At 37.3% G+C, this 288,358-nt stretch overlaps 3 protein-coding genes across 3 annotated transcripts in view; 1 reads left to right on the top strand and 2 right to left on the bottom strand.

Annotated features, from left to right (window-relative positions):
* The window catches only part of PALLD (palladin, cytoskeletal associated protein), a gene marked incomplete at its 3' end in the record, with an annotated part of 424,215 nt that extends 386,201 nt beyond the window's left edge, over positions 1 to 38,014 (bottom strand). The window contains exons 1-2 of the mRNA XM_080710225.1: positions 37,913 to 38,014; positions 21,381 to 22,368 (exon numbers count right to left, since the gene is read on the bottom strand). Of these exons, the coding sequence (XP_080566351.1) occupies positions 21,381 to 22,291 (911 nt within the window). The 5' untranslated portion in view covers positions 22,292 to 22,368; positions 37,913 to 38,014. The remainder of the gene's footprint in view (positions 1 to 21,380; positions 22,369 to 37,912) is intronic.
* Positions 38,015 to 74,307: 36,293 nt separating this feature from the next.
* LOC308273107 (putative ATP-dependent RNA helicase DDX60) lies at positions 74,308 to 168,700 on the top strand (the record flags this gene model as incomplete). The annotated part of the gene is made up of 38 exons (XM_080710224.1): positions 74,308 to 74,442; positions 76,655 to 76,760; positions 78,724 to 78,787; positions 79,058 to 79,247; positions 80,772 to 81,113; positions 84,650 to 84,766; positions 92,642 to 92,803; positions 94,245 to 94,403; positions 97,309 to 97,450; positions 98,388 to 98,543; positions 100,320 to 100,425; positions 101,290 to 101,405; positions 104,287 to 104,447; positions 110,720 to 110,972; positions 113,272 to 113,438; positions 113,924 to 114,079; positions 115,354 to 115,503; positions 118,259 to 118,378; positions 119,414 to 119,509; positions 122,437 to 122,552; positions 123,627 to 123,769; positions 123,869 to 123,978; positions 128,116 to 128,220; positions 129,251 to 129,379; positions 130,548 to 130,672; positions 143,252 to 143,410; positions 145,758 to 145,905; positions 147,223 to 147,375; positions 151,528 to 151,632; positions 153,521 to 153,721; positions 153,871 to 153,975; positions 154,238 to 154,379; positions 157,013 to 157,134; positions 160,008 to 160,155; positions 161,428 to 161,570; positions 164,384 to 164,535; positions 165,107 to 165,169; positions 168,601 to 168,700. The coding sequence occupies 38 exons, from the start codon at positions 74,308 to 74,310 to the stop codon at positions 168,698 to 168,700; spliced, it is 5,367 nt and encodes a 1,788-aa protein (XP_080566350.1).
* An 8,509-nt stretch (positions 168,701 to 177,209) lies between these two features.
* ANXA10 (annexin A10) lies at positions 177,210 to 268,314 on the bottom strand (the record flags this gene model as incomplete). The annotated part of the gene is made up of 12 exons (XM_080710223.1): positions 177,210 to 177,278; positions 179,874 to 179,996; positions 182,105 to 182,163; positions 184,258 to 184,353; positions 185,775 to 185,868; positions 186,242 to 186,295; positions 196,926 to 197,005; positions 198,560 to 198,650; positions 204,321 to 204,434; positions 223,698 to 223,792; positions 229,475 to 229,556; positions 268,048 to 268,314. The coding sequence occupies 12 exons, from the start codon at positions 268,312 to 268,314 to the stop codon at positions 177,210 to 177,212; spliced, it is 1,224 nt and encodes a 407-aa protein (XP_080566349.1).
* Between the last annotated feature and the right edge of the window lie 20,044 nt (positions 268,315 to 288,358).

Genomic DNA, 288,358 nt, shown 5'->3' with positions numbered 1-288,358 from the left:
CTCTAGAACTAGGCAAATCTGGTGAAAATCCACAGTGGCGTGGTGGTCATCGATAGTCACAGGTGAACACAATGTCTCAGGATGACATTTAGCTCCGCAGATCACCCGCTCTCACAGCCTACATACACACCGTGCACATTCTTGTGATGGAAACTCCTCATCTGTCTCCTTTCACACCATCTTCTGTGAAGTTTATTGAGCTCATAAATATGAATAAAACTTTTTAAAAGTGGAACTCAAAGCGATGCTGAATTTTTACATCTGAGTCCACTCAATGCAGTGCCAAAGCAGCATGTGCAGAAAGAAGAGCCCTGTAGATGAGGAAGGACATGGAAAAAATGCTCTGAACTTTCACACCGCAAAATTGGCAAGGCTGGGAAACAGTTATATCTGCATCTTGAGAAGCATAAACTCGCCATTACAATATCTTCTTTTCAGCCTTTCTCCTGCGATTCTGTTTTCTAAAGGGATGAACAACATCTTTCAATAACTACCAGAGCTTCGCTCTCAGGGAGTCTTCTAGAAATGTCCATCACGTGAATAACAAATTCCAAACCCATGCAATTGCTGTTCAATACACTTAGAGGGGCTACTTGCAAATAAATACTTTCTTGAGCAAGAAGGTTGAGTTCATTTTTAAAATATTACACTCGAGGCACCTAAGACCTTAGCGATCTTCCTTCATTTCCAATTGCCAGGGACAAATTAGAGACCATTGTAATCCCATCATTGTCAACTTACACACACTGTTCTGGAGACTAAGTTGTTACAGAGGATTTCTTCCAACTTTTCACCATGTGTAATTTTTCTTACACAGAACCTGAGGGCCATGGCAAGGATGGGTTAAAATATGGTTAAAAGATGTAGCATCTAGAAGGGTGAGAAGTGTGGAACTAGCTTGAAGTTTATGCATATTCACAGAGGCCAGGTTTCATTAAAAAGAAAATAAATGTGAGTCAATATCGGAGGTGAGGAAAGTATAGGTTTTGCTTTAGCTCTAGTGGTGACCTCTTTAAACATGTATTTTCACTTATTTAATATAGTTTGTTTATTTATTTATTTATTTATTTATTTATTTATTTATTTATTTATTTATTTGTTTGTTTAGTAATGGGATGGAACCCAGAGGCATTCTACCACTGAGCTTTACCCCAGCTCTATTTTATTTTTTATTATTTTATTTTATTTTTTTGTTGTTGTACTGGGGGTGGAACCCAGAGGCTTTCTGCCTTCAGGCTATACTCCCAGACCTGTATTATATTTTATTTGGAAACAGGGTCTCACTAAGTTGCTGAGTCTGGCTTCAAATCTGTGCGATCCTCCTGTGTCGGCCTCCCAAGCACGGAGATTACAAGCGTGCGCCACCACGCCCGGCTCTGTTTTATTTTTTATTCTGAAACAAACTCTTGCCAAATTACAGAGGTCTTCACTAAGTTGCCGAGGCTGACCTTGAACCTACAATCGTCCTGTATTGGGATTAGAGGCATGCATCACCAGGCCTGGCTTAGTTTACATTTTGAAAAGAAAAATGTTAGTAATCCATAATTCTGTCTGATATTATTTAAAATTTCACTAACTGTTTTTGATTTTGTGATTGTCTTTTCATTGTCTGCAAAGACCTTTCTCTAGAGAAGCTGTGTTTGAACTGGATCTTAGGTAGTTTATGAAAAATGAAGTGTCTCAAACTTTTGTTCCTATTTAATGATTCCTCCTAGTTTTTAATAAACCTGACATACATTGAACATAGTGATCTCCAGTTTAATTTTTGGAGTGGAAAACCAGCTGATAGCTTTTTGTGATCATCTGCATGTTACTGTGCCCCAGTGAGCAGCTGGGGAAGTCATACCCTTCTTAACTGTGCACTGCATCATCATGTATGTAGTACATGTACTGCTCACCTCCTTCTTCACACTGTACCCTTATTATTCTGCAAGTTGACTCCATTCTGAAGAATAGAGTCCAATCATGAAAGGCAAAATATGATTTTTTTTGGTGTGTGTATGGTCTTACAGATTCAACCAAGGAACATTCTACTTCTGAGATAGATGCCCAGCACTATTTAATTTTTTGTTTTGAAACAGGGTCTTGTTAAATTGCTGACAGTCTCACAAAGTAGTTGAGACTGGCCTTGAATCTATGATTCTCAGGTCTCGTACTCCCAAGTACTGGGATTACAGGCATGTACCACCATGACTGGCCAGAGCAGGATTTGTTTGTTTGTTTGTATTTATTTATCTATTTATTTTTGCGGTACTAGGGATGGAACCCAGGACATTCTACCTCTGAGCTATACCCCCAGCCCTATTTTTTTATTCTTTATTTTGAAACAGGGTCTCACTGAGTTGCAAAGGACCTAAGTATCTGAGGCTCTCCACGAACTGCAGTCCTCCTGTTTCAGCCTCCAACATGCTGGGATTACAAGCGTGCACCGCCATGCCCAGCTTCAGAACATGATTCTTAAAGGAACAGCTAGTTTTATGCCAGCCACTTCTTTCCTTTTAGTAATCTGGACTCCTCTTCTTACCACCTTGTTGACTCCTGCTTCAAACTCTAACCATTGTGTGACACTCCTCACTCCCAGCCCACAATATCCTCTACTCACTATTCTCCCTAGAGTTTACTCAGTCCAGGTACTGGACTGAAAAAATACTGCCATGAAAAAAATTCATAGCAGTATCCCTGTTGTACTTAGTCTTCAGAAAGAGCAGTAACTAGGAAAAATAATAATTTGATGCCACAAAGTTTTGAAATGGTTATGCACCATTAAATAACCAAGACACCACTTCACATACATGAATTACTGATAGCTCCAATCAACCAGATTTTGGTGTCAGCAGTATCAGGTACTTCAAGAACCACGTGTATATCTTTTGGAAATTACCTTTGTGGGTCTCTGCCTCCTCATCTGTAAAATGGTGAGACAGTAATCACATAGCCTACTCTGAAGAGCTCTTGAGAAAATTGGGAGATAGAATGCATGTTAAGTTCTTTGTAAGAAGATTATGTAAGATTATGAAAATTATGAGATATACACACAATGGAATTGCACTTAGCTATAAAGAAGACCAACATTATGTTATTTGCAGGAAAATGGATGGCGCTAAAGAACATTATGCTAAGTGAGATTAAGCAGTCCAAAAATAAAAAACCAAAAACGTGAAGGGCTATATGTTTTTTCTGATATGTGGAAGCTAGGGAGAAATCGGGATACAAGAGGGACTCCAGATAAAGGAGACAAAACCCCAGTGGAGTGATGGAGGGGGTCTAATGGGAGGGGAACTTGAAGGAAAGGCTGCAGTTGACTCTATATACATATGCAAAATTCTCAATGCCAATCTCAGTATTATGTGCGGGGAAGAGGAGGGAAACTCCTCAGGTGCTGTGTGCATTCTGTCCCTACCACTCTGAACTTCTTTATGATGCATGATTCCCACGCACCAGTAAAAGTATATTTAAAAAAGAAATAAGTACAGCAATGAGCTGCTTGACAAGATTAGAGCTGACAACCAGCTGCCTCTATGATACTGGTGCCTAAGATTATAATGGAGCTAAAGGATGCCTATGGCCCAGGGACTTTGTAGCTTTGTAATATAGCTGTAATGTAGATGTAAGGAAGCAGCCCTGTGGCTCAGTACTCTAATCACCTTGGTAGTCATCTTTCAAGAATGACTTGAGTCACGTCAGAAGGAGCACTGTCCCAGGAGTATTTGTTATCATGACTGAACAACCATTTGCTCATGTGTTTGTGGTGGTGCTGGTGTAAACAAACCTACTGCTCTCCTAGTCATATAAAAGTCGAGCACATGCAATCATGTATGGTGCATAGTGCTTTATGATGATAATAAATGACTACATTACTGGTTGATATATTATACTATGTGTTTCATAGCTATTTTAGAGTGTACTCCTAGTTATAAAAACACTGTACAGTAAAGCACTCTGTTACATTGGCAGCAACTGCATACATCTTGCTTTTACTTATGTCTATTGATTGCATCAAGAGGTCACACTGAAAGGACTGACAAGACAGACCATCTAGGTTTTTGTTAGCGTATAATAACAGATGATGCTTGCATAGTGACAAAAATCAACTAATGATGTGTTTCCTGGAGCATATCCCCATTCTTAAATAATGCCCAGCTTTACTTGAATGTTAGTAATTTTTTTGGTGGTACTTGACTTTAAACCCAGGGGTGTTCTACCTCTGAGATACACCCATAGTCCAATTTCTTTTTTAATTTTTTTTTTTTTTTTTGGTGGTACTGGCGTTCGTGGAAGCCCTTCTACCTCCGGGCTACACTCCCAGACCTATTTTATTTTTGGAAACAGGGTCTCTTAAGCCAGCACAGCTGGCTTTGGACCTGCGATCCTCCTGTCTCCGCCTCCCAAGTGTGGGGATTACAAATGTGAGCCACCACACCCAGCTTCTTTTCTAATTTTGAATCAAAGTCTTGCTAAATGCTGAGGATAAAGTTGCTGAGGATGGCCTCAAACCTACGATCCTCCTGTGTTAGCCTCCCAAGTACTGGAATTCAAGCATGTCCCATAATGCCCGGAAAATTTTAATAATCTGTACACAATGTTGTAGCAGCTTGAACCAAAGGAATGTCTGTTAAATTTCTGTTTTGATTCATTAAGAAAAACTTTGTGAAGTCAAGTGGAAAGAGATTACCAGAAGAGGTAATGTCTCCATTCCCTCCTAAACCTATACTGGAAGATGTAAGGAAGCAACCCTGTGGCTCAGTAATCTCATCACCTTGGTATTCCTCTTTCAAGAATGACTTGAGTCACATCAGAAGGACCACTGTCCCAGGAGTATTTTTTTTATCATGACTGAACAACCATTTACTTATGAACAGAGCAGACAAGTGCCAGCACAGGCTGGCGAAGGGGGGACTCTTGCAGGTGAGTGATCTGGAAACATCTGGGATACCTGTGTCATCACAGCCTCTAGCACTCAGAGATCTCCAGCACGGCCTTGTCTCATTGTGCATCAGCTTGGACCGATTTCTCCTGCCATCTGCTTCTCATCCTTCACCTCCTATCTATCTGATTCCTTCCTTGGAGACTTCGTGCGCTTCTCTGTAGTTGTTTTAAACTGCTGACTTCTGGTTTTCTGACTTCTCTGATCATCCAAGATCTGTTTACTCTATCTGGCTGCTTTTACCCATGCAAGGAGGCGCTGAGAAAACACTCCAGGTGCCAAGAGCTGCGGCGATTTCTAACCCTTGCCCTCCACTTCCTCAGGCCACGCTAGGTGATTAGCGCACACAGAAAGGAAAACTAAATCCTGCTTCTTTCTACAAACCCAGGGGTAAGCAGGCCTGCAGGAGAAAAGCAAGGTAAGAAGACAAAAGCTTGGAGAGTGAATCAGGACCGATTTGCAAATGTAAACCTGAAGGAGGGAGAAGACAACCCGACTCCTTTCAGTTTGGATCATCATTTACTCTAATTCCACGGATGTGAGAAAATTGAACATTTCAACCAGAGCATGCTGTAATGAAAGACAGGTTTTGGCTGGGTTTGATCTTTTCTGATTTGTCAAAATCTGAAAGCCAGAAACCCATCAAAAGAAGAAGAGAAGAAACACATGTGTGACAGTTGAGAGCTCCGGGAAGACCCCATGGCGAGTCAAGAAAGCGCGGGGACCACGTACTTCATTCGGAATTGCAGGTAGCTCAGACAGAGCTGGGCTTTTGTTCTTAGAACAGCAAGGTCTGGACACTGTGGGGAGCTGAACTCTGTGCCAGAAGGTGGAGCGCTGCTCTTGCGTCTTGCTGGAAGAAGACACACCTTCAAATTCCAAAGAAATAAAGCCATTTTATATAATACAATGTCAAGGTTTTAAAACTTGCAGATGAAAGGTAATAAGGTGCATATGAAACTCCTTAATTGGCAAGGTAGGGATCGCAGGTATCTATTATATATTATACAGTGGTCATAAAGTTACTTTGATTTGCAGGAGGATAGCCACGCCTTGTTAATGCATCCATCACTTTGCCTGAGTTGGCCTGCTAGGGTTTGGAAAAAAAAAAACAATCCAAACACAACAGCTTTCCTACCAAGAGTGATGCCTCTTGTTTTTCTGTGGAATATCTGTCATTTAAACTATTTTTCCTATAATTAGTAAGAGTGATGATGTTTCCAATTTGAGGTAGCACATTGGCACGCTCTAGTAACAGGGTGTGAAACAAATGAGCCACTGAAAATATATGCTCTAATCAAAATTTTCTCCCCCAAATACTAAGATCTAAGGTAAAAATAAATTGGCCGAGAGCATACAACTGAGAAGCACGTATATTTCCAGTAAATGAAACTGACTCCTAAGAAGCAAGATGGCATTTTCTTTGCCTGCACGCATAATCCCCCGCAATTGCACACCACTCTGGGTTGAGGAATATTTGTTACCCTGATGTGCTCAGTGGTTTTTAGTGCCATAACGTCACTTGTCCATGTAGTGTCCAGAAGTTCAGATGGTCTCTTTAATCTTGATGCTTCTTTCTTATTAGCTGCCCGTTCAAAGGTAAATTATTCGTTCTATAAAAAAATGACCTTATTGTGTTGGGTTTACAATGGCCTTTTGTAGAAAAGGACTATCAGAAATCAGTTGAACCAAAGTGTTGTGGAGGCCCTCATAAACCCCATTCCAGGCAGTGAGGATTTGTCCTTGTGCTTGGCACACAGAATCATTCCATGTAGCAGGATCCTGGCCAACATATGCCAATACATTCTTAATTAAAATGCTGGCAACTAAACATAAGAATTAAGTAGTACCATACCGGATTACAAATCGTATGCGTTATGTTCTGCTTGGCATGACCGCGCTGTTTATGTGAGAAGGAGAAAGACTTGCTAAATGGCTTTGGTAGTGCAAGTTAGACAGCCAGGCCTTCACAAGCCGCATCAATGGCCCTTGTTCCTACCAGTGAAGACGCCGACTCTCCCTCATGTCGACACTACAGAGCAGGCTGGGAATGTATGGGGTATAAAGTTTTCTCATGAGGATCAGTAAATAATTGACCAAGACTCTTTTCCAAGTTTTCTCTACCATTGTCTGGGGGCAATGGAAGGAAGCCATTCATAAGCTTTTGCTTCTAGGGGAATAAGCAACAACTACTCTGTTAGGTTTTTTCTTTTAAAAATATTTTTATTGGTGATTTTAAATTATACATAGCGGTAGGCTTCATTGTGGTATATTCATACTTGTACTTAGCATAATTTTGTATAATTCCTTTCCTCATTCCTTCCTTTTTCCTTCCTTCTTCCCTCTCCTTTCTCCCCATCTGGTCTCCCCTCTATTGGTCTCCTTCTATTTTAATGAGATGCTTTTTCTGCCAAGTTTTTATATCTAGCTTCCACATATGAGAGCAAACAAATGGCCCTTGACTTTCTGAGTCTGGCCTATTTAGCACAATGCCCTCCAGTTCCATACTTGTTCCTACAAATAGCCAAGTTTTTTTCCTTCTTTATGGCTGAATAAACTCCATTATGTATATATAACCATATTCATCTGTTGATGAACACCTAGGCCAATTCCATAACCTAAATAAACTTGACTAACTGTGAATTGTGCTGCTATAGACGTGAGTATGCATGTGCCCATAGTTTGCTGCTTTAAGCTCTTTTGTAAGTTGGGGCCCTCCCACACTCTGCTGGAGCACCTATTTAAGGGCTGTGGGCTCCACTCTACTTTTGTCTGGCAGTATAGCATAGTGGTTAAAAGGTGTAGATTTGCCGGGTGTGGTAATGCACACTTGTAATCCCCTCGCTTGGGAGGCTGAGACAGGAGGATCGCTCAGGTTTGAATCCAGCCTCAGCTGGCCTAAGAGACCCTGTTTCCAAATAAAATATAAAATAGGTCTGGGAGTGTAGCCCGGAGGTAGAAGGCCCCTGGGTTCCATCCTCAGTACCACCAAAAAAAACAAAAAAACAACAAAAAAGGTATAAATTTTGGAGCTAGCTAGTTTGCCTGGATATGAATTTCAGTTTCCCCAGTAACTCGATAAATGGAAAAAAAAAAATTCTAAAAGTAATTCTTAGTGCATTATTGCATTATTTTTAAATAGAGATAAAATTTATAGTTTATTGAATTTAACATATATCAGTAATGGTAGGATGCCATTATTTTACGAACCATTAAGAAAAGAAGAAGAAAAAATACCCCAGCATGCATTATGGTTTTAAGGAGCTTTCTGTTGCAGTGACAAAATGTATGAGATAAGTCCAGGTCCACCTAAAGGTCGTGAGGATTCGTTTTGGCTCATGACTTCGGAGGTGTTTGTCCCTGGTCACTTGGTCCCGTTGCCTTTGGGCCAATGTCAAGGTGGTGCATCATGGTGGAGAGAAGATGGCAGAGAAAACCATTCACCTCATTGTGGCTCAGCACCAGAGAGGGACGGGAAGGGCCATCATCACGATAGTTCTTGTCAAGACGACCTAACTTTTAACTGTCTCCACCTCTTCAAGGTTCTGCCACCTCCTGATAGCACCATAGGCAGTGACCAAGTCTTTGGACAAAATACTCACTTCTGACTAAATCTGTGTATGCACAAGCTATGACAGCCATAGTGTGACTGTCACTGACAGTGTTTATAAAACATTCCTCTTCTGTAAGCTGTGTTCTGATTAGAGACAGGCTAATTGTGGCAAAATAAACGTCTTAGGATCCAAGAAATATGTAGTATCTACCTTTTAGGAGTAAGTGAATTTGGACATGAAAAGCTTAGAAGAGTTTCTGGCACATAAGGACTCAAGAAATATTGTCTACGAATATTATCATGTCTATTAGTATTACTGGGAGAGTGACAAGAACATTCATGAGGGTTTGACTTTAGTAGCTTTGTGAGAAAAATAAGGAGTATTTATTTATTTATTTATTGTGGTACTGGGGGTGGAACCTAGGGGATCGCGCAGGTTCGAAGCCAGCCTCTCTGGCTTAAGAGACCCTGTTTCCAAATAAAAATATAAAATAGGTCTGGGAGTGTAACCCAGAGGTAGAAGGGTTTCCAGGAACCCCAGTACCACCGAAAAAAAGAAAAAGACAATGACAAGTTTGAGAAAAATGGAAACACCCTTTTAATAAAAGCTTCCTACAATGTAGTGGTGTATATAAATAATCTTCACAATGGCTGCACAGACATACACAGCACTGCTGGAATGAGACTCCAAGTTTCTAATGTCAACTTTCAAGGTCTCCTCAGTAGAGGGTAACAAATCACCTAAGACAGGAGTGATTCGACCCAGCTAAGAAATTGTCTTGAATGAATCTTTTTATTTCTGAATAATAGCTTCTTGCTTTTATCCTTGTAGAAAGCAGACTAGAACATACTGGCCCCATCATCATAATCAAATTTGTATAATGATGCGGAGAATTCCTAATCTCTGTCTGCCATGGTTCGAAGTCCCAAACTGAACCCAAAATATTTTCTGCTTCATCTCCTTAGACATCATCAACTGTAAATCTGTCACCCTCTGTGCTCAAGCACAATTAGAATGCTCCCTGCTAATACAATTGGTCTGGAATTTCTTCCATGAAGATAAAAATTATTCTGAAGATCTTTCTCTGCCTTTTAAAAGAAGAGCCATTTTTTTTTTCAAATGTGAATTTTCTTTTCTGATTTTTTCTTCTCTTTTTCTTCTTCTCTCCCTTCTTTCTTACCCCTCTTTCTTTTGGAAGATTTTTCTCCATTAATGAGAAATTCTTTCCCCCAGATTCATTTACATCCACTAGAAATACTTTAGTTGTAGCAAAAAAGACTAAATTCTCTCACTTTAGGAAAAACACATTTCCTAGTGTACTTTTATTTTTTATTTTTTCACCCACAATTGTAGATTCTAAAATCAGTGACTAGAAGTGTGTTTCTGGCCCAATTTAACAGATGCTGATAGACAAAACCAGACTCACTGTTGTAACTCGTAACCAAATAAACCAAACTGTTAGGTGACTAGCAGTGCGCTCCTATCCCTACAGATATGACGTATGATGCTATTTAAAGAAATGAAAATTCACTGGGAAAGAGCTATTTCTATCGCTACACATCACGCTGAACACACCAACTGGTAGAAATTTTTGCATCTTGGTTTGTACAGGAAGCTCTCTTGAGTTTCAGACTTGTAATTGTATTTGCTACAGTTATATTTATAAAGCAACCCCTAACCGTCAAAAGAATGTGATGTCTAAGTAGAGTTCTTGAATCGCTGTAATTATACCTAAACAGATTCAGTGATCCGTGATGAGGCTCTGGCCTCGGGCAAATAAGGGAACATGTCAGTACTTCAGTCGACTCTACAGAAAAGACTCGAGGCGTCAAGTAGTTTTTTCTGAGAAAACTTTCGAAAGTTCAGCATCAAATTCTTTCGAAATAATTATTTTATACTAGTTTGCATACTAGTAAGTTGAACTCCCCCAAAGTACATTCTTTTCCTTTTGAGGAATACAATATTATACACACAATATGGTATAATACTTAGGAAGAAGAAACACAAAATCAAAGCCAATTTAGCTAGCTGGGGGAAAAGCCTGCGTTTGTTACTCAAATTATTTTTAGAGTTTTCTTCCTGCTAAAATTATTGGAATACAAAAACAGGGAGTGGCCAAAGTGTTGGGAAACCACTTTCAATTGACTCTGGCAAATATTTAACGAGGGCCTATGAAGCAAAATGAGGGAAATTGCTAAACAATTTAAAGAGCAAGAAGAAAACAATAGTCAAAGAGATCTGATTTTTGGAAAGCTTTCCAAGTTGACAGTAATCCACAACACAGCTGACCTTCACAGCTCTGAGGCTTAGAAAAAGAGGATGGGGAGATAATTAGTTATATGAGGGAGGGAGGGGTAAAGATCGAAAGAAATCACTTCTCCTTGGCTTTGATACCGTCTCCGACAGCAAAGAAACAACATAAGGCCAAGTGGGGTGAAAGTTTCCAGAAAATAGTAATATAGAGAGACCAGAAGAAAGCACCCCAGCCTTCCTGGCAGCCTTGTTATGGTTCTGATCCTCTGATACCAACCTAGGACTCACTGTACAAATAGGGTTAGAAACACCTTTCTGCACACATTGTATTTCTTTTTTTTATTTGCTTAGTCTATACTGTTGAAGTGTTCCCTCTCCATTAACTCTATCCCATTGTGAATGCTTAGCAGTATGAAAGAAAATTGCAGCTCAAGTATTTTGAAGAAAGGGAATAGATTAAAAGATTTTTGATAGGAAGTTTATACTGAATCATAAAAATTAAATACCTTAAAATAATAAGTAACTTCATAAATAATACATTAATATGTATTAGATATTACTATTCGATTGACAGTTTAAAATTCTTTTCATGTGTGTGTGTGTGTGTGTGTGTGGTGTGTGTGTGTGTGAAAGGGAGAGAGAGAGAGAGAGAGGGAGAGAGAGAGAGGGAGAGAGAGAGAGAGAGAGAGAGAGAGAGAGAGAGAGAGAGAGAGAGAGAGAGATATTGTTTGGGGATTGAGCATAAGGATGTCTATCTCTGAGCTACATCCTCAGCCCTGTTTTGTTTTTTATTTTGAAACAGGGTATCACTAAATTGCTGAGGTTGGCTTCCAACCTGTAATCCTCCTGTCTCAGCCTCCCAAGTACTGGGGTTATACACCATGCCCAGCTTCTTTTCCTATCTTAATTGACCTAACACTTATAATTACCCTAGAGGTAGGTACTTTTATTATTCCTATTTTTTGCAGGAAGGCCACTGAAGCACAGAAAGTTTAAACAATTTGTCAAGGTGACTTGACTGATACGTGATAGAACCATGGTTCATATTCTTGCTCTAGAATCTGTTCTCAACCACTAGGCTCTTCTGACACTTGTTTCATTAGCAAATGTTTTAATAATCAAGGATTATCTGTAGGATAATCATCTATAGATATGATTATTCCTTAGGTATACTTATTTTGGTGTTTGTTTGGTTTCTTGTTAATACAGAAACATGGCCATTGAGATGGTAACCAATGTTACTGTCTAATTTGGCTACTGTTACATATGGCTGGATACTAATGATGATGGTTCTAATCAGTTAAGACATCTAGCTATGGTAATATTTCACACTTGCCTTGAATGTCAAGCTTGCCTCTGGATTCGCTGAAACCATTAATCTGAGAAGCATTATCATGTCTATTATGAGTAGGCTTGTCACAGCGTCATGTGTTATGACTCAGGCAGGAGGAGGTGGGAAAGCTGCTGCTGCCTCTGTGACAATGCTCAAATCATTCAACAATAATTCCACAAAACAGCGGCAGTCTCTCCTGATTCTGTGAAACTGAGTTATTGTATTTCACTGAGCGCTTCAGATGATGATATAATAGTCTCATTAATGATGGTGTTGCTACTAGACTAACATGGAGGTGTAGACCATTTTTAAAGTGGGATTTATAAGTGGGTAGGTTTTGGATGGAAACTGGGTTTGAAAAAGAAGGAGGAGGACAGAAAAGAGGCCAAAACTTAAGATTGACCTCATGCCTTTACTGCATTAACCAAGGAAATCATCTCTGTGGAGAAAGCAGATAGAAATCCATGTATTCACTTCAGTGATTAAGCACCACTCTGTTGCTTAATCTCTATTGGGTTCTAGTTCAACAGCAATATGCTCTTCTAGGGAACATTTATTTGCTTTTGCAAAATAGAAAGGCCTTGATTTTTCCCAATTTAATACAAATATATAGAGGAAGAAAAAGAATTTAAAATAAATAAAGATGAGAAAATAAGAGACTATAAAATTAGGGTTTTTTAAAAATTGGATTCTGTTCTATTCTGCTTGTTTCTATTACCACAATTTGATGATAGAAGGGAAGAATTTGGGATGGTGAGATGGTAATGGGCAGCACTTGCTAACTTTCAGACTACTTGTTAAAAAGTATTTTGTGTGTGTGTGTGTGTGTGTGTGTATGTGTGTAAATGTATACTTTTTTCTTAAGAACAAGAAATGTATCTATGTTTAATATCTTCTAAAGACAGTAAACTTGGTAGATTATACCATAAGAGATCTTTGACATGAAAGTGAATACATGTACTTTCTACTGAGACACCACAAAATCAAAACAAACACATTTTATGTATTTATGATTTATTTTTGTGGTTCTGGGGATTGAACCCAGAGGCATTCTACCTCTGAGCTACACTCTAGCTTTATTTTTTTAAATTTTAGTTTTAAAATTTGAAACAGGGCCTTATTAAATGGCTAAGGCTGGCCACAAACCTGAGACACTCCTGTCTCAGTCTCCCAAGGACTGGGATTACAAGTGTGTACTACCATGCCTGGCTCAAACATTTTTTAAAAGCTCTAAAATATAACATCTTAAGCTTATTGTGGGCTACAAAATTGTTCTCCAAATCACTTGTACGTCTCTATATTTCTTGTGGAAATAAGAGAACATGTATTGTCAGATATTTTTATATTGATACCTGATGCTATTATCTGCTATTTTATTGCCAACTGTATTTATCATCTATTTCTCTCTCTCTCTCTCTCTCTCTCTCTATATATATATATATATATATATATATATATACACTATATATATGTGTGTGTATATATATATATATATACACTATATATATATGTGTGTATATATATATATATAGAATATCTCTCTCATTCAATATATATATTCAATATATATCTCATTAAAAAAGTATATAGGCCGGGCATGGTGGTGCACGCTTGTAATCTCTGTGCTTGTGAGGCGGAGACAGGAGGATTGCACAGGTTCGAAGCCAGCTGCACTGGCTTAAGAGACCCTGTGTTCAAATAAAAATATAAAAATGGGTCTGGGAGTGTAGCCCGGAGAAGGGTTTCCAGGAACCCCAGTACCACCAAAACACACACACACACACATACACACACACACACACACACACACACACACACACACTCATTTGCAATGGTGGGGGTTAGAACCAGGGCCTCAGACATGCTGGGCAAGTCCTCTGTCACTGGGCTGAAACCCCCACCATGATTATATTCTTTATCAACAGTGCTTCTGGGCTAAGTATATGGATCTTAACTTTATAAGCACTGAACCTACTGGCTGATAGTGCTTTCTACATTTTGCAATTAGTGGAATCAATAAATGGGTTCTATCAGTTACTGATACTCTTAGTAAGAAAAACAAATGAGAGTCTATTTTTATTATTATTTTCTTTGAGGAAATGGAAATTTCACCGCATAAATTTGATCTAGATAATCCTCCTGCCTTGGGCTTTTTTTTTCTTCTGTTTTGGCTTTTGCCGATGATCAAAGTCTTGCTAATATAGACTAATTGGAGGCAAAGGAGGGCCCGAGTTTTGATTATAAAAATAAAGAATTTAATTAATTTTAATTACATATATTAAATAAAACTTTACAAGGCTAAGAATGATGACCTAATCGGTGTCTTATAATTAGTTATCTTACAATCAAATCTGAACATAAGGATGTGTTTGGACCACTGTTGATAACTGGGAATGTTTTGTTTTATTTGTAGTTATTTGGTGGGAGAATATACACTCCCTTTGAAAAATTTTGTTTTATGTTGATTGATCAAGAATAATCATGGAGAGCTATGACTTTTTTTTCACACAAAAAGTACTCTAAAATTTATCATGCTATTGTTTTCTTTGAAGCTATTTCAAATGTGAATGCCCGGCCTGGAATATTATTACAGGTGGAAGTTCTGCTCACCTCCATTAGTGTAAGAGACCAGTAGGAGACATACGACTAAAATGTCACTAACCATGGCCATGTCTTCTCAGTGGCCACGGCAGTGCAGGGTCAGCGCTCAGAAGACCATGACTAATTACTTCTCTCTAGGTTACTTACCACATCACCTTACAGTTCTCTAGCTCAGTCCTCTGACATACAAGTGGTTTAAAAGATCAAACCCTATGTTTTACAGAAAATTAAAAATACTTGAAATATTTAAAAACAGTTTTAAAAGCATGAAGTATAAAGAGAAGGCCTTCATTTTATAATGCAATAAGTAACTTTGAACTACGATTTTTCCTAAATTATTTTTTTAATCAGCTCACAAAGTCGAGCTGGGAGTACAGGGGTGTCAGGGAGTGCGTCTCTACGCGGTTCTGAAGTGGTGTACTGGAAATACGAACACTGGGGGGTAAGTGGAGAGGCAGCTGAATTCTGAATTGATTTTGTTCAGTGTGATAGTTTGAGTTACGAATGAACAATCTGCATAGCGTTTGAATACTACCTCAATGCACAGAGCTTTGATTTTTATCCATAAACTCTTCCTCCACCAGCTCTTCTCTTTTTTGTTGAAATGTTGCTGCATATAAAAAATAGGAGAGAAAGAGAAGAGTTCTTTTCTGTCCTGTGTGTCGTTGTAAGTGGTATTTTTCATGTGGCAGGGTGAGGGATTGCATGTCAAGTAGAAATGCCTTGAAATGCCCAGCTTGGCTTCTTCTACTATTTCCCTTCCTCCTCCTCTTAGCTGGGGCTACTTTATATTTCTTAGTTTGGCTATGCCCAGAGCTTCTGACCAAACAACCCCTATTTAAGCCAAATTTAAGACTTTCCAGCCAGCAGTTTAGTAACCTAGCCATGACAGTCTAGCAATTCGCCTCCCTCTTCCAGGCCCAGCATGGATTTAGTCACTAGAATCATGCCACATCTCATTAGAACTCACTCGCTGTTTCTTGCTGTCTCTTGTCCTTCTGGAGCTGTGGTCCTGCCTTCCTCTGGCCTGAACTCTTGCAGGGCCATTTTCTTCCTCTGCTTCAGTCCCTCGGTCTGGATCTTGATAACTGCAGCCACACTTGCCTACGATGTGTTCCCTTTAAGTAAGGCTGAAGCTTTCCACTGGCTCACCACCAGCCCCTGGGCACCACACCTGCCGCTACCCAACACTGAATGGCTTCGCGCCTGCGCTCTCCAAACAGTATCTGTTGGGACTCTGCTTATTGCTTGCTTCAGATTCCCCCGACAACCCATTGCCTCTTCACCAGTCTATCAACTGCTTCTAGGGCCTTAAAAGGTGGCCTACCAGTCCAGCAGGTCTCTCTAATGTGTGAGCTTTTGGTCCCTTGGGTTGATGCAGCCTGAGCTAGGTTCTCCCATCCCTGTGCAGGACTCTTCCCCCACCCGCCCCTGGAACTGGGGATGGAACTCGAGGGTATTCTACCTCTGAGCTACACCCCCAGCCCTATTTTTTAATTAATTAATTAATTAATTAATTTGGTGGTACTGGGGTTCCTAGAAACCCTTCTATCTCCGGGTTATGCTCCCAGACCTATTTTTATACTTTTTTTTTTTTTTTTCAATTTGGAAACAGGGTCTCTTAAGCCAGCACAGCTGGCTTCGAACCTTCGAGACCCTCCTGTCTCTGCCTCCCAAGCGTGGGGATTTACAAGCCTGCGCCACCACACCCGGCCATATTATTTTATTTTTTGAAACAGGGTTTTCACTGAGTTGCAAAGGGCCCCACTAAGTAGTTAAGGCTGGCTACAAACCGGTATCCTCCTTTCTCAGCCTCCCGAATGCTGGAATTACAAGTATGAGCAACCATACTTGGCTCCGCAGGACTCTTTATTAAAGTTTTTTTTTTTTTTTTTTTTGCAAAATTTTCTTCAAAGCATTTTTTTTAAAGACTGTCACATGTCTTCTGTGGTCAAAAGAGTTCACTGTTCTTAAGCATTTGGTAGATATACAAACATATGACACAAATGATCAAGATCTTTGGAACAAAAAATCCAGTGTGCACCAGGCGTGGTGGTGCACACTTGTAATCCCAGCATTCGGGAGGCTGAGACTGGAGGATCGCGGTTCGCGGACAGCCTCAGCTACTTAGTGAGGCCCTCTGCAACTCAGTGAGACCTGGTTTCAAAATAAAGAATAAAAAATAGGGCAGGGGGTGTAGTTCAGAGGTTGAATGCCCCTGGTTTCCATCCCCAGACCTATAAAAATAAAAACAACAAAAAAAAAACCCAAAATAATAACAACGAAAACAACAAAACCAAGCAAGCAAACAAACAAAAAACAACTAACTCTTAAGAATACAAAAATAAAGAGCTAATTTTAAACAATGAAGTATTTTATCAAGACTTGGTTTTAGAAGGGCACAGTTTGCAATATCTAATGAACATTGGTCATTGATTTTGGTATAGTGGGAAATAACAAGAGAAAACTAGTTGATAGTACAGCAGCTACTAAGACAAATGTTCTCCATCCCCCAAAAGAGACCAAAGCAGGATTTTCATGATGCCCTAGAATTGACAATTATCTTCATCAACATTCTCATTGCTGTGACCCAAAGAAACCTGACTATACAACTTAGAAGAAGGAAAATTTATTTGCTCATAGTTTTGGAGATTTTGGAGTCCAGTCCAAGTCAGGCTTGTTCTGTGGAGCTCAGGGTATGGCAGCCAAAAGCAGAGAGAGGGAGAGAGCATACGCTCTACTCCTCACATCACAGAGGTCAGAAGGACAAGAGCAAGCAAGGAGATTCAAGGACACAAGCACAGTCCCCAAGACCCACCTCCTCCAGCTACACCCCATCTGCCTAGGTTGCCACCTAGTGAATCCATCATAATCGACTTATTCACTAATGAAATTACAACTTTCATGCCTTAATTATATCAACTCTGAACATTAATCCGTGAGCTCTTCAGGGGACATTCTCTAACTAACCATGACACCGGTTGATGGAATAAATTTCAATGCACAAATTATGGTCTTCTCACTTTGATTAATTCTTTTGATGCTAAATGAATCACTTTCTGTCATTTCTGAAAGATTACAGTGTGCTCGCCGTGGCAATGTATTTGGAAGTGGCTATTTTGGAAGTAAATGTAGATGGAACCATGTGTAGTTTGAAAACTTATAGAACTGTTTTGAGTGACTTGTGCATATATTTCAAATGAAGAGTTGTTTGTTCACAAGATTGATGGACTTTTTAAAAACCTTAATAAAATCTGAAAGAAATACTAAATTTTATTCCTAACAGGCAAAAACGATAAGAAAAATAAATTCTGAGGGCAAACATGTAAGTGCAGAATGACATGTTTAATTAAATGAATACATTAAGAAGATTTTTTACTGCCCCCTGCTGTTGGTTTCTAAAAGATATATTGCAAAAATGACTAAAAATTGACAAGGTAATTAGTTGAACAAATTGGTTGGTTAAAAAAAATTGTCTTCTGCTAATTACACCACTTTTCAACAAGTAATTCTGATGCTTTCTTATGTTTGTGAGCAATGATTTGTAAAATTAAGAAAACAACACTAGCTAAGTGTATACTAGCAAAGGGGGTGAACGGAATAAAGTATGTGATTCATAAAATACTATGAATAAGAAAATACCAATTTTTCAATTTTTAGCCAGTGACATATACTTCAGTATTTTTCAAAGTAAATTATTTTATTTTATTCATATTTTTGTATTACTGGATATTAAACCCAGGGGAATTCTATCTCTGAGCTACACTACTAGTCCTATTTTATTTTTTATTTAGATACAAGGTCTCATTAAATTATGGAGAGCCTCAGTAAGTTGTTGAGGCTGGCCATGAACCTGTTATCCTCCTGTCTCAGCCTCCCAAGTACTGGGATTACAGGTGTATGCCACCACCTCCAACTAAAGTAAATTATTTCAGATTTGCATTTTTATGTTTACATAATTTAGGTAAAGCATTCATCATTAATAAAAGCAATCACATGCACCACCATGCTTGTGAGTCCAAGACTTGGAAGGGAGAGACAGGAGGATCATAGCAATAGTGAGATTCTCATTAACCTAAGGAGACCTCGTTTCAAAATAAAAATAAAATACAGCTGGAGGTGTATCTCAGAGGTAGAATGCCCCTGGGTTCAATCCCCAGTGCCACAAAAAAAAAAAAAGAAAAAAAAAGGAAAGAAAAGCTTGCAAAATAAATGACCGAATGCTTATTTTTATAGCATAATCCTGATTTTTTTTTACAGGTTTATAAAAATAACCTTTATTTATTAAATTTAATATATGTGCTACAGGAAACAAAAACACAAGAAGCAAAGAACAAAGCCATCCAGTCACAACCAGCTTAGTTGCTGTGGCCTCCCCACTCCTGTGTACACATACACAACATGCCATTTGTGTGATCAAGATTGTATTGTATATGGTGCTTTCCCACACATCAATATTCAATTCAAAATCCCAAAGCTACAAGAGTATTTTCAATAACCAAGGATATAGTGCACCAACTCAACCTATTTAAAAAAAATGTAATCCTGCATTTCTCGGGACAAAAATTTCACTGAAGATAGAAATAGCAACAAGGCCTTTGAACAGACATATTGGCAGAGTTGAGTAAAATACTGTATTCCCTTAATGCTTGATTTAAAATGAGATATAAAGCCAAGAGCATACTAGAGTGTTTCTAAGAGTTATCAGATTGCTACTACTAAAATATTAGCTTGAAAGCACGTTCCCAATGAATTAAGGTGTTACTATGGGACAGCACAGAAGATGCACACGCACCAATGGCTCATATCAAAATAAAATTGTAAGAATTTTATTGTAAGAAACACTTGCTCCCGCTCTGTGCACTTCCTTCTGCCCCTCTGCAACCAGGGGATGAACACCTGATCCACACTGCCCACAGGTGTAACAATTCCATGCCCAGGATGCACCTTTCTCTTTGTTAATCCGTGTCTTGGAGCTGGGGGAGGTCCTGTACTTCTACATGACACTAGTTACTGGAATGGGGAAGAGGGAGAGGAGGGATGGTGGGGGAAGAGCTCATTTTTAGTATCTCTGCACCTGGAAGACAGTTTTAGATTCTTACCATAGGTCTCTATGTGCATTTTTGTAAGTACTTATGTTCATTGTGTGCAAGGTTCATATTTATGCCCTCACACTGTAACTTCATAGATGTCCTAAAGTGACAGTGTATGGTGATAAGTAGAGCTAGTGAATTAGCCAACTTGTAAATACCTTTTTGTTATAATTGTTAAGAAGGGTGCATCTTGGGCACAATCATGGTTGTAAATGTTATTTGTATTATTTTGGCATATGAAATCAAGAAATGGAAAATACTAAAGACAACCAGTAACACGAATGCAGTTGCTAGGTACTGGTACTATTTCATTACTTTTTCACATATTATTTGATCCAGCCATCATAAAATAGAATGAGGTCCTGCATTATTATAATTGCCACATCACGTGTGAAGAAACAGAATCGTAGAGGGGTAAATTAACTAGACTAAGGTGACATCATTGGTAGAGGTAGAGTCATGTTTGGAAGCCCTGCTGTATGACTCTAGGGTCCCTTTCCTTAATCTTTTGCATAGGTGAAGGTATAAACTCTGCAATTAAAGAGGCAGAATTTATAGACACTGTAGTAGATGTGGTGGTGTGAGATTTTATTGACTCTAACTGTGCATTCTAATGCTACTTTTTGCTGTCTTTTGCTTTGGTGGCCAGGACAGGTGCATGAGTAACTGACCTGTGATACTCCCAACTTGATTTATCTTTCTGTGTTGGAGTTCTGTCTTCCCTGGCTGTAACACAAACTAGGCTACTATCTCTTTTTGGACTTTGGGGGCACGTATTTACTTAGACTTCTGCCTCTGAATATTCCTTCTTTACTTGCCTACCCATCAATGACATTTATGAAGAGTTTGCAAAAATGCATGTGTGGCACGTATGCTTTTCTTTAAGTGGTAGAGTTGTTAGAATGGTCTACTCCATTACAGGAAATATAGTTACCTTGTTATATATATTTTTTATTTTAAATTTGCTCTAAATTGAAAAACATTTCTCTTTTCCAGAGATATGCTGCCTTAGCCCATCCTTTGGACTGCCTACCTTTGCTTAGACAACTGCTAGTTTTAGCCACACCTTTTGACCATCTTCAGCGACATATTCAAATAGCCACACACTTTCCACAACACTGGATAAATCAGTGTCACACTTTTTGTTTCCTTGGCTGTTATAAATTCTAGAACTTGCCGGGCGTGGTGGCGCAAGCTTGTAATCCCCACGCTTGGGAGGTGGAGACAGGAGGATCGCGCAGGTTTGAAGTCAGCCGCGCTGGCTTAAGAGACCGTTTCCTAATAAAAAAGTATATTAAAAAAAAGGTCTGGGAGTGTAGCCCGAAGGTAGAAGGGCTTCCAGGAACCCCAGTACCACCAACAAAACAAAACAAAACAAAATTCTAGAACCTTCTACAGCAATCTTCTTGTGTTCCTCTTTGCCTGCTAAATTCCTTTGGCTTTTGCTGAGTCAGCAGCCAAGGTGATCCATGACAACAAAAATACTCTGCCAGGGCCCCCTAGTACAACTAGCAGTTGCAATCTGAGATGCTTTTGACACATGGAAAACCTTGCCTCCTCCCACATTAACGTAACCCCAAAGTCAAGAAAGTCATTTGATATTCATAACAAAACGTTCTTACCTGACTCGGGGAGTTGGGTTTCCAGCGACTCTGCATTCCAGATGAACTCTGCTTCCTTCGGCCACTTCTTGGCTCCTCAGCTTTTGGGTGAACCGGGGTGCAGACGGGAAGTGAGAGGCCTTCTGGGGCAGCGGATGAGGGATGCTGTTGCGTGGCCCGGCCACAGCTGTTTCTGCCTGGTAGCCAGGCCCGGCCTCCGGTGACTTGATGTCTGCCTCCATTTCCCGCTGGTCTCCAGTGGGGCTCTGGCTGGCGGAGGCACTTGTCAGAGCTGATGGCTGACTTTTAGGGGAGAGGTACCCACTGTCTGGTGAGGAGGACTCCCCATTCGGGCTTCTGTTTCTTGGCTTTGCCGCTTCTCTAAATATGGATGTCAGCTCTTCGATGAAGCTAGCTGCCTTATCACACAGCTGGCTCTGGGGGCCGGCCTTGCTTTGATGCGCTGGTTTGGGCTTTGCATGTGCACTGGGGGTCTTGGTTCCACGCTTCTCAGCCTTTCGGAGGCTCCGGATGTAGCTGGGGCTGGCGAGCAGGGGCGAGATGGCAGGTTTCCTCCTTGAAGCCGGGGAAGCGGTCCTCACGCCTTCTCCTTCTGCCGGAGACTGGACAGGTGTGGGTCTGTTCTGTGATTGACCTGAGGAGTTCTGCTCACCTGATTCGGTGTCCTTGTGGGAAGGATTTTCACAGAGGCTTACGGTGGAGGTGTTGAAAATCTGTGAGATCTCCTTTTCTGAGTCAAGATCTTCTGTTTCTGAGTTGGATATAGCTCTCCGGGCCAAGTCAAGGCTCTTGTTTATCTCTTCCTGGCTGAGAAAAGCAGAGAGCTCGGGGAAGAAGTCAGCATTCCGGCTGTCTTCCTGCACATCCGATAAGGAATCATAGAAGGAGTCGTGAGAGGAAGTCTCTGACATAGTGGAGCAGTTTGCGTGCACGCTTTGCTTTCAAGGAGAGGGCCAGAGGCACTGGGAGCCTGCTTTTGTCTTGGGTTCTGAAAGATATCACAGAGTTATCATTGCATCAATGATACAAATCATTGTTTTTTCTCTTTTTTTTCATAATGCCACTCATCTACACATTGGGAGAACCAATCAGGTGAGTGAATATATCAGTTTTCTCTCTTCTATGAATTGGAAGAGAGACCAGTTATTCTCGTGTTTATCACTTGTGATTTGAAAACATGCCCTCTAAGTGAATATCAAGTACCTCACTAACCAGTACTAAATGATTCCAGAGGGTGAATTCTGCAGTAAGGACCCTTCATACAACCCTCTCCTCACAACACCCTTCCCACAGATTTCATTTAAGCTCTCGTTTTACTATGAGATTAGTAGCACGTTGATATTTTTAGCAAATAAGACTGCCATCTGGACCTGAGCCACAAAAATGCATATTAATGATTTCAATCTTAATTTGCTTTTAGATTGCAATGAATTATTTGATTTTTTGAGGGGGGAGCTGGTCTTGGGGATTAAGTCCAGCCACACTCTACCTCCAAGATACATCTCCAGCTCTCTTTATTTTTGGTTTTGAAATAAGGTTTTCAACTTCCTAAGTACTGTGATGAGAGGCATTCGCCACTGCACCTGGCCAAATTATTTGAAAGTTTATTGTCTCATCCTTTTGTTGTGTCCAGTCATGTTTGTTCAGATTCATTCCTTCAACATAACTTCAACAGATTGTGATAATCATCTGGGATTGGGACAGCTCTGTTTCAGAGCAGGGATTCAAAATTCTTATCTGTGGATACTGAGATCTGAATTTCTTTTGTGTGTATGTGTGTGTAGTGCTGGGGATGGAACCCAGGGGCTTTCTACCTCCGGGATACATCGCCAGACCTATTTTATATTTTATTTGGAAACAGGGTCTCACTAATTTGCTGAGAGCCTCACTAAGTAGCCGAGGCTGGCTTTGACCTGTGCGATCCTCCTATCTCAGCCTCCCAAGCACTGGGATTATAAGTGGACACCACCACGTCTAGCTCGAGATTTGAATTTTATATAATTTTTACAAGTCAAAAGTAACATTGTTATTTATTTATTTTAATATAGTTTAAAATGCAGAGGACATTCTTGGTTTTCAGAATGGTTTGGGCCCAGGGGCTGAAGTTTGCTGACCCTTGTCCCAAAATAACAACATAGTCCTTACATTGAAGGAGTTAAAAGTCAAATGGGGGTGGTAATGTAAGGAGAAAAGAGATGACAATAAACAAATGATAAAGAAATAAAATAAAGCTTTGATAGGGCTCCAGGGGAAAGAGAAAAGACCCTAGGAGCTGTGAGAACCCAATCCTGAAGGACGTGTGAGAGAGCTGTGTGCTTTGCAAAGGACGTTTACATGGGAGTATCATCAGAGCTAAGTAAAAGGTGTTTACCATCTGTAAAAAATGGGGCATCAACCTAAATTTTGCTGTTACTTTGACTTAAATAGTATAAGGTCATGACTCTCCTGTTACCCTGATTGTGCTGGCTTTTCTATATATGTTTCGTAGACTAATAGGAAGTAAGGCCTAGGAAACTTCAAGTGACCTTTTTCTCAAGAGTGAGTCTAGAGGTCACTAAAGGAGACCTTGGGGACATGGTGAACTCAACTTTCTCAGGTGTGTCAGGTGCTAGAAGTGAACTCGGTGGGAGATTCCCCTCAAATTGTGCCAAGCTGACTTAATCAGCTTATTCAGAAGCAGCTTCTCATGTAGGGAAGATCTCACAGAACATTTTGCAAAAATGGAAGGCCAACACAGGAGGACTGCAGGTTCAAGGCCAGCCTCAGCACCATAGGGAGGCCCTCAGCAACATAGTGAGACCCTGTTTCAAAATAAAAAAATTAAATTAGGGTGAGGGTTCAGCTCAGAGGTAAAATGCCCCTGGGTTCAATCCCCAATTTCACCACCCCCCCAAATAAGTAAATAAAAGAATCTACTACCACATATGTTTAAAAGTCTCATAAAATTAATAATTCAGCAGTAAACATTTAATAAGAAATTCCAAAGCTCAATATTAACCTTACCTACCATATCTTCCTTAGTTGAGGGTAGTACTGTTATCATAGATGTCTGTTTAGAAAGATTACTCACTTTCTTGTGCCTGAGTTCAAATTCTCCACATGCTCATCCTGCTCTGTCTACTAAACCATAGTTCCCACAATTCTTCAAGCAAATTCTATAAATCAGTAGAAATGGTCTTTTCACTGTCACCCCCTTTTATCATCTCAAATGTTACTCTAATTCCTTTGTGGAATGGACTCAACCTAATTGCTCTCTGATTATTCAAATACAACATATTTATGGAGAAAAGTTGTGCTGAGTACATTTTGAATATGTTTTGTTCTCGAGAAACAGGCAGTTAAAACATATTTTGAAAATAAAAAATGGAAAATATAAAAAGTATACATGAATATACATTTAAGAATTTAACTAATTAATGATGAAACCTGTATGATGTTATAACCATTTCAAAGAGGGCTCTGAAAACCAGACACATATGTAGGCAATCAGGAATGCTAAAATGAATTTGCTAGTAGATTTATAACTAGTTAGTATCTATAGAACAATGAAATGTAATGTTAGGAATTATTTATACTAGAAAAATCATTGTTATATATATATATCAATATTTCAGTCAACATTATCACTGCTATGCCCCCCAAATTCTGACCACACACAACTTAGAGGAATAAAAATGTATCTGCTCACAGTTCTGGAAATTTCAGGTGTTCAGACCATGTTAGGCCAGCTTACAACTGTGGAGCTCAAGGCATGTTGGAGGAAGGCAGAGAGAGGGAGGGAACAGGGATCTGCTTTCACATCATGAAGGCTGGAAGTGAGAGAGAGGGAGAGAGGGAGAGAGAGGGAGAGAGAGAGAGAGAGAGAGAGAGAGAGAGAGAGAGAGAGAGAGAGCGAGCAATCAAGCAGGGGTAGAAGGGACCATATATAATCCCTAAGGAGTCCCCTCCAGGGACCCCTCCTTAGCAATCAAGCCCTGCTTCTAACATAGCTGTCTACTCTTTGTGAGGTCTAGGGGGATAGCCTAGGTCCAAAATATTATAAGGAACATGTGTAATTTAGTATTGCTATAAGATTTCTACAACTCACAGATTTGCCACATCACCTGGATAATGACGATGAAAGGCACAGACGCCCATAAAATCAGATCACCCTGGAAGTGCAGTCAGAGCCCATCTAGAATTTCACTGAAAGGGCATCCAGTATTATTTTATTTCAAAGTCATTTATAGTTTTTTTTATGAGAAATTAGGTTGATTCAGCACAGCTTCTAAGCTCAGTCAGCAAGCATGGTCAATGACACTAGGACAAATTAGGGTCAGGATCAGAATCAACTACTATGTGTGAGAAGAAGGGATATGAGCCAACATGAACCCAGAAAAAAGAAGTGGGAAAATAGGGAGGGAGTTTTGTGCTGAATGTATGGTTAGATACTGATGGAAAAACAGCCCGGGATTGAATTTGGGGATTGAATTCGAGCTACACTCTAGCCTATTTTATTTATTTTTATTTTGAAACAGGGTCTCAGTAAGTTGCAGAGGGATGCACTAAGTTGCTGAGGCTGGACTCAAATGTATGATAAACCGTATTGTCTCAGCCTCCCAAGTACTAGTGTGACAGGTGTGTCTCACCAAGTCCAGCTAAAACAGATTATATTTTCATTTTTTGCAAAATATATTTTTCTTTGGATGAAAAGACATTGTTTTTATTTTATTTTATTAATTTTTTTTTGCCTTGAGAGAAATTCAAGTTTTCATATTGAGATTCGTGATGAAAGAGATGGGGTAACATTTTATGTCTCTCACACCCAAAGTAGGCTAAGCTGAAAATACAAGTAGATTATCGAAATGGAATCTTTGATTCTTTAAGTAACAAAATCAAAACAAAAACAGAGACAGATGCACGACACACAAAAGAATTACTCATTCAAAATCCATTTATGGAGTGTCTACTCCATACCCAGCAGCATGCTTGGGAAAGGGATAAAACATTGAAAAAGTCAATTAAGTAATAAATACATATAATTTAGTGTGTCAAGGGGGATGATGAGAGAAAACCAAAGTGCTGTGAGAGAGCCTAGAAGGGACATCAGGGTTAGAATCAGGCAAAGTTTTATGGGAGAAATGAGGCTGAAAGAATCCTCGTTGGTGATTGATTGAGCGCAGAGATGACGCAGAGGCAGGATTACAGGCTTCTTACTGAACAAGATGAGTGATGCCATTACCGTCCAGGCCAAGAGTGGAGAAACAGGTTTTTAAGAAGAAAGTAAGCTTCACTTTGATTTGAAGCTTTTGCATTTGAGGGATCTTTGGTGTTGCTACCCAGAAGGTGATTTGAAATGCTGGTCCAGAGCCCAGGAGAAGAGAGAGCAGAGCTGGACTGGGAGTTACTGGCCTGAGGGTGGCGCCCTCAACTGCAGGCATGGAAAAGCTATCCAGGAAGGAGAGGGAGTAAAGAACTCTCCAGAGCTGTGGAGGGAAACCGGGAGGGAGAGTGGGGTGTCCTGGAAATTGCCAGAGAGAATGTCTCATGAAGGAGGGAGTGTGTTTTTTCCTTTAGCAACCGGAAACATTTCATACCATTGGCAGCAGCAGTTTTGGAGAATTCCTGCGTCAGGGATTTAAGCCAGATTGCTAGGAAAGAGAAGGAAGTAGCGATTGTAAAACGGACAAACATTTGAGACTTGTACAAGAGAAAGGGTAGCAGTAGAAGGGGTAGGTGGAGTTGAGTGAGGCTTTTTTCTTGTATTTCAGGATAGGGCACAGGAACACGTTTCAGTGCTAAGGGAGTTAGTCAGTAGAGAAGAAGAAACTGAAAAAACAAGTAAAAAAAAGTGGGAATGACGCAATGACTTGACTTGCAGTCCAGCTCTCCAAGGATGTAGATAGAATGAGGTCTTATAACACAAATGGGGTGTTTACCTTCAGGTAAAAAAAGTAAAGAGTGTGTGTGTGTATGTGTGTGTGTGTGTGTGTGTGTGTGTGTGTGTGTGTGAGAGAGAGAGAGAGAGAGAGAGAGTATAATAATATAATATTTGGAGATATTTATAGTTATATAAAATTTATAATCCATACATCTTATGGTACACATATATAAAATTTGTGGTGCTTAGGAACACAGGGGTGTTCTACCTTTAAGCTATACCCTCAGACCTTTTTATTTTTTATTTTGAGATAGGGTCTCACTAAATTACCTTGTGCTGGCCTCAAACCTTTTATCCTCCTGTCTCAGCCTCTCAAGTACTGGGTGACACTATGCCCAGCTTGCATAAATTTATATTTGAAAAAAAAGAGAACTGTGTGTGTGTGTGTGTGTGTGTGTGTGTGTGTGTGTGTTTATTACAGGAGATTGAACCCAGGGGTGTTCTAACTCTGAGCGATACTCCATTTCTATTTTATTTTTTTATTCTGAAACAGGGTCTCATTAAGTCGCAGAGGGCGTCCCTAAGTTGTTGAGGCTGGCTGCAAACCTGCAATCCTCCCATCACAGCCTCCCAAGTACAAGTGTGCATCGGGATTAAAAGTGTACATCACCACGCTCGGCTGAGAACTCCTGTCTTGAGACTTCTGTGCATTTGGAAATTTATGAGAACAGGGGATAATTTGAAATACTCATTGTAGGGAAAGGAAGAAAGTTTCCTGAGAAGGATTTATGAGCAGATGCAAGGGTTTAGTTGATAGGGATAGACTGATGATGTGATTAATATATGTGATTGTGTAGTTCTCGCCAGCACTCAGCCGTGCAGGTGAAGGTGTGAAACAGATGACCCAGGTTTGACATGCAGGTAAGATGGAAGGAAGTGGGAAAGGTTCCTGAGAATACTGGTAAGAAGTGAGAAGGACTCTGAAATGTGGGGATTGGGATTCTTGGTAGGAGTTTGAACACGGAGATATTAAGAGACTAAAGAGCCATTGGAAATGAAAGAAAGGTCTGGTAAGAAAAACCAAGTAAGAAACCTAAAAGTATGTGCTGAGGATAGCAAGAGGTTGCTGGGCATGGAGACCCATGCTTGAAATCTCAGTATGTGGGAGGCTGAGACAGGAGGATCTCAGGTTTACAGCCAAGCCAGAGATAGGTCCTCCACAACCTGGAGAGAACCTGTTTAAAAATAAATAAATTAATCCAGTCTCTCTCTCTCTCTCTCTCTCTCTCTCTCTCTCTCTCTCTCTCTCTCTCTCTCTCTCTCTCTCTCTCTCTCTCTCTCTCTCTCTCTCTCTCTCTCCCTTCTTACACACATGTATGCACACACACACACACACACACACAAAGGTCTGAACTGAATATTTTAGAGTTAAAATTTTCTGACTTCTGACTTCCCATTTAAAAACATTATTTATTTCTTTATAAGACTTTAATTTTTTTTACTAAGGCATATTTGACAGTTAAATAGTCTCTACTTCAGGTGTACAATAAGTATAATAAGCATATGCGCTATAAAATTATCACCAATATTATACTAATTAACATATCCATTACTCTGGATAGTTACATTTTCGTTTTGGTGGGAACCTTTAAGATTTACCCTTAAAGCCAGGCGTGGTGGTGCATGTTTGTAATCCCAGCGCTCGGGGGTTTGAGACAGGAGGATCGCACAGATTCGAAGCCAGCCTCAGCTACTTGGTGCAGCTCTCAGAACTTAGTGAGAACCTGTTTCAAAATAAAATATAAAATAGGTCTAGGAGGATAGTCCAGAGGTAGAAAGCCCTTGAGTTCTATCCCAGCTACACACACACACACACACACACACACACACACACACACACACAGATTTACCCTTCTGACTGCAGGTAGACTATGATCGGGTGATTATTTTTGTGGAACCACATCAGAGTTGAGTTACTGTAACAGAGACTATATGGTCCACAAAGCCTAAGATATTTATCAGGATTTTTACAGAAAAATGTTTTCCAATCCCTGGTATAGAACCTTAACTACCTAGTGAACTCATAATATATATATATATATAAACAAAGGTGATGAAGATGTTGGTAACGGTAAAGGATAACTGTGAGCAGATTACCAGGAGGTAGGTATTGACCAGGAAACCTTATATAGATTATTTCGTTTAAAATCCTCACAATAGTCCCCGATACAGAAAGAAGGCAAATGAGGCAGACCATCTAAGTCAGAGATCCAAGACGCAAGCCCAGGCAGTGATTCCAGAGCTCATGATCTTAACCCTGCACATCACCACGATGATATTATTATTTTTCACTGCCAAGAGTCCTGAGCAATATATCAGACTAATGAAACCGAGGATCTGAAAGCAGAATTCAACCCGTCAATCACATCTGAGTACAAAGGGAACCTGATCTGATCAATTTTAAAGTGTCACAAAAACATCCTATGAGGAAGCTGAGGGCAAACTTGGAACGATGAAGCAGACAACAACAACAAAAAGTTCAATTCTTGTTCTTTAAACAGGGAGTGTTTGCTGGAGGCAAATTATCTCACCTCCTTATTACCTTATATTTTGGTTTTAAAGAGGCGCCTTCTGACAGGATCCAGTTGTCAGGATTAGGTGTAGCTTAAAAACTGCTTGCACAGTGAAAAAGAAAATAATAGCTTTATGGCATATCTGGTTCAGATTTAATTTGTGATGCGGTTACCGCTGCTCTAACACGCATGTGGTTGAGGAAAAATGCCCATTCGACATGGATGGACCGGGGAGCTTTCCAGGTGGCCACGTTCACTGGAGAATTATGCTCTAGAGATTTCTGTGTCAGTCAACACCCCGAAATGAAAAAGGTCATAGTCAAAGGGAATGACATACAGCTACAAACATCTCCATTACCTCCCTGAGAGTTCATGTTTTCTGTCAAACAGGGCTTTTTGTAATTAAACGCTGGTATGACAGATGCAGAAAATAAAGCCGACTAAAGAGACCCACGTATGCTGCTGCTCTTAGTGAGTGATGAGGATGGGAGGGCAACGCCAAAACACATTCAAGTGTTTCTACTTTACTAAGTAGCATTGGAAGACTTTGAAATTTGAAACACAAGGAATCTTCCCTACCTTTAGATCTATCCTGTCCTTGTCTTCTTACCTTTTTCTCTCAGAGAATTTGAATCGACTGGATATTCCTCTTTCTTTCTTTTTTTTAATCATCTTTTCTGTTCTTCACGCTCACCATCGATCGTTTCATTGAACCGCCATGCCCTCTCGAATCCTCTTAAACCACAGCCATTCTCTAGTATCTTTGGACTTGGTTCTTTGGCATCAGAGAAATGGCTCCTCCTTGGCCTGCGCATTTCAAAGTCACGATCCCGTCTTCCTCATCCCTTCCCAGGATGGCAAGCTGAGCAGGCAATCAGCCGAACAACTGTTTGTGTGGGCAAGAGGAGCTTCAAGGAGGACAGGTACACTTTCTCTCCTTCAGTGACTTGATGGGTCAACAGGAGGGATGAGTTAAAAAAATAAAAAACAACCGCAAGAAGAAAGATGATTTTAATGACTATTAAAATAGTTTAAACAAATTGCAGTGAAGGGATCACAGATGGTAGGGAGATTGCATCTACACATTTACTCACGGTACTCTCTATTTTCTCCCGCCCGTGGTACCCGCTGGCCATTAAGAGAGGTTCCAAAGCATGATGCCCAGGTTAAAAATACCTGTGGGCAAGCTGCCCTGACGCAAGCACTCCAGACTCAACGCACGCCACGCTCTGCCCTTGATGAGGGGCCGTGTCAGGTTCTCTTATATGTTCACACTGTTGCTTTTACTTCAAATGCTCTTTTCTTCTTATTCTGCGTTTTTTCCCTCCAATTCCAGTTCACCCTTCAAAACCTGTAGATTGTATTTCTTTTCCACACTTCCTAGGATTCCCTCATCAATAGCTTTGCTCCTTTTGCTTATTTCTGTTCTGATCTTCACTATTTCTTTCTTCCTACTGACCTTGGGTTTGGTGTATTCTTGTTCTTCTAGTTCCTTGAGCCGCAGTAATAGGTTGTTTATTTGAGCTCTTTCTACTTTTTCAATGTGGGCACTGCTTGCTTCGAAGTGTTCCTTTGCTTTTTACCACGGGTTTTAAAACTTTGTTGAGATTTATTTGTGGCCTATTATATAATCCATCCTACACTTAGAATAGTAGAATATACTGAATTTGTTTGCATAATTGTATAATTACTCTTTTTGGGGGGCAGTACTAGGAAATTGAATCCAGGGGAATCCTACCTCTGAGCTGGCCCCCTTCTTTTTATTTTTTATTTTATTTTGGAACGGTTGCTAAGGATCACACTAAATTGTTGAGGCTGGCCTCAAACCTTTGAGCCCCCTGTCTCAGCCTCCCAAGTATTGAGAATACAGGCATGCACTACCATGTCTGGCTTGTTTGTATAATTTCTCTTACTAGTGAGTTTTATGCCTTATGTTCTCCTCTTACACATTAATATTTTTTCTTTCAGTTTATAAAATCTTCCTAACTTTGCTGGATGTGATATTGTTGGTTGAAAGTTTTTGTTTTCTGTAGGACTGTAAAAATATGACACCATTCATTTCTGACCTGTAAGGCTTCTGCCAAGAAGTCTGCTGTCAGGCAAATTGGGACACCCCTATGTATTCTTTCTCTTCTCTTGCAGTCCTGACAATCTTCTTTATATTTTGCATCTTGAAAGCTTCGTTGTAAGATGCCTTGGGGTCGACCTGACTGAGCTAATTTGACTGGTGACCTTTGGCCTTCTGCTCCCTGGGTGTCTGCATCCTTCTCTATGTTCTGGAAGTTTTCTATTATTTCTTTGAATTATCTTTCCACCCCTCTGGTACTCTCAAGTCCTTCTTGAACCCCAATCACCTGTAAATTTGCCATTTGATGCAGTCTGAAAGTTCTCATACTGTTTCTTCATTTTACTTTATTCGGTTGGTGTGCTTCAGTACTAGACAGCAATCTGATCCTAGGCTGGGTGTAAATCCATTGTTGGTCCAGAAAGAGATGGGAATAACTAGAAAGGTCGGTTTCCCCACAAGCCTGTCCTTGGGGTCAGGGTGGGCCTAATGCCTCATTTAGCTGCTGGGCTCTGGTCAGGCACTGCAGAATCTGTACAACTTTGACCAGAGTCACCAGGTATGAACCAGCCCCAGGCTTCTATGTCACACCTGTGGCCACCAATGCCACCAAACTACATCATATCCTGAACCCGCAGCCGGCCAGGACCAGCAGGACAAGGGGTGGGCTCAAATCCCACACCGCTATGGGTTGCCTATTGCATGGGGATGAGGAATGTTAAGAATTTCCCATGTTTCACCTGCCTAGTACTCAGTTCCAGGACAAAGTCTTGTGTTTGCTAACCTGTCCTACTGCCAGCAAATGAGGTCTTGCAGCATGCTAGACTCCCCAAAGTTGGGGCGGTATGGCTGAAGGCTGTGCCTTGGTCACCTATGCTGATGCTAAGCTGGGTTGGACTGGAGTCTCAAAGCACCGTGTCCACACCTCAGTGGCCTGTGATTTCTGCCCAGTGCTGATGCAGTTCTAAAGCCCTGTTTCTGAGCATGGCCTGGTGAGAGCTATTGTTTCCTAAGGCAGGGGGGTTGGTGAGGAGATGGATTTTTGGCCATCAAGGCTGTCGATAAGCTGCTTTGCACCTCATTCTCACAGCTGCAGGGGCCTACGCAGACTGGAGACAGGTAGGTGTGCCTCAAAGGCTAAACTGACCGTGGACATAACCTGTGTCTCTCCCACCAATGCACTGGCCTCGGTGCCCATCTAGAAGCTCTGTCTATGAGATCTGGCCACATTTAACATGTTCTGTTTTGTTTCACTGTGGGGAGCTCTGGAACTGGGCTCCTAATAAAAGCTCTGTGCTACCTTTTGAGTCCTGCCCCCACATCTCACTTTGTTGCCAAAGCTGGAGGAGGGATGGTGACCATCCGCCACTTGGTTCAGTCCCCTGGTACTGACTTGGTTTTAGGGGTTATGGGACTTGACCCAGTACTAGGTTTCACAATGGAGAACTGCCACTAAGTTTCAAGTCTAAGGCCTGGACTTACTTGATTTCCTTAGCTCTTGGGAAGGTGGTTTGGTGTGTGAATAGCTGTTCAAGTTAGTGTGTCTGTGGGAAAATGATTGCTAGATGACCTTAGTGCCATCTTGCTTCAACCTGATTAGGATGTATTCCCTGCATTTTATGTCTCTTGTTAATAGTTATTCATTCCATAGGTTCTGTTTTCTTGTAAGAACTCAGTAAAATAATTGCTGCTGTATATTAATGTATGTACGTAAGACAGAAGAGTTATATGCATATAAAATGTACATTACATGCTTATTTCACTAATAAAAACACTCATAGGTCAGACACTGCACTAAAATGATCTATAAGGACATTGATTTTTATATTTTCTTATTACCACCCAAGAAAGTTTTCCATGAAAATAATCAGAATGAGAGAAGCAATTATTCTGTTTTCCAGCAATTTTGCTACAAGTTGAATATATCTAACCCCAAAACCAAAATGCTGGAAAATCTGAAAGTGTTTGAGTGCTGACAAGGAGTCACAAGTAGAATATGTCACGCCATGAATGTCTTTTTCCTGGAAAAATATTAAAAATACGAAGTCTCTTCAGTCTTTGTATCTAAGGTATATAAGACAGAAATGAATGTCTAATGTCTGAAACACTTATGGACTCAAACATTTCAGACAATGAGAATTCTGTAAGCTTTGGTGTCTTCCTCTCTCTGACATAGATGCTAGCAAGTCCAGGGTTAAAATTTTTTTTGAAGATTTAAAGAAGTTTATTAAAAAGATAGAAATAAAGAAAATAGAAATACAGCCCCATGCCAGAGTGTTCTTAAGGAACATTATACCACTTCATTTGTAGATTATTTCTAATTGTAAATGTATGCTTCACAGTTTCTCTTAAGGTGATATCATCTGAATTCTACAGGACTTATACTACAAATATAGAACATGTAAATGAGTTTTTATTGAAGATTTCCTTTTTCTTTTTCACAGTGCTGAGCATTGAGCCTCAGGTCCCACACATGCTAGGCAAGGGCTTCACCAGTGAGCTAAATCTCTAGCTCTCACTGAAGATTTTATATTTGGTATGTAGGTCACATATTTTGACATTATCACCCTAAATTATCTTGACATTACTCTCCTAGTATTTGGGAAAACATTTATTTTTCAATTCCTGAATATGTGACATATATATTCATTTTTTTTTGTTTTGGTATTGGAACTTAGATTCAGAGACATTCTACCTCCAAAGTCCCCAGCCCTATCTTATTTTTTATTTTGAAACATGGCCTCATTAAGTTATTGAGCGTCTTGCTAAGTTGCCAAGCCTAATCTCTAACCGGTGATCTTCTTGTCTCAGCCTCCCAAATGCTGGGATTAGAGGTGTGTGCTATCATGCCTGACATTTAACGTACCTAGAAATGCATGTTGCATGTATGTATGTATGCATGTATATATGATATATATATATATATATATATATATATATATATATACATGAAGATATAAATGGTGGACAAGATAGACACACTTAGAAATTATGAATGACTTTTGCTTTTAAAGTTGCTGACTTTTGAGCATGGATTATCTGAAATGAGATGTATGATACTTGGAAAAATTCCCCACGTTGTTAGAAAATACTGGTGGGATACCTTTCCTCATATCCTGTTGAAATGAGAAAAATTTCCTTGACTTGGAAGAACTTGGGGAAGACGAGGCATATGTATAAGAAAGCGCAGGGCCTTACAGCGGGTGAATTAAATTGCAAACAATAACACCGAGGCTTCCTGAGCACGTACGGCACACTGGCTTTCGAGTTATGCACTATCACATTCTGAATGATTTGATACTCAGAGCAATAGATGGAGTAGGTATTATTTTTCTATTTTGTTATTTCTATTCATCAAAACTACAACACCAAAAATGAAGAAAGAAAAAGAAAGGTTCAAATAGTTGCCTACATATAAACCATGAGGAAATGGCAGAGTCAGTATGGAAACCTGCATTCAACTCTAAAGTCCTTCTGTCCTACTGTGAATATTATAGGTAATTACTTTAAGAATTTTAAATAAGAGGATAAATTTTGTAATATGTTTGTGGAATAATTTTAGTAATGTTGATGAGCTGCTAGAATTTTGAAAGAAAAATGTTTGAGGATTGCTTAATATCATATATCATATATGGCAGGTACTTTGGAAAGCCCAGACAGGACGGTAACGTTTCAGTCCACATCTAAACATGCACAGGTAGATAGAAATAGATACAGAAAGATGGCATAAGCACACTAGCCAACCAGCTATCCCTAGTTATCTAGGCTCTGGGGCTCAGGCAGGGGTGGAGACGAGGAGTGAGACATTGAGGGGGATGTTCTGTTGCTTACTTCATGTTTGAAAAAAATGTTTATCTTATGAGTAATTTGATATTGAGAAGCTTAATTGGTTTCTTCTCTTAATGAAATGATTAGTAAAATAGGAATGAAAACTATCGATTCGAAAGTTTGATACTGCAGATATTATTAGTAAAATATAACTATAGAAACCAAAGTTGGAACAGATTTACAACTTTATTATTTTTTAAATTTTGTAATCCCAGGTAGCACCTAGACTAAACACAAGGCTTGCTCATTCCTCCTTCCTTCCTTTCTTTTCATAATGTGCTCTTTGCTGCAAAGGGCCCTTAAGGTAAAAGTCATAATGAAAAATTTATAAAATCTTGTGTTTGATGGAAAAAATGCACCAAAATATTATGTCTCTTAATACATAGAATTCTTTCTGAATTCATAGGTAAATTATCATTACAAGAAGACATGTCATATTTATTCTGTAGTTTTAATGCATCTCTAACCAAGGTATTTTATCAATTTCAGGGTCATCATGTAATATAGTTCATTCAATGCCATAACAGCCACATAAAATATTTTACAGAGAAAGTATTTTCAGTTATTCCTGGAGTCCTCGTCATCTTTATCGTATCTTTATTTCACCTCTATCATAATCTATCATATTGAATAGATTGTAAATATCTAGACTTCACTTCTAACTCACCTATTTCTAACTTAAATGCAAGATCTACTTACCAAATTTGTTTCTACATTCTCTGATATGAAGATTTAACAGTGATAAATTATCATAAGAGCTGATCTGCTCAGTGTATCTTCTTTGCTGGAATTTAACCAGGACATGGCCATTAACTCCAGATGGTCTGAATTCCTCACTGGAACTCAGGAATCACAATGCTCTTTGACAGTCTCTGCACACACATGATTAAAGAAGGCAGACTCTTGTGGTTGGCTTGGCATTTTTCAGTTGTTAACTCTTAAATAACTTTTCAGTTTTATTTGTAAACTGGAATAGTATTTCCTCCTCTCTACAGTCTTTTTTCTTTCTTTTTTTAACATGGTAAAGAAATTAAGTGATTGTAATTGTCCAGTGTAATCTAGATCCTAGCTCTACTGTCTAGCTTGCTATGGGGCTAGTTTCAGTATTCAGTTTTAGCAAAAAAAAAAAACAAAAAAAAAACCTGAATGGAGAACCACCACAGAGTGCCCTGGATATAGACCCTTTTCCATGCTAGATGCCAGAAGGAGAGAGGACTAATTTGTACTCTAGGAATGTGTAATCACATATTTACAAAGCAGATATTGGCTAGCTTATTCCTCTAGGCCTTGTCTACTGTTGGCAATACTTTGTCAAAGTCTGATTTTTAAAATCTAAATAATTGAGGTGAGTATTCAAGTCCTTTGAAGGTTCTAATGTCCTTATATATGTAACCAAATAGAATTTTTAATAGCTTTATATCACCAAGAAATAGGCTTTATATTTGGCTATCGCATTTATACTAGAAGGCAATTTGTATTTTTAGCAAATGCTAAAAGGTAATATGAGCCTGGAATCATTCTGTATAAGCCTCATACATTGGATTTGAGATAATTTTATGTGTGGCTTAAAACAACGCAACATAAAATTCTGTTGATTTAATTGGACCCCACAGATAGCACTGTTGTTTCCCTTAGTAAGATTCATCTTATAAAAAGTAAATATGTAAATTTTATGCATGGATATAACTTTAAATACCTGCTGTTACTATGTCAACTGACTTAATTGTATTTGTGGGAGTTATTTTTAAAAAAATCTTTTGAAAGCAAAATTAACAACCTAGAATGCTGTAGTCTCTTTATAAGCCAGCAGTTTTTTAGCTTAACTATGGATGAGGGTCTAGATAGCTGCATTTCACCTTCTGTGAAACATAACACATGCACAATCTTGACAAATTTGGCTCCATAAACACATTTAATCCTCTTGAAGTTGAGAGCTTTGGTTTAGCATGCTTCAGATCATAATAGAAAAGGAAGTTCTCTGACAGCATGGGAAGAGACAGAGCCGGCAGGCAGATCTTAGGTATTATCTGCTTTTGGAAAGGCTACAAAATTTGCATTAATTTCCCTCTCCAAGTAAAAAAAAACCAGACAGCTTCTAAATAGTATCATAATTTTATGCAGACTGAAACTGTTATAGTTCTAGTTTTGAAGGAAAGTCCTTAAAAATTTGTCCCTTGAGTTAGTATATCAGGCACACTTCACAGACCTTTTCAATGCTTGGTCAATTTGAAGTCTCCAGAAAGGCGATGGCTTTCAGATGAGCATTTCTTCTTTGCTGGGAGAGCAGAGGTTGGCCTTGCCCATCCATGAACGACTGCTTGGTGTGTGGTCACTTTGAGACGACGGTGGCCTCAGACTCTAATCTGTCCTCTTACTCTCGTCGGCTATATTTGGTAACTGAACTCATGTTTCAGCAGGGTGCCCCAATGAGGAATTCCAGCAGTGGGCTGGGAAGTGGCCCCAGGACTGAAGGCTGGGTTCTTAGAAATTAGAACCACTTAGAGTAGAAGAAACTATATTTATGGAATAGTAGACGTAAGTATTTAAACACATTCCTCTGGACTCCAGTCTTGTAGCTGGAAATCACCATCTGCCCTTTTAATGTATAATTCATCAATTATTAGTATGTCATTCCAAATAGAAAAAAAAAAGACCCTCGTAAGGAAGACTTCCTACTATGATCTTCTGCTCCGTGCATTTAACTTTTAGTCATGTGATAGATTATCTCAAAAATAGTAAATCTAGGACTATAAAAATTTATACACCTGTTAAAATTGAGTGGATAGTACCAGTGCTCTCTTAATTCATGCTATTTATTAAAAACTGTCATATGACCATGGTGTGTATTAAAGACATTTTGAAGTAGGATGAACGAGGCATGAATATACATGGACTGAATCTTGCACAAGTTGTAACCTGGAGTTACACTAAGTAGCTGAGGCTGGCTTCGAACCTGTGCGATCCTCCTGTCTCAGCCTCCCAAGCGCTGGGATTACGAGCATGCGCCACCACGCCCGGCTAACCTGGAGTTCTTAACTTAATGACTAGCACATAGCACACCATTAACATCTAGGAAGTATTTGTTAATAATTAATAAATGTAGAATAAATAATATTTAGGGTAAATATGAACCCTCTTACAATTGTAAACATTTTTGCCATCATTTTATTATTTATTCTATACCATCTCATTGTAACACAGTCTAATATTTTGATCTTGTAAATACTAAGATAACAAGAACAGGAAGCTTTTCTGATCTGAGATCAGGCAGAAGAGCAAATCTGATCACACAAAAGCTCCAGTTAACTTAGAAATGAAGTGTTGAGTCTTTCTTTGTTTGGCAATAACATCACTTTGAATTCAGCTTCACTCTGAAGGAGTTTTCCCACAATAATGGAACAGTAATGGAGGTCTTCCCTTGTGCTTTTCTTCATAGGCAAAACTGTTCCTTTGAAAATGGTCCTTCTTGAAACTGGATTCTCTTGCACATTTCATCAACTGTACTCATGAATACTTGGTTTTAAAATGTGTTCTTATTGGGAAAAATCTCTTTGGTTGCTTGCCTTAGTCCACTTCTGCTGCTCTAGCAAAATACTCAAGATTGAGCCATTTACCAAGAACAATAGTTTATTCTCACACTTCTGGGGGTGAGGAAGCCCAAGGCCAAGAGTCATACACTGGCAGGTGCATTGTCTAGTGAGGGCCCCATCTCTGCTTCCAAAATGGCAACTTGATTTGCTGTGTGTTCTAGACAGGAGGAACGCTTGTTCTCACATGTTGTAGAAGGGCCAGGGGTTCAAACTCCTTCCATTAAGCCCTTTAATAAGGGCTGCTAATCCCATTCATGATGGCAAAGCTCGTGGATCACCTCCTGAAGGCCATACTTCTTAATACTGTTACATTATGGGATTGAGTTTCAGAATGAAGTTTGCTGAGGACAGAAATATTCAAGAAGTAGCACTAATTAAACAAGTGATTATGTTTGCTTTTGCCCATACAAGAATAAGAAACACCTGAAGATGACAGAAATTGGGAGGAAGGACCATAGAATGCGAAAAAGATGAGTAAAATTGTTGCAAAACTATAAATATAAGGATGAGACTAAATAAATTACAAAGTTTAAATGCCTGTAAGAAGGGGATACTGGTAAGAAGGAATGCACCCCATTAAGTCTCCGGAAGGCTCTGGAATCAAAGGCACCAGACCCTTTCTTGGAAATATTTTAAATTGGAAACCTTGGGTATTGCTGGGAGTGAGTGAGGGAGGAACTGATAATAGAAGTGATTGAAAGATACGGAGGAGTGGTAGAGCCAGATCATATGGTGGATCCATTCCCAGGTTCCTAAAGAATCTGCACACTGATCCCCATAGTGGCTAAACTAGTTTGCACTCAGATCCACCACCTGATACGGCTGTATCACTCCTGGGTATCTTTTCAAAGGGGTTGAAATCAGAGAATTGCAGTAACATATGCATACCCATGTTCATAGCAGCACATTTTGCAATACCCAAAATAGGGAACCAACCTAGGTCTCTGTCAACAGATGAATGAATTTCAAAATTATGGGAAATACACACAATGGAATTCTACTCACCAATAAGAAAGAACAAAATCATGTTATTCCCAAGAAGATGGAAAGACCTGGAGAACATTATGTTAAGTGAGATCAGCCAAGCACAGAAAGAGAAAGGACATATGTTTTCTCTAATATGCCCAAACTAGGGAATATTAGGGATGCCAGAGGGACTCCAGATAATGGAGGGGAAAACTCAACAAAGCCAGAAAGGAGGAAGAAGGATGAGGTTAATTAATGGAAAAGCTACATTCAAATATGTGTATACATGTGAATATAACATAGTTAACCTGGACACTCAATATTGAGAAGGAGGGAAAAGAGGAAGCGTGGGTGGGGGGAATGGACACTAAGTACTGTGTGAATATATGCCATTGCCAACATGATCCACATTATGATATGAGAATATAGTACATCAATAAAATAAAAAAAAGAATTGGTTGAAAGAATCCCTAAGGAGCAGTTAGATCCTACTTTCCAGGCTTTAGTCCTATGCAGACAGGACATTTCTCCTTCTCATGCCTGCAGAAGATGGGAGCTTTATTTTTTTGGGAAAGTTTGAGTCTTAGTCACAGGGATGCAAAGTACAAAAGATGAAAGCAAGGAGGCACTGGAAGAAGCTTAGGGGAGGAGAGGCTGGAGCGGAGAAGAAAACAGGCTCCTCTTCCTAGTACCTTATTTCTTAACAAAACATAATGAGAGCCATAAAGAACAATGATAATATCTGCCATATCTTGGTATTGTGGGTATTTGTTACATTCCAATATGTACATTTTGCCTTTGAAATGTCATATTAAAAAAGTTAACCAAAAACTTCTGTTGTGTCCTAAGGGATACTGGATGTGGAAGTGATTATGAAATTAAAATGTAACCTCTGGGTAATCTGAGTTATGAAAAGCATTGATGGGATTAAACAAATGGTCAAACTGTCATGTATACAACGACTTTATCATTATTGATATTTATTATTGTATTTATTTATTTATTTATTTATTTATTTATTTATTTATTTATTTATTTTAGTACCGGGGATGGAGCCCAGGGCCTTTCTACTTTCAAGCTACATCCCCAGCCCCATTTTTTTTTTAAATTTTATTTTATTGGTGCACTGTATACATACATCATAGTGGGATACAAACTTTTGTAGACATACATGCACACATCGCCCAGTTAGCCCCCACCCGATCCCCACCCCGTTCTCTCCCCATCCCTCCTTCCCATGCTTGGCTTAGTGGTTGACATCTAGTATTATAGCAATTTATCCAAAATTAAAAATGATAATCTCATATAACAGTTTCATTTGTCTGATACCAAGCGTTTGATGATTTAAAGATAACATTTCAATATTTCTTTTTGCTTTCTTTCTTACCAGAGAATATTTTTTTCTATTTTTTAGGTGAAACTATCATATTTATATATTTATTTTTCAGAAAAAAATCTATCCTAATATGGAATATGAATTCTAGATACCCAAAACGATCTTGAAAAAGAACAAAGCTAGCAGATATATATTTTCTGATTTCAAACCATATAAAGCTACAATAATTGAAATAGTGTAGTACTGTTCTAAAGGCAGATATATAGACCATTGTAGTTAAATACAAGCCTAGAGCTAAATTCTTCCCTATATTGTCAAGTTATTTTTGACAAGGTTTCCACGAACATTTGGTGGTGGAAATAATAATCTTTTAACTAAATATTGTTGAAAAATAATACTTACATGGAAAAGAATAAAATTGGACCCTTACCTAATCCCACATACAAGTATTAACTCAAAATAGATAAAAGACCTAAGTATAAATCTTAAGACTATAAACTTTTAGGAGAAAATCTGGGTCATAAAACCTCACAACATTGAAATTGGCAGTGATTTCTTGGATATGATTTCAATGGCACAGGCAACAGAAGAATATACAAACTCCCTAAAAAATAAAAGAAAATATTGTATATCCAAACACAATGTAAACAGAGTTAAAAGTTACTAATAGAATTGGATAAAATATTTCCACATGCTATATCTGAAGGTATATTAATATTCCAACTAGAAATCCTAAAAATTAACAACAATAAAGGCAAACAATACAATTTAGAGATAGGTAAAAGACTAACATAAATAATGAATCTCCACAGATAACCAATCTTAGTTGTCTGTTGGATGGAAACTCTTGTTTCTCTGGTTCTGGTGAGTGTTACCTATTTCTTCTTTGTAGTTAATCTCTTTGAGTATTTTCTCTAGCGCTGGTTTTGAAGACATAAATTCCTTCAGTTTCTGTTTGTCATGGAAGCTTCTTATTTCTCCATCTAATTTGATAGAAAGTTTTGCTGGATAGGAAATTTTTGGCTGGAAGTTGTTTTCTTTCAGAGTTTGGAATATGTTACTCCAAGCCCTTCTGGCTCTCATGACTTGGTTTGGGAAGTCTGGAGTGATTCTAATTGGTTTGCCTCTGAATGTCACTTGGCCCTTTGTTTTTGTTGCCTTTAAGATTCTCTGCTTGGCTTCCACATTGGTCATTTTGACAATTATATGGCGTGGGGATCCTCTTCTCCGATCCTGTCTAAAGGGAGTTCTATAAGTTTCCTGGATCTGTGTATCAACCTCTTGCTCTATATTTGGAAAATTTTCTGCTATTACTTCCTTGAAGAGATTGTTGATCCCTTTGGTATCACTTTCTTTTCCCTCCTCTATTCCAATTATTCTTAGGTTAGCTCTCTTAAGATGGGCCCATATTTCTTCAATGTCAGATTCCTGCTGTTGGATATTTTTTTCTAGATTAGAAACTATGCATTCATTTTTGGATTGCTCATCTTCTAAGAGCGAGATTCTGTTCTCCATGTGGTCTAATCGGTTGTTTGTGCTTTGAATTGAGGCCTTTACTTCATTAATTGCATCCTTTATCTCTTTTTGGCTCTCTCTGAGTTCTTTTCGAAGCACCTCTATTATTTCTACAGTTATTTTCCTGATTTGATCTTCTAGAAATCTCTGATTTTCTGTTTTATCGGGTTCTGATGTTGTGGGGTTGTGCGCATTCATTACTCCGGTGTTATTCCTCTTTCCCATGATTGCGGAAGTTTGTGCCTTCTCTGGGTTCTTCCCTTTGGTCACTATGGCTTCACTTAAGGTGCTCTGAATCTCGAGTCTGTATTATTTCAGATCCCACTACTCCTTTACTGGGTTGTATCACAGAGTCTCCGACCCAGGGAGTCGATAGAGGCTGCTTTAAACTATGGGGGGTGCCAGGTTGCACGTTCTCCTATGGTGTGATATCTCTGCCACCACCACTCCCTCACTGGGTCAAGTCCCAGGAGGCACAATACTGGGATTTCTCCTCTGTGGCCCGCAATTTGACTCACTGTTCTTGAGTACGCAGATGTAGCTGTACTGGACTCGGTGAATTCACTGCTGCTGCCGCCGCCGGTGGCAATATGGCGCCTCTGCCACGCCCTCGGCCATGAGGCTGGTGTGTTTTTTCTTCTTTGGTTTTGATTTCCACTCTGAATCCCTGCAGCGTGTGCTGAGCTCAGCCACTGGGAGCTTTAAATGCTGTCTGCGCCGAAAGATCCCGCCTGGCTGTTCTGCAGCGGCTCACCTCGGCTTGCTGTAGCCGGCCGTTGAGTTCGCCGCTGCCGCCGGCAGTATGGCGCTGCTGCCACGTCCTCGGGCGCGTGTGTCTCCTCTGTGGCCCTGAGCTCTGTTCTCAGTCCGCTTTCTCTCTGGAGCCTGGTGGTTTTTTTGTTTTTCTGGTGATGGTGTTTTCTGGCTATGAAAGGCGCTCTTTTTGTGGTAATGGAGATTGGTTGTTAGCAGGACTCTTAAGCCCCGCTTTTCTCAGTCGCCATCTTCCCGGAAGTCTCCATTTTTTATTCTTTATTTTGAAAGAGGGTCTCACTGAGTTGCAAAGGGCCTCACTAAGTAGCTGAGGCTGGCCATAATCCTCCTGTTTCAGCCTCCCAAATGCTGGAATTAAGTGTGTGCCACCATGCCTGGCTAGATTAATAGTTTTAAAATAAATACTATTGGTACTATATAACTCAATCATCTCAATGCTTAAAATAATTTTTTATTGTTGTTTCATAGTAAATTGCATTGAAGCCACAGTTTTTGTATTTGTTATTGTTATTTTTCTTCTAGGTGAGACTGCACCCGGAAAATAACTTTTGTAAATGTCAGGTTAATCTTATAATTCCACCTGATGTGCATATGCACACTTTTACTAACATTTTTGTCTTATTAAGACATCACTAAGGTAAAAATTCTTGAAATTCCTCGAAAGAGGTGAGATAGACATGCAATCCAATAAATGTTCATTGCACAGAATGACAAAATAATCAGGAAGTGCTAATAAATGAATGATTCCTTCATTTTTGAAAACACAAGTTTTTCCTTCTTCTTCCCAAGAAATACAGCCAAGTACTTTTAGTATTTTTAGTTTAGCATCCTTTGTCACAGGAGGAAATTTACACTTAAAAAATAGGAATAAAAATGTTACATGTTACAGGTGAAAATATCTTCTGCATGACATTTATTTGCATGTGTGATTATAACAATTCCATTGGATTATCTGTAGGGACATCAGGCTAGGGTTCATAGGGAAGATATTAATTTTAGCCTGAGAGAGAGCTGTAGTCTCAGGGCTTGGAAGGACAGAGGGGAGATGTGTTCTGTGGTTGGCCAGGGCTTTCCTACAGAACAGAACAAGTGCCCAAGTAGAGCCAGTGTGGGCAGAGACTCCTGGCCACTGAGCATTAAGCATCATGTCCTTGGGAGTTGCCGTCAAAGAGGCAGAAGTTTCTGTGTTCTAACAGACTGTGGGGCTGGGATGATCAGTCTCCCAAATGAATCTCAGTAGTGATCATGTTGGATCACAGGAGCCTCTTTCTATTTCCTTATTGTTTGGCCCCTAAATCCTGGTATAATGGCAGAGAATTAATAAAGTCATAAGAAGTTAAAAAAAGGGGGGGGGATAGCTTGCAGTTCCTAGATAGGTGTCAAGGCTGAATTTCACATTATTAAAGAAGATAAAGAAATGTGATTTTTTTCTACATTGTGAAGAATGAAGCTGACCAGGTGTATTTTATAAATATTATCAGAATCTGAAAACAAAAATTCTTTCCCTTAGAAAATTTGTACCAGCAGTTTGACCAAAGCTCTGGTTAATCTAACAAGATGTGATTGCTGTGATGGATGGGTTGTTGCATGAATAGTGAGTGAGCCTCTCATACTGACAGGGAGCATTTCTGTGTGCACTGAAGCTGGAAAGGGGGCCAGTGGCATCTTTAAGAGCTTCCAGCTTAGCATTCATATGATTATATGATTATTTCTTCTTAGAAAAATTCCTGCTGTTTTCAAATGCTTGCATTTGTCTCAGTCATCTTTCATCCGTGTGTGTGTGCGTGTGCGTGTGTGTGCGTGTGTTTGTGTGTGTGAATGTGTGTATGTGTGCATGTGGTACTGGGGACTGAACCCAGGGCCTCATACATAGTAGGCAAGTACTACATTTCCAGCCCCTATTCTACTCTTTGGATCGAGTCTGGGGTCTTGAACCTCTTCTTCACCTCAAGTCCTGCCATGATCCTGGGGGACGTCAACATCCATTTGTTGTTTAATTCCATGCCCTTGTATATTAGTTCTTCACCTACTTATCTCTAGTGATCTTCCTCTCCATTCCTTTTCTTTCAGAAAGATGCAAATAGATCAGCTCTACCTACAAAGTCAGGTATTAGCTATCTACTACCTCATAACAAATACTGCAAAAATTAGTGCTGTGTGTGTGTATGTCTGTTGCTGGAGACTGAGCTCAGGGACATTCTACCCCTGAGCTATACCCTGGTCCTATTTTTTTTTTAATTTAGAAACCAGGTCTTGCCAAGTTGCTGATGGACTACTCTAAATTGCTAAGGCTGGCTTCAAATTTTGTACCCTCCTGTCTCAGCCTCCCACATACTAGAATACAGGTGCGCACCACCATGCTCTGCTAAATTTGTGTTTTAAAACAAGCAGTATTCATTGTCTCCCAATAAATATTGTGTTTCAAGAATCCAGTAGGTGCTTAGATAGGTGATTCTGAATAAGGTTATCATGAAATTGCAGTGAAGATGTTGCCTCTAGCTTCTTTCATCTGCAAGCATGATGAAGGCTGGAAGATCTGTTGCCAAGGTATTTCTCTCAGATGCCTAGAAAGTTAGTGCTAGTTTTGGCAGGAGCCATACAGACTTCTCATATCACTGCGTGCATCTTCTCACATCATGGTGGTTATATTCTTCTAGAGTAACTCATCCAAGAAAGAGCAAGTATAAGTCACAATGTCTTGTATGACCTAGCCTTCAAGGTCATATTTCATCTTTTCTGCAATGTTCATTGATTATAAAATTGGTTAATAATGGGACAGGACTACACAGAACCAGGGGTCTCAGTTGACAAGATCATTATAGGTTATCTTGGAGACTGTCTACCACATCTCTATTCCATTTAACTCAGCAGTCCTGCAGCCACACTTGAACATGTTCCATTTTCAAAATTGCAAATTTAAACATCTCATTATTTTGATTGTAAAATTTCTGCTAGATCTTTCAACTCAGTGACTATACTGTTTTTTTCTTCATCAAGATTTCTAGGCTATAGATCACTCTCTTTTCATATTATTTATCAGCAGACCTCCTAGTTTCAGGTCATTTCAGAAGCATAGTATATTTTGTTGTACTGATTTAAAAGCGTCCTTTTAAAAGATGCAAACTCTCAGAAACTCATCAGGTAAAGTAATGAAAAGGGTATGGGGAAATTTTTTTTTTTGGTGGCCCAAGAAGCTATGAAAACCTGAGTTGCCAGGAGTTGGTCTGCTTTCACCCTTTTGTGAACAAATATTTATTTTTTTCTTCATTTCTGGAACACTCTAATAGCAAAAAGGTCTTGTAGGGCAGTAACTAAAATGATAATTGAGAAATCTGGTCTAGAAACAAACTAAAAATGGAGGCATAAAGCCCTTCCAGAATTGTCCTGAAGAGCCACTTAATAGTCTAAGAACAAGTGTCCTTCAAAGATGGCCATCTATCTATTTCTTCTTCCTACTTAATATCTGGCTTAGGTCCCTGTCACAGAATCAGATATGGCATTAGAGACTTGCTGGGTTAATCTTGTGTCCATTGGAAGACAGCAGTTAACTCCTCATGAGTTCAATTTTATGAACTGTGGTTAAATCTGCCACACGTGTATAGCTCCAGCCTGTGGGTGGTCTTCTCTCCATATGCTTCTGCTATTTGTGATGTTTGCCAATATGTGTATGTACACAAAAATGATTTTAGAAATTTTTTTATCATAATAGCAATAATAGTAGAGTTGAATTGTCTGGGATAAAATTCCATAACATATTTATATAGGAGTATTGGGACATAGTTAGGTATTATGACCCTTAGAAATCTCATTTTTAATCTGCCTTATAAGGGCTCAAGTATATAAAAAAAAGTTTTGGTTGGCGCCAAAAAGTCAGTAACATTAATTTTTTTTGTGTGTGTGTGCGCCTAGGGATGAAACTCAGTTGCATTAGACCGTCGATCTACATCCCCTGCCCTATTTTTTATTTTTTTATTTTTAGTTTTTGCAGTACTGGGGATGGAACCCAGAGGCATTCTACCTCTGAGCTATACCCCTAGCCCTATTTTTTATTCTTTATTTCGAAACCGGGTCTCACTGAGTTGCAGAGGGCCTCACTAAGTAGGTAAGGCTGTCCTTGAACCATGATCTTTCGGTCTTAGCCTCCCAAATGCTGGGATTACAACATTAATTTGAAAAGCAGATTTTATTGAATTTAAGCCAAATAAATTTAACATTTTCTTATAAAGACAAAATAACATTATATCATTATATTTATTTGATAATATCTAATTAAATAAAAATGAACAATGGTGCTTTGATGTCTGGGATATTATTAATAAGTAGAAGTCAACTATACATTAAAAGAATAATCTACTATAAATAATTAAGTTTTGTCAAAGTCATAAAGGTTGGCCTATTATCCAAATAGAATTTAACTCACCATATTAGCAGTCAAAAGAGAAAAGTCATATGACTTTCCATAGATTATTAACAAATCTTTAGACAAAATTCAGTATTTACTTTCAAAAAGAGAAAAAAACATTGTGGGACTAGAAGAGAATGTTTCTACCTTAAGATGATATATTAAGGTATATGTGAATATGTACATGTATATACAAACACACATTTAACCATATATATGTATGATGTAATACACAGTACTGAAAGATAAAATACCAAGGAATACTAACAACTATTATACAAGTCTTAACATGTGTGGAAGATGAGAAGGAAATAGAATAAATGCAATGTTATATTATGCTTTTATGCAGGAGGAATTGATTTGTAATGTAATCAGCTTTTAATAAAAGCAATCTACAAATGTCATGTAATCTCAATCAAAATGGCATTGTGTTTTATGACTCTAGAAAAACAGATACAAGGTTTTATCCAGATAAATTTACATAGGAAAATACTCAGGAAGATTGTACGAAAAGGACTATTAATGGCAGAGAGGATACTAATTAATTTCTTATGGTGGAACCACAGGAATGGAACAGTGAATTAAGAGAATGACATGTCTAATCTTTGCATGGAAGAACATTACATTGAAATGGCAGCATATTTTAAATAACTACATGTATTTTGGTCTGTATTTTGGCATTTCTTCATTCCACTGACCTATCCCTTATTATAGTTTTAAAAACCGGATTTCTATTTCACTTTGTTCAGCAAAATAAAAAGTTATTTTGGTTCTCATGATTTGGGAAAAATGAAGTGGATTGCATAAATAAGTATGTGGGCATGGGGATATATTCAGGATAGATTTAGGATAAATTTAGTATTTACAACAGTGTGTATCACATCAGCATACATTTATGTACCATTGTATCTTTGATCTATAGTGACAAATTCTGTCCTGGCATATGCATAAAACTATTTTTTTTTTTTTTTGCTGGCACTGGGGTTCTTGGAAACCCTTCTACCTCAGGGTTACACTCCCAGACCTATTTTATATTTTTTATTTCGAAACAGGGTCTCTTAAGCCAGCAAGGCTGGCTTCACACCAGCGTGATCCTCCTGTCTCCGCCTCCCAAGCGCGGGGATTACAAGCATGCGCCACCACACCCGGCCTCTCTCAACCCTATTTTTATTGCTTTCTTTTTCTTTTTTCTTTTCTTTCTTTTCCCTTTTCTTTCCTCCTCCTCCTCCTCCTCCTCCTCCTCCTCCTCCTCCTCCTCCTCCTCCTCCTCCTCCTCCTCCTCTTCTTCTTCTTCTTCTTCTTCTTCTTCTTCTTCTTCTTCTTCTTCTTCTTCTTCTTCTTGTGCTGGGGATGGAACCCAGTGCCTTCTACCTTTGGGCTACCCTCCCAGACCTATTTTCTATTTTATTTGGAAACAGGGTCTCACTAAGTTGCTGAGAGGCTCATTAAGTAGCTGAGGCTGGCCCAAATCCTGGGATTACAAGCGTGTGCCACCACGCCCAGCTTTGCTTTATTTTTCTAACAGGGTCTAAGTTACAGAGAGCCTTGCTAAATTGTTGAGGCTACCCTTGAACCTGTGATCCTTCTGCCTCAGCCTTCCAAGAACTAGTATTACAGGCATGTGCCACCAAGCCTGGATAGATAATTACTTTTTAAAAGGGCATCAGAGAGAAAAATGGCATTAGAGGGAAAACAATGGAATGAAAGAGAAACAGCCACGTAGGGGGAAAGGGCATCAGAGATTATATTGACTATTATTGTTTCTTACTCTTTATTCTTTTCCTTATTAATAAAAATAATTTATTTTTATTTATTTATTTTTTGTAGTACTGGGGATGAAATCCAGGGGCATTCTACCTCTGAGCTACACCCCCAGTCCTATATTTTATTCTTTATTTTGAAACAGGGTCTCACTAAGTTGCAGACGGCCTCACTAGGTAGATGAGGCTGGCTGAGAACCGCAATTCTCCTGTATCAACCTTCCAAGTACTAGGATTATAAGTGCATGCCACCACGCATGGCTTAATAAAAATAATTTTAAAACATCCTTCTGAATGTAAAACAAGAAGTGATATGGAAAAGATATCTCAACACATCATTAAGTAAAAAAAGCACATTGCTTACTAGTTATCATATTTGGAAGATAAGATTAAAGGAAACTTTTAATTCTTTTTATCTTTATTAGTTAAAATGTGTATCTGATTGCCTTATACCTACCAAAAATTGACAATGATAAAAAATTATCCACTGAATAAAATATAAAGCCATTTTGATTTTCTGAAATTTTCTCTTGATTGATTAATCATTAGATAGTAAAACTTTTTGAAGTCTTTTGTATATAGTTTAAATAATTTTAAATTTAGTATGTTTCAATGTAGAGTATTAAAAAGAAACTTCATTGGCTTTAAATATCTTAAACAAGTTTACCCTTGTGATAGTCAACACTTGTCTGTTGATTTGCAAATCATCACTAGTCCATATTCTGCACTGATGAACATTGGTTTTCATTTGCTACCTTTAAAATGCCATGTTCTTTGACCTACTCTATCCTAGATCTACTCTGAAGACATAATCCTACCTACAGGAGACACTTCATGTAAAAAACACACTCAACTCCACATTATCAATAGTTTCAAAACTTTGAAACGACCCAAATGTACAATTTATGGGATGGATTAATAAACTCATGGAATTTTAAAGTAGTTATAAAAAGAGGTTTTGCAAGGGTGTTTAAATTAGCAAAGAAAAAATAAAGCTAAAAGACACAGGAAAAAATGGCTTTTACAGTTTGCATAAACTTTACAATATTAAGAATATTTGCATGGCTGGAAGGTTAAGTGGTTGAAATCAAATTGGCTTGAGATTTTAAAAATGTGAAGACTTCCCTAAACTGTATAAGCTTTTCTACTCCTATTTCCCCCTCTACTGGAGGAGAAAGACAAATCTCTCAAGATAACTGGATATTTAGAAATGGCTTTGACGCTTATTCCCACTAAATCAAAACTAAAAGCGTTTGTTTTCTCCTGAAGTTTGCATTTCATAGGCCTCTGGGATGTAGGTAGTGAGGGAATACCAAACTTGGGAGGGGACCAGTTTCTGCCAGAAAACTGCAGACAGCTGTGGAGCCATTTGGGAAACCGCTTCCCAAAGGAGCCTAGTGAGGAAGGATGTGGCTGCCACTCCCAGAGGGAAAAAAGGGAAGAACAGGACAAAGGAGGAAATCAGCTGTTGGGCCAGAAGAGGATTTAAATATTTAAGAAATGCCAACATGGGACACAGTTGCTCTGCCCGCGTGGTCCTGTGGCCTGCCCTGGGACTGCTTTCGTTGGCCTAGCAATTTGCTCAGCTCTTGCTATTTTGGGAAGGAATTTCCACAGAGCTGGCAGATCTTCAGCCTCCGAGGTTCCCTCTGATTGACTGATCAACAGGTGTTGAAAAAGCCTGTGGCAGAAATATCACAGACCCAGTGTGCTCATTTGACTTCTGAAGCTGTGACTGTAGTTTCATTCGAGCAGGTTGTATCTTAATCCAGGAGCCTTTCTGCAGAAATAAAAGCTAAATAGCTAATTTACAAGAGTTATAGATAATTACTTTTCCATAGATACAGCATTCCATGGACATACATTTGCATGTATTATTTAAAATGAATAAATTAAATATTGTACTAGTGATAATACAACTGGAACCTGAAATGAATATGTTATAGAATAAACTATTCAAAGAAATGTGGTTGGCATTATAATCTTAAAAATATTTAACTATGTTGATTTAATTTCATTTTACAAGCCAACTATCAGCAAAGTTATTAGAACAATGATCATATCAATACTAGAGAAAATATTTTAAGAAAAGCATATATAAAGTGTTGGCTTGTTAAACACTTAAGAAATATAAGTTGTTAAACAATTTTATGCTAAATTTTATTTCTTGTTTTTTTCTAGAAAATATATTACTATAATATACACACATGAATCATTCTAATTTTCATTGAAAATAAGAAAATGAAAAGAAAACTAAAATTCTCAACATAGTCATCATGACATGCCTTCCTATCATATTCAGAGTAAAAGACAAGGTCCTAATTTTGACCACTGGGGTCATTCATGACCGGCCTCTTCACCTCACTTTTATGACCTTCCATCTTCTCACTGTTACCCTGGTCTTTTAGCTATAGCCTCATAGTCACTCTCTGCTGTTCACGTATCCATGTGACTCCCTCCAGCTCAGGACTTTGCTGTCCCCCAGCCAGGCATGACCTCTCCCAAAGAACAGAACAGCAGGGCTTCTTATATCTTCAGGTTACTAGAAGAACACGGGTGCTGGGCATTGAGGGTATGAAAAAAAAGAAAATGGCATTCTCATTCAAGGCTCCAGTCCCTCTCTTTCTACCCAAAAGATGTTGGAAATAGTGTGGTTTGGATCCTTCCTGATACTTTACTCAAAATAAAACTTATATGTTTATCTCTATTATTCTATCTATCTATTCACCAATGTATCTATTATCCCATCTACCTTCTATCATCTATTTCTCTCTAGATCTATACACTTTAAAAAAATGTTGGCTAATGGTGCATGCTTTCCTTACTTAGTGATTGATTGGTACCTATCAGTCCCACTAAGTAATGGCTGTTTGAAATTTTATCATATGCATATTATAATTGATTAATTTTATTTCAAACTGAATAAAAGGACATAAAGAAATACTTTTTTATTATTTGCCTTCTCAAATTTAATCTTACAGTCTTAAATCTCCTGAGAGTTATCACTCTAAAGGTATACTTATAAACCAATTTCTTGGTTACTTATATTGTATATGTATAACTCTGTGTTTTGGTTTATTAACTTTAGATGAGTCTGCTGACTCACTGCTATAAAAGAAATGCCTATCCATCTTCCAATATACATTACATATTAAAGAAATTCTTCCTGTGGTTAGCTTTCTGATTCTAGCAATACACTCTATTCATGTTAATTGTCCTCTGTGGCTACACTGCTGTGGGGTTGAATTCTCCACCTGCCTTCCTGCTGTGGCTCATTTCCTGCCCCTCTAAGTATGGATGTCTGATGAGTCTCAGACATAACCCTCTTCTAGGGTAGCTTGTAGTTGATTTGGGAATTTGGCATGGTGTGGTAGTAGACTCCACATAGGGAGGGGGAAGAAAGTTGGGACTGTCAAGGATAATGTCTGGCATCTGAGTTTGTTTATTCTAATTCATTCCTAATATGGCTAATCACACCCAGTGATTTTATATTTTCCTCCTTAATTCTCACACATGTCTTCCAAAATAACAGAGTCTCTATAAAGTTTATTTGAAAAGATAGTCCTGCCTGGGAAGGAACGCCTTCACCTGGTCTCTGCAGCTAGGCTAAATTCTGTTTAACTGAAAACTCTTTATGGGTCATTTTTGAGACAGACTCCCAGCCCCCAAGTTTGGGAGTACAGTTGTGACCATATAAAACCCTAATTTCTTGGTTGTCTTCTGTTTTCAAACCAACCAGTTTCTTTCTTTCTTTTTTTCCTTCTTTGCTTTCTTTCCTTTTTCTTTTTTTTAAGTACTATATATATAGCAAATAAAAGGTGACACTGACTGTCAACCTTCTCCAGTTGCTTACCTGGGGGCCTCAGACTCTGTAGCATGAGGTTGGCTTCCTACTTTTGCAAGAGATAGTTTCTAGAAAATGTTTGTCATTGTTGTGTTTTAGAGAAGTACATTTATTTATCAAATGGAAATGGATCACATCATCAGTCAAGAAACATTAGTCAAGTGTAGACAGTCATCTCAAATTTCCTCTAAAATTCTTTGGAAGAAAACAATTGAGGTTACAAAATGAACTCTGCAATTATGAAAGGAAAACAAAGTAACACAACATATGTAATATGTAATGGGTGGATTAAATCTGATTTCACACACATATAATAATATATATTCTATACTTAATATAGACATAAATTGCATATATATTACACATATATACACATATATGTATGTGTAATATACATATCATACAAATTAGTGAGTCTCACTGTAACAAGTCTGTACATACATGTATTATAGTTTAATCAGGTCCATACTTCCTTCTACCTTCTCTTGCCCTCTTCTCTCTCCCCTTTCTCTCAAGTCCTCTCCCCTTTTCCCAGTAGTTTGAAGACTTGAAATCAAACAGCATAGTTTTTATGCAGTTATGAAGAAAGTTCTCCTAGAAGCAGGTCCCAAGACAAGTATTTGAGTGCAAATAGTTTATGTGGAAAAGATCAAGAGTGGCTAGGGTTAATTAGTAAGCAGATGGAGAAGAAGACAGGAATGAGAAGACAATCAATAAAACTTTTATGATGAAGCAAAGTTCTCAATGAATAACTAAAGCCATTCCCTTAGAAGCCTTCAGAAACCCCTGGTGAATTAGTGACCTCACAATTCATTCACCTGGGGAAGGAAACTGGCATATTTATATATGGAATCCTGTCGGGGATTCTTTGAGTGGTCCACTGTGGGTAATTAATTCCTTATATGTTTTGTCAGGGAAAGCAAGCCCATTTACACAATATGTATCAACATGCAGAGGATGAACTGTCATCGCTGCTTCAGCAAGGGAGGAATCTATTGGAATGAATTTACCACCAAGTGGCTGATGGATCTTCCTGAAGGTTGATGCCATATAGAAGGCGCTGCAGAGGTCTCTGCCGATGAGGGTCTGATGTTCTGCAATGGCAGTAGCTGAGTCTGGTAGGTGGAAGGATGCCTATGATGTTGGCACCTGCGTGGTGCCCATCACTACCACCATGACTACACTTGGGTCACTGTGCGTGCTCTGGGATGCAGAAGACAGATTGACTGGCATCCACTGGATGTACTGTCCTGTGTATCTGGTTGCTTACAAACCTTAGTAGTGTGTGAGCTCTTGTGACCATGGACTTGAGATACAAAGGATCATTTGTGGCCACAGATATTGAGCTAAGAGAAACATCAAAGAAATAAAAGGAAGCTATGTGTGTTCCCTGTTCATGTAACACAGTTATACTTGCTAGGTCTTTTTGACCATGATATTTAGGGTTCTGCTTGCATCTTTTAGTGAATACTTCTGACCTGCCTGTCTTTCGCTTCTGACAATATGCAGCTCCTATTGGTATATCGAATTGTATAGCAGTTTGATATACTATGGTATTAAAAAATTAGTTGCTATTAGAAGCAGTAAAATACTGCTGATTTGCTGTTGAGTAAGAGGAAGCTACAGATCAAGAGTAACTTCCTTTTTTCTATATCTTACGCTCCCCCCCAACTTACCCAACATTTCTATGCAGCTTTTTAGTCATTATTTTCAACTTCCCCCTTAAAACATCAAACTCCAGAAGCACCCCACTCTAGCCTAATTAAGGTGCTTCTGCTCAATGCTCTCATAACTTTTTGTGCTAACTCCATCAGAAAGCTTGTTTCCAAATCCCAGTAGTTGCCCTAATTTGCAAATCATGTAATTGACACAGCCTTTGGGATGAAAAAAAAATTCTGTATTTGCTAGCAAATCGGAGAAACCAGTGAACTTAGCATTCAGGAATAAGCCCTGGATTCTTCTTGAACAAAGGAATCAAATCTTTTAAAAGAGTCAGCTCTCCAGAGTCATGCTGATGTCTTATTAGAAGGGATGGTGAGGCTTCTCTGAGGCAGTTCTTATTCAGATCTGCAGACCAGGGGCAAGCTAGGGTGTTTATCAGAAGGGGAAAAGTTTATGTCTGAGTCTTTCTTGAGTCCATTTAGATCCATAGGTGCCAGGCCCCCTTCCACCAGTAAATGGGTTAGAACATGTAATTTATTAACAGGGATAAAGGAAAAGGGAGGACAAAAGAGAAAAATAGTCATCTTTGAAATGGGTCTTATTTTGGCTACGGGAGTCAGAAGCAGGCCCCCATTACAACCTTAGTGTATTATACCATGATGATTGATTTATCTGTCATATTCATACATTTTAAAAATTATTTTTCAACAAGTATGACTCATAGTTGAAAAGTAGGAATTCCATAAGTATTTTTTTGTAGAGAAAGAAATGGGTGTATAAGGAACTAAGTCTAAAACCTGCTTCTACAAATTCCTTCTTAACCATCCCAGCCTATAGTGATTTCTTCTACTTGGAATCAATACCAATTTCCTCAATTATATTTAGTAATCAGATGGCCTATATATTTGCATTTCTAGCCCTGAAATCTGGCTGCTTTTCAAGGTACTCTAGTCTAAGATTCACTATCCAAACTATTGTCCTCACTGGGAATGGAGGCATTATCCTTGGCGGCCCCAACTTTCTTCCCCCTTTCTATGTGGAGTCTACCACCACACTATGCCAAAATTACCTCCAAAATGACCTCAATAAACATGATCTCTCCAGTGTTAAATATCATCCTATTAGCTTAAGCCATTCCACCCATCCCCAAGACTACCTCAGTAGCTTCCCGTACGCACCCCTCCATTAAGTCTATTGTTTGTACTAAAGGTAAAGTTTCAAAGTGCAAGCAACAACCACCTTAAAATCCACTAGTGGCTTGCACATTCACATGCAGATCTTTGTGTGGACTTAAGTTCTTTTCCTTAAGTATATATTTGTGAGTAAAATTGCTGTGGCATAAGCCGGGCGTGGTGGCACAAACTTGTAATCCCAGCATTTGGGAGGCTGGGACAGGAGGATCTCAGTTCATGGCCAGCCTCAGCTAATTAGTGAGGCTCTTTTCAACTCCGTGAGACCCTGTTTCAAAATAAAGAATAGGGTTGGAGGTATAGCTTGGAGGTAGAATGCCACTGGGTTCCATTCCCAGTAACACACACACACACACACACACACACACACACACACACACACCTCGTGTGTCACAGAGTGGACATATATGTAGTTTTATTAAAATAAAAAAGCTGCCAAAACTTCTCCCAATGTGGTTGTGACGCTGTCTTCCTCTCTCCAACCATGAATAAGAGTCATTGAGTTTTACATACTTGCAAACATTTCTCTAGATTTCCAGATCTTATTCATCTTCCATGCTCCTGCTAATGTGGAACTTTATTCAGGAGTCTTCCTATGATATATCTGTTTGGAGGTAGTTGTCTTTCCAATAATATTTAACTTAGTATTTATATTTTCTATGATATCAACTATGGTCAGTCAGCTGTTGCAATTTTTTTTTTTGTTTACATGTCTTCTTTTTCTTACTGGATTAAAAATTCTTTAATGAAAGTTTTTGTAACTTTTCACCCTGAATTACAGCTAGATCAGTGTCATGTATATAAAAGTTGGTCACTAAACATAGAATGACAATTGCCAGCTTATGTTTAATATTTAACTATGTGGCAAGAGTTTACTAAGCATATATATGTACTTTTCTTTTAACTTTCACAATGTCTTTATAAAAAAATGTACTATGATTATTCCCAATTTTATGGATAAAGAAAGAGATAAAAGTTATATAACTAGCTTAAGGACTCCTTTAGTCATTGCTGGAAGGAAACAAATTCACATGGTCTGACCCCAAAGCCAAACATTCTTAATAACAGTGTTGCACCAAACTTGTGGATTAAATCCATGGGTAAAGCGTTGCATGGGAATCACTTCACAGACTTTGAGTTGTGATGATTAAGAATATGTTTAAACCAACCGATCTGATTCTGTCTCATGGACATTTTCAAGCAGTCTATTATGTCGCTTTGTCTTTGTTTCATAAGAATTCATACCAAATTTCATGAAAATACTCCTGTCTCTCATGCCTCCCTCCATCCCTGACTCCATATCCAAAGACTAGACATGATAAATACACATCATTTTTAAGCCTTCCAATGGTATCTGGACATACTCACCTTAGTTTTTAGTTAATAATATCGTGCCATATATACATGGTTTACTTTGCTTGGGGTCATTCAACACGGACTGTCTTTAAGCAGTTGGGAGTACAGTGGCTTGGAGCACTTGGTGAGCTCATCAGTTTTGGTCTTGTGCCTTCTTCTGTCCTCAGAAGCTATTAATGGAGTGACTGGAAAGCGATGGAGTCACGTCGATGTGCTCTGACCCTGTTTGACTTCCGCACAGCTATGCTGCCGTATGGAACTTCTGAAGTCTTGACTCTTTTTTTCCTTTACATTTTTATGCCTAGGGATGGATAAAGGGACCTGTTTTTTCAAATGATTATCCAACTGTGATTACGTTTATAAGGTATAAATGTACATAGGACCCCTCTGTGCTTTTAAGGTAGCAATAACAATAGCAAGTTGTTCATCCAAACCAGTAAATTGTTCTAGTCTGGCATTTATCAGATTAGATGAATATAGTTAACCATGAGGAAAAAAAGAGTATGTGGAAACAACAGGAGAAAGGATGAAAGGGAGCCTTCTGGGTTCTCTCTTCTGTAACCTACCAAAACAAATCATTTCAGAAAAGAACATGGAGTAGCTGAGTGAGTTGGTTTAATCGCTGTGGTGAGAGATGGCTTTTGGTATATGTGTGGCCTGTTCCTGGGCAAAGACAACAACCACAGAGCTCTGCCTCCATTTATGCCACCGCGGAACGACAGCTGCTCAACTCTTTGAGAGGCTGTGAGCACCAGGAAGTCCTTGAAAGAGCTGCTGTCTGTCGCTTCCCATCCAGGGCAGACCAGTGCTCTCCACCACCTATGACTGCTAACTCGTTTTTCCTTATTTTTATTTTTGCAAAAAAAAAAAAAACATTGTGGTATGGCATGACTCCATTTATGAATGATGTAGTATAAACCAATGAGTTGTTCTCTTAAATGCCATCTTTCTTTATCATCTTAGAATCATCAGGCTGGTAAATACTGTTTTATTTCTAGTTTTAAAGCAAAGCTCTTTAAAGGCTGTCCTACGAATTAGTATATCAGGCACACTTCACAGACCTTTTCAATGCTTGGTCAGTTTGAAGTCTCCAGAAAGGCAAGGCTTTCAGATGAGCATTTCTTCTTTGCTGGGAGAGCAGAGGTTGGCCTTGCCCACCCATGAACGACTGCTTGGTGTGTGGTCACTTTGAGACGACGGTGGCCTCAGACTCTAATCTGTCCTCTTACTCAGGTCGGCTATATTTGGTAACTGAACTCATGTTTCAGCAGAGTGCCCCAATGAGGAATTCCAACAGTGGGCTGGGAAGTGGCCCCAGGACCGAGGGCTGGGTTCTTGGAAATTAGAGCCACTTCACATAGAACGAACAACACTTACCGATCGGATATACATAGGATTTAAGTGCATATATCTCTCTTTTGAACATGTAGCTGGAAATTATCACCTCCCCTTTTAACATACCCTAATGAATAGCAAGTATAGTACATGATTCTAAGTAGAAAATAAAATGACACTCTTTAAAAAATACTCTTCTTACTGTAATCTTCTGCCACATGCATTTAATGCATTTAAATCAAAGAAAGCACATGGGGCAAAAACTTAAGCTCCTTTAGAAGGAGAGCTGATGACATGCAAAGGATTTGTCTTAGAGCCCAGAAAGATCCAGGAATTCGAGTCACCAGGTTCTTCCTTGAAAATATATTTGTGTGTGTGTGTGTGTGTGTGTGTGTGTGTCTATAGTAAAATTCTCCCTATTGACTAAGATGTTTCTATTTTTTTATTTATACTTTATTTATTTTTAAGTTTTATTGGTACATTATGGTCATTCATCATTTTGGGGCACAAGATGGTAGAGGCATACATGCACACAGCACTTATTTAGCCCTTCCCCAATTCCCACCCCATTCCCTCCTTCCTCCTTCCTTCTAATGTTTGGCTTATAGATTGACTGATATGTTTATGGATATACATCATGTACATTATGGAATTTCCTTTTTTTAAATTTTTTATTTTTTATTGGTGCAATGTATTCATACATCATAATGGTATAAAGAAAATACTTTTGTAGACATACATGCACACATCACCCAGTTAGCCCCTACCCGATCCCCACCCCGTTCCCTCCCCATCCCTCCTTCCCATGCTTGGCTTAGTGGTTGACATCTAGTTTTATAGCAATTTATCCAATATTAACAATGATAATCTCACAAAACAGTTTCATTTGTCTGATACCAAGCTTTTGATGACTAAAAGATAACAGTTCAATATTTCTTTTTGCTTTCTTTCTTACCAGAGAATATTTTTTTCTTTTTTTTTAGGTGAAGCTATCATACATTTATTTATTTATTTTTCAGAAAAAATCTATCCTGATATGGAATATGGACTCTAGATATCCAAAACAATCTCAAAGAAGAACATAGCTAGAAGATGTATTTTTTCTGATTTCAAACCATATAAAGCTACAATAATTGAAACAGTATAGTACTGTTCTAAAGGCAGATATATAAACCACTGGAGTTAAATAAAAGCTTAGAGATAAATTCTTCCATATATTGTCAAGTTATTTTTGACAAGGTTTCCACGAATATTTGGTGGAGGAAATACTAATCTTTTAACTAAATATTGTTGAAAAATAATAATTACATGAAAAAGAATAAAATTGGACCCTTACCTAACACATATACAAATATTAACTCAAAATAGATAAAATACCTAAATATAAATCTTAAGACTATAAACTTTTAGAAGAAAATCTGGGTCATAAAACCTTATGACATTGAAATTGGCAGTGATTTCTTGGATATGATTTCAATGGCACAGGTAACAGAAGAGTATAAAAACTCCCTAAAAAATAAAAAAAATTGTATATCCATAGACAATGTAAACAGAGTTAAAAGTTACTGATAGAATGGGATAAAATATTTCCAAATGCTATATCTGAAGGTATATTAATATTCCAACTAGAAATCCTAAAAATTAGCAACAATAAAAGCAAACTTCCGGGAAGATGGCGACGGAGCAAAACGGGGCTTACAAGCCCCACTAACAACCAATCTCTATTACCACAAAATCAGCGCCTTTCATAGCCAGAAAACACCATCAGCAGAGAAACAAAAAATGTAATTTTAAGGGACAGAGAAAAAGAGGGCTGGAAAAAGACACCAGAAACCAGACCGCAGTGCTGCAGCCGGAGCCGTGGCGTGAAGCGGCGGGCGCCATTTTGCAACTTATAACAGAGCTCAGAAACCAGAGAGGAGATACGCTGGCCTCACGCCCGAGAACGCGGCAGCAGCACCTTACTGCTGGCGGCAGTGGCGAGTTCACCGGACAGCACCAGACCAACACAATCAACAGCTCACCAAACTCCAGAGAGGAGCAGCGGACAACGAGCCGGGGTGAGCCGCTGCGGAACAGCCGGGCAGGATTCGGCAGATTTCTCGACACAGGGAACAGCTAAAGCTCCCAGAGCCTGGGCTCAGCGCACCCTTCAGGGACTCAGAGTGGAGTTCAAAAACAGAAAAGAAATATGCCAGCCTCACGGCCGAGGGTGCGGCAGCAGAGCCATATTGCTACCGAGGGCAGCAGCAGCGAATTCACCGAGTCCACGACAGCTCCATATGCGCACTCAACAGTGAATCAAATTGCGGCCCCTAGAGGAGAAATCCCAGTACTGTACTCCCAGGGACTTGACCCAGTGGGGGAGTGGTGGTGGCAGAGATATTACACCATAGGAGAACGCGCAACCTGGCACCCCCCATGGTCTAAAGCAGCCTCAATTGATTCCCTGGGTCTGAGACTCTGCGATACAACCCAGTAAAGGAGTAGTGGGGACTGAGATACCACAGAGTTGAGATCCACAGCACCTTAAGTGAAGTCATAGTGACCTAGGGAAGAACCCAGAGAAGGAACAAACTTCTGAAATCATGGGAAAGAGGAATAACAATGGAGCAATGAATGCCCACAACCCCACAACATCAGAACCTGATAAAACAGAAATGCAGAGAGTTATAGAAGATCAAATCAGGAAAATAACTGTAGAAATAATAGAGGTGTTTCGAAAAGAATTCAGTGAGAGCCAAAGAGAGATAAAGGGTGCAATTAATGAAGTAAAGGCCTCAATTCAAAGTACAAACAACCGATTAGACCACATGGAGAATAGAATCTCGCTCCTAGAAGATGATCATTCAAAAAATGAATGCATAGTTTCTAATTTAGAAAAAAAAATCCGACAGCAGGAATCTGACATTGAAGAAATATGGGCCCATTTTAAGAGAGCTAACCTAAGAATAATTGGAATAGAGGAGAGAAAAGAAGGTGAAACCAAAGGGATTAACAATCTTTTCAAGGAAATAATAGCAGAAAAATTTCCAAACATAGAGCAAGAGGTTGATACACAGATCCAGAAAACATATAGAACCCCCGTTAGAGAGGATCGGAGAAGAGGATCCCAACGCCACATAATTGTCAAAATGACCAATGTGGAAGCCAAGCAGAGAATCTTAAAGGCAACAAAAGCAAAGGGCCAAGTGACATTCAGAGGCAAACCAATTAGAATCACTCCAGACTTCCCAAACCAAGTCAAGAGAGCCAGAAGGGCTTGGAGTAACATATTCCAAACTCTGAAAGAAAACAACTTTCAGCCCCAAATTTCCTACCCAGCAAAACTTTATATCAAATTAGATGGGGAAATAAGAAGCTTCCACGATAAACAGAAACTGAAGGTATTTATGTCTTCAAAACCAGCGCTAGAGAAAATACTCAAAGAGATTAACTACAAAGAAGAAATAGGTAACACACACCAGAACCAGAGAAATAAGATTTTTCATCCAACAGACAACTAAGATTGGTTATCTGTGGAATTTCCTTCTTTCCCTCCTCCCATCCCCCTTAGTTAGGTCACCTTATTTTCTCATCTATGGTTTCTTTTTCTTCATCTCTAGTTCCTTCTATGACCCTTCCTTCCTAGCTTTCTCAATTTCCACCCTATTCCCTCCCCTACTTCAGACATAAAAATTCAGTCCTTAAATTCATTTGAAACAACAAAAAAACCAGAATAGCCAAAGTAGTTCTCAGCAACAAGAACCATGTAGGAGGAAGCACAATACCTGACTTCTAACTATACTACAAAGCATGGTATTGGCATAAAAATTGACACATAGACCAATGGAACAGAAGAGAAGACTCAGAAACAAGTCTGCATACTTACAGCCAATTGATTTTTGACAGAGGGGCCAAAAACATACACTGGAAAAAAGATAAGCCTCTTCAATGAATGGTGTTGGCACAACTGGTTAGCAACATATGCAGAAACATGAAAATAAACCCCACTTTCTCACCCTGCACAAGAGTCAATCAAGATGGATCAAATCAGACCAGAGACCTTGCAGCTCCTTGAAGAAGGCATAGTTCCAACATTTTAATATATAGGCACAGGCAAATACTGTTAATTTAAAAACTATGGTCAAATAAAGTGTAAGACAGGAGCTTCAAACACTGTTAAAATTATCCTTACGGAACAATGACATCCAAATTTTGCATCCTTTCTGTTCTTCGAAAAACTAAACACAAAATGCTTCATATCTGAGGACACAAAATCCAGAAGACAGAAGATGAATCAATAGAAAAAACTGAAGGTTCGAGAGAGGAGGAATAATGGTTTCAGTGGTACCTGGAGTTTCGCATCTTTAGAAAAGATATAATGCAGATATCGTAAAATGTTAACACTTGAAAAAATCATTGGTGTGATTGGTGATTAACTAGGTAAACAGTGAATAATGCATATATACAAAAATACAAATTTTCATATAAAATAAAGTTACTTTTCTAAACAAACCTATAAATATAAGAATATGCCATTATATCAGTACTTAAAAATATTTTACTGTTCAATGAATAGTACATTGTTTAGAGTCCTATGAGGATTTTTGCTTTCTTTTCTCCAGAACAAACTGCACCCCAGACAGCAATTTGGGTAAACTCTAGATAAAATTTACAGTCACATCTCAATATATGTGCAAAGGAAATGTTCTTTTATTTTAATATTTTCTTTAATTAAAATATGTATTTCTTTTTGCTAATTTGGACTTACTAAAAAAAATATGAACACTTCTTCTTATGTGTTAAAAAAGTACAAGTTCCTCCTTCTACCTCCCAGGAAGTCTAGCCAAGTGTACGTATGTTTAGAGTTCTTATATTCCAAGAGGAAAATCCACAGTTTTGTATTTCTGAATCATAAGAATAAAAAAAACATAAATGCGATATAAAAGCCTGCAGATGACATAAGTTTGAATGTGTGATTGAGATAATCCTGTTGAAATGTCTGCATGTAGATGGGTGTTGGTGATTTTAGGGAAAGATATTGGTCCCTGTCTGAGAGAGACTTGGACTCTTAGGGTCCAAAAGGACAGAGAGTGATGGTTTCTGAGACTGGTCTTAATTGTTATGCAAGATAGAATCAGGGCCCATCCATAGCAGGGTTTGGGCATACATCCAGGACTGAGCATAAGAAGCCTCTAATGTGTAATGGACCACAGGGGCTGGAATGAGTCTCAGTGCTGATGGACTGGGACTACTGACCAGAAGAGGCCTATTTTACACTTCTCCTAGTTTTCTGATCCCTAATTTTGTTATAATGTCAGGTAGGGAGAAATCTAAAAGAAGAAGGGAAAAAAAGCTTATGTTCCTGAGAAAGGTCTTTTAACTAGATATGATTTCCTAAAATAAAAGCAATATGAGCCTTTTCTTCATTCTGTGTATACTGGAGAAAAACACACTAGTTATAAAATATTGTGTAAGCACTATTATATAAGAATCTGGAATAGAAAATGTCTCTTCCCTAGAAAATTTGCTCTAGTAATTTGACCAAAGTCCTTAAATGACTATAACAAAGCTTGATTACTTTAAGAATGAGGATTAGTGCCTAGAAAACACTATAGTTTTACAATATGGTTCTTGAAGTGCTGTAAATGTATTAGTTTCTTCATACTTTATATGTTCACACTTTAAAATATTTCTTATTGTAAATATTTCTTGTTTATTTAAGTCATATCCTTTGAATTACTCAGTTTTACTTTACTTTGAGGACATGTGTGAAATTATCTTCATCTCAACATTATCTATAATAGAAACAGTAGGAAACAACATAAATCTCCAATTTATGGGACTGTTAAATAAAATCATGGAATATAAAAATTGTCTCAAAAAGTAATGTTTTAGTAGCTTAAAAACATCTCACTATAGGCCGGGTGTTGTGGTGCATGTTTGTAATCCCAGCATTCAGGAGGCTGAGACTGGAGGATCATGGTTCGCGGACAGCCTCAGCTACTTAGTGAGGCCTTCTGCAACTCAGTGAGACCCTGTTTCAAGATAAAGAATAAAAAAACTAGGGCAGGGGGTGTAGCTCGGAGGTTGAATACCCCTGGGTTCCATCCCCAGAACCCTCCCCCTCAAATCTCACTGTAGGATGCTATAGAAGAAGAAAGTTACTTGGATTTACACAATGAATATATAACTTAAAAAAATAAGCTTCTTTTTTATTATTACTGAAGGTTTTAATATTTTAAACAAAGTTGAAATAAAAGATTGGCTGAATAAGATAGTTTTACTTTCCATTTTATTTGATTTTTTTTCTCCACTGGTGGATAAACACAAAGCTACCAAGATAATTATACACTGAGATATGCTGCTAACATACTGGGCACAGCGGCACAATCTCAATGCTTGGGAGTAATCCCACTACTTGAAAAGCTGAGACAGGACAATCACAGGTTCAAGAACAGTCTCAGTGATGTAGTGAGAATCTCAGGCTCTCAGTAACTTAGTGAGACCCTGTCTCAAAAATTAAAAATTTTTTATTGATGCATTATACATCTTAATGGAGTACAAGATGGTAGAGGCATCCATGCACACATCACTCATTTAGCCCTTCCCCAATTCCCTCTCCAGTCCCTCCCCCTCCCTCCTCATGTTTGGCTTAATGGTTGACTTTGATATATTTGTGAATGTACATCATGTACATTAGGAAATTTCCCTCCTCCCTGTCCCATCCCCCTCAGTTAGGTCACCTTATTTGTTCATCTATGGCTTCTCCTTCTTCAACTTAGACTTCCTCTTATGATCCTTTTCTCCCTAGCTTCTGCATATTAGAGAGACCATCTGATTTCTTAAAAGGACTGCGGATGTAGCTCAGAGGTAGAATGCCCCTGGGTTCAATCTCCAGAACCTTTTCCCCACACACTATCGTCCCCTAAGACTCCGACCCGCAGGGGCTTAGAGAACGACACAGACACCTCTTCAGCTGAAATATGAATTCTTCTTTAATGGATCCTTGATATGTTTCTTCTTCATATGTCTCTCAATATGTCTCTCCTAATATGTCTGACAGTGCGTACAACAAGCACAATATATATCAGCATCAAAATCCCTCCCTCTATTCCCTACGAACCCCAAGCTTCCACAGCTAGGGCATGCGCATTTCTGACTCTCTCATAGGCAGGCTGGTGGTAGCATGAGGCTTTGCGTCACTGATCATTCTGCAGGCACGTAGCATGGCACACTGCGCATGCTCAAGGAGACGTCCATCTTGTGAGTCTCATGACTTGGCTGCAAGCCTAGGTGCCATCTTGAATCCACACTGGCAACGAGCCTGGGTGCCATTTCGGTCCAGCCGAGTGGGCCCCGACAACACACAAAAGCTTTGATGCTTATTCCAACTAAATAAAAACTAATAGCATTTGTTTTCTCCTGAAGTTTGCATTTCACAGGCCTCTGGGATGTACGTAGTGAGGGAATACCGAACTTGGGAGGGGATCAGTTTCTGCCAGAAAACTGCAGACAGCTGTGGAGCCATTTGGGAAACCGCTTCCCAAAGGAGCCTAGTGAGGAAGGATGTGGCTGCCACTCCCAGAGGGAAAACAGAAAGGAAAGAACAGGACGAAGGAGGAAATCAGCTGTTGGGCCAGAGGAGGATTTAAATATTTAAGAAATGCCAACATGGGACACAGCTGCTCTGCCCGCGCGGTCCTGTGGCCTGCCCTGGGACTGCTTTCGTTGGCCTAGCAATTTGCTCAGCTCTTGCTATTTTGAGAAGGAATTTCCACAGAATGGGCATATCTTTATCGCTCACTGTTTCTTCTCATTGACTGGTCAACAGGTGTCAAAAAGCCGGTGGCAGAAATATCGCAGACCCAGCGCTCATTTTAATTGTATACCTACCCCTTGTGGCTCTATTTAAATGCCTTGCTTCTTAAGCAAGGGGGGATATTTTTTCTGAAGAATTTTTTTAGAGGTAAATAAATTGTTACCAACATCATAATATTTCCATAGATGCACATATGAATTTCTTAACACCATAGGTTTAGCTCTGATCTTTTAAAAATTTAATATTGAAGTCATGATTACACAAATCAAACTGAAAAACAAATTTAGACGAGAATGAACTCTCTTTGAAATGAAAGGGGTTTGCATTAGAACTGTATTGCAAGCTGGGCGTGCTGGCGCACGCTTGTAATCACTGTGTTTGGGAGGCTGAGACAGGAGGATCGCACAGGTTCAAGGCCAGCCTCAGCTACTTAGTGAGGCTCTCGGCAGCTGAGACCTTGTTTCCAAATACAATATAAAATAGGTCTGGGAGTATAGCCCAGAGGTAGAAAGCCTCTGGGTTCCACCCCCAGTACCACCAAAAAAAAAAAAAAAAGGAAAAAAAAAAAAGAATTGCAGATGTACTTGCAGATATCTTGAATTTTTTTTTAACTTATCACATCTGGAGAAATAAGTAGTATTGACTTTCTGCACAAAGTCACATGTTGGATAAGTTCCTGAAATAACAATCACATTTGAATCAGAAAAAAGCAAATAAAATAAAAATTATCAGGTAAAATAAGCCAATAGGATGTTAAATTACTGAATCCTTAACTTATTCTATGGACCTAGAAAGAAGGGCTGGTTATCTTCATGTTTCTCCAATTAACAGTCCAGTTTGGCACATTCTTAAACCTGGAAAGAGTGAATAATTCCTCACAGTTTGATGTGTCAACCCTGCGTGCTGTGGAACCTGATAAGTTCTTATTCCTAATAGTCAATGTTATCAAAATTACTGGTGCTGTACTGTACAACCAGAAACTGGTATATAAGTCTAGATTTAGTTAACTTGTCCTGGGCAGTGCCTATTTCAACAGCCTCTCAACTGCATTGCCTCCACCTCGGCAGGAACACGGCACACCTCTACTGGTTACTCTTGGGTACCCCAGCAGCCTTGCCATCACACACAATCATTGCAGGAGAATCTCATTTTATCTACCTTTCTCCAGGAGCTCAGGGATGACATTGCATCAACGACAACCTCCTCTGGGGAGATTCATTTGAAACAAGCATTCAGGACATGCAAATACTCACAAATGAATTTTCCAAAGGCCATAGCTACATAGGCACGTCCAAGGCCCTGCCACTCTCACTAAATTCCTGCAAATTATGTGGTGAACTAAGGGCTGCTCCATCTCTGATACTGTGAAGACACAGCTGTTGTTCCTCACAACACCCACAACATCTTCTGGAGTCAGCCTATTCTGTACTTACAAATGCTACTTTATTTTACTGATGCTGTTACTTGCAAATCAGCTGACCTTAAGTGGGGCCCTCCCACCCCAGCAAAACACTGTGAAATAGATTCAGATTGAAGTCAGCAGACATTATAGTTGGTACTCTGAGAGACTCTTTCCCTCCTTAACTTCGAGGTCTTTATCAGCCTCCTCTCATGCCTCACAAAGTCTCTAGAACTTGCCTATAGACTTCTGCCCTGAAACACTGCCCTCCCTCAGCCGTGTTGTGCATATAGTATGTCACCGAGCATCATCTACTGGACACACACTGGGCTCTTCTGAACGCAGAGGTTCTTGCAGAGCCTAAGCTTGGGACCTTCTGTAGCCACTTGCTCTTACATTTGTGAACAATCAATTTCATGGTCCTTTTCCTCAAAGTTCAGCTACAAAAAAGAAAAGCTGAATTGACCCAGCTTATCAAATTTCAGGCAAGTAAAGAGGAAAGCCAGGCTCAAGTGGTTAAGCACGCTCATCTGGGCGAAGCTGAGGGGTTAGTTCACCTTCACAGGACATTCAGGAGTTTAAAGAGGTCAAAGTGCCGGGCATAAAGGGAGAGGTCTGAGCATAGGAGGAGAGTGTCTGATTGGCAAGTTTCTGGACAAAGTCCAGCGTATGACCATGGGACTGAGTGATTCAACAAAAACAAACTAGCTTTGTGTTTCTGGGTGTTTTTTGTATACATTTGGGGCATGCGATGGTTTGAATGTATTCCCAGGTTCATGCATTAGAAAAGGCATCCACAGTGTAACCACGGTGAGGATGGGGCCTAAGAGGAGGTGTTTAGGTCATAAAGGCTCCATCACCATGGATAGATTAGGGCCAGCTAAAGAGCCTAAGGATGTGCCTTGGCCCTCCTGTGAACTTTCTCCCTCCCTTATTCCTCACCATGAGATGATTCAGCATGAAACCCTTGCCAGAGGCTGGCACCTTGAAACCAGACATTTTGGCTCCCAAACCATTAGAAATAAATTTCTTTTCTTTATAATTCAGTTATAGTAACAGAAAACAGACCAAGATAGGATGAGTCAAGATTAGACGTCAAAACAACCATAGACAAGTGGGATAACATCAAACTAAAAAGTTTCTTCTCATCAAAGGAAACTATCAATACTAAAGAGGAAGCCTACAGAATGGGAAAGGATCTTTACCAGCCGCCATTCTGATAGGGGGCTAATATCCAGAGTATACAAAGAGCTCAAAAGGCTCTACACTAGCAAAACAAACAACCCAATCAAGAAATGGGCAAATGAACTAAATAGACACTTCACAAAAGAAGAGATACAAAGGGCTAATAGATACATGAAAAGATGTTCTTCATCACTGGCCATCAGGGAGATGCAAATCAAAACTACACTGAGATTCCATCTAACCCCAGTCAGAGTAGCAAGCATAAAGAAATCAAACAACAACAAATGCTGGCGAGGATGTGGGGAAAGAGGAACTCTTTTACACTGTTGGTGGGAGTGCAAACTAGTTCAGCCACTATGGAGATCTGTGTGGAGATTCCTAAGAAAGGTGGGAATAGATCCACCATATGATCCAGCTATACCACTCCTGGGTATCTTTCCAAAGGGGTTGAATTCAGAGAAATACAGCAACATATGCATACCTATGTTCATAGCAGCACAATTTGTAATAGCCAAAATATGGAACCAACCCAGACCACCATCAACAGATGAATGGATAGCAAAACTGTGGGAAATACACACAATGGGATTCTATTCAGCCATAAAGAAGAACAAAATTATATCATTTGCAAGAAGATGGAAAGCCCTGGAGAGCATCATGTTAAGTGAGATCAGCCAAGCACAGAAGGAGAAGATACACATGTTTCCTCTAATATGCCCAAACTAGAAAACACAAAGGATACCAGTAGGACCCCAGATATTAGAGGGGAAATACTAGCTAAGTTTTAATGGAAAAATAGGAGAGGAGAAAGGCCGATCTTGATTAATGAGGGTCTACACCTGAACATGTGTAAAATTATGAATAAGACATGGTTAACCTGGACAACCATTGGTGGGGGGGGGAGAAAACGGGGGCGGGGGGGAGAGGGCATCAAATATAGTGTAAATGTATACTACTTATGTTCAATAAAAAATTGTTAAAAAAAGAGAAGTCAGCCCTGACAAAGAATAAAATATTGATACATGCTGCAATACTGATCAACCTTAAAAACTTTATGCTAAATAAAAGAAGCAAGTTACTAAAAAAAAACACAAAAAAACCAACAACCATAGATATATTATATATTATAAAACTAATATATTAGATATTATAAAACTAAAGAGAGTCTTGCATTTGTATATTATAGCAGTATCTTTTTTTTTTCTTGGTACTGGGGATTGAACCCATAGGTATTCTACCTCCAAGTTATACCCCCAGCCAGATTTTATTTTCGTATTTGGAAACAGGATCTCACTAAGTTGCAGAGGGTCTTGCTTAGTGTCCAAGGCTGGCTTCAAACCTGCGATACTCCTGTCTCAGCCTCCCAAGTACTGGGATTACAAGTGTGCAGCACTATACTTGGCTAGCAGTGTCTTTTTTTCATATGTTTTTATTGGTGCATTGCAATCTCACATTATAATGAAGATCAGCACAATAGGGACATATATGCAAACAAAACTAAACAATTTTACCAAAAAAGAAAACACAAAGAAATAATTTGTCTGTTAGCTGAATTTCAGTTGTAGAATTTGAAGCATTTGCCAGAAATTATATAATAGAGGATACTGTAAGTAGACCTTTGGGTTAATCAAGTTTTAAATGGACACTAGTTACTAGCTGTTACTCTTTTAATTTGTATGGGTTTCATCTATAAAGGGATAAAATAATAGTACACAGGTCATGAAATTGTAGTGATAACTAAAACAATAATAGAGGTAAGTATATTAGCATATTGCTTAGCACATAGCAGACTCCTGATATTAATGTGACTTCTTGTTACAACACAGTTATTTTAGCAAATGCATTGTTAGCTCCCTATTAAACTAGCTCACGATAAAATATTTGCTTTTTATGGCTGCTGCAACAAATAATCACAAAATTAGTGGCTTAAAACAACAACAATTTATTCTTTTGTGTTTCTGAAGGTCATTTTCACTTGGCTCAATTCAAGCAGTCCTCAGCGCTGGTCTCTAGATGCTCTAAGCAAGAACACCCTATGCCTTTGCTGCTCCAAAGAGCTCCTGATTCCGTGGCCTGTGGTCCCCTCGTCTTCCATCTGCAGAGTCTGCCACTTGCTTTCCTATGTCATCTAGTGCCCCCGCTGACTCCTGCCTCCCCAAGAATGCTTGTGATTACTGTGGGTCCACCTAAATAGTAGAGAATAATTCCCTCATTTCAAAATCTCTAATTTAATCTATTCTACAAAGTGCCCTTTGCCATGAAATTTAACATGTTCACAGGGAAAGAGGACATTGACCTCTGATGAAGGAAAGGAGGGAGGGATTATTCAGCATAGAACATTAAAGAAGTCAAACAACAATACATGCTGGTGAGGATGTGGGGAAATGGGAACTCTTCTACACTGTTGGCAGGACTGCAAATTAGTGCAGACTCTACGGAGATCAGTGTGGAGATTCTTTAGAAAATGGGGAATGGACCCATCATATAATCCAGATACCACTCCTGGGTTTCTTTTCAAAGGTACTAAAGTCAAAATATTATAGTAATACCTGCATATCCATGTTTATAGCAGCACAATTTGCAATAGCCAAATTATGGAAACAACTTGGGTGTTTATCAACAGATGAATGGATTACAAAATTATGGGCTCTACACACAGTGGAATTCTACTCAGCCATAAAGAAGAACAAAATTATGTCATTTGCAGGAAAATGGATGGACCTGGAGAACATTATGTTAAGTGAGACTAGCCAGTCACAGAGAGTGAAGGATCAGATGTTTTCTCTCATATGTGGAAGTTAAGGATAATCAGGATACAAAAGGGGCTTTAGGTAGTGCAGGAGAAACCCCAGTGGAACAAGGAAGGGGGTGTAGGGAAAGGGAGTGGTGGAGGGAGAATTAATAAAGGAAACACTTCCACTGATGTTATGTATGTAGAGGAGAATACCAGCACCAAAGTCAATGTCATGTATGGGAAAGAAGGGGGAGTGGGGAGGGAGCCAGGCAAAGTCCACCAAACTCTCCGAACTACATTGTGATGTGAGATTGTAAGACTATAATGAATAGTCCACACAATCCAATAAAAGTGTATATAAAAACCAGTAAAAAAACCATATATATATATACATATACATACATACATACATACATACATACATGGTACTGAAAGTAATCTGCTTACTTGTATAATAAATGATCTTTAGCAATACATATATACTTTAGTAACACACACACACACACACACACACACACACACACACACACACACACGTTGTTTGAAAGAAGGATGCTAAAAGCCACTTCTCTTGAATCAGCCTCACCCAAATCATGATAAATGGGAAACGAAACTGAGCTTCCTGGAGGAGAAAGAAAACTGAAACTATTCTCTGGCTTAAAAGCCCGGCTGCGGCGGCTGGGTGTGCACAGTCCTAGGCTGGGGCGCGGGTGCGCCCAGTCGGGGAGCATCCCGGGACTGCTGTCTCCTTCACTTTCCCGTGGTCTGCGCCCAGCTCACCAGCACATTTGAAGCCGCTGGTTCTGGATTCCTGACCCCAGGTCTCTGGAAAGGAGAGGGAGGTGCTTCGATGCTTGTGGCCAGTGAGGGGTTTGGTTGGTGTCAAAGTGAGTGAAGGGCTAGAGGGGCGTTGAAGGGCTGGCGAAGGGCTAGAGGGGCGTTGTCCCGCACGGAATCGAGGTCTCCTTCCACCTGCGAATGGGCGTGCCGGAGTTGGCTTGGGCGACAGCGGGGTGGGAGTCGGCTAAGAACCACAAGCTCCGGGGGAGTGGGGTTAGGGGAGGTGCAGAGGGAAGGGCGCCTGAAGGGAGCCTGGAAGTTTTAAGGGAGGGATGCATGTTTAGGCAGGCACTTGAGGGGTGCTCTTGGAGGATAATTGGGCTCCCGAGTAATAGATCTGAGCGCAGCCCATAAACTTGGACATTGACAGCTTCTTGCTACCTGCTAAATCTGAGGCCAGGATCCGAATTTGCAGCATGGAAATCTGCCTTTTAATAAAGCCTCCCAGATGGTTTCTCTTGCACCCATAAATTTCAGTGACTTCAGACAACTGACGCCACTCTCGTAAGAGAAGTATTTATTTATGCACAAGAGGCAGGCGCTTGCTTTCTAGTGCTGCAGAAAAAATCATCACACACTTCAGTGGCCAAAAGCAACAGGAGTTTATTTAGCTTATAATTTCCACAGAAGAGAAGTGCAGGCACCGGTTAACTGAGTCCCTTTGCTCTGCAAGTCAGTTTACTCAAGGTGTCTGCAGGGGCTGCCCTCTCCGCCCAGACTCATTCTGGGTGCTCATTCTGGTTGCTAAAACAGTTCAGTTCCTTGCAGTCAGAGGCTTGTGGCGCTCTGTTTTCTTGCTGGCTTTCAGCTGGGGATTGCTCTCAACTTTTAGATAGCATCCTTAGATCCCTGCCACTTGGCCCTTGCACAAGGAATCCAGCCATCAGACTTCCTCCCCTGTCTAAGGTGATGGCATCAGTCACAGAAGATGTGGAGCCATTAAATGTGCAGTTCTGCTGTCCTCAAGGGAAGGCAATTATGCTGGGCATGCATATCAAGGTGGTGGGGACCATTGCCTGCTACCATGGGTCAGCTGTTTCCCATGTAGGGTGTCAGGAACTTAATGCCTTTCATTAGGTGGCTTCACCATTCTGCTGGAATATGCAATCCACAGCTTCCCTTCTCTTTCCTTCCTTCAGTCCCTCTCCACCTTTATTCCCTTCCCTTCCCTTCACTTCCCTTCCCTTCTCTTTCCTTCCCTTCCTTTTCCTTCCCTCCCTTCTTTCCTTCCTTTCTCTTTTTTTCCTTCCATTTTAAGATTGTTTGAATTAGAATCCAAATATGCTGAGACAGGAAGATCGTGGTTTGAGGACAGCCTCAGCTACTTAATGAGGTTCTTTGTAACTCAATGAGACCCTGTTTCAAAATAAAGAATAAAAAATAGGGCTGGAGGTGTAGCTTGGAAGTAGAATGTCCCTGGGTTCCATCCCTAGTACTGCAAAAAAAAAAAAAAAAAAAAAAAAGAATAAATAAAAGATGTGCCTTTTAAACATTTCTCTTTTTTTTGTGGGTCTGGGGATGGAACCCAGGGGCATTTGACCTCCAAGCTGCACCCCCTGCCCTATTTTTTAATCTTTATTTTGAAACTGGGTCTAAGTTGCAGAGGGCCTCACTAAGTAGCTGAGGCTGTCCGCAAACCACGATCCTCAGGTCTCAGCCTCCCTCTCGAATGCTGGGATTACAAGCGTGTGCCACCATGCCGAGCCCTTTTAAACATTTTTAACTTTCTTTTATTTTCTTATAATTTATTTGTCATGATGTGAGGTGTGTGTGTGTGTGTGTGTGTGTGTGTGTGTGTGTGTATGCATGTGTCCCATACAGATTCCCCTAGTCTCTGTGGTGTCACTTAACATGTTTCTCTGTTCTCTAAATGTTCTGTAAATTAGTCATTAATACTTGAGTTTTGATGAGATTAAGGTTTTATTTTGGGGGGTGTTGAGAGTATTTTAGTGATGTATATTCACTTACCTGTTTTTGTCTTGCTGTGACCTAAAAAAGGTAAGATTCATTAATGCATTAGAACTTGTAAGAGGGTAATATTGCATCATCGCCTCTATTTCTCAGCCAGATCACCTCCCCTTTACCTCCAGTTTGGTAATCCCAACTTCTCTGTAACTTCTACATATGACGAAAAACATCTCACTTGTTTTTATTTTTTTGGTGACTAATTTCACTTATCACAGTATTTTTTAGTTCCATCCATTTTCCCACATTTGGCATAATTTGTTCATTTTATGGCTGAGTAGAATTTCATTGTGTGTAAATTCCATGATTTTATAATCCATTCATCTGTTGATAGACACCTGGGCTGGTTCCATAATTTGGCAATTGTGAATTGTATCATAAACATAAATATGCATGTGTTACTATAGTTGTCTGGTTTCAACTCCTTTGGGTAGATACCTGTATCTGGACTTTGTGCTTGAAAATACGAAGAACTTAGCATGCATTCTTCATTTTCTCTTATTCATTCTTTTCTGAACTTTCTAATTTGGCTATATTTTATTATATCAGGAAAGTTTGTCATATTTTCCAGTAATGTGTGACATTAATTCTTGTGATTTGTTTCTGTATTTGGCCAAAAATGGAAACCAGTAAACAGCAGTAGTAAAATTATGATTATGTATACATTATTCACTGTAGAAACAATCTATATGTTTGATTAGAAAATGTAGTTCTATATCATTAAAATTATTATTTGAAATGAACTTTTCTGAATTCGAAATATAGTGGACTTCCTTCTTTTGATTTGAGGTTTTGGATATTAAACCTAGGGGGATCCTACCTCCAAGCTCCACCCCCCGCCCATTTTTTTTGTTTGTTTGTTTTGAAATAGAATCTCAGTAGTTTGCTGACAGGTCTTGCTAGGTGTTGATGAGGCTGATTCCAAACCTCCCATCTCCCTGTTTCAACTTCCCAAATGGTTGGGATTATGGGCATGTATCACCATGCCTGGGTTTCATGTTTTTCTTCATAGATGAAGAATTTAAGACTTAATGCAGTGTCACGTTTCTTTGCAATAAACCAGGGCTAATTTTGCTACCTTGAATTTCACCCTCTATGTCTCTTACCTTCTTTTCTATAATTCCTCAACATTTTCCCAAACTCCTTGAGAAATCAGAAAATACAGGACCTTGATCCCTCTGGTCTGAACAACTCTTTCTTAATTCTCTGTTGGTTTCTGGTACCACTGCTGCTAGACCACTCCACACATTATACTCTAATGTTTGACTTTGTTCTTGTTACCCTCCACCAGAGTGTGAGGACCACTCTTCACTCAGTTGTATATGTTGCAGTAAGTACAATGCCTGGTCAAGAGCAGATGTTTCGAAAGTCACTGAGAAAGACAGCCACTTGTGGGAGTGAGAGACCATGTTCCTATCGCCACTAAGTGTTTCCTATATGTAGTAATTTGTTCTTTCCTTAAACTTAATTCGTTATTAAAGTGCATGTTTTCTTTCTATATCATTTTGATATTTACTTAGTGTGTGTATTACCATTATATGTCTGCTCCTTCATGTCATGGAATAGAAATATCTATCTATCTATCATCTATCTATTGATCTATCATCTACTTAATATATTTAATGTTTATTAGCCTTAACACACTATATGGCAAATGTCTTACTATTTTCTTTTCATGACAAAATGAAGTAATATATAAGTTCCTTCTCAGTTATTTTTGAATTATTCCTCTTTTTTCTTGCCATTCATTACATATTAGTAATCCTCAAAATTGGATTTTTGCCTTCTCTCTCTTCCTCCACAAAGCTCTCTATCCAGGTCCCAGTGGCCTCCTCTCGAAAGACTCACATATTCACATTGCGATCGGACTTTGTGTTTCACCTTTAGACCTTTGTGATTAACTACTTATATAACATGGACTATAGTAAGTCTTAAAAGCCAGTGAAATTCAGGTAGTCCACAGATACCTTTATAATCTTTTCCTCCAGGTGGCTGCATTGCAAAGTTCACAGACCAAGTAATTGGATCCATACTGCTGAAAAAACTAGAATACAAAGCATCATCCTTGACAGCCCCATTTTCCTTGTTTCTTTTCCCATATCTCATCCATTATCAAATAAAGTAGAAGTCATCTTTTAAATGTCCTTCAAAGAAATCCACATCTCTCCAGCTTTATTAGCTCACCCGCCCCATCAAACTATAATTACACCAGGCTACCTTTATTACTCCCCTGAACAGGAAATTTCTCTCTGTTCTACTGAATAGACCTTTGCTCCCATTCGATCCCTTCTGCTCTAGCTAGAGTAATCTTTTCAAAATGCAAGTGTGTACATATACAAAATTATCGACACTAATCTCAGTAACAGGTACAGAGAGAGGGAGAGAACAGAGTGGTGTTTGGAAGGAATTACACCAAGTGCTATGTGCATGTGTGTTTCCATCATTTCGACTCTCAGTATGATGTACAATCACACTGCACCAAAAAAGTATATTAAAAATGCAAAGCAAGTAATTGTAATGGTTGACCATATGCTTAAAATCAATCAGTGGCTGATTTTTTATTCTAAGATGGAGAGAAAATTGTATAACATGCTCCCAAAGGCTCTGCAGACCCTCAACCCTCATCTTTCTCTAGCCCTCTCACACAGTTTCTCCTCTCATTCTGTCCACTTCAGCCCTATTGGCTCCTCTTATGACCCTCGCTCCATCTGCATCCCTGCACACCACAGGATTTTACAGGTGGTATTCTGGTATTCCCTCTGCTTGGAATGCTACTTTCCCCATTTTTGCTTAATTAGATCCTCATATAATCCTTCAGAACTCATCTCGAGCATTACTTTTTAAAATAAGCTTCCCCTGACTTCTTTGACCTTGCCACATTCACGATTTTCTGTTATTTTTAGAATTATGTGATGAACAATTTATCTTTTTTGATAGGTTTTTTTAAGCTCCTTGAAAACAGACTGCATGTTGGCTTTTTCATTCTTGAATTCCCAGTACCTAATATTTTGCTTGGCACATAGCGATGATTCAGTACAGTTTTGTTGACAGAAAAAAGACTTTCTTATTTTTCCTCTTTCTCTGTAGGTCTGCTATTTTTGTTAATAACTGCCATTTAGAAGAACCACAGTAAAGGATATTTGCTATATTTGGTATTTGTCAGTTGAAGATGGCGGCACAGGGAAAATCAAAAATGGGTAATTTCAATTTAAAATACTTATAGAATTATGATATAAACTATGTATATTTAATTGAAGTAAATAATTGTATTACTATTTATATAAAATCTCAAATGATAGCTACATGTGAGATCCTTTAAAAAGGCTTGATTGAAAATAACCTACTCTCTTTCTCTTTTAGAACAATGCACAGTGTTTTTAGAGGAAATTTCAGAGCTTATTTTGAGCAAAATGCCAAGTGCTGAGTAAGTATTTTCATAGTAATAAAGAGCTGTGAAATCATATGTTTTCTGCTACCTTGTGTTTTTATTTGAACTTATACTACCTATCTCTATCTCAGTGTGTATATATATACTCAATACATACATCATTATATTAGTATATATCATTTTACATATATTCAGCTAAGTCAGTTATTAATGATAATGATAAAAGTGATAATGATACTACTGCTTTTTGGATATTATTTAATATGTGTATGATTTCTGCTTTAACACTCTGCGTTTTCTTTTTAGGTATTGTAGCATATTCAATGATTTTGTTGAATCTGAATTTTTCCTTATTGATGGAGATTCATTACTTATCACATGCATTTGTGAGAAATCACTAAAACAGGGACAGGATCTCCATTTCTTCTATCTGGTTGAACACTATCTCATGGATCTTATTAGTAAAGGAGGGCATTTTGCCATAGTTTTCTTCAAGGTAATGTGACTTAAGTTATTTTCTATGATTTGATAATCCAAACTACAATCCTTTAAATCATTTGATAGTTTTTTCCCTTTTATTACAAAGAAAAATGTATCTTCAAAGGTTTAGAAAGCTTAAAGGGGAGGCTGAGACAGGAGGATCGCAGTTGCCAGACAGCCTCAGCTACTTAGTGAAGCCCTTTGCAACTCAGTGAGACTCTGTTTCAAAATAAAGAAAAAAAGTAGGGGTAGGGGTGTCACTCTGAATTAGAATGCCCTTGGGTTCCATCCCCAGTACTGCAATTAAAAAAAAGAAATTACTGCACTAAAGAGTTTTTTTAAACAATTATTTGTAATAATGGAATTTTATTGTAAGGACACACAGAATCATTAGGGTAGACAAGAAAACTCCTAGCAGTGATCCAGCTGACCTTTGGATTTGACTTTTGGAACTCTGAGAACTACTTCTGTCTTTAAAACTCATCAGTAAATTGATCTGAACATGAAATAAAATGTATTTAAGCCTAGGCAAACTCTCTAGCCCTACTTTGCTTTGATTTGTTCTATGGTAAATACCTCTCATATCATATTTGCTTTTCTTTTACTGATTACAAATATAATCAATAAGGTCTTGACAGTCTCAAATACAGATCTGTGTAAACACCTACCACTACCCCTTCCTACGTTAATCCTAAGTGGAAGTAATGTACTACTCAAGGATTTTGGTGTGGATCTGTCCAGTTCTTTTGTGATCCAAATGTTGTTTTATTTTATAATATTACGGACTGCCCACTAGCAATATTTTGAATAAAAAGTTATAGTTCTGGTTTAATGTTTACAAACTAGTTGACTGCACAAATTTTGTTTTGTTGGGAAAAAAAAACCTTTTATGTTTAAGAGGAAAGACCCAGTGGCTTGGGACAATCCTCTGGAACAAAGCCATCCCAATCAGTTCCTCATTCTAGATATTTCATACCCACCATTAACTTTTTACTTATTATCCTGCCCTTGTTTTTCTTTTTTCTCCTCCCCCCTTCCCCCCTCGTCTTGAGGTACTGGGGATGGAAGCCAGGGACGTTCTACTTCCAAACTACACTCCCAGCCCTACTTTTTATTCTTTATTTTGAAACGAGATCTCACTAAGTTGCAGAGGGCCTCACTAAGTAGCTGAAGCTGGCCATGGACCTGCAATACTCCTCTCTCAGCCTCCCAAGTACTGGGATTACAAGCAGGCACCACCATGCCTGGCTCTTTTTCTTTTTGAAAAAGATTGGAGAGGAAAAGAATTAAAGAATGGGAAGGGAAATTGGGAGGATTATGGGTTTGCTTACAGAGAACATATATTTTTAAATCCAAATTGAGATTCATGGCATATCTTTGTGAAATGGTAGTCAAGATTTGAGGGTTTATTTCTAAACTATATGACAGGACAAAACTGTTGGAGTTTTTTCCTTTCATGCCTTTTATGGTATATGTTAACCAACCTGGAAAAATGCTAAATGATAATTTAAAAATATGTACTTCTTTTCCTCGCCCATAGGATGCCGAGTATGCTTATTTCAACTGCCCTGAACTTCTTCGCTTGAGAACTGCTTTAACCCTTCATCTTCAGAATAATACCACCATCAATGTTTGGACCCAATTTTCTGGATGCTTCTCAAAGGAATGGAACGTTTTCTTAGAAGAAAATTATCCATATTTCCTGGTAGTTGCTGATGAAGGCCTAAACCACCTGCAAACACACCTTTTCAACCTTCTAATCCTTCACTCTTGGTCAATGAAGGTCAATGTCGTGCTTTTCTCGGGGCAAACATCCAATATTCTTCGACTTTATGCATACTTTATGCCAAGCACATTCAGAAACCAGATATTTTTCTGGAAGGTAATTTATATCTAAAAACAACATTCTAGGATTTTATAATCTTTTCTAAATTACTTGTTTCAGTTTTCTTTCTACTTTCTCTATGGGATGTATTTTAGGTTTAACAGAGAGGCATAGAAAATTAATAATGATAATTAATAATACTAAATTTTATACAGTAGTGCTAGGCACTTCCCATGAATGATTTTCACTTAGATTTCACAAGAATCCCATGAAGAAGGCGTTAGTATCATTTATATTTATATCTTATTTACTTATTTATTATTTATTTACTTATTTATTTTTGTGGTACTGGGGATGGAACCCAGGGGCTTTGTACCTGTGAGCTACACTTCCAGCCCTATATTTTATTCTTTATTTTGAAGCAAGTTCTTACTGACTTTCAAAGGGCCTCACTAAGTTGTAGCTGAGGCTATCCATGAACCACAATCCTCCTGTCTCAGCCTCCCAAATGCCCCTGAGATTACAAGTGTTCACCACCATGCCTAGCTAATATCATTTATATTTTGCAGATGAGGAAATAAATAATTGCATAAGTGATATGTTTATTATCAATGCCAAATAAACAGTAGAATACAAATTGAAAAGACACAGTAGGATTCCAGATAGTATGTCCTTAACCACTGTGTGGTATATTGACTCTAGGTTAATGCAGGTCAGAAATATGTTACACACACACTAAACATATTGAAGTCAACCACTAAGCCGAGCAAGGGAAGGAGGGAATGGGGTGGGAATTGGGTAGGGGTTAAATCAGTGATGTGTACATGTTTGTACATACAAGGTTTTTTTTTTTTACCACAATATGATGTATAAATATAATGCACAAATAAAAATAAAAAAGAAATATGTTAAATTACAGGCAAAAGTTACGTCTCCTATTGTTGAGACTTACTAGTGAATTGTAACTAATATTGTGGTCTTTAATGAGAACACAATGGAACAGGTTAATAAAGAAGGAAAAGAAGAAAGATGGGTTTATTTGCTAACATTAGCTCATTAATGGGAGAAGTTTTCAAGTATTTAGAATTCTATTTCCATGATCCTATTATTTCAGTATATTGACACATTTGACATATTATTGAAAGACTCATTAAAACGCATGATGATCCTATATATACAGTTTGTTTCTGTTTACTTTCCATTACTTATAGCGAATTCTAATATGAGGGTTATTCTAGATTTCATGGAGACATTTTTTTGCTCTTTGGGAATTGTGACACATTCCTCACGTATTCAGAGACATCCAGATGATTGTCATGGAATGATAAAATAGTTTGCTTTAGTTAGCATTGTTTTTTTTCAGTGCTGGGATGGAACCCAGGGCCATTCTACCTCCAAAGTACACCCACAGCCCTATTTTTTTATTTTTTTATTTTTGAAACAGGATCTCACTGAGTTGCAAAGGGCCTCACTAAGTAGCTAAGGCCAGCTGCGAAATGCGATCCTTCTGTTTCAGCCTCCCAAATGCTGGTATTACAAGCTAGTGCCACCATACACGGCTTTTAGTTAGTATGCTTACCATTAAACTATTTCTAACTCTAGTCGCATGATGTAAGCAGAAATACCTCTGTCTTTCATTCTTATGTTTGGAGGGAATACTATTATCAATTGAGTTCATTTTATACTGTTAGAGCAATTTTTGAATCTGAGTTTTCATGAGTGTTCTATAAACAACCTGGCCAAAATCTTCTTAAAAAAAATTTTTTTTTGTGGTACTGGGGATGGAACCCTACTACCTCCAGGATACACTCACAGACCTATTTTATGTTTTATTTGGAAACAGGGTCTCTTAAGCCAGAGAGGCTGGCTTCGAACCTGTGCGATCCTCCTGTCTCCGCCTCCTAAGCATGGAGATTACAAGCGTGCGCCACCACGCCCGGTTTAAAAGTATTTTTTAATGGAGGGTTTTATGTCTGATAAAATAATTTATTTCCTAGTTTGTTGAATATTCACTTTAAAGAGGTTATTTAATTAAACAATTTGAGGACTACCTAAAATAGAATTTTAAACAATACAATGAAATACATTTTATTAGTTTGTTTGAGGACTACTTGAAATACAATTTTAAATGTTAGTAATGTAGCCAGGCATGGTGATGCACACTTGTAATCTCAGCATTTGGGAGGCTGAGACAGAAGGATTGCAGTTTTGGTCCAGCCTCGGCTACTTTGTGAGGCCCTTTGCAACTCAGTGAGACCCTGTTTCAAAATAAAGAATAAAAAATAGGGATAGGAGTGTTGCTCAGAGGTAGAATGCCCCTGGGTTCCATTTCCAGTATCGCAAAACAAAAACAAAGACAAAAACAAAAACACCCCAAAACAAAATAAAATATTGATAATGAATATTACTAAGCTGGTAGGTGGTCGTGGAGAGATAATACAACTTGCTTTTCATTAAATGCAATGCATTTTATTGTGAAAATGTATAATGTAAATTGGTCATAATATTTGAAATTTGTCAGAATAAAATACATTGCATTAAATGGGTATGGTGCTTTTTTGGGATAGTGTGTTGGAAATATTGTAAAATTAGCTTGTAATGATGGTTATACAACTTGATAGATTTACTAAAATCCTTGAATTGTACATTTAAAAATAATAAATTTTAGGTTTATTGCACCTTGATGAGACTGTTAAACACAAAATGCACTTTATTCCCAGTAAAGATAGACTAGTGCTATTTGGCAGGCTTTTAAAATCATTGTAGATCATCTGAAATTATATAAGTGTATTTTTTTTACCAAGAAATATACTGTAACATAATTTTTTCTTAAATATAAGCAATTTTCTGCAGTTGGAAAATAACTAAATATTATATTTTCTTTATGTTTATTATACTTTATTGATACATATGAGTCCCATATCATAATGTAGTTCTTAGTGATATAGGCATGTAACACTTGATGACCTTCCCCTGTCTCCCTCCCTATCCCTTCCTCTTCCCCATACATGGGATTGGCAATATCACATATGTTCACAATGTCATTAGGTCTCCCTTCGCCCACCATCACCGTCTCTTAGACCCTCGCTCTTGTTTTGCTAGTTTCTCCTGCATTATCTGAAGTCCCTTTTGTGTCCTGATTATTCCCTAGCTTCTGCATATGGAATCCTTTACTTTCTGTGACTTCATAATCTCCCTTTAAATAATGTTCTCTAGGTTCCTCCATTTTTCTGCAAATGATATAATTTTGTTCTTCTTTATTGCTGAGGAGAATTTAAGTGTGTTTATTTCCCATAATTTTGTAACCCATTCATCTGTTGATGGACACCTAGGTTGGTTCCATGATTTGGCTATTGTGAATTGTGCTGCTATAAACATGGGTATACATATATTAATATAATATTTTGATTTCAATACCTTTGGAAAGATACCCAGGACTGGTATAACTGGATCCTTTGGTAGCTCTATTCCCAATTTTCTGAGGAATCTCTGCCATGATCTTCACAGTGGCTGTACTAATTTGCAATCCCGCCAACAGTATATAATACACATATTCTATTTATAATACTTTATCTGGCTTCTTTGTCTTACAGAATCAAACAAAAATTAGAAAAACTTACCAAATGCTGATTAAAAAGTTGGAAAAAGATAGAGTTTTGTCTTTAGCACATCTTTTTGGAAATTTAGAATGGGAAAACATGATGAAGCAGGTAAGGAAACATAAAAAAGTTTATATGTGAACTAATTTTTTTAATTATGGAAAAGTTTCTGAAACTTTTCACCTAGTTTCTTCTGATGTTCATTATTTTTATAACCATATACATTTATCAAAACTAGGAAATGAACACTGGCACAATGCCATTAACTAAGCTTCAGACCTTCTCTGGGTTTCACTTATTTTGCAGGAATGTCTTCTTTCCTGTTTCAGGATTGTATCTAGGACGGCACATTCATTTAGTCATGCTTCTCTGGTTCCCTCTGGTCTGTCATAGTTCTCACACTTCTATCTTTCATGACCTTAACATTTTTGAAGAATATCAGTTATTTTAAAAATCCTTCACTCTGGGCTTATCTGATGCTTTCTAATGACTGGAATGAAGTTATGCATTTTTAGCAATGTCAAAATGTCACTGAATTATTGATGTGTCCTCAGTGCATCCTAACAAAGGGCTATGTTGTTGATATCACATGAATCCTTTGAATTTACATTCTACTTAGCTGGATATTAAGTGACCAAATGTCCACTTTTTTGTTTCCACTTCCAATTTTGTCCATCCTTTTATTTTTAGTCTTTCTGAATCACTTTGTTTCAGTTGTGTGCCTTATATCATGGACTATATTTAGGCTTTGATTTGTGATCCCGATTTTCTTGTACGGTTGAATTAAGCCCATTCCAATTTATTGTTATAACGGATAGACTTTGTTCTCATTCTATCATAGTATTTCATAATTCTGCTATGATTATTTACTGATGAAATGCATATTTTTTCTATTTTACAAAAAAACTTTAAAAATTGAGGAATTTTTAATGTATTGTTATAGTAACTATATTTGTAACTTGTGCCAATATAATATTCTTTCTTTTTCATTTTCTTACTTTATGTTTTATGGCCTGGTTTATGAATTTTATTTATCTTCTTCATTATCCCTTAGTACCCAGACTATAATAAGTTTTATTGTATTATTATTTTAAAATATAAGTTTTGTTCTGTTGTTTGTTTTTCTTCTTAAAGTGTCCGATGATAAAAATATACTCCATCTTTATGTCCACTATTTTCTCTGTGATTAATTTTACTTCCTTATAAAAGTCATTTGGTTGTTTTTTTACTTTTTGTCAATGCATTTATTACATTTTTAATTGTGGCCTGGTGTGGTGGCACACACCAATAATTTCATTACTTGGGAGGCTGAGACAGTAAGATTGCAAGTTCAAGGCCAGCCTCAGCCTCTTAACAAGGCCCTCAGCAACCTTAGTGAGACTCTGTTTATTTTTTTATTTTTATTTTTTAGTGCTCTACCTTTTATTTTATTTTTTATTTAACAATTTTTTTAATTGAACATAAATAGTATACATTTAAACTATATTTGGTGCCCTCTCCCCCCCCGCCCCCATTTTCCCTTCCGCCTCCCACCAGTGGTTGTCTAGGTTAACCATGTCTTATTCATAATTTTACACATGTTCAGATGTAGACCCTCATTAATCAAGATAAGCCTTCCTCCTCTCCTATCTTTCCATTCAAACTTTGCTGGTATTTCCCCTCCATTATCTGGAGTCCCACTGGTATCCTTTGTGTTTCCTAGTTTGGGCATATTAGAGGAAACATATGTACCTTTCCTTCTGTGCTTGGCTGATCTCACTTAACATAATGTTCTTGGTTCTATTTATGTGGTGAATAACATGTATTGATTTGCGTATGTTGAACCAGCCTTGTTTTTCTGGGATGAAACCGACTTGGTCATGATGTATTATTCTCTTGATATAGTTTTGAATGCGTATAGCTAGTATTTTGTTTAGAATTTTTGCATCTATGTTCATTAAGGATATTGGTCTGTAGTTTTCCTTTCTTGAGGTGTCTTTATTTGGTTTGGGGATTAATGTGATACTGGCCTCATAGTAGGAATTTGGGAGAGTTCCATCTCTTTCGATTTCCTGGAGCATGTTATGAAGTATTGGTATTAGTTGTTCACTGAAAGTTTTGTAGAATTCAGCTGTAAACCCATCTGGGCCTGGGCTTTTCTTTGGTGGAAGAATTTTTATTGCCGTTTCTATTTCTTTCGTTGTTATTGATTGGTTTAGGCTTGCTATGTCCTCTTGGCTGAGTTTAGGAAGGTTAACTCTGCTTAGAAATCTATCCATTTCTTCCAGGTTTTCAAGTCTATTGGAGTATAAATTTTTAAAGTAGTTTCTGATAATCTTTTGAATTTCTTCACTATCTGTGGTGATATCTCCTTTTTCATTTCTAATTTTAATAATTTCAGTTGATTCTCTTTGTCTTTTGTTTAGGCTGGCCAGGGGTTTATCAATTCTATTAATCTTTTCAAAGAACCAACTTTTTGTTTTATTGATTCTTTGAATTGTTTTTTTGTTCTCTATTTCATTTATTTCTGCTCTAATTTTAATGATTTCTTGCCTTCTGCTGGCTTTGGGAATAGACTATTGCAGATTTCTAGGTCCTTGAGTTGTATCATTAGGTTCTTTACTTGGTGGTTTTCTGTCCTTCTTATGTGGGCACTCAATGCAATATACTTTCCTCTTAATACTGCCTTCATGGTGTCCCATAGATTTTGGTAGGTTGTATCTCTGTTTTCCTTTGTTTCCATAAATTTCTTTAATTCTTCCCTTATTTCTGCTCTTACCCATTCATCATTCAATAGTGTATCATTCAATCTCCATGAATTTGAATACTTCCTTTTGAGTTTCCTGTTGTTGATTTCTACTCTTATTCCGTTGTGGTCTGAAAAGATGCAAGGAATTATATTACATTTTTTGAATTTGCTGGTATTTTCTTTGTGTCCCAGGATGTGGTCTATTTTGGAGAAGGTTCCATGGGCTGCTGAGAAGAATGCGTATTCTGTAGTTCCTGGTTGAAATACTCTGAAAATATCTATTAGGTCAATTTGGTTTATGTTTCCTTTAGTTCTAAAGCGTCTTTACTCATCTTTTGCCTTGAAGATCGATCCAGTGGTGTGAGAGGCTTATTAAAGTCTCCCAGAATTATTGTATTTGTGTCTACTTGGGATCTTATGTCCAGAAGGGTTTGTTTTACAAATGTGGTTGCACCCACATTTGGGGCATAAATATTTACTATCATTATATCTTTTTGGTGTATTGTTCATTTTAATAAAAGGAAGTGCCCTGATTTGTCTCTTTTGATGTGTTTAAAGTCTGCTTTGTTGGATATCAGGTTTGCTACCCCTGCTCTTTTTTGGTCACCATTGGCATGGTATATTTTTTCCCATCCTTTCACTTTCAGCCTGTGAATGTCTTTGGCTGTGAGGTGAGTTTCTTGCAGACAGCATATATTTGGATTATGTTTTCTAATCCACATTGCCAGTCTATGTCTTTTGATTGGTGAGTTAAGTCCTTTGACATTAAGAGATATTATTGAAATATGATTTTTGTTTTCTGTCATTTTGTGTTCTGTCTACTCTTGGGTGGTGTGATCTTTCTTCTTTACTTAAATGGCCCACTTATTAACTTCCTCTCTTCTCTGATTCTGAAGTCTGCTTCTTTTTTCTTCTGTATGGTTTATTTCTTTAAGAATTTTCTCTAGTGTTGGCTTTGTATTCATGAATTTTTTGAGATTCTGTTTATCTTGAAAGACTTTGGTTTCACCATTGATCTTGAATAGTAGTTTTGCTGGATAGATCAGCTTTGGTTGGAAGTTATTTTCTTCCAGGGTCTGAATCACGTCGTACCAGTCTCTTCTAGCTTTCATGACCTGGGTTGTATAGTCTGGGGTGATTCTTATTGTTTTGCCTCTATATGTCACCCGTCCTTTTGTTCTCACTGCTTTTAAGATTCCTTCCTTAGCCTCTATATTGGTCATTTTGGTTATTATGTGGCGTGGAGTGGTTTTTCTTTGGTCCTGTCTCAGTGGAGTTCTGTATGCCTCTTGGACATGAAGGTCCAAGTCTCTTTCCAAATTTGGAAATTCTCTGAGATTATTTCCTTAAAGACATTACAGATGCCCTTGGTCTGTACCTCTATTCCCTCTTCAATGCCTATTATCTGTAAGTTAGTATGCTTCATATTATCCCATATTTGCTGGATGTTTAGGTTTTGTTGCTGTAGAGATTTCTGTATATCGCTGTGTTTTCAGTTTGGGATATACTGTCTTCTAATATTGATATTCTGTTTTCCATTTCATCTAATCTTCTAGAATTTCTTTCTATTGCTGTCTTCATTTCACTTATTGCCTCTTTCATTTCATTATGGACCTCTTTCTGATTCTTTTTTAGTGTTTTTATCTCACCTTTAACCTCCTCTATACTTGTTTTAAATCCTAATTTCTGGTTCTCATATTTATAGCGTTCTCTGTCCTGTTTTTCTGGTTTCTACCCATTGATCGTGAGTGTTATGCTTAGTCCAATCTTAATATTAGGAGGTTAGGGGTATCAGCAAGTCAGCAGAGCTTTTCCAGTTGAGGGTGGGTGATGTGGGAGGAGCTGGGGTGATGGGTAAAGGAGTCGGATTAGGTAGAGGATATGTTTAGGTTGAGAAAGACTTTAAGTATGATAAGGTAATATCTTGCTAAGAATGAGAGAGAGTTAACTAGTAGGACTCTTGTCGTTAGTAGAGTAAGTATGGATATATGAAATAATTTGAGTATTAAACAAGGAGGTATATTATGGGGAAAAGGTTTGGGGGAGAAGAGTACGTAGGTTAGTGTGGAAAAGTTTGTAAAGGGGGGTGATGGAAGGAGCAGACAAACATAAAAAAAATCCACACAAGATACCAAGACTATTATGTAATCCAAGAAAAAGAAAGGAAAAACCAATCAAAGGAGGAGAACAAAAAAAGAAAGGAAAGAGGAAGAAAGAAGAAAAAAGGACAAGAATAAAATAAAAGGAACTAGCAGCTGTGTGAAATCAGAAAATAAGGCAAACTATCAAATATTTATATAAAAAACAAGTTAAAGTAAAAGAAGGGTGAGTTAAGAAAAAAATATAAAACAGCAATAACCATACCAAAAACAAAAGCACTGTAAAAGCAAAACAAAACAAAACATCCATAATAAAAGTAAAACAAACAGTCCTACTTATTTACAAATATGGGGTCAGGTCCATATAATATTTTTGTATTGATTGCTTTGGTAGCTTTCAGCAATCTTCTTAGGACACTCTGGGTGTTTGGACACCTTTCTTTCCTTTAACTGCTTTGGGTTTATGTGTTAGGATATCTGGTTTCACTGTTATTAGATTCTGTACAAATCTCAGGTTCTGCGAAATTCCAACCTGTAGTCGGCACCTCTGCATTCACCACCCTAGACTCCCGCCTGTGCTTCTCTACAGCAGGGGTGGAGGATGTCCAAAGTATACTTGGAGCCTCCCCCTGAGGTCCTCTGCAGATATTGTGTCTCGATGGATTTTCCTGTGTCTCTGGATATTCCAACTGGGCTAGCCGGTGTGGTCCCAAGATGTACCCTGGGGAAAGGGATGCCGGTTCCTGGATGCCCACACTTACTGCCAGAGCTCTGCCAATTCTGAGAGTGCAGGCTGGGTGTGCTGCTATTACTGGGCCCAGGTGTGAGTGGGTGCAGCTGCCTATTGCTGCTGCTATGCTCTTCCATGGTGTATTGAGCTGTGTTCTCGATTAGAACTAAGCATTAGGCTACTGGGCGGGCAGGAACTCCCAGCGGTGGGCCAGGGGTGCAGGATAGGTGCGCAAGGGTCCGGGTGCACAGGCAGTGCGCGGTATCCAGCAGTGGTCTCTGCCTCCTGCAGGACATAGAAGCTGGGGGGGGGGCCCGAGGAGATTTCAGGGGCACACAGAGCTTTCGCCGCCTGGAAGGCAGGCTCCGATTTAGGGGTGGCAGTGGCGCAGGCACTGACTACTAGCAGGGGTCTGGGGTGCAGACCGGGTGCGCGAGGACAGTGCTGGGTTCTGAGGCAGGAGACAGATGCCCTGGGCCAGTGCTGGGGTTGGGACTGGGGCGCACGCTAGGAGCCGCACTTTCCCTGGACGCACTCAGGTACCTGGCTTCCTTGGTTCGGGCTTCCGTGGGAGTTCCCGTGCTGTTGTGATCCAGTCGCTGGTGAGCACACAGAATCTTGTTTTTAATTTAATTGTGCACTTTTCCGTCAGTCTAACCAAGTCTAGCACATTAGCACTGTTTTTATCTGCTTTGGCAGTGGGTGAGGTGTAGTCCTTCCTAGGATTTCCTGGTTGTCTTTTGATTTTCAGGGCCTCAAGTATTCTCCTTTGTCCTTTACCCTCTTTACCTCTTATTTGGCAAATGACAAAGTGTCTTTCCTTTAAGCATTATTTTCTCTCCTAAAGCTATGTTTTCTGAAAATTGTCCCTTTAAATAGTTCCTATATTTTCAAATAGACTAGAACATTATTAATATTTTTGATTGTCAAATCATGTTCCCTTATGGAGTTGTGATGTGATATTTTGACATATGTATAAAAGCGACACGATTAAATCAAGGTAATGAACATATACCTTGCATTGCCTACTTATTGTTTTTATGGGGAGATGGTTGAAATTTACTCTTAGTCATTTTGAAATACATATTATTATTGACTATCATAATGTGGCTGTGTGTATAAGAGGTCTTAACACCTATTCTTGTCGACTTGAAACTTAGTGTCCTTTGACCAAAAAAATCTAGATTTCTTCACCCTTCTTCCCACCCAGCCTTTGAGAACAGTAGAGAGTTCTGCTCTCTCTTTCATGAGTACAACTCTATTTGATTCAATATGTAAGGGAGATAATTTAGTGTTTGTCTTTTTGTGGCTGGTTTTGCATAATATCCTCCAGATTTATTAATGTTTTCACAAAGGCCAAATAGTATTCCATTGGTATATATACTATATATTCTCCATCTATTTGTCTCTTGATGGATACTTACACTGTTTCCATATCTTAGCTACTAATGCACAGATGAACATAAGGTATACATTTCAGATTATTCATATAGGGTAGATCCCTAGAACTTGAACAGCCAATAAAAAGTATTAATAATTTAATGATAAATATATATAATCACATACCTTTGCTTTAAGCTTATACCTAATTATACTCTCCTTATCAAAGTGTAAGTTAAATGATACATTTCATTATCTCCAATGATTCCTATTATCTTTAAAAAGCATTTTGTTAGTCTGAAAGTAAAATGTGATAATTTTGTATTTTTATAGAGACTGAACACTTTTTTATTTTAATATTATTTATATTTCATTAGAGAACTATAGTATTATTAAAGAAATGTATTCCCTTCCTTTCTTCCTTTTTTCCTTTCTTCCTTCCTTCCTTCCTTCCTCCCTCCCTCCTTTTCTCCTTCCCTCCCTCCCTTTCTCCCTTCCTTCCTTCCTTCCTTCCTTCCTTCCTTCCTTCCTTCCTTCCTTCTTCTCTTCTTTCTTTCTGTACTATAATGAAATTGAACCCAGGAGCATTCTACTTCCTAGTTATACCCCTAGCCCTTTTTATTTTTTAATTTGAAATATGGTCTCATTAGGTTGCTGAGGCTGGTCTTGAATTTGTGATCCTCCTGTTTCAACCTCCCAAGTACTAGAATTATAGGTATGTGCCACAATGCTTGGCTGGCATTTTCTTTTTATATTTTTATTGGTGTAGTGTTATTTTACATCATAGCAAGATTCAAAGTGATATATTTAGACAGCAGCATTTTTTTATTGATTTGTGGGAGCTCTTTTTATGTTTGCATTGCATTTCTGATGATTTCATTGACATTTTCTTACTTAAGATACTTTAATAATATATTAATGGTAATAATGATAGTTCTACATAGTTATATCTGTCCATCTTTTCTGAATGCTTTCTTCTTGTAAGATCACTCCTGAATAAATATATTTCTATAAATACTGTGATATGTTACAATTTGCTTCTGTGACAGGTGTGTGAAATTTTATGGCTTCTTAAGGAAGTCTGGCCAGAAGGATCTGACATTCGGCGTGTCATGTGTGTTACTTCATGTTCATTATCTTTGGAAATGTACCATGAATTTTTAAAAAATAAGGAGAAGACCAACTCTGGTGAGGAAACTAACATCCAAAAGGTGCGATTGTTTTAACTTTACTGAGACACGTCTTGCTTTCCACTTGGGACATTTTATAAATTTTTATCTGCCATTGCCTCCATTTGGTGCTGATGTTTGCCCCCTACTTATTAATATAAACTTCAACAATAGGAAAACCACTAGAATTTGTAAGAAAACATCTGCTAGGTTGTTATATGATTAAGTGCTTTATTATACAGATGTTTCACTTAGGACTAAATCAGCCAACAAGACTGGAAATAAGAGGTGATGTTAGCTATAGCGCTTGGTGGGAGCCATATGTTCCTGTGTTTTGGGCTCTTTGATGCACATTGTACCATTAAACTCTCACAACAGCATTTTGAGGGAGGCACTATTAGTCCTATTTCACATATGGGAACACTGAGTTTCAGATATGTCAGATAACATGGTTCAAAGCTTAGGAGTTAAATAGCTGAGTGGATGCATTTCATGTTTATCTTGTGCAAATTCCACATATACCACATTCTTTTGAAAGAGTACAAAAGTTATGTTGGCTTGGAGTTATCCTTGCTTGAGAATTATTACAGTTCTTATCCATCATTGTGGTCAATAAGGTCAAGAATAGGCTGGCCAGTCTGGATTTTTTTCTCCAACTAAACATCTGTCTCTGCATATAGGTACTTCCGGGCACCTACATACATGCACATACATGTTTACATGCATATGTGAGCACATGATATTTTGTATACAATCTGAGTACTAGAGGAATTTTAGCTAAAGATCCCGATTAAGGAAAATATGAAGTTTTAGGTCTTTCACAATTTTGAAAAGGGACGGGGCTCACCAACTTTTATAGTGGTTTGCACTATATCTTTGAGAATATTATTAGTGAAACATTTCTTCATGATTAGACAAGCTATTTTAAATCATTTTCACAAGACTCATACTGAGGCAAACCTATATTTCTGGAATCTCTAGCCATTAGACTCTGTTTTGAGATGCCCTGAGGGAGTCTCACTCCTGCTTGGCTGACAACCTCATCATGACCTGAAGATAGCAATGCCATCCTTGCCCCGGGAGACTGAATATGTCCACTTCTTCACCTTTAATATCACTGAGTAAATTTTTCAGATATATTGTCTTCCCGTTGTCCTCACCCTGGCAATTTACAGTATTCCAGAATAGAGCTTTTAATGCATGGTTCCATCCACATAAAGCCTGAGGGATCCTAACTTAATTAGCTGCTTGATCAGCTTATGTGCAGTTTGGCTTAACTGAAAATCCTGTAAAATGTCTTCTGTTAACTGCTGTTAAGCTGGAAGCCTCCTTTCTACTTTATCTTAAATATATATAAATGTAGTTGAGTTTATGTGTGAAGAAATTAGTGCCCCAAACATTCTGCTAGCTTTTGTGGCTTTGCATGTTTATTGTACAGTTTTATTGTCTCTGTTTCCTGGCTTATCTTCTTTATTTTATTTAGGTGGAAAGTGATTGCTTAACACTGCAGGAGATGGAAGACTTCTGTAAACTCTACTGTCTCAGTGTGGTTTTCCTACTCCACTTACCTCTTTCTCAAAGAGCTCGTTCTAGATTTGTCACTTCCCATTGGATTAAGAAATTGCAGCCTTTCTTAAAAATGGTAAGTGTATTTTTTGTAGCTTATTACTCTTACTTTTCCCACTAAAAAAGTACATTTTAGTAATCACTTTATGTGAGCCTTTAATTATCATTTGGTAGAACTCATTTAGGTTGAATTAAATTTCTTCTAATAGTTCCATTAACACTTTAAATTCTTTAACAGATTAATAGCATTTGCATTTAAGACATTTGACTCTTTAAACAACACCATAAATGATTGACCCAACTAGCAAAATGTTTAATGACTTTCTATGTTCTCTGAAATATTTTTTTTTTGCATAGGCTTATTAACATTTAAAAATACCTTCCAACTAAAAACCACAAGTTGAAAAATCTGTTAGGCATTTTAAATTAGAATCTTAAGGAAACTTTTTTTTTTGCGTCAATTGATGGACAAACCACAATAACTTTCAAAACATATTTATATAGGAACAGTGTTGGGCTCCTTGGGGGCTTTAAATGTTTGATGGCCTAAATCAATCACTTGTTTAGTTTCAACAACTATCCTTGCTAAAAAGCATGCTATATATCCAACCAAAGGAAAAACCTCTCTCTTCTTTCTTTAGCTTTCTGTCAAGATCAGGTATTTTTATCACCGACTATAGAATAATTGGGAACCATTCAGTTCTGCTCTGAGAGCAACTGAATATATTATTGGTTCTGTCCGTTTTAGATGATAGCTGTAAAATTTTAGAGACTTGAAAAAGAAAAAGCAAAAAAAAAAAAAAAAAACCAAAAATTTCCACAGAGTCCCACTACTCAAATAATTGCTGGAAATTAATAATATTTTGGCTTACTACCTTTAGTTTATATGCATAGATTTTTCTGTTGTTTTTCACAAGTGTGTATATCTACATACACACGTATTTTTCTTTTCACATTTTAAAAAATTTTCCTTCACAACATTGGTAAGCATAATTTTTAATGGCTACTGGTTATCTTTTATAGCATGTATCATGGTTTATTTAACTATCTCTCTATTATAAAATATTAAAAGACTTGGATGGTTGTATTATACTGTTCTTTTACTCTTTGTGGATAAGCTTTTTAAAAAAAAATTTGGGTTATCGATGGGGTTCATAACTAGAAATAGGATTAGTAGACTGATTCATATGAACTCTTTTTAAGGATCTTGATACATGCATTCAAAATGTTCAAGGAAATTTTTTTTTTTACTCAGTGAACTAAGAAACCAGTTCACATTTACTTGGTGCATATGTATTGTGCTAATCTAGGGATAAAACGGGTAAAAATCAAAACGACACACACTCGCCTATCCCATCCTAACTCTTCAATAGAACTACATTTTGCAGAGAAGATAGATAATTGTGTGATAATTGTGTGTGTGTGTGTATGTGTGTGTGTGTGTGTGTGTGTGTGTGTGTGTGTATGTGTGTGTGTGTGTTACTTGGGATTGAACCCAGGGTCTTTTTATCTCTGAGACATACCCCCGCCCCTTTTAAATTTTTTTTTGGTGCTACTGCGGATGGAACCCTTCTACCTCCGGGCTATACTCCCAGACCTATTTTATATTTTATTTGGGAACAGAGTCTCTTAAGCCAGCTAAGGCTGGCTTCAAACCTGTGCAATCCACCTGTCTCAGCCTCCCAAGCATGGGGATTACAAGTATGCGCCACCACGCCGGGCCCCTCTTCCTCCTTTTAAAAACAGTTTTTAAAAATTTTTGAAGCAGTTTCACTAAGTTACCAAGTGCTGGCTTCCATATGCAATCCTCCTGTCTCTGCCTCCCAAATCCTGGTATTACAGGCCTGCACCACTCCCCCAGGCCCAGAGAATTGATTTTTAAAAATGGCTTTGAAGGAGGCACTATAGGATACTTAAGAACCCAATAATAAAGAAGATCTTACCCAGTCTACAAAGGATGGTTTCTCCTGAGAAGGAAAATGAAGTTAACCCAGTCCTGAAAGATGAGTAGGAATCATTAGAATGGAGAATGAATGAAAACTGGATTCTAGAGAAGAAACCGCATGTGTGATTGCCTGGGGATGGTGCAGGGAAGGAGATGAGATCCACCTAGTATAACAGGAACAGGAGGAATATGGGGGAGTGTTGAAGCTGGGGAAGTGGCTAAGAGGGAAGTCATTTATTTAGTACTGTCGGACTTGTTAAGCAACAGCTTGCCCATATTGTATTTCTGTTGGGCAGTACTGGATTAAAGCTCCACATCAATGCAAATAAAAAACACTATTCTCATTTTGAAAGCAATTACGTTTTATTTTCAGTGTGTGTGGGGCGGAGAAGCCTTAGCCTCCTCTTTCAGTTTAACTCTGTAGACTAACAGGTATCCCTGACTGGAAGCCAGATGAGACCCCGATTTGGATCTACTCCGCCCTGGACCTGGGTTAGCGAAGACATTCTGCCTCTGCTGGGTGGGAATGAAACCTCACGGTTATAAACCTGGAAGCTGCACACTAATGACGGGGCAAGGAAATCTTTGAGTTAGGATTCAGAATTTTCTACATCCTGAGCAATTAAAAGCCCTTCTTTTTAAAATGCTCATTTGACCCAAAAGTAAAATTGAAAAACATTAAAACCTACGTAAAGACTGGAGGCACATTTAAAGCAGAAATATTTCTTTAACTTTGAGACTTCTGTTTGTGTATAATAGCACGAGAAAAATTTTAAGAATCATCAGGTAATGATTTCTCTGATCCAGGATAAAGAGACTTACTGAATTTGTTTTGGGGGGGGCAGCTTTGATTTTATTATACTTTTATCTTTCAAGGGATCAAGGATTTATCATTATCTAGCCTGATGAGTTTATAAATATAAGCACTGGAATATCGCTGCCTTTCAATGGGAATATAGACGTGTATGAAGTTATTCTATATTTTATGGCTAATTTGAAAACTATGAATAACTTGGGTTTTATTTTCCATTTTCAGAAAAAATGGTGTGAATATTTCATTTTAAGTAATATAAGCATTTTTGAATTTTGGAATCTGAATTTAACTTACCTTTCTGACTTATATGATGCATCTTTATTGAAGAATATTGCTTTTTACTATGAAAATGAAAGTATAAAAGGTATCATCTTCCTATATAATAATAGTGATGATTTAGTCCAGAGATGAGCATTATAAAGGTTTTAAATCTTGAATATAGTTTTTCTGTATTTCTAACATATAACAGGAATTATTTTTCTTTCTCCTGATCTCTGTTCACCTGTATGTATCATTTTTATTTAGTTGCAACTAGAATGAAAATTGTACTTAAAATATTTTTAAACTTAATATTACTCTAGAAGAACATTTTGTGTATATATGTGTCTAGACTTTTCAGATAATTTTAATAGTTCAATTTTTATTTTAGTGTGTGTATAGTATTCATAAAATTACTCTAATAAATGTAATCACACCACCACTATTAGAAATTTGAGAAATTTTAATATTTTTTCTAAAAGATAAGACTTATTTATATATTTATTATACATACTTTCTTTTTGATATTTTTTTCTTACTAAGTTTTATGATACTTCTTCATGGTCAAAGAAAAATAAAACAAAAAATCAGAAAGCTATAATTGAGCATTATTGAAACTTCTTTGACATCTAGGTTCCGGTTCTTTTGTATTTTAAGCATTGAAATGAACTGGATATAAGTAAATCTAGGGATCATTTATTACTTTTTGTGTCTCAAAAGTCATAGTTTTATTAATTGCAAAGTTATGTCAGGCATAATATTTCTAACTATATTAAAATGATGAAATATTCTTAATCTGTTATTATTAATTAAGATAGTTACAATTTAATATTTGCTTATCAAACAGAAAAACATGATTTACTTTAAAATTATCAAGCTAATATTCAATAGCCCTGCCCACGTTCATTTAGGTTCAATGCGTAGATCACTTGACATTTCACTATTTGGCATATACTTTTGAACTCTATAAATTTAGTCAGAATGTATGTGCTTACATGTATGTGTGTGTAATTTTTAATATTGTGTTTTTAATTGTTACATAGGCCTAAATTTAAATGTGGGAGATGCCATTATGAAGGATTATGAACATCTCTGGAATACTGTATTGAAGTTGGTAAGAAAGTTTAAAGTGGGCGAGCCATTTCCTTTGAGAACAACAGAACTTCATTTTCTTATAAATAACCCATCACCAATCAAAGGTAATAGATTCTTAAATTAACTTGAAATAAAAGCATATGTTTTGAAAATATTCCTAACTCAATGCTGCAAGGATAAATAACTTGTTAGCAAGTTAGTAATAGTCATATCTTTGGGGTGGTATATTGTGACTACTGTTTTGAAAAGTTATGTTTTACATGTAATTAATGTTGCTGATAAAAATCCAGATATATATGAATTATGTTTTCAGAAATATGGCAGTGTAGATCTCCTGAAAAAATAAATCTTTGTATAAAAACTTTGAAATACTAGGTAAAAGTTATGCAGCATTTTTTCATATAACTATAGTTAAGGGCAAAACAATAGAAGTGGAGGAGCTGGGTGTGTGGTCTGTAGTCCTAGCGCTTGAACATAACCAACTTCAAGACCAGATTGAGCAATATGAGACCTTCTCTAGAGACAAACAAACATACATACAAAACTGAGAAGGGGAAGCTTATGGGCCAAAGAACAAAAGAAGAGCGAACAGCCCTTTTATATTTTAATTTTATATTTTACTGGTGAATTGAAATCATATGTCATGATGAAGTTCAGAGTGAGAGTCATACATGCACACAGCACTCCATGAGCCTCTCGTGCCTCCCTCTCACCCCTTCACCCTCCCTGTGCATGACGCTGAGATTGACATTGATGAATTTGTGTGCACAGCATGTCCACTGAAATGTTTGCTCCATGGAGTCTCCCTACCCCCGCCGACTTCCCTCCCTCAGACCCCCTCCATCACTCCATTAGGATTTTTTTCCCTTTATCTAGAGTCTCTCCTCCTGCATCTCAGTTTCACCAAAGGGATGTGGCAAATTCCTATGAGTAACAAACGATAAAGCCTGGTTTATAGAGTTATCTGTTAAATATATGTGCAAGTGAACATTTATTAAAGAATTGAGGAAATGGGTCACTAAGAGAACAATCCATGGAACTAGAACCCTTAAGTACTTTAGATTTTGTAATTATCATATACAGAATGTACTACACATTTTAAAAAGCATTTTTCTTATTTTTTATTTTTTTTTATTTGATCTTTTAAAAATGGTGCATTGTAATCATACATCCTGATGAAGTTCAGGGTGATAGAGGCATGCATGCATACAGCACTTATTGTGCCCTCCCCCAATTTCTGCTCTATTCCTCCCCCTCCTTCCCACTCTCAGCCCAGTGACTGACTTAGATAAGCTTGTGTATGTACATCACATCCACTGAGGTGTTTCCCTCTTCTCCCTCCCCTCTCCCTCAGTTAGGCCACCTTCTCCACTCATCTAAGGTTTTTCCTCCTTTGTCTGGAGTCTCTCACATGTCCCATTTTCTCCCTAGATTCTGCATTTTAGAAAGAACATCCAAATTTCACTATTTTTTTTTCTTTTTTGGTGGTACTGGTGATGGAACCCTTCTACCTCTGGGCTACACTCCCAGACCTATTTTATATTTTATTTGGACACAGAGTCTGTAAGCCAGCGCGGCTGGCTTTGAACCTGCTCGATCCTCCTGTCTCCGCTTCCCAAGTGCAGGGATTACAAGTGTGCGCCACCTTGCCTGGCTCAAATTTCACTTTAACTACACATTTTTTACAACATCAAACAAATTAAATAGGAACTTGATATTGCCTACCTATATGCCCAATTACTGTCTTTTTTATATTCTGTAGGACTGGGATTGACAAATATATCAATAAGAATGTTTTCTATGGGAAATTTTAGAAAATAGTATGTAAAATGCTTGTATAAAATTTTGCATTTGACCCTGTCTTAATTTTTTGTTTATAGATGGCTGCAAGGAAAAGATGCCTAATTTGGGTTTTATTCCAATGTCTTCTAGTGTGGTTGATAAGTTTGCTGGAGACATTTTGAAAGATTTTCCTTTCCTAAAAAGGTAGAGGGCAAACAATGTGCTTTAATGATTGTATGGAATGAATGAGTTATTTATTAAAGATTGAAATTGATTATTACATGTAGTATATAACATACATAAACTTAATATAAAAAGTTCAATGACCTTTGATGACCACCTTGCAAACATATATTTATATGTTATATATATGATTTGAATCTTAGAGTACACCATCAGTACACTCACATTTTTGTTGATTTTTTTTTTTTTTTTTTTTTGCGGTACTGGGGATGGAATCTAGGGGCATTCTACTTCAGAGCTACACACCCAATCCTATTTTTTTAGACTTCATTTTTTGAAACAGGGTCTCACTGAGTAGCAAAGAGCTTTGCTAAGTAGCTGAGTCTGTCTGCAAACTGAAATCCCCGGTCTCTGCCTCCCCAATACTGGAATTACAAGCATGCACTACCACGCCCAGCAGTCACCTGTTTTTAACTAGTGAATATTTACTGGTGTTGATGAGACTGTTACAGAATCACAGAAAGAGGAAAAGTAACCATGATATCCAATGACTGTTACATAAGTGAAATCTGCTATATTTAGAGCCATGCTATTAAAAATAAACATCTAGCTGGGCATGGTGGCGCACGCTTGTAATCACAGCATTTGGGAAGCTGAGACTGGAGGATCGCAGTTCGTGGACAGCCTCAGCTACTTAGTGAGGCTCTTCACAACTCAGTGAGACCCTGTTTCAAAATAAAGAATAAAAAAAAATGGGCAGGGGGTGTAGCTCGGAGGTCAAATGCCTCTGGGTTCCATACCCCAGACTGGCAAAAATAAATAAATAAATAAATAAATAAATAAATAAATAAATAAAATAAACATCTATTTATTTTTGTCTCACAGTGATGATCCTATCGTTACTTCTCTGGGTAAGCAAAAGGAATTTGATGAACTTGTGCATTGGCACTCTCACAGACCCCTCAGTGACGATTATGACAGAACAAAGGACAATATGGATGGTGAGCTCTGTGCCTGCTGAGATGAATTGAAATCTTTCTCACTCTCTGCCTTTTATTTTTACATTAGAAGCCACAAACTAAAATCTTTGAAGAATATTACATAGGGGATTTAAATGTACGTTAGAAAGATAGTTATGGGAAAAATTTCCATTTTGTTTATTAATGGTCATTTGCGTGTAGGTTTTTAAGTGTCTTAGAAGGAAGTTCAAAAATATGGTGTTTGCGCACCCTTGAGAACATGGGACAAATGGTTGGGCGAAGAGGGTGCTCGGATTGGAGCCTGCCGAGGGGTGAGGCTGGTGACGGATACAGCAAAGCTGGGATTGGAGTCTGCTGTGAAGCAAGGCTGGTGCTGGAGCCTCTGAGGCCGGGATTGGAGCCTGCCAAGGGGTTAGGCCGGTGCTGGGGCCAGTGAGGCCAGCATTGGAGCCTGCTGTGAGGCAAGGCCAGTGCTGGGGACTTCGAGGCTGGGACCAAAGACTGCCGAGGGGTTTGGCCGGTGCTGGGCCAATGGCAGACATCAGAGCCTGCTGTGAGGCAAGGCCACTACTGGGGCCTCCGAGGTTGGGATCGGAGCCTGCCGAGGGGTTAGGCCAATGCTGGGGCCAGTGAGGCTGGGATCGGAGCCTGCCATGAGGCAAGGCTGGTGCTGGGGCCAGCGGCTAGCATTAAAGCCTGCCGCGAGGCAAGGCCGGTGCTGGGGCCTCTGAGGCTGGGATTGGAGCCTGCCAAGGGGTTAGGCCAGTGCCAGGGCCAGCAGCTGGAACTGGAGCCTTCCGTGAGGCAAAGCCGCTACTGAGGCCTTTGAGGCCGGAATCGGAGCCTGCTGAGGGGTTAGGCCGGTGCCGGGGCCAGCAAGACTGGGATCGGAGCCTACCGTGAGGCAAGGCTGGTGCTGGGGCCTCCGAGGTCTGGATCGGAGCCTGCCGAGGGGTTAGGCTGGTGCTGGGGCCAGCATGGCCAGGATCAGAGCCTGCCATGAGGCAAGGCCGGTGCTGGGGCCTCCGAGGCTGGGATCAGAGCCTGCCGAGGGGTTAGGCTGATGCCAGGGCCAATGGCTGGCATTGGAGCCTGCCAGGAGGCAAGGCCGCTACTAGGGCCTCTGAGGCTGGGATCGGAGCCTCCCGAGGGTTTAGGCCGGAGCTGGGGCAGCATGGCCGGGATCGGAGCTTGCCATGAGGCAAGGCTGGTGCTGGGGCCTCCGAGGTCTGGATCGGAGCCTGCCGAGGGGTTAGGCCGGTGCTGGGGCCAGCAAGACTGGGATTGGAGACTGCTGTGAGGCAAGGCTGGTGGTGTGGCCTTCGAGGCCGGTATTGGAGCCTGCCTAGGGGTTAGGCTGGTGCTGGGGCCAATGGCCAGCATCAGAACCTGCCTTGAGGCAAGGCCGCCGCTTGAGCCAGCAAGGTCTGGATCAGTCCACCGGGTAATCAAGCCACTATTGGGGCCGTCAAGAGTGGGATCGGTACTTGCAACGTGGCATGCACAGAGAAATATCGCAGAAAATAAAAACCAGATGCTTCCCCTAATCAGCAATAGCTAGGAGGAAAGGGGCAACAGGAAGAGGTAGAGGTATAGAAAGGGCCCTATAGTGAAGCAACTAAGGTGACCAATCAGAGGGTATGGAATAGCAGAGGATGGAGCCTCTTTAAAATGCAGGAGGTACATAAACAAATGTATCAAAGTTAATCAACAAAAAAGCATGGGATCGAGGGAAGGGGAGGGGATGGGATGGGGGCTGGATGAGGGCTAATTGGAGGATGTGTGCTTGTATATCCTCTCAAGTCTTGTATTCCAATGTGATATATGATTACAATGCACCAATAAAAATAAAAAATAAAATATGGTGTTTGTCCATACAAGAGCTAGATGCTGTTGTAAGTCAAGCTGGTTTGTGGTTTAAGAAATTTGTGTATTCCTTGAAGACTCTAATGTTTCAAGTGGTTTTAACTGTGGACTGAGTGTCGTAAACCCTAGCACTGTATCTGCCTTCAGGTTCAGGGTGGCTAAAACTGTGGAAGGAATCCCAGGAGGTCTCTACCAGTAGATCAATGGAGATTGAGTCAAGGATCTTGTCTCCCTCATTCATTCCTTCTCACCTTCTTAGTGATCACCCATCCTCCTTGGAGTAGACAAAACTTATTTTCAGAAAACTGTAGGAGTCTGTATAGCAAGTATGCTCATCTGAAATATTCTACCATCCTGCTGAAATAGCTCCCAAGATATTGCAATATATGAGGTGATTTTTAGATTAATCCTTCACATCATTCCAAGTGGTTTGGCTTGATGTATATACATCAGACATAAAAGAAATTAGCCATCTTAGTTATTCTATTTAAGTAAATATTGCAGGGATGTATGTATGTGAGGGGATAAAGAAATAAGACATACTTCGATTTTTGAGCCTTTCTGTCATTGGATTTTTATTATGGAGAGAGTGTTTTTTGCCTGCCAAACTCTTGGTCTGTGGCTGTTTTGTTTTGCTTTTGTTTTCTACTCAGAGGTACAAGAAGTCAAATATCTAGATGGGTTGTTTCTTAAGCCTCCCTCTGCCTTTCTCTTTCTTAAATTCATTTACAGGGCAGATGGCAAAAACAATGCTCAAAATCTGTTATTTTATGTAGCACTGTAATATATGCTTTTGGAAGTATGCTATAAAAATGGTTTTATAACCTCCATCCTTTAAGCAATACAAACAATACGAGGAACTCTTCTATGCATAAGAGATGGCCTGATTTAAGTTTCCTCATAAGCAAAGTAATCAGATTAAATTACTGTCCCATGCCAGAAATAAAATTGCACATGCTTATACAGGATGATAATAAGAATTAGGAAGAAAACTGTAAAAAACATGGCAATTTTATATTTGTCTTTTCTTTTTCAGAAAAATCTAGAGACCCTGACTTTCTTAAATGCTTGCAAAAATACTACACTTTTCAGCGTTTTTATGGGAATTCATTAGACTCAGTCTCTTCAAAACTCATCATAACAGAAAGCATTAAGCCAAGGAAGGATTTTAATCAGTCCAAGAGCAAAAAAACACGTGTAAGTTTCTTTAAAATTTGCCATGTTTATTTAAATTTCACTCTTCTTAAATTAATATTTGTTAATCCCTTTGGTAGTATCTTTCCATGTGAGGCTTTCTCTCCTCTCTCTCTCTCTCTCTCTCTCTCTCTCTCTCTCTCTATATATATATATATATATATATATATATATATCCAAGCCTTTAGTGACTTAATTCCTCATATACATATGTATATATACATATACATATGTATATACATACATACATATATACATATGTATGTATGTATATATGTATATATGTATATATACACATATATATACAATACACATATATAATATATGTAATAATATATTATATGTATACACACATATACACATATACATATATGAGTTGTTGAGGCCAGCCTCAACAACTTAGTAAGATGCTATTTCAAAATAAAAAAATTAAAAGGTCTGAAAGCCAGGCATGGTGATATATGCTTGTAATCTCAGTACTTTGGGAGGCTGAGGCAGGAGGATCAGGATTTGTGGTCAGCCTCAGCTACTTAGTGAGGTTCTAGCAACTTAGTGAGACCTTGTTTTAAAATAAAGAATAAAAAATAGAACTGGAAGTGTAGTTAAAAGGTAGAATGCCCCTGGGTTCAATCCTGAGCACCACACACAAAATAAATAAATAAGTAGTATTAATTTTTTATTGTTTTATTTACTTGCTAAGAAATTCTAACCTGCAAATAAAAAGTTACATGTGACTCTCTATACATTATAACATTTATTTATTTGGAAAAATATGAGGAATTAAGTCACTAAAGGCTTGGACTTAAGTAACATTAAAATATAGTTGTTTGCCAACTAATGACAATGAAAATCTTTTTTAACATAGGTGGAAAACAGACATGACAATTTTCTGCTGACTTTTTCTTGAATTATATAGGTTTTCTGCACTTTCCCAAAGCTAGATGATTGATTAGAGAATTAATCAACAAATTACTTAGATAACTAATCCACTACCTTTCTTGGATGGAAGATTTGAACTTCTCATTTTGTGTGTGTGTGTGTGTGTGTGTGTGTGTGTGTGTGTGTGTGTGTGTGTTAGATTCCTACAATTTTACCTTTTTGATTTTTTAAATTTCATTTTTCTCCCAAGGGCCATGGTTGAGTATAGAGTACAGAGAGTAAATAAAGAAAGTTTAAATCTACTTCTGAAATATTAACATGAATAGTTTATGGTGTTAAAAATGATAAGTTGTTGGGCATGGTAGTGCTATAATTCCAGTACTTGGGAGGCATAGGCAGAAGGATGGTTTCGAGGCTAGCCTTAACAACTTAGTGAAATCCTATTTCAAAATAAAAAATAAAATGGTCTGGAAGCCAGGCATGGTGGTGTATGCTTGTAATCCCAGTACTTGGGAGGCTGAGATAGGAGGATAAGGGTTAGTGGCCAGCTTCAGCTACTTAGTGAGGCTCTAGCAACTTAGTGAGACCCTGTTTCAAAATAAAGAATAACAAATAGGTTTGGGGATATAGCTTGGAGGTAGAATACCTCTGGGTTCAATCCCCAGCACCACACACACACACACACACACACACACACTACATAAATAAATAATAAATAAATAAATAAATAAATAAATAAAAAAGGTCTGGGAATGTAGCTCAAAGACAGAATGACTCTGGTTCAATTGCTAGTACCAAAAATTATAAATTAATATTTTTTATATTAATGGCTAAGTGTAGAAAATTTTGTTAAAAATTTGGATTTATAGATTTTATGACTTTAGAGGAAGCCAACATTTGCTATCTTTTATAAAAGTGGGCAACTCATTAAGGTTTAGTCTATTTATATGATTCTCAAAGTCTGGGACTAGAAAAAGGTATTTTTTTCTTTTTATTAAATGTGTCTTTTGAGATTGAAGATTTTAATGTATTAGAGGGAGGACCAACTTAACAAAACCAGTCACTAACAAAGGCATTTGTCACATATCTGCCTTATCAATTGATCATGGTGATGTTTTCAGAAATAAAACATGTATATGTATATGTATATGTATATGTATATGTATATGTATATGTATATGTATATATGTGTGTGCGTGTGTGTGTATTTGTGTGATAAGCCTTCCCCCTAGAAATAACAAAAAAAAAAAAAAGAAAGAAAAGGGGAAAATCTTTAGTCTTCCTTCTGAATGTCTACAATTTGGGAATGTTTGCTAAGATATAAAAAGTGTGCTATTTCTTTGTCAAACTTTGTTTTAGCAATATTTTTACTGCTATAACCTGAAACAACTGTCACTACAATTTAGAGGAAGAAGAACTTTTTGCTCACAGTTCTGGAGATCAAAGGGTTTAGTTCCTGTTAGGGCAAATCACATCTGTGGAGCCCAGGAAATGGTGGTGGAAGGCAGAGAGAGGAAGAGCAAGGGCTCTGCTCTCTCATCATGAAGGCTATAATCAAAAGATAAAACAAGAGGAGGAGGGACCATGTGTAGTCCACAAGGCCACAGCTCCAGGGATCCCTCCTCAGCAAACAAGCCCTGCCTCCAACATGGCTGCCTTGTCTATGTGAAGTATGGGGAACATTCTTAGTCCAAACCATAACAAGCTTTTAATTAATAGAAGCAGGGAGTGTAAGTTTCAAAACTCTGTAGAACAGGTGTCAGCCCATTAGCTTAAGGGAGGACTTATCTAAATAGCCTTTTTATATTCCACTCAAGATAACATCAAAAGCAATCACAGATTATTGTGAAGTTCAATCAGATATGGTGGCTATTTCTATTTCAACTTTTGCTTTTATAATAAAAAAGAAAGCTTGCCAAGCCCTTTCATGTATTATTGCTACTTTCTCACAGTGATGAAATTCATTTCATTTATAAGCCTATTTTATTGTTGGGGTGATCACTCAATTAAAGTTTTATTTTTTCATTTAGAAGTGCCACAAGTCATCTTTTCTTCTTATTATCCCCTTCCTCATCCTTCATTTTATAAAAAATTTATTTTATTGGTGCATTGTAATCATGCATCATGATAAAATCCAGAGTGCCCTTCCTCAGATCCCCCTCCCCATGCACAACATTGTGATTGGTACTGATAAATTTACCTAAGTAAGTACACTTGTCCATTGACTTGTTTCCCTCTTTGAGTCTTCCTCCCCACTCCCACATCCTCCCTTATCCCCCTCTATCACCCCACTAGGGTTTTTTCCTTTGTCTATATTCTTCTGTGTCCCAAATTCTTCCTAGCTTCCTCACATGAGAGAAAACATCTAACCTTTCACTTTTTGTGACCACCTAATTTTGGCATAATATTCTCTAGTTCCATCTATTTCCCTGCAAATAACATAATTTTTCTCTTTTTATGGCTGATTAGAATTACATTGTATACATATCCCATAACTTGTAATCTCTTTATCTGTTGGCAGACATCTAGGCTGGCTCCATAGTTTGGCAATTATGGATTGCGCTGCTGTAAACATAGATATGCATGTATTACTATGGTAGTCTGGTTTTAGTCCTTTTTGGTAGATCACTGGGAGTGGTATAGCTGGGTCATAGGAGAGGTTCATTTCCATTCTTCTAAGGATCCTCCACACTCTTTTCCAAAATGGTCTCATTAATTTGCAACCCCACCAATAATGAATCAGAGTTTTCACTTCTCCAATCCTTGTCAGCATTTATTCCTGTTTTGAATGATTGCCATTCTCGTTGAATTTAGGTAAAATCTCAGAGTAGTTTTTATTTGCCTCTCTCTAATTGCTAAAGATACTGAACATTTTTTATATATTTACTAGCCATTTGTGTTTCTTCTTTTGTGAAGTGTCTTTTAAGTTGACTTGGTCATTGTTTTGATTGAGTTATTTATTTGTTTTTTTGGTGGAAAGTTTTTTTAGTTCTTTGTATATAGGCTCCAATATCAGTCCTCTATTGGAGGAGTAGCCGAAAAAGATCTTCTATTCTGTCAGCTCCTTCTTAAGGTTCTTGATAGTTTCTTTTGCTGCATAGAAACTTTTCAGGGAAAATCTTAACCAGCTACTCTCTGATAGAAGACTAATATCCAAAATATATGAAGTATGCAAAATAATAATGAAACTGCAATAGCCCAAAATGAACTAAATTGAAACCTATTAAACCAAATAACACTTTTAAAAAAGAAAATATACAGCCAAGTGTGGTGGTGCATGCTTGTAATCCCCACTCTTGTGAGGCGGAGACAGCAGGATCGTACAGGTTCAAAGCCAGCCGTGCTGGCTTAAGAGACCCTGTTTCCAAATAAAAATATAAAAAGAGGTCTGGGAGTGCAGCCTGGAAGTAGAAGGGTTTCCAGGAACCCCAGTACCACCAATACACACACACACACACACACACACACACACACACACAAATAGATAACAAATATATGAAAACATGTTCATCAGACTTAGCAATTTGGATAATGCAAATAGGAATTATGCTGAAATTCCATCTCATTTCACTTAGAATAGAAATCACTAAGAATACAAACAATAATAAATGCTGGTGAGAGCTGGGTGTGGTGGTGCACGCTTATAATCCCAGCATTAGGGAGGCTGAGACCAAAGGATTGTGATTTGTGGACAGCTTCAGCTACTTAGTGAGGCCCTCCACAACTTAGTGAGACCCTGTTTTAAAATAAAGAATAAAAAATAGGGCAGAGGGTGTAGCTTGGGTGTCAAATGCCCCTGGGTTCTATCCCAAGACCTGCAAAATGAATAAATAAATAAATAAATAAATAAATAAATAAATAAATTCTGGTGAGGATGTAGGAACAAGGAATACTTATATACTGTTGGTGGGATTGTAAAGTAGTACAACTGTGGAGATTAGTATGAAGCTTCCTCAAAAAGTTAGGAATAAAACACTATATAACCAAGCTATATCACTTCTAGGTATCGTTCCAAAAGAATTAAAGTCAGAATCCTATAGTGACACAAAGAGACCCATGTTTATAGCAGAACAATTCACTATAGGTATGTTATGAAACCAACCTAGGTGTCCATCAACAAATGAGTGGATAATGAAAAGGAAGCATACATGCGGTCATAAAGAAAAACAAAATTATGTCATTTGCAGGAAAATGGATGGAACTAAAGAACATTATGCTGAGGTCAGCCAGTCTTAGAAAGCCAAGGGTCAAAAGTTTCCTTTCATATGTGGAAGCTGGAAAGAAAATAGGAAATAAAGGGACTTAAGATAATTGGAGAAAGTGACAAGTAGAATAGTGGAAGAGGACTGAGAGAGGGAGAAGGGGGTGGAAAGAAGACAGATGGGGAAAAATGGACCAATTAAAGGCATGTGCATATATGATTTTATCACTATGAATCTCACTTTTATGTAAATCACAATGCACCAACCAAAATTATAAAAAATTAAATACAAAGTGATAACATCTAAAATTGACTTCATTATAGGCAAATATTTACATATTAATTCCATGACTAATCAGAATAGTGAAAAGTTAGAACTCTCTTGCTGATACAGTTCTCTAATTTGTCTTAAAAGTCAGGTTGATAAAAGCATAGTAAAAGTGAATCCATATTATACTGAAATCAAATGGAAACATTTATCTAGATAGAGCAAATCACTTGTATTTATGTTGGTCCTTCTATCCGCTCCTGTTATTCTCACTCTCATTTATTTATTCACCATATTCTCGACTCATTGCATTATTAACTCATTCATTCCATGTGGACTCATTCACTCAACAATATGGACTAAAGGCTTTGTGCTTGGGACACACAGACTATTACAGCACAATTCTGTCTCAAGGATCTCAATCTAGAGAGGAAGGATGACAAGTAGAGTCCCAACTACATTATATGTTGACATGAGTGCCAGGGTAGAGTAGGAATACAGGATGTGGGTGCAAGAGAGCCAAGGAGCACTTCAAGGTAGAAATATCTTGACCAAGTAGAGAACAGGAAGGTGACTCGGGAGGTAATTCTAGGGAAAACATCACGTCCCACTGCACAGAGACATGAGAAAACAGTGGTCCGATGTCTCTTGATTTGACTGCAGTTACTCTTCTACTTATAATATACACCACTTAGAAACTGAGGAAATTATCTACAGAGAGCCTGTATATTCACTAAATTGAATTATCAAATGTTTTAAATTGACAGAGGCTTAATTTTAAGAAAAAATACTTTTTATGCCTAGTCAAAAACTGGAATGATGGTTAAAATAACCACCACACACCTAAATAAATCACCTCCCTCATGAAATATTATCTTGGGATATTGCCAATTGCTGCAATATTATTGTTTCTTTCTTTTTGGACAGGAGACCAAGGCTGAAATAATTGCTAGAGAGAATAAGAAGAGGTTACTGGCTAAGGAAGAACAGAAAGAAGAGCAAAAATGGAATGCTCTGTCATTTTCTATTGAAAAAGAAATGAAAGAAAATTTAAATTCTGGAATAAAGAGCCTGGAAGACTTTTTGAAATCGTGTAAAAGTGACTCGGTGAAAGTTCGAGCTGAAATGTTAGGGTTGAATGTTTGCTTGAAAGTGTGGAAAGAACATTGTCAAGTGGAAAGTATGTGATCCTGTTTTTATATTTTGGTGAATGGTGAATTAACACAAATGTAATGATGAAGGTGGTCATTTATTCATTGGAAATCTGTGTTATAAGACATAACACACATCTGATTTTATGTATTACTACCTCAATTTTATTAATGAGCGATGACATTTTAGATGGTTTTCATAGCAAATAAACAGCATGTTCATAAACACATTCAAACATAGGCTTAAAAATAACAATTTGCCAGTTAGGTGTGGTGGTATAATGCCGTTACTTGGGAGGCTGAGGCAGGATGATCACAGGTTCGAAGCCAGCCTCAGCAACTTCGTGAGGCTGTCAGCAACTTTAGTGAGATCCTATTTCCAAATAAAAAAGTGAGAGTGTAGTTTAGAAGTAGAATGCTGTTATCTTCAATCCCCACTACACAAACAAGGAAACAAATACCCAAACAACAATAATAGCAACTATTTTTTCAAGTATTGAAAATGGCTAAGGGGAAAAAAAGCATGTTGAGGCACCCAGGGATAATTTATCACTTACTCTTTGAGTCCCAAAGCATTACTGTTTTCTTTCTGGGTAAATCAATATTGCTGAGTTCTTCCATTGCTGTGGATTCCATGTGCTCTACTTTACAATTTTTACAGCAGGTAGTAGGAAAGAAAAAGGGATATAAAGGAGGAATATGAGGGAGAAACAGGACTGCATAAGGATGTGTAACTTGGTGGCAGATGAAATCACCGTGTTTTGTAATACCTCTAGTATGACAGTTCTTATGAGCAAACTTAATCTATTTTTCAGTCTTAAACATTTTATACTGGAGTCCATTTAAAACACTACTCACAGGTTCTCCCCACCTCAAACTTTTATTCTACTACCTTCAATCTGTTCTAGCAAATTCAGCTTTCCATTGTGTATTTTATCCCCATGAGAGGCATAAAACTTAACTTGGCATATATTTTTCTTCCCAACCGAGATGATGAAACAGAGTTCGCAGAAGGCTGCTGTTCAGAGAGATCAGAGCTAATCGTGGCTTAAAGAAGGCACTAGTTATTTCATTATTTAGATGGGGTTCACATGTAGGCAGCCCCACAATGCTGCCAGTTACCCAGGCTTCTCCAGCTTTGAATTTCATTATCCTTGGCAATTCTTCAGGTTGCCTTGTAGTTGTAGATGACTACATTCTAGCAAATATTAAAAGGAAAGGACGAAGACAGAATCTTCTCTTTGTAGCTCTTTGTCTTTCTTTGATAGAGTTCTTCCTAGCCATCAACAACTTTTGCCATGGTATCATTAGCCAGAATTTTCACAAGCCCACATTTAATCATAAGGGTTCTGGTAAATGTAGGCTTTTCCCTGGGTACATTGAAGCTTTCAATAATACAGAGAAACAAATGAAGAATTTGGGGTGACACGTGTCGAGTAGAGAGCCAATAGTAGTATTTGTCACAAATATCCGCATCCTTGTTTTATGTCTACCTAAATTCTATCTATCTCATAAATTCATTTTGTGCAATATCTTTTCATGAGATAATCAGGCTAATATAATACCTGTGGTTTCTGTTGCTCAATGTGAACCAGTCAAGTATTACACATAGTCTTTCTAAGTAAACTGGAAGCTCCTGGAAGGGTAAGAAATCTGTATTAAATTTCTTTGGTAGCCTTATATAACATTTAGTAGGTGTTTGATAGTATTTGTTAAATAAGCTAAAAAATAGGTTGATTAGAAGAAAGGTTGACTCAAAACAGACCTTATGATAAGCATGAAAAGATTAGCAGAGGTGAGGATTAAAAGGATGTATATGAGTATAAAGAAATGAAGAGGGATTATCAACGTCTGGATCAGGCAGTTGGAAGAGATAGATTGAACTGAAGGAACCCAGTGGTTACAAGCTCTTATCTGTGGTCAGTAACAGAGATAAAAATGTTGCTAAGTTTTTACCAGGTATCCAGGTATTTAGAGTCATATAAATATTTTTCTTTGAACATAGTAGAGGAAACATGAAAATAATAGATGGAGAAAACGTTTCTTACTCTCTATTGACTTCTAAAAAGTTCAGTGTTAATGACCTTATTTCTTTCATAAACTACAGGATTTTTCTTTTTTCTAGCACCAATATAGGTGTTCATGGGGATAAGAAGTATTGGCAATTAAACTTTAGTTTTATTTTATTTAGTCTTCTTTACTACCAAATCTTCATTATGCCAAGTAAGATGGTGAATTTAACTAGGATTCATAGGTAGAAGATTAATTTTGGGTAAGAAAAAAATATTATTTCTGTGGATTTTATAACAATTTTTTTTTTTTACCAAGATGAAACCACTAAAGACTTAAATATAGCTGTTCAAATGATGAAGAGGATCCACTCCTTGATGGAAAAATATTCAGAACTTTTGCAAGAATCAGATCAGCAACTCATAACCAGATGCCTCAAATATTTAGGATTTAATGAGTTGGCAATTTCTTTATATCCAGCCCAGGTAATATATTTTAAAGTTTTATTTAATAAGCAATTATTACGTATATATAATGTGTCTTACACTTATCTTTCCTAGATTTTTTAACTAAAATATTATAATTATTATCATTATTAGTGATCCAATTGCCAAATCTTGAAGTCATCTATCATTAGAAATTCTGTACAAATACTGGCCTGAACAAATGGACTAAATGCCAGCATTTAACAAATTAATAATTTCTACTGACTATTAAAATTAACCTTATATTTAATTCTAGCAAAACATATAAAAGCTATAATGTAATTAAATTTTTAAAAATATATCAGGTTGATGTCTACCAGTTTATTCAGAAATAAGATGATGATTTAAGTGGTAATGTCTTCATACAATTTAGAAGGGGGTAAAATGTGTTTTTCACATAGAAGAAACTCAGTAATAAATGTTTTAATAGTTTAAATACTGTTGTAATTTAAAATCAATTGAAATGGTCTTTCAAAATGATATAGGATGCAATAGATGACAAAAACGAAAAGAAGAAGAAATACTCAGTTGGAATGGGACCAGCTCGGTTTCAACTACAATACATGGGCCATTACTTGATACGAGAGGAAAGAAAAGATGCAGATCCGAGGGTCCAGGATTTTATTCCTGACACATGGCAGGTGATAATGTGAATGAAAAAAATACTTGTATTTATTATTACATATGAATGCAGAAGTTGCCCATTATTGTGGCTCTCTATATTCTATTTGGCACAGATGTCTTAATATTGAGTCATGTTATTAATACTTTTCATTATTTAAAATACTAAATATATATTATTTTCTCATTTAAAGAAAGTAAATTTTTACTTAATAGATGAGTGTGGTCGTGCATGCTTCTAATCCCAGGACCTGGGGGGCTGAGACAGGAGGATCACAGGTAGAGAGCTGAGTGAGGTTGGGCTGCGTTCAAGCTCTTTATAACATCCTTCTCTTGAGAACTACCAAGAAGTCTCATAAGAACTAGCTTCTGAGGGCACACCCCAGTGATCTAAGGGTTTTCTACTAGGACCACCTCTTAAATGTTACAACATCTTTCAGTACTGCCACCCTAGGAAGCAAGCTTTGAAAAAAATGATTCTTGGGTAGGTGAGTGAGTAGGGACACTAAAAGCGTATCAAACTAGATTATAGAGTTTGTCTTCTGTTGACAATGGAGATGTATCTTAAACATTGTGTATTGCCTTTCTATGAGCATTAGGGCTGTACCCTCATTTCAGGTTAGTATGCAGGCTCTCCAAATGCTTTTTTATTAATTCCATGCACACTGTAATTGTTCTGATACCCACTTCAGTCTGAGAGGTGGCTAGGAGAGGACCCATGTGAACAGGTTGGGATTTGGGATTTTCTCTATTTTCTGCACTTCATGGGGCCTTACAGTTTCTATGACAAGTCATCATTTTGATGAATAGAAACATAGGATGAAAAGATGAAGGACCTGCCCTTTAAAGGAGATATCTGGTATACTTCTATATAGAAAATAGAAGATAAGCAGTAAATTGAAGAATTTTTCCTGTTTCTCCTCCTTAGTCTTATTTCCATCATCACAAAACACATAACGGCTACTTCTTAGACCTCTATTTCTCAAAGTTAATCTGCACTAACTCAATGACAAATGAGTAACTATGAAAAAAGATCTTCCCAGAAACAAGCCATTTTATTCAGACTCACTCTCCACTTATCACAAACCCAACTCACCTTTCAGATACTCAAAAGCATTAAAATTTATCTTCTGCAAGAATGACATGGTGCTTTAGATTTTCCTTTTGCTTCTTCTGTATGTTTGCAACACCCACTTATTGAGGTTCAGAAAACCATACTGGAAATGTATTAATGTGTTTGTTTTGGTACATGCTGTTCGTATCATCGACACAACTTGTGCTCTGAACCCTGCAGCGGGAGCTCTTGGATGTTGTGGATAAATATGAGTCAGCTGTGATTGTGGCCCCGACATCTTCAGGCAAAACCTACATTTCCTACTACTGCATGGAGAGAGTGCTGAAGGAGAGCGATGACGGGGTGGTCGTGTACGTTGCACCAACAAAGGTAGCACTCAAGTGGATACACTATTCTCCTTTGTTTCTGAATCTTTTGTTTTAAAAATATTATGCATGGGCAACTGGAAGATCCAGTTCATTGTATTTTTTAACTTGTATTTTCTCATTTCAGTTTTAGAGGCTAAAATAACATATGTCCCTTAGAACATTTTAAGAAAAAAAAAACACTTGCAAAATTTAGATATTAGACGTAATGCATTGATGGAAAGAACACCTACACTAGGCAATGTTGAGTAGCTTGAGGACTAGTGATACCTCTGAAGAGTTCATGAAATATCTCTGATCATTAGGCACCAGCCTGTTTCTCCAGCTAGGCTGTTTTACTAAATTTTCTTGATTTCTACTGACACTTAAATTTGAATTTAAAAGCCAAAAATTTTTTGTCAAATGGGAGGAAATTTGATTTATGGGAAATATAAGTTTACATTTTCTCATTTATAACTGTTTGTATGTAATCTGGTTACTCTTAAGAAAGTGAAATTTAAGGCGGGGCATGGTGACAGACGCTTGTAATCCCAGTCCTTGGGAGGATGAGACCGGAGGATCACGGTTCTCGGCCAGCCTCAGCTACTTAGTAAGGCCCTCCAAAACTTAGTGAGACCCTGCTTCAAGATTAAGAATAAAAAATAGAGCTGGGGTTATATCTCAGAGGGAGAATGCCCTTGGGTTCAATCCTCAGCACAACAACAACAACAACAACAACAACGAAAAGAAAGTCAAATTTATGAGACTAGTTTTACAGACTAAAAGTGAGAATTTAGACTACATTTTACTTTCTAGAAAAATGTGTCATGTTGGGTGTTTTGTGGTCAGTAAAAGCAATACGTGATTATTGCAGAAAATTAATAAAATATATGATGAAAAAGTTAAGATTATTGGAAGTGGAATTGTTAAGTTAGACACAGCACATATTGCCAAATTACTATTCTAAAAGTTTAAATTCATTTTTACTCCCACTAGTAGTATATGATAGAGTTCATTTTCTTATCTTACTGATAGGTAAAAACTACTATCTCATATTTAGACTAACATTTGTGTGACTTGTGACTTGGGCACTTTTATGTATGATTTAGGGGCACTGACATTTATTTATAAACAACTTGTAGATGGATTTGCCCACTTTTTCTTTTGGAAGAGAAGTGTCATTTAATTAATTAATCGCATGCTTGAGCCAGGCATGGTGGTGCATGCTTGTAATCCCAGCATTCAGGAGGCTAAGACTGGAGGATCGCGGTTTGCGGACAGCCTCAGCTACTTAGTGAGGCCCTCTGCAACTTAGTGAGACCCTTTTTCAAAATAAAGATTATAAAATAGGGCAGGGGGTGTAGCTCAGAGGTTGAATGTCTCTGGGTTCCATCCCCAAACCCACAAAAAAAGTCACACATTTGTAAAAGAAACATTACGTATTTTCTGACATAAATAATAATGATACTACTTTCATTTGACACTTCATTGTGACTATTTAATGATAATATTAAAATACTTGAATAATCAGAACTATCAATAATTTTATTTGGATTTTGTATATGTACTTGGATATATGAAAATATAACTTCCTAATGTGTGTGTGTGTGTGTGTGTGTGTGTGTGTGTGTGTGTGTGTGGTACAGGGGATTGAACTCAGGGCTTCTGAGATACATCCCTAGCCCTTTTTATTTTTTATTTTGAAACAGGGTCTTGCTAGGTTGCTGAGAGTCTGGGTATGTTGCTCAGACTGTCCTTGAACTATGATCCTCCTTTCTCAGCCTCCAAAGTACTGAGATTACAGGCATGTACCACCACATCCAGCTGCTTCCTAATGTCTTAATGGTTATATTATAAAAATTTACGGGCCAGGCGTGGTGGTGCACCCTTGTAATCCCCGCACTTGGGAGGCGGAGACAGGAGGTCTCCCAGGTTCAAAGCCAATAAATAAATAAATAAATAAATAAATAAATAAAAATTTATATTTTAATCTCTATGGAATTCTAAATTTTTGGACATAAGGGGTGAAATAGATGTTAGAAGTTTGAAGATTTTTCTGGCCAGGGTACCTACTTGATCCTGAACAAGGTTCTACTTATTTACATGTACATGTACATTTAAATTTTAGATATTAGGAAAAATTTCTAAACATGAGACAGAAGTTCACCTTGGCTCTTCCTCCCTTGACCTACCTTTTTTTTTTTCCTGTTTTTGTTTTTGTTTTGTTGGTACTGGGGTCCATGGAAGCCCTTCTACCTCTGGGATACACTACCAGACCTATTTTATACTTTTTTATTTGGAAACAGGGTCTCTTAAGCCAGCGCGGCTGGCTTCGAACCTGCGCGATCCTCCTGTCTCCGCCTCCCAAGCGTGGGGATTACAAGCGTGCGCCACCACGCCGGGCTTGACCTACCTTTTATGTTAGATGTACAGTTTCTCTCTCAGTCTTGGTCATCTAAGTATTATGCTCTTCATGTATTTTTTTCCTGCTGTTTGGGCAACATTTCTTATTTTTTTAGGTATTGTCTTTTTTTTGTTTTGTTTTGTTTTCCATTTTACTTTAGGTTGAAGTTTATCACTGAAGTTCTCATGCTTAGGCAACTATCTCAAAAAGAGCACTTTTAACATTTACTATTTAGAAAGAGGGGTAGAATGAATGGATTATTGAGCTTTCTTCACTCATAGCAGGGTACACTTTAGGAAAGTTGGAGTTGTCCCCTGAGATTTCACCTATCTTTGTTTTATTATTTAACTGATGGGTGTTTTTCTTTGTCAATCAGGCTCTTGTTAATCAAGTCGTAGCAACTGTTTATAGTCGTTACAGCAAGAATATGCCACCTGGTGAAGTTGTGTGTGGTGTTTTTACGAGGGATTATCGTCGAGATGCTCTGAACTGTCAGGTAGCATTAATTAATAAACTTGATGTAAAATTATCAAACAATACTTATATATCTCTTTGAGTAGAAATACAGCATCTCCACAAGGGCTTCTGAACATAAATTTCTTGCATTTGTGAAATAGAAAATAGCTTTGGAAAAAATTCAACTTTGTTACATTCCCAAAAATACAAAATAGAACTCACCTTTCTTTAAGGACATTTGAATTGTGATTTCAGATTTCAATTATAGTTCATTACACTATGGTGGTTTATAAATGGATTCAAATCATCCAAAGAACTCTACAAGTTATAGAAATAAAGAAACAACAGTTTCTATGAGTCCTTTTAGTATACTCAGTAGAATTTTAGGATTTTTAGACTGTGGAGGGTATACCTGGAGTTAGTTAAGTCATAGATAATTTTCTTCTTTATTGAACTTATCGATCAATGATTACCATTAAACAGAAATTGAACATGTGATCATAGAAAATTGTGTAGTAGACATGGAGATGTGCCTTCCAGATTGCCTTTCAAGGAATCTGTACTTTTGTAAAAAAAAGACATCTCCAGTTCTGCCTCCAATGGGTTAATTTGGTTTGAGGTGAAACAATTAGGACAGGAAATATTCTTCCAAAATTGCAAGTCAGGTTGACAGGTTCCATCCGTGTGCTTGGTAGCCCAACCTCTCCCTCTGCTCAGTCCTGCTTCCCTTGTTGTGGATTCTTAGTAAACATTTTCCAACCTAGACTATGTCAGGGTTCGGTTTTAAAGAATAAAGCCTGTGACAACGAGCAGTTTCTGTATTTAATCTATGAACGTTCACATGCAAGAATTTAAATTTCACATCTGATTTGACATTTTGATGTACAAAAGTTGACATTTCATATGGTTCAAACTAATGCAGTACAACTTCATTGAAACTAATTCTCAGAAGTAATGTTCTATCCCAAATTTTATTATGTACATCTAGGACTCCTAAGCCTATCTTATATAATGTTTTAACTATGCCTGTATATAAGAGCTGCCCCAAAGCTTATAAAAATCTTACTATTTTTAGGTGCTTGTTACAGTACCTGCCTGCTTTGAAATTCTGCTGCTATCTCCTCATCGCCAAAATTGGGTAAAAAGGATCAGATATGTTATATTTGATGAGGTAGGTGTGGTATTATTTCTCTGGGCTGACTTCCCAGTGTACATAAGTACTATAGTGAGGATTTGTGGTGTTTCATGCCCTCTGTCTCTTTGGATTGAGTTCAGATTGGAAGAGCACTTTCTTCCAAACATTTTCCCCAGTAAGTCTCAATTACTCCTTTGGCTCCTTTTCCTCAGTAGGGTATATTGGTGCACCTTCCAGAGAGCTGCATGTAAGAGAAACCTGTCATTGGAGGCTGTGGTACCAAAGGAATGGCATAGAATTAAACCATCGAAGCATAAATTAACCTGGATGCAGATTTCAAAACTCAATCTTTGATCTCTAAAGCATAGAATGTTGGGCTCTACCAATAATGTCAAGGAACTAAATTATTTTTATCAACCAATAGAAAAAAAAGACACACTCCAAACACAATTCAAGAAGGATATTTGTCCAAGGTGTGAGTGTGGGAATCCATAATGGTTGGTGCAGTAACCCAGAGGTTGTAGCTTACCTATCTATTTATTTATTTATTTATTTATTTATTTATTTATTATTTATTTATTTATTTGTGGTACTGGGGTTCCTGGAAACCCGTCTCCCTCCAGGATACATTCCTAGACCTATTTTATATTTCTTATTTGAAAACAGGGTCTCTTAAGCCAGAGTGTCTGGCTTCGAACCTGTGCGATCCTCCTGTTTCTGCCTCCCAAGCACGGGGATTACAAGTGTGCTCAGCTTACACCTGGATTTGTAGGGAAAAGGTTGGGAAGTATTCACTCACACTTAAAAGCAAATTTTGATTGAGTTGGTCCCATTGGTTGAGGGATGTAGCAGGCTCAAGGTGACCTTGGACAAAGGGAGCCAATGGAACAATGATCTCAACATCATTCTCCTCTGATCTGCTGCCTTGGCTCTCTGTGGGCCAAATTCTGTGGAACCAGAGAACATGGAAGATCTTTTGAGGTAGTACTTAGAAGTCAGAGAGAGCAGGAAGGAAACAATGCAATTTATATGATTGAGTGGAAGGGATTTAACAAATTTATATCATAGCAGCATCATTAGATATTATTCAAACAGATCAAAACATTATAAAAAGATATATTATTTTGCTCCAAGTAATTTTCATTTGAAAGGGTGAAAAAGATAAACTCATCTAGAACTTACCTTTTCCTTTTTATAAACTTGGAATTACCAAAAGGCTGTGTTTTTAATTTATGTGATACTGATTTATTGTACTTACTTTGGGATAATCTGTATAAATTCCATCCTGAGGGCTTTGAAAAAAATTGTCTATGCACCTTAGAACCTTAAATTGGAACCTAATCTCAAAACTTTGAAGTACTATAACATTGATGTCTCATTTTCCCAATTTTATATAATGGCAAAATGAAAAGGCTTTGAAGCCTAACATCTAATCTGGCTGAGTCTGGAAAAAATGCTGTCTGGTACAGGTATAAGGTTAATATTAGGCAGAATGGTATGGCATCTGACCAGGACAAAGAAAAATGGGCAGTGAAAAAATATATGTATATATGTCTTTCTGTAAGTGTATATTAATATCTTTAAATATATACATATGCACACATACATATCTAAATATATATTAAATATACATACCAGATCTGCATATTTAATTGTGTATGCATAAGCCTTTTTCAGTTGATTGGCAGATGCATAATTAATCCTTTTTAATTAATAGTATAGTTGACAGTCTTTCCTGTATCTAGTTTAATTTGCTTTATTCAGTCAAAATACATCTATTTAGCTGGGCATGGTAGTACATTCCTGTAATCCCAATACTTGGGAGACTAAAACAGAAGGATTGTAGATTTGAAGCCAGCCTCAGCAACTTAGTGAGAACCTTAGCAAACTTATGAGAGATCCTGCTTTTGTTTAAAAAAAAAAAAAGCAAGGGGGCTAGGGGTGTAGCTTAGAGATAGAATGTCCTTGGGTTCAATTCCCCAGCACCAAAAAAAGGTTATCCACCATTTATTCAGTAAATACTCAAGGAGTACCTCTTTTGTTCCATGCATTGAGTCAATGCTAGGAATAGGCAGGTCTAAGGCTACAACTTAATTGAAAAAGGGAAATTAAACAAGTAAGTACTGAATGCCCACATTGGTACCTAGTTTGAAGAGAGGAGTTATCAGGACTACAACAATGGCAAGGTGGTAGTAGGAGGATGACTTTGGAGTGGGTGGTCAGAAAAGTCTTTTTAAGAAGGGACATTATGCTGAACTCTATAGGTTGAATGAGAGGAAGTAAGAGTATTTGTTGTTTTAAAATTTGGTCAGTAAGAGTATTTTAAGCAATGAGAACAATGTGAAAGGTCTTGGGTAGGATGGATGAGCTCAAGGAACAAACAAAAGGCCAATATGCATGGGTCAAAGCAAAGATGAAGGAATACAGGTAGCAGAGATGAAGGAAGAGAGGTAACAATAGCCTAGTTATGCCAGGCATTATATACCCTATTAAGAAGTTTATATTTTGTTCCACGGGTAATGGAAAGGCTTTATAAAGGGAATTTATAGGGGCCTGTTCAGATCTAGTTTATCTTTCAAATATATCATTTTGGCTGTGATGTGGCAACTGTAAGAGACAAGAAGGGAAGCTATGACAGTGCTCAGGAGGATACAGGAGTAATGCAGCTAAGATGGGGTGGTGACTCGGTTCACAGTTGGTATGGAGAGAAATGCCTAAGTTTGAAAGAAAGCTTTGAAAGTAAAATAAAGAAGAATTGTTGGTGGGTTGGTTATGAAGACTGAGGAAAGTTCAGGGGACATGATTTGCTGTTGCATGGATTTTCCAAATGTTTAGCTAAACTTGGCATGGTCAATCAAAGATAACTGGAAAATATGCAGATGATTTCAAGAATTAATTTTTAAAAATTATCATTGGTTGATTTTTAAATCAATTTTCAATTGAAAAAATATTTTCCTTAATAGATCCATTGTCTTGGTGGAGAAATCGGAGCAGAGGTCTGGGAGCATATCCTTGTCATGATCCGATGTCCCTTTCTGGCTCTTTCAGCGACCATAAGTAACCCTGAGCATCTCACTGAGTAAGGATTGGGTTCCAGTTTGGACAGAATGATGCTTACCTATTTCAAAAATTTAAATTATAGACTTTCTGTATAGGTTATGATAAATTTCACAACTTCCTAACTAGTAGTTTATCGCTACTAGTAAGCTTATCTCTGGATCTTCAGGACAATGTCCGTAATAGCAAGACACTTTACTCTAATAAAAACAACAACAAAAAAATAAGGACTCCTGGGCAGATTTGCAAACGAGTAGGAAATTTACCCTCATAATTACAAAAATAAATGTTAATAAGAAATGATAGAGATATATTTCTTTATTTTTGTCCTTTACCACAAAACTCAAAATGATACAATGAGACATAGCCATGGACCTTGGGATCTATTTGCCTATGTTATGCAAAATTTTAGAATAATAACAAAGTTTTATTAGTTGAAAGCTGCAGATCATTTGGACTCAATTTTTGCCTACTAATAACAATTATGAGATAGTGATTCCTATTTCCAGGTGCTGCTCTATAAGCACTTTGCATATATTAATTAACTTTGAATACCAGAAACTTGTGATTTACTAATATTTTCATCATCTTTATTATTAGATAATAGTACTATATTACTACTACTACTACTATTTTATTCTATTTTATTTTATTAATTAATTAATTTATTTTTTGCGGGTCTGGAGATGGAACCCAGGGGCATTCGACCTCCGAGCTACACCTCCTGCCCTATATTTTTAATTTTTTATTTTGAAACCGGGTCTCACTGAGTTGCAGAGGGCCTAAGTAGCTGAGGCTGTCTGCAAACTGCGATCCTCTGGTCTCTGCCTCCTGAATGCTGGGATTACAAGCGTGCGCCACCACGCCCGGCACTACTACTATTTTAAAATGCATAAAATTAGATGTAGAAAAGTTAAGTGATTCAACCAGGAGTTATGGGTATTGATAGGAGGATTCATTCTCAGGTATTTTGTCACTAGAGGTGATTCCTTCAGTACAGTTTTTAAGGCCTATGCAATTTTCTTCACTTAAACCAGTTAATTTCATGGAAAGTGCTCCCATTTTATGCTTAACTAATATATAATTTATTTTTAAGGTGGCTGCAATCAGTAAAACTGTACTGGAAACAAGAAGACAGTACAATGGAAAGAAGAATTGCTTCCCCCAAAAATGTTGGCCATCGTGCCAATTCTCCCAAAGATTATTTGCGAATAAAACAATCATATAAAGTCAGACTTGGTACGTTTGATATAATCATACAGTTTTTACCTTTGACTTTAAAAGTCTTCAAGTCATCACATTTCCATTAATTTGAAAAGTCTTGCTCTTCACTTTTAGTGCTCTATGGAGAGAGATACAATGATTTAGAGAAGTATCTATGTTCAGTAAAAAATGATGACATTAATTTTGATCATTTTCATCCATGTGCTGCACTAACCACAGATCATGTAAGTAATACTTTTGCCATATTGGTGATGAGTAATATAAATTATTTGTATATAATTGAAAAATTATCTAATTGATATTTACCAAAATTAAAGACTACTTTTCAACCTTGACTTTAAGAATAACAAGAATGTTCTTCTTTCTAGTTCCATTGGTTCCTCGGTGGTATCTGGATGCACAAGTATTAAAAAACAACTATAATTTGTAACCTGAAATTTTTGTTGTTAATTATATTTACTCTTGGACATTATTTTTGTCTATTTTCCTTCCTAGTATCCATGTCTATCTGTCTCCTGCCTGATACCAACTTTTCTCTCAGTGCAGCTATGACTCTGTGTGGACATCCCATGGTACTTATGAGAATCTGAACACTATGAGCTAAGTCTACCAAGGAAAAGACAGTTCTTGCTAACATAAGAATCACATGATTTTTGGTAGTGAACCAATGAGCTACCAAGACCTTAAAAGGATTTCAGCTGGTATATTGGAGTGTGAGTGGGAAATGATTTCTCAAGTTTTTCATGCATATTTCTTTTCCTTTCTCATCCTATCCCATGAATGGTCCACTTAAACTCCTATTGCTTGTTAAAGTGATAATTTGTCACTAGTTTGTCTTCTTCCTGAAACTTGAAAAGTTAACTGTATCCTACATTCTGCTATCACATTAAGCCTCCTTGTACATAATTCTGATCTTTCCAAGACTTTAATGACTTCCCTGTGGAATGGGCTAAAGGAATCGCTGTGTAGCTTGCCAATCAAACTCTCTATGACCTTGTCCCAGTTCCACTCACTAATAGGATGAATCTTATCTGGAAGTGCCCATGGTCAATATTGTTCCTAGGATATGTCACCACCCTAGGTGCCACATGCCAGCTGTCCAGATCTTGTTTATTTTTCATGGATCTTCCAACGTGATACGTTTTTAGAATTCCTCTGTGATTCCTTTAGCTTGATGTAATTGTCTCTCATACTTTTTTTTAATACTTTTTTTGTTTGTGTTTCTAATATGACACCAACTAACCTTAGCTCACACAAAGTTGTTTATGTTCATGCATTATTTATGCTTGTATAATAACTTCTAGAAGACAAACATTATGTCCATAGAATTTCTAACAAACTGCTATGTGTATGAAAGGTAGTTGATAAATCTATGCTAAATAAAGAAAGGCAAGCAAACTTGAGCACAAGCTTTCTATCCTTAAAATTTTAGATATTTCACCTCTTTTAAGCATCAACAACAATTGTGTGATAGATATTTTATTATTGCCTTATTTGACAAATGAGGAAGAGGCAGCATAGAGAACTTAACCAACCAACTCAATGTTGAACCACTAGGTAAAGGAGGGGGTCAGGATGTGACCCTACGTAGATTGACTCCACAACTCTCTTCTGAAGGTTCTGCCAAACAATACATGAGTGAATGAGAGTCACTTTATAACTTTTAGGCTATGAAAAATGTTTTCCAAAAGCAAGCAAATGCAGCTGAGTGATGGTAATTTTCTAATAGGATGTTACGAAGGAAGCTTTTTTTCTTTGTGTCCGTGACCCAACTAGTATTCTAAACGAGACTAACATATAGACAAAATTTCTCTGAAGTAACTCACACTCCAAACCTAGAATATAGATGATAACCCAGACAGAAGTAATAACAGGCCCTCCTTCCCTCCCTCTCTTTCTCTTTTCTTTATTTCTTCCTCCCATTCTTCCTCACTCCTTCTCTTCCTTCCTCATTCTCTTCCTTATTTCTATCCTTCTTTTCTGGTATCCAGATATTATCTGAGATTTTCATCATTATCTGGGATTTTAGAATAGCACAGTGCTTTACAAAATTATTTTGTAGAAGGTGATTTAAGGCATATTATCCTTAAGCAGCAGCAAGTGGCTTGGAGTATTTGCTGAAATTGCCATTTTGGTCCAAGTGTTTTCCCTCTATTCTCAGTAGCTATTAATGGAGTAACTGGAAAGCAAGCAAACTGCTACAGCGTGCTGTGACCCCATATGACTTTTGCAAAGGTCACACTGTTGTGTTTTCTTAAAACTTCAAAACTCCTGTAGGGAAAATGCAGAGTAAATAAATAAAGAAGCTCGGGTATTATTAAACACACATTCTTATGGGCACTATTATATATCCATGCTGTATGTATAGCATGTGTATAGAAAAAGCATCAATGCTTAAAAAAATAAGTAGACTTTCCAAACGAGTAAGCAGTTCCTAAACTGTGTAGCATACTTCAGATTAATATGAAAGAACTGTGTGGCAAGAAAAAAAAACATAATAAATGTGGCCACATGAAGGGTGGAACCATTTACCTTGGTTCTTTCCTCTACAGCTGTATCAGGAAAATGATTTCAGAAAAGAAAGGATGGGGCAAGACAAGTGACTGGGCTTTTATCCAAGCACAGTGAGGGATTGCCCTCAATCCATATAAGGCTTGTGTCTGGCTAAGGGCAGTGTTGCCCGGCCTTTGCCACCAGTTATCGTGCCACACAGAGGCAGCTGCTGACTTCTGGAGAGCTGTCAGCCCCAGGAAGTCCTTGAAAGAACTGTTGTCTCTTGCCAGTCAGTGTGGATCAATGCTTACCATTACCCATGGCACAAGGGACAAAGTGGCTTGCCAAATAGCATCATGGGATAACACTATTGTGTTTATAAATAAAAGATGGTACAAATGTGTGACCTTATATTTCTCTTCATTGTCTACCTAGGCTGGGTGTTTCATTCCTTACTGCGTAATGGAGAATGACTAAATTGAATACTCAGCTTTCAGCCTTAGAATTGTTGATTAAAAATGTTAAGACATATAAGCTGATAATTATAAGATAATTATAGTCACAATGATTGTGGAAGTACCAATCATGTGCCGGTAATTTTGCATAAGTATGTTTTTTATATGCACATATATAATACATATTATATATACATATATTTCTACCTGTACTATCAGTTTGTTGTGAGAATTAAAAATAAGTCTAATTTAAATCTTACAACAAATTGATGGCTGAGGCAGAATTAATGAATTATTCTCCACTTTGGAAACTTAACTTTCTATAAAAGGCTGAGACTTATGAAATAATGAGTATTTTAGTAATCAAAAATAGAAGATCTATAGTTTTAAACTTGTTGTAATTCTTGGATTTATTTTATGCTTTACTTTAGTTAAATGGTATAAGTAACCACTCTCAAATAATAATAAGAGAACAAGTTGCTAACATTCCAAAAATAATGTTTATTTAGGATTTGGGCATAATTCAGTTTTTACTATTTAGCCAATTTAGATGCTCAAATTTATAGATATTAAGTGATTAGTTCATGCAATTTTTTGTATCCCGTAATTTAAAAAGTTTAAGGAAAAATGATTATATATATTAATTTTTAATCGCAGTCTGTAAGTGGAGGTAGAAGTATTTCCACTCTACCTTAAGGCTAAGGAGCTAGCATTCCAAAGTAGAATTAGAGCTAGGTCTTCTGACTCAAGCTCTTCTGCACTTTCCACTCTATCAAGTATCATCTCCATTTCCTTTTTTAGCTGTGTTGTGTTTAGGGCAGTTTCTTTAACCCAGCATGTCCAAACCTGAATTTTAAGGTCTTCTAATGGCTCTAACATGAGTGGCCTATTGTCAAATTATTAATAGTTTTAATGTTTAGAAGCTGTGGGGGAGTTAAAGACGCTCATCTGTCTCTACCTTCAAGAGCTTGTCATGCTGCTAAGGAGAAATCTGCATGTAATAGTTGATTCTTTGAGATTTAACATTTGTAACAAGACATTTCAAAGATTCCTATTTCACAGAACACATAAAATTACTCCTTTCTTTTTATGGGGAGTACTATAATAGTTCATTCAATAGGCTGCTATAGCAAAAAAAAAAAAAAAAAAAAAAAAAAACACCATGGAAAATTAGCCTATTTGAAAGGTCTTAGGAAATAAATATTTTTTGGTGAACTATTTTTTTCTACTTTAGTGATTAAGGAACACTCTCGAATAGTATTTTATTAGAATTTAGTATTTATCAAAAATTGAACATTTTAGTTTAAATCTTTTCAATGTCTTTGGGTTCCTAATGGTAGCTATGAGGCAAAGAATTAGACAAGAGCTAAATTAAAAAGAATATTAATAATTTCAATTTTATTTTAAATACAGATTGAAAGGTACGGATTTCCTTCTGACCTTGCCCTTTCACCTCGAGAAAGCATACAGCTCTATGACACTATGCTTCAAGTCTGGGAAAGCTGGCCCCAGGCCCAGGTAATAAGGAAATTAATGCTATGATAGAAGATGGTGATATTGCTGTCAGAAGGACAAACTTACGTTTTCTTACCACTCGTATTTGATCTTTTAAAATAACTAGTGGAGCCGGGTGTGGTGGCGCACGCTTGTAATCCCCGCGCTTGGGAGGCAGAGACAGGAGGATCATGCGGGTTCAAAGCCAGCCGCGCGCTGGCTTAGGAGACCCTGTTTCCAAAATGAAAATGTAAAAAATAGGTCTGGGAGTGTAGCCCGGAGGTAGAAGGGCTTCCAGAAACCCCAGTACCACCAAAAATAAATAAATAAATAAATAAATAAATAAATAAATAAATAAATAAATAAATAAAATAAATAAAATAACTAGTGGAACCTGGGCATGGTTGTAATTCCAGTACTTGGGAGCCTGAGACAGGAGGATCAAGGTTCATGGACAGTTCAGTTCAGCTACTTAGTAAGGCTTTCTACAATTTAGTGAGATCTTCTTTCAAGGTAAAAAATTAAAAAATAGGGCTTGGGTGTAGCTCTGAGGTAGAACACCCCTGGGTTCCATCCCTGGTACCGCAAAAAATAAAATAACTAGTGGACCTTTCTCAAAATGCCCCTTCTCCTACATTCTTCTGACTTATATTTTGTGTTTTATTTTAATGGAGTTTGAGTGGTATTTTATCTTAGTTCCTGTAAATCCTTCTTTTGGCTTTGGTGGTCCCATAATATTTCAGTTTCCACTTGGATTTTAATCCTCTGTTTTCTTCTACCATACTTGTTTCCTTTTCCTTTTTCCTCCCTTCCTTTCTTTCTTTCCTAATGGTTGTTCGTTGTCATCTCTGACTTTGTTGCTCTGCATCTTTTCTTTGAAGGGTTCGTGCATCCGAGTAGTTTTATGTATTAGAAGCAGTGGGGGAGTTAAAGAGAAGTTCATTTATTTCTACCTTCAAGAGCTCCTCATGCTGCTAAAAAGATAGATAATTGAGAAATCTGTTTCATTTTTCTTGGCATGATTTCAAATAACTTGGTGGTATTTGTTTTCCAGAAACTGTGTCCAGAAAACTTTATTCATTTTAAAAATAAATTAGTTATTAAGAAGTTGGATGCTAGAAAATATGAAGAGAGCTTAAAGGAAGAATTAACAAATTGGATAAAAAATGGCAAAGTAGAGAAGGTAAATTTCACACATTCCTGGCTTATTTTCTTATTTGTCTTATTTTCTTAGTTGTATCATTTAATTAATTCTATTTTCTCTTTTTTCTTAGTTTTCAGTTTTCATTTTAGAATTTTAAGTTGAACATGAAGTCTACTCTTCTGAGATAGAATAAAAAGAGAAGAATTTGGCTTTTTTATTCTTTGTTTCTTAAAACATGAATTAGAGGCTACTGGATCCTCTTGGTTATAATAAAAGATAAGAACAGAGCCATCAGCATCCTTACATATTCTTGTTGCCTTGGTAGCAGGTGCTGAACTCATAGTAACTGAAAATAATTTTTACTTTTCTTCTTTATTTTAGTCTGAGATTTTTTTTCTTATGCAATTTTTATTCCAAATTGTAGGAACTATTTAGGCATTAAAATCCTAGCCTGGAATCATATATATATATATATATATATATATATATATATATATATATATATGATATATAATCACATGTATATATGTATGTATATATATGTATGTATGTATATGTATGTTTTAAGTATACATATATCTGTTGTACGTAAGTTGATGGTTTTTATATTTTTAGTTTGTTTATCACAGATTGATGTTTCTGATTTTTTTAGAAATGATATATATTGGGCTTTTCTTGTGTGATTTTTCCTCCACCATACTTTAATTTGCTTTCCTATTCAGAAACATAATTAACTTAAACTTTCATTTAGTTGTTCTATTATTAAAATAGTCTTCAAAATGCATATGGGAGTGATTTTCCTCTATGACGTGGAAAGAACTGCTTTCCCACTCCCCCATCCACCATAATGACCCAATTACTGAATAATCAATTACTGAAAAATCCTGACAGATTTGTGTTTTCTTATAAAATTACATGTTAAATTATATGTTTATATGTAATTATATATAATGTGTTTATATATATACATAAACATACACACACAAATACACACACATATATGTTTATGCCAAATTTTTGTTTTCTAGTGTATTGATTTGTATGTTTCTTTGGTGATTCTTAGCATAGTTTTATATTTTGATAGTAATAATTTAAAGAACCACATAAACTTAACTAGGACAACTATGAAAATATCTTAGCCAATAGTAGCAATTCCTGTCTTTACCATACAGAAGTTGATGCAAATGTTTTCTATTCGCTGCTGCAGGCCAGGAAGGTACTGAAAAATCTTAGCCCCTGTTCAGATGCTCCTCCAGTAAACATGTTAAAGTCGTTTCCACTTCTTGTTGAAAAGCTCAAGGAAATGGGGAAGTTACCTGCACTATTTTTTATGTAAGTTCTTAAACTTAATTTGTCTTTAATAATGAAAATTTATATTAGACCTATTCCTTTAAAGTGGGAAGAGTTATACAAACTTCATTGTTATAATACAGTACTTATTACTATTTCTGGTGCTCATTCTTTATTCAAATGCATATGCCATTTAAAGTGTGTGTGTGTGTGTGTGTGTGTGTGTGTGTGTGTGTGTGTGTGTGTTACTGAGGATTGAATCCAGGGACATCGTATCTTTGAGCTATACCTCAGCCCTATTTAATTTTTTATTTTATTTTATTTTATTTATTTTTATTTTTTGGTGGTACTGGGGTTCCTGGAAGCCCTTCTACCTCCGGGCTACACTCCCAGACCTATTTTTACATTTTCATTTTGGAAACAGGGTCTCCTAAGCCAGGGCAGGCGGCTGGCTTCAAACCTGCGCGATCCTCCTGTCTCTGCCTCCCGAGCACGGGGATTACAAGCGTGCGCCACCACGCCCGGCCTTTTAATTTTTTATTTTAAAACAGGATCTTTCTACACTACTTTGTGCTGGCCTTAAGCCTATGATCCTTCTGCCTTTGCTTCCCAAGTACTGGGATTATGTGGCTGCGCCCTCATGCCCAGTTTATATATGTCATTAAAAAAACACCTTTCTAGTTCAAGTGGTGGAAAATATTTTTAGTGGTACTATTACAAATTATCTTCTTTATTTTGCTACTCTAATTTTTACTGGAAACTTATTATTTAGGTCGTATTAGTTTTTGGTACATATGTAGGTCCTTTGTAAAACAAATTGTATATGCATACATATGTCTCATATAAAATTAATGTGTTTCACCGGGCGTGGTGGTGCACAGTTGTAATCCCCGCGCTTGGGAGGTGGAGACAGGAGGATCGCGCAGGTTCAAAGCCAGCCTCTCTGTCTTAAGAGACGTTGCTTCCAAATAAAAAATATAAAATAGTGTGGGAGTGTAGCCCAGAGGTAGAAGGGTTTCATCCCCAGTACCACCAAAAAAAATTAATGTGTTTTATAATATGCTAGAGTATTTATTGCCAGAGTATATTAGTATTTTTAATTCATAGTGATGAGACATTGATATCTTGTTAATTTTGTTACAGTATAAAATACCTTACAATTAAAATGATAGTTCAATTAGTCCAGCTTCAAAAGAGTAATGCCAAAATATAATTTATTTAGTGTATAGCACTCTAAATCCTAGATTAGCCTTGATGATATGGTTTGGAATCAGAACAGACTGCTTGATTTACTTTAGATAATTTCAAACTACACTTAAGTCATGGAATCTTATATAAATAAAACCGTAGAATCTTGTTTAGGAGGTGAAATTTTATGAAACTTATTTAGGTGTAGACGGATAATAAATGTACTTTATTATAAATAATTCATTACTTGTAAATAAAGTAATGAGTCATTTTTGGATATATATATTGATGGTAGGTGAATGTAAAGTTGTGTTTGGAAAGTTGAGTGATTGTGATAAATTTGCCCCTTTTGTCCTCATTATTGGAATGAAGAAAATACATTCTGTATTATAGCTATCTTTCAAGCATGGCAACTGTCTGAAAGCCTAGCTACAAAACAGAAATCCCAAAACAACTGTTCATAATTCATATAATCGCACATATGTAGGAGAGGCAAATTTATAGCTATCCCCTTAAGAATGTTCTACTGAGTCTGAAAATTGAATTGACATGAGAAAGAACATCAAAAAGAAAGGACAAAACTTAATTTAAAGTAGATTTTATACAACATGGTAGCCGTCATAAGGAAATAAAGACATGGGTCACATAACTGAACAAACGGCCACTCAGTAATGAGTAGGACAAATTCCAGGTTGTGACTCTGATAAAGCCAAGGGCCTTGGGTGAAGGCAATTAATTCAGTGGAGAAAGAATGACTAAGAAGATAAGAGTTATTTTAACAAGGTTCATATAGATTTCCCTTGGCCTCAATTTTTACCATCCTTGATGATAAACATGTTCCTCTCCTTTTGGTATAAGGAGAAAATCTTTCATATGGCCATAGAGCCTCCAATTTTTAAGGAAAAGATTTTCTGTACCTGCTGTTTTCCGAGCACCTTTAATTCAAAATAATTGGTATGCTAGTGCTCTAGTTTGAGGTTGCATATTCTGAACTCCCGTGCATGCTTAAAGTATTTAAGAAGAAAAAATATTTCACAAAAAATTTGAAGGTTTGATTCTCTTGGAGGAGTTGACTTTTGATACTTGCCTATGGAATCTTGGGTTTACTACAAAACAAACCATGAAAATTCTTGTCTTATATAGTTTTGTTTATTCTGATTAGCCCCAGATTATCAAGAAATCTGAGGATTTTGCTGGGCTCACATCGTATCTCTAGGTGTACCTGTTAACTTTCTATAGCCTGCTCTCTAGAGAAAAAAAAGTGGGACATCTTGAGCATTTGGTGGCAATATCAATGTGTGCTTAAGTAAGATGCTTCATGGCCAGGCCCAAGCCTGAAGCCCGCCGCTGTCCCAGTTACTTTGGATACTTCTGGACAGTTGCTTTATGACTTTAAGCCTTAGATTTTTAATTTTCAAACTAAGATTAAAAAAAAAACTACACTGCCAATCACCTTGGGGAGGGGCTTACTGAGATATATAAATAATACATAGATTTGGGGTAGAAATGAAATTAAAATAAATCATAAAAGCACTTAATACGGTATCATGAACTATCACTGGCTAAGATACAACCTCTAGATTACATTTAGTCTATAGTAGTTATCAGACTTAAGATATGAAATTATTTTCAAATAACTTAGATGTTTTTAAAATGATGTACTATAGCCAGACATGGTGGCACAGGCTTGTAATCCTAGTACTTGGGAGGTAAGATAGGAGGATCACAAGTTCAAGGTAAGCCTCAGCAATTTAGGCCCTTCACATCTAAGACCCCGTTTTCAAATAAAAATAAAATTTAAAAAATAGAGCTGGGGTTGTAGTTCAGAGGTGGAGTCGCTAAGGGTTCAATCCCCAGTACCATTAAATACATACATACATACATACATACATAATTAAGGAAACAAACAATAAATGATGTACCATGATGAAAATGTTGATCATTTTTTTTGTGTGGTACTGGGGATGGAACTCAAGAGCATTCCACCTCTGAGCTGCACGTCCAGCCCTAGTTTTTTTTTATTCATTATTTTGAAACAGGGTTTCACTGAGTTGCAAAGGGCCTCACTAAGTGAGTGGCTGAGGCTGTCCGAGAAACGTGATCCTCCCATCTCAGCCTCCCAAATGTTGGGATTACAAGCATGCGCCACCATGCCCAGCTAAATATCAATCATTTAATGTAGCAATATGTGCCTAGATTTCAGCACCAACATAAGAAGAGAAGCAGCACAATGTTATAGTTTAGAACATGGGTTTGAAGGCCAGATTCTGCCATATATGTGCTGAGTGTTTTTGGCAGGTCATCTCTTTAGGTCTTTTCTTCATCTTTTCATCTTTGAAATAGAGATAAGAATATCACCTTCTCCGGAGTCAAGTTCTGCCGTGAGTGCCAACAGCAAAAGCGTGTACTTAAGCCATTTAGAAGAGCATAAATGTTTGCTCTTATTATCCTCTCCTTGTCTGCTGTATGGAATTTCTTGCCACGTGGCACGCACTGTCACTTTCTTAGTCCTTGCTTCACGAGTGTGTCAGTTCATTTACTTTTCACTTGCTAACCATATTTCCTTTTAATGCTTACTCTGTGAAGATCTCTTGAGAGAAGGCGATTGCAAAAAGAAAAGAATCAATTGCTTTGAAATGTACATTTTAAAATTTTATTATATAGGCTCAATTGATTCTTCATTGAAAGAAAGAATCAATTGCTTTGAAATTTATATTTTAAAATTGTATTATATAGGCCCACTTACTATCATAAGTATGGTTACAATCGTGGTGATGCCTACTGGCTACTTCCACTTTGTTGGCAGCATTTTACTAACAAGTGATAGTAACAAAATAAAACACCCATGAAGGACACTTAGGTTGATTCCATGGTTTGGTTATTATGAATTACAAAGCTATGGGAAATACACACAATGGAGTTCTACTCAGTAATAAAAAAAGAACAAAATTACTCCATTTGCAAGAAGATGGAAGGACCTGAAGAACATGTTATGTGAGATTAGTCAAGCACAGAAAGTGAAGGGGTATATGTTTTCTCTAATATGCGAGAGCTGAGCTAGGAAGTATTTGGATTACCAAGGGACTCCAGATAAGGGAAGAGAACCTCAGTGGAATCAGGGAAGAAGGGCAGGGGAGGAGAATGACTGAGACTCATTCATGGAAATACTACCATCAACTATGTGTATATATTGTCAGTCTGGGCAGTTGGTATTGGGAGGGAGAGAAATGGGGAGGTAGGGGTGAAGCACCAGGTACTGTGTGCATGGACATCATTGTCAACATGATTTACATTATGATGTGAAACTATAATGCACCAATAAAATAAAAAATTAAAAAATGAGACTCCTATGAAATTTTTCAGTGCTTCTGGAAAAAGCCCTAAATTCCGGATGTTGGGAAATGCATGTAATGTAAATATAAGGAATGCTTGCTTTTATTTCCTCTAGAAATACTTTACTCTTCACACATTCCAAGAATATGAACTGTAGCCATTTTTTCTCATCAATTAATTGCTCAGATCAGAGAGATCCAAAAGGTTACAACCTGAGGTAGGTTCATAGGTTAAGCCTCAAGGTGCCAAGAAGTCTGGATCATTATATTCCTAGGTAGTTGTATTTCCAAAGGTAAAATGCCCAGAACTTGGAGACATTTATGAATTGTAAAAGGCCACAATACCTGGGGTTTATCTGGTCTCTGGAAAGTAGTCATGTTACAAGGGGTAGAGATGAGAACATAGGATTCTTTCCATCCTGCCAAAAGAACAAAATTTTTGGTCGATTAAAAACATTTTTTCATCTTTTGGGAAGATGAAAAGAGTGGGAGGGCTGTTTCCCTTCTGTATATAAATGGAGACTATTTACAGTCCTCTCCTTCCCTATGGAATGTTCAATTACTTTTATGGGAAATTTTCCATGAGATCTTACTGCAATGCCCAGAGCGAATGTCTGGGATGAGGAGACATTTTTTTTTTTTTTTACTGTCAGGTAGTTGATAAGAAGTCTGTGGATCTAGATCATGTAATATGCAATTCAGGATCAAATTTATAAAATGGGCTTTAAAAGCTCAACAGATGTATGTTAGAATAGTGGTGGTAGATGAAAATATGATTTACTTTTACTTATGATTTTATTTCTGAAGGGGTCTGGGGGTCTTCAGGACCAATGAAGGAGGGTCGGCACAGGAAAGACCCAAGGCCAGCCATCGGAGATAAGCAAGCAAGCAAGCAAAAGCTTTATCAAGACATCCCAGCCCCCTTTTATATCAGGCAGCTGGGAGGAGGGGGCTTCCGCTCACAGCGGAAGATCGCACAAAGTACGGGGCGTTTACTGATTGGATGGTTCATACCCCAGTGAATGTATTATCAGGGGACTGGTTGTTGGGCATCCCGTGGCCCCTTTGGCAAGCTATGAGGTAACCAGCACAATCCAGAAGAGAAGCCAGAGAGGCGCCATCTTTGGCATGACTGGGCTGATTATCCTAACATTCCTCCCTTTTTGTTTTTTTAGGGGCAGGGGGAGTCGGATCATTCTGACTACTTCCTGCTGAAAGGGGGTGGCGATGGGAAGGGGTTCGGGAGGAGTAGAGAAAGCAGCCCCCAAGTCCATGCCATAAAAATATAAATTTCGTCAGGAAGATGCAGATCCCACAAAGATATGAGGCAGTCGTCAGGATGGTGGATAGGAGGTATCATCCAGCTGTCTTCCAGGAGGGCTTGTATCATAAGTCTCCATCGCGAAGGGATCCGTCTCTGTATGCTGTCAGTCGTCCCTGGGAATCGGCATCTTCCGAGTTTCAAAACTGGTAGTTTCTAAGGAGAAGTTGGTTAAAAGTCTGATTAGATATTTTACCTGGTTTTGCATGAGCTTAGTTACACAGAGTAAGAATATGCAGGCAACAAATATAATAGAAAGTGGACCCAGGATGGGCCATATCCAAGTAAGTATCAGGGACTGAAACCATGTGGAAAAGAATTTTTTTTTAGATCCTTTTTAAGCCTGAGTATATTTTGCTCTAGTATGCCTGATTCATTACCATAATAGCAACATTCTTCCTATAAGAAAACACAGGTTCCACCCTTTTCAGCTGTCAAGAGATCAAGGGCCCTATGGTTTTAACATGTTACCTGGGCCAGGAATGTAACCTGTTTCTGTAATGCTGAGAGTGATTCAGCAGTTGATGTGAGGGCACTTTCAAGTTTATTGTCTAAATCATCAGTGGCCCATAAGGCATAGCCTAGAGTCCCTCCTGAAAGTTTGTTTCAGATGAGGGAGGAGGGTAAGGATACTTCAACTAGTATAGGGAGAAAAGCAACCCTTTTTGTAAGCTTGGGTGGTGTAATCAAATATTGTATTTCGGCATAGCTGTAGAGAGTCAGGTGAGAGACCACCATGACCAAGAAACAGGGAGTGGTGGAGTTGGGATATATGATGTTGCTGAGAGTCCCATTGCACCAGAAGAAATGGCCTGGTTGGGTATAAGTGGGACTGGCAAGAGTGATATTGTACTGACAAGTGGGATCTCAAGAGGAAGGTAATGTTACAAAAATGCAAACTCTGTTTGGTTGGGTGATATTGTCGTCATTGGGTTCCCATAAGGGAACATTTTGGAGAATATGAAATGAATTAGTTTGAGAGGCGAAGGTATACTGAGAGGCGTTTATAGAAACTGCAGCTCACAAGGGCCAGGCAAGCGATGCTCAAAGGAAACAGTTTGAGGGGCTCAAGGCGGGAGAGATGAGATTTAGAACCGATAGAGTTTTTGCAATCAGTTGAAACCACATATATGTAGAGGAAGACGGAGCGGAGCTAGAGACTTTTCGGAGGGAGTTAAGTATCACCTGAGCTGAATGTTGGATATCTGTGGGAACTTGTGAAATTTGGTTGCTAGTGGATATATATATATATATATATATATATATATATATATATATATATATATATATATATATTACAGAAGAAATAAAGTGAACTGCAAAGGGTAGAGGCATATCCATTACAGTAAACCTTAACTGTAACTCCAGAAGCCCATCTTGGATCCCATGGGTCAGGAATAGTATAGAGGTAGGTTTTAGTTTTGGAACTGAATTTAAAATTTCCTGATCCTAGTTGTCCTCGATAGGCATCGTGGATTTTGTAGGACCAGTATGGGCATCTGCCATATACATTATCACAATTTGGGTTGCAGCAAAAACTTTCAGTTTGGTTAAAAAGAAAACAAAGATAAGGGCAGATAGCTTGATGAAACAGCTTAATGGTAGGAGGGAAGGCTAGTTGTAAACTATGAGAACATCTCATCAGGGGGCAATCAGCCATTGCAGCTAGTTCAGTGACCATTGTATTGTCATTGGTGTAGGTTTGCTGAACCTTGAATCTCCAGACAAAAGGGGAGGAAAAGGTTACAGAAAAGCATATGAAACTAGTGAATACAAAAAGGTAGTTATTCATTTTCAGGTATGGGAACCTCCAAACAAAGTCAAGATATTTGGAGTTTTAGAGGATTATGGGGAGAGATAGTGGACATAATAAGTTGGTCTATTATCTTGAGGCGTCCGGGTTTTTTGTGAAGCTGCTGAATCAGGTGGTCAGATATATATTTGAGCCAGTTTGAACCTAGAAATATGAATCCAAGGAGTATATTGGTTATTATTTAATTTAAGTTTTGCAGCAGTAGGAGTACATAGGGTAACCTGAGCCGGGCCATCCCATTTTGGTTGTGAGGTAGGTTTGTTTCCCGGGGGAGGGGGGGGTTTGAAATAGACCTGTTGTCCTATGGTTAAGGAGGATATGGTGGGTGCCTGATTGGGGTCAGGGAGTAGCCAGTCTTGATATTTCCAGAGTTCTGATCTGATATGGGATAAGAGAGGAAAGGCTATTTGTGGAGGAAGGACATTGGAATGAGGAGAAATTCCTGGGGGGAATAAGGGGCGGCCGAAGTGTCAACAAAGATGAGAAGGTATTTGAATCTCTTAACCCTGGTCATATTGGTATAATCTACTTGCCAATCAGTAGCTGGAGTATGTCCCCTCACCTGGTGGGCTGGAAAGGCCTGAGGTCTAAGGGGAGTGGCTGGGTTTGTTCTTTGGCAAATGATACAATTAGATATAATCTGATGAGGGAATTTTTTGTCCTTGGGTGTGAGAACAAAGAATGATTGTAGGAATAACTCAAGGCTTTGTGGATTTGAATGAAATAAGGCATGTAGATACCGCAGAAAGTCAGAATGGGAATGGTCAAAATCAGAAGGGGAGTCCAAATTATTAGGGGCTGGTGAAGGTATGTCATCAGCATTGTGTAATAACAGTATGAAGGGAAGGGGTTGATAAGTTTTTTTGGGCCACCTCCTGTGCCGCCTGGTCAGCCCTAGAATTTCCCCGAGTTATTGGAGATGAGTCAGTCTGATGAGACTTGCAGTGAATAATACCTAACTGCTGTGGGAGGATAGAAGCTTGAAGGAGTTTGGCTATCAGTTTAGATTGAGAAGACCATGTTCCTTCCAAGTTGCAGCATGTGAAACTAAGATATGGTAAATATATTTTGAGTCTGTGTACAGGGTAAGAGTTCTGTACCGCTAATGTATGGGCTCTGATAGCCGCCATTAGCTCATCCTGTTGGTTGGTGGTATTAACAGGAAGAGGATGGGCCTCAGTTGTCTCGGTGGTTGGGACTCTGGTGTAACCCGCCCGCTGTATCCCATCCAGAAGGAATGAGCTCCCATCAATGAACTAAGTAAAATCAGGATCTGTTAATGATGAGGTTGAGGAACAAGAGAGAAAGGCTTCCAGAATATCATAATAATTATGTATAGGAGAAGGATGGTTAGCTGTGGCTTCTGGTAGCAAGGAGGCAGGATTTAGAGGTGGGCAGGCCTCAAAAGAAAAGAGAGGGATTTTGAAGGAAGGAAACTAAGAGAGATAAGATTCTGGAGGGAGGTAAAGTCTGTAGGCCTTTATAGATGAGCAAGTCCCGAAGGTGATGTGGAGATAAAATGTTTAAGGGTGCTCCGAAAGTAAGTTTGTGGGCTTCCTTTTGTAGAAGGTGGCCTGCTGCCAGGGCACGAAGACAAGGTGCCCAACCCTTGACTGTGGAATCTAGTTGTTTGGACAGGTAATAAACGGTTTTGTTAGGTCTGGCAGGTGTAAAGCAGGAGCTAAAAGTAAAGCTTTTAGTAGGAGACAAAAAGCATGTGAAGGGGAGGAGGCCAGGGGTTCATGAAGGGGGCCCTTAGCTGGCTCATATAAGGGTTTGGCAAGAAGGAAGTAGTTGGGAATCCAGGCCCGAAAATAACCAGCAAGACTCAGGAAGGAAAGAATTTCATTTTTTTGTGTTGGGGACTGGGAGAGTCTAGATAAGCTTCTTGCGGTCTTGTTTTAATGCTGATTTATATATAGATAACCAGAGAAAACAGAAAAATAGGAAATTATCTTAATTTCACTGTCCTTACATAAACTTAATTCTATACAGTCATTTTTAACATGCTCAGACCTTCTGCGACCTGCTTTTTGCCTTCTAATCCTGTCCTTTCCTTTCCCATGTGGGACATTCTTCTTTTTCCTTTCCTTTTTTCCTTCCTTACCAAAATTTCCCTTCTTTATATCTTTCTCTCATCCCTACATACTGGTTCCTTTCTGCCATGATTCCCTTCTTGAATCTACATTTTGAAATGATTCTGCATCATTTTTAACAGAATAGGTCTCCATAGAAGAGAACTCTAGGAGAGACAAAGCAAGCAGAGAACTAACCCTGTATTAATAATCAGTATTTTGTCTGACACCTCAAGAGCTACCCAGGCTTTCTCTTGCTGGTTAGAGGGCTGATCAGAGGGGCCTTGCCAAGCCTAGGGCATCTTTAGTCTTCAGTCTTCGAGGGAAGCCACGATGGGAGCAGATTGCCTCACTTCCCTTCAGAGGTGAGGGCAACATGCTTTCCAGTATTTTTCTCTTACAGAGATGGCACAGCCCAGATGCAGATGGACTCCTTTCAGGAGTGGAGGAAATCAGGCACCTTTGTACTGGCAGGTACCAAGCCATTAGCCCCTTTCTCTCTCTGTATGAGAAGCCTTTGGTGTCTCTGAGGGGCAAAGACTTATTACCCAATGCAGGGCTATCAAATGGGCTTGTACCTGTGTTTGCATTTGTCTCCTCTGATGCTTAATAATCAGCCAATAGTTTAAACCACCATTTAAACAAAACAAATTCTCAATGATATTACAATTTGAACATCTATTACCAGGAAGCCAATGGTAGTTGTCTTAGCCTGAAGAAAACAAAGTGTATTATTCTTTAGTGACAATTTTGAAATTTTTAATAAACTTAAACCTTTACAAATTTAAGCCACAGGAACTAATATGTGATAAGAGTAAACTTCTGATAGCCAAGAAGGGTTCAGCCAGTGTTGACCTTGTTCAGATAAAAGTTGGCTGTTATCCCAGCTGATGAACAGTGGCACTTTTAAAGTTTATGTCAAGTGAGGTTGTAGGCTTGAGTGATATAACGGAATTTTCTGATATAGATATCAGGGTTGGAGGTGTAGGAGCCTAGCTTGGTGTGAATCTGGAACAAATCTGCCATGGAGAAGGGGATGTGAACTCTGATTATGCCCTTGGTCCCAGCCACCTCATGGAGAGGAGCCACGACCGAAGATACGGGGGTGGCTGGGGGTTGAGAGTGAGATTGAGCATGAGATCTTGTTAACGGAGGACTAAAGGCTGGTTGGGGAGAAATCTGAGAAATGGGTGGGGGGTAGAGACAAGAAGATGAAGGTTGCCCGGGAGGGGTTGAGGTTTGTAGAGGAGGGGCAGAGTTTGTGGGAGGACGGAACACAGAGAAAGAGATAAGTGCGCTGGAGGGATTTGTGGCGAGGGAGGGCATTTGTAGGAAGGCAGGCGGCTGAGAAAGTGGTAAGTGTGCTGCAGAAGCCCGCGAAGGAGGAGAGTGTCTGACTCAGGGAGAGTTTCAGAGCAAGGTGTTCAGAGGGAATTGCGGCGGTTTTGCAGTCTAACAGAACTTGCTGGGCGTGCAGGAAGAACACAGATCAGTGAAGGGTAAGAGTGTAGATCTCTTTCCACCCTTTTGCATGCTCACAGTAATTAAACAAATCACGGAGAAGTAGAGGGTCAAGGGATCCCTCAGGGGGGTCAATGGTTGTTATTGTCCAGAGAGTAATGAGGCCAATTTAGGTTTAATGTCTGGAATAAGGGAGAGATGGCTTAAATAATTAAGTAGACACCTTAAAGGGGCAGTATCTGGGATGGAAGAAGAGGCTCCCACGGTGAAAGGTTATGAAAGATGGAGGGAGAGGTTAAAAGAGAGAGGGTTAGGTAAGGATAAGAGAGAGATAGAGAGAGAACGGAGAGTTCCAGTGTTTGAGGAGGTGTGAGTGAGAGAGAGTGGAAAGTCCCAGACAAGTAAAGGAATAAAGGACCAAAATGGGCGTCCCCAGATGGCCGATTACTCCTGAAACCCAATATAGGGTCGGATAGGCTGAAGACGTTGTCAGGTCATCACCCGAGAACAGTCTGCCTGGGCCAGAGCCGGAGATCATGGGACACCTAGTGCTAGGATTTTCAGAGAGTCGGTAGTTGGACTTTATCAGTCGGATGGAGTCGGTTGGACTTCATCAGTCAGACAGACGGTACGGTATCAGAATGTTAACAGAATGGAGAGTGTTAGGAGGAGGAATGAATGAGAGTAGAAAGAATAGCAGGGCCTGTTCTTCCTTCCCATTATCTCATAATTAAATGAAGCAGTAGACTATCATGGGAGTCCACCATAGCCTTGAAGGCCATGGTGGGGTGCAGTCTTCCCCCAAACCTGGCGTCAGGGCAGAGCCGGACAATCACAGTCAGATACCCTGCTATAGCCAGACTCAGGCAGATAGCCTAAGGGGGACTTACCCAGCTGGTGGAGTGACAGAGATGGTCGGGATGGCCAGTGGTGGTGGGTGCAGAGAGCGAGTGCCCAAAAAGAGGACAAGGACGGCCGGCCGGGGAGAGCCAAGAGGAGGGAGTCCTCTAGATAGAGGGGTCTCCCTCCCGGGTTTCGGCACCAATGAAGGGGTCTGGGAGTCTTCGGGACCAATGAAGGAGGGTCGGCGCAGGAAAGACCCAAGGCCAGTCATCAGAGATAAGCAAGCAAGCAAGCAAAAGCTTTATTAAGACAGCCCAGCTCCCTTTTATATCAGGCAGCTGGGAGGAGGGGGCTTCCGCTCACAGCCGAAGATCGCACAAAGTACGGGGCGTTTACTGATTGGATGGTTCATACCCCAGTGAGTGTGTTATCAGGGGACTGGTTGTTGGGCATCCTGTGGCCCCTTTGGCTGGCTACGAGGTAACCAGCACAATCCAGAAGAGAAGCCAGAGAGGCGCCATCTTTGGCAAGACTGGGCTGATTATCCTAACAATTTCCAAGGTTCACATTCCTTTTATTTGTTTCCAGATTCAGTATAGGTTTTGTGGAAGAAAGTGCTAGAAGTGTGTACAGTTTCCTGAAGGAAAAGCAGGAGAAAAAAAGACCTCCTGAAGCTGATAAAGAAGCCCATGTCATGGCCAGCAAACTTCGAAAAGTTAAAAAGTCCTTGGAGAAACAAAAGATTATGTAAGTATTTCATTTAAATGAACTGGTCATCAAAGATTAAAATATCTCACACATCCCAGTAGGACACACACATTGAATGGGCTCTTCCACTTTTAGAGGAAGAATGGAGAAAAGATAAGTGATCATAATCATATATTTCTATATATTTCTTGTTTGCATAAATGTGTTTTATTCAAGATAGGAAGAGGGCAGGAATATGGTTTATGAGTCTGGGTAAATTACATAGCTTGGCATAAACAACCAGCAAAATAAGCACAGCTAAGATGCACATGTGAGTTATCTTTTAGTTAGCTTTCAGAAGACTTAAGCTTTGCACCTATTATCTTGGATCAGAGCTAAGTATCACAGAGTGATTCACAGAATGAGCTTGGGACTGGACTGCAATGCCAATTTGATGCTTTGCCATTGTTTCCTCTTCCTTGCTCTTAAGGTCTAATGCTGTCAACTCTAGAGCCAAAAATGTTTATTTTTTCCCTGTGGTCTTCTCCATATTTAGTCTCTGCCTGATTAAGATACTTGTTATGTCTTCCCTGGAAAATTGCAGAAGTCTTTTTAGTTTCTATTTTTTGAACTTCAGAACTTTGAGGTCCACCATTTCCCAATCTAGCCAACAAATGTCCTTAGACTGATTTCCTTTATTTCTGTGTTTATTCTATCCTGTCATTAGTTAGTAGATCAACTGTTACCATATGTTGTTTCTACATCCAGATTAAGCATCCCTTATCTAAAAATTCAAAATTTCTCAAAATCTGAATTTTTTTTCAGGGGCTAATATGATGCTATAAATGGAAAATTCCATCCCATGAAACTTTGTTTTATGCACAAAATAGTGAAGATATATTTCCTTAAAGCTTTCTATGCAAGATGAATATGAAACATAAATAAATTTTATATTTAGATTTGGGTTCCATCCCTAAGATATCTCATTACATATAGGCAAAAATGTTGAAATCAGAAAATCATCTGGTGTTATCTAAGCATTTTTCTTAAGGGTGAATCAATCTGCATCTATTTTTACTAAATTTTAAGCTTTATAGTAGGAACCATTTATTTCACTCTTTGAATCTCTGATGCTTGACACAGAGCTTCATGGGTAATAATTGTTCCAGAAATATTTTTTAAGTGTGTGATAAATATTTTTCCTTTAGATTTAAACAGCACTTGAAGGAACGCTGATTCAGACATTGCAAATACTAAAACTTTCTAGAATTTGCTGATGATTCTTCTGCTTTTATTCTTTCTGCCTGTCCTGTTCATAAGTAGGGGAGGTGATGAGCTCAGATTGAAATAACATAGGAGGCATAAACTTTTATAGTAACTAATCCTCTTTACTCAATGCTCTTAGAGCCACATTTCAAGCTGGATTAGAGACTTGTAACTCAAACTATCCAGGTAAAGGATATTTCAATGCTTTAGTCAGCATTATCTCTCTACTAAGGATAAGAAGGGACCTGCCTCCGTGTGTTATTCATTGCATAAATTCCCCAAATTAGTGATGTAGTAGCCTTGAGTTAGAGGATGTAGTAGCTTTGAATACAATTGAGGAGCTTTGAATAACAATAAGGTATGGTTGAAGTGCACTGAGTAATTGGTTTTTCTTTTCCTTTTTTTTTTTTTTTTTTTTTTTTTTTGGAAAGGAGGAGGTATGCTTGTAAGTTTGGGAATCAACACTTTGAAGTACCACTCTGACCCTCCTCCATCTGTATCCATGTCCATGAAAGAAAGAGCCAGTGGGGGCTAAGGAGACATGCCCATTGAGAGTTCACTGTTGCAACTTCACTTTTATTTTTGGTTGGATCTGGGGACTGAACCTAAGGACATTCTAACTCTGAGATACAATACTAACTCTTCTTATTTTGAAACAGGGTCTTGCTAAATTGCTGAGGCTGACCTTGAACTTAGGATCCTTATGTCCTAGCCTCTCAAGTACTGGGACTATAGGATTCTACCACTGTATCTGGCTACTATCATCCCTTTAAATTCCAGCTTGTTATGGGGATATATTTGTCAAAGCAGGAGGACAGAATGTATTTTACTTGACAGTTGGTGACCTTGAATAAAATGTATGGGTAGACAACAATATGTGGCCATGTTAGGAGACCTGTACTTGATGAAGAGGCTACAGCAAGACTGAAAGAGAACATCTCAGAAGAAACATGCATGTAGTGGAGTTTTCTCTAAACCCCAGGGGGCACAGAGCAGGTGCATTCAAGAAAGGAGACTGAGTCATGAGAGTACAAATGAAAATGGCAGTGAAGGTCTCCATAGGCATTATTGGAGATGTCTTGGACTTCTTGTGGTGGCTGAGTATGAATATTCATTGCTTAAAATTTTGTGTTGACAATAGAGATGAAAAAGGCTTGAAAAACCCCAGGAGACTGGATCAGAGCCTAATACATAAAGCTGAACATGATAATCTACTGAAGAGTCTAAAGAAGAACCTGGAAATCCCTCCAGACTGCACGTATGCTGATGGAAAAGTGATGGACACTGAGGTCAGTGTGGGAAGAGGATGGTTCTCCTGGAGCCTGTGCCACTCATCCATCAGAACCTCTCTGTCATCTGTTATCGACAGTAGTTTGTAAAATAACTAGATGCTATTTCTACTGAAATCTGTGAATTGGACCTCTTGGCTCCACCTACCTCTTGAGGGTTCTGCAGTATAGACCTAAAAAAGCTCATGTTTAGGATTTGTAGGTTATTTCCTGCTTATTAACAGTTCACCCAACTCCAACTTCACAGAAGTGTCTACCCTTGGACTACTTACTTACTTACTTATGTATTTCCATTATATATATTTTTTCATAGCCTGAATTCTAGACTTTGATGTCTCATGTCTCCTTTAAAAATTTAGGTCCAGTTAGCTTGATACACTTCGAGTAATATTCATAGAATTTCTCAAAATCAGAGGCTTCCTAATGATGTAATTAAAGCATCCTACCAAAGAGGATTAAACTATGTGAAAGTGGTTGGCCATATCATCTTTGAAATCTTTTTTTAAAAAACTGTACAAATCATTCATGCTTATGGTAGACAAATGAGTATACATGTTAGTAGTAATCAAGGGAATATACCACTCAAAAGTAATTACTGCCCACCAGATGAACATTTTACGATTTTACCTGTCCCACCCACAATATGTGTGTGTTTATATTTATTCTATTCTACACTTTCTTTTGTAAACTTCATGATCCCTCCCCTTCTCATTACCATGTATTTACATGATCATTTTAATGGATCTTTGTATTTCATTGTGTGGATGACTATATAACTAAAATAACCAGCAAACCAGCTTTTTGCTTTTGAATCCTTAAGCTCCTCCCCACATACGCTGGGCGTATCTTTGTGCATGTAACTCTGGCCACAGCTGGATTTCCTTCTTAGGACATGGATATTTTTAAGGCCTTTTGTGACTTATTTGCAATGGGAAGTGAGCATTCTCTGTCCTTATAAGGTAGAAACCCTACTCTCTTTCCTGAAGTCTCTGTCTCTCTGAGAAAGTCCAAGGCTCCAGCAGGGACCGGATTTCCTTCAGATACACACACCTCCACTGGGTATATGATCTATCCCTTTATCAGAGCTTTTCACCCCAGAAGTGGGGCGGGTCTGCTTTAGACAGTCTGTCCAAAGACTTGTGAAGATTTTTCTTGTAGTTACTCTTTGATTCACATAGAGTCAATTTTTAACATTTGTTTCATTTAGTCAAATGATGACACACCTGCATGTTCCTTTCATTTAAACATTTTGGATGGTGATTTAAATTAACACCAAATAAGAAGTTACTAAAACCCTCAAACTTTTTCTTCTTTTAGTCACTTCAGACGGTATTTCGTCGAGTAAGATTTGAAAGAAAAGGTTCAGAACTAAAAGCTCTGGCAAAAAGGGGTATTGGATACCACCACAGAGCCATGAGTGCCAAAGAGAAACAGCTGGTTGAAATTCTTTTTAGGAAAGGATATATTAAGGTGGGTATTTTTTTTTCATTCTAAAAATTGAAGTTGTGACTGTATGAAGCTGAATTTTCTTGAAAAGTAAACACATAACTATATTTTTCTTATCTAACTATGACTTTTTAATTTTTGTTAACAACACATGATATCACCATCTGTCTCCGTTTCATTTGATATAGGGAAGGATTTGAAGTGCATCATTCAGTTTATCCTTTATCATGAGAATAAAAATATTTCCTAAACAACTACTTTTCCAAATATTTCTCTATAGAAATATTTAGTATTTAGTACTTTTCTAAATATTTCTCTTTAGAAATATTTTATATTTCTAAATATGAAATATACCTGTGCCAGGTATGATGGCACATGCCTGTAACCCCAGTACTTGGGAGAGTGAGACAGGAGAATCATAGGTGTAAGACAAACCTCAGCAATTTACTGAGACTCTGCAATCTTATGGAACCATGTTTCAAAACAAAAATATAATCTTAAATAAAGGGCTGATGGTGTATCTTGGGGGTAGAATGTCCCTGGGTTCAACCTTTTAAAAATTATATATTTTAAATATATATTTATATATATATATATATATATATATATATATATATATATGCATGTATATATTTTTAATGTCTATGCACACTTATCCTGATCTTGGTGAGGCTTCTTGATTTCTTGTTTAGAATATCTAGGGCATTTTATCAGCTCTTTATATGATTTGGGCTATAGACATTTGTTCATGAGTTTGGAGGACTTTCAGAGCAGAGGTTGGCCAGATCTTTGTCTCATGCCATAGCTAAAAGCTAGAGAGGAATGTGTTGTTTCCCAGAACTTTTTATCTCAGCAGCTTTCAGACTTGTCACCCCTCAGTGTTCTTTCTCCTACCACTGACAGCGGACAAGAGGAGGGTTCACTTAGAATTTTTAAACTAAACCTTTCTGGTGTTTTGCTTGGTACTTCCTATGTGGCTACATGAGGAAAGTCTGAATCCCCTTACAAAGAGGGTTTAGATAATTTTCTAGTGAATTTGAATCTTGAGTAATATTTAAAAATAGTTATCTGCCTTACTTTAAAACGTTTTCTGCCTTGAATTTTACATAACATAAACTACATTTGTGAGCGTGTGTGAGGATGTGTGTATATAACGGGGGTTGGGGGGAAGAGAGTCAGAGACAGAGAGATGTGAATTTTGCTATGCAAGGTAGCATCTTTTAATCACAATAAATTACATGGTACAGAAAATCGTGTAGGTACTCAGGAGTGGTGGCACATGCCTGCAATCCTTTTAAGTACTTGGGAGGCTGAGACAGGAGGATCGCAGTTTCAAAGCCAGACTCAGCAACTTAGTGAGGCCCTCTGCAACTTAGTCAGACCCTGTTTCAAAGGTAAAACATAAAATAGGGCTGGGGTGTATATCAGAGGTAGAATGCATCTGGATTCAATCCTCAGGACCACAATAAAGAAAAATTTTTTAAAAAAGGAAGAAAGTCTTATCTAGAAAAAAGAAAATATATTATTAACAACTTTGCATAGCCCTTCTCTTCACTAATAAAAATGTACATTTTAAAGGTTCATAATAATGTTTTCTACACTTCTGTGAATTGAGAGAAAAGAGGGACACCTATTTTGATCAACATATCCTGTGTCTAAGATATTAGCTATTTAATAGCAGTTACTTAGTTCTAGTACCTTGACTAGTAAGTAACTAGGTTCCTTAAGACAAGGTACTACTGATATAGTAGTACCTTTATTTATATTTATAAGAATATACATTTATATTTATAAGAAGGTGTTTAGTTTTCTAAACTTAATAATCTTACTTTCTACATTTTTGTTTTTAGAACTTTAGAAAAACATTTAATGAATGATGTGTTACATTTTGACAAATATATACACTTCAATTACAAAATGGAGAAAATTACTCCATATGCTTCAACATTAGCACTAATCCTGCCATATCAATACCAAGAGGAGAATATATCTGATCAGTACAAAAAGGGAAACTAAAAATATACAGCATTAGCTGAAAATGAGTAAGAAGTTGAATTATTATGTAAACAGACTTTTTCCTATTTCTTTTCTGGGCAGATACCATGGGAATTTAGGGGGAAAAATGAAAATTTACTTTGGTCTTACTTTTGAGATATATTATCTCTATTGATAGAATTTTAATTCATTTTAGCAGACAAAGTAAGTAATTTTCCAGAAGTGGGTGTGTGAAAGTATTATTGTCCCGTCATGGAGAAATTCCCTTTCTTACAATTAATTAAGAAACATTTATGATAAAACTTATCATGTACCCGTTATACTCCTCAATGCTGGAGATACCATCATGAATGATACTTGGAGCCTGACATAAGACAAATAAATAAAATTGTTGAGGTAGTTATTTGCCGAAGACCAGCTGCGGCCAAGTCAGGGTTTCTCGAAGGTGGTGAGGAGTCGGCGACTTGAGGGAATGAGAGACGGCCTTTTTGGAGGCGTGACTCTGCCATACAGAGTCAATGCTTTATTTTTATATGATTTTACATGGAAATATTTGATATTAACAACTTCTGACAAAACACCTGGATATAAACAACATTTAGAAAAACATGTTTTCAGTACACCTAGGTACATTTTGCGCTTTATCTGGAACAATTTAACCTACTCCGATGAGCTCATATCCCAATACCTGAAATTATCCAAATTAATATCATACAAATCATTCTGGTTATCTAGTCACAAAGATCAATTTTATTCTAATTATTAACCTAACTAACAATGGTGCTCTGCAAAGTACGTTCAGACCTAAAGCTAAACTAAATGTACAGAAAACAAGGGGCTTTTTCTTTAGAAGGAACACAAAGATTTTAAAAGATCTTTGAGGGGCACAAAACATTTTACTTTTATATTTTATATTTTTAAATACTAAGTATGCAATTTATTTTCTTAAATTCTTATGATCTTTGATCAAAAACACCAGAAAGGGGAGGCTCTGCCTAGCCGATTTCTCCATCCCACATAATAAACTTTAATTAAACTTATCCTTAACCGCTAAATGCTAAACCTACTATTTTTACTTCTAAAATTAGCTGCTGATTTTATCTGTTATTTTTGACTACTAGGTATTCTATTAACTTATTTTGACCCAACCACCAAATTTATACTAAACTTATTTTATTTCTCTAACATACAATACTTGTTAAGTTGTTTACCAAGAGAACTCTTTTGTGCTTTAGTGAGCAGGCACCAAGGAGGTCCCTGCCTGCCCAACCCTCTGTAGGAACGGCAGAGTCCTGACATCAAGCCATTTTCCAGTAATATTAACTCTGTGCTTTCCAATCATTATACACTCCTGTACGGGAAAGTGGAGGATGGTTGGAGGTGGAAAAGTATTCTGATTAGTGCTAGCCCCCGGAGGGGTATACTACAGTCTACCCCCTAACTTATAAGCAACATATGGAGGGCCTTGCACAGTAGGTTTAATTTGCCTAAAGTTAACTTTTTCCTTTCATAACTAAAACCTTAAGTGAGTTAGGTGTTGTAAGCAGAAGAGCAAAGAGCTCTTTTCTATGTAGCTTTTTAAAAGTTCTCCCATAGTCATATTCTTCTTAATTCTAACCCCAGTACAAATCTTAGGACATTTTTCAGTCATATTCACATCAATTTTCATATTATTACAAAACATCAATACTCAAAGCAATGTTCAAATTTCATTAACATTATCATTATTATAACTAAAATCAAGAGGGTTAATGGCTTCAGTTTTGCCAGAGTCTTCCAGCCCTGCGGAATTCTCTTCCCAGCTGCGACCCTGTCATGCAGCAGGAATGGCTCTGCCTCTGCCAGTTATTATTACTAGAAAGATAAATAATGTAGGAAAAAGAGGTAGATAATGATGATTAGTTTAGATGGGGGTCCAGACATTTGAGCAGACAACTGAAACACCAGGACAAATGACTACTGGGGGGAAGGATATTTTGTGATAAGCAACTAGCATTGTAATGAGCTTGATTTCAGGATGTGTTTGTAAAATAGGAAGAATGCCAATGTGTCCAGTATCTACAGCATTTCCACTGTGATTTGACAGACAGTCAAGGAGTGTTTCAGGAGCCTTTTTGAAGGAAACACTTGCATTCTATTAAAATATGATTTCATGAGTTCATTCTTTTATTCTCTTTGTAGGTTGTGACAGCTACTGGAACACTTGCTTTGGGAATCAATATGCCTTGTAAATCTGTGGTTTTTGCTCAAAACTCAGTTTTTCTGGATGCTTTAAATTACAGACAGGTAGTTTATACATAACTATCTCAATGTATCGCTAAAATATAGCCATAAAGTAGTAAAAATGTGAACTATTAGTTGACAAGGATGCTACAATTCACGGTATAGTATACTCGGCATTCATCCCTGGCTGGCTACCATTTTGGGGTATGGTATAAGGAAAAACACATTAGTTTGGGATTATATGACTACTGCTGATCAGGTGTGTGGCCTTTGATGAGATAGCTCAACTATCTGATTCTCCTTTCCTATCTCCATAATATGGGTGACAGGCACTATCTCATCAGATTTACAAAATTAAATAAAGTGATTTATAAGAAAGGGGTTCTATAAACACTTGTTTTTGCTATGCTTAGGATTTTGCACTCTGGAGCAATGTTTGATGCATTTCTGTTCTTTGGTCCTGATGCACGATCAAGCCCATTTCATTACTCTTCTGTCGTGGTATTTGATTTTTGCCTTGCTATCCCTGTATCTACCATCTTTCATCATACACTCTTGGCCTTGTATTATTAAAATATTTTCCCTAATTCTCTATTTTACTATGTCCTTCAGAAAGTAGAGTTTGCCTTTGTTTAGTTACCCTGCCCAGGAACACTTGGCTAGTATTTTTGCTGGCAGCATCAAACCCAATGTATGAATGTTACCTAACATTCAGGTTTTTAAAGGGGGTCTTTTTTTTTTTTTGTCTTTTTGGACTGGGGGTTGAACCCAGGGCAATGCACTTGCCAGGCAAGTGCTTTGCCACTGATCTACATCCCAGCTGAACTTTCATGTTTTTATCAAAGCATTTCCTTTTCTCTCTAAAAACCTCTAATTTCTCACCAATTTTACCAGCCACTGTTGTTTTTATTTTCATGTGAACTCCTTTATAGTTCACCTTTGGGAATCTCATATTTAGGGTTCCAAGGCCAGGGTGTTAGTATACTTGGGTTGATGGACTTGGAAACTAAAATGCCAAGCTTACAGTCCTAGATCTTCCACTTTTGGTTTTTTGACTGTGGGCAAGTTTTTTATGCTCTCTAGGCCCCAGTTTCCACATTGTGCCATGAGGATAGTGATTATATATACCTCATATTTTGTAGTGCTTTTTGTATGTGAAAAAAATAGCACACTTTATGCACTTAAGTGAGAATTAATATAACCTCTGTGAAGAAATTTTTAAAGAATTATGCATTTAGCCGGGCGTGGTGGCGCACGCTTGTATCTCCGCGCATGGGAGGCGGAGACAGGAGGATTGCGCTGGTTCGGAGCCAGCCGCGCTGGCTTAAGAGACCCTGTTTCCAAATAAAAAAATTAATAAAATAGGTCTGGGAGTGTAGCCCGGAGGTAGAAGGGCTTCCAGGAACCCCAGTACCACCAAAAAAAAAAAAAAAAAAAGAATTATGCATTTAATCTCACTCGTGTATTTCCTCAATTTATGCAAAGATTTTGTTTTGTGCTTGTAGCTCAACACATTTTTGTTTTTTGTTGTGGGAGAAAGGGCAGGAGAGAAAGGAAGAGAGAGACAGAAAGAGAGAAGAGAAGAGAGAAGATAGGGAGAGAAAATTGGTAGAGTTCAGCTGTAAGCAAACTTGTGGCTATTATTTGTGATATATTTTATATATAATAATTATATTATCATACAAATACCTGGAATAATTAATGACATGGATTAAATTAAAACTACTAAAACTATACATTAAAACATTAAAACTATACATCTCTGATTTATCAACTCTTTATCATTCATGGTAAAATTTTGAAGCCTGACATTGCTGGATGTTCATTTCAGTTAATGTTTGAACATAGACACAATTTACTTGCTTGGCAACATGTAAAAATCTGAATTCTTACGCTATGATCGGAAAAATACTTAGGAGAATTTCACATTGTGATTCTATTTCGTTTCCAGATGTCTGGTCGTGCTGGAAGACGAGGTCAAGACCTGCTGGGTGATGTCTATTTCTTTGATATTCCATTGCCCAAAATAGTAAAACTCATAAAATCCAAAGTTCCTGAGCTGAGAGGACAGTTTCCTCTTGGCATAACTCTAATTCTGCGACTCTTGTTGTTGGCTTCCAAGGCAGACGACCCAGAGGATGGCAAGGCAAAGGTACCCAACGGGCATTGCCTGGGCTTTAGACTTTATCACTGGCCCGGGAAGTGGTCAGGTCCGCTGATCTTTTAGAAATCCGAGCAATGACCCTTCAGTTTCATTAGGTTTTGCTTAACATTGTGTGAGTAAAGTGTCCTTTTTTATAGGCACTGTCAGTGTTAAAGCACTCACTGCTGTCCTTCAAAAAACCCGAAACAGTGGAGATGTTGAAACTCTACTTTTTGTTTGCAATGCAGTTCCTGATGAAAGAGGTATGGTAACTTTTTTTTTTTAATCTATTGTGAAAGAAGGTTTTTGACTATTTAGATTTGTGACCTTGTTGAACCAATAGCAGTCTTTGGAAGTTCCTATTCAATGATTAATATTATTTATAATTGCTATAACTATCAAAGTTGGACCAGTTAACAGTTGCCAATCTTTCTTACAATGGCATTAAACACTTTAAACAGGCAGCTAGTAAGCTATTTATTAATCATGTGTTTGTCAAACTAACAAATTGTTTTTGTTCTTTAGGGATACGTAGATCAAGAGGGCAATCCGATGGGGTTTGCTGGACTTGTGTCACATTTGCATTACCATGAGCCCTCTAATCTGGTTTTTGTTAGTTTTCTGGTAAGAGGTCTTTTCCATAATCTTTGTCAGCCAACTATGAAAGGTAAGCTTGAGGTTTTAATATATAAGTATATATTCCAAAAATAATAACAGATATGCAGAAAGCTAGCATTTTGGGCATACGTTTACAAAGAAAATATAGTTAGTATGGAGATAACTTATAGATCTCCATATTAGATAAGCTAAAGCTGAATACTAATTACAATAGATTATGTGAAAGGGAGCCATGTTTTGTGACATCTTTTTTTTTTCTTGCAGTACTGAGGATTGAGCCCAGGGGCACTCTACCTCTGAGCCATACCACCAGCCCTATTTTTCATTCTTTATTTGGAAACAGGGTCTCACTAAATTGTGGAGGGCCTCACTAAGTAGTTGAGTTAAAAGGAAAATATTCTGGCTGCAAACCAGTGATCCTCCTGTCTCAGCCTCCCAAGTACTGGGATTAAAAGTATGTGCCACCATGCCTGGCCGTGACATCTGTTTTTAAATCTGAATTTCTTGAAAGTATTAACTTCAATAATTCCTAGCCTTCAGGATTTAGATCATATTGAATAATATACAATTTTTGGAAAATATTTTCTTCTAATCAAATATAATGTTTACTCACTACAGAAAAAAAAGGATGTAGGAAGGCAGTATGTTAAAAAAAATATTAGCTAGCTGGGCGTGGTAGCATATGCTTGTAATCCCCATACTTGTGAGGCAGAGACAGGAGGATCACACAGGTTCAAAGCCAGCCTCGCTGGCTTAAGAGACCCTGTTTCCAAATAAAAATATAAAATAGGTCTTGGAGTATAGCCCAGAGAATGGTTTCCAGGAACCCCAGTACCACCCCCCCCAAAATATATATATATATTAGCTGAGCATGGTTGGCACAAACCTGTAATTCCAGTACTTGGGAAGCTAAGACAGGAGTATCATGGTTTGAGGCCACCTCCAACAACTTAGCAAGACCCTGTTTCACACTAAATAAATAAAAGATAAAAATAAAATAAAATAGGGTGGGATCTCTTTCCAATACTGCAAAAGTCTAAACTTTTATTATCCACAGAAAATTAGTTTTAATACTTGTAAATATTTATTTCAATCATTTTCTCTGACTATAATTGCATAGTAAGTTGAAATAACTGGTATTAAGTTAATTATATAATCTAGAATCTTTTCCTTTTAACCATATTTCATTTTTGCCTACATCATATAAATTTTTGATAAATTCAATTTAACACAATTTTTATTAAAATCCTTTGATTTCAACATTTAAACAGTGAATCTCTTACACACTGGCCCTAAAATAATTTTTTCCTCTTGCAATATTTGTGATTTGTTGCTATATTTTAATGCCTGGTAAATTCAATGCCTTTCCATTACTTTATTTTCTACAATTAATTAATAGGAACACTCTACTTTGCTCAATACGTCTAGTTGCTATGTGGTAAAAGTGCATTGCTATATAACATAAGATTACTCAAAAACTTCTGTTTCCTTGAAAGATCTGTAAGAGGAGGAGTAACTTCGGGCAATAGAAAACAGTTTTGTTTACTGATGTGAGGATAGATATAGGGCATTGCAAATTTGAGTATGGAAATTTTAATAACTTTATAAGACATAATATAACTATCTTTATTTCAGGTAAGAGAAAGCTGAGGTACAGGGAACTTAAATAAATTTCCCTGGTCCCATCCTTTACGGTGGTTTTTTGTTTGTTTGTTTTTGTACTGGGCATTGAACTCAGGGGTATTCTATCACTGAGCTGCTCCCCTAGTTTTATTATTATTTTTTTAAATTTGAGATAGGCTTTTACTAAGTCATCGAGGCTAGCCTCAAACCTGCAGTCCTCCTGTCTCAGCATCCCACATGCTAGGATTACAGATGGGTGCCACCATGTGCAACTCTATTCTACACTTTTAGTAAGTCATGACCGAGATTCAAAGATAAGTGGTCTGAATCTAGAGCCCAAATTATTAAATCTCAAAACTTTTGAACTACGACAGTACGATATTCATGTGTTGTACAAAACAGAGTAATTCAAGTTGGCAATAACTTAGAAAAGTGAAGGAAGTTAAGGCAGGTAAGTGAAGCTGGGAGGCTGTTTGTGTGCTTAATTTTGAAAAAATTTCAAGCTATGTTAAGGAAGTTAAATATTGTTTGCAGGTATTGAGATGTCATCAGAAATTTGTGAGCAGTTGAGAGACATGATCATAAATTCTTTAAGAAGTCTAATTATCTACCAAGATAGACCAAAGTAAGGAAAAAATAGGCAATTGTGGTTGGAATGACTAGGATCTTAGCTAGGGTGAAGCAAGAATGAAAAACAGCACAGTTGAGAACAGTTGGCAGAGTTATTCCACAGTTGCTGTATTTGTCTCAAAGGTCTAATTTTATCTGGGGATGGTGCAGCACACCTGAAATCCCAGTACTTGGGAGACTAGAACAGAAGGATCGCAGGTTCACAGCCAACCTCAGCAACTTAGCAAGGCCCTGTTTCAAAATAAAAAATAAAACAGAGCTGTGCGTGTGGCTTAGAGGTAGAATGCCCCTGAGTTCAGCCCCAAGTATCACACACAAAAATATTAGTATCTCTGAAATAAAATGTAACTTTCAATTTAAACCTCATAAAATGGACAGACATATTTTCACCTTTTTCACCTTTATAACCAAATACTTTGTTTTGTATAGATTCAAAACATTTTTCTCAAGATGTTATGGAAAAGCTAGTATTAGTCTTGGCACATCTCTTTGGAAGACAGTATATTCCAGCAAAATTCCTAGATGCTAACATCAAGTTTTATCAATCAAAGGTAAAGTGAATGATCTATTAGTTAAGGTTTATTAGTTAAGGTGATTAGATTGTACCAAAAATGATTCCACAGCAGTAAGCTTTTATTAACATAGGATAATCAATTCACTTTATAAAATAACTCATTCTTTTTTTAACTAGAATGATATTTAATATGTAATTAAAAAGCCCCACTCTGTAAATCTCTCAGAAAGTTAAATGCCTTGAGGAAGAATGGGACAAAAATCTCATTCATGGTTTTAATTTGCTCATATCAAATAACAACATTGAGAGCCTAAAAAAAAAGATGAAAGTAATTATATCTGCAAGTCAAACAACTGTCCTTGAAACCCACAGTTCTTTCAGGACCTTTTTGCCTTGAGATACTGTGTTGTGAACTCTAATGCTTTCTCTGAGAAAATATTAGATTCTAATAGCCATCTAGAAAATCGTTCTTTGATTCAGAGACCAAAATTCTTTCCCAATTTTATCTGCAATATTATCTTTGGTCATAATCCCATATCATTTCTAATACTATTACTGGCAGTTAACTAGAATTTGAGAAAGTGTACTAAGCTGACAACCTCAGTGAAAGGGCACCAAGGAATAAAAAGAGAAGAGTTTGTCTATGCCTTCTAATCCCATAATGTTGAATAACAAATGTGCTCTCACAGAATGTCCTCTAGACTTCTGAGCACATTAGTCACTGAAATATCATCTTCACACTTCTTTACTACATGTGCATTCTTGAAATATTGTTTAATTTCTTGGTTCAAATAAGTTTATGTTTAACTTATAAAACAAAATATCTCTATTCTTAAAAAAGGTCATTATAAAAATAAGTATAATAGCTGGGCATGGTGGCGCACGCTTGTAATCCTAGCATTTGGGAGTCTGAGACAGGAGGATCACGGTTCGCAGACAACCTCAGCTACTTACTGAGGCCCTTTGCAACTCAGTGAGACCCTATTTTCAAATAAAAAGAATAAAAAACAGTGCTGGAGTTATAGCTCAGAGGTAGAATGCCCCTGGGTTCCATCCCCAGTACTGGAAAAGTAAATAAAATAAAATAAAATAAAAGAAAAGAAATAAAAGAAATATAATAAAAGAAGATTCTGATTAGAGACTTATTGCTTCTCTCTCGTTTTTGTAAATCATATTGCAAATTTTTTTACTTCCAAGTAAGATAGAGTAGAATGTTGTCATTCTTACTACAACAGAAAGCTTAAAAAAACTAGATATGCGAAGATTGCATTATAGCAAGAACTTTTCCAAGGTATGATAGAAATCTCTAACAGCTTTTGACTCAGAGAATTTGCCAATTCTCAAATGAGTTAAAAATTAGAGTTAGAGTATCCAGGTGGAACTTCAAGTGAAATTTAAAAAGCCTATTAAAGTTTTTGGTGGTGATATAGAGCTGGAATTAAAGACAAACATGTAGTGAGTTTCGTCACTGAAATTTGCTGGGTAACAGATCTGTATAAAATGTGTGATGCTTCATGAAAAAGCCTTAAAAAGCAAATAAAATCTACAAAGGATTATAACATTTATTAAACAGAAATATTGCTAGAGGAAAGCAACTAGGTCTCTTCATTTATATATAATAAAGGAACAAAAATATATGAAATAAAGAGAGAATAGAAAAAACACAGAACATCACTTTTTCACAAAATCTTTATCTCAGTCTGTTTGGAATATTAGAACATAGCAAAGACTAGGTGGCTGATAAGTAATAGAAATCTGTTTTTCACAGTTTTGGAAATTGGAAAATCCCACATCAAGGTATCTTGTAGGGTAGAGATGGCTATCTCTTTCCATGCCCAAACTGTAACCTTAATATCAGAAACTTCACAAAGATTGCGTAAAGGCTAATGGGGTGATGTGTGCATGTATGTCTATACAAGTCTCTTATCCCATTAAGATGGATGGCTGCAATGCATCAATAAAGAAATTAAAAAAGAAAATTAGAGATACATCTCTTTCATGAGTATAGGTAGAAAAATAATTTTATTCATTATTAATTTTTAATTTTTTAAATTTTTAAATTTTTATTTTTTATTTTTGGTGGTACTGGGGTTTCTGGAAGCCCTTCTACCTCTGGGATACACTCCCAGACCTATTTTATACTTTTTTATTTTTGGAAACAGGTTCTCTTAAACCAGCGCGGCTGGCTTTGAATCAGCGCGATCCTCCTGTCTCCGCCTCCCAAGTGTGGGGATTACAAGCGTGCGCCACCATGCTCGGCCATTATTAATTTTTAATCATGGTGATTCCAACTCTCACAGCCAAATGAGGTTCATTCCAGCCATGCAAACATGTTTATTATGTTGCTTGCTCTCCAAGGATGTCAGCAGATTCTTTGAAATATTCTTAAGTCTCATGACATTTGAGGGTATGCTTCTATTTAAAAGGTGATTTTGATTAAACAGTGTCAAAGCAAATTTTTAAGAGCAAAGAGTATAGTGTTTCTTTTTATAAATGCAAAGAGAAACACAAAGGAATTTTGCCTCAATTTCACCAATGAAGATCTGTAACCATGGCATTAGTAAGTAAATATATACCTATAGAATGATATAAGTTGTTTGCTCTTTCTAATTCCAACAATAATTCAGTTTTTTTTTTGGGGGGGGGCGTTCATTGCGGTACTGAGGATGGAACCCGGGGGCATTCATTCAAGCTATACCCCCAGCCCTATTTTTTTATTTTCTGTTTTGAAACAGAATCTCACTGAGTTGCAAGAGCTTCACTAAGTGGCTGAGGCTGTCCGTGAACCATGATCCTCCTGTCTCAGCCTCCTGAATGCTGTGATTACAAGCACGCACCACCACACCCGGCTCGAGAATTCAGTTTTTAAGAAGAGCGTATCAATCTCTCTGAAAAACCTTTGCCTTCTAGGTGTTCCTTGATGATCTTCCTGAAGACTTCATGGCTGCTCTAGATGAGTATAACATGCAGATAACAAAGGACTTTGCCAGTTTTCTACTAATTGTGTCCAAATTGGCTGATATGAAACAAGAATATCAACTTCCATTATCCAAAATTGGTAAGTTTATTTCAGTTGCATTGTGGAGCAATTTAAAAATAAATAGTCGCCTGGGAATACTTTATCGCAGGGGTGGGAGTTTGGCTCAGTGGTAGAGGACTTGCCTAGCATGTGAAAGGCCTGGGTGGGTTTTATCCCCGTATCCTTCAAATATATATATTTGTTATTTCAGAAGAAAACTGGAACCCCAGAAAGATTGGCCTGCCTTAGAATAGATTCCTTCTGCTTTCCAAAAAAAAAAAAGAAAAGAAATTGTGATTATATGAAATTAAGAATGTAGCGAGGAATGAAACTAAATAGATCCATTCATAAATAATATTGACTAAAGGCTGTCTTTGAATCAGTTCTAGAAAATAGAATAAAGACATCTGTGATATCAGAAAAAAATTAGAAACTAATTATGTCACTCTTTTTCTTCAGAAAAAAATATACTTACTGTTTGTAAACACCGACTGTAAGCAGATTCCCTGGGTTTAAACCCTGTCTCTGCTGCTATGGGCGGTGAGATCTTGGTAGAAATGACCCCCCAAATCATGCCTTATTTTTCTCAACAGAATATCAGAAAGACAATAACATTACCTTCTTAGTTTTGGTGAACTTTAAATGATTAGTATGTCTGAATACTCTAAAATAATATATACAATTAGTATTTTCTCTCACTTTTTTTTTTAATGGCTAGTAGATGGAAACCCTCCAAGGGGAAATAAATAGAAAAAAGCAACTGAGATACAGAGGAAAGCTTTGAGCTTTGGGTGTTAATATATTAGATTCATTATCCTCTAACATCTTCAATTGGACGAATTCAAGGAGGTGGAGCTTGTAGCTTCCTGAGCCGTATTAAAGTAGGAAACCGCAAGAGCAAAGCAGACAGTAATGGTGTAAACCTGTGCACAGTACAGGGGAGGAAGCTGAAGCCTTTGAATATTCAGGTTCACTTACAAATTAGAGCCCATGGTAACAAGAATTTTCTATTAAAAGACCATATAATTTACATTTAATTTTTTACTTCCTGTTGATCAAACCAACTAAAGTCGAATACACATTTTTATCATAGTGATACTAAAGTGAATAGCTCACGTTTATTCGGTGTGTCCTCTCTGAAGCCATGCTGTTCACTTTGCATGATACTTTTCACTCTGTCTTCATTGGGAAATCGTTTCTGAAGAGTCAAATGGCGGACTTATAGCATGGCGGACTAGAGCAGGTACACGAGAGACTTCACTATTTGGCTGATTTTTAAAATCCCAATCCATCACAATTTATTATGGTCAGAATTCACAGGTAAAGAATGTGAAGACTCCCAGCTCGTGTCTCACTTGATGTGCTGTAAAGAAGGAAGAGTTGCGGTTTCACCATTTGTTTGTCTCTCTGGGAACTTTGATGATGTTTTGCTTCAACCAGATGTTCCAAATCATGTAAGTGAAGACCCCGGTTGATGAACAAGCCTCCGCAGAGCTTTACTTAGTCTGCACGATGTCTTAGCATACACCACTGTCTCCGTCAAGAGTCTCACATTATAGTCCAGAGCAACTGACCACACAAAGGAAGGAAGGTTTATTTGCTCCCAATTTCTTGGAGACTCAGGGTTCAGTACATTGGAGGCTGGATCTGTGGGTCTCGGGGCATAGTGGGGGATATAGAGAGAGGAAGACCACATGGGCTCTGCTCCTCAAATCACAAAGGCCAGAAACAGCCAGCAGGCAAGGGGATTCAAAGACACAAGCACAGTCCCCAAGACCACACCCCTGGGGACCAAGTGTCTTCAGCCATATCCCGCCAGCCTCCAGTACCACTGAGGTATTATGAGGGATAATGGATTTATCTACCGATGAGATTGCAACCCTCCGACTCTACTATCTCAACCCTGAGCTCTTCAGGGGATATTCTATATCTGGCTAGCAACTGTTTTTGAAGAAGATGAAATTATGGTATACAAATGAGAAAAGATTGCACTGTAGGAGCGATAATTTTAGAAAGCATTATTTTCTGTATTTTATGTAGATGACTATAAATACATCTTGAAGCATGTTGCACAGGTAAATATCTGACTCATTATATACAATTTGCTAGTTTAGTGTGAGTTGTGATCTCTTACATATTTTTATTATTCATTAAAGTTTAATATAATACTAAATATGCATAGTTATATTTCTCTAAATAGCATGTAGATAAGCTATGAAACATAAAATTATAATGATATCCCTAAGAAGTGAGGACCCTCATGTCTATTTCATTTCCTTGTCTCCCTTTCTCTTTGCTATTCCCCAATGTTCCCTAAAATTCATTTTGCATCCTTCTTTTTAAAAGCGTAATATTACAAAGTCACTCTTAGACACCCCTCACCCCCAGTACTGGGGATGAAACCCAGGGGCATTCTACCTCCAGCCTATTTTTTTTAGTCTTTTTCTTTTTTGAAACAGGGTCTCACTGAGTTGCAGAGGGCCTCACTAAGTAGCTGAGGCTTTCCACGAACCGTGATCCTCCGGTCTCTGCCTCCTGAATGCTGTGATTACAAGCATGCGCCACCACGCCCAGGGCGCATTAGGCATGATTTTGAATTTTATTAAATGTGAAAAAGTATTCGATTATAGTCTCCTTAGAGTGTCTTTTTTTTTGATACTCAATGTGGTTGTCCCTAAGATTCATGCATATTATGAGATAAAACTCTTTTTTATTTTTGCTGCTTATAACGTTTCATAGTATAGAATGACCTGTTACTCTAACTGTTGTTAATAAATGTTTGGTCTGTTTCTAGGCTTCCCTATTATGAATGGTGTTAATATGAATATCTGAAGACATGTGTAATAGTTGCTCTTGGGTCTAGATTTTCTGGGTTAAAAGAATTTTCTATCTGGGTGCGGTGGTGCACACCTATAATCTCAGTATTTGGGAGGCTGAGATAGGAGAATTGCAGGTTTTAGACTAGTACATGGTAACTTAGCAAGACCTTATTTCAAAATAAAAGCAATTGAATGGGGCTGGGGGTTTAGCTTAGAGGTAGAATGCACCAGAGTTCAAACAATACCTAATACACACACATACACACACACACACACACACACACACACAATCACACACGTGCACGCGAGCGTGCCCCCCCACACTAGGTTTTTAGAGTCAAGAGAATAAAAATATTTAAATATTCAACTTTTGCCGGGCGTGGTGGCACACGCTTGTAATCCCCGCGCTTGGGAGGCAGAGACAGGAGGATCGCGCAGGTTCGAAGCCAGCCGCAGGCGCTGGCTTAGGAGACCCTGTTTCCAAATAAAAAAATGTAAAAATAGGTCTGGGAGTGTGGCCCGGAGGTAGAAGGGATTCCAGGAACCCCAGTACCACCAAAATAAGTAAATAAATAAATAAATAAATAAATAAATAAATAAAATATTTAACTTTCTAAGCTATTATTGATTTATTTTAGAAAGTAGGTGGATCAATTTATAGTCTCCTTTTCAGTACACTAGTTTCTATTGATCCCATAAAGTATAGTTTAAAGAAATGAACAGATGTAGAAAACTATTTATTTGCCTCCTTTTTTTTCTTCTTTTATGTTTTGCAGTAGTGGGGATGGAACGCAGGGACAATTCTACCTCTGAGTTATACTGCCAGCCCCATTTTGATTCTTTATTTTGAAGGTCTCACTGAGTTGCAAAGGGCCTCACTAAGTAGCTGAGGCTGTCTGCGAACCGTGATTCTCCTGTTTTAGCCTCCCCAATGCTGGGATTACAAGTATGCGCCACCACGCCCATCTTTTCTTCCTCTTTTTGTTATGTTTCCTCCCTATTTTTTAATTTCAATCACTGAATTCTAAAGATCATTAGGATTGTTCAGTTGAACTTTTCTTGTGACATCAAGTCCCCAGCTCTCTGGTACTCTTTGTAAAAGCTAGTCCTTGCCCTGATAAGAATAGTAACAAAAATTTAAATGAGCTTTCTTTTCTCTCCTACTCATTCTTGCTATGAGTCTAGTGGTCAGAGGGTTAAACTTGCCATCGGTGGAAGCAATGATTTTGTGGGTCCTTCTCCAAAATCACTTAGGATGGGGTCACCATGGTGTGAGGAAGAGACCTCCTTCTTCATCAAAAAGAGCATGCCCAGTACCAGTATCCCCCCCCCCATAAAAAAGAGCATGCTAAAAGCACTGATGGCAACGTGTGACAACAAGGTACAATGTAAGGAACTGCAAATTCACTTTACACATAACTAATAAATCCACGATTGTATTTTTCCAGGTCATTATGCGCACAATTGGTGTCAGTTACACTCAAGCACCCCTTCTGTGGCCACAAAAATTTGACGGACAAGGCAGAAGAATGCCACTAAATGCTTACCTGCTTGATTTCTACAAGCATGGTTCCTTGGTGGGATTAGTTCAGGACAATGGGTATGTTCGCTCATCTCTTTTTTCCCCATCTGATAAATGAGTTTAATGAATTTAGGAATTTAAGAAAAAACCCATTTCTATGTTTCAAATAGGGGTGAATCATGCTAAATATATTAGAATTTTTTCCTTACAGACTAAGGGTAAGAGTCAATAATGCCTTCTATATTATTGGTGTTTGTGGTTTACCAGCAAAGTTTTGGCACTTAGGTCAGCTTGATTGACCTAAAAATGTATTCGAAAGACCGCCAATATATTGTTATTTATTACCATCCTATTTATTCACTACTAGATATTTTTAAGCTGAATGACAAATAACAGCCATAACATGCTCTCTAATATCTGAGAGGAGGGTAGATAGGTGTGAATTAATCTGAGGCAAATAGGTGGGGAGATGGACACACCAAAGGAGGAGTCGAACGCACATTTTGCATAAAAGTCTGAACAAAATCCTTAACTTTAAAAATGTGGAGCATGTTTGTTTTTAAAATCTGCTTTATTATTGTAAAGTTGTTGTTGCATTAGTAGATAATGCTTTCATATCATTAATTTTCAAAATTTTTTTCTGATTCAGCCTACATGAAGGGGATGTTTACCAGTTGTTGAAAGATTTTGTATGCACCATTAAATCTATCAGGTATGTTAAATCTATCAGGTATTTTAAATACAAGATCAACGTTTATATCTATATGTAAATGTTGATCTTGTATTTTAAATAATTTAATTTTAATTTAAAAAATGTTGTACTTTCTGAGTCAGAGGTTCAAGAGGCCACTGAACCTTGTACATTTCATGCATTTCAACTTCCCAGAGGGTCTGCACATCTTTCCCTCCACATCTGGCTGCATGTTTTCTGTAGTAAAATTAATTCTAAAGCCCATCTGAGATTAAGTTCTTTTTCAGTCAGCATTATCACTACTTTAGTACAAGGTGCCTAATGATCACACCTTAGAGGAAGGAAGATTATTTGCTTACATTTCTGGAGATTTCAGGGGTCCAGTCCATGTTAGGCCAGGTTACATGTGCAGAGCTCAGGGCATGGGGGCTGGAGGCAGAGAAAGCACAAGTGGAAGGACTCTGCTCTCATGTTGTGAAGACCAGAAGCAGAGAGAGAGAGAGAGAGAGAGAGAGAGAGAGAGAGAGAGAGAGAGAGAGAGAGAAGAGAGAGAGAAAGAGAGAGAGAGAGGACACAAAGGAAGGAGCGACCATATATAATTCCCAAGGCTACACCTTCAGGGGCCTCTTCTTAGCAGCTAAGCCCTACTTTTATTTTGGCTTCCTTGTCTCCATGAAGTCTAGGGTACATTCTAAATCTAATCCATGTAAGTTCCATCCAGACTATAAACTCAGCCCTAAGCACTATGCACCAACCTCTCTGAGCCTGGATCCTAATATTCTTAATTGTGACAAGCAGTGTGTGTCAAATTCATAATACTTCAGAGGGCCCTTGAGGGGGTCTATCAGATCTCTAGTTTCTGTCAACTTTTATAATCTTGAATCTCTTGCTTTATCCAGTTTTTATTCACCAGGATTTATCAGTGTTTGATCTTTTACTTTGGCTTCTTCCTATTTTCATTTTTAACAGAACCCGCTGGGCTCCCCAGAAATAGCATACTTTGGTTATCCCCAAACTTCGTTTTCCCCAAACTTTGGTTTCAGTAGTCATCTAATACTACCTAGTTAAATGATCATCTTTCTAAAACCTCAAAGCTGAATGCACTTCAATACTTTATGGGAATTCCTTTTTTCTGCCATAGTAATTTTCTATAGATTTCTTTGTTATTAGGTTCTCATCAACTAGGTCACTTTTTTTATTTCTTTGACCTGAACTGGATCAAGCCCATTTGAAATTCATATACAGAGAGAAAAAATTGGGGAATGCTAGAAGAGAAAGAGAAAGGGACTAGTTTGTTCATCTAGAGTACTCTAGGTAGAATTTTACTTGAATGTTTTTAATATATCTGAGTTATAATCTCTAGAGATTGGATAATGGTATAATTATCCAAGTTATAATCTACAGAACATTGCAAAATCTTCAGATGCTTTGGAGCTGTGTCCAGTACTGGGCCTAGGAAAATTATCCATATAGTATTATAAAATCACAGGAATGAACAATGGTCTAATGTTCTGGGATAGGCTTCAAGATCACTGTGCTAACATATAGACCAGGGAAATTGTAATAAGAATGGAAGAAGATTCTGGGTTGTTATAAGCAAAAAGGGAATTTGGATTTATATCAGGAAGGTTTCTAATTGTCACATGTGGAATTAATGCTTAATATATTGAGCATTATTTTATAGACAGGACATAAGCATGAGTGTGGCATCGATCCATGGTTTATGTTACAGAGCTGTCTCAAAGTCTCCAACAATAATGCAGGTGAGAATGAGCGAAAGTTTGAATTAAGGAAATAGAAGTAACAACGCAGGAGAGCAGTTAGAGAAATATGTATGATGTGAGGTTCAAAGAAATGGCTAATACATTTCATGCAATTGGAAAAGATGTTCAAAGTTTCTAAATTAGTTAACAACACATGTAGGAAACATAGGGAGAAGATGAAGCTTGGAGGTGAGAACAAAAGGACAGTGAGGTAGAATATCTACATGCCTTGGGCTCTCTGAGGACATAATTCAGAAAAAATGTCCAGTAGTTATAGGTCTGTAATTCAGAAGAAAATTCAGCTCTGTAGATACAGATCTGATTCTTCTTGGTAACAGGTCAGTGGAGATATTGGAAGAGAAAAAAAAGAATGGCTAAAAAGATATGAGATCCTGCCAGGAGTGGTGGAGCACGTTTGTTATCCCAGCATTCGGGAAGCTGAGACAGGAGGATTTTGGTTCAGGGAAGGCCTCAGCTACTTAGGCCCTTTGCAACTCTTTGAGACCCTATTTCAAAATAAAGAATATAAAAAAAGAGGACTGGGGTTGTAGCTCGAAGGTAGAATGCCCCTGGGTTCCATCCCCAGTATCACAAAAAAAAGAAAGAAAGAAAGAAAGAAAAGAAAGAAAGAAAGAAAGAAAGAAAGAAAGAAAGAAAGAATAAATGAGCTTCTGACTGTTTCCAGGCTTTGGCCCCCCCCCCAGCTGCATTGCATTTTTTCATTCATAAATTTCTCTCCTTTCTTGTTCCTTAATGCTGCTCTAACAGATTCCTAAAGATGTAATGGTGTAAACTAACACACACTTGTTATCTTACAATTCCGAAGGCCGCAAGTCCAAAATGCGTCTCACTGGGTAACATCAAGGTGTCAGCATGGCTTTCTTCTTTTCTGGAGGCTCTAGGGGACAGTCTACTTAGTTTTCTTTTCTAACTTGTAGAGGCTGTGGCATTCCTTGGCTCATGGCCTTCTGTTTTGAAAGCCAGCGATGGTCAGTTGAGTCTCACTTTGCAACACTCTGACATTAACTCTCTTTTGCCTCCCTCTTCCGTTTATAAACATCTTTGGGATTACCTAAAGTCTACCTAGGTAACCCAGGATGAGCTCCTTACTTCAAAGTTAGCCAATTAGCAACTTTTCTTTTTGCAATTGTAATTGTCCTGTGCAGGAACAGATTCATAAATTTGAGAGGAGTAGGATGCAGACAGCCTTGGAGAGGGGCATCATTCTGCTTCACCATGTCCTAGTTTTAGTATTTTCTCATACATATAGGTAACAAAAGGAATATTGTCCTCTCTATAAGGGTAGCTGTTTGTAGGTTTCAGCATATCCTGGACATAGCAGTAGAAAAAACACAAAGTGATTCCTTGAGATGTACGGAGAAAAGAAAAGAGACTTGTGTTGCACTATTGAGGTCAGGAAGCGTCAAGTGTAATGGAATCTGGTGACCTTTCAAATATTTATGGTAACAGAGGAATTTTATGGGAATTGTCTTATTTCCTTTTTGTACAAATTTTTATGAATAAATATGTCCTTGTCATTGTTCCTAGTATTTTTAAATATTATTTCATCATCTGGTTTTAATATTACTTCATCATTTACTTCTTCCAACTCAGAGAAAATTTTTCTTATAATAGTCAATGTCTCACACATACATACATATATACATATATAATTTTTTCTATTTGCAGTGTTTCCTTGCGTGAACTCTGTGAAAATGAAGATGACAATGTTGTGTTAGCATTTGAACAACTAAGTGAAACCTATTATGAGAAATTTTATAAAGTCTAAAAACAAAATTCATGCAGGAACCACTTTAAAATCTTGCTGCAAATGTTTTACAGTAAGTCATATTTTGACTCTCATGCATTTTTGACAGAAAAACATACATGAGTCAAAGAGATGGTAAACCTGCCATGTTCTGAATATCCTCATAAAAATATTACTTAGTATATTTGAATTTTGGATTTTTTTTATAGATGATTAACAATGCTCACCTCCTGGGAATATGGAGGATTGTATTTAGAAAATGCAATGATTTTGTATGTCTGGAGAAAAATGCTTTACGCTGTGAGGCCTAAACAAATATTACATTTTAAATATATTTCTCTACGCTGTCAAGATTTGTAAAATATTATTAAGGCTAGAAAAAAGATTTGTGGTATTCTAAAGGTAAAATGGATTTAAGTTTTAATTATCATAAATGGTAGTACCTAATTTAGAGATATAGCTGTTGAAAGTGTAGTCTAGTAAACAAACTACTACTTTTTAAAAATGCAGATGAGAGTTCTAGTATAAATTTTGTGACACTTTAAGAGTAAACACAGAGCTGATGATTTTCTTTGTGTTTATTGTATATGATTGGAAAAGCAAAAATAAAGTGGAATGTTAAATACTTTACTATTGGCCTCATTATGTGAAGTCTATGCATCTATCAAGCCATATTCACACACTTCTACATAATCTGCATAACAGTTTATAAGCATTTTCCTTCTAACGAGTGATCAATATCCAGAATATACAAGGAACTCTAGTGACTGAACAGCAAAAACCAAATTATCTGATTTTTAAATCAGAAAAAGATCCAGAGATATTTCTCAAAAGTAGATACACAGATAGCAAAGGCATATATATTAAAAAATATACTCATCACTAATAATAAGCAAATGCTAAACAAATCCACAATGAAATATTTTCTCACATGCATTGGAATGGCTATATATATATATATATATATATATAGTAAATATTGGAGAGGTGGCAGAGAAAGGGGAACTGTCTTACACTTGGGTGGGAATGTGAATTAGTACAACCATTATGGGGAAAAAAGTATGCTGATTTCTCAAAACACAAGAAATAGAACTACCATATGACCCAGCAATAATCACACCACTAGGTATATATCCAAAGGAAATGAAATCAATATGTCAGAGAGACATCATCAGCACACTTTATTGTAATACTTTTCACAATAGCCAATGTATGGGATCAAATGAGGTGTCTATGGACAAATAAAAATGGGTAATAAATGTATAGACTACATTTATGGTGTGTGTGTGTGTGTGTGTGTGTGTATGTGTGTGTGAGAGAGAGAGAGAGAGAGAGAGAGAGAGAGAGAGAGAGAGAGAGAGAGAAAGGATGGAATGTTATTCATAAAATATGAAATTATGGAAATTATGTCATTAGGAGCAATATGGGTAGAAATGGAGAATAGTATGTTAAGTGAAACAAGCCAGGTACAGAAAGACAAACACTTAATGTTCTCATTTATATATGGAAGATAAAATTTTGATCTTGTAGAAGTGGAGAGTAGAGTAGTGGTTCTCAGAGCCTGAGAATGGAGGGAGGATAAGTAACAGGTATAGGTTGTGGTTGGTTAGGATGAATAACTTCTATTTCAGGTTTGAGGCCAGCATGTAGGAACTTTGTGAGACCCTGTTTCAAAATAAAAAAATAAAAGGGTCTGGAGTGTAGCTTGGTAGTAAAAAAAAAAAAATTCCTGGATTCAGTCCCCACACAAAAGAGAAATAACTTCTAATATTTTACGGTACCATAGATAACAATGGTTGGCAATAATTAATTGGACATTTCAAAATAGTAATATAGAGAGGATTTTTAAATATTCCCAGCACAAGGAAATGATAAATGTTTCAGATGATGGACATAGCAGTTACCCTAATCTAATCATTACACATTGTATACATGTATTAAAATGTCACAATATGCCCCATAAATATGTTCAATTACTTATGACAACTAAAATATATTTAGATAATTAAAAATAAAAACATATATAGATATTGGTATCATTTATTTATGTTAATGTCAAACTATTTGAAAAAAATCAAGCCTCTCTGTAATTTCTACATACATGTTGGAATGATTTGGGCCAAGATGTGGACACAATCTCATTCCAAATGAGGGTTCCTGTCACTTTGTAAAAATAGACTGGAAGAGACAAGAAGAGGAGGCTCCTGTGCAGTCAAGATGCGAGGTGTCCATTGATTGAATTAAGTTAGCTACAGTAGAAAGGAAGAAAAGGTTCAGCTTCAAGGTAAGAGAAAAATGAAGGAGGATCTAGGTTTTTGCTTAGTGATCATATGTTATAAATAGAGTTTCCTTTGTAGGATTTTAATAATCAGTCCAACATGTCTATGGAAATATATCTAAATAGCTTAAGAAATGATTTATTGCACTCAAACATCCCAGAAGAGGGAGGAATGGCCACCATGCAGGTAGCCATTTGGAAGAATCCCCAGAGAGTGGTGTACTCAAACAAGTAGGTTAAGATTGTTATAGCGTGACCACCAGAGAAGACCACTCAGGCTTAGTTTAAGCTGAATAGGAAGTCTTCATTAGTCAGCGGGTGACTACACCACAGGGTGTTTAGTCCCAAGTGCAGCCCCAAGCCCTTTCTCAGGGCTCCTTTTATACATGAAAATCAGAAGCTCAGGAGTAGAGTTTAGGTTCTCACAGATATGGACAATTCCTAACAGCTTCTTTCAGTGGGTGTGCAAGTCAAGCAGAAAGTACAGAAACCAGGAACAGCCTTGTGTAAAAGATCAACAACCTATGTTAGTCCCTTCTATTGTCCATCTTTGTGTGTGTGTGTGTGTGTGTGTGTGTGTGTGTGTGTGTGGTACTAAGGCTGGAATCCAGTGGCCTTCTACCTCTGGGCTACACTCCTAGACCTATTTTATATTTTGTTTGGAAATAGTTTCTCACTTAATTTGCTGAGAGCCTAAATAGCTCAGGCTGGCTTCGAATCTGCACGATCCTCCTGTCTCAGCTTCCTAAATACTGGAATTACAAGCGTGCACCACCATGCCCAGCATATTGTCTGTCTTTTTACTGTTTTAAGGATAGAAAGTTCCTAACAGCCTGTTTCCCTGCAAATATAAGATAACCAGGGGTTACAGAAGCCAAACGGGGTTCTGCGTGACTAGCAAGGCACCTGGTGATGAACGTTAGTTCTCAGGCTGATGAACATTAGGTCCGTGGGGTCACCTAGGGCAACATCACCGAGTTACTGAAGCTCAGGCCTATGCTCATTTTATCACAAGATAACAGAGAAAGAGAAGTAAAAAATCACATCTTTTGTATCTCTCACATCTGCTCTGTGTGGGACATACCTTTTAACGCAAGCCATTTACAACTCGGCCTCACTCTTTGCTTCTTGTTTTCTCTATTCCTGGAGACCAACTGGAAGCAAAACTGTAGTGTCTTACTGAAAGCATGCCTTCTGCCTTAGGCACGTGCATGGCTTTTTAAATTCCCCAATACACAATGATCCTTTAGAATGCTCTCCACTCTCTCTTCCTTCCTTCCTTCCTTCCTTCCTTCCTTCCTTCCTTCCTTCCTTCCTTCCTTCCCTTCCTTTCCTTCCCTTCCCTTCCTCCTTCCTTCCTTCTTCTCCTTCCTTCTCTCTCTCTCTCTCTCTCTCTCTCTCTCTCTCTCTCTCTCTCTCTCTCTTCTTTCTCTCTTTCCTGTGGTACCTCCAGGCTATACTCTCAGACCTATTTTATATTTTATTTTGAAACAGGGTCTCACTAAGTTGTTGAGAGCCTCACTAAGTAGCTGAGGCTGGCTTTGAATCTGTGCGATTCTCCTGTCTCAGGCTCCCAAGTGCTGGGATTACAAGCGTGCGCCACCACACTCAGCTTGCTCTCCACTCTCAAAGAAACCCTCTTTCAACTTTTCCCACAGGTTTCCAGTTCTCTGCCTCAGCTGTCAGCTTTGACTCCAATAAACTACAGGTTGTTAGTTGCTTTTACAATGTTTTTGAGGCATGTCATTGTTTTTTCTCCCTGAGTTCTGAGTCTGACAAAATAAAGACAAGTTTCTTACCACAACTTTGGCTTAGAGAAGCCCCCAGATAGGTGAGGACAGACAGAAACACATTTGTTGTTGCTGTTATTGTTAAAATGGCCAGATCTGCTTCCCTGGAACCAAGGACCATGGTCCCCCCCACCAGAACACAGGCTGCTGTCTTCAAGATGCTAATGAGCTGGGGAGGGGGAGATGGGGGTGTAGGGAAGGTGAAAATAAAACATCATAAAGTTTTCCTACCTTTTTTTTGATTCAGCGGTAACCCTTTTACCATTTTTTTTAAGAGTCCAAGAAGTTGATTCTCATAGTTTTTGCTTGATTTTGTTAGTTGTTTCTGCTAAGGGATGGGTCCTTACATCTGCCCACTTCTGCTGTTTTTCTGGACACCACTTATGTTCGGCATTATTTTTAATGTATGTGGAGTATTAAACTCTGATAATATTCATGTGCTAATATACAAGAACAATGAAAGTTGTATTTTTTAGCCAAGTTGGGGAAATAGAAAGACAGGAAGCAGATAGGGTCAGTAGCCCATGGGAGGAAGATCAAACTTCTTGAGAGTCAACAAGACTGAACTTCTTGAGCTAACAAGATCACACCTCTGGGAGTCAACCAGAGGTTTGCAAGAGTCCAGTTGTTCCTGGGAATAAGCAGACACTGTCTAAATGACAGGAAACAACCTTAGCTACTTGAATTTGTTACTTGAACTGGGCATGATCTCTCAAAAAGACACATTGACAATTGGACAATTCAAAAGAAAAATGGCCATGGATTGGCTGCTGCTGGGACCCCAGACCAAGAGAGGAAAACTCAAAGAAGGATACAGACCCCGAGAAAAGCCACCCCTAAATGACTGCCCACTTGAGAACCTTTTTCTTTGGGAGATTTTCTCTCTCACACAGATCATTCAGACTTTGGGAGAAGGCAGAGTTCAATTGATGGTGTTCAAGCTGGGCCACCCCTGAGTAGAAACTGGAAGGTATCTTCTGGACATCAACGCCAGCCACGGCCCCTATGAGTGATCTGCACTTCTCTTCAGTAGATCTCATGAACTTTGGGAAAAGGCAGTGTGTAATTGACAGTCTTCGCCAGGCAGCATCCAGGTAGCATCCAGAAGGCAAAGATACAAGACACCAAAGTTCCCACTGTTCACAAGGGTGGATGCTTTTACTCTTCTATTTTGTTTACAATAAACTCTTTGGCTCACCTTTCCGGTGTCCGTGAGTGTCATTCCCTGAAATGGCAAGTACTTTTATTTTTTGTTTTATTTATATTTTGTGGTAATGAAGATTGAAATCAGAGGCATTCTACCTCTGAGCCACACCCCCATTTCTATTTTAACTTTTTATTTTGAAATAGGACCTTACTATGTTGTGGAGGGTCTCATGTATTTGCTGAGGGTGGACCCAAACCTGCAATCTTTTTATCTCAGCCTCCCAAGTACTGGGATTACAGGAGCTTGCCACCACTCCTGGCTACTTTTATCCCTTTAGATGTTAAAACTTTGTGTTTTTTTTTTTAAAAATAGTTTAAATATAGGAGACCTTTTCAATTTAATTGGTCTTTATACTTGATGTTCAGTCCATCAGGTGCAGTAAACTTTTCTGCATTTAAAGATCATTTAACCAGTTGAACATCGTTAAGCACAAATAACAACAGTATTTTAAACAATGTTTTATAGACTTTCATTAAATGAATTATGCGATGATACAAACAACAATGTCACGATACCACTTAAATAACCAAATGAGGCATTCAACGCAAAACCTTGAGGAAAAAAGGAAGATGCTGACAATATTAAACCTCACTCAAGCACTGTGTTCCTGGAAAATAGAAACAGTTATGAATTTCCTCCCCTCCTTGTGGTTCAGGAAATGGCTCTTCAATAGCTTTGCAAGAACCACTCTTTCTCATAAGACTTAGACTCAAAGATCACCCTCTTGTTTTCCTGTGGCAATTCTGAAGACAGTTTCCCATCTCCCATTCTTTGTCTCCTATGCATTAGCTGAACTATCTCCTTATTTATCTTATCTAGATATAAATATCAGTTTACTTGACTAAATATTTTTTGTGGTACTGGGGATGGAACCCAGGAGCATTCTAACTCTGAGCTATTCTAACGCCCAGCCCTATTTTTTATTCTTTATTTTGAAACAGGGTCTCACTAAGTTGTGGGGGGACCTCACTAAGTAGCTGAGGCTGCCTGCAAACCTGTGATCCTTCCTGTCTCAGCCTCCCAAGTACTGGCATTCCAAGTGTGGGCCACCACGCTCAGCTCTACTTGACTACATTTTAGTCAGGCTTCTTCTCTTCCTACAGCTTCCAGAATTCGACACACCCTAAGACTGAACCCCTCATGAGCAGCCTCTCTGTGGTCCCACTCATGGAAAGTAATTGGTGGCCTTCTCAGATCAGTTGTCCCAATCAACTGTCCAAGCACAATTCAACTGTGACTTGCAATGTCAAGCACAGATAATCCCAGATCAGCACCACACACGCATTTCACTCTTGACACCTGATTCTTTTTAGCCTTATTTATTGATTCCTATAAAAGAAATGTTCCTTTTTCTGGCTGGTCTTTGAGATCGCTGTCCATTCACAGTTAGAGCATTCTCTCCTGTTCTCTCTCTATCACAATAGTCCCTTTTATATACTGCAACAGTCTTTTTGAATAAAGTTTGTCTTCTTTAGATATAAGCCCAGACTTGTTTTTGATTGGATAATAGTGTGTTGTTATAAAAAAGAAATAAAATGTATTACCTAAAGCTTTTATAAATTTTGAGCTACTTTTAGGAAGATATCATAGCGAGAATAATATTTCTTTAAATATTTCTCAACAGAAATTCTAACATTTTTCATTAAGATTTTTCGCTGGCAAAAGTAACATGCTTACCAAATATCTCAAATGATTATTGTTTTGGGCTTGAAATATTGATTATGGTTTTTTTTTTGCGGGTCTGGGGATGGAACCCAGGGGCATTCGACCTCCAAGCAACACCCCCTGCCCAATTTTTTATTCTTTATTTTGAAACAGGGTCTCACTGAGTTGCGGAGGGCCTCACTGAGTACCTGAGGCTGTCCGCGAACCGCAATCCTCCTGTCTCAGCCTCCCAAATGCTGGGATTACAAGCGTGCACCACCACGCCTGGCTTGATTATGGTTTTTTTTAAGAGTGGAAATCAACCTAAATTTAAAATGATAGCATTTCCTGTCATATACCATATCAGTAAATTGAAATTTTGAAAGTAATTTCAGAAGTCTAATTATTCTTAAAATGTTTCGTGTTATGCTCATCCCTTTGTTCTAAGTGGCTGGTTTCAGTCCTCCTGTTTGTTGACCACTAGGCTCTGAGTATCTCCCATCTCCCCCACTGGACGATGAATCGGTAGGAATGGATTCGCGGGGCCTGGGCCACAGGCCATGGCGAAAATTCCATGTGGAACTGAGCACTTCTGCCGCATTCAGAGTCAACCAGATTTATTGTCTGGCCTAATTCACTAACAGCTGCTTCCTAGGATCCTGGTTTTGGTGTTTACATTTCTTGGAACAGGAGTCCTCGGCCAGTGACTGCTCCGTCCTGCCTCTGCTTTCAGTGCTGGCAAGACTGCAGTGCCAGTTCAGGTTCTCTCCCCATCTCTGATCTCAGTGAGTAGTTTATTTTTTATTCCTAATTTGTTGTATCTTTAGAGGTAGAAGGAACTGGGCTCAATTAATAGTGATAGTCCAAAATATATAATAACCTTCCCCAAATTTTTGATTTTAAGTAGTGAGGACATAAATTGGTAAGTGATTGCTTTTCTGGCATTGATTGACAAGTGGCTGATTAAGTACTGATTCAAAATATAATTAGCTAGATATAAATTGCCTTTACCAGATGGTTGTAAATACGACCAAAATATTCACACACACGTAAGCAGACATTTGATCCTCTCTCTCCCTCTCTCTCACCCTCCACACACATTTCGTAATTTTTGTATCCAAGTCTTATGATCTAATCCAGATAAGCATACATCTTGGTGCATTTTACTGTTTTATATCTTTATTTTATTTTATTGGTTGTTTTATGTGCTCATTTTATTTTTATTATATTTGTATAAAAGTCTAGAAAATTTCCCCAAAAGGATGGTCACACTCAAGTCTTCATTGGCCTCCCAAATCATGCTAAGGACAGTCTTGAGTAGACTTTCTTGTCATAGGGCATGAATGGTTCACATTTAAATAGAAATCTATTCTGATGTAAGATTTTTTCTGATGATTCCATTATTCAATTATTAATTAATAACAGGTGCACATTCAGGATCAGATATTTTCAGTAACAGATTTTTGGAGGTTTGGAATAATTTTAAAGAAAGAAAAGAAAATACGATTGTATGGTTTTTGTTATAGTGCTTACACCAGCATAAATTTATCAGCAAGTATATATTTTAATTGTCAGTAAAATAATACAGTCTTCCTTCCCTCTCTTCTCATTTTAGTAGTCTTCCATATCACCAGCACAGATGGCAAGCAGTGCTTTTTCATAATGCCCTGAAGCAAAATTCTGTAAAGAAAAAAAATATGGTATGTTTGAAATTAAATCTTATAGTAATTCTAAAAAAGAGCCATAAATTTTCTGGATTGAACAATGGAAGACACAAGAACCATTAGCCTTTTCAAGACTATTTACATCTTTTTAATCTAAAGGTTTAATATTTTCTGAGAACAATTTTCAGTGAGAGTTATTAAAAATACACTGGTTACACTGAATCATATGTGGCTAATATAAAGTTGATGGAGCCCTATTGTATATTTATAAGCATAGTAACATATTAAAATGAAATTTCCTCAACTTCAGAAAGATGCCTTATTATTATTATTATTATTATTATTAATCAGTGTAGAATCTAGAGGGCAAATTGGCAATGAATCTCCAAAGATACATTGATATATTGTATCAAGAGATACAATATAAATATTAAAAATATTTATACTCATTGATACAGTAATTCTACCTCATGGAATATATCTTAAGGAAATTATTATCAGTCATTGGTGAGCACAGCGATTTATACTAAAAATTTATGCACCATAATATTATGTGTAATACTGAACAGCGATGTATGATAATGCAAAGCAGTTTTTCTACTTTATGGCTCAGACCCTAGGATACCATGATTTAATATAAATGTTGCCTTGAGGTGGCAAGACGTTATTATTTAGAGAAAGACTGAAAGCACCTGTCTTGGTCCATTTAGGCTGCTATAACAAGTTTTCATAAAGTGGATGGCTTAGAAATGACAGGAATTTCTTTCTCACAGTTTTGGAGTCTGGGAAATGTAAGATGCAGTAGCCACAGATTCAGTGTCTGCTGAGGGCCTGCTTCCCCACGCACAGCTCTCTCCTGCCCCTGGACCACGTGGTGGGAGGACAGTGGTGCTCACTGGGTCCAATGACCTAATGAACCCAGAGGCCTCCCTCCTAATGCCATGACCTCGGGGTTAGGATTTCAACATATGAACTGTGGAGGAAGTCACAAACATTCTGACCCTAACAGCACCTAAAATGAAATTTCATTACAGGTTACTCTGGCAGAGAGTTAGGGAAAATTTGGTGTTCTTTTATGTTTTTTCACAGTTTCTAAATTTTCAAAAATGATGGTAGTAATAATTCTTATTATACAATTAAACTTTGCTGAAAATGAGCTATCCATTAATGTTGTTTTACACAAATTTGTGTGGTTGTGATTCACACACAGTGAAGTTGAACTAATTTATACTAGCAGACTTTGAGGTGGCTGTGATTAATTACCAAAAGTGTATAAAGAGCTAGTTCATTCATCTAGAATGTGAGTTATGACATGCATTTCTCAATGAAAACCGTTTGTTTATCACTAAAAAAGCTTAGGATTATGGAGGTGGATATAATGAGAGTTTTATCAAAGATAAGGAATCCAATTTACTGCCCCATCACCTGCTTGGAACTGTGTTGACTAAAAAGGGCCTAAAGGTGTTCTAGCTTTTGTGGCTTCTTGGTCTTTAGGTTTTTGAGTTGCTTCTAAACATATAGATATATGAATGTGTGTGTGTGTGTGTGTGTGTGTGTGTGTGTGTGTGTTAGTGCATTGTAACTATACATCATGTGAGGTTCAAAGTGACACACCCTACCCCCCATATCTTCCTTCCATACCTGTTAATGACATTGGTAGTGTAATAACTTCCTATATGAACATAGCTCTATTTGCAATGGATCACTCTTTCAGCAAACTAAAAAGCTGTTATTTGCCATCAGAAATTTTAGTCAAAGACAACATGAACAAGGCAAACGTGCTTAGCTATGTGCAAAAACAAATTAAGTCCCAGAGCTTGGTCTAATTCTCTGCTGTCACCATCTTGAGAATCTTTGTTATTTTTTCAAAAAGTATCCAAGCATTTAAAAATTTTTTTTACTGCCCCCCCCAAACTATAAAAATGAGCCTGTATTTTCTGATAATTCTTTGCTGGGCTTTATAAGAAAAATTTTAAGGCAAAGCTTAGAAGTATCAAAATAAAGAAAATGACTTGTTTACTTCTGAATCATTGTTTCTTTGCCTTCCAAGGGCTAAAAAGATAAGGCTATGTAGAGCTTGACATAACTAGCCATGTTAAATACCCCAAATGGTCAGGTGATGCTATCTGACTGAATTCCCTGCTTCCTATGATAATATCAGAAACACAAGCTGAAATGGTATAAGAATCTACTTCACAATTGGTATGATCTTGCTGCAGAATGCATTTTCCTATGATGCTAGAAAAAAAAAGCTGAAGTTGTATAAGAATCTATTCCACAATTAATATGGTCTTGCTGCAAAATACATTTTTCCTGCTCCCAATCAGACTTCATAATTTAACTCTTGCAGCATCATTACAGGGAATGGATGTTTCACATGCCTTTGACAATGATTTTGCTTCCAACAAAGGGGAAAAATTACTGTCATTGAGGTCAAGGAATTTCTAAGTTAACATTTGTTGATGCTTTGAAGGCTGGTCAAAGTATTAAACTAGATCATCCCTGTCCAAATGTTTAGCCTTTTCAGATTCTAAGTGAAATTATTTAAATTAAGACTTTTATCTCAAATTCAAAAAAGAAAAAAAATGCGGGTTACACGTAGGAGACTTACTCTGATATCATGAAATAGAGATTTTCCGTATCTCTCTTTGTATCGTTTCCTTATGGTCAGGAGGTCTATTTCACTTCGGGCTATCAGAATCCGGATTATGGTTTTATTATGGAAACCAAAGTCCTGAAAGACACAAGGAAGGAAAAAACACAAGAAAACAGTCCTTACATTCAGATCGTCAAAAATAGACTCAAGTCTTTTTTTTTTTTTTTTCCAACAATCTGCACTTCTTCCTACATCTCCAGACACTAAACACTGGGATCAGGTTCATGTCCCATCCTGAGAGTCACCCGCCCCATGAGCTCCCTCTCCCGCTCCATGCACTCACACTGGGTTATCCTCTTGTCTCTGTCTTACTTAAACCCCAGTGCATGGCCTTGACTCTCAACCTTGTTATTCCACTCTGACTCAGTGGTTTCTCTCTTGTCCACTCTTCTCCCCCTTCACCCTGCACTGTTAATTGTAGATGTCACCAAGGGTTCTTTCTAGGTAAATTTTCCTCCTGATAGAAAAAAAAGTTCTGCACTCAGATGAACCTCAGGTCTAAGAAAGCAATTACATTTTCAATATTTCAATCTAATAGCAATAAGAGTTCCTTGTGCTTAAAATATTTGCTGGTTAACATTAAGATGCTGAAAAATAGGAAGTCTCTACTAGTCTGTTAACAACCCAGGGTTCCGATGTCTTTTTGAATAGTGACATCTGGTGGTTGGAAAGCATATTCTAATTTTTGATGTTAATGTTTCCCATTGACATTTATAGATCTATTAACAAACATTTTATAATTTGAGGTGATGAAAATGAATGATCTAGCCAAGTTTACTATTTTAAATTATAAATCACTTAGAGTGCCTAGGAGGAAAATATAGAAAATTTCTTTGGTTTAGGTGTGGTGAAAGAGCTTTTTGACAGATATTGGACATTTGAGTTCCTCATATATAAAAAGTTTGACTACTTGGATATACAGCCTTCCCTTTTGCCTTCAAACCGTTTGTGAACACACACACCTCCCCTTTTCCCTTGTAACACACACATCTAGGTTACAGGTTTTATTGATTATTGAAGTAAATAGCCCTGAGTTGGGGCATAATTGGAAGAAGGTAATTGTGATTACTTTCCCAAGGTCATTCACAGGAGAAAGTTTATTCTGTTGTTGGAGTAGTTGATTATTTAAAGAAAAATCCTCCTGAAACCACTTATAGCATTATTCAATACACTATTTCAAACAAATAGTTTTTTTTAATCAAAGTAACCTTTTCCCTTTGGAAACAGAAATAAAACTACAAATAGAAAAAAAAAAAAACACTAGAAGACCATGAGCATTGATTTTTCTTTTGTGCTCTGAGGTTACACAGGTTCTTCTCATGCATAAGTTAAAAATACTCTGTGTGCAAGATGTATAAGAAAAAATTCTTGCTATTAGCAGAATTCTGGCTGCTTTCAAGAAGTTGGCCTGGAAAAATGACTTTGAGGTTAAAACACTGACTATAAACCACTGCACTATTGGACTATTTTTAATTAATTTTATTTGAGTTTTCAAGGCTGTGACATAAGTTTAATGCTGTCTATGCGACCTTTTTTTCCCTAAGTATGTTTAATACACATTATGGACAAAATGGGAAATATTGGATGCACTCAAGTGTTTATTTCTTACAGCTCCGGAGGAGTTGTGATTGAATAGCATACTAATGCTTGAAAACACTCCTATTTGTTACAGAGATTGTTACCTAGCTCTTTAAATAATTTTTGAAAAATAACACTTTATGCTTAAAGACAGTCACTGACATTGCTTTGTGTTTTAAAACTTCAAAAATGTAGTAGTTTTATTTTTTGGCTGAAAGTTGGGAGTGTTTTGATATTTTTTTTCCTGATGCCATATGTTTTGTACTTGTGTAAGTATGATGTAGTGGTTTTGGGAAGTATGTGAAAACATTTGTATTTACCAGCTTCTATAAATAATAAAGACTTTAAGGCACTTGAGAGGGACAACCAAAGAACTGTATATTTTAGGTATCTAAATTTGATGCAGAAAGCAACGACTATTTTTACTTGATAGGTACTACTTTGGTGTATAACATTGTTTTCACTGGGGCATATTCCTTGAAATGTATATATTTACATGCAAATTTAAAAACGGAAGTCAGTATTTATACAATGAAAGTAACATGAGTCCTTGAAGAAAATGGATACCATAACTGGAGAAATTTTTAAAATATATGAGTCTTACTTACATGGATTGCACTGTATAACCTATATGCAAAATAGGATGCTTTGTCACGAACACAGAGAACTAGGAGAAGTGAGAAAGAAAAGAAAAAATGTGAGTGAAAAGATATAATTTCTTAGGAATTTGAGAGACAAGAAGAACTTTTTTCCTATTATTAACTTCATATTGTATCATCATTTCCACACTTAGAATAATGATGGCGGTATAGCCCACTGAAAAAATTTAAAGAGACGATATTTTAATTATTCATTCAGGTTTTCATTTCATCTGTCCCTCTTAGTTATTTAATATAGCCTGTGAAAACAAATTTGTCTTTTTCATCTGAAAATTGAAATCACCTCTTCCCCTTTTTTTTCTAGTGTTAGAGACCTAACCCCGGGCTCTGTGCACGCAAAGCAAGTATTCTACCGCTGAGCTACATCCACAGTGCTTGATAATCACTCCCGAGTCACTGCGAGAATGTAAGATCCTTGAGTGCAGAGACCTTCCATCTACAATGTCTAAGTCAGTGATCAGTACAGTAGGTACTTCACAAATATTTATTTACTAAATGAATTAACCAGTGAAAATGTTCAAATGTTTCTTAGGATTTCTGGTGTCCATCATTCCCTTCCTCTGTCCCCTGTTCGGTGGTGATGGTCTGCGGTGAATACTGAAGAGTGACCCTAGGATTTGGATGACATGGCTTCTAGTTATGTCTTTGTTGCTAATGAGCTAATAGACTGTGGAGAGGTCACTATACTTGTTCAGCCTTGTTTGTAAGATGGAGGGGCTTGGTTGTGATATATAGTTATTATGTTTTCTTGAGAACTGATGGAATACATGCATCTTATTCTCAGAAAAATACATAAACCGTTGCATCTCATATAATACTTTATGGGGATATTTCACAATGCCTCCTCATTCAGAGTCCCTGAAATGTGTGTGTTCTGGAGTCAAAGCACAGTACAAGAGTAAAGCATAAGTAGTTCTGAAGTAGTTTTTTTTGGTATTAATAACACTCTCTTTTTCCTTTATAAAAGTGTCTGTGTGTGTGTGTGTGTGTGTGTGTGTGTGTGTATGTGTGTGTGTGTGTGTGTGTGTGTTTCTGGGGACTGAACTCAGAGGCATTGTACCTCCGAGTTACATCCCAAGCCTTTTGGCTTATTTAATTTAATTTATTTATTTATATGTATGTATGTATGTATGCATATGTATGTATGTATGCATTTATTTATTGTGGTACTAGGAATGGAATCTTGGGGCCTTCTACCTCCTGGCTACACTCCCAGACCTATTTTATATTTTATTTGGAAACAGGGTCTTGCTAAGTTGCTGAGAGCCTCACTCAGTAGCTGAGGCTGGCTTGAACCTGCGCAATCCTGTGGTCTCAGCCTCCCAAGCATGGGGATTACAAGTGTGCGCCACCACACCTGGCTTTTATTTTATTTTATTTTATTTTATTTTATTTTAAAACAGGGCCTCACTAGGTTGCTGATAGTCTTGTTAGGTTGCTGAGGCTGACTGCAAGCCTGTGATGCTTCTTGCTCAGCCTTCCAAGTACTGACATTACAGGGTACCTCACATGCATGGCTAGGGGATAGATATCTTTTCTTACTTAGGAAGGAGTGTGAAGTATGTTTAGTCTGCAGAAATCACTACTAAGTAATAACTTGGTAAGTCTTTTTATGGTAGGATTGACTCTAAAAGATAAGTTTATTAAAGATGGTCACAAAATACAACAAACAAACAAATAGCAACCCCCACTAAATAAAAACAAAACCCTTTTCTTTTTGGAGAAAATGAAACCACATTGCTAGCATTTATCTACTCTTGAACCAAAAAAAAAAAAAAAAGGAAGTCACATATAAAATGTCTTTAGCAGTTGGAAATTCAATTCAGTTTCTAGAGAGAGCATGAGAGAATTCTGTATTTCCTAGTATGGAAATTTAACTCACTATTAGGGAAGAATTTTAAAACCATTAGGCTGCCAATTCAGTGCATTGTATCAATGACCGATATGTTTTTCTTCTATAGAGTTCACAACCCTTTTCAATAATGTTTACAGAGGAAAATGACTCAATAAAGACTACACTTAGGTACCTTTAAATAATCAAAGCTAATTAACATTTACTGTAAAACAAAAGGTCCTTATATACTAAATGAATGATCACTTACCAATTGCAACCATGAGCTCCTGGAAGTATCCGTCATAACAGTCATTAATAGCATCAACCATGTCTTGCCCAGAAATGTTTTGAAATTCCTGAAAAACTTCAAGAAACTTATGTAATATAAAGGAAAATTTGTAAAAATTGTAAACTTAAAGTACAAATATTGGCTAGATTGTGATCATAGTGAAAATATTTTCTCTAAAATAACTGAAAATATAATTTTATACAATCATTTGTGTTGATTTTGAAACAAATACACATATTCTAAATTAGCATAAATCATAGACTTCAAAGACCTACTTGTTCTCTTTTCCTGGAGAACAACTGCTCCCTCCAGTGGGGCTCACTGACTTACTGCTGATTTTTTTTTTGCGGAATTATTGAGGGTTGAGTCTAGGACATTTTATCTCTGAACTGTACCCTCTGCTCTTTATTTTTATTTTGAAACAGGGTCTTGCTAAATTGCTGATGTTCTTGATGAGTTTCTAAAGCTGGCTTCAAACATGTGATCCTCCTGTTTCAGCCTCCAAGGTACTGGGATTACAGGTGTGCACCATCGTGCACAGAACTTACTTCCAATATAAATGGAGAAGTACATGACTGGCCATTATTTGTGAGCCTTTTGTTGAGGACATATAGATTAGTCAGTCAGACTTAATTCAACAGAAAACTTTCCACGAAAGCTTAAATGTGAAAATTAAATGTAAAAGTCCTCTGAGTGATGATTAAAATAGTATCATTAAATCTATGAAGAATTTTCTGAGACTAATAAAATCAACTTCAGGAGCATAGGCTAGTATTTACTAACTTAAAATTATGCTACGTTAAACTTATTTCAAGAGAGCTTGCTTATCTGGCTTTATCCGGGGCAACTTTTAGCTACCCATTTTACTGTAAATTAGAAACAAGGACATGTTTTATTATTCTTGTCATTATTTCTAATTGACATATAAAGTATATGGGGGTTGGATTAGCGCAAGTCATCTTTTAAATTTTTTTCTGGACTTTTGTGTTTTATATAGAAAAAGTGGTTTGTTTCTAAATAAGGGGAAAAGACAGTTTTTTGGAGAAAGTCAAAGAAAGTACAAATTAATGTGAATGTATCTGTAGGAACAATATGATATTATTTATATCATATACAACATGATGTCCATTAAAAGACCTTAACTCATTGTGGGCTGATTAAACTATGCTTAGTAGATACTTCAAAACAAAATTTAATCTAACTAACAGAAAATAGCTAATATATGTAAAAAGCAGCGCTGATGTATAAAAGATTCAGTATTTGAACGTTGTAAATTCAGTTATCGGAAAACTAAAATTATAGGAAAAATGCCATTCCTTCGTAATATGATTAAATAAGGCATATCCGAATGAATATAATTGAAATAAGCATCTTTTAGGTCATTGACTTTCTTCTATTTCCATGTAACATTTTCCCTCCTTTTGTCCCCAATTAACTCTTTGCTTTTTATTATATGATCAGCTAAGGAGCTTGAAAGAAGAGCAGCCCCTGATTACCCAGCCACAGCTGCTGAGAGCTCTTGTTGCACAGGATCATCTGCAGCATGGTCTTGTGCTCCCCAGTCTTCTGCTGGCAGGCTTCCCACAGCACCTGAGAATCACGCGGCCAGGAAGAAGCATGAGAGGGGCAGGGACCATTGGGAAAAAGGTAGGTGTGTGTGTGTGTGTGTGTGTGTGTGTGTGTGTGTGTGATACTAGAGATTGAACCCAGGGGCACTCTGCCTCTGAGCTACACTCTCAGCCCTATTATTTTATTTTATTTTTTAGTTTGAAATCAGGTCTCACTAAGTTGTGGAAGGTATCACTAAGTTGCTGATGTTGGCTGAGAATCTGATTCTCTTGTCTCAGCCTCCCGAGTACTGGGATTACAAGTGTGTGCCACCATGCTCTGCTAACAAAGGCCCTTTACTTATTTCTTTCTCTGGTCCTTTATTTATAGTCAGTGGGAAGCTGGTTGTCATTACCATTGCGTCCTGAGCAGCCATGGCAGGGTCTGTGTAACCTTCTTCCCTGTTTCCCTGCAAAAGAAGCATAGGTTTCCACTTAATTGTTCTTAATCAACAACTCATATTCATATCAGGACAAAAACCTTGGAGCCACCAAACACTGGTCATTCTTGAGAAAGTTCTACCATTATTTAGAATAAGAACATCTCTGTTTCTTGAATATTTTAGGAAATATATAGAAAGCAAGTTCAATTTATTTTTTTTCTTTGCAATTGTGTGTGTGCGTGTGTATGAGTGTGTGTGTGTGTGTGTGTGTGTGTGTGTGTGTGTGTGTGTGCGTGTGTGTGTGTGTTACTGAAGATTGAAGCCAGGGGTCCTTCACAGCCTTCTATACATTTGTTTTTTACTTTAGAGTCAGAGTCTCCCTAAGGTACAACATACTGGTCACCAACCTGTGATCCTCCTGTGTTAGCCTTCCAAGTACTGAGGTTACAGATGTGTGCCACCATGCCTGGCCTCACTAAGTAAACTGAGGTTGCCATGAAGAAGAATCCTGTCAAGGAGAAGTTTTTAAAATAAAGAACCTAAAGCCAGGCATGGTGGCACATGCTTGTAATCCCAGCATTTGGGAGGCTGAGACAGGAGGATTGTGGTTCACAGCCAGCCTCAGCTACTTAGTGAGGCCCTTTGCAACTCAGTGAGATCCTGTTTCAAAATAAGGAATAAACAATAGGGCTGGGGTGTAGCTCGGAGGTAGAATGCCCCTGAGTTCCATTCCCAGTACCACAAAAATTTAAAAAATTAAATAAAAAAAAAGAAGAACCCTGCGGGTACAGTAGCTTCTACCCCTACCACATTTTAGGATTCTGGAAATGGCTAATCGCAGAGAATTCAGTGAAACAGCAAGAAAGGGAAAAGGAAGATCCAGAGTAGAACTCCCTTCAATTAACTGCAATTTGTAAATACCATGATTAGAATCTCAAACTTCTTACCTGTTCCTGAGCAAGGATTTTTGCACTTTGGCTGAGGGCCTGGAGGGAGAGCTGGCTAGATGGGTTTGTTTATAATCAAGGCAGAATGTTCTAACAGTCAAGGGATCCAGATAGAGCACACTGGTTGGAACACACAGCTGGCCCTTAGGGAGACTCTTCAGCCTCAGGGATAGTAAAGGTAAACTTAAGTCACTGTGAAATTTGACTTGATTCTGACCAAATGAGACAAAGGAGACATCACACATTAACTAGCTGCACAGTTTAGCAGCTAACACTCAGAACCATCCATATCTTAGACATGAACATGTCATGTGTTATGTGCTTAGGCTTACCCAGGCTGCCATTCCATAGGCAAGACCAGCAGGAATTAAAAAAAAAATCATGACAATTTGAATGCTCTATCCCTTCCCTATTGCCAAGACTTCTCACTCACCACTTATACATTCCTTCACCTACTACCTTCTTAGAGAAGAGAGGGGGTAGCCAGGACGCTGAGAGTTTATACTTACTAAAAAGCATTAATGAAATTCAACATGTATCTTCACTGATTGTTCTAAGTATTATAGGGATTAAATTTGCCAGATTAAATTAAATATTAGATTTCTTTCCTTTTTATTACTATCCCAAAGCTAGCAGCATCTGATAAAGCTCAATTTATTCATGAAGAAATAAATAAGCCACATTTTCTTCTGAGTAAACTTGCAGCTCTGGAAAATTTAATATATTTAATCATAACTCAGAAGCTGTTTATCACCCAGAGGGGAGCAAACGATGGGAAATAGAAACAAGCCTGTCAGACATGTTTCTTCTGCCCTATTTCCTTTGCTTATTTAACATGCTGAGTAAAAATGCACACATGCAATTCTTTTCCTTGAAATTTTTTGTTTACATGTATGTGGTCTGTGTATCTAATAATGGATACATTTTTATGCATTTAACAAGAAATTGAAGACAATAGTCAAAGAATGAAAGTAATTTTAGTAAGATTATGGGTAGGTGATATTTTATTTTTAAATCATAGAAATGTTAATGTGTAGGGGCTCTGGGGGGCATCCAGAGCCTTCCTTTATTTAAAATATAAAAATAAATGGATGTGGAGGTAGTAAGGGAATTGTTCAAGGTCTGATTGTTAGAAAGGAATGATTATTAGATTTTTGTGGCATTGCTGGCGATGTGATCTGGTTACCACACTTGAACTCATTATTTTCTGACACTATTCTCTGGCCTCCTTTTAAATTTTCTCTAGTGGTTTGACGTCACATGTTGTGATATATAATGGAAAACAGTTGGTGTACTATATCTCTGAGAATACAGCCCTTCACATTCAGTCTCTCTTACTTCTCAATCTCTTAATTTTGGAATTTTCCAATGCTAAATCTTTCCCTTTTCTTGGCAATCTTGTCTATTGATGTGGATTTAAATTCTACACATATTGTTATGATGCCCACATATATATCTGTATCTGAAATCTATTTTTTGAATTTCAGATGAGTATATCCTAATTGCCGACTTAATAAAAGTGGAGGTATTGAGTTGGCAATTGATAATCACAACACACACATACAAACACACCTACATATACATACATATGTAAGTCAACATGTCTAATATTAAATGCCTGGTCTCACTCTACCTCAAAATTTCTTACACACTCCCAGTTTTCTGCATCTCAGTTTTAACCATTCTGTTCTTATTGCTCAAACTAAAAAAAAGAACCATATTTAGCTCTTTTTATTTTTCTTCTTCACATCCCATTCCTCAGGAAATAATGTAGGCACTATTTTCAAAAACACCTCCAGGGGTTGGAAACCCTTTACCACTGCCGATGTGCTCCTACAGGCTGGTTACCTTTTTATCTTGGGTTCACAGACTCTTTGCAGGCTTCTGCTTCTACTCTTGTTTCCCTGTAGCCTTTTCTCAGTATGGCATCTATTGTGAATTTTTACAATTTTTTATTGGTGCTTTGTAGTCATACATGTTTATTGTGAATGTTTTAAAACATCACATCACATCACACCATGTCACTCCTTCGCTCAAAACCCAGTAAAAGCTTCTGTCTGTCTTCCCCATTGCACTCAGAGTACAAGCCACGCTCTTTACAATGGCTGCGGGATTTGACAGGACCCACCACGTGTTACTCCCTTGACCTCATCTGTGCATCTGCTTATCTACTAACATGGTGCACTTCCTTTGCTCACCTCCTTGGTACCAGTTGGCCCCTTTGCTGTTGTACATACCCATTCCCCATTCTGCAGCCTTCCACTTTTTTAGTTCTATACTTTGCCTGGGATTCCTTACTCCATCTCTTATTTTGGGGATTCATTTCTTTATTCATACCATCTTGCTAGACGTGAATTTCATAAGGCCTGGTATCTTTGTCTCTTTTGGTCACAAATAATTCCCAATTGTGGAAATTCACATTCAGCACATGGTAAGCACTGAAGAGATCCTCTTGGAAAAGATAAATAACATTTACATAGACTTTAAAGATCAATAGGCATACGGGGAAGATTCTCTAAATCCTTGAAGACTTCTTAGTCATCTTGAATCTAAGTACATAACTAAGCAAACTCTTGCCCTTGCTAAGTCTGTTAGAAATAGTTCAGAATTTTTTGCACTTCATCTGAACTCTTGTTTGGAAGGATAATATGTGTGGACATTTAACTTGAAATGGTGCCCATCTGTTCATTTGCCAATGCAGTTCATTGCTAAAGAGCACTTTAGGCAGAGCTGGAGGATTAAAAAAAATGTCAAAAGTAAGTTGTGATTTGACTTTTTCCACGAAGGTAGAGTTACTTTACTTTATCGTGTACAGAGACTGAGGGCATAGGATGTTGAGTTGACCAAGGCCAGAGAAATAGCATAACTAAGCACTGCATTTGAGGAAGGGTCTGATGGAAACATGAAGGGAAGAAGTTGAGGGAACTCAAATTTAGCTGAAAATATGTGAACCAAAAAGCTGACTGCAGACAATGGCCGAGAGCTGATGGGACTCCCAACCCAGAGGCCTTGCTGTTCAAGCTGGAGAACTTGGAGACTCCCCCTGCAAAGCTAGGTGAGGAGTCAGTATCCACGTGAGTGGCTTCTATTCTTTCCCTCCATTACAACATGTATCATCTCCAGTGTAACTTGTACATGTTGATTAATTAATCTCCAAGTGATTACTTTTTTAATATCTGACAGATAATTAGATATCCCTTACATCTAATAAAAGCATGCAGGAAGTGTTGTGAAGCCAACTGAATGACTGGCATTAAAATGTGTTTCAGCTCAGTTGTTTCCTTAGTAGAAACAGTCCCGCCAGGAAACTGTGCGCAAATGAAGTCAAAGATCTTTCCTCCCAGAAAATATGAGAGTGATTTTCAACACTTTCCATTTCACAAGTACCTTAAAGTCCTCATGCTCTGATTCCCCTCATCTTTATTAATTTACAAAAAGAGAGTGGATCTGAATTTTAATGCTGGTAAAAAGATGAAAGCCATGAATAATCTTTCCTTTGATTTTGAGAGCGAGGATGCACAGAGAAGCAGAAGACACAATTCTAACAACAGAAGAATTACAGAAGGTTTGCATTAGGAGGGACAGAGAGAATGGATTCACATTCCTTACTTTACAGAGTAAAAACCTGAATTTCAGGAAGGTTAAATGATAAATCCAAGGATATAAAGATAACCTGGAACTGAATCAAGAGGAAAATGAAGCTCTATCATGTCTCTCCATCTCTCTCTCTCTCTCTCTCTCTCTCTCTCTCTCTCTCTCTCTCTCTCTCTCTCATCTACCTAATCTTTTTGTTTTACACACACATTCACACACACACACACACACCCCACAAAGAAACGAGAGAGAGAGAGAGAGAGAGAGAGAGAGAGAGAGAGAGAGAGAGAGAGAGAAAGAAACAGAGATCAACTATAGGGTGAAGAGATTAGGCTACATTGTAGGGCCCCATGGTTATCCAGTTTTTTTCTCATCAGCTCAAAATGTCATAATTTTTTAGAAAGAAATTTTGTTTCCTCTTTAGAAGATGTCCAAACCAGTTATCCGTGGAATGGCGTATACCATAGACAGTGGTCAAGAGAAGTCCTGGGCTTTTTCAATTTCCTAACTCATTTTATATGCTTTTCTTATCTTCTAAACTTACTGATCCAAATCCTAAATCAGAGGCCCCAAACTGAACTTTCAGTAATATAGGAATTAGAAGCCAATGGAAATCTTCATAATATTTCAAAATCAAAAGAGAGTGTGTAAGCAGTCTGAATTATCACGAAACTGCTGTTCTTCAAAAATACTATTGATAATATTAAGTAATTTAGAACTTTGTTATCTCCATTTTCTATTATGAGTTAAGTAATTTGTATGAAACATGTTTTATTGTATTCATGTGGGTTTATATTTTAAAGAAAATGGACATTTTAGCTTTATAAGTACATAATGCTAAAGCAAACTTTGTAGAGTACTGGGTATTGAACGCAGGGGGACTCTACCTCTGGAATACACCTCCAACCCCCTTTATAAAATGTTGAAAAGGATCTCATTAAGTTTCTGAGGCTGGCCTTGAACCTGGGATCCTCCCATCTCAAACTCCTAAGTACTGGTATTATAGGTGTATGCCATCATGCAAAGTAAGAACTTAAATTTTTCTTTGATGACTTAAAATACATTTCTAGTTTGGCATTTTTTAATTATTTTTACTTTTGTGGTCCTGGGGATGGAACCCAGGGGTCTTCTCCTCCAGGCTACACTCCTAGACCTATTTTATATATTTATTTGGAAACAGGGTCTCAATAAGATGCGGAGAGCTGGGTGTGGTGGTGCACCCTTGTAACCCCAGCATTTGGGAGGCAGATACAGGAGGATTGTGGTTCACGGCCAGCCTCAGCTACTTAGTGAGACTATGTTTCAAAATAAAAAATAAAAAATAGGGCTGGGAGTGTAGCTTGGAGGTAGAATATCCTTGGGTTTCTTCTAGAGTACCACACACACACACAAAAAAAAGAGCCTTACTAAGTAGCTGAGGCTGGCTTCGAACCCTGAGATCCTCCTGTCTCAGCCTCCCAAGTACTGGGATTACAAGTGTGCATGACATCTGGCTCTAGTTTGGTACTTTCATTGGTTAATAATGAGAAATTTGACTTTCTTCCTTTAGGTGTCTTTAGGTGTATAGTACCTATGCCAAGAGAGTGTCCTGACTACAAGTGTCGTTTTAATTTATGTCTTATAGCATCATTATTCTAAAATTTAAGCAAGGTCCCCCTTATAAATTGAGAGATGTCTTAGTTAATTAATCTTATGAAATGTAAAAGTCAGGCAATATGCAATTGACATATTACCAAGTGAGATTATTTAAAAATATTCATTATTAAAAGCCTTTTTTCCGTAAATGGCTCCAACTTCTGTTACAAATTAAGCCATTATTACTATACCCAGAAGTCGTAACTTGGACTATGACAAACTGAATTATCTTCTTTCCATTAACATAACTCCAGATATTAAAATTCCCCGAATAAGACGTGATTAATTGTGGTTGGCGGCATGGGCAGCTTTATGAACAGGGAAACCAAACCAAGCCAATTCAAACCCAAATCATGCACAATAAAGCAAATTCTTGATTTTTTTCTCAAAATTGTATATAACTTTAAAAATTTCATTTAATTGATAGATCAGTGGACTGTTTTGGTACTATGCCATTTTTTTTTTAATTGAGCAATTTGAAGGACTGCAGCCAACTCAAATTGCCAGTCTTTCCTCAGTTAACACCTGGCTTTCTCAGGAGTTTTATGAGTTTCTGTATTGACCCCAAACTGGTAATCACTTGGGTGCAAGTGTGCATACATATGCACAAAAGAAATAAAAGAAAGTCTCTGTGGCCTGGTGACAAATATAATTATTAATTTGTGTTCCAGTCTGGCATATTTATTTACTGTCTTTAATGAATCATATAAATTATATGTGAAGTACAGTAAGAAGTTTTAATCACAATAAATACACATTAAGTGAAATCAGTCCCCTGTGTTTAGACACGTTTGTCTACCCCAAATGAGACAGATGGCAGAATAGCATGAGCAAAAAGGGAAATGAAGTAATAATTTAAACTCTCAAATTACTATTGTTTTAAGGGAACAATTAATCACTAATAGCTCACTTTCCAGGACCCTGTTACAGACACCTTGTAGGACACCCTCTTCTTTTACTTTATTCAGTGTTGAATGTTCACTCAGATTTTCTAAAGGATTTATTTTTTGGTCCATTTATCTCCAAAACATACATATTGCTTACCATGGGTCACATTCAGAGCTTAGCTAGAAGGTGACAGAGCTGAATGGGACACAGCTGTCATGTGTAGAGAGCCCAGTTTACTGGGAAAGATGGCTATATAAACAAATTCAATATTGTGCAGTAAGATATTATAGAAAAGCATGTAAGAGGCTTGGAGGAAGAGCAGTTATTATGGAGTGGAAGAAAGATGTGGAGGATAGAATCACGGAGAGATCAGATGGAAAAAGACTACTTATTTCCACAACAGAATTTTTGAAATTTGCCTCTTTGTTTTTGAAATTTGTTCTTTGTTAGAACCAACCAGTAAACAAACAAACAAACAACAACAACAAAACCCACCAATACAAGAAAATGTTTGACCATTTTTTTACACATACTTTGTACTGCCAACAAGAAAACAGAAGGTCTAAAACATTAAAATATGGTCTCATATTTGGAAATTTATTTATCTCATAGAATCTACTTATTTATGGTAGGATAAACTGTATAGAAATGTGATAGATTCAGATTCAAGTGATATACTTTTGGTTTTGACATGATGTTTATTTTCTTTTTGATGCTATAATAAATGACATCACCCTTCAAGTAAGATTAAAGGTAAAAAAGGAAATTTTCATATGCTGGTGTTTTAAAAGATCTTTTGAGATGGGGAGATAATACGAGTATGTTTACAATCAAGTCGCATGGATAAAAATACTTCCTGTTTAAACTACTTCTAAGAAAGAGGACAGAGCATCCTGTTTGGTTGTTTGTATTTTGAGTGCTGAGGATTGAACCCAGAGGCATTTTTATCTCTAAGTTATACCCCAGCTTTTAAAATTGTTTTTGTTCTAAAACAGTCTCTCTTGGTTGCTGAAAGTCTTGCTAAGTTGCTGAGGTTGGTTTTGCACATGGGATCCTCTTGTCTCAGCTTTTTAAGTACTGGGGTTACAAGTGTGTGTCACCATGCTTGACTAAGCACTTGTTTTTTCTTGCTTATTTATAATTTTTACCCTTGTGAAAATTCCCTATATACCTATTGAAGTCATACTCAGAGGTTTCTATGTATTAGCATGTACAACTTCATCTTTATTATCTTCTATCATCTTTCTTGTCTGCAACATTCAATTCTCTTTGTAAATCTGCTGAACATTGATAGCCAATTGCCCAACTTGCACTGGCATCTTTGAAGACAAATAGATTTACTATATTTTGCAGCCACATTTGACTTTAATTAGTATGAGATTTAGCCAATGGAATTTGAGCAAAAATTATATGCATTACGAGGAAGCCACTAAAACTTCTCATGAACAATTCTATCTGCCTCTGCAGGTTGAGGAGAGACTTGATGAGCTTAAAAGCTAGGTATGAAGATGGAAAGTGTCTCTGGATCACTTCTGTGAGAAGACGTCGTCTCTGATTAAGCACCTGTTCTGGTCTTCAGGTGCATTTGAGAAATGCTGTTTAATTGATGCTTTTAGCCATCCATTGCAAGAAAGAGAACTCGGTAGATAATTGTTCAGTTTTCAACCAGAAATACAAGAGAGGAGAAAGTTTAGAAATCTGATGTCTGTGAGACTTAGAAAGGAAAACCAATTATGGATTACAAGCAATGCAACCAGAAACTTGTAGAGGATTTTGAAGAGCAAAGGCACTCTATAACTTGTCTCAGCTCTGAGACAGACTTGAAGCAATTGTCTTGAAGTTCTGAAATAGGAGGGATGTGATGAGAGCGTGAAAATGAAAAAAACAAGCAAATAAATAAATGTATATTAATTTTGAAAAATATACCTAGGAACTTTGGATATAGTTAAGTGGTGTATGAGTCTAACTGAAAGTCACAATGTTTTCAATGTTTTAGAGATGCTCATTTTTAAACAGTTCACAAACTCAGATTAAAAGTGGATTTCATAAACTATCAACATACTTAAAGGCCTCTAAATTGGCCAAAATTCAGCTTGAAAGAGGTAGAACCCACAGAAGGGTAAAACCCAGAACATCACTTCAGATATCATCAATAAAGATAAAGGACAAGGACAAACCTCTCAGAGTTGGTCAAGAGCTGTCACAGAGATGTTTAGGTTACAAAGAGTCCAGGAACCCAGAGAAGCAATTGGTGTTGGAGTGTTTCAGAGAAGAAACAAAGAAGAATACACAGTGATCAGTCTTGTAATTTGTTTGGCAACTCTGACTCCTGACCCAAGAGTGTGGGTCCCTTGATTCCTGCAGGCCATTTCTAGGATGGATTCTCACTCAGGTCTACACCCCTAGGTCTTTGTCGGTTTCAGGTACCACTCTTCCACCTTCATCCCCATTAATAAGGCTTTAATTTATTCTTAGCTTTTAAAAGGCAGCAGGATCTTTTTTAAATTCCATATCTTATCTTCCCATAGCTTTTAGAGATTTTTTTGCTAATTACTTAGTTATTTTTTTGATATATAAAGGATAGTTTTGTGGACTTAAAAGTACTTGTTTCATTTCAAACACACACAACACACACACACACACACACACACACACACATCAAATTACTGGTTCATAAGAAATTTTCCCCACCTGTGGGCTTCTAAATCCTCTTTTAATAGTTGACAACAGAGAACTGACTCTTTTTTGTTTTTCTTTATGCTTTTGCTAAATAGGAGGACAGCCTCATTAAAGAATATGCAAAAATCAAAAGATAATTATAACTTTAAAATATTATTTTTATTCCATTGTTAATAGTGGAATGTTTTCACTAAATGTTAATGGAATGGAAATAATTATATACCATTTAGTCAGTACAGAAAAATAAAATAAATGACAAGATCTGATTTTAATATGAAATAATGTTTCTTTTGGGCAATATGTCACATAATTGCCATCGGCAGCACTGAGATCCTGTGCTAGTCCTAGGAGACCATAGGATTCAAATACATTCTGGATTTCTATTTATTAGCTCCTTAAGTGATCAGACAGAGCCTTATATTTTTGATTCTTTATTTTTTTACTTCTAAATCTCTGGTAATATTATTTACATTGTAGCATTTTGTTGTTCTAAATGAAGTATTCTTTTATCATACAGTGCTAGGCACACAGCAGCAAAATCTGTATGCCCCAATCCATTTAGCAGTTTTAAAATGGGATTAATTTTTAATCTAATTTACAGATTACACTGATGGTATTTTAACTCTCTTGGATATATAATCATTTATTCATATAGGTATATCTGTAATCACTTAAAGTATGGTCGATTTTTAATTTTCTTAGAATACCGAGGCTGCATATTCATATTTTTTTCTATACTATAAGTCAGAAGTTTTTAGTTGAGTGCCTTGAACATGGCTGACATTTAGTGAATGTTATTACGTACAACTTATTCTGGAACCCTAGTAAACTGGAGTTTTCTGTCATATTTATTTTCAGTGGCACATGTCTATCATTTAATAGTTGAAAATGGTGTGAATTTTGGGGCGGCATACCTGGACCAAGTTCATGAGAGCATCTCTGAAATGTCCTGAGGTATCTGAATAAATGTCCTCTTGAAGGTTGGTGCTGTATTCTTGGGGAACAAAAAAAAATCCACATCAAATGTATGATTTATTCAAAGCATGTAGCAATGTGCTTTGAAGTTAATGCTACTTCTCCATTTGAGGAAATACAATCAATCTGCTGACATGTCTCTATCAACAAACTGCCAAAAGAATCTGCCTGGTAATGATAACATCGGCATAATTCTACTGTCTCCAAAAATTATCTTTATCCCACAATTGAAAAAAAGCATTGAGAGTCCTTTCACATTCCATAATTCTCAAAATCTAGAATTATGTATTCTATTTCCATTGCCTGCTGCCTCGCCACGCACTTTTCCCAAGTGCTTTGTCTCATTTCAATATTTTAAGTGAAGACTCTTGCTTCATTCTCCTGGGGAAAGGCTTGTTTTTGCTCAGATGCAGTAGAGATGAGCAGCTGGGATGGTTTCTTGACATTCAGTGGTGCATAGAACAGAATGGAGGTGAACTTAAGGCGTGATAACTTCTTGAAAGTGAAAATAGTTACCTTTTTTTCTTAACTTTTGAAATGTGTAAAAGCCTGATTTTGAAATAGATTACAGGGACTATGTAATTTTTGTACAATAAAGCAGCTCTGTTTGTAGAATCCTTGAATAATGAGTACACTTTGCTTCATTTTTGTATGGTCCAGCTCTCTCCTGGGTAAGAGGTAAAATGTCCTTTGAACCAAGGTGTTGGGCACTTTCTTAATAAAAACACTCACCTCATAAATACTCGTAATCATATTTCTGGAAAATTTGCTTGATTTTCTAGGGAATTATTTTATCTTCATATGCTTATCATCAATTTTACTTAATCATTTTTGGTTTTGAGTGAGTAGTATTTATTTAAAAGAATTTTTTTTTTAATCTAGACATGGTGGTTCACATCTCTAATCCCAGTACGTGGGAAATTGAGACAGGAGGATAGCAGATTCAAGGAAAGCCTCAGAAATTTAGCTAGATCCTGTTTCAAAACAAAAAATAAATAAAAATGGGGCTGGGAGTGTAGGTAGAGAAACAGTGACCCTGAATTCAATCCCTAATTATCACATACAAAAATGTCTGTTACTTTTATTCTTTTGATTGACACATAATCATTGTACTTAGGGCAAAACTGACGGTTTAATTCTTGAGTATATTAGGCAATGAGCAAATCTAAGCAGTTAGCATATCTATCATCTTAACTTTTTATTGTTTCTTTATGGTGATTATATTCAAAGTCCTCTTTGCTAGCTATTTTGAGATATTCAATGCACTGTTGCCCATTCAATTCACCCTGCATTGCAGTAGAACAAAAACAAAAACAATAACAAAAACAAAACCAAATTTCTCCTCTTTAACTATAAATGGTGCCAGTTGACCGACCTCTCCAAGTCCTGGCTCCCGTCTACTCTCCTCAGCCTGTGGCCACCATTGTTCTGATCCAGTGAGTCATATTTCAAATATAAGCATATCTTGGATAACCTTTTAATATATAAGTTGAAATACTTTTTTCACGTGTTATTTGAAAAACACCAATTTCTTGTGTGTGCACAATATATTTTCATAGTTATGTTTTCTTACGCAAACAGTAGGCTTCTCGCATCTGGAAAATTTCTCCGTTTGTTCTTGAAGCTAATATCTCAATGAGGCAATTCTCATCGGTGCCTACTCCCTGGGAAGACAGAGAAAGAAAGAAATATAAGGTCATTTTTTATTTGGGATCATAGTGAGTCTTAGGTATAATAAAGGGATACAGCATTCTTGGTTGTTCTGGTTTAGATCTGTAATGTGTCCTCAAATGCTCATGTGTTGACATGGTTCCTAGTGCAGCAAGGTTCAGGAAAAGATTGGGTAATGAGGGCTTTGGCCTTATCAGGGATGTTATCCTTGGATGGTGAATGTTAACCTAGATGTTAACCTAGGCAGATGGGTGTGGTTGGAGAAGGTGAGTTCCTCAGGGTGTGGCCTTGGGAACTGTGCTTTTGTCTTTGAATCCCCTTGCTTGCTTGTGCTCTAGCTTCCAGCCTCCATGATGTGAGAGTGGAGCCCTTGTTCTCGTCCTTTCTCATTTCTATCATGCCACCATTCCCTGAGCTCTACAGACCCTGGCGCCATATGGACTGAAACCCAAATCTCCAAAAATTGTGAGAAAATAAATCTTCCTCTAAGATGTGTGGTCAGTTGTTTTGGATTATAGCAATGAGTATGTTGACCTCATCAGTGGATTAATTTATTTGATGAGTTAGTAATTTGAATGGCCTGCTGGTGGTAATGTTAGGCAGTTGGGGGGTGACGCAGAGAATTAAGTCACTGTGGGTATGGCCTTGAATGTTATCTGTCATCTTCTGTCATGATGTTTCTGCTGTGGACCCTGCTGACCCATAAACGGAAACTCTGAAGCTGTGAGCCAGAAGAGAACTTTCCTCCTCCAACATATTCTCGTCAGGTATTTTTGTAACAGTGACAAAGAGCTAATAAACTGCTGTTCTGAGAGGCAGTGGAGGAAATGGAAGTGTATGCAGGATAAAAATGGAAAATTTCAGTTCTGGCTCTGCCCCTTTCTAATAGAAAGATAATATAGAAGATAACTAAGAAGATAATATTAGCTAAGAAAGCTCTGTCCCTTCATCATGAATAAAACACTGTGGGCATTTATAACTAATGTGAAAAAAAGGCACTATAGCTAGAGTAAAATCTAACATTTCAAATGTTGCTAGACACATTTGGTTTCAGTGAAGTCTCATAAATTCTTATCTTTCAAGGAAATATCAATTAAAACATACCAGTTTCATCTCATTAGCAGCATATGCCTTCTGTATATTTTTAGTCACAAAATTTTGTAGTAAGTAGGAATGGACATGCAACATTTAAAAAAAGTGGTTTATTAAAATTACTATTAATTTCATACAATGTGTAACCCAATCAGTAATTATGAAACAAATCCATGTTTCTTTTTTTTTTTGTTTTGTTTTCTTTATTTATTTTTGACATTTGTATAAATGAATTTATTTATTTATTTTAATTTTTTATTGAACATAAGTGGTATACACTTAAACTATACTTGATGCTCTCTCCCCACTCCTGCCCCTGTTTTCCCTTCTCCCCTCCCAGCAATAAAACAATGATTGTCCCCGGTAACCATGCCATATTCATAATTTTACATATATTCAGATGTGGACCCTCATTAATCAAGTTCAGCCTTCCTCCTCCTCTATCTTTCCATTCAAGCTTTACTGGTATTTCCCCTCCATTATCTGGAGTACCACTGTTATCCTCCGGATTCCTTAGTTTGGGCATATTAGCGGAAACATATGTACCTTCTCCTTCTGTGCTTGGCTGGTCTCGCTTAACATAATGCTCTCCAGGACTTTCCATCTTCTTGAAAAAGGTATGATTTTGTTCTTTTTTATGGCTGAGTAGAATTCCATTGTGTGTATTTCCCAGAGTTTTGCAATCCATTCATCTGTTGATGGGGACCTGGATTGGTTCCATATTTTGGCTATTACAAATTGTGCTGCTATGAACATAGGTATGCATATGTTGCTATAGTTCTCTGTTTTCAATCCCTTTGGAAAAATACCCAGGAGTGGTAGAGCTGGATTGTATGGTGGATCTATTCCTAGCTTTCTTAGGAATCTCCACACAGATCTCCATAGTGGCTGAACTAGTTTGCACTCCCACCAACAGTGTAAAAGAGTTCTTTCCCCACACCCTCACCAGCATTTGTTGTTATTTGATTTCTTTATGCTTGCCACTCTGACTGGGGTTAGATGGAATCTCAGTGTATTTTTGATTTGCATCTCCCTGATGGCCAATGATGTAGAACATCTTTTCATGTATCTATTGGCCCTTTGTATCTCTTCTTTTATGAAGTGTCTATTCAGCTCTTTTGCCCATTTCTTGATTGGGTTGTTTGCTTTGCTAGTGTAGAGTCTTTTGAGCTCTTTGTATATTCTGGATATTAGTCCCTGATCAGAGTGGTGGCTGGTAAAGATCTTTTCCCATTCTGTAGGCTTCCTCTTTAAGTTGTTGATGGTTTCCTATGATGAGAAGAAACTTTTAAGTTTGATGTTATCCCACATGTTAATTCTTGCTTTAATTTCCTGAGCTTTGGAGGTTTTGTTGAGAAAGTTACTGCCTGTGCCAATATTTTGTAGTGTTGAACCTATGCTTTCCTCTACTAACTTCACAGTCTCAGGTCTAATTTCTAAGTATTTGATCCAGCTTGAGTTGATTCCTGTGCATGGTGAGATATACGGGTTTAGATTCATCTTTTTACAAATGGATAGCCAGTTCTCCCAGCACCATTTGTTGAAAAGGCTCTTTTCTCCAGCGTATGAGTTTGTCCCCTTTGTCAAAGATTAATTGACTAAAGATGTGTGGGTTTGTTTCTGTATCTTCTATTCTAATCCACTGGTCAGTATATCTGTTATTGTGCCAGTACCATGTTGTTTTTACTACTATTGCTCTATAGTATAATTTGAAGTCTGGGATTGTGATGCCTCCTGCATGTTTCTTACTGCTGAGAATTGCTTTGGCTATTCTGGGTCTTTTCTTTCTCCATATAAAGTTCATGATTGATTTTTCTAGGTCTCTGAAGAATGTCGCTGGTATTTTAATGGGAATTGCATTGAATCTATAGATCAGTTTTGGCACAATGGCCATTTTGATGATATTTATTCTGCCTATCCATGAGCACGGGAGATCTTTCCATCTTCCAAGGTCTTCTTCAATTTCTTTCTTTAATATATTATAGTTTTTGTTGTAGGGGTCTTTTACATCTTGGGTTAGGTTTATTCCTAGATATTTTATTGGTTTTGAGGTTATAGTGAATGGAATTGTTTTCTTTGTTTCTTTCATTGTGGATTCATTGTTGGCGTAAAGAAAAGCCACTGATTTCTTTAGGTTGATTTTGTATCCTGCGAATTTGCTGAATTTGTCAGTCAGCTCCAGAAGTCTGTTGGTTGAGTTCTTTGGATCTTCCAGATAAAGGATCATGTCATCTGCGAATAAGGATAATTTTAATTTCTCTGTTCCTATGTGGATTCCTTTTATTTCCTTCTCTTGTCTTATTGCTGCAGCAAGAGTCTCAAGGACTATATTGAAAAGGAGTGGTGATCGTGGGCATCCTTGTCTTGTTCCTGACTTTAGGGGAAATTCTTGCAGTTTTTCCCCATTCAATATAATGTTGGCTTTGGGTTTACAGTATATTGCTTTAATGGTGTTGAAGTATGTTCCTTCTATCCCAATTTTCTGCAGTGTTTTTAACATAAATGGGTGTTGAATTTTGTCGAATGCTTTTTCAGCATCTATTGTTATGATGATGTAGTTTTTGTTCTTGGTTCTATTTATGTGGTGGATAACATGTATTGATTTGCATATGTTGAACCAGCCTTGTTTTTCTGGGATGAACCCAACTTGGTCATGATTCTCTTGATGTAGTTTTGAATGCGTATAGCTAGTATTTTGTTTAGAATTTTTGCATCTATGTTCATTAAGGATATTGGTCTGTAATTTTTCTTTCTTGAAGTATCTTTATTTGGTTTGGGGATTAATGTGATACTGGCCTCATAGAAGGAATTTGGGAGAGTTCCATCTCTTTCAATTTCCCGGAACAAGTTATAAAATATTGGTATTAGTTGTTCAATGAAGGTTTTGTACAATTCATCTGGGAAACCATCTGGGCCTGGGCTTTTCTTTGGTGGAAGAATCTTTATTGCTGTTTCTATTTCTTTGGTTGCTATTGGTTGGTTTAGGCTTGCTATATCCTCTTGGCTGAGTGTAGGAAGGTTAACTGTGCTTAGAAATCAATTTCTTCCATGTTTTCAAGTCTATTGGAGTATAAATTTTAAAGTAGTTTCTGATAATCTTTTGAATTTCTTCACTATCTGTGGTGATATCTCCTTTTTCATTTTTAATTTTGATAATTTGAGCTGATTCTATTTTGCTTTTGGTTAGGTTGGCCAGGGGTTTATCAATTCTATTGATCTTCTCAAAGAACCAACTTTTTGTTTTATTGATTCTTTGAATTTTTTTTTATTCTCTACTTCATTTATTTCTGCTCTAATTTTAATAATTTCTTGCCTTATGCTGGCTTTGGGAGTAGACTGTTGCAGACTTTCCAGGTCCTTGAATTGTGTCATTAGGTTCTTTACTTGGCGGTTCTCTGTCCTTCTTATGTGGGCACTCAATGCATTAAACTTTCCTCTTAATACTGCCTTCATAGTGTCCCATAGATTTTGGTAGGTTGTGTCTCTGTTTTCATTTGTTTCCATAAATTTTTTATTTTCTTCCCTAATTTCTGCTCTTACCCATTCATCATTCAATAGTGTATCATTCAATCTCCATGTATTTGAATAATTTCTTTTGAGTTTCCTGTTGTTGATTTCTACTTTTATTCCATTATGGTCTGAAAAGATGCAAGGAATCATACTACATCTTTTGAATTTGCTGGCACTTTCTTTGTGTCCCAGTATGTGGTCTATTTTGGAGAAGGTTCCATGGGCTGCTGAGAAAAATGTGTATTCTGTAATTCCTGGTTGAAATATTCTGTAAATGTCTATTAGGTCCATTTGGTTTATGGTTTTCTTTAGTTCTAAAGAGTCTTTACTCATCCATATTTCTTTAATAATTTTTTGTCCCTTCTTTCCTTTTTCACACTGTTCACAGATTTGTGGTAATCTGGTGATTGTCAAGCATCAGACTGGAAATAATTGATTCTGCAGGTGCTTAATGTCAGCATTGGAAAAAAGTCAAAGTCCCTTTTCTCCCCTTGTCCCTAGACAACAAAATCTGCAGTCAATGTATTTCAAGGAAATTATTTTTTCTCCCTTTTTTTTGGAAATTGGTTTCCTGTAAGAATCATCCTAGTTCATTAAAAATAAAATGTTGATACATTAGAGCAATCGTTTTTATGAACTTAAGGTCATAAAAATAAAGTTGTACTCTTTATTGTTCTGTGATTCAGTATCCTGTTTTGACTCTGAACCAACTTGTTATAAGTGATTTTGAAAGATTCACATGATTTTTAACATGCCTCCCTCAATAGATGAATACATATGGAAGAAAGACAACTCGCAATAGTACTGGGGGCTAATTTACTCTTTGCTTTTGGTGGCTCAGCTTGGAGTTGGCTCAGTAAGTCTGAGTTTGGACCATAGTAACAGGCTGATCCCCAGGCACAAGGCTCTGGGGATGCCCTCTTCCTAACAAGGCTCCTGGCCCTGACCACATTTTCATTGTTACATCTTTGTTTGGATATTCCCTGCCCTCTCCCCAAACACAGATAATATTAGTCACATATTACACCTCGTACAGGTATACTTTTGGATCAGATCACTACCTTCATGGCGTGCCAGAGCTCGTGAGCATCATAAGACGGTGGCGGGTACATAAGGCCGACCATAACATCTTTAAAGTGACCCGAAAGCTGCTCCTTCAGATCCCCAATCAGGTTCTGTGGAGGAAAAAGCAAACATTTTTATTATATCAGTTACCAAACTTAACAAAGGAAATGGGAGTAATTGCAGGAAGTCTGCTATTAAGATTTCCTTTTCCATGTTATTCCACATTCTAACAAGTCTGGTTTTGATTCCCAAATATCTGTGGACTTCACTGGAGGATTGACTTTAGGGTCTGAAAAATGACTGATTTAATCACATCTCTGCATGATAGAGCGTATGGACATGTGGTCACATCAACACAGAAGGATTTTCTTTTCTTAATCCCCAACCATAGTCCTTCTCTTTTGATCTCTTTATGAAAGTTCATAAAAGTTGAAACCTGAAAACATTTTAATTGGACATTCTTGGTTTTCTCCTGTAGAATTAATGAAACATCAATCCTTAAAGAATATATGCATTTTCTATCTTTTCTTGTGGTAGCAGTCTCTTTTAGCAGGGTATTCTTGGTTATGCTATGGCCAAACAACTTATGAAAATTGATTAAATATCTTTAGAACTTTCTTCAAATAATGGTCACATGGCTTAAAATGTTGAAAGTTAAACACTTACAAAGAAAAATATGCCTGCTAGAGTTTTGTTCTTGAAATACAGGCATAAAATTAATTTTAATTTTTGCTTCTTGTTTTTATAGTGTAGAGAGAAATTCAAGAAAAGTATATGCTAAATCAATTTTCTGCAGGGCTAAAAAGACATCTGGAAGATGTTTAAAATTGACTGTTTCTTGAGAATATATATATATATATATATATATATATATATATATATATTTTTTTTTTACTTAAAAATATGCAATGGTATTTTAGTTCTGAGGTGACTCAATAATAGAATTCAAATAATATATACCAAAAAAGCTTACTAAATTCAGTCAGCATAACAACATAATAGTCATAAATATAAACTTTACTTAGCATAGTACAACAAAATTTTTCTGTACTATGGATTTTTTTTAGCAAATAAAAACATTCACACACAAAATGCTAATTGTTAAAATAGAAACCCTTGATGTTTTTCTAGGGCCAGTCAATGCAGTTTATTTAATGAGTAATTAATAAATGTCCTGAGTTGCCTCAGGTGCTTGAAGTATATGTAGGAATCCTGTGCTCTTTCCTGCGATGGAGCTTATATATTTAATTTCCTTGTCATTCGCTATTCTATATCTCTAATTCCTTTAGTAAATGGTCGTTAAGGTGCTATTCTGAACCAGGTACTCTGTGTGTGCTGGGGCTGCAGCAATGAACAGGGCATTTGAGTTTGTGGAGGTGATGTTCTCAGGCACACAGAAGGAGCTCAACAAATGTTTGCAGGGGATTCAAGTTGTTTAATATTAACTGCATACTGTTTTCCAGACCTATGGCCTGCTAAGAGACAGGAACAAAGTCTGAAGGTATTAAAAATGTATAATTTTGGACTTTGATTATGATGAAATGACACTAGATTGAATATATTTTATGCTATACAAATTGAATTCAATATTATGGCTTTTAATTGTAAAATATTGAAATATGATTTTTGTCATTTATAAAGTGAGAATCTTCTAAATCCTCAATTTGTTGAATTCTTTCAACTAGAACTCTAGTGCATTTATGTGCCATATTATTTAACCCCTGGCTTCAAAGTATTTAACATGCACTTGAGTAGTTTTAAGCATTTTCATATTCTAGCATACTTCAGGAAAAGTATAAACCCTACGAGTAATATTGCCACCACAAAACAATGATTCTTTAATAGGGCTGGGATGGAGGACATATAAAGCCTCGGTGAGAGGAAGATTTTGCAGAATTGTTCAGCTAAGTTTCTTCTAATTTCCTGTGTGGGAATGGGATGTGTGTTCCTTTGCTTGAGCTGAGATCACTGCAATGGTAAAAACAGGGCATATATAGTTAACAAAATGCTGAATTCTACTATATCATTAAGGGCCAACAATGAGGCCATTGAAATTAGGAGAACTGTAGGAATTCAGTAAAAACAGATCCTATCAATACAAATGAAGTTTTATGGGATGTGTAGTTTTAAGTTAAGCTTTGAAAGATGGATTGGGGTTTAGTCTTATCAGGTAAGTTTAATCTTATCAGGTAGAACCTGATAAGATTCCAAAATAGATAATGTTAAAGGACAAAGAAATCAGTGGACTTGGTAAGAGTAGAATGTGTGTATTAAATATTCAGGCTAGCTTTATACCAATATTGAATTGATTTGAAATATAAATGCTTTAGAAAGGCTTTAGGTGCAAGCTACCTCCCCCCCATCTCTGCAAGTTCAGTGAGGAAGGCATGAATAATAGGAATTTGAGTAGGTGGGGCAGAAGAGTGTGATTATAATAATCACATATATCTCTTGAATGATTACTATTATTGGACGGCATTATTAGAATTAGAAAAAATTTTAATAGTTTTTCACAATGACCTTATGAACTAGGTTGGGAACTATAGATCATCCCACTGTATAGATGTGTTGAAATCTGTGCACACAAAGTTCACCTAGCCAGCTCCATAAAACTCAAGTAATTGATGGAGCCTGGATTTAAAATCCAGCAGCATACCGCCGGCCTCTTTTCTTATGGTATGTGGGCCATAGGGAGCCGCCAATTCATCAGCAAGGTGATACATGTAGTGTATATGTTAACGTAGTGTTTCTGGACTCTTGGATTCAATAATATGGCATGAGAGGTTTGACTATAAATTGACCAGTTCAATATACTTTTATTCTGAGAGGACGATGGTCCTTGGCACTTGATGGAAAGGTGAACATCGGAATCATCACCTGTTCCATGAGCCTTCCCCCAGCCCTATGCTGGCCATTCACACCATTGTTCTATGTCTGAATACATCATACAACATTTTAATGATTGTATTATATAATAAAATTTTGTATGTGTACATTTTCCCTAACATCCAGCAGGATGTGGACTTTCAAACAATTTTTTTTTCCAAATCCAGCACCTAGTTCTAGAAAAGGGCTGGGTATATAAAATACATAGAGTATTTTTTATATTTTACATATTTTAATGTTTTTATATTTTTAATATTATATATTTTTTAAATATTTAAACAAAGGAAAGAATGAGTGAGTGAATGAATATATATATATATATATATATATATATATATATATATATAATCAATGAAAGTGGTAAGAAAAACTTTGACATACTGGTTGGGTGTCAGAACAAAGGCAATGTTTAAACGGAAGGGAACTTGAGCACGGGAAAAGCCCTTATCTAAATCTTTAGTCCCATTTCTTTGATCACTGCCCTCATGTCATTGTTTCGAATAACATGTCTAGTTTACGTGTATATGTAACTGTTTTTATACAAATACTGACCACCTCTGTAGGTATTCTTTTTAGACTGAAATGTTTAGAAAAGCCACTAGATGGCAGAGTAAGTCTTTATTTTTGGTACTCGAGTGTGTGTGTGTGTGTGTGTGTGTGTTTGTGTGTGTTTGTGTGTATGTGTGTGTGTGTGTGTGATTTCATTAAGTAATGTCAGAGAAAGAAACAGTAACAAATATTATTTAATATGGTTAGAAGACACAGTTTTCAATCCTTTGTAAGATACTAACTCTTACATTGCAACTATATTAATCTCTTTGTACTTGTTTTCCAACTGTAAATAAAATAGCAGTGCCTACTTCACCTGTTTGGCCTAAGTGTTAAAATACTTAGGTAAAATTATTAAAATTTTTTTCTGAAAAAAAAAAAAACACAAGTACTTCAAAAAGGTTTTCCCCAGAAAATATTAAGTAATTTGTTGCCAACAAACAAACAAACAAAAAATTAGTTATTGGCACTCTCTCTAGACCTCACCATCCTCTGCCTCTTTCTGCCTTATCGCCTCACAGTTTTGTCTCTTACGTTGGATTTCCTTCTGTTTTCACTCTATCTGATTGTCAGTAAACTGTGTTGTACTGACTTACAAATGCAGTCATACTCCATGATCAATGTTTTGGTCAACAATATACTTTCTACCTGCACAATGACATTCCCATAATAAGATGCAATTGAAAGTTCCCATTGCCTAATGACATATGAGCTGTCTGAGTGTGTCCACGTTTATGCCACACTTTATGATGTTCATACAACACGATCTCCTAATGATCTCTTTCTTAGAACATGTCCTCTTGAGTGACCCTGACTGAATGCCTAAACACTGAAGAATTTTTAGCACGTTCCTAGCTATAACCCTGTCCTGGCCAAAATCAACACTCCGATATATATATATATATATATATATATATATATATATATATATATATATTTTTTTTTTTTTTCTTTCTTTTTTTCTTGCTGAAGATTTAAAGAAGTTTATTACAAAGATAGAAATGAAGACAGTTACAGCCCCATGCCATTCAAGAGTGGCATGGGCGGGGGTTCGAATGAATTCACCCGACACTCCGCTATATTAACATAATAGTCTCCATTGAGTTTTTCTTGTGTGCTTGTACTCTGGATTCTCTCAACACATCTGACAGTCGCTCTCTGTAGAAACACAAGTAGCAGTTCCTCCATTCAAAATCCCGCTCACCCCACAATTTGTATTAAGCTACAGCATTCTTTCATGTAGCTGATCTCAAAGCAAACACTGGGTATCTTCATGTAAACTAAGTCCTTACAATGGTTGACGACAGGCATGAACTACTCTTGGTCATTTCTCTGCGCTCATCTCCTGATCTTACTGTTCCAGCCATAGTGGGCTTCACCCTTTTCCAGGAAGAGCAGATCTGCTCAGGTCCGGGGCCTCTATGTTTCCCCTTTACTCTGCTTTTAATGCTCTTCCCGCAGGTGTTTCAGGGCCCACCTCTCCCTCCCTTCTCAGCGAGGCCTGCCTGCTACGGTTTTTATCTGTTGTGTTAGCAATGGAACCATGTTCAGAGGCACAATTACTGAATCTTGAGGGCTGTTTGCTCATGAGGAATTAATCAAACGATAGACTAATACTTTGAGTGGACTTGCTGGGCAGTAGCTATAGGCAGGTGGCTGTGGTTGGAGGGAGCAAGTCGCAGGGGTGTGGCTTTGGGGGCTGAACTGTCGCCAGCCCTGTGCTGTCTTGCTCTCTCTGGCTCCCCGCTGCCGTGGGCTGAGCCATGCCAGGCTTCTGTGTTGGAGCCGGCTGACCTTGGACAAAACTCTGAAACTGTGACCTCAGTAAACCTTCCCTCCTTGGAGTTGCTCTTGTCAAGTGTTTCAGTTACAGTGATGCAAAGATAACACAATGCTCTAGTTGTGCTGTTTAGAATTATATCCAGGTCCCAGCATTCCCTATATTTCTCACTGGGGTTCCTCTTTATTTCACAACACTTATTGCCTTGAAACATGATATCTAACACACACACACACACACACATATACATATAAATACATATTTTGTATATATATTATATGCACATATATGTTAGATTTTATATATATATATATATATATATATATATAATGTTTTTAACCAGTTTATGATCTTTCTAACCTAGATAAAAAGTTATATTTGATACATTATCTCTCTCTCTCTCTCTCTCTCTCTCTCTCTCTCTCTCTTTTTTTGCTAGTTTAAGATCTTTCTCCCCTAGTTAGAATGTAAGTTCCATCATAAACTTTTGGTCTGTTTTATTTATGGCTCTTTCACCAGTCCATAGAACTGTGCCTTCTAAATAGTAAGCACTTACAGTTGGCATGATGGCACACAGCTGTAATCCTGATATTTGGGAGGCTGAGACAGGAGGATCACAGTTTTGAGGCCAGCCTCAGCCCTTAGGGAGACTCTCAGCACCTTAGTGAGACCCTGATTTAAAATAAAAAATAAAAAAAGGGCTCGGGGTATAGTTCAGAGGTAGAAGGCCCTCGGGTTCAATCCCAGTACCAAAAGAAAGAAAGGAAGAAAGAAAGAAAGAAGGAAAGAAAGAAAGAAAGAAAGAAAGAAGGAAAGAAAGGAAGGAAGAAAGAAAGAAATGGACATACGTTCCAGTAAATATTAACAAAAAAATTATTCATGCTGGAGGCATGGCTCAGTGGTACAGCACTTGCCCAGCATGTAGGAGATCTTGAGTTCCATCCCCAGCACCGCAAAGGAAAGAAAAAAATCACTTACAAAGTAGGCACACAATAAATGAGTGGAAAAAGAAAAAGAGAAAAACTAGGACCTTTTGTAATTCAACAATTATTGGCAATCATTCTTGTCAATTCAAATGTAAACAAGAAAAAGTCCCTATTCTCAAGAAGTTTCCTTCAGCAAAGGGTGAAGAAATAGAGCAATTATAATGATGCTACAATGTAAAACATAGCAAATCCTACAACGGGAAACAAAAGGGCTGTAGTAGTGGGAACAGTGTGATATTATCAAGGTACTGGGAAAGAGAAAATTGCTTTCAGTTGGGAAGATACATATTGAATAATGTGTTTAAGTAACCAAGCTTTGCAAGGTCAAAAAGGAGGATATCTTATATTCTCACTGGGCCTTCATAATAACTTCAGGTGCAGCCTTCCTAGAGTGACTTCCCCACCTCGCTACCTGGGCTTCCGTTTTCCTGACTCGCTCCACAGCCGACTCTGCAGGAACTTCAGCCTGGCTTCCATTAAGCTCATAACTGCCTGCTTTTCAAATCCAGCTGCTCTGGGTTGCTGATGAAACTGCAGATTACCCCCGTTGCTGCTGCTATTCTGACCACTCCATTTAAATTAAAAATAAATCGGCACTTTCTTCTTCGAATTCTTCTCACCTCTGGCTTATTAAGGGAGAGCTGTGGCAGGCCGCAGAAGGCTGGCTAACATTTTATCTGTCTGAATATGCTCAGGGGAACTGTTTCCTGCGCTTTTAACTCACATGCCTCTCTCTATTACCATAAAAAACGATATTTGCCATTTAGACACTCAATGATGCAAACCCACAGAAAGAGGAACTTCGAATCTGTCTTCCTTCTACCACGTGGCAGTCACTGAGTAAATGCGCTGTGCAGTTTTAGGCTATCTTAGAAAAACACTTGTGTGCGAGTTGCTTCGCTGCTTTGCAATAGTTCAGTGCGTGTTCTGTCAAACAGCCTCGTTTCGAGGATATTTTCAGTTTATTTAGTGATTCAGTGTTTAATGGGAATTTGGGTGGTCCATTTTTTTGTTCAAAAATACTGATAATGCTTGGTAGAGAATCATAGCACGTGAAGCTGCTATAGTTTGGCATTTCGGTGTCCCCAAAAGGTCCACGTGTTAAAGCTTGGTGGACAGGGTGGCGCTGTTTGGAAGAGGCAGAACCAGGAGAGGTGAGGCTGAGTGGGGGTCTTTAGATCAGTGGGGCCATGCCCTTGAAGAGCGCAGTGGGACCCCGGCGGTGCCTGCCTTCCTCTCTCTTTGCTTCTGGCCATGAGCTGAGCAGTTCTGTTCTAACATCCTACCACCAGGTACGGCCTCGCCACGGAACCCAAAGCAATGGGTCTATTGATCGTGGACTGAAACCTCCCAAATCATGAGTCAAAAACACCACACAAAACAAAACAAACAAAAAACAAAAACCTTTTCACTTTCTAAGTTAACTATCTTAAGAATTCTGTTATAGCATTAGAAAACTAACACAAAAGATAAAAACCTCCCCGTCCAAACACAAGGATAAAATATAACATCCTTTCAGATGTATTCATCATCTCAGAAGAAAGAGAACCTTCTGGGTATAAAAAACTAGGAGAAAATGAAAACCAGACATAAGAAACGAGCTGACCTTGGGAATGGGCTTGTGGGTGGCTGGAGAAGGTAGGACCTGGTTTTGAAAACTGTTTGTTTTGAATTTCAATGCTATATGAGGACAGGAGAATATTTACTAGGACAATGTAGCAGGCTACTATGTCTGACTCTCATACATGAATTTAGGACCCTAAAAGGATTCTGTTCTCATTACATTATTATTTTCAGTAATAGTGAGAACAAGAACAAAACTCTTCAGCATTGGAAAATGGGCAGAAAGCTCCCTTCTCATTATCTGAGTTTTGAGTATAGAATTTTCTTATGAGAATTTGGAAAAATAAATACACATTTACTTTGAGCTTGAAGTTCATTCCATTCATACGAATTGAGAACTCGGAGAAGAGAAATCATCATGAAAGTTGATTCGGAGCTGGTGGTTCTCCTGAGACACCAGGAAGAATAAATGCAAAACCAATCCAAAAATGCTCTGACTCTCCAGAATTAAAAATAATTCATTCTCTCTCTCTCTCTCTCTCTCTCTCTCTCTCTCTCTCTCTCACACACACACACACACACACACACACTACCACACCAAAGTCTCACTTTAGAAGTTTTTACAATAAACAATGTATGATATTCACAAAGAAACAATTCCCTAGAGTGATAGAGGGCTCTGCAAACAGAATTAAAATTCCATGAATTTTAGACAATTAATAGCATACAGAAAGAACACTATGAAAAAAAAATAGAATGAAAAGAAAATAAAATTTAAAAAATTGAGAACTTGTACGGGCAAAAATTACAAGATATACCTTAAAGAGCAGCTAATAAACAGTTGGAAATGGAAATGGGAAATTGGGAAAATATTTTAAAAAGTGATGAAAAATTCCCTAGAGAGAGAAAAGGAATAGCATGAAGTCTCTCTAGCTTTGCCTACATGCTCTCCTGACAGAAGTCCTGCTAGAAAGAAGCTGGTCTTTACCATTCAGCTTCCTAGGTGCGTTAATATCACAGAGTCCACCTTAACTCTTGAATAATTAAAAGAATTTACCCTGAGCTGTACCTGGTGGCACACATCTATACTTGGGAGGCTGAGACAGGAAGATTGCAGGTTCAAGGCCAGTTTCAGCGAGGGCCTCTGCAACCTAGTGAGATGCTATGTCAAGAATAAATAAAAATAAAATAGACTAAAATAGGGCTGGGGTATAACTAAGAGGTAGAATGCTCTTAGATTCAATCCCAAGTAACCTCCTCTCAAATAATAACAATAATTTGCTCTGCACTAGTCAAATCCAAGCACACAGAGTGTATTTCCCTTGGCTGTGACCAGAAAGAAATGTGGCTTTCCTCACGGAGTCAAGCTTCCACAAGCTGATATATATATATATATATATATATATATATATATATATATATATGCTGATATATATATATATAAGCTGATATATATATATATAAGCTGATATATATATAAGCTGATATATATATATATATATATATATATATATATATATATATATATGGTATTGTGATGATAAATTTGCCATCAGATACAGGACTTTGATTAAGCTCCAAATATTGGAAGTTTGTTTGACTGAGATGTATGCAGCTTTCACAAAGAAAATAAACATGTCTCACTTACTGATGGAGAACCAGTCGTTCTCTCTTGGCTCTTAGATCTTTCCTTCCCTCCTCCCACCCCAAATTCTCCTGCTTTCTGGAGAAAATTAACTTGAAACATCTATGCACAACCAAGAACTGAGGTCTTCTTATCCCCAATGTGAACGACAGGCCATGCACATTTGCACAGTTTCACCTGTTTCGTTGTTGGATGCAAGCACCCCCATCAACATTCCATCTGCACCCATTGGTGGAAATACACTCATATTCAAATGATGCATTTGAAAAAAACCTGAAGGGGCAAAATGAAATAAAAGAAGCTTGTGTTTGAGAATCTTCGGTCTGATTGAATGCAGTATTATTCTGATGTATTTTTTTTCTGAAAATACTCATAAGTACCAGACAAAGAGCTTTGCAGAGGAAAAGAATCCCATGTAAGGGAGTGTTCCTACCTATGGACTTCATAAACCCTAGTGATCAGTTTTACCAACTAGAGTTTGTGACAGATGGAGTCTTTGGCCAGGATAGATGATATCTACAAGGTGCATCTTGATGATTTAAACTTTTTGCCTTTCGGGTATACCTTCCAGGTATATCACTTTTGAAGAGCAGCTATTGTCTTGCTACCAGATTCCTGGAGTGTCTGAGCACCTGATCTGTGGATTCCTGTGGCTCTCATTCATGACGTTCCCCTTGTGGGGTGATGCTCACTGGGACTTGATGACTAGCTGGAAAGATACAAATGGTCTCACTTGTCAAGTGGAAGTTGCACATTGAAGAACTGAGTGGCCCGACCCAGAAGCATCTTTATTTTATGTGAAAAGACTGGCAACTATTCCTTCGGGGACGTTTTAATTCCCACCCTGTTTCCTGAAGCGTGCTACTGACTCCATGGGGAACTCAATCACTTCCTTCAATGCCTCCACCTGGCTCTCTGGTGAATCACATGAGCCCAAACCAGTATTTACTGCTGCTGTAGCCACCCTACTCAGTCACAGCTGTGCAGGACCAAAATGGATGATGTTTTCCCCAGGGGCAGACATCAAGGCTGTTTTCCTAGCTTTGGTCATAACTCCCCTTGGTAACTTGGTATTTTTACTTCCTTTTGGAGTGTTAGGTCAATCTCTTTGGCTTAAAACTTGGAAAAGTACAAACTGCATATTCAAAAGGGGTTTCTATGGGTCTCTAGTCTGTGGAAAAGAAATGTTGCTACTGACATTGACTTCCACGTCATTCTCCACTGCTACCTAGATCCATCCGCAGACTGGACATAGCCACTCATGTACCATCATAGTGTAGGTGAATGCACCTAGGAATTCTATACATCTGACAATAATGCTACCACTGTTTGCCAATCTCGTGACCCTCATTCAATTGACTTGCTTTCTTCATGGTGAAGCAATTCAGTTCACAGGGTATTGTTCTGGCAGTCCTGATGGGTAGACTGTGTCAGTGTTATGGTTAGATAATGTTCCCTGAAGAGCTCGTGTATTAATGTTTGAAGTTGATGCAATTAAAACGTGAGGTGGTAATATCATCACTGGATAAATCAGTGTGATGTATTTACTGGGTGGTAACCTAGGCAGGTGAGGTGTGGCTGCAGAAGGTGAGACCCTGGGGATGTGGCCTTAGGGAATGTGTTTTTGTCTTTGAAACACCTCATTTGCTTGCTTTCTGCTTCTGCCCTCCATGATGTGAGAACAGAGTCCTTGCTCTTTCCTTTTCTCTACTTCCCTGGCCTAACATGGACTGAACCCTGGAATCTCCCAAAACTGTGAGCAAATACATCTTTTTTTCCCCTCTAAGTTGTGTGGTCAGTTGTTTTAAATTACAGTATTAAGAATGTTGACTAAGAGACAGTCAGACTTTGATCTCCTCTTAGAGTTTTCTCCCAACAGCTGGAAGATTTTAAACTTCCATGGCTGCTGTTTCTGTTTAGCCAACTGTTACACCACTGTGGTCCTTGAAATGAATCTATGTCAGGGTTTTGGATTTCCAGGCTACTTGTAGTCTGACCATATTGTGTTTTTTTTTTTCCAACAAATTTACTCAACTATAGTGTAAGTGTCAGGTATTTGATAGACCTTTGATGCTTCTCCATCCCCCACAATTCAGCATTCACAGGAATATAGTATTGCTGGCATTGGTTGACTCAGTTATACCTCTCTGTCTCTTTTACCTCCTTCTGACCTCTTCAGCTTAGTAGGAAGTTTAGTTACTGAATACAGTAGTTTCTAGAAAAATATCAATATCTTTTAGCTTTCATAAATAATGTCCATGATGAAGGGGAAAAAGGTTACACAGACCTGTTTTGAAAATCTGGGATTTCACTTGGGCCATTCCTGAGCATGATGCTTCTTTATTTCTCACACCAATCATTGGATATACTAGTTGGTCTCCTCTTTGGCTGAGAATCTAACTAAAATCAGACATAAGAATTTTAAATGAATTCTGGTTCAGCCACCTGAACGCCCTCCAGACTCCCATAGTTTTAGATCAAAAGGAAAAGGCTATTTATTTGAGTGGACTGTTTGTGTGTGACATAATAGCTTTCTGTAATTTTTTAAATGTTCTTTTATTCTCTTGCACCTGACTATTCCAAATAAAGCAGTTCTAGGTATATATAGAAAATAATAGAAAAAAAGTAAAGCTATAGTTTCTGGAATGGGGCTTGTAAATTTCCTGGTAGTAGAACAAGAACAGTAACTTTGGTATGTGGGGAAGGGAACACCGAGTTCTATACATTACTTGGCTCCAAAAGGCACGATTTGCCTTAGACTCCCTCCTTGTGGACTAAGATGAGTCTGTGCCATTCATCCTCCTGAAGTACCCCGATTAACATTTGAGACTAAATGGAAGGATCATTAGTAGAACTTAAAGAGAAAGTCACCCAGCTTTTAAATGTTGAGCCTTGATATCTTCATGGGTTCTAAACCCAATGAGCCAAACATGAAGAACACAATGAGTTTTTATCTTCTCTTTCATAGAATCTTGCTGATAAATCTTTAAATACTATTTGAAACAAAGTGATGAATTTGCTCTCAGTTTTTGTTGGTCAGAATAATAAGAGCATGGAATACTCAAAGACAAATTTGGCATAAATTTTGGAGTGACGGCATAGAAATAACAATTGATATTATTGGGAGACAATTCTCTGTGGGTCTCATCCTTCTGAATTTTGACAAGTGAAGCACAGATAGCCTTTTGTGCTAAGCTGCCTTCCACGGACATTGGTAAAATCACTAGCTTTGGAAGTTATAGTAGCTCTCTAATGAGCAAAGGGTAGGCATGCATTCTGCACAGTATAAATGGTACAGATTCCTAATCTCAACCCACTGTATACACAGATGCTCAATCAGTCCTTTTCACACTGCTTGGTGGGAAAGAAGCTCAGGGAACTATTAGAAAAGTGTTGATACTGTGGCTACCACCATTGCTGTGAGTGGTAAACTGTCTTTTGTTTCTTATTAAGGAGCTTCATGTCCTCTACCAGAATCCATTTCATGTTGGTCAGTTAACTTGCTATCTTCTAAATAGATTGAACTCTCATACCTTTCACAGTCGTGACACAAGATTGTGTGACATAGTATATTAAAAAAGATACATACTGAGACAGGAGGGTCCGGGTTCGCAACCAGCCTCAGCTACTTAGTGAGGCCCTTTGCAACTCAATGAGGCCCTGTTTCAAAATAAAGAATAAAAAAACAAGTCTGGGGGTATAGCTCAAAGGTCAAATACCCAGTACCACAAAGAAACCATAAAATTGAACAAAATATGTCTAAGTCTCCAGAACTGACTAGCATAAAAGTTATATAAAAATTATATCAATCAATAAATGATAAGGCACTGAAAGAGAATTATACAAAGGGTGGTAAAAGCTAACTTAAAAGAGGAACCTAATAATAAGCATATGCTATGAAAAATGCTCAACTTTACATTTTACCAGAAAAATTAAAATTAAAACTACTGTGAGATTCCGTCTATACCCATAAAATAGATTGGTCCTAGACAAATTTAAGAAGTTTTATATCACCCAGTGTTGGTAAGAATTTAAGGGAAAGAGAAATCAATCTATATTGTGGGTAAAAATGTAAATTCATAGAACTGGTTTAGAGTTCTGTAAAGATAAATAAGGCTAGTTTTAATGGTTTATCTGATTTCATCTCCCATTGCCCCTTCTTCCCTCCTCCTTGTCCTCTCTCCTTCCTTGGCAGAGATAGGCTATGTTATTCTAAATAAATAATTGTTTAGGCTATAACAAACTTACATAGGTGGTTTACTAAATTTATAAGACTTGAGTTCCATAGAAAAGCTTTTTGAGACTCTAAATTATTCTTCCTGGTTCTTAAGTTCTCAGCTTTACCAAAAAGAGTGCATTTAACTTATGTATTTGAAAGATGAGGTAATTGTATCATCCTAAATTATGTTTAATTTATGTTTATAAAATTGGTCTGTGTAAATTACACAATGAATCTCAGCTTTTGAAGCTAAAAACTTTAACTTCCTCCTCTCTTCTGCCAAACCCAAAGTGAAAGGTAGAGGAAAAGATATAAAACCTGGAACTGGCAGTAGTGACGTGCTAATACTATCTGTAAAGTAGCTGAGATAATTTCCTAGCAAGCCACTTTGTAGGCATGTTCATCTTCAAATCTCAGTATTTTAACCATGAAGCTGAGAAGTGAGAGGAACTAAGGTGTTAGGAGAGTGAAATGGATTTCAAGTTCACATCAAATTGTTGGTTACCTACTGTATTACTAAGCTCGGGCTGCCAGGGTGGACAGAATCTCATGGACTGGGTGGCTTCAACAACAGAAAGTCCAAGGTTCTAAATGTCCCAGGTTTAGCAGGGCGTGGTGGCGCACGCTTGTCATCCCCGCGCTTGGGAGGCAGAGACAGGAGGATCGCGCAGGTTCGAAGCCAGCCGCGCGCGCTGGCTTAGGAGACCCTGTTTCCAAATAAAAATATAAAAAAAATAGGTCTGGGAGTGTAGCCCGGAGGTAGAAGGGCTTCTAGGAACCCCAGTACCACCAAAAATAAATAAATAAATAAATAAATAAATAAATAAATAAATAAATAAATGTCCCAGGTTTGGTTTCCAGTGAATCATTTTTCCTACCTTGCAGATTACACACCCACATCCCTGGCATCTCTTCTTAATATGAGGAACCTGACCCTTTTGACCTCACTTAATGACCTCCCAGAAGGCTCATCTGTAGCTGCAGTCACATTGGAGGTTAGGGCTCCACCATGTCCACTTTGAGGAAGTACGATCCTGTTCATAACACCAACCACGTTGCTGCCGGTGTTGGAGGTTCTTATAACACATTAATGACCAAAAAAGAGATTCCTTCTCTTATAGATCTTGTACTTTAGAAGGAGATGACAAATATAATAGTAACTATAATAAGTAAAAATATCATTTAGCCTGATAGAAGATAATAAATGTTATGTACAAAAAATAGGTGAGATGGATAGAGAGAGCTAGCCTTGGGGTGGGTGACAGTTTTACATAGATGAAGCCCTCTTGTGTAACGGACATTTGAGCAAAAACCTGAAGGATGTGAGAGAATGAAAAGCACGGATCTCTGCCCTTGTTAAGCCTAGTGTGTATTCATTTGAGAACAATGGTAATTATTGAGGACTATGGAAGATGTGATCTAGACTCAGATGATTCTGGTTCAAGTTCTTTCTTTGGACAAATCAGCCTCTACCCTAAGTTGTGTAACCACCAGCAGAGGTTAAATGAATGACAGAAACCAGTGAATTTTAGAGCTGATCATCCCTGTTGGAGATAAAAATGAGAAAATGGATTGCTTCGGTGCTGCATTTAAACACTCGCAGGAATCGCTGTCTGGCTGTCAACCTTGTCATGTGTGGACAGCCGACTCCCTGTTCCTAAGGCATCTCATGGCTCCATCGGTTTCACTGTGCTCTCAGCAGACCGGCATCTGCCTTGGGGGGGGGGGGATCAGTAGTACCACATTAATTACATTGATAAGTACATCCATCAGCAGCATTCCAAATGGCTTTTCCGTTGAGTTTGGGGATTCGTTCCTGTGTCGGGTGAGGCAAAGTCCTTGATGGAGATTTGATCGTCCTGCCCGATCAAATGTGAAATATCAAGGAAGGAGGTTTTATGGGCATGACTAGAGTCGCGCTTTACTCAGCAGCTAAGAAAATAATTCTGGCAACTCTTGATTAGCCATGTTAATATAAGAATGAACATTTCAGAGATTCCCATGGGGATAATATGTAGGGTCTCCTCACAGAAAGGAAACTGTAGCAAACAGAAGACGGAAAAAGTGATTCTGAAAGTGAGGGTGAGGAAGGTCAAGGAGGTCCAACTGAAGGTCAGGCAGGTTACCCTGTCGGCATCCAGAGGAAGGACTGGTGGATGGGAGATCTTGAGGAAATAGATGAACATTCATTTTAACCACAGAGTAGATACAAAAAGGATAGTCCCCTTTTTTGTACTTTTATACTTTATTTATTTACTTATTTACTTATTTTTGGTACTGAGGATTGAGCCCAAGGACATTCTACTTCTGAGATACACCTCCACCACTATTTTATTTTGCATTTTGATAAGTTGCTCAGGGCCCCACTAAGTTTCTGAGGCTGGCCTCAAACCTGTTATCCCCCTGTCTCAGCCTCCCAGGTACTAGGATAATAGGCATGTGCCACCATGCTCTGCTCCTTTTCTTGTTTTTTTTTTTTTTTTTTTTTTTTTTTTTTTTTTTTTTTTTTTTTGGTGGTACTGGGGTTCCTGGAAGCCCTTCTCCCTCTGGGCTACACTCCCAGACCTATTTTATATTTTTTCATTCGGAAACAGGGTTTCTTAAGCCAGCGAGGCTGGCTCCAAACTGTGCGATCCTCCTGTCTCTGCCTCCCAAGCGCGGGGATTACAAGCGTGTGCCACCATGCCCGGCTTCTTGTATTTTTAAAAAGAAAGAGTTAATAGGTAGGATGTAATTACTTAGATTAATTTATTCTATAAATAAAGCGCCTTCTCTGTGTCAGACCCTGGGCTGAGCTCTGGAGGGATAACAGCCAGTAAATCAATCCCAGTTTACCCAGGAGGTTACAGTGCACTTGGCAAAACATAAAATTAAACCAACACACTCAGAATGGCAGGCATCATGGTAGTGTTATGTGGAGAGACCTCTGGGAGCCAAGCAGGAGGCACCTAGCCCAGAGCAGAGGATGAGGGGCACGGGCTGGAAAGGTTTCCAGGAGCCAAGAGAGTCTGATTGCTTCTTACTGGAGGAGCCACAGTTCATCGTACCATCCCAATGTCATCCAACACCCGTTCACTGAGCAACATCAGTGTGTTAAACAAACACTTACCCTAAGCTCTAGGATGAGCAAAAATGATTCCAAGTTTCAAGACTTTAGACAGTGCTACGGTGAGAGAGGTGAGCGAGAGGACAGACGTGTCCTTAGTACTGTGGAAAGTATTGAATGGGATGCGTTGGTGGACGAGCCTGTGCCACTGGGCTCGAGAAGTGGGGGAGGACACGGTGTTCAGAGTCCAGGAGACTGGCAGGAGAGCAGCACGTGGAAAGGAAACCAGGCCCCCAAAGACAGGTGAAGCCCCGTGCCTAACAGGGCGGGAGCAGACGGGGTTAATTTGGAGAACTACAGGCACCGCCACCTGGCTATAGCTGAAGACATGCAAGGAAAGGGGAGAGAGGTTAAGATGGGAAACAAGCCAGGTGTGGTGGCTCACGCCTGTAATCCCAGCATTCAGGAGGCTGAGACAGGAGGACTGCGGTTCGAGGGCAGCCTCAGCTACTTAGTGAGGCCCTTCGCAACTCAGTGAGACCCTGTTTCAAAATAAAGAATAAAAAATAAAGCTGGGGGTGCGGCTTAGAGATAGAATGCCCCTGGGTTCCATCGCCAGTCCTGCAAAAAATGAAAAATAAAAAATAAAAAAAGAAAAGAAAAACATAAACCAGGTGTGGTGGCTCATGCCTATAATCCCAAAGCTTGGGAGTGCGAGACACGAAGTTCGCAGGTTTGAAGCCAGCCTCAGCAACTTAGTGGGGCTGTCAACACTGGGTGGGGCCCTGTTTTCAAATGAAAAATAAAAAGGACTGGGGGTGTAGCTCAGAGATAAAATGTCCCTGCCTTCAATTCCCAGTACAAAAGAAAGAAAAAGAGAGAAAGAGAGAGAAAGAAAGAAAGAAAAGACAGACACAAAGAAAGAAAGAAGTAGGAATTAAATAAGGAAGGAAGAAGGAAGAGGAGGGAAAGAGAAGGAGGGAGGGAGGAAGGAAAGATGGAAGGAAGGAAGGAAGGAAGGAAAGAAGGAAGGAAGGGAAACATCCATGAAGCGGGCAAGGTTCCACCTGCCCTGGGAAGGCATTTGGGTTTATTCCGTACATATCAGGAATTTTACGAGGGAGAAATGGGATAAGCATTTCAAAATTTAAGTGGCTAAGTATCATAAAAGTTTAAATCTTGTGTCATGGTGGCTACAGTCTGGAGTGAACTGGAGTGGGCAGGGGCCAGGGACAGCAGAGGGGTCAAGGGTGATAAAGGTTGCAGATCTGGATCAACAGTATTTGAGGAAAATGAGAGGAATGTGAGAGGAGAAATCATTTGCAGGATGAGATGGTGGATTGAGGACAAGCACCTTCAGAGGAAAGAGACGGGCCTGGGGCACGGCCTCGCGTCCTTCAGCGTGTGCCGTTTAGTGCTCAGCCGGGTTTTACCGAGGCATGTGGATTAGTCAGCAAAAGCGGGGGCTTAACAAACTCTGAGAACATATCTACGTAGTGAAAAGATCGTCACTTCAGTATATTCTTTAATGGATTTTAAATCTCTTGAGTGTAAGTACCTCATTTTAATCTGCTTTTGCATAATTTTATGTAGCTTGATAAAGTAATGCTTTAGTCTAAATTAAGTTGATATATAAAAAGAAAAGCTACATGCAAACTTTAGGTTACAGGGAAACATTACAGAAAAATAACTCCCTTCCCGTCATCATGCATATTAAAACCATATCCGATTACCAGTGGCTCAACTTTTATAGGTCTTACATTCTCTTTCAAAAGAAAACTAGCTTTGGTATCATGGGAACATAAAGTAACAGTTTTATGTGAAGGAAAGGTATAACTGGCTTCCTTTGGCTAAATTTAATTAACGTCACTACTAGTCCTGTCTTTTTGGATTACTAATTCATTCTGAAACCCAGGGCTTCCTTTTATTTCATATATTATAGTTGTTCAAAGATGAAGGTTTGGAGACAGAGTAAATTTATATGGACCAACTCTGCAGAGAAAGTTTTATGATAGTGTTTCATCGATAATGCTCAGTTGACAAAGTAATTGCTATTTCAGGCCCTTTTGGCCCGAAGAGCTTTTGTTCTGAATCTGTGGTTTAAATGCATAACAAAAGCAAAGGCATCTTTAATGGCACTTGCTTTGAAATTAGAATGTGATTACTTTAAAACACCGTGGATAGTTTTATTGCCTTAAACTATTTTTAAACTGCCATTCGTTTTTAATGGTCTCTGTAACTGCATGCTGCAGAGAAGAAAAGCTAGGAGAGAATCCACTTTGGTTGAGAGCTAGGTGAGGACCTGCAGAGAATTGCAGGAAAGATGTTATTTTTTGACCTGATGATCATTAATCTTCTGTACGCCTTCCCTAACAATGGCACCAGGGCCCCTTCCAACACAACACTTTTAGCCTAATTGGACCAAGTGGCATTTAAGGTCAAAACAGTTTTTGGAAGGGATGCTGTATGAGTTTGGAAAGGACTGGTGGTCCCCATGATTCTGAGCATACATCACACATGTATGCATTCTGTAATATAGCTTTTATTTCTTGAGGCATGTAAGAGGCATATGGACTGTTTCTAACATACCAGTGGGGGCTGAAATAGCTGTGATCTTTGAGACTGGGCAAGGGAATGGACCTGGTTGTTAGTCCTCAGGTGTTTGGTGCAGAAACAGGTCAAGATGAAAGAGCGCTTACCCGGCTGTACATGCTCTGGTATGCCTCAGCAATCATCTGTCTTTGTGCATTGCAGCGCTGCGTTAGGATGTCGATCAGCATGTCCTTGTCACAGTCTGGAAAAGAATAATATGTGAAGATTAATAAAGTCACTACTCTGTAGTTAGGAAGAACCCATCACCTAGCATCGAAACCAATGTGTGAGTATTACCCTTTAAAGCAGAGAGCAATTTTACCTAAAATTGGAAATCGCAGAGCAGTGCTAGATGAAGCCTGTGATCTTCCTGTCTCATTTGAGTCCTATTCCTACAGATCGCCCCACCCCCCCACACCTTCCTTTACAAAGAACTGGTGCAGGATACAGCTGATACAAGATACAGGGCAGTAAGGAACAAAATAACCTTTCTTCAGCTATCCATCTAACCCCACCAAAAAGGGCTCCCTTGATTTCCAAGTTCATGTATATGCAAATGGACACCCCACCATACAGTTAGGGAGCCGTGGCTTACAATGAGCACACATTATGAAAACACGACTGACTTTCCTGATTGGATCATCCAGAGGAAGGAGATGTAATAGAGAAAAGTAACCAGGAGAGTACAAGGAGTCTGGATGTTTCCTAGGGATGGTGTGAACTTGTCACGCTTTGTATGGAACACGCTATATCTGGAACGTGCATCCTCCATTCCCATACCATATCATATTACATCATACCACATATCATCACACGGGGCTGGAATGCCTGAGTGCACAAATCATTTAGAATCAGCTAGCTATAATTACAGCCATAGTAGATTGACCAAGATGACCTTAGCCTTTTCCTCAGCCTAACTACAATTTAGACAGATTTCTCCCTAACAACGAGCCCCTCACCTCCTTATTCCTATGGCAGTGGTATTAGAAAACTTGCAATGGATTCTCCGCTCTTCTGGGATGTAAGTTTTCTTCTAGGCTCTGGCCAATTTTACAGAAATGTTTCTCCAGGTTCTGGAAACCATCTTTTTAAAATGTTGTCATCAATCAAGATAGAGCACCTATCTCCCACTGTCTGTGTGGGAGTAGGAGACCACCTTCATAAGTGCTGATATCATGGAGGCCTTATCACATGGTCACACTCCACACCCATTCCAACACTCACCGCTGCCCCTCCACTAGCTCAGCCAATGTTGCATAACACGCTCAACTTTTATTCTTTATTTTTTATTATAGTCTCACATCATAATTTAGATCATGTTGACAATGGCATACATTCACATTCAGTACTTGGTGCCCTCCACCAACCCTGCTTCCTCATTTCCCTCCCTTCTAATACCAAGTGTCCAGTTAACAATGTTATTTTCACATGTATACACATATTTGAAAATAGCCTTTCCATTAATCAACCTCAGCCTTCTTCCTCTTCTACCCTTCCTTTCTGGCTTTGCTGAGGTTTCCCCTCCATTATCTTAAGTCCCTCTGGTATCCCTAATACTCCCTAGACTGAGCATATTAGAGAAAACACATGCCTTTTCTCTTTCTGTGCTTGGCTAATCTCACTTAACTTAATGTTCTCCAGGTCTTTCTGTCTTCTTACAAATGATATAATTTTGTTCTTCTTTATTGCTGAGTAGAATCCCATTAACACCCCTACTTTCTGTCTCAGAGGAACTAAGCTCAGTCTCTCTCCTTTCTCAAAATACTCTCAGTCCCTATTGCAATAGTCTTGAATAAAGTCTTCCTTGATTGTTTAATTCTATTTGTTGTCATCTTTATCTGATGAAAGGAGGTATTTCATGCAGATGGGGAGAAAAATAAACTAGAAGTTTATATGGTTAAGTAAGTCACTTCTTGGGAAAATTAAATTCATCCCAAGTGGTCTTACAATAATAGGAAAACTAGTAGTCTGGTCCTGAAAGATGCAGGGAATGAGAACAAGTGATTAGGATTTCCATAGACAAGGCGCCATTGGGAAGCAGGGGAAGATCAGAGGTGTTTTATGCAGGTGAGATAAATGGGCTGAAAGCTGCAATAAGAGAGAGGAGGGAACAGAATTAGCTCCAAAAACTGAAATTAATGGCTTCCAAGAGTAAAGGCACCCTGCTCTGAAAAGCAGGGTCTGAAAGTTGGGTCTGGGCTAGCCTAGTTAGTCACAGGTGCAAAGAAAAATTTGTACCTAATTTATTATTATTTTCTGTTGTTTATTGTTCTGTTGAGATTACCTACAGCCTGCCTCTCTGTTTTTTTTTAAACTTTTCAGAGCTGTTCTCATCCATTTATCCTTCCAAAGATATTTCAAAATAATTTTATATTATAGATTCCCAAAATTTTATTTAAAATTTAAATTGAAATGACTGCAAATTAGGAATCAAGTTTGAAAGCATTAGCTTTCTATCACTAGCATAACTAGCATTGACCAAATTATTTTCAGGCTTTTCTCAAACAGTAAAGATGTGTAGAACCTTGGTTTTTTTTGCTAATGAAAAGAGAGATCCAAAACACCAATATTAGAAATGAAAGTGGTAGCCAGGGGTGGTGGCGCATGCTTGTAATCCCCAAGCTTGGGGGGTGAAGACAGGAGGATCACACAGGTTTGAAGCCAGCTGCGTTGGCTTAAGAGACCCTGTTTCTAAATAAAAAAAAAATATAAAAAATAGGTCTGGGAATGTAGCCCAGAGGTAGAAGGGTTTCCAGGAACCCCAGTACCACCAAAAAAAAAAAAAAAAAAAAAAAAAGAAATGAAGGTGGTATCGTGGTATCACTACTACTGAGCTTATAGACATTAAAAGAATAACAATGAAATAATATAAACAACTGTAGGTCCACAAATTTGATAGTCTAAATGAAATGGATCAATTATTTCAAAGATGCAATCTGCCCAAACTCACATGAGGAAAATTATATGAATCTGAATACATGAACAAAGAAAATTGAATCAATAATACATTAATATACCCTAACAGAAAGTGCCAAGACCAGATATACTCAGCAGTGAATTCTACAAAACTTTTAAACAAAAGATACTAATTCTCTACAAAAAATAAAAGCAATGGATGTCTTTTCTAACTCATTCTAAGAGGCCAATACCCAAGCCAGAGAAAGACAGGACAAAAAAGAAGACTATTCACCAATATGTCTAATGAAGAAAGATATAAAATCTCTCAAAAGTTAGCAAATTGAATGTAACAATGTGTACAAAATAATACACGGGTATGCAAAAAGGGTTCAACATTCAAAAATGAATCAATATAATCCATCACATCGATAGTCTAAAGAAGCAAATTAGATGATTTTATCTACAGATTTAAAAAATTGACAAAATAGAAAACAAAAATTTTCAGCAAACCGAGATTAGAAGCAAATTCTTCACATTGATGAAGAACATTTCCAAAATCCTGTGGCTAGCATCATACTTAAAGGGGAGAAAAGTACTAAATAAGGTATGTCCACTGTAAAATCACTAGCTCTTTAAAGAAAAAAGATTAATTTTGACTTATGTGCTTCATTTTGAAGACTTAAGTATAAAGGTTAGAAATGTTTCCAGTTAATTCAATTTGGGTGTCAACAGATGAATGGTTAAAGAAAATGTACTATCCATACACAATGGAAGTTTACTCAGCCATAAATAAGAAGAAAGTTATGTCATTTGCAGAAAAATGGATTGAATGAAGAATATCATTCTAAGTGACCTTCACCAGACTCGGAAAATCAGAAGTCACACATTTTTTCCCCCCCGCATAAGTGTAATCAAGAGAGAAATAAAAAAGAAAAGAGAAAGCAAAAAGAAAAGAAATGAAGAGGGATTTCATGGAAAAAGGAAGGAGACCAGAGTAGACCTGTAGAGCATTAGGAAAAGATTGGGAGAAGTAGGAGAGAAGGAAAGCAGAAGTGTGGGGAAGAAAACAGACCAATTAATGTGATATGCATGTGTTTAAGCATCACTATAAACTCACTGTCTACCCAGCACCACAATAAATAAATAAATAAATAAATAGATAGACAGATAAATAAATCTCACTGTCATTCACAATTGCAATATACCAATAGCACTTAAAAAAAGTATTTCCATTTGTCCAGGATCTCATAAAATAATTTGGTAATTATATTAATAGATACAAAATAAATACAGTAGTTCCAAGGGATACACAGAGGTAGGAAAATAGCTTCCGATGTCAGGGAATCAGAGAGTGGACAGTACTATTAATTAATGTCGACTGGAAAGTGTTCATTTTTTATTGAGATTAGTAAAATTTTAAACAATTTAAGGCAATTTTGGTTAAAGCCTCTCATTTTCATTTGCTTCAGAACGAAAGTGATTTTGCCTTTGAATTTTTCTAAATCAAAGAGTAGAGAGGGAAAACATTAGTAATTGTCCTTTTCAATTGCACTTTGCCAAAGTTATCAAGACAGATAGATTCTAAAAACACATTAAACTGTGTTCTGGCTCCAGAATGCTACACTGGACACTCTGCAAACAAAACTAGAACCTCCTGAAATCTTTTACTGACAAGTAAAATCCTACAGTGGTCAAAGTGAATTCATATTTCAACCCTAAAATTGCAGTGACAGAAAAATTGAAACTACAACAAAGAAAAAATATATATATATATATTTGGTGAATAGATTTCTTTGGCCTTCAGTTTTAAAGCAACAAAAATATACTCCAGGAATACTCTTTAACTTGTTATCTTGTCTTTATATTTTTCTGGCAATGATTGATAATTGAAAATGCATTAAAGCAAAGAAAACTCTTAAAGTCAACTTTAGAGAGTATATTTCAAACCCTTTATTGTTTTCCAGTGGGATACTTCTAGCGAGTAAAACTCATAGATGTGTCTTGCATTCATGTATACACACACACATACAGAGTTCCTGCCAAGGTGACCTTGTCTTTATAATCAAGAGCTTGCTTTCTCATGAAAGGCTTTGCATATCTTATGCAAACACTTTTTTATGTTGTCTATTTTTATCTATAGGCTCACCAGAAATTTTTGTACTATAGATTTTAGAGAAAACATATGGATGGCTATTTAACATTTTCATATCACATGGTAAAGATGGTATCTTTTAAAAGAGAATTCAACATTTCTCCCCTTCCTTCTATATTCCTTTTCTAAACACTAGTCTCATCTGAGGAGGATCTGTTCGGCACCTGTGAGTCAAACTCAAGTTGCAAGAGAGCACAGTGGATTGAGGGGCGGAGGATCTGCACAAACAGAGCTGGCTGAGATTAGAAACAGCTAGGAATCCACGCACCAGGGGCGGCACAGGGGGTGGAGCTTGGAGTGCTCAAAGAAGGCAGCAACAGGAAGGCTCACTGCAGGAGGAACTTGAAGGGAAAGTTGAATGGATCCTTGACAAGAGAAGAAAACGGTATTTCAGGCAGGAAAATTCTTAGGCAGTTTACAGAGATGTGCAAAAGCAGAGCCATTTGGGGCGCTAGCAAATGGGATTTGGCTGGATGTGGGAGTAGCAACAGAAACAGGCTAGAGAGCAAACGAAGGTCAGCAAGGATGTTTTGTCCTAGATGAAGGTTTTGTTGGCTTAGAATTTTATTTAGCAGTTAGTGACAGAGCATTGAACAATACAGGAAAGGTATGTCAAGAGCAGATCTTCAGTTTCTCAAGGCATATGTGTTAATCATTGTTACTTTTTCTACTACTTTTGTTCTCAATCTACATCTTTGCCCATCTTGTTACTGTTGTTGAATATGCACCTGCATTTTGTAAGGCATCAGCTCTTTTATGCCCACGGTATAGTCTTAAAACAAGATAAAGCCAAAACAATGCTATAAAAATGAAAGGAGAAATTCCTAAACTCACCAAATCCTTGGAGTGCTCCCCCAATCATTTGGGCATCCATTACAGGATTGAAATTGGGAGCTGGGAAGATGGTTCCTTGCACCTGGTGGGAAGAGTTAATAATAAAGAGATTCACATTAAAGGTTTGAATATTTTTCCAGATAAATCTACACAGAAATATATTTTCTATGTTTAAATTACAATAATACACATGTCTACTAAACTAATGTCCTAAAAGTAGAGAACAAATTTGGTCAAAGTTACTTCATTCTTCAGCCTCTTCTATGTTGGCATCTCTATTCAAGTAAGAGGCTTAAGTATCAGCATCTATAATAGAAAAAGCTGAAAGGACCAAATTAGAAAGAATATGTCTTCTTAACAAAAAGTAATTATTTTTACATAAATTGGAGACTATTTTACAGAAACTGAAAAGTATTGGGAGTATTCACGTCATTCATATTTATTAGATGTAGCACTTGCCACCATGGCTCTTTTGGACCTACGGGCTATAAAATCATGTGAGAAAAATTAAAATATTTGAATTTTGATGATGGAATTCATCAAAATCTCGGTGACATAGATAGGGCAGAGATTATTTACTCAAAACTCATAGCTGCATAGGAAAAGAGAAAAATACCTGACTGGCATTCCATTTAAATTCTCTCCTGACCATAATAATAAAATTTCAAAACATTTAAGAAGACAGGCTTTGGATCCACATGGTCCATTATCAGACAGAGCCATCCAGGATAGGTACCATATGATCGCACTTAGCACAAGAGAGCTGTCAATCAGAATTTATTAAGAAGGGCTGCTGTCCTGCTGTCAGTGTGCCTGAAAACATTGGGAAAAATAACTTCTCATGGCTAATGCACCTATGAGTCCTTGGGAAGGACTCAGATGACCACTGAGTTTTTCTGCTACAATACCATCTTAGCAGAAAATGAAGCTTTCTGCTGCTCATTGTCAACACTAAGAAATTCATTAATTAATAAGGACAAGACAAGGCCATGATTTTTAGTTAAAGGAAGGGTAAGATTATGAACATTGTTCACTTGACTTAAAACTAAGTACTAAATTCTATTTAGATTCTATTTTGCTGATATTAATAAACATGGAGTTGGAGTTGTACATTTGATGTAGACCAAAAATGAAATAACAATCTCGATGTGGCCATATTTTTATACTTAGAAGTATGACTATGTTAATACAATGTACCTTAATTTTTTATTTTATCTATTTAAAAAATATTTTTGCCTTACTGGGGGATAGAACCCGGGGACATTCTACCTCTGAGCTACACCCCCCAACCCTATTTTTTATACTTTATTTTTTTTATTTATTTTTTTGGTGGTACTAGGGTTCCTGAAAACCCTTCTACCTCCGGGCTACGTTCCCACACACCAATTTTTTTTTTAATATTCTTTATTTGGAAACAGGATCTCTTAAGCCAGCGAGGCTGGCTTCGAACCTGCCCTATCCTCCTGTCTCCACCTCCAAAGCATAGGGATTACAAGCATGCGCCACCATGCCCAACTTATTCTTTATTTTGAAACAGGATCTCACTAAGTTGCAAAGGGCCTCATTAAGTAGCTGAGGATGGCTGCAAACCTTGATCCTCCTGACTCAGCCTCTGAAACACTGAGATTACAAGCTTTCAACACCATGCCCAACTAATTTTTATTTTAATCCTTATTTTTTGATATTGGGGATTGAGCACCGGAGCCTTCCACCTCCAAGCTACACCCATAGCCCTATTTTATTTTTTTGTTTTGAAGTAGGTTTTTGCTAGGTTGCTGAGAATCTTGCTAGGTTGCTGAGGCTGGTCTGGAACCTGTAATCTTCCAGTCTCAGTGTCCCAAGTACTGGGATTACAGACATGTACTACCACACCCAGCTAATGGAATGTACTTCTTAAATACCTGTCTGGGTAGATATATGTAATTAAAATAAAAACCTAGTCTATATCTTACATTGTTCAACTGCAATCATTTACAAATGAATTTCAATTTGCTTCTGACATCTCAAGTTTATTGGAAATGGCCTAGAGAGAAAGTACTTTTGAACCAATCCCCAATCCTAGAAGCTATTTATTAGGAGACCACATAAATTTTATCTCTTATTTACTAACCTATCACATTAGGTGGAACTCTATTAAAATATTGGACTGACTTTTATTTATAAAATTAAGTTCAGACAGCAGATTTTAATATACATTTCTATTTTGAGTTTTCCTCATCTTAAACATTTTCTTTTTAATTTTGTGATCCTAGAGGAGTTTATGATTTAAATTTCTAATATGATAGCCATCTACCTTCAAATGTGAAATTATGCTATTTGTCACTGTCTTTTAATATTTTTTTTATCTATGGAGTTCTTTATCTAAGTTTTTATTGGAGAAGTTAAAGTGTTTTTTAATAGGTTCTATTCTTTTAGAGCAATTTCAGGTTCACAGCAATATTGAAGATAATATACAAGGATTTCCCAAATGTCCCTTGCTTTTATACATGCATGACCTCTCCCATTATCAACGTCTCCTGAAAGTGTTGGACATTTGGTACATGACCTACATCGACACATCATAATCTCCCACAATCCATATTTTGCCCTAGGACTCACTCTTGGTCTCATACATTCTTTGGGTTAGAACCAACTTACAATGACATGTATTCACCATTATAATATCACATAGCGTGGTTTCACTGACCTAAACATCCTCTGTTCTTTACCTGCACTTCATGTATCCACTTCTGCCCCATTAAATATCTTTTCTGAATAAGTAAGATATATTTTATTTTCTGCTACTGGGAGTTGGAAGACTCTTTGAGCATTACTATGAAGATTAAGGTCTTGATGGCCTTAATCTTGCTAAGTGCTATCAGCCTAAGGCAGATTAATTGCTAGTGATTTTAAAGAGAAAATGTGCTTGAAAATAATAAGATATATTATTGAGTATGTGTAAGTTACTTAAGCAAATCCATACCCAAACTGCACAAATGTCTACAGAGAAGCATTTCACTAGTGGCCGGATGAGATTCTCTCAGGATTTCTAGTAGAGTATGTACCATAATGAAACCATATTCCTTCTTGGAAGAAACAAAGAGAGCTCTGAAAGTTATAGATAAGGAAAGCTACTAATGTCTACAGTGGATTATCAGACCATCCTGTAATCCACACATCTTTCTTCTTATTTTTTTTTAAATCATCATTCAGGTTACTATATGGTGTATTTTTACAGTGTAATATAGCAATGATTTTATTCTTTCTTCTGTACTGTGGTCTCTATTGCAATTTAAAATTGATTTCTTGCTGGGTCTTAAAATAATGCACTAAGAATATTTTTTAAATAATTCATCAAGAAAGAATAAAAAAAAATTAGTAGGGTGTAATGCAACACTATAATTCCAGGACTTGGGAGGCTGAAGAGAGGACCATAGGCTCAAGGCCACCTGCAAAAACTTATCAAGGTCCTCAGAAACTTGGTGAGATCCTTTATAAAAAAAAAATGGGAATGTATCTCCTGGGTTTAATCCCCAGTAACACACACACACACACACACACACACACACACACAGAAATAAAAAATAAAATTAAAAATTAAAAAATGTGAGTTCTAGCCAGGCGTGGTGGTGTATGCTTGTAATCCCTGCTCTTGGGAAGCTGAGACAGGAGGATCGCACAGGTTCAAAGCCAGCCTCAGCTACTTAGTAAGGCTTTCAGCAAATTAGTGAGACCATGTTTCCAAATAAAATATAAAATATGTCTGGTAGTATAGCCTGGAGGTAGAAAGTCTCTGGGTTTTACCCCCAGTACCACCAAAATAATAATAATAATAATAATAATAATAATAATAATAATAATAATAATGTGAGTGCTTAGTAATTCACAATACACTCTTCCTAGAAAGTGTTTGCCATTTATATACATTTACCTATCATATTAAATTATACTTTTATGTTACAGTGTGGATGGAGTCATCAACATTATTCCAAGTTCAGCACACACTTAAAATTTTTTTGCTTATTCTGTTATTAGATCATTGACTTTGTTCCTTACCGATCATCTACTGGCATTTTGTAATGGCCATTTTGACTGGACTGACCAGTTAAGTGTATTGAAACAATCAATTACAGGTCTTAACTTTATTTGTTCCTGAGTTAAACAGTTATGTGAAGGAATCAATTTGTTAAAATGCTTTGGGACATAGAAGCTTTTGCATTCCTTATTGGTCAGCACCAGCTGCCCTGATGAGGTGAACCTGTCCCGAGCCCAATTTCACTAACTCCCTTCCACTCATGGCATTTTTATTTGTAATTAGTACTTTATGTCCTATCGACTACCTGTTCTTAAAACTGGAAATTTGTCACATCTAGTATTGTTTTATAATATATCTAAATATGAAATGACTGTTTCATGCCTTCGTTTTTAATCTTCCCAATAATATTTTATGTTCTTTATCTGCAGAAGATATGTAAATCTACATTATGATTGCTCTATACCGACTCTTTATTTTGAATCTTCTCATTTGCCAGAGACGTCATTTGGATTCATAATTGATGTTCTTTCTGCACTCTCTTGGATTTTGCACCACGCAGAGTATCTGAGGCACTCTTACGTCTAAGTCTCCCACAAAGACTGTGGGAGCAGTGTCCTCCTGATTCTTCTAGAGACTGTCTCTCTTCAAAGCCATAGATTTATGTGGTGGTATTTCATTAGCAATACTATATTTCTTTTAAAATTCTTGTTGATTTCACCTTTTCTAAGTTTTCAGTAGACTGCCAGAACATGATTACACAGATTTCATTACAAAAATTAACTTGTAGTTTGGATAAATATTATATGTTGACTTCAGTTGTAGGTATTACCTCTCAGAATTAATAACTCACACAAATGGAATTTGTATCTATACTACATAGTGTTGTGATTTGGCTTAAAAATTATGTGCAAATTCCTAGTAAGTTTTTTATTTTCTTATTTCCTAGTCACTTGATGTCAGTCAAAAACACTCTGCCCATACTTTGCCCTTCTCTCTCTAATAACATTAGAAAGTTTGGAAATAATATCAAGATGCTACTGAGTTGAAGAGACTGAGATTGATAGGGATTTTAGAGGCTGGGTCTTATTTGTAGAAAGAGAAAAGAGAGGATGAAAAGGCTGAACAACTAAAAGAGAGTATTTGAGTGAAAATATTATATTTTAGGGGAAAATGAGGAACTATGGGAACTAAAGAAAGATATTTCTGATATTCACTTTAGAATATGAGACTCTTAACTTTAATACCCCAAACGCTCAAACTTGGAAGTTAGATGAATGACTTAGAAAATGTTCTCAATTTTTAACTCTGTGCATTTAACGCATTAATAATGTATTATAATAAAATTTTGAGATTGACATTAGTATTATCAAGAGAATGAGATCATTAGCTTAAAAATATGTGCATTTTGATTAAGTTGTATCCCACTCATTAAAATTTTATGAAGTTTAAATTTCTTAGATTGGAGCACTTAGATAAGTAATTTTAAGTTTATGAACTTCAAATTAATGTAAACTTTTTTTTTTTTTTGGTGGTACTGGGGTTCCTGGAAGCCCTTCTACCTCCGGGCTACACTCCCAGACCTATTTTATATTTTTGAAACAGGGTCTCTTACCCTGTTTCTGGCTTCGAACCTGCACGATCCTCCTGTCTCTGCCTCCCAAGCGCGGGGATTACAAGTGTGTGCCACCACGCCCGGCAAGTTAATGTAAACTTTTAATGGGGATATTTACTACATAACTTAATGCCACTTAAATATTGATTTTAGTTTTGTGTGAGATAGTGAACATAATCCTTATAAAGTTAGTTATTCTTTGTAAAAGGTAAGCAGCTGATCGATGTCATTGGTGGCTCTATATACTGTATTTATTAATTTATACTATATATACATATATATACTGCTGATTTTATAAAGAAGGTATGGCTGTAGATGTAAGTCAGTGGTAGAGCACTTAACAAGCATGTGCAAGGACCAATTCTTAGATTCACACCACACACACACATATACACACGTAAGCATAAATTATATCATACAAATCTAATGGAATTTTAAGGAAGGAGATAATCCTCAAATGAGAAATAGAAAGGTGGTAAAGGTTAGGGCTTAGTGAGAAGGTTTATTATTTTTTTGTTTTGTTTTAGGTATGTGTAAAAACACATATTCACTATAACAAGTATAAGCAATGTAGAAAATTACAAATAATAAAGGAAATGGATCTGTAAATCTCAGTACTCAGAAATAACAATAAAAAACATCAGATATATTACTCAGTCACAGTAAGAAATCGGAAGCTCTTCTTAATATATGAAAGCTAGGAAGAAAAAAGGTCATAGGATAAACTCCAGATGAGGAAGGAGAAACCATAGATGAGCAAATAAGGCGACCTAACAGAGGGGGATGAAAGGGGGAAGAGGGAAATTCCATAATGTGTATGATGTACATTCATAAACATATCAAAGTCAATCACTAAGCCAAACATGAGGAGGGAGGGGGAAGGAATGGGGTGGGAAGTGGGGAAGGGCTAAGTGAGTGATGTGTGCACGTGTGCCTCTATCATCTTGTACCCCATAAAATGTATGACTACAAAGTTCCAATAAAAATTGAAAAGAAAAATCAGATGTATAAACAGGAGATATTTTAAAGAAATATCTTCTTTGAACCTGTGCAATTCTCCTGTCTCCTCCTCCCAAGCGCGGGGATTGCAAGCGTGCGCCACCTCGCCCGGCATCTATTTCTAAAATCTGTTTTATTAATTGGGTTTTGTCAATAAACACTTTTTTTCCTCCAGTAAGTGCAAATGAATGGTTTATTTCAAATGAACAAGCTCATTTTTTATTACCTTTCAACAAGTAGAAAAGCACTTCTTTAAAATATCATGTCATCAGAAACCAGCCTTTAGTAAAAATGATTTTCACATCAAGGAATATTTCTTAAACCCAAATTTTATGCCTTTATTTCTTGCCTATGAATGTTGTATCCATGAATACATATATATTCAAAATCATTCAACTCAAATTCCATCTCTATGAAGTATTTTCAGATCACTACAATTTAAATTTTTCTTTCCTAAATTGCTATAATTGCCATAATAGCTGCACTTACAAAGCCCTAAGTATTGCACAAAGTTCTACTTCATGTATAGAACTTCATTCTCAGAGCCAGCCTATGGTTTTAAAGTTATATTATCACTATTTCATAAATGAAGGAAGTGAGGCACACAGATGCTTAGTGGCAAAGAAGAGACTTGAACCGAGTTCCATCTATGTGCCAAACCAAGACAATTCAGCATGTCTTCAGTTTCTTGTACCACTTATTTTGGTGTGTATAAATATAATTGTAAGCACAGTCTTCATACATAAGCATTTTCTTATGTATGAAGAAATCGGGTGCCCCATTAAACTAGGAATCATGCCTTATAAAGTATTTTCTATTTCTCAAAATTCGATGCCCTGCACTTTGCCTGGATTCATAGTAACTGATTGAAGTGTAAAAAAAAACATTTCAGGTTTAGTTCACCTATTAACTCAAGGAGTATAGTCACGTCTTTTAACCTGTGCGAAACTTCTTGGTGTGCATTCATTTGAACTGCAAAGCCCATTGTAAGCCATTAAATCTTGGCCCGGTCTCACAGGAAGGTGGCTGCTTTGGAAAAATCATGAAATATCTTGAAAATCCTAAATTCCATGATTCTCTGACAACTACATCTCTACAGCTGTTTATCAGAAGAATTTGCTAAGTGAAAAGCAGTTTATGAGGCTGGTGCTTAGTTTGCTGTTGCAGCTGATTTCCAGTGCCAAATGTTCGCATCTTCTCACTAGGATTTCTCTGTGAGGTTCCTCTGTATTTGAGATACTTTATAAGCTGACACTATTCGCTCTTCTTTTACTGTATCATTATTGTGTCCAGCCTTATTCCTATATCAGAAATCAAAATAAGTGTCAAATTCTTGGAACTAAGAAGAAAAGAGACTCTGTTTTCTTCTTTGAGGGAGATCTATACACCATGAAAAACTATATCAAGGGAAATACTGGATAAAATTAAGCTATTATCAATTAAATATAAAAAGCACTAGACATTTGAAATCTTTGGATGAGTAGAATTTCTTTCATCTTTATTTGCACAAATATTGTTCTCTTTTAGTCAGATATATGGTATAAATATAAAGAAATGCAGAAAGCCATGAGTGATAATTTTATACCTTGATATTCTTTATTACTCAAATAGCCATTCTCAATAAAGTATATACCATAAATATGTTCTTACATATTTTAAAAATATTTTCATACTAATTTAAAGTTAAAATATATACATACATGTGTATTTCCTTTTAAATTAATCTTTGAAAATCTCCTTTTACGTAAGGAAATGAGTCACAGGGAAAAATCCTCTCTAGCACAGAATATGTTTTGGAAAGGTATTAAATGGCTCCTTTGAGTGAAATACAAGTCTGATTCTCAATAATTTAGTGAAAACCTCCCCATTCATTAGTCTGACTTATTAGAAAAGACAGAACATTGATATGATCTTGGAATCCCTACTGCTCTGGGAGAATAATTACATTACAATCACCTCTCCCTCACACTGGTCTAAAAAAAATTGTCCAGGAGCTGAGCGGACAGTATGAATGAGAAGATGCCAAGAACCTGCAGGGTTTCAACAGCCTCCTCCCCAGCACCGGAGCACAGGGCTGGGGCTCTCACCACTGTGAGACTGGTCATCCCATGATGTGCTACGGATCACTTCAGCAGACCGAGAGGAAAAGCTGATGTTTTTATTTAATGTTTTTGAAAGGCTAAGGTCACTTTCCTTCCTTTTTTATTCTTAGCTTTACAGTAGCCCCTAATTCTAGTGGAATGTGCAGGCTACACATGGGATCTGCATTTCCACTGATATGTAGCTGGTGCTATTAAAATGTGATAAGAAGGAAGGAAATGATGTGGTCTCCTCCCTTTCCTCCTCTGTCTTCTCCTCTTCTTCCTTTCATTTCTCCTTTTGTAGTATTGGGGATTTAATTCAGTGGCATTCTACTTTTGAGATACATACCCAGTCCTATTTTTTTTATTTTGAAATATTTTTTATTTTGAAATATTTTGAAAAATTTTTTTATTTTGAAATAGGCTCTCAGTTAAGTTGTTAGAAGAATCAAATCAACTGGCCACCACACCCAGTTGATTTGCTTCTTCTAAGAATTAGAATACATTATATATTTATGGCCGGGCGTGGTGGCGCACACTTGTAATCCCTGCACTTGGGAGGCGGAGACAGGAGGATCGCGCAGGCTCGAAGTCAGCTGCGCTGGCTTAAGAGACCCTGTTTCCAAATAAAAAAGTAAAAAATAGGTCTGGGAGTGTAGCCCGGAGATAGATAGAAGGGCTTCTAGAAACCCCAGTACCACCAAAACCAACCAAACAAACAAAAAACCCCCCAAAAAACAAGTAAAAAAAAAAACAAACAAAACCAATATATATTTATGTATTTAATCATCAGGTTCATTACAATTATTTTAGAGAATGCACTATTATTTCAAATGTTCAAGCATCACTTTAGAACAACTGTTTCAGAATTGCCCTCAGAACTAATCAAATATTCCTAAATTAATGATGGATTTGATATTTACAATAAACCAAAGCTTGGTATATAGAGTAATCTATGTAACACAATTTCAAGGGCAGTTTACAAAATATATTGTGATATTAAAGACTCAGGAGGTAATTTCTGAAACTGAAAAATTGCTGACAAATTGCATAGTGTTTAAATATCCTATTAGATTTAATAAACCAAATTTATCAAAGAATGCACATTTAAAACATATAGATAAGTCAGGCGTGGTGACGCATGCTTGTAATCCCCGCGCTTGGGAGGCAGAGACAGTAGGATTGCGCAGGTTCCCCTGGCTTAAGAGACCCTATTTCCAAATAAAGTATAAAAAATAGGTCTGGGGGTGTAGTCCAGAGGAAGAAGGTTTCCAGGAACCCCAGTACCACCAAAAAAAAAAAAAAAAAAAAAAAAAAAAAAGAAAAAATCATATAGACAGCTTTGGCTTAAACCTGTACTTATTTCTGGAAATATATTTGCCTTACTGAGCCCTGGCTATTAGTCATTCCATGTGAAGAATGGCACAGGTTTCTAAGATCATCTTTATATAATAATGGAAATGTATTTTTCATTATTCGAACATTTGATAGTTAAATAGTTATCAAATTTTCTATATCATAATTATACATAAAATATTTTTAAATAATACTTTTTGCTACTTTAAAGCTAATCAAAATTTCAGACATGTCTGATTCAGTGGATTAGGCACTAAAAGTTCCAGTTATTTGGGGGGGGAGATGTGGAGATACTAATTCTATTTTACTATTATTCCAGTGATAAAAGATAATGGAATAAATATCACATCTCCAGTTTTGTCAAAGTAAATGGTCACTGATCTATTACTGGCTCAAGTGTAATATAATTGGCTCAGAGGACTACTGCTAATGTGACTTGAACAAAGAAGAATAGATCCAGGGAAAGACAGCTGAAATAAAGCATTTTGTGGAAAACTTCCAAGCCAGTAGCCCCTCTGTTTAAGTGTTTGGATTTTATTCATGCTTGTGAATAGATTGTTTAAAGGTGACTTTTTCAACATACATTTGAAAAATGAATTTTCTTTTACTTGTTCCATCTACATGAATTAGATTCTACCCCAACTTCTAAACCCAGTTTAGACTCCATCTATCATGCTAAATCATTTTGGATGTTATTGAGTATTATTTTTCACTTTGTATCTTTATTACACATGGGCTTTTATTTTTTCCATTTATCTTTATCTCTAAAAATCGAAACTTCCAGCATGCAAGTAATGTTTTCTTTGCTTTTTGAAACATCTGATGTAGTGCCTTAGATAAAAAGTGGGTGCAAGGAATTTTTATAAAGTATAAAAATCCGTGTCCCACAGTGACCTCTTTAGTTTCCCCGGTAGTTTTAGAAATTCATTATTCATAAAGCATTCTACACTCCAAGCATTTTCACTGCGCTTCCTCCATAATCATCTCAGCAGTCCTGTGAGGCTGATACTATTAATCTTATTTCCTACACAAGGAGCCTATGAGGGTGAGTGAGTTGTTTAAAACCACACAGGTAGTGTGTCATAAAGCTAACACTCAAATTCCAATTTAACTTCATGGTTAGTGCACTTTCCATTATAGCTGTAATTGATGTAAAATAAAATAGCATGTACTATTGAGACTTTTTTTAGTCTTTTCAAGACAAAGAAAAATTCCATTTGCAAAGTACCCTACAGGTAGAAACAAAATTCTGAAAGCACAGGTTCTTATATTTATGTCATTTCAAAAGAAATCTCTCTCTCTCTCTCTCTCTCTCTCTCTCTCTCTCTCTCTCTCTCTCTCTCTCTCTCTGTGGTGTGTGTGTGTGTGTGTGTGTGATGGGGCAAAATGGAGGGGGCCTGGGTTGCCAAAATACATTTAAGAATGAAGTGTCTAGTAGCTGATTTCAAGTTCTTTGCAGAATTTCGCTGTAAACTCCTGTGTTGTCATGAATTGGTTGTCATAGAGGCTGGTTGGGAGAGCTTTTTGTTGATGGTGTTTTGGAGGAGTGATGGAAGCAGGGTTGTGCTATGCTAGCACTACCCAGCATCAACAGGAAGGCTGTTTAGGTTGCCTGGATATTTCCAAACTAATGGAAAGACTTGGAAATAGAGCCCCAGTGAGCATGAGTCACTCATCTTTATTCTGTGTGTTTCTCTAGCCTTGGAAAAGGATTTTTAGGGAGACAAAGTCACTGGGATGGAATTTTTGTGAACTTATTTTGTATCTTAAAAGATAGTATGACTTCAGCTGAATTATTCTTGAAAAAGAAAATATGTATGTATTATCCAATCAAAATAAACTTTAATGAACAGATACCTATTTTATTAGCACTAAGACGATAGTGATATTAAAATAGGCTTAGTCATTTTTTTAAAGTGATGAAGAAGGATTTACAAATATGAATTAATTACTAAATAGTCATAAAATAAATCTGTATAACTTAATAGTTAGATGTTAAGGAATTTAAGAGAGACATCTGATATCATCCACATAGCTTCTTAACAATTAATACTTAAAATGTCTCCACTAACATGATTTTACTATTTTGGGAACTAATTTAGAGGAAGATGCAATTAAACTTAACTTTATCTTAATAGAGCACCACTAAACTTAACCTAATTAAAGTTAATAGAAAACATCAAATGCTATTTACTCTTGAAGGCTCAAGATATCCAGTTTCTAATCACTAAATCCTATGAATATTGCCTTATGTGGTGAAGTGGGCATTGCAGTCACAATTAAATTATCTTGAGATGGAGCTATTATCCTGGGTTATCTGGGTGGGCTGTAAACATTATCCTAATACCTTTATTAGAGTGAGGCAGAGGGAGACAAGGCTGCCAAAGAAGAAGGTAACACAATCATGAGAGCAAGTTTCTGTGCTACTGGCTTTGAAGATGTAGGGGAGAGAACATGACCTTGTGAGTATAGGTGACCTCTAGAAGCTAGAAAGGCAAGGAAACCATTCCTTCCCTTGAATCTCTAGTAGGAACCAGACCTGCTGATATCTTAACTTTAGCCTAATGAAATTAGTTTTAGATTTCTGACCTTCGGAACTATAAGGGTATAAATTTGTGTTGGTGTAAGCTACTAAGTCTGTGATAATTTGTTATAGTAGCAGTAGAAACTTGTATATTCACTTTCAAATTAGTGTCTGTGTCTACCACTCCTAAACTCTAGTGTATCAAATTTGTCCAATCCAAAACACCCTCATTAAAAGATGTGTATACATCTGGAACACCAGAATAATAAAAGAAAACCAATAATAAAAAATAGAGAAAGACATAGGTAATAAAAAAATCACATTTAAGTCAAAATATATCTCTTTATACTGTTGAATTAATAAAAAAATCAAGATTAACCTTTATGTCAGTGGACATGTTCAGATCATTCCTGGGAATGTACATTCTCAACCTAATCAAAAAACATCAAGGTGGTGCATGCCTGTGATTCCAGTACTTGGGAGGTTGAGGCAGGAGGATTGCAGGTTCAAGGTCAGCCAAGGCAGTTAGTGAGATCCTTAGCAACTTAGTAAGACACTATTTCAAAATAAAAAAAATAAAAGAGCTGGGTATGTAGCTTGGAGGTAGAATGCTCCTGGGTAGAATTTTCAGTAAAGTGCGGGCACACAGAAATAAGTGAAAGAAAGAAAACTATCAGACGATATCAAGTTGAATAATTGAAGGACATTCAATATATAATTGAGTACTCTTCAAAGTCTCAAGGTTATAAAGTGAAAGACTGAGGAAGTATTACAGATTAGAGAAGATTAAGACACCACTAAGGGCCGGGCGTGGTGGCGCACGCTTGTAATCCCCGCGCTTGGGAGGCAGAGACAGGAGGATCATGCAGGTTTGAAGCCAGCCTTGCTGGGTTAAGAGACCCTGTTTCCAAATAAAAATATAAAAAATCGGTGTCTGGGAGTGTATCCCGGAGGTAGAAGGGTTTCCAGGAACCCCAGTACCACCAGAGAGAGAGAGAGAGAGAGAGAGAGAGAGAGAGAGAGAGAGAGAGAGAGAGAGAGAGAGAGAGACACCACTAAGGACAACGAGGAATTCTAGATTCGTTCCTCATACATGGAAACAAAAGAATATTAGCGGAAAATCTAGTATAATCAAAATTACATTTGTGGTTTAGTTAATAGTTCTATGATTATGCAATACCCTAATTTGATGACTTCATTATAATTATATAAAGTGTAAATATTTGAAAAAGCCAGGGAAGGGTAATTGGAAATTCTAAGTTATTTTCACAACTTGTCTGTAAGTCCAAAAGTTTTTCAAAATAAAATATTAGAAGGTAGTTTTAGGTATAAATCAAGTATTACCAAAAAATGATGAACGTTATTAAATAGAAATTACTATATTGATTATATATTGATTATATCTGATGATTATAATTTAACTTTAAAAAGTCATGTAGTGACATATGTCTAAGGATCACAGCTGGAGAATGAAGATATGAGTTCAAATATGAGAACAATAGCAGGAAGCACAAAGATCCTGTCTTGGTCAACATTCTTACTGTTGTAATCCAAAACAACTAATCACACAATTTAGAGAAAAGAAGATTTATTTGCTCACAGTGTTTGGAAATTTAGAGGTTCAGTCCTTGTTAGGCTGGGTTTATGGAGTTTGGGGCATGGTTGGGGAAGAATAAAGAAGAAAAGCACAAGGTTCCATTCTGAACATCATGGGAGTTGGAAGCAAAGAGTGAGTACAAGAGAAGAGAGGCCTTATATAATCACCAAAGAGTCACCCTTCAACATTATTGTCTTGTTTCCGTGAAGGAAAACCATGATAGGTCCCAAATGCCTACTATCCCCTTTGAAGAGCAAATCAAAGGAGAGTGTAACACTTGGAGCTGTGGTGGAGACAAGCTCTATGGGAGACTGACCAAGGAGAGAGCTGACTAATACAATAGTCATACCACTTAGAAATGTCCTGCTCACACACTTCTCTAATAAACTAATTGGAAGTATAAGGGCAGAATTTGATTCTGTAGTGAGTCTAATTTATGTCTCACTCTGGGTCAAGAATATTCTTGTAGATCAAAATGGGACAAGAGAAAAACAATCTATATTGCCAGTAAAGCTAAGCATTTAGAAAAATCTATCCTGTTTACTCATCTGTCTAAACCAGAGACAAATATAATCTAAAAGAAAAGACTGAATGTAGTTACATCAAGTTTTAGATTTTGTGAATTTATCTTTGAATATTTTCTAAATTTACAGATTTTTGAAATAAAAGAAAGGAAATAAACCTACATCTTAAAACTGTACTACTGTATATTTTGAAAGACAAAGATGAAGCATAATAACTGAGAAGGGACAAGACTTCCTTTTTTTTTTTTTGTCATTACTGACAGACAAATTACATGTAGACCTGCAATTCTGAGGAGTATTTTTTAGTAGCTAATCAAACACTTTCTAGGAATGATTTTCATCTTTCTGGAGCAGTTAGATGACTCTGTCTCAGTATCACATATAAGAAAAGACCAAATCCACTAAATCATGGAATTAGAAGTCACTCTATATCTTGAAGGAAGGCTTGGCAGACTCAACTATGCTAGCATTCATGGTATCTTGAATGAAAGGAAATCGGAACTCTGGGGAAACAGGATCCTGAAAAGTTCCTACTGATTATTAAGTTATGATAGGTTCAGTTGTGACTTTCACTACACACACACACACACTCACACACACACACACACACATACATACCTTATTTATGTATGTATATATGTATGTATGTATGTATGTCTTTATTTATTTATTTATTTATTTATTTATTTATTTATTTATTTTTGTGTTACTGGGGACAGAACCTGAGGCATTCTACCTTCGAGTTACACCCTGAGCCCTATTTTATTTCTTATTTTAAAACACGGTCTCACTAAGTTGCAGAGTGCTTCACTAAGTTGCTTGAACCGGCAATCCTTTTGTCTCAGCCTCCCAAGTACTGGGATTACAAGCATATACCACCACACCTGGGTAAAATCCCCATTTTAAAACCAGTAATTCTTCTTTCACTGAGTGTTCATGAAACTAAGCCGTTCTTGCTGTGAAGGGACTACTGTATTCACTGTGCATATTGACTTTTCTATGCATGAGCTCCATGCTTGATTAAACACCCAGCAGCCAGCACTGCAGGCGATGAAATGTACACAGAAGGTGCGGTTGCCACCAGGCACTGACTGGCTCCTCGGTCTTCCAGCACCTTTGTTTTCTTACTTTCTCTTTTTCTCTTTAAATCAATGACATTTATGAAGGTCTTTTTTTTTTTTTTTTTTTTTTTTTTTTTACTTTTTGGAACTGGGGATTGAACCAAAAGCACTACACCTGCAAGACAAGCACTCTGACACGAAGCTTCATCCCAGTCCCTTTAAAACAATAACATTTTGAGACTGGCATCTACATTAAAGCCTAGAAGCATGTGTACACATATTCAATATCTCCAAAGAGTATAACAATAATTCAAGGAGATTACTATGAGAAAAATAGCAGCAACCAAAAAAGCTTCAGCTATAAAATACACTATGATTTACATATTTTTCAAGCCATTACTAATACTTAGCTCTTAGAATAGTGTGTTTACCAGCGTTAAAATGCTTTCTTTTCTCTTAACTTGCAAAATATTACTACAATACTTGGAATTCTGACTTCAAGATACAATAGCACAAATGTTTCCACTAAGGACTAGAATGAGGAAACTCATTGAGATTTCTAGTTGCTTTATTACAAATCACCAGGAAATAGAGATAAAATCCAATCCAAGCTGGGCATGGTGGCACACGCTTTTAATCCCCGTGCTTGGGAGGCAGAGATAGGAGGATCACACAGGTTCGAAGCCAGCCTCGCTGGCTTAAGAGACCCTGTTTCCAAATATAAATATAAAATAGGTCTGGGAGTGTAGAGGTAGAAGGGCTTCCAGGAACCCCAGCAACACACACACACACACACACACACACACACACACACACACACAAAATCCAATACGAAGTCATTTGTGAGTGAAGTTGGTACCCGTTTTATCCATGACAGAAGAACAGAAAACATAATTTTGTGTACAAATTAATCTTATGTTTTGTATATGACACTTGTCATGGTCTGCTAAGTATTTTCTGGTTCCTTCTAGTGTAATAACCAAAATGTCTAAAGGACATCAATGAAAGTATAATTGAGAAAACATATTCATAACTTTGTGTCTTGATACATGAAAGCAGGCAGAGAAAACGGGCCCTAGAAAGCAATTTTTACTTCTTCTTACATGAGAAATTTATGTTCACAAACAGTGAAGCAAAGTTTTATGAATTGTTGAAGATAATTAAAAAAAGACTGGGGCTGAGAGACGAACAGCATGAATCCTAAAGTGCTTCTTAAAAATGCTGCTATCCTTTTATGTTGGGTGAATCAGGCAGAGTTGCTCTTGACTGTATATAAAAATATTTTTCTGATAGAAGAATTTCATGGTAGATAGATGGGTGGGTGTTGGCTTTAGAGCATATACTACAAAATGAAAAAATCAGTGAGTAATACCCTAAAAATGACTGTTCTTGCTTTTTCCACTCCACCTAATTGCAGAAATGCATGACTCACTAAAATAGCTATGACTCATGCTGCTCAAACATATTTCTTAAGACTTATCTTGCGCCTTAATGAAAGAAGTAGAGTTTTGAAAAGCTTGTGATTTGTGACAATCTAATAACTTTCTTCCTGTACTGTTTGGTAAGTGGGTTGATTAAGTAGGGCAAATAAAAAATAGTTTTCTATCTTTTCTCCATTCTTTGGGGGATTTTAAAACTATCAAGTGCTGTTTAGGGAGGATTTTTGGTTTAAACTAATATTTAAAATGTGCATAATGTATCAATGTTAACTATAGAGGTAACTTTCCTGAGAGTTTTATAATTGGGAAACCAATATATCCAGAGAGGCATCTTATCTTCTATGCCAAAAACACTTTGGAAAATACATATGATTCTATATGTTTGATTCTCATTTTTGTTCTTGGTATTATGGTAAAGCCTCTAAGGACTTGTATACCTAGGCCAAAAGCTTTCTCAAAGTCTCCTCTTTTAACATTTGCTTCCAATTCCAGGATTTTTCTCTAATTTTAGAGTGATGATGGTTTTGATACATCTAGGGACTGCATATTTAAAGAAGGGAGTCTAGCCATCATGCTCACTACTGTATCCCAGTGTCTGGATGTGATAGAGCAGACTCAGGAAGGCCAGGTATAGGGTACCACAGAAAGTTGGTAGATGGCTATGTAAGGTATGAGAGAAAGAGCAGAGTTATCCCAACTTCAAGTTTATTTTTAATTTTTACTTTTGCTTATCTATTTCTACCAGCACTAATAAGAGGATGGAGTTTCCACTTACTAAGTAGATACTTGGATTTTGGGTCTGGACTTAGTTTAGCCACAGGCACCATGTTGCTATATAATTAAAAAAAAAACTTAACAGAAACTGTAAATATAACCATGCTATTAGATGCTGTGACCAAAGGAATGGCTATATCAAGAAAGAGTAGATTGTTACAAATTTAACCCTAGAATACTCCTGACACAGCTCCCATATAACCAATAAGATGAAGACTGAGATTGGGCTGGGTATTCACACATATGAAGGCTACTGCTTACCTGACACAGCAGTTGGGCATTTTGTGGAAGTCAGTGGGAACTGGAGGGAAATCGGATATAATGAATGCTAATACTTTTAAGAAGTTTTTCCATAAAAAAAGAGATGCAAAATTTGGTAATAATTCATGAGGGAAGTGGGTATTTGAAGTTTATTAAGCATAGTAGAATCTACTTACAAATAAAGACTATGATAAATATAGGAGAGAATATACTTCCACTCACGAAACATTTGATGTTTCTCAAATTTATTAATAAAATTTGAGATAATTATGCACACATATACATACATAGATACACATGCATATTTGGATACTCATAAGTAAAAATACAAACTTAACCTCCTTTCTAACATCAGTGTCTTGGGCTGTTGAAGATGAGGACTTTGGAGTTAGAGTTGCATTCAAGGTTTGGCACTGGTAATTTATAAAACTGTAAATAATAACTCTACTTCTTGGAATGCTTTCTAAGCTCCAGATGTTTCTAGTGCTTTGCTGATTAATTCTCAAGAGAATCTTATGAGATGGGTACTATCATCATCCCACCTAGATCAGTAAAATTGAGATGCAGAAAGATAAGAAAAATTATCTCCAGGCACAAGCTTCTGTTGGTAAAGCTGGCTTTGATTCTTTTGTTTAACTACTATTCTGTCATGTCTCCCTAGGCCTGTATTAAAAGCAATTGATAGCTGTTATAAAAGATTTTTCCAAAAAAATAACAGCATGCTTATATATCTCTTCAAGGAAAAAGTTACTCCATACTATGTAAAGTTCAGTACTTATTAGTTCCACAGCCACTTCAGTTAAAGTAGAAGCCATGAGCATCATGGACTCCTAACTTTTGTTGAATCAAAGTGTGTAAAGTTCAGACAACATGGTCTGGTGATAGTGAAAAGCAATCTAAGTATGAATAACCTTTTAATAGTATTTGTTCAGTAAGTCATATTGCAGATAAACAATCAAAGTTAGATTTCTTTGATGGAAGTTTTCCTCCCAGGAGCGCCTCTCTGTAGAAAAGGTCTGCTTTGAAAATGATCTTTCATTATCAGCAGCCTCTGCTCCCATTCCTGGAAAATGTGCCCTGAATTCGTTTCTGATTCACTATGTGCAGTTCATTGCTAAAAACCAACCCATTTATTCTATCCCATTTGGGCTTACATACTGAATGTCTTCTTACCTGCTGTAGACATACACTAAGTGACTTTTGCTCAACTGTGCTCTGGAATCATTCTGGAGCAAACTTACATACGAGCAGTGTAAAGATATAGCTGCTGATACCACGTCTCTTGAACGAGTTCACAAGAATCTACTCTGCTTTGTTATGTTTCTGTAGAATAATCATGTTTAGACATCGCTCTCTTTCTCTCTCTCATGCACTCTTACTCTGTCCCTCTCCCTCTCTCTCAAATCTCTTGCTCACTATTCTCTATGTCCCTTTTCTCACTTTCTATATCTATCAATGGATAGTTTTGAAATCATAACATAAAGTCATAAATTACATAGAATAATCATATTTAGACCTCTCTCACTTTATAAATAAATGGCTTTGAAATTACACAAGATTCTACATCTGCCACTTTCTGATTTTCACCCCTGGAAAAAGTACTTCATGTTCCTGAGTCTCTATATTTTCTTCTGGAAAATGGGAAAAAATACTTTTCTTGAAGACTGTGAGGGCTAAAAATAATATAGGTAAAACCAGTGAGTATATCCAAGAAGTACTTCAAAGTTTTTGTACTCTTATAAAAGAGTTTGCTGAGTATCAAATTAGACAGGGTATGTGAAGGTCCTACCGCCCAATGGGAATTTTCTTGAGCAGATATTTTAATAATAATACTTCTAATTTATATACAATATATTTTAATAATGATTAATAAAAACTTAATAATAATTTTATTAGTAATTCCACTGACATGTTATTTAAGGTATAGAATATATGGATGTATGATACCAATATGTTATGTTGCTTTTGGTAGTGCTATGAGGAGCATTTTTTCCTCAGTTAGTAAATATGGTAGAAATATGAAGAAGTGTCATAAGAATCAAAAAGAAAATAAGATTAAAGTTAATAAAGAAGTCAAAAGGAATGGTATAACAAAAATGAACTTGTAAAAATATATGTAACTATACAGAAAAGGTGGGTCAGCTGATGGTAAAATGGACCATATCAAACAATTCCTCCAGAAAAATTAGGTCAAGATATTCAGAAGAGGCTTAGTAAAAAATACTTTTTGAGTTCTCGAGATCTGGTTTGGACTTTGTCATGGGCAATTGTTTTACATTCTGCAATGCAATTTTCTTCAGTCTAAGAGAAATATTACATTAAAATCTTCCTGAAACATGACTTAAAACTGATTATTTTAAATCAAAATACAGCCAGGTTTGCAGTAATCACTTAATTAAGCCTTTCTATTCATAGATGATCTTATAAGTCAAGCGAATAAGTAAAATACACCTATTACACCACAGGTAAATTTATACTTTTAATGTAACAAACACAAACTACTTTAATCATTGGGGAACATCATAATTCTAGAAGGTAACTTTAAAGTATTACATATACTTATTTCTATTAGAAATGTAATTACATTTCTATGGCTCTTTCTTCTTTCTTGATGTATGTTTAATTTTTTATATTTTATAACTGACAGTAATGAACTACCTCAGTGGGTTTAAAAAATGGTAATTTTTAATGTCAAGTGTGTGTTGTCAAATGTCATATATACTGAATCAGAACTGCATAGCAGAGGGCCTATGAGTCTAGTTTTTAGCAAGCAACCCACTTAATAATTATCTACATTATGAAATGAGAATTTTCTTCCTATGAAAGAGCTGGCCTCTTGTTTAAGGAAACCAGACTCCAAACAGAGATTAAATAAATGGACATGGCCTTAAATACTGGCCTCTTTAACACCAAATTCTGATCACTTTGAATATTTACATTAAAATGCTTTAAAATTAATGATACTGATGATGAAAACCAGTTTTGTTATCCACACTTGTGGAGATTATATAGAAAACATAATATCTCTAGTGAAGCTAATAAAAATACTTAAAATGAATTTTTAGGTGTGATCAAATCCAGCTTTCCAACCTCTCTTTTTCTTTAATTGCTCTAGACGCATAGAAAATCATTACATTCTCTAAAACTTTCATTGTCACAGTAAATTTTAATATCTGAAATATAACAATTAATCTCAATGTATTTTTGATAAATTCACAATTACTAACATAAGACTATAGAGCACACAAATCACAATATAATTAGTTTCAAATAATTGTACTTGAATAAATGCAAAGTACAAAATGCAATTTGTATTTAAGCACAAAATTGTACATGAATAAATAAAAAATTTATTTATTGAATGACTAGAAAGAGAGAAAAGTATAGGCTTTTAAAAATTAAATAATTTACCATGCTGCCTAAATTACCTGATATTTTATTTCTCTGTAGTAAAATATAATTAACCCACAATTAATAATAATGATTAACTTTCAACAGCAAAATGAGGGTATGAAATTTTAAGATAAAATTAAGATTGTTAAGCCAAAAGTAATGGAAAGTAACCACATCTGAAGTGCTTATTTAATATTTATTTTAAAACACAAAATATAGAAATAAAAAATCCACTGGGCATGGTGGCGCACGCTTGTAATCCCAGCATTTGGGAGGCTGAGACTGGAGGATTGCAGTTCGTGGACAGCCTCAGCTATTTAGTGAGGCCCTCTGCAAATCAGTGAGACCCAGTTTCAAAATAAAGAATAAAAAAATAGGGCAGGGGGTGTAGCTTGGAGGTCAAATGCCCCTGGGTTTCATCCCCAGACCCTCCCACACAAAAAAAGTTAGTCACAAAAAATAAGAAATTGGAAGCTCTCCCTAATACGCAAAAGCTACGGAGAAAATGGGTCATAGGAGGAATTCTAGATGAAGAAGAGAAACTATAGATGAGTAAATGAGGCGACCTGACTGAGGGGCTGGAAGCTTGGAAGAGGGAAATTATCTAATATCCATTATGCACATTCACAAACATATCAAAGTCAATTACTAAGCCAAACATGAGAAGGAGGGAGGGGGAGGGAATTGGGCCAGAAGTGGATAAGGGCTAATTGGGTGAATGTGTGCATGTATGCCTCCACCATCTTGTACTCCATTCAGATCAATGGCTACAATGCACCAATAAAAAATTTAAAAAATTATAGGAATTAATATTTGGTAAATGAACAAACAGAATTGTGCAAAAATTTAACCTAATCGTGATTTATTTTGCATAAATATTTTTGGAAACCTTTTTTTATTATATAGATTTTTTTAAAAAAAACATGTGATCATCAATACACATGCACACATATATAATTTCCAAGACAATATGAAAATTTCAGATAATACATTTTTAGGTAAGTTGACTCTTCAAAATTTATTGGGCAACCCAAACAGGTTAAATTATTCAGATAAAAAATAAAATGACTGAGTCATACTTGGTTTAAGATAATTGTGTGAAATTAATCAAGGTAATATGAAGCAATTATGGACTTAAAATTAACCATCACAATTATTTTAATTTCTTATATAGAGAAATAAATATGGAGACAAAATTTTATTACAACTGCAGTCTGAATTTGAAATAGGTTACTTATGTAAAAGCAACTTAGTTGACTCTATAGAATAATACATCAGCATGGATTTAAGACTTAATTATATGAATGCCATTTGAAAGATTTATTGAGCATCTACTAATTACAATTTTAATGAAAACAAATTTAAAATCCAATATTTTCTGTTGAAAATATCAAGTAACACAAATGAAATTTTATAAGTAAGAGTTAAGTTTCAAAAGACTGGAAAATTTTACAGAAATAAGTGTTATACTTACAAAGTCCCCACCAAACATTTTGATGAAAATGAGAGCCTTCGGTGTTGACTGCAAGAATTTTAGTGAGTGATCAATTGGACAGAGCTGTTTCACTGAAAAGCCAGAAAGAATTGAGTTTCACTGTTCAATCAGCTAAAATATGTCCACTGTTCACCTCGATCTCTTAGGCAAAAACAGGGTCAGTGCTGGATACAGAGTGACTCAAGGCCCAGTGTTTATACTCAGTTATCAATCACTGGTAAATAGGCAGAATTATTGCACAAAATAAATAGAACCATTAGCCTCACCCTGGCTGGGTGTTGATTTAAGAAACATAAATTAGCCAAATAATGAAAGAAGTGTAACCTTTTGAAAGAGCTGATGACTCATGGAAAGATAAGCTGATTAACTGAGAAGTTAATGATTTATTTTCTGCTTAATTATTGCTGACATCCACCCTTTCAGATCCTCCAGCCCTAATTGCATATTTCAGATGGCTAGGTTCTATGTTTACCAGTTGTGTTCTTGAACTCTTTCTACTACTGTACGTCCAGTCTTATATTAAAACAGAATGTATTTAGAACAGAAGTGATTGCCCGACAATTAAAGTCTTTGCAGAAATGTATTCACGGCATTTTTTCACGCTTCATTTTCAAGCTCACTATTTTAATATTTAACCTTATTACATTTTAAGGAAACAAATTTTACAAAAACATCGAAGTCCAATGTAGTATTAGGAACCTTCTATCCTCATAATTTTTATACATCATTCTAAAAAAATTAAGCCGGGCGTGGTGGCGCATGCTTGTAATACCCGCGCTTGGGAGGCTGAGACAGGAGGATCACACAGGTTCGAAGCCAGCCTCAGCTACTGAGTGAGGCTCTCAGCAACTTAGTGAGACCCTGTTTCCGAATAAAATATAAAATGGGTCTGGAAGTGTAGCCCGGAGGTAGAAAGCCTGTGAGTTCTACCCCCAGTACCAACAATAAAAAAACAAACAAACAAACAAATAAATAAAATAAAAAATTATTTTGTGGAATACTATTTTGCTGCTGCTTGCCATTTGGTAAACAATATAGTAGTTATTATTTAAAAGAGAATATTAAAAATAAATATCAACTGATCAGCACCTATAACTCTAGAATTGCTTGGCTCAAAATAAATGTCATATAAACAATGAGTACCAGTCATCAAGCACGACTTATTAATGCAATATGCAAAATATCTAAAATTTTCAGCATTTAGCTCATAATATAATTGAGTTAACTTAATATCCCTGGTATTCTGAGAGATGTGATGTAGCATGTTACCTGCTTGCAAAAAGGTTGCAATCAATTAAATCATATTGCATACATGTGTGCTTGTCTCTATTTGTGTCTAAGACAATCTTTTGTTTTTTCTCTGTATGTATTTTCACAGCCTATGGGAATTACCAAATAATAGTTGCATGTATTAAACATGTAAGATTCAGAATTAGAAATCAGGAGAAATGAATTTTTAAATCAAAATTCTATTTTTCCCTTTTAAATAATTACTTTATAAATGATGGGACTTAGGGACAAACTGTATTGATGTAAAATTAAAATTGTCAACATATCTGAGGGCAAAATATGTCCCCTAACATCATTAGACAATTCAGAGAAAAGAGACTGGATGATATTCCCTAAAGCTTTCCCAGAAAATGGTTACTTGGTATGCATTTTTATTCATCATTAATTCATGATTTAGGTTTTGAAAAATGTCCCCTAATGAAACTGTGATGTCTGGGCTTTCTTCATAATGCTTCGTGGAAAAAGATTATGTGAGACATGAAGCCTGTGGGGCAAATCTTGAAAACGACTTGGGAGGTGGTAGTTTATCATATAATTAAAATATGTATATTTAAAATGTTAAAAATAATAAAATATTAAAATATAATAAAATGCTAAAAAAATAAAACCTTGTATAGACAGTTGGGCTCAACTTACTCATATTTAAAGATGGTTTGCATATCCACTATCCACAAAATAATAAATGTTGACAGTAACTGAGCTTTTACTCTACCTCCTGTATGATTTCAAGAGAATATTTATGCGTAAATTAATTTAATCCTTATGACAACTCTGTGGGCTAAGTATTATCCCCACATTTTAGAGAAGAAGCTGAGATTGATATTAGGTACATTAGACAGATATTAGGAACATTTGCTGAGGATTTCACCCTATCCGCGGTAGCAAGCAGTTGGAAGGTAGAAAGGTCAATGTCAGAACCTCTGACCTTGACTTTTTCTCTCCAGTTACTGTGTTAGGCAAGGAAGCAAAGCAACTATTAAACAAAAAGAAGAGAAAAGAGCATGTTTCTCCATTCAAAAGATTTATCGTTTTGTAGGTGGAGAAAATTAATAGAATACAAGATGAGAAGTGGTAAGTGCCATAAGCAAGTCACATAAAACATTATGGGTATTATGGGCAACTCCCAAAGAGGCAAGTTACTTTCACAGATGAATTAGCATCTGAAATGTGACTGAGGATGGAAGAAAAAAGGCTTCTAGCTAGAAAAACCAAGAAACCAACAGTGACACGGATGAGCAGGGAGGTGGGCAGGCATGGCCTATGTATTATAATTCTCTTAATTCTAAACTTGACTTTGAGTTGTTAAATTGTATACAGCTTATGAGGAAATGCATTTTTCCCTGCTTCATTTATTTTACTTAAAATTCAAGCTAGTGTTAAAATTCAACAACAGAGAAATAATAGCAGCAGCTAATATCTTCAATTAATATTGTCCCCTAGGCATAAACCAGCACAAACTAAATGACAGAGGAGATGTGCTAGGTGAATCTAAAAAGAATGACTCCTAAGCCAATAAGAAATTATTTTAACTTTTCAAAGTTTATAGTTTATTTAAAAATAAAATGAGGTCAAATCAAAAGGAAGAGATGGATCAGTTAGGTACAGAAAAATGGGACAAGTATTGGCAGTGCCCGGTTAATAATTACAGTTACTAGCCAGGTGTGGTGGGGCACGCTTGTAATCCCAGCATTTAGGAGGCTGAGACAGGAGGATGGAGGTTCACAGACAGCCTCAGCTACTTAGTGAGGCCCTCTGCAACTCAGTGAGAGCCTGTTTCAAAATAAAGAATAAAAATAGGGATAGGATATAGCTCAGAGGTAGAATGCCCCTGGGGTCCATTCCCAGTACTGCAAAAAATAAATAAATAAATAAATAAAAATAAAAAAATACAGTTACTAGATATATGATTTGCAAATCTTTTTTTTTTTTCTCTCCAAAATGTGGGTTTTTCTCTTCACTCTGCTGTCTCCTTTTCTGTGTGGAAGCTTTTTCATCTGATACAATTCCATTCATTTATTCTCATGTTTTGTTGTTAGGACTTTTTGGAGTCTCACCCAAGAAATAACCACACCACAGTATTGAGCTTTCCCCGAATGCTTTCTTTTAGTACTTTTATGATGTCATGTCTTGTGTTTAAGTCTTTAAGCCATTTTGTGTGAGATGACAGTCCAATTCCATTCTCCACATGTGGATATACAATTCTTTTAATACCATCGAAGAGACTGTCCTTTTCCCATTGAGTTTTCTTGGCAACTTTGTAAAAAAAATTAGCTAGCCATAATTACTTGGATTTATTTCTGGGGATTTCTATTCTGTCCCATTAGTTAAGATGTCTGTTAATATGCCCATACCATATTATTTTGATTAAATGATCTTTGTGTTATACTTTCAAATCAAGTAGTGTGATATCTCTAGCTTTGTTCTTTTTATCCAAGGCTGCTTTAGGTGTCTTTTGTGAGACCATGAGAAGTTGAGAATTGTTTTGTTTATTTTTGCAAAAAATATATTGGAATTTTAATAGGGATTATATTGAGTCTGTAGATCACTTTGGGTTATACAGATAGTTAGCAGTATTAATTCTAACCCCTGAATATGGAATATGTTTCCATTTACCTGTGTTGTCTTTATTATGTTCATTTTTCCCCCCTGTGGTACTGGGGATGGAACTCGGGGGTATTCTACCTCTGAGCTACACCTCCAGCTCTATTTTATTCTTTTAGAAGAATTGCAGAAGTTTTCACTAAGTTATGAGGCTGTCCTTGAACCTGAGATCTTCCTGTCTCAGCTTTCCAAGTATTGGGATTACTAGTATGTTCCACCGCGCCTGCATGTTCTAATTTTACATAGTTTTAGTGAACAGATCCTTCATCATCCTTGGTTAAGTTTACTCTTAAGTTTTTAATGTTTTCTTGGTGCTACTCAAAGTTTTTTTTTTCTCAATTTCTTTTTTATACAGTTCGTTTTTAGTATGTAGAAGTGCTACTAATTTTTGCTTGTTGATGGTATAATCTGCAACTTTTTTTTTTTTTTTTGTGGTACTGGGGTTCCTGGAAGCCCTTCTACCTCCGGGATACACTCCCACAGGCTATACTCCCAGACCTATTTTTTAACTTTTTTATGTGGAAACAGGGTCTCTTAAGCCAGCGTGGCTGGCTCTGAACCAGTGCGATCCTCCTGTCTCCGCCTCCCAAGTGCAGGGATTACAAGCGAGCGCCACCACGCCCGGCTGTAATCTGCAACTTGACTGAAGCTAGTCCCTTGAGATATAGCTGGAGGTACTGGGGTGTTAGAAGTGTGTTTCAGGTCCTTTTTTATGGAGAAAGGAAGAAAGAGAGTTTATTTTCTACACATTTTGCCCTATGTCAAGGAGAGCTCTATAGTAGATGCCTTTACTCTTGTTCAGACTGCTCATTGTGAACCCAGGAAAATAGTCTCTAAATGTTTGCAAACTTAAAAGCGCCTTTTTGTGCTCTGTGGTCTTGGAGACTCAGGATTTCAGAGCGTGCCATCTCCTAGAGCTAGGTGATTTCGGAGCCAGTCCCTTGGGGAGACTTTGAAAGTTGGGTGCTCAATGTGTGCAGAAACTACTTCCAGAGAGAGTCTGCAGATCCGGATATTTTTTTTTGCCAGAGCAAGCCAGGGGAGAAGGCATGTCTACTATTACTTCCAGCAAGCAGAAGTCTTAGGCCTTACTTATGCAGGGAATCTTCTAATTTGGAGTTATATTGGCATGCACCAAGGGAGAAGTTATGGGTAGTACCAATCTCCAACTCAGTCATGGAGCGGTACCCCAAATTCCCTTCAGGAAAGATTGCAGATATTTAACTGAGCACATTGAGGAAAAAGATGTGGGGTGTGCTGTCCCTCCAGTTTATTAGCTAGCTAGTTCCCAGGCAAAGGCTTGTCAGAGGTCAGAACCTCTGACATTGTTGGCAAGGTAGACATGTAAACAGTTTTCAGGAGGCTGTTGGGAGCCAGAGTGATCCTAGGGGCTATTGCTGCTGGGAGTAGTCCTATAACTTAAGATTTCTTTGTGGAATTTTTACTTGAAGGAAATCCTTCCATTCCCTGTCCTCTATCATTTCATGAGAAAAGTGGTTTAAAATTAAACTCTCTGGTCAGGCTTGTAAAAGTTGGGAGCCATATGTGTGGTACAGACCCTGTGCCCTCAAGATCCAGCTTTGAGTCAGGGACTCCTTCCTGACTTTAAGGCCTGGGGTTTAGGGTTGAATGTATTTTCATTTTTCCTATCTATTTTGAGTGGATATTTCCTCTGTTCTCAAATGTGTAAGGCGTTTCTTTCTCTTGGAAAGAATTAATGTACGAGCTAGTATTTACTCAGTTTGTCTGTGGGAGGTGAAAGCCTCAGCAACCTCCTATTTGGTCTGGTGGCTGATGTCACCTTCAAGGTAGAATCTGAATTCTTGTCTAATGGGCCACATTAAATGAGAACGCAATAGTCCTAAGAGTCATGCGTCCTGTCATTCATTCAATTTACTAGCAAATATTTAATAGACAACCAATATGCCCGACAATATAATAGGTGTTTTAGATACTTCAGTAACCAAGACAGGCAAAAATCTCTGCCTTGTGTTACTTGCACAATTTATTAATTAATGACTTGGAATATTTATTTTATGCATGACAAAAAATAACCTTAACATAAGTTAATTTAAGTTCATATGTATTTATGTATAATTAACAGTTCCTGCTTCAGCATTGAAGACTGCCTAAAATAACTAATCAAGAAGGAGGCTATAAATGGAAAGAGATTTCCTTCCAATTAAACAGATATGTCTTCCAAGTGGATAGACATAGCCGTTTTGTGTCAGTATTATCCAGAGAATGTTGAAAAACTATGTACCTTTCAATTCTCTCTCTTATTACAAGGCATATTTATTTAAATTTTCTCTTTCTTTTTTTAAAGTTTTATATATACTTTTACTAGTGCTTTGCAGTCTTACACTATAATGTAGTCCAGAGAGAGGGGTGTGTATGCACACAGCCTTTGGTAGGCTTCGCCCTAGCTTCCTCCCCTCTCCCTCCCTTTTCCCATATGTGGTATTAAGATTGGCATTGATAATTTCACATATGTACATCACATCAACGGATGTTTATTTATTCTTCATCCCCCTCCTTGGTCCTCTCCATTGCTCCACTGCATCATCTAAAGTCCTTCATGTATCCGGATCATGCCTAATTTCCACATAGGAAAGAAAACATACGACTCTTCACTCTCAGTGACTGACCAATCTCACTTAACCTAAGGCTTTCCAGGCTCATCCATTTTCCTGTTGCCATAGGAAATATTTTTATTCAAGTCTCCAGAGTTGCCATTATTTTCTGCTCTTCTGAAAGCACCGAATGGGAGCCGAATACCACAGCAACTCAATGTGCACAATCGGTCATTTAAAAGTTGTGTAACATAAACTCAGACTCAACCACCACATTCTTTTTCCTTTCTGTTAATTTTCAGGTGACATCTGCCATGTTTTAATGAGAATATTTCCACTACCACTCCTACTCTGCCCTCCTTTGCTCTGTGATGGAGGCTCATTGCTTCTGCCCCGCCCCCTTTCCTACCTCTAGCCACACACTGGACATTCTCTCACTTACCCAAGGATGTCAATCCTGAAAGTATCCCATTCTATTCAATATTATGGTTTTCTTTTCATATTACTGAAAACTTGATATTTTCAGTACTTCATGTTATATTAACTTTCATTTTTCAAAGCAATTGATCAACCAGGAAATAGATTTTCTTAGCTCCACAGTCCCCACCAGTTCTATACCTCCATTTTTTTTTTACTTTGCATAAGGAAAGTTTCTTTAAACAGTTACCCAGATCCCCTCTCTCCCCACAGACTGTTCTCGCTTCATTTCATTTTAATCAAGCTTTCCTCCACAAAATGGAAATCGCTGTTCCTGCAAATGATAATAATTTTGCAAATGATTTTCATCTTAACATAGTAACTACCTTATTCTTCCTTCTTGATACACGTTCCTCTGAAACATCACATTCTCTTTCTTTGACTTTGGTTGCATCTTCTCAGTTAGTTTTACTATAAATTCCACTTGCCTTATTTCTATCTTATCCTGTTTTATTTTCTTTATTTTTTTTTAGCAATGAGAGTTATATTTTACCCTTTATTTTTAAAAAAAATGTCTCTACTTCTAGAATAAGCTGTATGAGGATAAAACAACTTTTGGTCTCATTCACTACCACAATTATAGCACATAATATAGTATTTTAAGTATAAAAAAATCCTAAGAAAGTATAAAATAGGTCTGGGAGTGTAGCCCAAAGGTAGAAGGGCTTCCAGGAACCCCAGTACCACAAAAAAATAAAATAAAATAAAATAAAATAATAAATTAAATAAGAAAAATTTTTTGTATGAATTAATTTTTTCATAAGACTTTGGAACTGAGAGTAGGACCTTCAACATTGTGGATAGTGTCATTAGAATTTTTTGGTGGTCAACCTTGATGGTAGTTCTCTAAAATGCTGAAGTATAGAACAAATTGTCTATTAATTTAAGACTCATGATACAGGTTGCTAGAATCCATGTATTTTTTGAAGTTTTTCCAACTTACAAAAATTTTATTACCACTTGCTCTAGCTGATAATCTCTTTAACCTCACTCCTATATTCTTCAAGATTTCTTAGCCGGGTGTGGTGGCGCATGCTTTTAATCCCAGCGTTCAGGAGGCTGAGACTGGAGGATCGCAGTTCATGGACAGCCTCAGCTACTGAGTGAGGCCCTCTGCAACTTAGTGAGATCCTGATTCAAAATAAAGAATAAAAAATAGGGCAGAGGGTGTAGCTCGGAGGTCAAATGCCCCTGGGTTTCATCCCCAGACCCCCCAAAAACCCCCCCCAAAACAAAAAAAACCCTTTCCTAATTGTATTATCACTTATGGCAACAGATATTTATTGCATATAGTACACTTATCCTACTCAAAATGACACTATTAGTTTTTACGAATTGATAAAAAGAATTGATGTTGAAATGTGAACAATATTTCAAATAAGTATATGTATCAAAGTACAATAGGTATCTATGTTTTTTGCACATATTGTAATGTACTAAAGTTTAAGTTTTACTCTAATTGGAAATTTTCACTGACCCTTTTCAATTTTGAAGCAATAGAAGTCATGAATAAAAATAACTCATTTTTAATGATTATCCAAATCATATCTACAATTCCTTATAGAATACATTTAATTAAAAGTCAAAGAAAAAAGTAACTTACTATAAAATTATTTTCATCACTTTGGAAATTAAATTCTAGTATATTAGTCATGTATATTAATTTGAACAAAGTTCACATCCCTAGAATAGTAATTTTCATATATTTCACAAGGATTGGTAGTCACAAAATCATTATTATTAAAGAAAAAGAAATATTTGTGCTACTAAACTGTTTTAACTGTTTTTTTCTGAATATTACTAATAGATGACATTAAGATTAAAGGCAAAATATATTAAAAAGCTGTATTAAGTTTCTGAATCATATGTACCTTTTGACTTATAGTTTTTGTTTTTTTTTTGGGGGGTCTGGGAATGAAATCCAGGGGTATTCGGCCTCCGAGCTACATCCCCAGCCCAATTTTTTATTCTTTACTTTGGAACAGGGTCTCACTAAGTTGTAGAGGGCCTCACTAAGTAGCTGAGGCTGTCGGCAAACCTTGATCCTCCGGTCTCAGCCTCTCGAATGCTGGATTACAAGCATGTGCCACCACGCCCAGGTTTTTTCTTTGTTTTTTAAACAAATTATATAACATGCATCTTATTCATCTTCTGTGTAATTAATGTGGTAGAAGAAGAACTATAAAGCAAATGTGTCTTAAACAGGCACACGTAACATTTAACTTAAAATCATTTGAACTTTTCTTGAAACCAATAATTTCATAGCATTATATAAACATATTATTTCAATGTATAATTATGCTAATCTTATTAGTTGAAGTTAGAAATATATTTATAGCAAAATATTTAGATTTCATTGTGATATGTGGCAGTAAGGCAATTAAAAAGTCAATATATTAGGATATATCCATCTTCAAGTCCATATTTCCTTAACCCTGAAAGACTGCACATAAGCCTTGAAGATGCCATTGTTTCAGTGACAGAAGGTACCACCGAAAAGCACTGACTGTGTTCGCTCTGTTTCAATCAGTTTAAATGATTTAGTTTAGTTCTCTAAACAACCCGGGGAAGTAGGTGCTATCATCACTTCATACTACAAATGAGCAGCACATCATGAAAATTAGGCTAGATAATTGAAAGGACTAAAAAGACTTCATGCAGCATTTGTGCATAAAGCTTTTAATAAAGTAAAGGAGGCACAACGTATGGGAAAAGAGAGCCCAGGCAAACACCAGGGGCATATCAAAGCCCGCATCACTCACACAGGACTTGCTTCATTCCTAGATGGAGCTAATGTTTATGCAATAAACCTTGTTTTGGAAGTTTCTGGGGGAATCTCTTATGTTGTTCTGCTCATATAGACAGCCAGGCTGACTAACCAGTAGTGATAGTTGACAGAATCATTTTGGGAGTTACTGGGGGTTGTTTAAGGAATGCTACATTTTGACACTCCAGTTCCATAGTAATTTCATAATATAGAATACCATGCTGGAATTACTTTACAACACCCTATTAATAGTGTTTCTATAGGTCAATGCTAATTCTCTAAAAAAGGATGAAATTCTAGTTTTATTTATGATGGCTACCATCACAAAACAACAAAAATCCCCAAACAAAACAAAACAAAAATCATTGGGAATAAATTTAAATAAAGAGAAAACATCTCTACAATGAGAACTATAAAACATTGATGAAAGGAATTGGAGTATACATACAGAACTGAAATAAGTCCATATTTATAGGTTGGAAGAATCAATATTTTAAAAATGTCCATCCTAGCTGGGCCCGGTGATACAGGACTGTAATGCCAGTACTTAGGAGGCTGAGACAGGAGAATTGCAGCTTCATAGCCAGTCTCAGTAAGTTGGTGAGTTCCTGCTTCAAAATAAAAGATAAAGCAGGGCATGGTGGTGCAGGCTTGTAATCCCTGTGCTTGGGAGACAGAGACAGGAGGATGGCGCAGGTTTGAAGCCAGCCACACTGGCTTAAGAGACCCTGTTTCCAAATAACAATATAAAAAATAGGTGTCTGGGAGTGTAGCCCGGAGGTAGAAGGGTTTCCAGGAACCCCAGTACCACCAAAATAAAAATAAAAATAAAAAAATAAAATAAATTTTAAAAAGATAAAATGTATTCCAGAGGTAGTATTTTCCTTTGGGTTTAATCCTCAGTACCATAAATAAATAAATAATAATATGATAATACAATAAAAGTCCGACATCCACAAATATATCTATAGAGTAATAAATCTCTATCAAAATGCTAATGACATTCTTTGCAAAACTCTCCTAAAATATGTATGGAACCATAGAAAAATCCCAAATATCTAGAGCAATACTGGGGGTTGGGGAGGCAAACCAGAGGCATTTCACTACGTGTTTTCAAAATATACTACAAAACTATAGTAATCAAAGCAGACTAGTATCGGCATAAAAACAGACACATAGACCAATGGAACAGAATAATGACTTTAGAAGTAATTCCAAACTTCTATTGCCACCTTTTTTCAGACAACATTCTGCAAAGATCTACTAGAGAAAGGACAGTGTTTTCAATAAATGATGCTGAGAAAACTGTATATCCATATGCAAAGGAATGAAATTGGGCCCCTATGTCTCACCAGGTATAGAAGTCAAGTCATAATGAATAAAGATTTAAATGTAAGACCTGAAACTATGCAACTACCAGAAGAAAACATAACTGGGGCCCTTAAGGACATTGAAATGGACAAGGAAGTTTTTGATTTTTTACTCTCTCTCTCCCCAAAGCAGAAAATGTGTTTAGTTTTCCTCTGTGCAGCAATCAATCAAAAGAATGAAGAGAGGGCAGGGCATGGTGGTGTATGTGTGTAATCCCAGCACTTGGGAGGCTGAGACAGGAGGATCGCAGGTTCGAAGCCAGCCTCAGCTACTTAGGCTCTCAGCTGCTTAGTGAGACCCTGTTTCCAAATAAAATATGAAATAGTTCTGGGAGTATAGCCAGAGTTAGAAAGGCCTTGAGTTCCACCCCCAGTATCACACACACACACACACACACACACACACACACACACACATACACAAAGAGTGAAGAGAGAACTGAATGTGAGAAAATGTTTTCTCTGTCAATGGGTAAATATTCAGAACAAATAAGGAACTTAATAGATAAAACAGCAAAAAATATGATTAAAATAGGTAATAGGCCTACAGAGATATATTCTCAAAATAAGCCCTACACATGTCCTACAAATGTATAAAAATGCTCAAAATGCCTACTTACCTGGGAAAGGCAAATGAAAACTTCAGTGAGATATCACCGCACACCAGTTAGAATTACTAGAATCAAAAAGATAACAGGTAAGTGTTGGTGAGGATGTGGAGAAAAAGAACCTTACAAGTGTAACTAGTTCACCTATTGTAGAACAAAGAAATAATTCCACTACTGGGGGGGGGGTGTGTATACAAAGGAAATAAAATCATCAAAAATATATCTGCACACCCACATTTACGGCAGAACTATTTGTAAGGGTCAAGATAAAAAAATCAAGCTGGTTGTCTCATTAGGGATAAATTAATAAAGAAAATGTGGTATTTAAGCAAAGTCATATAAAAAATGAAGTCCTGTCATTTGTAAACATATGGATGAAACTGGAGAGTATTGGGCCAAGATAAACCAGGTACAGAAAGACAGGTACCGCTTGACCTCACTCATATGGAATCCTAAAGCAATACATATCTCATGCCTCAAGATAAATTAATGTACTTCTGTAATGAAAACAATTTCAACGAAAACTCCAATAATAATAAAAAGCCAAGCGTCGTTTTCAAGTTGTGCTTACTTCGATATTGTAATGTTACTGTCTAGTCCCACATACCATCAGTGGCCGCTGGGTGTCAGTCCTGAGCTTTTGCTAAACACTCCAGCCAGTTTGCTTGTTTTCCTGGGACATTTTGAAAATGCGTGTTACGATGAGCATGGAGGTAATAGAGTCACAAAAGGCTTCTTTCAAAGGAGAGTCACAGTTTGGTTCTTTAAAGAGCTAAACAAAAAGAGAAAAATTTGCTTTTTCCCCAAGCCCCAAATTCAGGTTTTTCTGGGTAATTTTTTGAAGTAAAGCTAAAATATGTCTCAGACATTGCATTAAGTTGTTGAAACCAAATAACCTCGTGATCTTTGCTTTGATTTTAGCATCAGCAGAAAAATAACTTATGTTTGATTGTCTAAAGGATCTCTGTGCAAGGGATATCTAGGGACTTCATTGTACTCTAGCTGGGTTAATTGGCAGTCCTCTGGGATATTATGATTAATAAGCATTTATAATTCAGTTCTGGCTTAGTGTTCAGATTGATTCATACACATTATGTCACTGATATAATGAATGACAGTACCTTCCAACTGCATGCAATCTGTCTCATCAGGTTCAGCAATAAGCACGAAAGCTTAGCAAATGTGTATTTTTTCCACATCTGTCTCGCATGAATACAAATTGGTTTTGAATTTTTTCATAAGTGGAGATGGAAAATAAAGCATTTCTCAAATCGGTCACAGAATAATAGTCTCCTTCAGTTTGAGGTTGATACAATACTTGAATGGTTAATACAATACTGTGCACGACTTGTGGCACGGGGTTATTATTTATTCATATATCTGTAATACAGAGTGAATCTCCAGGATTCATCAGCTTTGCTTACAGGCCATTAAACAAGGAATTTGTGGGTATCAATATTCTTGCATCTAAAAGACCTTTAATTGAAATAAAAATTTCTTTCTGCACCTCAGACATCCAACCCTAGTCCATTTCGGTCTATTCTTTAATTGTTTTAAATTAGCCACCTGAGTGAGCTTACATATTTCTAAAGTTTCCCATCTGCCATGCCCCATTAAAAGAGGATGAAAAACACATTTTCAGGACAACTTTTTTCTAATAATTGAGGTAAGTGCATATTTTCTTTCACATTTCAATTATATTGCCTGTTAACATTTTTCTGAGGGAGATTCTGGAGATCGAATGCAGTGCATTCTATCTCCTGTGTATACCCTTGGACTTTAATTTGTTTTTTATTTTGAAACATCGCCTTGCTAAGTTGCTGAGGATTTTGCTGAGTTTCTGAGGCTGGCCTCACACCTGTGATCTTCCTGTCTCAGCTTCCTAAATACCAAGATTATAGACATGTGCCATTGCGCTTGGCATATGTTAACTTTCCTTTTCTTTTCTCTTCTTTTCTTTTCTTTTTCTTTTCTTTTCTTTTTGTGGTATTGGGGATGGAACCCAGGGGCATTCTACCTCAGAGCTACATCCAGAGCCTGATTATTTATTCTTTATTTTGAAACAGGGTGTCACTGAGTTGCAAAGGGCCTCACTAAGTAGTAGCTGAGGTTGTCTTCGAACTGCGATCCTCTGTCTCAACCTCCCATATGCTGGGATTACAAGTGTGCGCCACCATGCCCGGCCAAGCATATGTTAGCTTTTCAATATCAGATTTGTAGGAAATTATACGAGGCTCAAGAGTTCCATAATCTGACTAAAATATTCCTTCCTCACCCTCAGGCCATTTTACCTAAACCAAGATAGCTTTAGATCCATTGCCTGGGATTGAGCCAAGCGACCATGGTCCTTGGGTTACCCCAGAGTCATACGTCTATTCTTGGCATTATGCAATTATAGTTGGCTTTGATTCTGAGGTAGTACAAATTTCTTTGAGTACAATAATTTCTTTTAAGAATCCATAGACGTTAGGGTAATGAGAAAATCCATTACTGTCCTCTGCCGTTTAGAGATTGGTGAGACAGCCAGACCGTCTATCTTTATAGAGTGATTTAATAGAATTTTAGATACCATCTATCTCCCCTTTTAAAATATTACTTTAATCAACTTTCTGATGCCTACATTTAGTTATATTTTCTGAGGGCTTTCGCCCTCTTATTCTTTTTTTCTTTTCTTTTAAATAATCCTAATCATTTATTATCATGAGCCCTGATTTGCAGTAGTTGGGCAAAGAGTCTCCCCATCTCCCATCACTCCCTGCATCTTGTGTTGTCCCTACAACGGTAAAGTCATAAAAAAGAGTTTAAGCAATTGAAATACCTTAGGTCAGCCGGGCGTGGTGGCGCACGCTTGTAATCCCTGCGCTTGGGAGGCTGAGACAGGAGGATCGCATGGGTTCGAAGCCAGCCTTAGCTACTGAGTGAGGCTCTCAGCAACTTGGTGAGACCCTGTTTCCAAACAAAGTATATATTAAAAAAAAGGTCTGGGAGTATAGCCTGGAGGTAGAAAGCCTCTGGGTTCCACCCCCAGTACCATAAAAAAAAAATACCTTAGGTCACAGCACCAACTATATCTTGACCAAAAGTATCAAGTTAGGAGAATCTTTAGAATTATTGTATAATAAAAGCTGTTTCTATTCTCAGCATTTCAGCAGTCTTGGGAATATTCTACTTCAGTCAAAGGGTGAGCCGGGCTTGGTGGCCCACACCTGTGAATCCCAGTAGTTGAGAGACTGAGACAGGAGGATGGCAGGCTCACAGCCAGCCTCAGCAATTAGCGAGGAAGAACCTCCGCAACTCAGCAAGACCCTGTTTCAAAAATAAGAAACAATAATAGAGCTGAGCCTATAGCTCAGAGGCCGAATGCCTCTGCGTTCAAGCCCTAGTACCACCACCAAAAAAAAAAAAAAAAAAAAAAAAATCAAAGGGTGACTTTGGACAATTCTCTTTTATATTTATTTTATCGTTATCCACCGTGATGGATTTGCAGTTTGCCCCGCTGTCCACATTTCTGCAAAAGCCGCAGTCAATGAGGATCCTGAGTAAGCACCAGCATACTTGTCCATCTGACGGAATTTGACCAGAGGAAAGTAGCTCTTTGATTTCCCAAGCAGAACATTGATTTCGGTAGAGGTTCAGAAGTGAGTTTGCGATAATCTACAAAGGAGCTTAGCAGTTTCACTGAATATCCTTGTATTTCTGTAGTTTCTTGATTCTCCCTCCCACGTGGCATGTACACACAGTGATTCTTGTGCATACAGGGCCCGCGGTTGGGCTAAAACACATCTTTTCAGCTCCAGTTACACTCTGAATCACATGCGGTAGGTCTGTGACCCTGGAAGTCACCAGCACTTTTGCTGTCACTATTATTTTTTTTTCTAGAACAGAGAAAAGTAAGACGAGGCGCTGATATTCTTGGTTAGCTCCCATTTCTTTTGAATTTTCTTTTGTAATCTCCTTAACTCCTCCTCCACACTCGGGGTTTATCTCTGCAGAATCCACTGAGAAGTATTCTCTCCCGATCATGGTTTTACCCACATGGTGTGTGTCCCTTCATGCTGATAATCGTCTTCATTTTTATTTTATTTTATATGATGCTGGGGATTTAACTCAGGGGTTTTGTGAGCTATATCTCCAGCCCTATTTTATTTTTTATTTTGAAAGAGGGTCTCACTAAGTTGCAGAGACCCCCCTAAATTGCTGAGGCTAGCCTCAAGCCTGAGATCCTCCTGTCTCAGCCTCCCACACACTAGGATTACAAGTGTGCACCGCCATACTCAGCTCTTCCTCACTTCTCCAACAGAGCCGTCACCATCCAGAGATTCCCAAAGCGGGCAATATTGCCCCCACAGGAGTTTGTGTGCTGGAATAAAATGTACATAAAAGAAGGTAAATTTGTCTTTCTGTTTACTCACTAAAGACGGTAGATTTTGGCAAAAGTGGGGGGAGATTGAGTAATCTTATTTTTTTTTCTGAAGAGGGGCCAGTAAACCAAAGAAATTCGGAACCCTCCAAACAATGGTGGGAACTATGTCAGCGGCTGAGCTTTCAGGAGGATTCCACAGGATACATGTGGCAAGAACAGAGTGGTGGAGTAGCGTGGAGAGGCACGGAAGTCCTGCAGTTTGTCAGCTTCACTATCTCAAAGTCTTTCTTCATGCACTGGATTTTGATTTGGGAGATATCCTCCCCAAATGGGATCTTTTTTGCTTTTAACTTTTATTGGTGCATTGTATTTCTAAATCATTATTAATGAGGTACAAGATGGTAGAGGCATATATGCACATAGCACATATTTCGCCCTTCTCCAGTCCCCAGCGCATTCCCTCCGCCGCCCGCATGTACACGACACACATTCATAAACAGACAGCCCACAATTCACCATTGCCGAACTAAGGAACCAGCCAGGATGTCCATCAACAGATGAATGGATTACAAAACTATGGCATATGTACACAATGGAATTTTACTCAGCCATAAAGAAGAACAAAATTACATCATTTGCAGGTAAATGGGTGGAACTGGAGAACATTATGCTACATGAGATCAGCCAGTCACAAAAAGTAAGAACTCAGATGCTCTCCCTGATATTCAGAAGCTAGTGGATCGATCACAGGAGGAACTCGAGAAGAAGAAGGAGAAACTATAGATGAGCAAATTAGGAGGCCTAACTGAGGGGGATGGGAGGGAGGAAGAGGGAAATTCCTACATGATGTCCATTCACAAACATATCAAAGTCAATCGCTAAGCCAAACGTGAGAAGGAGGGAGGGGGAGGGAATGGGGTGGGAAGTGGGGAAGGGCTAAATGAGTGATGTGTGCATGTGTGCCTCCGCCATCTTGTAGTCCATTGAGGTGTATGACTACATTGCACCAATAAGAAAATTACCCAAAGTCCATTAGTGGGATCTTTTATGCTCCTAATCACTTAGTAGAGGTGGTCTAGCTGGACGCATTAGGTATACATCATTAATAACTTTACCTGTTTGCTGACAATGGGGAAGTTATGGAGCTTAAGTAGCTTTTTATAAATGACTAGTTTTAACACCTCCCCTTACTTTAATCAAGACTCAACTTCAGACTTCCAGTTGATCCCTCAACAGAGATGGTTTATTCTAGTTGCAAAATAACTTTGTTTTGCACAAGAATACTAAGAAATAGAAGGCCTGGCCTTCTATGCAGTTAATAGGTGGTAGAACTGGGATTTGAATTCAAATATTGTACTCTGAGGGCCTATACTAACTCAGCCCTGGGTCCTTACAAACATTTCTGCAGTGTGTGTGTGTGTGTGTGTGTGTGTGGTACTGGGGGTGGAATCCAGGGGCTTTTCTACCTCCAGGCTATACTCCCAGACCTTTTTAATACTTTATTTGGAAACAGGGTCTCACTAAGTTGCTGAGAGCCTCACTAAGTAGCTGAGGCTGGCTTCAAACCCGTGCGATTTCCTGTCTCATCCTCCCAAGCACGGGGATTCCAAGCGTGCGCCACCACGCCCGGCTTAAGTATTTTGTTTTTGCCATTATAGTTATTTAGAATTTTTAAGACACAAGTCTCTAAACTGTCAGCTTTTACTGAACAAGAACTACAACTCAGTCTTCTACACTAAACTAGTACAGTGACTAGCCTATTACAATCAATTAAAGTTTATTATAATCATTTAAATAAAAACTAAATTCATCACTTTATATTCCCAATTTATGTTTATGTATCATAGAAACCCAGAAGAAGAGTTCCAGTATGGTTTAACAAATCATGAATAAAGAAATGAAGCCTACAAATAATTTAGGTTCTGGGGCCAATCCCAGTCGCAACATTCATTTGAGTCATGAAATAATTCAACTGGCTGATTCCTTTTGAGAAAATGAAGCCAGTCAGTGTAGAATCTTAATGGCCCTTTTTGCCACATAGGGAACCTCCTTGACTCAAAGATATTTTCAATTTTCAACTATAGAAACCATTTTTTTCAGTATTTTTCATGCATGCAAGATATGCAATGTAAATATATATGTATATCTATATCTATCTATCTATAATCCATATATATCTGTTTATTTGAACTGTAATTTTAAATTAATTTCAGAATTTAAGGTCAAGTATACTGAAAATGTTAAATATTAAATTTTTTTGCGGTACTGAGGATGGAACTGAGGGGCATTCTACCTCGGAGCTACACCCTCAGCCTTATTTTTTTTTATTTTTTATTTTGAAATAGGGTCTCTCTGAGTTGCAAAAGCCCTCACTAAGTAGCTGAAGCTGTCCACAAACTGCGATCCTACTGTCTTAGTCTCTCGAAAGCTGGGATTAAAAGGTTATACCATCACACCCGGCTAAAAATATTAATTTTAAAGACATATGATTGCTATTATATTTGATTCTCTACTGTTTTATATTTATTTATTTTTTGAGGTACTGAGGATGGAACCCAGGGCCATTCTACCTCTCAGCTACACCCCAAGCCCTATTTTTAATTCTTTATTTTGAAACAGGGTCTCACTGAGTTGCAAAGGGTCTCACTAAGTTATAGCTGAGACTGTCCTCGAACCGCAATCCTCCTGACTTAGCCTCCCAAATGCTGGGATTACAAGTGTGCGCCAGCACGCCCGGCTGATTCTCAACTGTTTTAAATGGTTGAATAACAAACATACTGTCTAACAACTTTCAGTGTAACATAATTTAATGACGTGTGTGTGTGTGTGTGTGTGTGTGTGTGTGTGTGTGTAGGATTTAAACAACCTCCAACATATCATATGGTAGACAGAGAAAGAATGTTTGCCAATCCAGAAAAAAGCTAGTGAGATGAAAATTATTCCCTTTTATTATTACTTCTTCCCTTTTGAAAAACCAAGGCCCTAAGACATTGCTTACAGTCAAGAGGTTTATTAATGACAGAACAAGAATATAAGCTTGGATAGTTTATTTGCAGTGTATTTTCCTAACCACTCTGCTGAGTCTTTCCCCCAGAATCATTACTATTACTCATAGAATAGAGTTGTTGAAAGGTAGTGTTGATAAATCCACATATATATTTGAGTTATTGCAAAAGTATTAATGAGATTTAATGGTTTAATATCTTAATGGCAATTTCAACTTTCTATGAACTCACAGCAAAGAAGAGTCAGGAAGATAGAGGGTCTGTTGAAGTCCCATTGGCCCTGCACGGCGGTTTCAATGGACTGCAGACTTCTCAGATAACCTCAGCACAGAGCGTAGGTACAAGGTAGCTACTTGCTGTCTTGACTCAGACCCCTGGAGCCACTACTAGCAGCAGCTGCTTGTGGGACACCGCAGATCAGAAGAGCAGACAGTGTCTGGAATCAAAAGAAAAGTAGCGTAGACAATTCAAGTCTCCCAATAAGCCACTCCTATTGTATTTTAATTCCAGGCACATTTTCTTTTTAAGTAAAGCTTTCATATTAAGTTCTCAGTTTTCAGCTTGTATGTCGCCGTAATTTTGTAGCAAACATCAAGTTTATGTAAATGGCTAAAATAAATTTGATGCATTTCGTGTCTTGTGCTCCTCAATAAAATTATTCTCTTGTGCTTATTTTAGTATGATGAAATATAAATGCCCCAGCAGCACCACTGCTGATCACTACAATCTGATTAAATTCTTGAGGCTGTGCCAGTTATAATGGAGGTCTATTTGTGTGAAATGTTCTTTTAAATTTTTGAAATAAAACCTAAGGTATCAAGATACTAAATATTTTTATTTTTAATGTGTGTGATACTGGAGATTGAACTTAAGGGTCATTCTACCCATGAGCTATAGCCTTCCACCCTATTTTATTTGTATTTATTTGTTTCATTCTGAAACGGGGTCTTACTACATTGCCAGAGTTCTCCATAAGTTGTTGAGGCTGGCCTCAAACATGTGATCATCCTGTCTCGGCCTCCCAAATACTGGGATTATGGGAGTTTGCCACCATGCTTAGCTGTCATTATAAAGTAACTAAATGCACACTTGTGCTATAAATTTGTTATTCCAAATGTATGGTTAAGCTTTTTTCCCTAGTGATTTCTGGTTCTGGGTGAGTTATCTAAGGGAACACAGAAAACATACAACAACCAAAAAAGAACAAACAATAAGACATTTATTTCTATCTCAGTGTATATTTAAATTTTGTTAAAAGATGAGCCACAGCATGCAGATGACTAACAAGTAAATAGTAACTTAATGATTCTTAGGAAATGACCCTTGGAGCTAGGCATGGTGGTGCATGCTTGTAATTCCAGAACTTGAGAGGCTGAGACAGGAGGATCTCAAGCTCGAGGTCAGCCTCAGCTACTTAGTATGGCCTTCTGCAACTTAGTGAGACTCTGCTTCAAAAAATATATATATATTATATATATATATATATATATATATATATATATATATATATATATATATATATATATGGCTGGGGATGTAGCTCGGAGTAGAATGCCCCTGGGTTCCATTCTCAGTACTGAACAAAAATAGAACCTAAGGCATTTTAAAAACTTGAAACTTCCTAGTTTTATCCCAGATCTACTGAATTTGAAGTTCTGGGGGAAGAAGCCTAGTGATCGTTCTTTTAACCAGTTCTTCAAATGTGTCTAATGGATGTTAGGGTTTGAGAATAATAACTTTAAAGGATTCATATACTTCCTCTAAATAATCATTGAGTAGTGGTGATTTTTACTTAATAAAATATATTCTTTGATTCTCATTTCTTCTCTTCTCCCAGTATGTACCTCTCCTCACAGTCTTTCCTCCTCTCTCTCTCTCTCTCTCTCTCTCTCTCTCTCTCTCTCTCTCTCTCTCTCTCTCTCTTTCTTCCATTCTTTCTTTTTCAACATGAACTTTGCCCTAACAGGCTGGTGTAGAAGTCATTTTGTGGTGCTGAGAACTAGCAATTGGCCAAAGGCAATCTCTAGTTGTGTTGTGGGCTGAGTGAGGGACAGATGTGTTATCATAAACCAAAACCAAGGATTTAAAGTCTGTTCTGCTTTCATTGAAATGTTATCATACCATTTCTGCTTCTCCTGGGCATCCCATGCCAAGGAATACTTGAATGTCCTGGATGTCAAAAACATATATATCCGTCATTGTGCTATGGGTTGTGCAATTTCACAGCCACCTACTGATTATGCATATCTTCCTTCAAGTAATACATCTCTAAATTTAGCTAAATTCCTCCAATGTACTATTGTGCATTGGCCCCACTGATTTATTGTAGTCTCTTTTTCCTTATTTAAGTAATAGCATAGTTTAATTAGATTAACTTATTTGTTCAATCTGTTGCAAATTGTAGAGGCTACTTAAGTATAAAGCTAGTATGTTGTAATATTTTTTTTTCTTACTGTATGTGCTGACATCTACTTACACAGCACATTATTATTTACAAAGTGGCTCCACATGCACTGGTTTTCATTGGGGCCACAAAGTACGTTAAGGTGACAGGTATCATTATGAAAATTGTACTGATGCAAGCCCAAGGCCAGCTGACTACGGGAAGGTGTTTTCTTGGTTCCTTTGTGTGGTTGTGGTTGTGATAGTGATGAAGCCAAGGACTGAGCAATTAGCATCACTATTCAACAAAGGAACACCATTTTTAAGAAGTGAGAGAGGTGTTTTGTAGGGAGGGGCAGATTTTGAATTAAATTTTGCTTAATTAGAAAGAAGAAATAGAATAAGAAATCCATTTCCCCTGTGTGAAAATAATCTGCCTGTTACTTTGAGCTCTAATTGATGAACCTAACTGAATTCTTTTTAAAATTTTGCTTATTAATTTGCATCTTGTTGTGCCTGTTCTTCCGGGAAATCTATAGACACATGGGTCTTCATTATTTAAATATTCACTTAATCTTTCCCCCTCATCATCGTCACATCTGTTAAAATGTAGACTTTTAAAATGTGAAAATGGCCTTTTTAATTTGGTTAAATTCAGAGCCCTGGAGAAAATGGGGAATGAACATTAAGCATTCTGTGTTCACTAATGTAATGGAAATTAAATGGGCACATCAATAAAACAAGGAAACAATCTCAGTGAAATGCAGTACACTACTCATGCAAATGTCTGATGTTGTTTCTGGATTACTCTGAATCCTGACTATCCCAAGCTTGTATTTGTGATGAAAACATTCTTCAGGCATAATAAAATGTTTGCTATTACCTCGATGATTTGCAATTCTTTACTAACTTTACAAACTGAAAATAACATTCTTGTTGTTAGGTCGAACATTGCAATGCTCATTCCAAAATGAATAGGAAAGAGACAAGTAACGAAGAACAGCTTATTGTGCCATGATACTCTCACTAGAAAATAGAAATTTTGGCCTCATCAACTTCTGTATTATTTTTCTTGTGGAATCATAGACATCAACCTTTTTGAAATCATTACGCTGGAGTATTTAAGTATATTCAATGAATATTGTAAGTGGCCATGTATTTTATGTAATATACCTATCACTGATTTATAACTTTTATTTTAGTATCTTGTTTTCTTTGTGTTTATTTTGCTTGGAACTAGAGTTTTTGAATGCATGAGTTAATCATTTTTATCTAGTTTGAAAAATTTGGGGCCATTTTTCTTCAAGTATTTTTCTTAAACCTTAACTACATGCATTTTTTTTTTTAAACCATCTTAAAGCTATCCCATAACTGACTCAGGCTTTGCTAGCTGTTTTTACTTTGGGCAGTGAAATTCATATAATTGGCATCTCCATATTGTCAAGGTCACTGATTTTTCCTTCTGTGATGTTTGATTTGCTTTTTACTTCGACTAACATATCTTTTATTTCATACTGGCATTTTTTATTTTAAATTATTTTTTAATTTTTATTTTTTGTGCTTTTTTGTGTGTTTACTGGAGATGGTACCCAGGGGCACTGTACCTCCGAGCTATACCCCCAGCTCTATTTTCTTATTTTGTTTGTTTGTTTGTTTGTTTGTTTATTTATGCATTACTGGGGATTAAACTCAGGGGCATTGTACCTCCGAGCTACACCCCCTGCCCTATTTTTTTCTTCATTATTTTGAAACAGGGTCTCACTGAGTTGCAAAGGGTCTCACTAAGTAGCTGAGACTGTCTTCTAACTGCAATCCCCTGGTCTCCTCCTTCTGAATGCTGGGATTATAAGCATGCACCACCACGCCCAGCCTTATTTTTTGTACTTTTATTGGTGCATTACAGTTTTACATCATAATGTAAATTATGTTGACAATGGCATACATGTACACGCTCCCCGTTTCCCTCCCTCCCAATACAGAGTACCCAGACTGACGCTGGCACATATTCACGTGTATACACTACTCTATGGTAGTATTTCTATTAATGAACCTAAGTCTTCCCCACCCCAACCCTTCTCTCTCCCCCGGTTCTCCTGAGGTTTCTCCTCATCTTTTGGAGTCTCTTTTGTATTCCAATTGCTCCCTGTCCTACACATATTAAAGAAAACATGACCCTTCACGCTCTGTGATGTTCTGTGATGTTTGATTTCCTTTTAACTTCAACTAGCATATTTTTTATTTCACACTCACATTTTTAAATTTCTGTTTGTCATTTTGTTAGTGTATATGTGGGCTTGTATGCCTATTTTATTATTTTTCCTCCTTATTATTTTGGGAGGGTGGTACTAGATTCCTGGAAACCCTTACACCTCCGGGCTACACTCCCAGACTTATTTTATATTTTATTTGGAAACAGGGTCTCTTAAACCAGAGAGGCTGGCTTCGAACCTGAGTGATCCTCCTGTCTCCGCCTCCCAAGCGCGGGGATTACAAGCTTGCGCCACCACGCCAGGCTTACCTCCTCATTTTTTAATTATAAGTTTTAAATCCATGAGTATTTTTGCCATAGCTATTTAGGGAACTTGATAGTTCTAGTATTTCTTTTCTTTTTCTTTCTTTTTTTCTTTCTTTTTTTGGGGGGGGGTCTGGGGATGGGACATTCGACCTCCAAGCTACAGCCCCTGCCCTACTTTTTATTCTATATTTTGAAACTGGGTCTCACTGAGTTGCAGAGGGCCTCACTAAGAGCTGAGGCTGTCCATGAACCACGATCTTCCAGTGTCAGTCTCCCAAATGCTGGGATTACAAGTGTGTGCCACCGTGCCCGGCTAGTTCTAGTATTTCTACTAGATTTTAGTCTGCTTCTTTTAAGTGATTTTTATTCAGTTTACAGAACACATTTTCAGTTTGCATTCTTTTTCCTTGGTTTTGTCTTTTTATTAGATGCTGCCATTGCACTTATTATGCTGTTGAGTCTCTGCAGAATCGGAGGCTCTGACTTGGCAGGCAGGCAAAGTGCCTGATTCTGGCTTGTCCCGCAGCTTTGTTAGCCTGAGTCTGCAGCCATTAGAATTGCCAAGTAAAATATAGGACTCCTACTTACATCTAAAATCCAGATAGCAAATCATTTTTCGGATACGCGCATCACATGCAATACTACAAATTTAAAAAGAGTGACACTAAATTGAATCTTCCATCACAATATTTGAGATATACTTGTGTAAAAATATTGTGTAGCTGAAACATCCTGTCTTTTTGCTTTCAACCTGGGCGCTGTCCAATCAGGGTTCTCATTTACATTCCTTTAATTACTTTTATGTATCATTGCAAAGCAAGAGAGAGCAAGGGCCACACAATTGTCTTTGAATTGAGTAATTCACCAGGACTCACAGAACATGCTGGAAGCTGTTAGACTCAGAGTAGAAGTTTATTACAATGAATGGAGACCGATTAGCTGATTACTTGATTATAGTCAAGACCCAAATGTGGCGGCGCTTCCAGTTGTCCAGTCTCCACGGAGTCCTGGACAGTATTCCTTTTCCAATCATTTCTGCATGACAATACACATGGAGCCCTGACAGCCAGGAATGCTTACCTGAGCCTTCGTGCCTAATTGAGTAGGTTTATTAAGTACAGGGTGGAAAAAAAAATGCTCACTGAGAAAATTACTTTTGAACAAAGACCAGTAGGAGGTGAGCTAAGGGAGCAGTCATAAAGATATTTAGGGGAAGAGTGTCATGTGCTTAGAAAAGAGTACAGTCAGAGTCCCTAGACTCAGAGTTTTTCTGCCATGTTCAAAAAATAGCAGGAGGCTAGAGTATATGTACTTGAGTGAGAAAAGAAAATGTAGCAGCCATTAGACTCAGAGAGATGAGGAAAGTACTCATCCATTCAGGATCATGCAGATAAGAATGAAACCTTTGGTTACTTTTTTTTTTTTGGTGGTACTGGGGTCCTGGAAGTCCTTCTACCTCTGGGATACACTCCCAGACCTATATATATATATATATATATATATATATATATATATATATATATATATATATATATTTATTTGGAAACAGGGTCTCTTAAACCAGCGAGGTTGGCTCCGAACCAGCGCGATCCTCCTGTCTCCGCCTCCCAAGTGTGGGGATTACAAGTGTGCGCCACCGCGCCTGGCTTCTTGGCTACTTTCTAAGAGGAATCAGAAGGAGTGTTTGGCCAAAGCAGTTTGATCTCATTTACGTTTTCACTGAATGTTTTTCACTTTTGTGTTGAAACCCTCACTCTTATTGGGGTAAGGGAATATGATAAGCAAGGAAAGTAGTTGGGTGGCTAAAATTATAAACGGATCATGACCTAATTCAGGGGAATAGCAGCAGAGGGAGTACGGGATATTCAGATTTTGAATGTAGAGTCAACTTGATTTTCAGAAAAATGTAGAACTGAAGAAAAAAAAAAGAAGAGGACTGCCAGATTTTGGCTTGAGTATTTGGAAAGATTTATTTTCTAATATTTGAGATGAGAAAAGTTGAGGGCTCTGATTTTGAGGAGGAATGAGAGTTATATATATATACATACTGGAGGTTGAACCCAAGGGCGTTTTATCTCTAAGTTACACTACACAGCCCTATTTTATTTTTTATTTTAATTTTATTTTTTTATTTTTTATTTTCAAGCAGGATATTGCTAAGTTTCTGAGGCTGGTCACGAACCTGGGAACGTACTGCCTCAGCCTCCCAAGTATTGCGATTACAGGCATGCACCCCCACACCCAGCTTAGGGTTCCATTTTTTGATACAGTAAGTTAAATCTTACAAAAACTTGATTTGGAGATGGTGGACAGGTAGTTGTACTTATTGGGTTGGATTTCTTGTGTGAGGATAAGACGAGATGAGAGTGTGAGGATCTGATTACATGCCCTTTGTCAAAAGCCACAAGACTGGATGAGCTCAGGGACAGACTTCAGATAAACAGATGGAAGCGGGAAATGGGTAGTCAGTGAGCAGAAGTGAAATCAGGTGAGTGTGATGACCCAGAAGCAAAGCGAGGAAGTATTTGAAGGAAATGATCAATTGTTTTCTCCTTAAATGCTGCAAATAGATCTACAAGGAAGATCAAAGTCCAATCATTGGGCTTCGTTGGAGGTGATTGATGACCTCCGCGGAAGCACTTTCTGTAAGCTGAAAAGGCAAATCATGATTTAAGAAGATTAAACCCCCATAAGGCCTGCTGTCAATAGTAAACTCTTTAAAAACTCAAGAAAGAGAGGAAGGCTGGGATCACATTTTGTAGTCATCACTATTTCTTGTTGCCTGTGGTTGTGCTAGAGGAGAAAATAATACATGTTTAGAATAATCTTAGTATGACGATAGGTTAAGGTTGGGGGAAAATTTGAAAATTTTGTGAGTGTATTGGAAAGGCAATGACTAACACACAGGAATGATCTATGTCTAAAATTTTTAAATTCATGGAAGATTATCTTTGTAGAGAACGTCTCAAGGATACATTGATGTAGACCATAGAGGCAACCATCTCTTCCACCCTTGCAAAGAGAACTGTTGATGGTATTAGGAAAGAATGTGTTTTAAGTGTTTTATTTCGTTATTAGTCTTACTTTAGTAGAGATATTGAATGGAAACCAGCTATATATTAAAAAAATAGAAAACAATAAAGCATATATTCTGCTTAACTAGTTCAAGAATTATTTTATATTTTTTGTATGTATTTAGGTTCTTCTCAAAAAAGTGTTTGAACCTTTCTGCATTATTTTGAATAAATCTATCATATTAATATGGTAGATTAGTTGCCTTATTTATAGAAGGATAGCTTTTTATATAATGATGTTTTGCTAAGAATTTAGCAATTATATCCACATATAATAATGCTGTTTGACCTAAAACATATTACCATCATTTAAAAGAGGATAACTGAATACCAGAAAATGCTGATAAGATATCATCTTAAAGTTTAATGTTGTCTAAGCAGTTGCCAGGAGCTGTAATTCTTCCCTCTTAATAATAAATTATATGATTTTGCCATGAATTCCCACCAGTTTACAAACAAACATTTGGGCAGCAATTTTGCCCAGACTTATGTCTCTAAGACTTTGCATTCATTTGCATACCCGTGAGGACAGCTCCAGCAGAAACAAGACATTTCTGATTCCTTATGTCTGTTTGGGGCCTAGAGTTTACTTTCTCTACCAATCCATTTCTGTTTGGGCATGAAAGTTTGCTCTGAGAACTATGGTTCTAGACAGTTTTTAACATCCTTACCATACAAACCTTAGTGGTTCTCCCGATTCCTCTATAACTCATCACAAACAAATCATAGAAATATAACAGAAACTGTTATGAATGAATGACTGTCTTTGCTACCTACTAAGGATTTTTAGACACTAAAATTTTAAAAGCCAATTTATACAATGTAATCAACATGAGTAAATTTGAGAAGATATGCAGGGCCTGGTGGTGCACGCTTGTAATCCCTGCACTTGGGAGGCGGAGACAGGAGGATTGTGCTGGTTCGAAGCCAGCCACGCTGGCATAAGAGACCCTGTTTCCAAATAAAAATATAAAATAGGTCTGGGAGTGTAGCCCGGAGGTAGAAGGGTTTTCAGGAACCCCAGTACCACCAAAAATTTTTTTGAAAATATCTGAGCTTAAATATTTTTTCCATACCAGTACTACAAAGTCTACACTGCTCATATAATTAAAATTTAAGGCTATACAAAAGAAATAGCACCATACAAAGAAAAGTAAATTGCATAAATATTATGTTAAATATATTTATATAGAATATATTTTTATATTTTAATATATATTTGTAAAATACATTTAGAATATATATAATCAGAAAACAAAAACTTGCCATAAAGTGATTATTTTAAGGACTCATATGTATCCTTCGTTCAGTCTTATGAATTCTGTATATCATTTATATAAAAGAAAATTGGCTGCACAGAACTTTTTTTTAATGTTAAGTAAAGTGACTTCTTTTAAGAACAGGAGAAATTTCACAATGCTGAAAAGAATATTTTTCTAGCTATCAGTATAGGAAGGTTTCAGCATATAAATACTCTGCAATTATTTGCTTTCAAAACTAGACAAGGAGGCAATCAAACATAATTAATAGTGTCGCAATATAACTTTAATGGTAGTGTGTAAATGCCAAGGGAAAAATATCTGACCCTAGCACTGTAATCTCATAGATGTTTAACTTCATACCTTGTGCCCCATCTAGGAAGCAGATTGAATAAACCAAAGAGCAAAATACCCACCTCTTAGTATTCAGCAGTTACCTTGGCAACTGGTAATTGGTATTAACTGTTGTTTCATTTGTAAAGTGAACTGATTTTCTTTTTAAGCAGTCATTTTTATTAACAGCAGTTAGCTTAAATATATAATCGTGAGAATCCAGCCCATTAGTACATGCAGATGGTTGAAAATGTTATTGTAGTTGCTTTGTATGATTTTAACTATAGTATCAATTCATCCAGCAAATAAATGTATTGCACTTAACTTTCTGAAGGATAGGGATGTAAAAATTTCTTTTTTCTCCTTGACATTTCTTTCTTTCCCTGAGTGTTATCTTCTCTATATATGTATACTTAGCTTTAACATTTTTTCTCTTAAAATTATTTTTTACAGATTACATTTTAGGGAAACGGTATGGGCAGCCCCTCAAATGTATACATTAAAGAAAATCATGGTCATGAAAAGTTATTTACAGTTTGGCTCTCACGTTTAGATATACATTATAATTCTCCTTATAAATAAATCTAAGGCTTTGGGTGAAGAGCTGATGAGTTAAAATCCTCTTTTAGGAAATAACTAATAACAGGATACATTTTTTAATAGAAAGAAAGTGCAGCGTTAACTTTAGGCACACAGCTTTTACATTGTAATGTATTTGGCTTAGATATTATTGGCATCATAAAATTAATCAAGAAAAGGCTTCTCTATCTCTGAAAAATTCAGAAAATAAAAGTATATGTCAATAGGATAATTTCTATTATTCTTTATGACTGTGACACATAGTTTTAGAAGCTAGGTTACTTTAGAGGATACTGTCCTTTCTATTGATTAAAGATCTCAGCCTTAAATTAGAAGGCAGTCTAGTGACCACATGTAATATTTCAATTGATGCCTCTTGGTTAAAATCTTAGTTGGCACTGTCCCCAAAAGAAGAACAAAAAAGCTGTCAAGTGAATAGCTTGAGAAGTACACACACACACACACACACACACACACACACACACTCATACACAGCAGTCCAGGAGATATTTTGGACCTTGTATCTATAAAATTCTGTAATTATTGGATGTGCACTGGCTCACGTTATTTGTGGCTAAATCTGTAATTCTTGGTGTAACTCGTTGGCTTTTATTCCATTAGCATAGATTGGATAATTTGGGTATTTGAAATACCAGTTAAGTCATTGGGGACAAATAATTATAAAGCTCAAGAGTGAAGTTTGAATTGGAGATTTGTATTTGAAAGTCCTCAGCTTATAAAATGCAAGTTGAGCCGGGCGTGGTGGCATACCCTTGTAATCCCCACGCTTGGGAGGCAGAGACAGGAGGATTGCACAGGTTCGAAGCCAGCCTTGCTGAGACCCTGTTTCCAAATAAAAATATAAAATAGGTCTGGGAGTGTAGCCTGGAGGTAGAAGGGTTCCATTCCTAGTACCATCAAAATTAAACAAATACATAAAAATAAAATACAAGTTGGCATTATGGGTGTGGGTTAGATTGTTGGAGAAGAGCCCATGAAAATGATGTAACAGAATTGAAGCAGAATTTCTGGATCGATCAATCTTTAGAGAAATAAAAAGAAAACATTTTATTGTAGGTTTAAAAAAGAAATTCTTTCTTTTTTTTTTTTTTGGTGAGTCTGGGGATGGAACCCAGAGGCATTCGAACCCCAAGCTCCACACCCTGCCCAATTTTTTTTTCTTTATTTTGAAACAGGGTCTCAATGAGTTGCGGAGGGCCTCACTAAGTAGCTGAGGCTGTCGGTGAACCGCGATCCTCCAGTCTCAGCCTCTGAATGTTGGGATTACAAGTGTGCACCACCACGCCCAGCTTAAATAAAAGAAATAATTTCATTGCTTCACAAATCTTCCAGAAAATAGAAACAGGGTTTCTATTTTTCAACTAATTTTATGTCAACAATTTCTAAACCAAAAATATTAAAAGACAATTGTGGGTGTGTATTACTCATGAATATCGATATAAAAATCTATTAACAAAATAAAAACAAATCAAATCCAGCAATATATAGCAAAGATCACATACCACAGCCAGGTAGGATTTATCCTATAAATTCAAGATTAGATCTACATCAATGCATTAATTGGTTAATTACTACCTCATATTCACAGGATAAAGGACAAAAGTACATGATCATCATTTAACAATACTCAATGCATATTCATGACAAACTGCCGAGAAACTAGGGGAGAAAGGAACATTTCTCACCATCAGAATGGCCATCTATGAAAAAACTACAGGTGACATTGTGCTTAATGGTGTGGGGTTGAATGCTTTCACCACTACTATTCAATGTTGAATTGAAGTTTTTACCACTATAACAAACAAACAACAACAACAAAAAAAGATAAAGAAACTAAAAGGTACTAGACTGGAAAGAAAAAAACTAATTTTTTTTTTTTTTTTTTTTTGTGGTACTGGGGTTCCTGGAAACTCTTCTACCTCCGGGCTACAGTCCCAGACCTATCTTATATTTTAATTTGGAAACAGGGTCTCTTAAGCCAGAGAGGATGGTTTCGAACCTACGTGATCCTCCTGTTCCCGCCTCCCAAGCACAGGGATTACAAGCATGCACCACCACGCCCAGCTAAATCTTTCTTTAGTAACACATGATGACTGTGGATGCAGAAAGACCTAACAAAGATCAAAACCATGTCATTCGCAAGAAGATGGAAAGACCTGAAGAAATTATGTTAAGTGAGATCAGCCAAACACCAAAAGAGAAGGGACATATGTTTTCTCTAATACGCCCAAACTAGGGACTATTAGGAATACCAGAGCGACTCCAGATAATGGAGGGGAACCTCAGAAAAGCTAGAATGGAAGGGTAGGAGACAAAGAAGGCTGAGGTTGATTAATGGAGGAGCTACATTTGAATATGTGTAAAAGTATGAATGTAGGTAGCATGGTCAACCTGGACGCTCATTGTTGGGAGGGGAAAAAAGGGAAGCAGGGGGGAAGAGGGCACCAATCACAGTCTGATTGTATGCCAACTTCAATATGATCCACGTAAAAATGAAAAAGATAAAAAATTAATTAATTACAATACAAAAAAAAAGATCTAAGGAATCCACAGCACCACTTCTAGAGCTGGTAAACAAATTTAGCAAGTTCACTGGTAGAGCGATGTATAAAAATCAGTTTCACTTTTATATGCCATTAGTTAATAATACTAAAATAAATTTCAGCATTCAGTTCACATTAGAATTGAGGGCAAAAGGAATGGGAACCAATTTAACAAAACATACAAGGTTGTATACTGAAAATTCAAAACATTGTTGAGAGAATGGAAGGAAAATATCAACATATTGAGAGCCATTTCATTATTTTCATGGATTTTTAAAATTTCTATACTGCATAGATAACTTTTTTTCTTATTATAGTTCATTGTAATTTTACATCCTATTAGGGTATAGAGTGACAGAGAAATACATGCACACTGTTCTTCATGCTCCTTCTATCAGGGCCGTTCCACTCTCTCTCCCTACCCATGCCTATCTTTGAGATTGGAATTGATAATTTTGTACATTCATAGCATTATTTCAAGTGTTATATTCTTACAACTTCTTTCCCCTCCTCTCTTCCCACATCTCCCTCAGTCACTCCATTGGCGTCTCTACTCTTTTATCTGATGCTACCCTTCTTTCTTTTCTTTTTTAAAATTTTTTACTGGTGCATTGCAGTCATACACATTAATGGAGTACAAAGTGGTAGAAGCCTACATGCACACATCCCTTTTTAGCCCTTCCCTAATTCCCACCTCTTCCCTCCCCCTCCCTCCTTCTCATGTTTGGCTTAGTGATTGACTTTGATATGTGTATGCATGTACATCATATATATTAGGGGACTTTCCTCTTTCCCCCTCCCACCTCCCTCATTTAGGTCTCTTTATTTGCTCATCTTCGGTTACTTCTTCCTTGTCTAGAGTTCCTCCTATGTCCCTTTTTCTTCCTAGCTCCCGAATCTTAGGGAGAACATCTGATTTATTACATTTTGTGACTGACTAATCTCACTTAGCGTAATGTTCTCCAGTTCCATCCATCTCCCCATAAATGATGTAATTTTGTTCTTCATGGCTGAGTAAAATTCCATTGTGTACACATCCCATAGTTTTGTAATCCATCTTTATTTCTGAATATCTCTCTACCTTCCACATATAAGAGGAAGCATACATCTACTTATATTTTGAGACTGGCCAAAAATTCACTTAGTATAATATTCTGGAGTTCCATCCATTTTTGTCCTGCAAATGAGGTGGTTTTGTTCTTTATGGCTGAGTAAAATTCCATTGTGTGTATATACCAAAGTCATGTGATCTTTTCATCGGTTGACAGACACCTAGGCTGGTTCCATAATTTGGCTATTGTGACTTGTGCTGCTATGAACATAGATATGCAAATATCATCATAACATTATTATTTCAATCCCTTTGAAAAGATGCTTAGGAGTGCTATTGTAGGATCATTTGGTAGTTCCATTCTGTATTAGTTTGCAGTCCCGCCAAAAGTGTAATAAAGTCCCTATTTTCCCACAACCTCATCAGCTTTTATTATTTGTATTCTTGATGATTACCATTCTGAATGGATTTAGATGGAATCTCAGAATTTTTATATTTATTTATTTATTTATTTATTTATTTATTTATTTGCGGTACTGGGGATTGAACCCAGGGGCATTCTACCTCCAATCTACACCTTCACCTTATTTTTTATTCTTTACTTTGAAACAGGGTCTCACTAAGTTGCAGAGGGCCTCACCAAGTCCCTGAGGCTGGCTGTGAACCTGCTCGATCCTTCTGTGTCTGCCTCCCAAGTGTTGGGATTACAAGTGTCCACCACCGTGCTCGACTCTCAGAATAGTTTTGAAGAGATTCAGTGTTGTTAAGAATGGCTATCTCTGTATAAATTGTTGCAGGCATTTTGCAGAAATGGGCATGCTAATTCTAAAATTTATGAAAATGCAAAGAATCTATAATACCTATGACAAATTTATCATGAAGCTATAAATTCATGAGAAATTTTAACTCAGGATAAATTTATCATGAAGTATAGTAATACACAGTGTGAGACATAAGAATTTAGATACATGGAATAGAATTGTGTATAGAAAGTTTATGTGTCTGTTCAGTTGATTTTCAACAAAGAAACCAAGATCATCCTTTCAACAAATAGTGTAGCAACCACTGGAAGTTCACATGCGCAAAGACAAATTTAAACGTTACTTCATTCAATAACTATCCACCAAAACAAAACAAAGCAAAACAAAAACTGTACTTCTACAACAAACAAACAAACAAATATAACAAACCATAAACCCTTCATATATCACTGGATTGTTGGTGAAAAGGTAGAAGATAAAATTTTAACTTTAGAAAAATTTAGACAATTTTTAAGACCTAGGTTGGGCAAAGAGTTCTAAAATAGAACATCGAAAACATAATTAAAAAATGAATTAAAGATGAAAATAATTGTCCTTCAAAATACACTATTAAGATAAAAAAGCCACATAGCTGCAGAGAAAATATTTCAACATTAGATATCTGATAAAGGACTTATATATAGAATATATAAAGAATTATGAAACTCAATTTTAGTGAGATGGGCCATTAAAGAAAAAAGAAAATTATATATCTACTTCACCTCAAAAGATACCCAAGAAGTGGCTAATAAATAAATTTAAAGATACTTATCATTATTATTTATTAGGAAAATGCATATTTAAACCACAGTGAGACAGGAGAGACAGGATCACAGGCTTGTGGCCAGCCTCAGAAACTAAGTGAAACTCTGTTTAAAAATAAAATTAAAATAGGGCTTTGGCAGAGTTATCACTTCATGACCAGTTAGAGGGCTGTACTAATACTAATGAAAAGGGGAAAAAATTGGTAAGAGTGTGGGAAAATTGAAAAACTTGTCCATTACTTAGAAGGAATGTGAAATGATACTACCAGTTAGAAAAGTTTAGCACTATAGTCTCACGTCATAATGTGTGACAGTGGTAGTGGTATACATGTGCACGTGCTTGGTGGGCTTTACCTCAGCTCCCTCCCCACTGCCCCCTTCCCCATACAGAATATTGAGATTGACACTGGTATTTTCACCTGAATACATGTTGTCAACTGAAGTGATTCCTTCATCATTTATTTATCTCCAGCCTTTTACTGGCTTTGGGACTAGTCTGTTCTTTTCTTTTTTTTTTTTTTTTTTTTTTTTGAGGTACTTGAGCTGTGTCATCAGGTTATTTATTTGGTAATTTTCTGTTTTTCTTATGTGGATACTCAAGTGCTATACATCTTAAAACTGCCTTGAGAATATACCCTAGATTTTAGTATACTGTGTTTCTATTTTGATTTAATTATAACATTTTTTATTTATCCTCTAACTTATTTGGTGATCCAGTACTCATTCAAAAGTATATCACTCATGTATTCTTTTGATTTTCCTGTTGCTGATTTCTACTTTCATTTCATTATGACTGGAAAGGATAGAAGGAATTATATTACATTTTTAAAATTTGATAGTACTTGCTTTAAATGTTAACTAAAATTGTAAATATATGTGTTCTTTACATTCTGAACATTCTTTGCCCAGGTATCTGCCTCCCAAATAATAGAAACATCTGTCTACACAAAAATGTCTACCTGAGTTTTCATAGCAGAATTATTCAGAGTAACAAAAAAAGTTAAAACAATCAAAATGTTCATTACCTGGTAAATAGAAAAAAAAGTGGCATTCCATTCAGCTGAATATTATTGAATAGTAAAATGGCATAAACTAATGACACATGCTAGAATATGGATGATTATGAGTTATTACATTAAATAAAGAAGCTGGATTTAAAGAAAAATGTATTCTATGAGTTCATGTATACAGAGACAAAGAAGATTAATTTTAGTATAAAGGAAGAGTTGAGGAAAGTGGGATAGGTCAGAAGAGAAAAGACAGCCTGCAAAGGGGCGTGAATGGCCTGTTTATAATGATGGAAATGTTCAAAAGACTGACTGGGTTGATGATTACAGAACTATGCTAATTTACTAAATAGCATTCAAATGTATGCTTT

This window comes from Muscardinus avellanarius (genome assembly GCF_963383645.1).
Source record: "Muscardinus avellanarius genome assembly, chromosome: 14".
NCBI classification, from domain to species: Eukaryota; Metazoa; Chordata; class Mammalia; order Rodentia; family Gliridae; genus Muscardinus; species Muscardinus avellanarius.
The sequence above is the reverse complement of the archived record's forward strand: the minus strand, read 5'-3'. Positions and strand labels throughout refer to the sequence as shown.